Genomic DNA, 261,741 nt, shown 5'->3' with positions numbered 1-261,741 from the left:
TCTATCGGTCTTCAGCCATGCACTGACAGTCAGTGAATCCAACACAGTCGATGTCTCTGCACCTGCTATAGGGGCCTTTGTGAAATAGCTTACACAGCGCTATCTGGAATCGTACATCTCCGGGTACCTTACACTGTGTCAGACTGAATCCGTCATGGTATATGACACATTAACAAGCTCTATCTGCGGCTGTGTATAGTCAGACACTGTTACTCCATGTCCCCTCTCCTGTTCAGTTCACTGGCTGGCTTTTCTTTGGCTTTATTTTTCAGCACATCAGCAGCTTCCAGGTTGCATCACTCTCTGTGAGCTCTCTGCACAGCCTGTGCAGGTCCTCACCCTGAGAGAGAGAGAGAGAGAGAGAGAGAGAGAAAGAGATCAAATGAAATCGAGTAACTCACTAATTCTGATAAATGTCTCTAAATGTCTTTTATATCTTATTGAATTGTTCAACATGCTTATTTTGGCAATAAAGAAATGGAAAGAGAGAGAGAGAGAGAGAGAGAGAGAGAGAGAGAGAGAGAGAGAGAGAGAGAGAGAGAGAGAGAGAGAGAGAGAGAGAGAGAGAGACCGAGACAGAACAAAGAGACAGCGTTAGCATAGCCAAAGCACGCCACTTCACCTACAGTGATCCGTTAGACATTTGCATATTCATATCTCCAGGTATGTGTCAGAGCATGCAGCATGTGTGTACGTTTCTATGTAAGTAAGCACCTCGGCGTGTGTATGGGGTGATATCATATGTAAGTCTGTTGAAATGGCAGACAGAGAGGGCCACTGTGTGTGATTGTGCACGGCGCTGCCACTGACGCCACTCCAGCTGAGTCGACACTTTGAACACAATCGCACCGCAGAGCAACGTTCATTCACATCAGCAAGATCAGCACCAGCAGCCTGAGCCTAGCCACCATATTCCCCACGCCCGCTTCAACTGACACTATCACATGGCAGGGATTTTAAGCACACAACAGGAAGTGGCTCTTTTTACTCTTCCAGAGTAAAAAGAAAGAGACAGAGACAGAGACAGAGAGAGAGAGAGAGACAGAGACAGAGAGAGAGAGAGAGAGAGAGAGAGAGAGAGAGAGAGAGAGAGAGAGAGAGAGAGAGAGAGAGAGAGAGATAATTTATGAGTTGCTTTACACTCTCTCTCATGTCTCAATCTCACTGTTGCAAGTTCCACAATTCTGAATGAGGGCTCAACAAAAGCCCAATTGAAGTGCAGGGCACATACCAACAAAGGACAAAGGCACCGACTAATGTGAACTTTTTACCTCAAAAAGCCCCTTACTGTATTCAAATTCCTTTTCATTTGACAAGATACCAGAAGAGACTAAAAGGAATAATAAATACATAGAAAGGGAGAATAATAGAGGATTGAGTTGGAGTTATGAGGAAGGATGATTGACAGCACAATTACAGGTTATTACGTAACTCACAGCTCATAGCTCACCAGGTTGAGTGACTGACTATCGTTGTAAGTGGATAATTGACCTTGATCATAAGAGGATGAGGTGGGAAATGAGGGGCTATCAAAACACACACACGCGCGCAGATACACACACACACACTGCCATCGCTGAGTAAACGGTGTTGCTTTTACACGGGGAGAGTATAGCCCTATATGTAAGTTAAACCGTGCCTATGTGAGTTATCACAAAGCAGTTATCGTCTGCTGTACATGGACATCATATGGATTGAGCAACATGTCAACAGCAAGTCAGGCATAAACGCAATAGGTATGGTGAACGCTGTGCCTACATTTGTGCGAGCATGACACTGCCTAATGCCTATGACAGAAGCCCATTGTATTGTATCAGAGAGACTGAATATCTCAGACGTTAAGATTTCCCCGGTCCACACGTTACAATCTAAGCCGCTTAAAGTTAAAACCAGTTGTAACACTTTGGTTGTCGCCTCTATTCCACATCCTCCCCCAGAAAAACTAAGAGCCAACGGTGCTGTTCTCAAAGGTGCTGAAGACAATATGTTCCATTGAGAATTACTGAACGATTCAAGGTCTGAATGCCAGCCACAACCTAAATGCTAAACAGTCACTGTTAAATAAGTGAGACAGTAGAGGTGCATCAAAGTACTCTACCCTTCACCTTAAGAGACTGCTGCCCGATGTACATAAAGTCACTGAACACTGGTCACTTTAATAACGTTTACATACTGTTTTACTAACTTTATGTGTATATACTGTATTCTAGTCATGGCTTATCCTATATAACTAGTGCTGTACACAACTTTTCTATTCATATACTGTCCACACTGTCTATACACACCATTTATATACACTTGAGTGTACAATACATTAGGAACACCTTCCTAATATTGTGTTGCACCCCTTTTGCCCTCAGAACAGCCTCAATTCGTTGGGGCATGGACTCTACAAGGTTTCGAAAGCCTTCCTCAGGGATGCTGGCCCATGTTCACTCCAATGCTTCCCACAGTTGTGTTAAGTTGGCTGGATGTCCTTTGGGTGGTGGACCATTTAAATACACACGGGAAACTGTTGAGTGTGAAAAACACAGCAGCGTTGCAGTTCTTGACACACTCAAACCGGTGCGCCTGGCTACTACCATACCCTGTTCAAAGGCACTTAAATATGTTGTCTTGTCTCAAGGCTTAACAATCCTTATTTAATCTTCATCTACACTGATTGAAGTGGATTTAAAAGGTGACATAAATAAGGGATCGTAGCTTTCACCTGAATTCACCTGGTCAGCCTATGTCATGGAAAGAGCAGGTGTTCCTAATGTTTTGTATTCCGGTCTCTGACATAGCTCGTTCTGATATTTCATAACTTCTTGCTATTCTTTTTCTACTTGTTGGATTATGTGTGGATTGTTATTGTATTGCTAGATATTAGTGCACTGCTGGAGCTAGAAACATAAGAATTTCGCTGCACCTGCGATAACATCTACAAATCCGTGTTCGCGACCAATACACCTTGCTTTGATTTGATCAAAGTAAAGTCTAAGAATGATTTTCCTGGCAGAGCATTGAGCCTCAAGAAACAGATATTAGTAATCACAAAACAACTAAAAGAGACTAAACTTCACTGAATCACACTAAAACAAGCCTTAAGCAAATTACATAAGGGCATTTCCATGTAAAAGGACCCATGAGCACCAACATGTGAAGTTCATAGGAGCATGTCAAATTGGGTGTCAAATGAAAGCTAAGAGTCTATAGTTGGGGGAAACTAAGGCATAAATACATTTTTCAACCATTTTCCATTAAAAAAAATGTGGGCATAAGTAAAGGCTTTGGAATTTATGATAAACCGGTGGAAAAGGGGTCTGTCAGAAAAAGTCCTAAAAGGTGTCAAAAATACATCAAACACAATAATGTTGACGTACAGACCCTGACAACTAATATCAACACTTATATTTAGTTTTTGGAGAAATTGTTGACCTTCTGTAGGTTTAAGCAATATGGCCTTGTAATTCCGTAACCAAAAACTCACATATCTTTAAGACATTTTCAAATGTCTCTCCCTCATCAGGAAGGAGGATAATGAAAGCTCACAGAAGTAACAAGTAAAGGTAGACCCATCAATTAGCTATAGTTATTTTACTGATATCAATTTGGTTTATGAATTATTAAGTGATTCAAACTCATAATTCCATAACCAAATTGGTAACGAGATTACCCCAAAATCAGAAACGGAATTACTGCAACTGAATTGGCTGCAATGGGAAATCGTAGTAGTCACAAACCACAGTTGGGTCATCTGCTACTATCCTCCCTTCCACTGGCACACTTACGTTCAGTTGATAACGGTTTCCTTTGTCTTTCTTTTGTGGTCAAACCAAGAGTGTTACAGTCTGAGTCTAGACAACCCCTCCCTCTATCTCTCTCCCTCGCGCTCCCTCTCCAGGTCACCTCTCCCAGCTCTTACTGACACCTACCCATAAGCACCCTCTCTTTCCATTTACTGTAACCAGCATTTTCACCCACTAAGCACTGGACGTCCATGAACGTTGAAAAGTAGTTGACATTTGGTCAGTCCACACTGGCGTTGATGTTAACGTCCACAGACAGACTGGACTGGGACAAATCTGAACTTATCATAGACGTATGATTCACAAGTTTGGATAGTACAGCACAGTAGAGATTTTTTTTTTTACTGTACTGAACTATACTCTACTTTACTGTAATGTACTGAACTCTACTGTGCTCTACTGCACTGTACTCTACCCTGCATTACTCGGCCTTACTCTATTCTACTCCGCCCTGTCCTGCTGTGCTGTTTTGTACTGCACTGTACTCTGCTGTGCTGTACTGTGATGTCCAAACTTGTGAAACATGAGGAGAATGAGATTCAGATCCATAATTATGCATTTCTGTATAGTACAGATCATGTAATTCCGATACCGTAATTCCGTTACCGGGTGTAAATCCACTTCAATTACTGTAGTTCAATAACCAAGATATTTTTTTCAAATTCAAGGTACCATGTCATAGCTGACACCCCATTCTTCTGCAGACATCTTTGAATACTAATTCGGAGCATTTTTTTAACAGAGGTTTTGGAAAACGTGGGTCGCATAAAAAGCTGAGGGAGATTTTACCATAACTCTGTTACCAAAGTTTGCATCTGCACAGTTCTTCCAATTCATTTGTTTTTGTAAACTTTTCTGTAGAAATTGTTAAAACTATTCCTTGTGCATAGAGTTGTACTTTGAAATCAATGGTTTTTGTTTGGCATCCATTTTAAAGTCAAAGCGTAAATACCTTGGAATCGCCCATAAGGAATTCACATTGCTGGAAAGGACTGACAAGCAAACACCTTGATCTGAACAGATCTTCATTCTCCCCCTTTTTCTTCCTTAATATCCCTCCCATCTGTCTCTTACCCCATTCAGTCTGAAAGTGGTTACATTTCTCCAGCCCCATTCCTCAGCTGTTTACCAAATCAGTGGCGGAGAGTTCACTTCGTTATTGTTCGAACTGCAGATTGCCCCTTTAATAAATACTTCCTGGTTTATCTCTTCCTGTTTAAGCGTAAAAAAGAGGATAATGATCTTATTTGTTATTAAATGGGGTTTGCTGATTGGGTAAGTATTCAGCGAGCATTAAGTCTGTCATCCACCAGACGATCACATGTCCAAATTAAACTGTAATGAGATTAGCCTAGCTGAAGGAGAAACAATGTGTTCCCCTCTCAACACAAAGTAAGGAAAAAAAGGACAAATTGACTAATAGTGTATGTGTGTCTCTGTGGACGTGTTTAACTATTCTTGTGGGGACCAGAAGTCCCCACAAGAATAGTAAACAAACAAAAATCTGACCAGCTGAGGTAATTATGTTCATCCCCACAAGGTCAAATGCTATTTCTAGGGGGTTTACGGTTAAGGTTAAGTATTAGTGTTAGGGTTGGAATTAGGTTTAGGGCCAGGGTTAGGAGCTAGGGTTAGTTTTAGGGTTAGGAGGTAGGGTTAGGATTAAGGTTAAGGTTAGGTAAGAGTACGGGTTAGGGTTAGGTTTAGGGGTTAGGGAAAATAAGATATTGAATGGGACTAAATTGTGTGTCTCCACAAGGTTAGCTGTACAATACTTTGTGTGCGTGTGCGCGTGCACGTGCGTGTGCGTGTCCAGAGGGACAACGTTACCATTCATTATTAGGACTTCTGTGATGAGCGCTACACTAATGCAAAAACTACACCCACCAAGGGCTTCTTCTCAAAGTCTTGATTTCAACATGTCCACACCCCCATTCTCTATGATAAGCCCAACCTTGAAATGACTGCCTTGGCTGTCATGTAGCCCACTCCATCTTGCTAGCGTCATTGATCCCAACCCTGATGCGGACGCATGGTTTGAGAAGGGCTAAGTCTATTATACTGTAGCTCTATAAATGTATCGTACCATGAGTTTAAAACCCAAATAACCCCTATCAGCTGAGATAAGGGGGGTGTTAGTGGAGAGGAAGACAAAAACACACTTCCCCCCCACAAAATGTTGAACTCGGGCAGCTGAAGGTCTAGCTGCTGTGTGAAACAAGGAAATCCGCTCTTATTTTTCCCAGCGGTCCAGAGCACTTCAAAGAAGGGGGCCTATTTCCATCTCAGATCTCAGGGAGGTTCTTGGGACATCTGGAGTTGGTCTTGCAGCACATTCATCGGTGTGTCAGGCAGGGAGAGAGACAAGGAAGGAGGGCAAGAGGCTGAGGAGAGCGGAGGGCCATAGCTTTACTCTCATCGCTGTGATGGACGACACTGTCAGCCAGAGGGAGGGCTCTCAATCACAACAAACAGCGCAAAGAGAGGCGGAGACGCAGCACACATCTCCAAACACAGAGGAGGGGGGGGGTGGAGTGATTTGGCCTTTAAAAACACACTCTCTCTCTCCTTCTCACTCACTTTGCGCTTTATTAAAGCAAATGGCTCAGGGCCATTTCAGTGTGGGGCATCGTCAGCCCTGCTGTCTGTTGTAGCCTCATTGGTTACAGAGAGCACAGCATTGTATGCTCTCGTTGGCTGGCCCTCAATACATATCCGTCGCCAAACTCACTGGCTCCAGGTCATCTATAAGTCTTTAGTAGGTAAAGCCCCGCCTTAGGTAAAGCCCCGCCTTATCTCACTTGTCACCATAGCAACAACCCACCCGTAGCACGCGCTCCAGCAGGTATATTCCACTGGTCATCCCCAAAGCCAACACTTCCTTTGGCCGCCTTTCCTTCCAGTTCTCTGCTGCCAATGACTGGAACAAATTGCAAAAATCTCTGAAGCTGGAGTCAAATATATCTCCCTCTCTAACTTTAAGCATCAGCTGTCTGAGCAGCTTACCTGTACCTGTAAACAGCCAATCTGTAAATAGCACACCCGACTTCCTCATCCCCATATTATTACTTACCCTCTTGCACTTTCACTTTCACCTCAGTATCTCTACTTGCACATCATCATCTGCACATCTATCACTCCAGTATTAATGCTAAATTGTAATTATTTTCGCCTCTAGGGCCTATTTATTGCCTACCTTGTTTATGTGTAACTCTGTGTTGTTGTTTTTGTCACACTGCTTCGCTTTATCTTGGCCAGGTCGTAGTTGTAAATGAGAACTGGTTCTCAACTGGCCTACCTGGTTAAATAAAGGTTAAATACATTTTTTTATTTTTATTAAGAGGAACCTATACGGATAGAAAATTAAAAGTGGACTGCTTATTCCCACACACATGCTTGAACAAATGCACAAGCACGCACATACACACGCCTGCACACGCACACAGAAACACGCACACAGAAATGAAATTGCCAAACAGAGGGGTGCTTTACAAAAGTTATCCACCCAGATTTCAATGAGGTCCACGCACACTGTGAGCTTCTAACACTGCTCCATACAGAGAGAGACTGGTTCATACTGAGAGCTGCAGTCAGTCACATGTGTGCTTTGGGCATTAGACAGAGAGAACTCTTTAAAATCACACACATACACACACACAGACACAGTATAGAGACAAAGTGGACATTCAGTGCTCAGAGCGGGACAGCAGTGGTGTGGACAGAGCCCCCGTCACCTCGCCTCTCCCTCCATCAACCCCAAGCCAGTGGATTCTCAGACCAATCAATAATCCATTATGAACAAACTGTGCTTTGCCTCCCCACTCCCGGCAGGCAGACAAAGAGCCTTGCTGTAAGCCGTGTGATGGAGAGAACCAGAGAACCAGAAGAAGAGAGGGATAAACAACGACAGGAGGACAGGGCAATAGACGACCCATGGCATGCCCAGTTTGGAAAAGCATAGGCTACTACTTCTGCATACAACTGTTTAGACACAGTGGAGTTATGTTATCTAATGACTTTTGTACGTATGTAATGCATGTTAATGTACATGTACGTATGACCAATTGGTGTCGCCTGTAGCATACAAATACAAATCAAATCAAATCAATTTGATTCTCTGTAGCTTACTTTGTTGTTTAACTCTTCTTGTCATGCTCCCTGTTCATATAGCTGAATGTATTTGCTTCAATGACAATAATGAGGCTTTGCGTTCTAGTGTAGTCCCAGTCCTGCTGTGTGTGTGTGTGTGTGTGTGTGTGTGTGTGTGTGTGTGTGTGTGTGTGTGTGTGTGTGTGTGTGTGTGTGTGTGTGTGTGTGTGTGTGTGTGTGCGTATGCATGCATTTGTGCATGAGCATTGTGGTGTGTGCGTGGGACAGGCCCATGTAGTGTTTGGGTGGAGGGCAGCAGAATCCCATAGCCCAGCACCCTGTGGACTGCCTGGGCCAATGTCTGGGTCTGGGACTGTCAAAGCAGGTCAAGCTCACAGACAGGGAGATCAGCGGGGGGCTCACGGCGTCCATTATCTCCCCCCACCCCCCCCCATTCTCCGTCCCCTATACCCATACCAATCATACCCCCCACTCAACCCCAGCCACAGCCCCAACAGAAACCCACCATTAATGTGTCAGCATAGACAAAACAATGGAGGGATCCTCTCTCTCTGTCTCTGGTTGTCTCCAGACCTTTGAGAAGTGGGATGGGAGGAGGGTGGTGGGTGGAAGAGGAGGGTGGGGGTCTCTCTATTTACGTGAGAAGGGTCTTACAAATGAAAAGCACCGGATCCCTGCTTGGGTGTATATAGCAGGGCTGTAGGAGGGAACAGGGGCCAGAGCAGGTGTTTGGGTCAACAATGTCATGTTCGATTTCGGAGAGTGGGCCGTGCTGCTGGATTTACTGCATGGTCAAGGAAAGGAGGGAGGGGTGTTCAACAACTAAAAACTGTTGTTCTGCAGCACCCGGCCCCCCACCACTAGAATCTGAAGTCAAATGTCTACTGTTTGCTGATGATCTGGTGTTTCTGTCCCCAACCAAGGAGGGCCTACAGCAGCACCTAGATCTTCGGCACAGATTCTGTCAGACCTGGGCCCTGACAGTAACTCTCAGTAAGACAAAAATAATGGTGTTGCAGTTCCCAGAAAAGGTCCAGTTCCCAGGACCACGAATACAAATTCCATCTAGACACCGTTGCCCTAGGGCACACAAAAAAAACAATACATACCTCGAACCTAAACATCTGTGCCACAGGTAACTTCCACAAAGCTGTGAACGATCTGACAGACAAGGCAAGAAGGGCCTTCTATGCCATCAAAAGGAATAGAAAATTCGACATACCAGTTAGGATTTGGCTAAAAATACTTGAATCCGTTATAGAACCCATTGCCCTTTGTGGTTGTGAGGTCTGGGGTCCGCACACCAACCAAGAATCCACAAAATGGAACAAACACCAAATTGAGACTCTGCATGCAGAACTCTGCAAAAAATGTCCTGTGTACAACGTAAAACACCAAATAAGGCATGCAGAGCAGAATTAGGCCGATACCCGCTAATTATCAAAATCCAGAAAATAGATGTTCAATTCTACAATCACCTAAAAGGAAGCAATTCCCAAACCTTCCATAACAAATCCATCACCTACAGAGAAATAAACCTGGAGAAGACCCCCCTAAGCAAGCTGGTCCTGGGGCTCTGTTCACAAACACAAACAGACAACACAGAGCCCCAGGACAGCAACACAATTAGACCCAACCAAATCATGAGAATAATATATATAATTACTTGACACATTGGAAATAATTTACAAAAAAACAGAGCAAACTAGAATGCTATTTGGCCCTAAACAGAGAGTACACAGTGGCAGAATACCTGACCACTATGACTGACCCAAAATTAAGGAAATCTTTGACTATGCACAGATCCAAGCATAGCCAAGCTATTGAGAAAGGTCGCCAAAGACAGACATGGCTCTCAAGAGAAGACAGGCTATGTGCACACTGCCCACACAATGAGGTGGAAACTGAGCTGCACTTCCTAACCTCCTGCCAAATGTATGACCATATTAGAGACACATATTTCCCTCAGATTACACAGATCCACAAAGAAATTGAAAACAAATCCAATTTTGATAAACTCCCATATCTATTGGGTGAAATACCACAGTGTGCAATCACAGCAGCAAGACGTGTGACCTGTTGCCACAAGAAAAGGGCAACAAGTGAAGAATAAACACCATTGTAAATACAACCTACATTAATGTTTCTTTATTTTCCCTTTTGTACTTTAACTTCTTGCACATCATTGCAACACTGTACATAGACATAATATGACATTTGAAATGTCTTTATTCTTTTGGAACTTTTGTGAGTAATGTTTGCAGTCACTTTTATTTATTATCTATTTCACTTGCTTTGGCAATGCAAACATATGTTTCCCATGCCAATAAAGCCCCTTAAATTGAAATGTTCTGGACACTTTGGAATCTGTTTTGAGTTGTTCTCACATTGTCTACTTGGATAATTTATTTTAAAAAGATCCTTAATTCTTTATTCTATGTGCCTTACTGGCAGCATCTTACTCATTTCTAGTAAGAAACCATACCAATTACCAAACAAACCAACTTAAAACAACAGTACACTCTTAGAAATAAAGGTGCAACCTAGAACCTAAAGGAGAACCCTTTGAAGAACCCTTTTTGGTTCCAAGTAGAACCCTTTTGGGTTTGATGTAGAACCCTCTCCACAGAAGTTTCTACATGGAACCCCAAAGGGTTCTACCTGGAACCAAAAAGGGTTTTACCTGGAACTTAAACGGGTTCTCCTATGGGGACAGCTGAGTAACCCTTTTTTTCTAAGAGTGTAGTGTACTGTATACTTGTTGCCTATATGTTGCACTGTCTAATCCAAATGTGAGAAACATCTGAAAAAAAGGGAAACACACTGAGGCTGTCCCCCAACTGGCCCTCACATCTGCAGGGTTAACTCCAGAGGCCTGTGTGTGTGTGCTCCACTCTCCCCTCCCCCCGCCACTCCCGTCTGCTTTTCTCACACCACTCGTTAACCCTTTAGCTGCTCCCACAGGAACGCCCTGTTTGTATCAATCTGAATGACCTCTTCTACTCATGATAGCATTCCACACAAAGATGCAGAGTTGGCCACTTAACTTAACCAGAGACAAACTACTACTGAGCTAAACCACCCGGAGAGATTGAGAGATACAGCAGTGGCTTCACATTGAAAGTAGTGATGAGGGATGGCACAATTAACATATAACCGCGTAACTGACGGTTATGGACGAAAATAAAATGGAAACTTTATTTTTTTTACTATTCAAATTTCCAGGGTTAGAGGTTCCAAGTCTGTTGTAATAATTATATTGTAATGTATGCTGCTGCATTGTAGGGGGCATTGCCTAGGCAACTGAAGACTAGTTGTAACAACAACACCTTGCTTGTTGTTACAAGGATCAGCAAAGTTTTATCACGTTAAGAGTCCGCATAAACGACCGAAATCACATGAACACCTGGCCGTCCCTTCTTCAGTCAGCTGTTAGAGAACAAACAACATATGCACACATACATATACATACATACATACATACATACATACATACATACATACATACATACATACATACATACATACATACATACATACATACATACATACATATATATATATATACACTACCGTTCAAAAGTTTGGGGTTACTTAGAAATGTCCTTGTTTTAGAAAAAAAAAATACATTTTAATGTCCATTAAAAAAACATCAAATTGATCAGAAATACAGTGTAGACATTGTTAATGGCTCTAACCAGAATAGAAATATGAGTGGGAGGCCCCGGTGCACAATTGAGCAAGAGGACAAGTGCATTAGAGTGTCTAGTTTGAGAAAGTCACAAGTCCTCAAGACCTCAACTGGCACCTTCAATAAATAGTACCCGCAAAACACCAGTCTCAACGTCAACAGTGAAGAGGCGACTCCGGGATGCTGGCCTTCTAGGCAGAGTTCCTCTATCCAGTGTCTGTGTTCTTTTGCCCATCCTAATATTTTATTTTTATTGGCCGGTCTGAGATATGGCTTTTTCTTTGCAACTCTAACTAGAAGGCCAGCATCCTGGAGTTGCCTCTTTACTGCTGAGTGGGTGTCTCCCACTCCTCTTTCTATTCTGGTTAGCGCCAGTTTGCGCTGTTCTGTGAAGGGAGTAGGACACAGCGTTGTACGAGATTTTCAGTTTCTTGGCAATTTCTGGCATGCAATAGCCTTCATTTCTCTTGAACAAGAATAGACTGACGAGTTTCAGAAGAAAGGACTTTGTTTCTGGCCATTTTGAGCCTGTAATCGAACCCACAAATGCTGATGCTCCAGATACTCAACTAGTCTAAAGAAGGCCAGTTTTATTGCTTCTTTAATCAGTACAACAGTTTTCAGCTGTGCTAACATAATTGCAAAAGGGTTTTCTAATGATCAATTACCCTTTTAAAATGATAAACTTGGTTTAGCTGACACAATGTGCCATTGGAACACAGGAGTGATGGTTGCTGATAATGGGCCACTGTATGCCTATGTAGATATTCCATAAAAAATCTGCCGTTTCCAGCTACAATAGTCATTTACAACATTAACAATGTCTACCCTGTATTTCTGATCAATTTGATGTTATTTTAATGGACAAAAAAATTGCTTTTCTTTCAAAAACAAGGACATTTCTAAGTGACCACAAACTATTGAACGGTAGTGTAAAGAAAGTTGAAGTCAGAAGTTTACATACACTTAGGTTGGAGTCATTGAAACTTGTTTTTCAACCACTCCACACATTTCTTGTTAACAAACTATAATTCCGGCAAGTCAGACATCTACTTTGTGCATGACACAAGACATTTTTCCAACAACTGTTAACAGACAGATTATTTCACTTATAATTCACTGTATCACAATTCCAGTGGGTCAGAAGTTTACATACACTAAGTTGACTGTGCCTTTAAACAGCTTGGAAAATTCCAGAAAATTGATGTCATGGCTTTAGAAGCTTCTGATAGGCTAATTGACATCATTTGAGTCAATTGGAGGTGTATCTGTGGATGTATTTCAAGACCTACCTTCAAACTCAGTGTCTCTTTGCTTGACATCATGGGAAAATCAAAAGAAATCAGCCAAGACTTCAGAAAGAAATGTCTTCAGGGCTGATGAAACAAAAATATAACTGTTTGGCCATAATGACCATTGTTATGTTTGGAGGAAAATGGGGGAGGCTTGCAAGCCGAAGAACACCATCCCAACCGTGAAGCACGGGGGTGGCAGCATCATGTTGTGGGGGTGCTTTACTGCAGGAGGGACTGGTGCACTTCACAAAATAGATGGCATCATGAGGGAAAATTATGTGGATATATTGAAGCAACATCTCAAGACATCAGTCAGAAAGCTAAAGCTTGGTCGCAAATGAGTCTTCCAAATGGACAATGACCCCAAGCATACTTCCAAAGTGGTGGCAAAATGGCTTAAGGACAACAAAGTCAAGGTATTGGAGTGGCCATCACAAAGCCCTGACCTCAATCCTATAGAAAATTTGTGGGTAGAACTGAAAAAGCATTTGCAAGCAAGGAGGCCTACAAACCTGGCTCACTTACACCAGCTCTGTCAGGAGGAATGGCCCAAAATTCACCCAACTTATTGTGGGAAGCTTGTGGAAGGCTACCTGAAATGTAAAATGTAAAACATTCTCTCTGCAATTATTCTGACATTTCACATTCTTAAAATAAAATGGTGATCCTAACTGACCTAAAACAGGGAATGTTTACTAGGATTAAATGTTTAAATGTATTTGGCTCAGGTGTATGTAAACTTCCGACTTCAACTGTATATATATATATATATATATATATATATATATATATACTGTATATATAATTTATTTTTTTGTGAGAGCATCTCGGGGTTAATGAGTGGTGTGAGAAAAACAGACAGGGCTGGTGGGGGGATGGAGGGAGAGGAAAGCACACACAGACACACAAACAAGGCCCACTGGAGTTAACCCTGCAGATGTGAGGGCCAGTTAAGGGTGTCTTTCATAAGCGGGCAGCCTTAGTGTGCTTCCCTTTTTTTCAGATCCTTCTCACATTTGGATTCGACAGACCAACATACAGACAACAAGTATACACTACTAAGTTGATTTGTTTGGTACTTGGTTTGGCCACATCAGTTTACATCCTTTGAATGAAACTTCTACATTACCATGGAAATTATTGCATCAACTAACAGCTGACTGAAGAAAGGACTGCGGGGCAATTTAGTTAGTTTCTGCGGTAACATGGACTCTTAGCAATGTGATAAAACGTAGTTGTTCCTTGCTGAAACAAGCAAGGCGCCGGAGCAAACAAGTCTTCGGTTGCCTAGGCAACGACATCCACTATGCAGCAGCAGCACACATAGAATTTGAATAAATATAACAGACTTGGAACTCATAACTGTGGACATTTTAATGGTAAAACCATGGGTACACTCACAATAGCTGTCTGGTATCGTGATGCAATAATTTCCATGGTAATCTAGAATGGTAAACCCATGGGTACACTTGCAATAGCTGCCTGGTATTGTGGTGCAATAATTTAGAATGTTCATTCAAATGATGTAAGGTGCGTTCTCTCTCTCACTCTCTCTCACTCTGGAGTACCAGTGTTTGTAAATTCAGAGAGTTGTCAGATCTCGGAGCGTTAAGAGCGCACACTGGACGCTCTGGCCGAGGAGTAGAGTTGATCAGAGTGTTCTGACCCCACAATGGCAGTCAAGCATCCAAGCTAACTAGCTAACGTTGGCTAGCTTGCTAGCAGACACAAATGAGAAAACACCTCACTCAGATGAGAGTGCTCTGAAATCGGAGTAGATAGCCAGAGCAAATTTACGAGCGCACCCATAAAACTGATGTGGCTCACGCAATGGAATGTATTTTTTGTAATGTCAGTTGAGTTGAATCAACAAATCACAGCAAATATTGATGGGTACACTTCCTGCTTTTATTTCCTGCTTTGCCCCTATGGATACTCTCACAAGAATGCCGCCAGTCCACCCATTACGCCATCATGGACTTGAATGGCAGCACATGCAGTCAGGAGTGGAGGAGAACACTTTTTTTTTTTTTTTGCTAATCGCATGGTTAGTACGGAGACTGCGGACATTTTTTTTGCTATTGTTAGCTAGCGCTAGTCGACGGCACTTGCGCCAAACTCTGGTCCATCCTATAGCTTGTTCTCCATCTTCCTTATAAATAGTGAGCCAACATGTTTTCAGCACTTCTATTTCCCCGACTGATCAAAACTAGTTCTCATTCTATCTCGTCTCTCTGCAGCAGATATAGTGAACAATATGTTCGGAACATCGAAACGCAAGAAAATCACAATATCGAGTCGCAATCGTGAGAATAGCAATACATATCATATCAGCACCTATGTATCGTGATAATGTCATTAAAGAAGACCGTGGGCATTTCCCAGCCCTAAATGAGAGACCGCTAAAGATCTAGCGTGAATGTAGGATTTGTCTTACGAATAAAACACGAAATCCGGTTTAAGCTCCCAAGACAAGACATCTGGTTTAACAGATCAATTAAAACAAAAATAGTAGATGTTGGAACTATAAACACACTTGGACAGTGATAAGATGCATTTGTTTGTTTTGGTCATTTCATGTTGAGTTCTTTGCCAAACCAGTTCTAACAGGTTTCTTATGGACGTGTTGTGACTGAGGCGAGGGAGAGAGTAGTAGGCTGCGATGAGACCCATATGGAACCTGCATCCCAGGGTCTGTCCCAGGGTCTTCTCTCGCTACGCCCACCTGTGTAGACAACCCAGAATAACCCCTGGAACAGCAACGTAAATGAGCCTCTCTGGAATGCAATTAGGCCACTGAACTCCCCGTGCATTCCCCCTCTGCAGCGCAGGCCCACGAGAGACACTTCCAGCCAGCCCCACAGCAACACACACACGTGGCCACAAACAAAATCAGGAACAAAAATGATGGATGGAAAGAAGGACATTATCAATGTATAGCTGTGCCAGGGTTTCTCCTCTGTCTTTTCTTGTTTGTCTATTCCATTCTAATCCTTTTTAATCTTGCCGTCTAACTTGATGTAAAACCTAATGATAACATAGCATGTGTACATTATAGAAAATGAAGTGCATAGGAGGATGAGATGAAGAGATACGACAAACAGGGATGGAGAGAATGGAGGACTTGATACAGAGAAAATCTGTATCTCTCTCTCCCTCTCTCTCTCAAGCATATGTGTTTTCACAGAGAACTCCTCAGCTCAATGGAGACTGTGGATGCTCAAACACTAACTTGGCTCAACCTGTTCAAAACAAATACAATAACACAACGAGGTGCAACCTAAATAAAAGAACTAGTGGATGAAATCCAATTTCTTCGCCACAAACACTTTGTTATTGTGTCACGGAGTCCACTTCACTATTGGACTGGGAACAGAAAGAAACAGCTGCTCGAGGACTCAGAGCCAACAACAATAAGTCAGAACCAGCACACAGGAAAACCACTACTTTAGGTGTTTGATATTTCACAGTTTCACACAGAACTTTACAAGGAGTTCACAAGCAGACCTGGGTTCAAATAGTACTTGAAATCTTTCGAATACCATGAGAGTTTGCTCTTGCCAGCCAGGAGTGCCAGAATGGCAAGGTTTGGTGTTTTGGAACTATTATATTGGTTTATTGAGCCAGGCAAGATCAATCAAGCTCAGATAAAGTATTTGACATGATTTAAAATAGCATTTGAACCCAGGTCTGTTTACAAGGAAGCTACATGTAAAATAGTTCCTTCAAACTGCCTCTGAGACATTACAATGAGCATAATGATGTGATTGATAGCAGAACCATGGACATCTGGGTCATGTCTTTACAGGGCTGACTGATTCCCGCTGGTGAACATCAGCCTTGCTTGCTATCTCACCAAGTGGAAAGTATAAACTAAGAATGAAAGCAGTAGTGAAAGCTACCTCTGAAAAGAGCATGGTGGAGGGAGAGGGGAGGAAGGTTGAGAGAGAGAGATAGAGAGAGATAGAGATAAAGAGTATGAGAAAGCAAGATAGAGAGAAAACAAAAGAGATTGTGTGAATGATTGAGAAAGACATACAGAGAGGGAGAGGGTAAACCGCAGGCTCAAACCACACCAAGGAAATGCTACGTGCTCTCCAATCTCCAAACACTCCTAGCCAAGAAAGCTCCTATGGGGGAGAATCTGATAGGATTAGTATTTCAGAGGCTTCCTCTTTCTGTCAGTTTATGGCTTATGGATGCCACATGCATGTTGAAGACAGGAGTCTCTTTCTGCATCCCAAAGGCAACACAGTATAACGCCACAGTCACTGTGTGTTTGCATAGCATCATGACTCGACATAGTTTCATACTGCATCTACCCAAATGTTTCCTCATGTTGCATGGGATTTGTTAATACAGATACATTCAAATGGTCTGATTTAGAGTCCCCTTCCATTTGAAATGCTAAAAGGTCAAAGTTCAGATACATGAGGTTAAAAACAAGTAGTAGTAAGGACGTAGTGATGTCTGTCACAGGTGGTTTCAATGGACGTGTCTTATCCAGAAGGACCAGCACAATACGTTGGTCTGCCTCAAGTTCCTCGAGGTCTCCACTCTGCTTTGTTCTCTGAGAGAGAGAGGAACCTGGGCTGGTCTGTTTATTAGTAGTTACTTTTGACCAGGATTGACTTGAGTCGGGAGCCACAACCTGCCAGCGTCAGAGAACACTACAGCCATAATGTCTCCTACAATGACTACCAGTGCCTCTGAAATACCGTCGCCCAATCCAAAATCGACCCCTACCCCCTATGTCCTATGCCCTATGCACTTGTATTTTTTTATTCTCTTTTATTTTGTAAAATGTGTGAAATTGTACAATGTTGTGCTCCCTTGTGAAAAAGACCTTGGCCTCAATGGGACTCCCTGTAGAATTAAAGGTACAATTAACTGTGACGATCGGAGAGAATTTGATTGACGTGAGTGATATGGTTCTAAATCTATCTTGCCCTTTGATAAGCTAGGTGAAACGTTCACTACATTGCTTAGACATACGTCAGCATTTCCCAAATTTGGGTTTCTTAAGAGAAGCACGTTTTGGTTTTTTGCTCTAGCACTATTCAACTAATCCAAGCTTGATGATTAGTTAATTCAAGGAATCAGCTGTGTAGTGCTAGGGCAAAAAACTAAACGTGTACCCCTTGGGGACCCCAGGACCGAGTTTGGGAAACGCTGACGTAGGGGCAAGGGGTCGATTTGAGATAAGGCACATGGCTGTAAATCTATGGATGGTGTTTGAATGTAAACCAAATGTAAGTGTTATAATACACTGAATGTATTTAAAAAAAACAGAATGGAAGTACTCTGAAACACAGAAATATTCATGTTTTTAAGAGAGTCTTGTGAAAACCATTGTTGGTGTTTCAGTGCATGTAAAAGGCAGCATCAAAACACAAAAAGCTGATGTTGGCAAACTGTGCCTCTCATACAATCAAATGGTTTTGAAATGCCAATGGTTTGTAGCGTACATATTGATTCTTTAATTAACATTTTAAAGAAGAATTTAATACTTTTCCTAGGGTAGGCAATGGCACTAATTACAGGCTACAGTTGCCAAGCCCATTGTGAGATGATAAATTATGTTACAATCAAAATATTTAGGGCTATGTAAGTTATAGCAGCAGAGGCAAAATGAGGTAACAGAACAAATACATCTGCAAAGAAAAGAAAGCATTTGAAAGCTTCAAAATCATGTCTTGAAAAACACATTTTGTGCTCATGAATTATTACCCTGGACAAACGTATTCATTTGTACTTTCACAAAACTATATTTTCTTTTACCCTTTGTTTGAGCATAATACTGTATATTTGACATTTGGGAATGACCAATGAGGCGTTTATCAACACACCCTATAAGAGCAAGGAATACACAACAAGAGGAGGGACTCCAATTTACAGTATTTGGAAACTCCAGAAGAAGGGATCTTTCTTTGCACTAGACAGGGTTCGACACACCGTAACAGTGTTTAGGAGCTTAAGAGAGAGGAAACGGCTCCGGAAAATGAGGGATCAAATTCTGCATGAGACAGGACTCGAAACGCCATAACAGTGTACTCAACATTATCCGGGTTAGCACGCCCAATCTCTTGCAAGGTGTTGCCCAACTCTTGACTAAGTGTTGTTACAACACACTATGCCATGTTACAGAACACCTCAGGATGAATGTTTCAGTACACCTTCAATCTGTATCTTAACCCCTTACACCCATGTGTTTTAAAACTCGAGGAAAGTTACGGTTTCGTCTCCTTAACGATGGTGGCAGCTTACTAGTTGCTACTAGTTTTAGTGTTACAAAACACTCAATTTTAACAGTGTACCAGTCACCTATGCTAGTGTTAGTGTTAGTGTCCTGGTGGGGTATATTAACCTGGGTTGAGATAATGAGATTTCGGCACCGGTTTTAGATAGTACAGTAGTGAGGTAAACGATGAGTAAGGTAAAGTAGCATAGACAATGATGTCATCAAAGGGTTGCGCGGACTAATATGCACAGCTAAGCTGAACACACACAGCTGCACATAACCATACTGTAAACAGTAGTGATTACAGCATGTCTACAGGTCTCTGGAGAACTCAAGACAGTCAGTGACGGAGCTCAATGATTCCAACGGGATTCACCTGCCAGGCGGGCCGCCCGGTTTCCGTGACGACAGAGACCTGGGCTGTGCGTGTCTCTCTCTGTCTGCCCAAGTGATGCTAAACCCTCAGCCCTGTTACACAACAAATAAGCAAAGGATTACTACTCATTTCGTTTTTTTTCACATCAGGCCGAGCTACTGCCCTTCCTTACACAACACACTTTGTCTGTGTGTATATGTGTGTGTGAGAGAGTGTGCTCTTGCAGCATTTAGGCTAGATGTCTAGCATGGTTTCTCGTATATACTGTAGCTGTGTGAGGATATATTACTGATGGAAACAACCTGTACAGCTGTACGCTCTTAATTTGATCCCCCGGTTGTTGCAGGAAATGCAAACATTGCAGGGGTATTCAACTCTTACCCTATGAGGTCTGGAGAATTCTGGTTTTCTGTTGTATCTGATCATTAATTGCATCCACCTGGTGTCCCAGGTCTAAATCAATCCCTGATTACAATGGAATAATGAAAAAACGCACTGGCTTCGAGGTCCATATTTGCGTTTGAGGGGTGTAGGTTTAAAAAGGTTTAAAAAGGTTTCTAAAGTTTGCAATTTCCACAACCGGCCATGACCCATAGGGGCGGTGCACAATTGGCCCTGCGTCATCCGGGTTAGGGGAGGGTTTTGCCGGGGTAGCTTTACTTGGCAACTCCTTGTCGCTAGAGCACGGTATGGAGGACGTATGACTCGACCTTCGCCTCTCACGAGCCCGTTCGGGAGTTGCAGCTATGAGACAAGATTGTAATTGGATCGCAATTGAATATCATGAGTTGGGGAGAAAAAAAGGGGGTAAAATACAAAAATATATACAGTGGGGAGAACAAGTATTTGATACACTGCCGATTTTGCAGGTTTTAAAACTAACAAAGCATGCAATAAAATGCAAATGAATTACTTAAAAATCATACAATGTGATTTTCTGGATTTTTGTTTTAGATTCCGTCTCTCACAGTTGAAGTGTACCTATGATAAAAATTACAGACCTCTACATGCTTTGTAAGTAGGAAAACCTGCAAAATCGGCAGTGTATCAAATACTTGTTCTCCCCACTGTATATATACAAAATAAATTATATATAATGTCAGACTTGATTTTCCCTAACAATTGTTTTTATTAACCCCTACAAAAATAGCAATTTCTTATAATCCACACAATAATTCACATTGCCTGTTGTTGCAGGATTATTTATCTACTGTGAGAAACTGGTCAAATTAAGATACAACATCTGTATATCTGTGTGTTTGTCTTATGTACACGTATGTGTCTATAAGCACAGAGAAGGGCGTCATGACTGTAGAGAGCAGCATATAATAGCAGACATAGGTATGGGTGTGTATTCTGTGTAAATCAGCAGCATGGACCAGCACAGTGGAACACAAACACATACAGCAGCTCGGTGCTACAGCGCCCTGCACAGAGCAATACACTAGCCTACATAGAACTCATGTCAGTGATGTCTGCACTGCACAGAATGAGGTGATTTAGACCAGAATAGACGAGCACCGAGGAGAGGAGCGAATAACATATTGGCACAGCTGAAGACAGTTGTAGACATACAGTATAAGGTAGTGGTGATACACTGACTGTAAAGATCCACAGAGACAAAGGACCACTGTAACATAGCAGCACAACGGAACAGGCTGCAGACAACACAAGTGTTCACTTCACAATTGTCCGCTAGCATTATCTGGGCCAATGACACCTGCCTGCAGCCCCCTGTAAACTGACTCCCTTTCTGCCTTAATAGCATGGGTCGTGTTCATTAGGCACCAAACAGGAGAAAACAGACTGAACCAGGGAGGGACTACCTCGACTTGTCCAATAAGGAACAGACATTTTTGTTTTCTGTTAATAAATGTTTTTAAACATTTTATGCGTCATGCTCAAATGAACACAGCCCTCCTATATATTCCATCGGTTACGACGGCGAACAGAATTTTCCACCCATGGCCATGGGGCACGAATTGGGTGATTTTGTGGTAGTCGGCCAGGTATAATCTAATGAGATTAGTTTGCTCTTTAAATAGAGTTCTGTGGCCAGAGATGAGATTATCACGGCCAGGAGCCTCAAGATCAAAAGAGCCTCTGTCTCGTTGACTTTGTTATGGGAATACCATGACAACAATCATTCCGAGCAAGATAGTGGTATTCGAGAGAGTCTCTGTGTGTGTGTCACCTCTAATCAATAATATTCTGACAATGAGCTCTGAATCTCCGAGGTCTATTAGATTACCATTCATATGTGGGCTCAGCAAAAACAAGTGTAGATTTTTTCATGGCAAGGTTTTCCTATGGTGACACAGGTCAAACTTGAAGCAATGCTAGAGACCAAACAACTGAATTTCCACAATTCTCATGGAAATATTTTGCGTACCTGTCTATTTACCACCACAAACCAATGCTGGCACTAAGACCGGACTCAACGAGCTGTATAGGGCCATAAGCAAACAAGAAAATACTCACCCAGAGGCGGTGCTCCTAGTGGCCGGTGACTTTAATGCAGGAAAACTGAAATCTGTTTTACCTCATTTTCACCAGCACGTGACCTGTGCAACTAGAGGCGAAAAAACTCTCGATCACCTTTACTGTACACACAAAGACACACACAAGCTCTCCCTCGCCCTCCCTTTTGGCAAATATGATCATAACTCTATCCTCCTGATTCCTGCTTACGAGCAAAAACTTGTAAGGAAGTACCAGTGACCCGCTCAATACGGAAGTGGTCTGAGCACAGACTGGAACATGTTCCGGGATTCATCCGATAGCATTAAGGAGTTTACCACATCAGTCACCAGCTTCATTAATAACTGCATCGACGACGTTGTCCCCACAGTGACCGTAGATATAGAACATATCCCAACCAGAAGCCATGTATTACAGGCAACATCCGCACTGAGCTAAAGGCTAGAGGTGCCGCTTTCAATGAGGGCGACACTAATCCGGACACTTAGAAGAAATCCCGCTACGCCCTCCAACAAACCATCAAAAAGGCAAAGTGTCAATACAGGACCAAGATCGAGTCATACTACACCGACTCCAACACTCGTCGGATGTGACAGGGCTTGCAAACTATTCTTATCATTAAGATCGCAGAAGGCACAACGGTGGTAGGCCTGATCACCAACTACGAGGAGACACTCTACAGGGCGGACGTCAGATACTCGGCAGTGTGGTGCCAGGACAACAACCTCTCTTTCAACGTCAGTAAGACAAAGGAGCTGATCGTGGACTACAGGAATCGGAGGGCCGAGCACACCCCCCATCCACATCGATGGGGCTTTTGTGGAACAGGTCGAGAGCTTCAATTTCTTCGGTGTCCACATTACTAAGGAACTATCATGGTCCACACACATCAACACATTCTACAGCTGCACCATTGAGAGCATCTTGACTGGCTGCATCGCCGCTTGGTATGGCAACTGTTTGGCATCTGGCCGCAAGGTGCTGCAGAGGGTAGTGCTTATGGCCCAGTACATCAGATGAAGGCCCTAAAAATTGTCAAATAATCCAGCCACCCAAGTAATAGACTGTTCTCTCTGCTACCGCACGGCAAGTGGTACCGATGCACCAAGTCTGGAACCAACAGAACCATGAAGAGCATCTACCCCCAAGCTATAAAACTGCTAAATAGTTTCTTAAATAGTTAACCAATAAACTACCCAGAATATGTGCAGTGACCCTTTTTGCACTAATCTCTTTTGACTCATCACATACACTGCTGCTACTGTTTATTATATTTCCCAATGCCTGGTCACTTTATCACTACCTATATGTACATATCTACCTCAATTACCTCGTACTCCCGCACATCGACTCGGTACTGGTAACCCGTGTATATAGCCAAGTTATCGTTACTCATTGTGTATTATTTATTCCTTTCCTGTTATTATACTTCTATTTATACCTCGTTTATAAAATATATATTTTTAAACATTATATTATTTTATTGTTTTTATTGTTTTTTGCATTGTTGGGAATGGTCGTAAGTAAGCATTTCACTGTTAGTCTACACCCGCTGTTTACAAAGCATGTGACAAATAAAATGTTATTTGAAATGAGTTGAGTTACAGTGAATCGCGGAAACAAAACAAGATCACGACAAAGAGTTTGTTGTGATTCCTAAAGCGTTATAACCCAGTAGAGCTAAGAGAAGCTAGGTTAGACACCTCCAGGGCCCTGTTTGAATACTTTACAAAATATACCCTTTCTACCATCCTTGAAGTTATCAGTGTTCTGACATCAATTGTGACAGCCAGAGTTCCAGTCACCTATTGGCATGCCAGATAAGTGATTGCTTCAATGAAGGGAGGAAGGAAGCACGCTTTTTAAAAATAGTAGTCGTATGTACAGGATACACATGGTATACAACGTCCAACGAAATGCTTACTGGCAGGTTCCTGCTCGACCCTGGAAAATGTAAAGTGTTTATTTATATGGAAATGCATGTAAATTGAAAGAGTTGTAAGAGGGCATGGTAGTCAGTTCATTATGATGCAATCTGACTTCCTTTCTCTCAGTAGTAGGGTAAACAGAGAAGTCTAGTGAATGAGTGTGTTCAACAGCAGCTTCAGATAATCTGAGTCTGGGCCTGGCTACTGGGGGGCCCCTCCCTCACACACACACATACATATACAGGACACACACACACACACACACACATCTGGATATAATGTGGGAACAGGACACCGAGGTCAGCGGGGTACGGGAGGGTACGGGGGAGTGCAAGGAGATCTAGGTCTTTAAAAAACACCAATGGACCAATGAGGAGGGGCGAGTGGGGGGTCGGGGGTCATTGCTAAGAGCTCTCTGACTTTGGTTTCCCCTCTCTGAACCGCTACTGCACCACCAAGCCACAGAGCGAGAGGTACAGAGGCAGCAGCTGGGAAACGTGTGACCCCAGTGGAAAACACTGGCCGCTGGCAGCAGTAGCCCATGGAAGACAGAAGGTAGAAGACAGAATCTGGACTAGAGGAAGGTGGAAAACATAGAGGGTCGGGTTCCCAGACTCAGATTAAGCCGAGTGCGGCAGGTAGCAGCAGGGGCGGCAGGTAGCCTAGTGGTTAGAGCGTTGGGCAAGTAACTGTAAGGTGTGCTGGATTGAATCCCCGAGCTGACAAGGTAAAAATCTGTTGTTCTGCCCCTGAACAAGGCAGTTAACCCACTGTTCCCCAGTAGGCCATCATTGTAAATAAGAATTTGTTCTTAACTGACTTGCCTAGTTAAAAAAAATAAAAAATTTAAAAGCCTAGTTTGGGACAATAGTGGAGCCTTTCAGCAAAGGGGGATGGGGGGGGGGGGGTGGAAGAGAGAAATGCCACTCAGGAAGCAGTGATGTTTCATTGCCTTGGCTTATGTAGTGGAGAGAGGCCAGCATAGTCAGTGGATAATGTGGTAGCTACCTCTGTCCAGCTTTACATTCAGCTCCACACGTGGCTATGGGGCAAGTTCATTAGCCCCTGGCAGTCATCATCCTCACCCCCATCCTCAGTGACCTCAAAACCAGCCCGCCGCTGTCTCCCTTTTCCACCGCTCGCTCTCTCTCTCTGAATTTCAATTTAAGGGGCTTTATTGGCATGGGAAACATATGTTAAAATGTCCTATTACGTCTATATACAGTGTTGTAACGATGTAGAAAAAGTTAAAGTACAAAAAAAGTACAACATAAATAAACATAAATATGGATTTTCTCTCTCCCTCTCTCACTCCCACTCCCTCCTCCCTTTCTCTGTCTCCATCTCTCTCCCTCATTCTGAGAATGCAGACACAGCTACTGACAGAAACAGAGAAATCAAATAACCATCCTAGACTATCTCTCCCTCCGTCTGGCTTTCCACATGAGTAGCTTAGTGAGAGAGATGCTAACTAAGAGAGAACACAACCACAATAAACATTTCAGTTTTTGGGGGGGGGAAAAAATACTATAATGTGCATGAAAGCACTTTATTACAGAACAAGTAAAAGCAGAACTACTGTTCTGTACTACTGGGACACACATGTACGTGCGTAGGCACACACTCACACACAGAAACACACTTCTAGTGAAGTAGTGTGTTTAACAACAGCTGGGCCTGGCTACTGGGGGGCCCCTCCCTCACACACCCACACACGCACACACACGCAAGCACGAATGCACACACACACACACATGCATTTACACACACACAACCCAATACACACCCATACAAATAGGAACAGAAATATCCCCCTCCATCATGCAAGGTTAGGTTGACATCAGTGGCTAACGATCAGTTCCTCTGTGGTGAATGATTAGCTGTAGCCCAGAGACATTTCCAGCTTGTTTCCCTAAGTCATTCAGACATCTCACATCACCAGGCTTCAAAGAGCACAATAACGAGGCCTACATCCATCCTGTTCCACTCTCAAAGCCCACATCTACTCAGTGTCTTTATCTAGAAACTAGATCATCCTCACAGAATTCAAGTTAAGTGGAAGGCAGAAAAAGAACTTCTGTTCTATGTTGTTTTCGAGTTATTCTACAAAGTTTCTCCCTGCAGGCAGTCACTGAGTCCGAGGTGCTAAAGGAGCTCCTTAAACTTGACCCCAAAAAACCATCTGGGCCATGGTTTAGACCCTTTCTTCTTTAAGGTTGCTGCCCCCTATCATCGCCAAGACTATCTCCAATTGTTTTAACCGGTCTCTCCTTTCTGGGGAGGTTCCCATTGCTTACAAGGCAGCCACGGTCCGTCCTTTATTTAAAGGGGAAGATCAAGCTGATCCTAACTGTTATAGGCCTATTTCTATTTTGCCCTGATTATCAAAAGCGTTGGAAAAACTTATCAATAATCAACTGACTGGCTTTCTTGATGTCTATAGTATTCTCTTGGGTATGCAATCTGGTTTCCACTCAGGTTATGGATGTGTCACTGCAACCTTCACGGTCCTCAATGATGTCAACATTGCCCTTGATTCTAAGAAATGTTGTGCTGCTATTTTTATTGACTTGGCCAAAGCTTTTGATATGGTAGACAATTCCATTCTTGTGGGCCGGCTAAGGAGTATTGGTGTCTCTGAGGGGTCTTTGGCCTGGTTTGCTAATTACCTCTCTCAAAGAGTGCAGTGTATAACGTCAGAAAATCTGCTCTCAGCCACTGTCTGTCACCAAGGGAGTACCCCAAGGCTCGATCCTATCCTCTTCTCAATGTACATCAACAACATAGATCAGGCAGTAGGAAGCTCTCTCATCCATTTATATGCAGATGATACAGTCTTATACTCAGCTGGCCCCTCCCCGGATTTTGTGTTAAATGCTCTACAACAAAGCTTTTTTTGTGTCCAACAAGCTTTCTCTACCCTTAACCTTGTTCTGAACACCTCCAAAGCAAAGGTCATGTGGTTTGGTAAGAAGAATGCCCCTCTTACCACAGGTGTTATTACAGGTAGTCACCTCATACAAGTACTTGGGAGTATGGCTAGACGGTGCACTGTCCTTCTCTCAGCACATATCAAAGCTGAAGGCTAAAGTTACATCTAGACTCTTTATGTAGTGTTGTGTTGTCTCTCTTGTTGTGATGTGTCTTTTGTCCTATATTTATATTGTATTTATTTTATTTTTTTAATCCCAGGCCCCCGTTCCCGCAGGAGGCCTTTTGCTTTTTGGTAGGCCGTCATTGTAAATAAGAATTTGTTCTTAATTAACTGACTTGCCTGGTTAAATAAAGGTTAAATAAAATAAATGAAATACATTTGTCATCCACAAATATTAGGGATGACCAAGCAGATCCTTTGTTTTGGGTAAACAATATATGTTTTGGCTCACGGGTGTGCAAATATATGCCCCTTTCTTTCCAATTAGGTATTTTCTTGACAATATTTCAGTCTATTTTATGGGACCCCTTTTGGCTCAAGAGCAACCCAGAGGCAAAAGTTCCGTATAGCCACTTTAAATATGCTTCAATGAGTCTGCTGTGCTATTTGTATGTATGACTGTGACTGTTGGGTGTGGTCTTTGTGTGAGCCTGTCCAGCCTACGATGCCGTGCTAATCTAATCTAATAAGAACATTCACTAACCACCATGAAGCAGCCTCACTCACAGCACAACCACATCTCCTGCTGTTCATTTCATGGACCAGGAAAAATAACATGCCAGCTAGTTGTCCCGCTGTACATAAATCTCAGCTAAATGATGTGTTTGTTTACAAGTATAAGAGCTCTGTATCCGACTGGGATTCAAAGGAATTCGAAGCACCACTTTTGTGGCAGAAAAACAGTAGTATGTATTTTTAAACCAGCGTTGTCATTAAAAAATGTGGTCACCTCTCAAGATTTGAATGAGATATAGGCCAAAGCCATGGACAGAGGAGTCTCCTTTGAGAATCGTTGCCCCAACCCCCCACCCCACTTTGTTGCCCTTTAGAACACAGAGTTTGGATTAACTTTGTAAGTGTCGTCATCTCTCTACCCCTTTACCCCTATCCCTCCACCTCTCTACCCCTTTACCCCTTCACCCCTATCCCTCCACCTCTCTACCCCTTTACCCCTTCACCCCTATCCCTCCACCTCTCTACCCCTTTACCCCTTCACCCCTATCCCTCCACCTCTCTACCCCTTTACCCCTTTACCCCTTCACCCCATATCCCTCCACCTCTCTACCCCTTTACCCCTTCACCCCATATCCCTCCACCTCTCTACCCCTTTACCCCTTTACCCTTGCACCCCTCCCACCCTCCACCTCTCCTCTCTTCAGGCCTGACGGTGGGTGTTTAGAGCTCGCTGGGGCTTAGCGACTCGCGGTGTCTCATCAAATACGAACAAGGTCGTGAGGAAGGCCACAGCCTCAGTCACACAGCAGAGACAGACACAGAGGCATGGCCAGTGGAAGGCACAGTGTTGGGGGAATAGTGTTAGGGCACTAGTAGTGTTAGATAGGGATGGGCACGGTTATTCGAATATCCGAACGGATGTTAGTGTTTGAATACTTACGAAAACCTACACAGGTTTCACGCGTTTGTTGCTTTTGTTGGCAAATCAAAGTGGCACTGTCAGTGGCTCCATGTGTAGCAACTGACGTGAGAGATCTCTAATCAATGCAAAATGGAGTTAAAATTACAGAATGAAGTTAGTTAAATGAGAAGGAGTAGGCTACAATGAGCAAGCATCGGGTAGGCTGTTGTTAAATCTGAATGGAGCTGTTGTGGACAAGAATGGAAAGCGCAACACAATAGCTTCAAGTCCCACCTATTATTGATTTAATGATTATCATTTGATCGACTGGTACATTTTTACCAAAAGGTTTTCTTTGTTTATGGAAAAGTCACGTTCAAAAGCGAAAGGCCTAATTGAATCAATTTAATTTGATGACCTTTGTCATTTGAATTAAAAAGGCAACAGAAGAAGGTAACTGATCAAAAGACAAAATATGATTCTCTGAGCGAGCGTTTTACCACAGTCATTTTTACTGTATCATGTTGGTCTTATTCAACACACTGTCTGCTTATAATGTAATTATTCTATTGAGCAGTGGGTCTACAAAAAGGGGATCAATAATACCAGTGAGCTAGTCGCTAGTGACATCTGGGCTGGACAATGAGCTCGCCCCAGCGTGCGTGCGCACACACACACACACACACACACACACACACACACACACACACACACACACACACACACACACACACACACACACACACACACACACACACACACACACACACACACACACACACGGAGTCTCTTTCCAATCCCTGATTGCATCCACGTGGCTCAGGGCTTCTTCTCCCTAATCTTATTTCTCTTCTTTAATCCCTTAGCAATCAGAGCAACAATGCCACCATTGGTTCACAGAGCAGGCAAAAATCTATTAGATATATGTTCTTTTATTATAGCATACCACAACCGACGGGGATTCAAATAATTACTGTAAGTATTAATCAAAGTACTGTTTTTGTGATCTGCTGTGGGGGTAAGATATTGACTCACCAGGAGTGGGACAGATGCATAATCAACATGGTGTTCAATCATTCTCTCTCGCTCTCTCATGTGAGATGAATGGCCAATAATAGGCATGATGTGTTAATTGGAAAGGAAGCATTTATATGTGTAAGAAAAAAAATCGAACACACACCAGGCAGTCTCGGAATCCCCCAATCAAATCTTCCATTGAAACTCCTCATTCAATCTCAGATTCAGCATTCCAAAATCAGTCTCACTACAACAGTCCCTGAAAAACAACAGTGACACTTTTTTATAATGCTTCTAATGTTTACAAATAATGACTTTTTATTTGTAATGCTTATTCATGAATGTGTGTCATCGAGTGTTACCAATACACCATATTAACTGTGCCTCCATCACAACAGCACAGCCTCTTCACTACCTAACCATGCAGTCTCAAATGTGCCATGTTAAATCCCTCGGCCACAGCCTCCCCCCAACCTCATTTTAACCCCTCTCCTATAATGCCTAGTCCCCCGATGACTAAATAATTTTCTTCGGGTCTAATTTGGCCAGATATCTTGCTAGATAGCTTACTATCAAGCCCATGCTTACGTAGCATGGCATTTCATTGATCCAGCCATGGGGTTACAGGTGTGACCCAAATATGGGGATTACACACCCAGCTGTTACCCCTTGCTCAGAATTTGGAGAAAACACACGTGTGTGTGTGTGTGTGTGTGCCTGTGTGTGTGTGTTCTTGTGTGGAGTGATGATGAGAGAAGATACAGCAGTGCCTTAAAGGGACTGCAGTCAGTCTTTTGCCAAATACATTCCTTTTGATTATACTGAGGACATAAGCAATGAGTTTCCTATGGAGGGGCTCATTTATAATTTAATCCAGGAGCCACAGTCTTTCTGAGCTGGCAGAGAGAGACTGCCCTTTCACAGGAGGAGTCCCACTGTGCAGCTGAAATCAATGCCATGGCCACAAACTTAACACAGCCCGGGACCACTTCCTATCAGTCTGACGATAAACTAATTATGGGATTGTCTGTAGATAGCCATCAGGTAGAGATTCCATTACAGTAAATTCATTTCATAAAAACAAATAGCTGTTTTACCCAAACCAAGTGAGCCACAAAGAAATTAGTCAACACTGTGTGTATGGATAAAAGACGATAGGAAGTATTTTCTACTCTGGATACAGGTTATGCAACAACATTACGTATCTTATATATCCTAGACTGTAGTAGAGGTGTGGTGTGTTTACCACATCGGACTTGCCCATAAAGGTGTCGCCGTGGTAGACAAAAATGGAGGAAACAAAAGACACACAACCGTGTGTCTTTTATCCGGACAAAGAGACTGGATACACAGGAAATGAAGACGCATAACCAGTGTCTTCATATTAAGATGTGTATGACTCCTGTGTGTGTGTGTGTGTGTGTGTGTGTGTGTGTGTGTGTGTGTGTGTGTGTGTGCGTGCGTGCGTGCGTGCGTGCGTGCGTGCGTGCGTGCGTGCGTGCGTGTTGTTCAAAAAGCCCAACAGAGTAATCAGTAATGAAAACAGCAGTGGGAGTTACTGGTGCCATTCAGCTAGGGCCTGCTGCTGTGGAATGTGAGGCACCATTCACATGAGTTAAAAATGCATTGCAGCCACTACAAAGGCCTGCCTTGTCCTCATTGTTTCACATAGGCCGATAAAACAAGTTCAGGTCAAAAAAATGAAATCGCTAATTTGACTCCTACAGATAGAGAAAGGGAGGGGGAACTATGACAAAACGTCTTTGAAAGGCATCTCATGGTACAGTGTGTAAAGTTTAAGTGTGACAAGCCAAGAGATGGAAAGTAAAGTTGTCCAGAAAAACGAATGTTTCAATTTATTTATTTTATTCATCATTCATTTGGAGTCAAAAAATGCATGATGGTAAAAGGCAGGTAGCCTGGTGGTTAAAAGTGTTGGGCCAGTAACTGAACGGTCGCTGGTTCGAATCCCTGAGCCAGCAATGTGGGAAAATCTGCCATTCCGCCCTTGAGCAAGGCAATTGACCCCAAACAACAACTGCTCCCTGGGTGCCGATGACGTGGATGTTTATTAAGGCAGCCCCCCGCATATCTCTGATTCAGAGGGGTTGGGTTAAATGCGGAAGACACATTTCGGTTGAATGCATTCAGTTGAGCAACTGACTAGGTATCCCCCTTTCCCAATCAAATAAAATCTCTGTTCGGTCGTGTACTGTATGAGCCACTGTGTGAATTCATGAATATAAAGCATTGCAACAGGCTTTTTCACCAATGGCTTTCTTTTGTGAAGCTCTGCATTTTTGGAGCTCCAATAGGATCAGCTGTGGATCATGGTATGTTGCTACAAAGTAGGTCCTTAAATGGATTTGGATTTTCAAGATGGCGTAGCAGTCAGACATCTTTGTCTTTGTCTTGTCGTATCCTGTGTATATATATTTTTATATATTTTTTCTTCGCATATATATATGTTTTAATATTTCTCTTAACCTCAACTTCAACACACTCTCCTGCAATCCGCCTCACCCAATGTGGTATGGATCTACTATTTTTTTTACTTTAGAACCGGAACCCCAAACAGAAGCTAGCCAGCTAACTAGCTACTAGCTAGTAGTCAGCTAGCTACTGCTAGCGGCCATCAGCTAACATTTAGCCCGGACAACTCTTGCCAGTCTGCAGAGCGCGATTCAAACCAGAGCATATCGGACTTATTTTTCTCCATATCTCCGGATTCCTATCGCATGCTCTAAAACTATTCACATGGATCATCGCAGCTAGCTAGCTGCTATCCGAGTGGCCACTCCTGGCTAACGTCTCTGTCCCGAAGCATGCACCAATTACCCTGGAGCTAGCCTATGCTAGGCCCATCTCACGGCTAGTTGAAGAGGTCCATCAGCCACTCCTTGGGCTACAATACCTATTTTGCCATTTGGCCTGGACCCCTTTTACTGCTGATACGGAGCCCCGCCGATCCATCACGACTTGACTACCGACGTAATCTGCCCGAGGGGGTTTTTCAACCTTCTCCTCCGTTGTGACGTCCCCTGAATGCCCATCTGTTAGCCTGCTACCCGCAGCCCGCTAGCTGTCTAGAGCATATCGGACTGTTAGCTGAAGAGGCCCATTGGCCAATTTCTTGGGCCACTATACCTATCTTGCCAATTGGACTGGACCCTTTAACTACACGGAGCCCTGCTGATCCATCACGACTGGTCTGCCAACGTAACCACACGAGGGGGCTACAACAGACATCTTCCGTCGCGGCGTCCCTCTAAGGCCCTTCTGCTAGCTTGCTATCCCCGGCCTGCTAGCTGTCTGAATCGCCGTGTAGCTACTCACTGGACCCTTATGATCACTCGGCTACGCATGCCTCTCCCTAATGTCAATATGCCTTGTCCATTGCTGTTTTGCTTAGGGATTATTGCCTTATTTCACTGTAGAGTCTTTAGCCCTGCTCAATCTGCCTTAGTTGACCCTTTAGTTCCACCTCCCACACATGCGGTGACCTCATCTGTTTTAAATGATGTTTCTAGAGACAATATGTCTCTCATCGTCACTCAGTGCTTATATTTACCTCCACTGTATTCACATCCTGCCATATCTTTGTCTGTACATTATGCCTTGAATCTATTCTACCGTGCCCAGAAACCTGCTCCTTTTACTCTCTGTTCCGAAAGTACTAGACGGCCAGTTCTTATAGTCTTTAGCCGTACCCTTATCCTACTCCTCCTCTGTTCCTCTGGTGATGTAGAGGTTAATCCAGGCCCTGCAGTGCCTAGCTCCACTCCCATTCCCCAGGCGCTCTCATTTGTTGACTTCTGTAACCGTAAAAGCCTTGGTTTCATGCATGTTAACATTAAAAGCCTCCTCCCTAAGTTTGTTTAAATTCACTGCTTTAGCACACTCTGCCAACCCGGATGTCCTAGCCGTGTCTGAATCCTGGCTTAGGAAGACCACCAAAAACCCTGAAATTTCCACCCCTATCTAAAACATTTTCCGACAAGATAGAACTGCCAAAAGGGGCGGAGTTGCAATCTACAGCAGAGATAGCCTGCAGAGTTCTGTCTTACTATCCAGGTCTGTGCCCAAACAATTTGAGCTTCTACTTTTAAAAATCCACCTTTCCAGAAACAAGTCTCTCACCGTTGCCACTTGCTATAGACCACCTTCTGCCCCCAGCTGTGCCCTGGACACCATATGTGAATTGATTGCCCCCATCTATCTTCAGAGCTCATGCAGTTAGGTGACGTAAACTGGGACATGCTTAACACCCCGGCCATCCTACAATCTAAGCTAGATGCCCTCAATCTCACACAAATGATCAATGAACCTACCAGGTACAACCCCGTAAACATGGGAACCCTCATAGATATCATCCTAACCAACCTGCCCTCCAAATACACCTCTGCTGTCTTCAACCAGGATCTCAGCGATTACTGCCTCATTGCCTGCGTCCATAAATGGGTCTGCGGTCAAACAACCACCCCTCATCACTGTCAAATGCTCCCTAAAACACTTCAGCAAGCAGGCCTTTCTAATCGACCTGGCCCGGGTATATTGACCTCATTCCGTCAGTAGACGATGCCTGGTTATTCTTTAAAAGTGCTTTCCTCACCATCTTAAATAAGCATGCCCCATTCAAAACATTTTGAACCAGGAACAGTTATAGCCCTTGGTTCACTCCAGACCTGACTGCCCTTGACCAGCACAAAAACATCCTGTGGCGTACTGCATTAGCATCGAATAGCCCCCGCAATATGCACGTTTTCAGGGAAGTTAGGAACCAATATACACAGGCAGTTAGGAAAGCAAAGGCTAGCTTTTTCAAACAGAAATTTGCATCCTGTAGCACAAACTCCAAAAAGTTCTGGGACACTGAAGTCCATGGAGAATAAGAGCACCTCCTCCCAGCTGCCCACTGCACTGAGGCTAGGAAACACTGTCACCACCGATAAATCCACGATAATTGAGAATTTCAATGAGCATTTTTCTACAGCTGGCCATGCTTTCCACCTGGCTACCCCAACCCCAGTCAACAGCCCTGCGCCTCCCGCAGCAACTTGCCCATGCCTCCCCCATTTCTCCTTCCCCCAAATCCAGATAGCTGATGTTCTGAAAGAGCTGCAAATTCTGGACCCCTACAAATCAGCCGGGCTAGACAATCTGGACTCTCTCTTTCTAAAATTATCCACCAAAATTGTTGCAACCCCTATTACTAGCCTGTTCAACCTCTCTTTCGCATCATCTGAGATCCCTAAAGATTGGAAAGCTGCCACGGTCATCCATCTCTTCAAAGGGGGAGACACTCTAGACCCAAACTGCTACAGACCTATATCCATCCTACCCTACCTTTCTAAGCTCTTCGAAAGCCAAGTTAACAAACAGATCACTGACCATTTCGAATCCCACCGTACCTTCTCCGCTATGCAATCTGGTTTCCGAGCTGGTCATGGGTGCACTTCAGCCACGCTCAAGGTCCTAAACGATATCATAACCGCCATCAATAAGAGACAATACTGTGCAGCCGTATTCATCGACCTGGCCAAGGCTTTCGACTCTGTCAATAACCACATTTTATCGGCAAACTCAACAGCCTTGGTTTCTCAAATGACTACCTCGCCTGGTTCACCAACTACTTCTCAGACAGAGTTCAGTGTGTCAAATCAGAGGGCCTGTTGTCCGAACCTCTGGCAGTCTCTATGGGGGTGCCACAGGGTTCAATTCTCGTGCCGACTCTCTTCTCTGTATACATTAATGATGTCACTCTTCCTGCTGGTGATTCTCTGATCCACCTCTATGCAGATGACACCATTCTGCATACTTCTGGCCCTTCTTTGGACACTGTGTTAACTATGCTCTTCAACCGATCGCTGCCCACACCTGCCCGCCCGTCCAGCATCACTACTCTGGACTGTTCTGACTTAGAATATGTGGACAACTACAAATACCTAGGTGTCTGGCTAGACTGTAAACTCTCCTTCCAGACTCACATTAAGCATCTCCAATCCAAAATTAAATCTAGAATCGGCTTCCTATTTCGTAACAAAGCATCCTTCACTCATGTTCCAAACATACCCTCGTAAAACTGACTATTCTACAGATCCTTGACCTCGGCGATGTCATTTTCAAAATAGCCTCCAACACTCTACTCAGCAAATTGGATGCAGTCTATCACAGTCCCATCCGTTTTGTCACCAAAGCCCCATATACTACCCACCACTGTGACCTGTATGCTCTCGTTAGCTGGCCCTCGCTTCATATTCGTCGCCAAACCCACTGGCTCCAGGTCATCTATAAGTCTTTGCTAGGTAAAGCCCCGCCTTATCTCAGCTCACTGGTCACCATAGCAGCACCCACCTGCAGCACCGACCCGTAGGGCTCCAGCAGGTTATATTTCACTGGTCACCCCCAAAGCCAATTCCTTCTTTTGCTGCCTTTTCTTCCAGTTCTCTGCTGCCAACGACTGGAACGAACTGCAAAAATCACTGAAGCTGGAGACTCATGTCTCCCTCACTAACTTTAAGCACCAGCTGCCAGAGCAGCTCACAGATCACTGCACCTGTACATAGCCCATCTGTAAATAGCCCATCCAACTACCTCATCCCCACTTATTTTGTTCCTTTGCACCCCAGTATCTCTACTTGCGCACTTATCTTCTGCACATCTATCACTCCAGTATTTAATTGCTATATGGTAATTATTTCACCACTATAGCCTATTTATTGCCTTACCTACCTTATCCTACCTCATTTGCACACACTGTATATAGACTTTTTTCTATTGTATTATTGACTGTATGTTTGTTTATTCCATGTGTAACTCTGTGTTGTTGTTTGTGTCGCACTGCTTTGCTTTATCTTGGCCAGGTCGCAGTTGTAAATGAGAACTTGTTCTCAACTAGCCTACGTGGTTAAATAAAAGTGATTTTTTTTTTTTTTTTAAGCGCAAACCAGATGGGATGGCGTATCGCTGCAGAATGCTGTGGTAGCCATGCTGGTTAAGTGTGCATTGAATTCTCAATAAATCACAGACAGGGTCACCAGCAAAGCACCATCACGTGTTATTTCATAGTTTTGATGTCCTCACTATTATTCAACAATGTAGAAAATAGTAAAAATGAAGAAAAACCCTTGAATGAGTAGGTGTGTCCAAACTTCTGACTGGTACTGTACTTTAGTTTTAGACTATTAAGACCATAATATTTCAATTCATGTCAGACATTAAATCAACTGACACAACAACAATAACATCCCCTACTCTTGTAAAATTGTAAACTTACAAAAAGACTAGTAAATGTGCCTGTCAAGTGTCATTCTCACAAAGCCATACAAATCTATCGCATTGAGTCACAAGCTTGGTTTCCATTCAAATGGCGACAGATTTGAATGTGAATATTCTAAATTCCACATAAAGAACACCATTGACGTGTTCCTACCAAACGGACTTGTTGCGGAAAAAAGTCAGTCCGTGATGACATAGTGCACGCAAAATGTACTTTTTCACTTACGTTTTCAGGTACCGAAAACAAATTGAAAGTTCAATGTGTTTCCATTGCATTTTCAACTCTACTGAGAGTTTTGTCACAAAAGCTGTTGAGTTAAATAGCAAATGTGGCTACTGTGGTCTTGGCACGTGAGCTTTAGCCGACAGCTCGCAGATACAACGCAGGTGGGTTGTGCGGGTAGGCTAGTCTACATGATGAGATGATTATGGATAAGAGCGAGAATATTTGTATTTGTCAAATGGCAGTCAAGCCTCAATCATCATGTCACCAGAATAAGACCCTGGATATTTATAGGAAAGCATTAAAATCACTGTGCACTTTCAACACCCTGTGAAGTGCATAATAACTTACTTAATCTGTAGCCTAATAAACTGCATGGTTTCTCAAGTCATAGTGGGAGGACCAGACACCATATCATCGTGTGACTTCAAGTTTACATCGAATATGATGGTTATCATATCAAACTTTCGCATAAAGGCTTTTCCACCACCATTTTCAAACGAAAAATGATTTGTCAACATTTAGAAAATCACAGCTGTCAATATTAATTTTTTCAAATGGTATGACTTTACTCGCATAACAACTGGGGATGGAAACGTGGTTAGTAGCTAGGTTTCCATCCAATTCGCTACAGTTAATATTCTAAAATCTGCATAAAACACACATTTCCTCATCAGAGATGTGTTTCCATCAAATTGAAAATTGTGCATAAAAGGCTGTGTGTGATGTCAAGTAGTGGACATAAAAATTACTTTTGCCGTTAACCCTCTATAGCATGGTGTTGCCCTCAGGCAACAAACTACCTTTTGGACATCACACCACCCCTTTAATTTTTTTAAATAAAAAAATATATATATATAATATCACCTGACATGTCTGTGTCCAATGAAATAAGGGGCTGAAGTGGGTGTGGCCTTTTGTCTGGGGGTGGAGCAGTCCTTTCAGGAAGCAAAGCCACATGGGTTACAGAGCCACCAATTGGTAAGATAAAATCACTTTTTAACATGTTTAAATTTAAATAACTTTATATAAAAAAATATATACATGTGCATGAGTATGTAAAGAAGTATGTTTGATTGTTTAAAGACTTATTTCGTTTTTTATTTATATACTAAAACTGTGTTTTTTGGTTCGTTGCCTCAGGGCAACATTGTGCAGTTAGACCACTTTTGTTCGGGCAATATCATGCTAAAGTGTGGAGATGTGCTTGAATGCATAATTATGACCATAGTCAATGTATTTACTTTACTATCTACTGATACAGGAAATGGACACAAGAACATTTTATGGCCGGAAGGAACATGATAGAGCAGTTAGGGTCATTCCCTCTGACAGTGAGGACAGTGAGCTTGAGGAGAGTCAGGAAGAGTGGATCCCCGAATCAGGTTTGAGAGACAGTTAGGAGGTCAGGGGTCAATTAGAGGTCAGTCAGCAAAGTAACGTGTGTGTGTGTGTGTGTGCGTGCGTGCGTGCGTGCGTGCGTGCGTGTGTGTATGCGTGTCAGTGGATGAAGATGGGTATATGTCTGTTGACAATGAGACTGAGTCTGAGGATGAAGATGTAGCAGAGGTTGATGTTCCATGCCTACCCTGGTGGAGAACACCCCACAATGCATACGTCAATGCTTACTCAGAATGGAAGGAACGGCTTTCAAGATCTGATGATATCATGTCCCCCCTCCAGTACTTCAAGCAGTTTTTTTCTGAAGACATTCTGGAAGTTATTGTAGGGCAGTCAAGTCTATATGCGATACAATGTAACGCAAACAAGCCCCTTAACCTCACTACAAAATAATTGGAGCAGTTCCTGGGTATTGTGGTGTACATGTCATTGTTTGGTTTACCAGACACCCGCATGCTTTGGAACAAAGCCTGCCGAGTGTCCCAAGTAGCTGGCACCATGATATTGAATAGATGGGAGGCCATCAAAAATTCCCTGCACTTCAGTAACAATGAAGAGAGACAGGAGGAAAATGATGATCCACTCCACAAAATCCGACCACTGGTCACTCATCTAACCTCAAAGCTGACGTCGATCCCAATGGGTGAGAAGCTGGCTGTTGATGAGCAGATGGTCCCATTCAAGGGAAGAAATAGATTGAAGCAAAACCTGCCATCAAAACCAAAGAAATGGGGCTACAAGATACTCGTCTTGGCTGGCTCTGATGGTGTCCCGTACAACTTAGAAATCTGCACAGGGAGAGTTGTACAACCCCGAGCTAGCAGATGTGGGAGCAAGTGGCAACGTTGTCCTCTGCCTGGCCCAGCCTATACCCAAGCAAGAGAACTACAAGCTCTTCTTCGACAACTGGTTTACGAGTGTCCCTCGTGCTCACACTGGCTCAGCAGGGAATTCACTGCACTGGTACTGTTCGTGGTAACAGACTACCAGGCGTCAACTTGATGTGCGATGCTGAGCTAAAGAGAGTAGGACGTGGATCTTTTGAACAGAAGATGGCCATGGTTGGAGAAACCGCCTTGCCCGTTGTGAAGTGGTACGATAACCGCTCAGTGACCCTTCTCAGTGATTACACTGGAGCCCAACCAGTCACAGAGGTTGACAGGTGGGATCGCAAGCGAAAGATGATCACCAAAGTCCCCTGCCCTGCTGTGGTGAAAGAATACAACAAGAATATGGGTGGGGTGGATCTGCTTGACTCCCTGATTGCACTGTACCAGAACAAAATCAGATCAATAAAGTGTTACAGCCGGCTGGTGTTCCACTTCCTGGATATGATCATCGTGACCAACTGGCGGTTCTACCGAAGAGATTGTGAAGGCACTGGCATGAGAAAGAAGGAACAAATGAAGCTCAATACCTTCAAGTCATACATTGCTGAAGGCCTATGCAAAAGTGAAAAGAATCGGGAGCGCAAGAAAGGTCGTCCCAGTTCCACAATTGCTGGTGAGTATGGGGAGAAAAGGACCCGCTGCTCCAATTCCAGTCCCTGGTGTGTGCCTGGATGCCACAGCCTACTGGATGATTATGCCTGAAAAGAAGGGGAGATGCAAGGTACCAGGGTACACATGTACACCAATGGCCAAGTGCCTGGAAATGTGATGTCCACCTCTGTTTCACATCCACCAGCAACTGCTTCCTGAGGTTCCACACAGAATAGGAAATCAGAGTGTGCTTTGTCAAAAAGAGAAATACTGATTCAAACAATAACCCACGCAAACACACATTCAGACACACTGAAACACACTCGCACATAGACCCGCACACACAGGCTAACCCCTCCCCACACACACAAACACACACAGTCATTTGGATGTTGGTTTATATGTTCATATGAAATGTGAGAAACATTTATACATGAGGTGTTAGTTGTAATTGGTAGTAGTTTGTTCATTTGATTGTTTGATGTTTTGACTTTAAAGCTTCTAATTGTGATTGGTTGGAACCATTTGTGGTTGATGTTTGTCAAAATAAAACTTGTTCTAATGCATATATTGCTTGTTTTCCTTATTCCACTTATATGTATTATAGAAAACCTTGTGGTTTCAGTACCCTCGTAGCATATTGCTTTCCCCAACAACAACAAAAAATTAATGCCATAGAGGGTTAAAAGCCCATGTACCTAATAAAAATACAAATGAAAAGGGTTTCCAATGCATTTTCAACTCTACTAATGGTTTTGTCACAAAAAAAATGTTTTTGCTTTATTTAGCTAATGTGCCCATGTAACAGTATAACTTTAAACCGTCCCCTCGCCCCGACACGGGCGCGAACCAGGGACCTTCTGCACACATCAACAACGGTCGCCCACGAAGCATCGTTACCCATCGCGCCACAAAGGCCGCGGCCCTTGCAGAGCAAGGGGAAACCCTACTACAGGTCTCAGAGCAAGTGACGTAACCGATTGAAATGCTATTAGCACGTACCCGCTAACTAGCTAGCCATTTCACATCCGTTACACCCACTCCGGTATTAGCACATGCACATTCGCTCTAGCCAACAGACTGCGTATAAGGCCCACAGTGCAGGTATAGCCTACATGATGAGATTATTACAGACAAAATAGCGAGATTATGTGTATTTGTCAAACTGCAGCCAAGCATTGATCATCATGTCCCCAGAATAAGACCCTCTATTTATTGGAAAGGTGGATGTTGTTATTGGATGTTGCTTGCCACCTTGCACTTTCACCAACCTGTTATTTCATCTGTAGCCTAATAAACTGCATGCTTTCCCGAGTCGTAGCGGGAGGACTAAATAACATCTCATTTCGTGACTCCAAATTGACTTTGATATAAATGTTATGATATCAATATTTGCGCACAAAACGGTTTCCAGAGCCATTTCTCGCCTAATAAATTTTACCAACACAAAAAGATCCCACCTTGCCTAGAGTATTTGTTTTGTTGACATTTGGAAAGTTTGCCAACAAATGTGACGTTTCCATCAGGCCTATCGTGACAATTTTCTATGCGACGTGTGATTTACTCTCATAAAAAGGTTGGATGGACACCTTTACACTGTAATGAATTTGAAGATAATATGTGGTCCTATTACATCAGGTGACGCTCCAGTGGATTATCATTCTAATTTTCATTGGCTACTCAGTTCTGAGGGAGAACACAATTAGGCTACGTCATGTGTTACAATCATGTCCAAATGTCACGGAAGAGATTGTGGATCTCATAAAACTGTTTTCATCAGCGGACTTTTGAAAGGTGAATACAAGTTTCCTGTAAGTCTGAAACCTGACTCCGCCAGAGATAACAACTGCATCCTGTAAAACAGGTGTGCAAGGATAAGGAAACTGTCCCCAATGCTGACCACTGCACTGTTATTAGCCTGCTAAACGTCTGCTTTGTATCAAACATGTCAAGTTATTTTCCATCTTTCAAGTTTTGTCTTGTTGTAGGACTACATCATAACTTTTTCAGTGTGCAGTGTCATTCAAAACACTCACTGATTGTACACTACATTGTTGACGAAATGTAGCCAGACAAGTGCACTGCTATACTGATACATGTTGCAATGTCCTCGAAAGAAAACAGCCATGTGTTGATGTTATGACATTCTTCAAATCAGGGCACAAGCAAATAAAACTAAATAGTAGCCTAATTTAATGACCACTCCCATTCCTCAAGTAACACTGTGTTCACAGGGGCAAGGAAATTAATGCTTTGAGTCTTTGGCCAGTCAAAGACGTCTGTCTGAGGCTATAATACCATTCGACCTGCAACCAGGAACAATAATATGTATTTAGCGACTTCCTTCCCAGTAAGACAGTGGACAACCGTTTTCCCTTAGGAGAGGTATGGTTATACAATATGAGGGAATTACTCCAGATAGGCCTAGCCTAGACGACTTGGGGCACTATTTCGAGAGTGCCGGTTCCACTATCATATTTTTATTCTATGAATTATTAGTTCCATTGCATGACACATTTCTCGCGTACTTTCCTCGCGCTGCTCTCTTGTTGCTGTAGGACTGTACAGGTTCCATGCTCTCTCTCTCTCTCTATCCCTGTTTGTCTGTCTGTCTCCCTGTCTGTCACCCGCTCTCTCTCTCTCGTGTCACTTGCGCTAAGAATGTAGAGCACCCGCGTGACGTCCCTGCAACTAGAACCGAGGACAGGCAGCTCGAGGTTGAAAAAGGGGAAACAGAAAAGTTGTATCAAAATTATGCATTGCATACTAACCCACAGCTGGCTTAAATTGTTTAGGCCTTCATGTTTCATTGTTAGCCTATACGGCAATATATTTGGGTACTGTGCCTATAGCCTTTATCGAATTCTGCCAGTAAATAAAACCAGTCAAATATGTAAACACATGTTTAAAAAAGTATATATATATATGAGGTTTGAATAGGCTACGCGTAGCCTAATTGCCGGAAATCTGTGCGCAGACTTGTAATATGCTCCCTTGCGCTACGTGGACACTACTTTGTGATTGTTAAGGCACAACCCTCCTGCTTGTCTTCCTTCCACAATGTCACACACATCTCCACGTACAGGAGATTTAGGCTTCCCCATATAGAGCATAGGACATACGTCCACAATGGTTTATTGAAGTTTATGAAGGACAATAAAACATGAATACCATGTGGTTCAAAAGTTGTGCTGATTCCCGACACCCCCACCCAGCCCGCATCTTTCGACTCCCCACCCCCCCCACATGTTAATGAGCTCCAACTAATTTTGATGGTAGGCTATTTAAGATGTTGGGGACTTTTGAGTCAGCGATCTCAAAATCAGCTATTATGAATGCATGACATTTGTGCCATGTTCCTCTAACTAAATGACAGCTATGGCATGTCCATTATGCCTATGTGTAGGACATTTGACTTCCTAATATGGATGTGCGTTCCTCTGTCTCTGCCTGTTTTTAAGGAACAAACAACAAAGTCTATTAAATAGCCATTTAATAATTGACTATGATTATAAAACAACAATCATGAATCTAGTCAACCAAGCTCTTCCAATAACGTTCCTCCAAACGGATTAATCCCTTGGGTTTTGATGTTGCATGATAACAGGGCAACCTTTTCAACTTCACATTTTCAAGAATATGACAAAGCAAAGGTAGCCTATAATAGGGCAGCTCTATCAAACCCATATGATATAACCACGTACTAATGTCGTTATTGATACCGATACAGACTGTTGATAATGGAACGTTTGTTATGTTTGTTTGTTTGTTTGATATAGTCTCGAGTGGGTTAATAGGTTCGCATTTGCTCATATTCCTACTCATACTCCTCGACTCGGCTGCCATTCAAAACCCTCACCAAACACACGGAAGCGAAACATCAATGTAATCTAATATAGTTACGTACCTGTGTGCAAGTGTGTGATCAAAAAAATATCCTGGAATGACTCCCAAAGAATAGGCGAAAGCAAAGGTGAAAGCATGCGCTGTATGTTGAAGTGCATATGATTGAGTGAGTCGAAACCACTGTGACATAGGGATAGTCATCGGTCTCCAAGCATTCAATGCACTAAGAGCTTGATTCCTCTCGAGCAATGACGATAAGCAAAGCCTCCAATTGCTTCTTTAACTCCTAAGTATAGCCTATTTCCCGGACTGTGTTACATTATGAGCAAAACCAAGACGTTTGCGCCTCGATCGTTTCATAGAAACACCTTTCAGTGCTGTGGATGGTCTCTCCCGCATCAAATGAACTATTTACTATTGTCTCCATCAGCACAAAGTTCTTGATACTATACTAAATAAAGTATTCGGTTGACATACACGACGACATGACAAAATATTGAGTATCAATGTGTTATCATTTGGATTCAATTCAGACAAGTTCTCAAACCTGCTTACGGACGTCATAGACAACAGCCGTTTGGAATGCATGCAGTTACAGACAGAGGAATCAGATAAGTCCAAAACACAAATAGCCTAGTTGAACTAGCCTAACTTCTAATTGGCCTAGGTAATTATAAGTAATATACTGTAGCGATCCACGCTATATAAGTTACAATTCCCATCGAGTTAACATATTGGCAAGATGCGTAGGTTGTATGCCTTTCACAGAGGCCCGGGTTCGCTTCCCACGCCCCTCGTTAGCTATATCGGTGTCAGAAATGGGATGGGGGCCGTGGGGCGATCGAATTGCATCGTGAGACTGAAGTTAGTCGAAGCATGGGGACGTACCTTCCTGGTCGGATGGGGCAGTGTAGCCCTCGTTATATGAGCCATATTACAATTCCACAAAGTGAGATAACTCTATTGGTACGATGCAGAGACCCAGTAAGCTTCCCGCTCCCTCCGTTCGCTACAACGCCATGGCATTTTATTAAAATATCATTCATTAAACATGTATTAGCTATATTAAAATCTTTACAAAGGTGTACTTACATTTTTATTCTGTAAAAATTGCTAAAAGCAAAGTGTATTCATTTGTCAATTGCATTAATACAGGATATGTTGTAACCTAATCTATTATTTTTGATACAGTGGAATCCACTTGTGGTGTTAGAGGTAAAAATAATAATATATTGTTTCAGTGAAAAAAATATCTGCGTGGTAGGTTGGCCGGTTTTTGTAGACTCACTAGCATAGGAAGTATAAGCACACCGATTTGAAAGATAAATTGAAGGTTATTTCTTGAACAGCCTAAATTGACTTTAGTCTATGGTAGGTTGAATTTAAACTAAGAGGCCTAGATAATATGAGAATACTTTTAAATTGTGAAACTGAGTTAAATTTAGATTGTGGGTAGATTCACATCTGCATTGCAGTGAGTAAGCCATGGATAGGGGTGTTTGCTTCGCATGCATAGGGAAGAAGCCTTCTTCCTAACTTCTGATGTACCAGTGATTTAAGTCACTGACACATCTTATCAACCACAAGCCCTTGAATCGGTATGCACTGACACACCACCCTCCAGCTTACAATGGCTTCCATGGGCATGCACATATACAGTGCCTTTGGAAAAATGTTAGACCCCTTTACTTTTTCTACATTTTGTTAGGTTACAGCCTTATTCTAAAATTTATTAAATATTTTTTTTCAACAGTCTACACCAAATACCCCATAATGACAAAGCGAAAACATGTTTTGAATTTTTTTTTAGATGTGTCTACAACTTGATTGGAGTCCACCTGTGGTAAATTAAATTGAATGGACATGATTTGGAAAGGCACACACCTATCTATTGTCACGTTCGTCGTTTGGAGGAAGAGAGGAGGACCAAGGCGCAGCGTGATACGAATACATTCTTCTATTTATTTAATTAACACGAAACGAAGAACACTTAAACAAACTAATCAAAAAAACAAAACGAACGTGAAGCTATATATATAAAGTGCAGACACAAGCAACCAATACATAGACAATAACCCACGAAATCCCTAAAGAATATGGCTGCCTAAATATGGTTCCCAATCAGAGACAATGATAAACAGCTGCCTCTAATTGAGAACCAATCTAAGCAACCATAGACATACAAACACCTAGACTAGAAAACCCCCCATAAGCATACAAAACCCCTAGACAAGACAAACACATAAATCCCCCATGTCACACCCTGATCTAATCAAAATAATAAAGAAAACAAAGATAACTAAGGCTAGGGCGTGACATCTATATAAGGTCCCACAGTTGACAGTGCATGTCAGAGCAATGACCAAGCCATGAGGTCGAAGGAATTGTCCGCAGAGTGCCGAGACAGGATTGTGTCGAGGCACAGATCTGGGGAACAGTACCAAAACATTTCTGAATCATTGAAGGTCCCAAAGAACACAGTGGCCTCCATCATTCTTAAATGGAAGAAGTTTGGAACCACCAAGACTCTTCCTAGACCTGGCTGTCTGGCCAAACTGAGCAATCGGGCCTTGGTCAGGGTGGTGACCACGAACTCTATGGTCACTCTGACAGAGCTAAAGAGTTCCTCTGTGGAGATGGGGGAACCTTCCAGAAGGACAACCTTCTCTGCAGCACTAAACCAATCAGGCCTTTATGGTAGAGTGGCCAGACGGAAGCCACTCCTCAGTAAAAGGCAGCCCTCTTGGAGTTTGCCAAAAGGCACCTAAAGACTCTCAGACCATGAGAAACAAGATTCTCTGGACTGAGGAAAACAAGATTGAAGCCTTTGGCCGGAATGCCAAGCGTGACATCTGGAGGTAACCTGGCACCAACCCTACGGTGTAGAGGTCGACCGATTATGATTTTTCAATGCCGATACCGATACCGATTATTGGCAGGCCAGAAAAAGCCGATACCGATTAATCGGCCGATTTTTAAAATGTATTTGTAATAATGACAATTACTATACTGAATGAACACTTATTTTAACTTAATATAATACATCAATAAAATCAATTTAGCCTCAAATAAATAATGAAACATGTTCAATTTGGTTTAAATAATGTATAAACATAGTGTTGGAGAAGAAAGTAAAAGTGCAATATGTGCCATGTAAAAAAGCTAACGTTTAAGTTCCTTGCTCAGAACATGAGAACATATGAAAGCTGGTGGTTCCTTTTAACATGAGTCTTCAATATTCCCAGGTAAGAAGTTTTAGGTTGTAGTTATTATAGGAATTTTCAGACTATTTCTCTCTATACCATTTGTATTTCATATACCTTTGACTATTGGATGTTCTTATAGGCACTTTAGTATTGCCAGTGTAACAGTATAGCTTCCGTCCCTCTCCTCGCTCCTACCTGGGCTCGAACGAGGGACACATCGACAACAGCCACCCTCGAAGCAGCGTTACCCATGCAGAGCAAGGGGAACAATTACTCCAAGTCTCAGAGCGGGTGACGTTTGAAACGCTATTAGCGCGCACCCCGCTAACTAGCTAGCCATTTCACATCGGTTACACCAGCCTAATCTCGGGAGTTGATAGGCCTGAAGTCATAAACAGCAGAGCTGCTGGCAAAACGCACGAAAGTGCTGTTTGAATGAATGTTTACGAGCCTGCTGGTGCCTACCATCGCTCAGTCAGACTGCTCTATCAAATCATAGACTTAATTATAACATAATAACACACAGAAATACGAGCCTTAGGTCATTAATATGGTCGAATCCGGAAACTATCATCTCGAAAACAAAACATTTATTCTTTCAGTGAAATACGGAACCGTTCCGTATTTTATCTAACGGGTGGCATCCATAAGTCTAAATATTCCTGTTAATTTGCACAACCTTCAATGTTATGTCATAATTACGTACAATTCTGGCAAATTAGTTCGCAAAGAGCCAGGCGCCCCAAACTATTGCATATACCCTGACTCTGCGTGCAATGAACGCAAGAGAAGTGACACAATTTCACCTGGTTAATATTGCCTGCTAACCTGGATTTCTTTTAGCTAAATATGCAGGTTTAAAAATATATACTTCTGCGTATTGATTTTAAGAAAGGCATTGATGTTTATGATTAGGTACAGTGGTGCAACGATTATGCTTTTTTCGCAAATGTGCTATTGTTAAATCATCCCATGTTTGGCGAAGTTGGCTGGCGTTGTTAGGAAGAAATAGTCTTCACAGTTTGCAATGAGCTAGGCGGCCCAAACTGCTGCATATACCCTGACTCTGTTGCAAGAGAAGTGACACAATTTTTCATAGTTAAAATAAATTCATGTTGGCAGGCAATATTAACTAAATATGCAGGTTTAAAAATATATACTTGTGTATTGATTTTAAGAAAGGCATTGATGTTTATGGTTAGGTACACGTTGGAGCAACGACAGTCCTTTTTCGCGAATGCCACCGCATCGATTATACTGCAACGCAGGACACGCTAGATAAACTAGTAATATCATCAACCATGTGTAGTTAACTAGTGATTATGATTGATTGATTGTTTTTTATAAGATAAGTTTAATGCTAGCTAGCAACTTACCTTGGCTTCTTACTGCATTCGCGTAACAGGCAGGCAGGCTCCTCGTGGAGTGCAATGTAATCAGGTGGTTAGAGCGTTGGACTAGTTAACCGTAAGGTTGCAAGATTGAATCCCCGAGCTGACAAGGTAAAAATCTGTCGTTCTGCCCCTGAACAAGGCAGTTAACCCACCGTTCCTAGGCCGTCATTGATATTAAGAATGTGTTCTTAACTGACTTGCCTAGTTAAATAAAGGTTTAAAAATAAATAAAAAATCGTCCAAATCGGTTTCCAAATAACAGATTTCCGATTGTTATGAAAACTTGAAATCGGCTCTAATTAATCGGCCATTCCGATTAATCGGTCGACCTCTACTACGGTGAAGCATGGTGGTAGTAGCATCATGCTGTGGAGATGTTTTTCAGCATTTGGACTGGGAGACGAATCAGGATCGAGGCAAAGATGAATGGAGCAAAGTACAGAGAGATCATAAAAACATTGAAAAAAAACTGCTCCAGAGCGCTCATAACCTCAGACTGGGGCGAAGGTTCACCTTCCAACAGGACAACAACCCTAAGCACACAGCCAAGACAAGACAGAAGTGGCTTCGGGACAAGTCTCTGAATGTCCTCGAGTAGCCCAGCCAGAGCCTGGACTTGAACCCGATCGAACATCTCTGGAGAGACCTGAAAATAGTTGTGCAGCAATGCTCCCCATCCAACCTGACAGAGCTGGAGAGGATCTGCAGAGAAGAATGGAAGAAACTGCCCAGATACAGGTGTGCCAAGCATATAGCATCATACCCAAAAATACACAATGCTGTAATCGCTGCCAAAGGTACTTCAACAAAGTACTGAGTAAAGGCTCTGAATACTTATGTACATGTAATATATATATATATATATTATATCTTTTTTTATTATACATTTGCAAAAAATTCTCAAAACCTGTTTTTGCTTCGTCATTATGGGTTATTGTGTGTAGATTGATGAGGGGGGGAAACGATTTAATCAATTTTAGAATAAGGCTGTAACATAACAAAATGTGAAAAAAGTCAAGGGGTCTGAATATTTTCCGAAGGCACTGTATATTCACACACACACACATGCGCACGCGCACACACACACATACACAAAGACAAGCGAATAAATAATTATTTTGGGAGAGGTAGTTACCCTTTAAAAAATGTACATGCACTGAACATGTGTACAGTACACACACTGCCATATAATAACACCACGGCTATAGAGCTCCCTTCCTCTTTAAGTTTTTCTGCAGTGACTTAGACTAGTGTTCTGAGATGCATCTTGTCACAATAGAGGCGTCGTACTCCAAGCTCCCTCTATCTCTACCATCTGAGAGGCAGGGAGGGTCAAGAGACAAGGTGTCCTCTGTAAGCCACTCATTCAAGAGGCTTCCCTGTCATTTGTCAAACGTCCTGTCGCAGGTTCTTTATTCACACAGCGATAACGCTGCGTTCAGGGTTGTAAACAAAACTTCAATGAGTCATTCGAAGCAATGTCACCCTAGCCTTCTAGGCTTCATTCATAGTCACACACAAGTAACTAGGGTAGTGCACACGCACACACTCACACACACACATACACACAAAAACACACACACACACAAGCACATGCTGGTCTTAACCTCAGGACAGGCTTTTAATAGCTTCTACTTGTATTCACCACAATGCCATACACTACGTAATATTCCACTCATACACGAACGCAACAGCGACTATGTTTATAAAAGCCCTTTGTCGAGCTAGCTTGTAGTAACAGTGAAGGTGTGTTACACAACTGACTGACACCACAGCCCCTTGTGCTCAAGTAGCTCCCAGTGCAATATTGACACCTTGCTAATTGTCAGCTGTTTGGTGTGCACTGACAACCTTACTGCCTTACCACAGGGATTGAAGGGGAGGGCTTTGTTACCTCACGGCCAATGGCCACATCACGAGCACACACAATCCCCACCATAAGGCTATACAATATCAAATATTCATGTGATATATCAGATTACTTGTTTTGAATAAGAGCCAAATAACTAACACTCTATTTACCCTCTGTTTTCTATCCCTTATCCTTCGTCGTTTTTTAAATCCGTTTCCTTAACGCCCCCCCCCCCCCCCCCCCTCTCTCTGTCCCCCCCTCTCTCTCTCCACCCCCCTCTCTCTCTGTCTCTCTCTCTCTGTCTCTCTCCTCCACCTTGCTGTCTTTTTAAAGCACTGTTTGATTTTCCCTCTTATCAAGTTCCACTGTGGCCTTAGAGAGGGGATCCGCCCCCACCATTGATCATGCTATTTTAGCCACGTGGTTCAGGACCGGGGAATACATCCGACCACAGGCCTTGACATGCAACACAAAGCATTACATCACAACAACCCCTGTTATCAATGCCAACAGAACAGGCAACCAACCGGGGTTGGTAGTGAACACCACACGGCGTCACACAAACATTAAAATGCTGTTCTTTTGTAAAATGTGTTATGCACCGTTAATAAAAGGTTGACTTGACATCTAGGCATTACACGTTGGTCTCATCTGCATTTTACTATTGAAGTGGATATTGATGCAGGTCCATATGATTGTGTAATATGAATAGATGCCTGTCATTGTTTATTGGGTGTGTGATTGTGTTGACAAGTATTGCCTCAGATAGGGAATAAGGCAATTGATTTGGAAGTCCCAGGTTGCATCCTCCTCCGCTAATATAATAATGTGGTGTAATCATGTAATATCATGCTAATCCTATCTTGGATGAGAAAGTGGACTCCTGCGCAGCCAGCAGCCAACCCAGGAAGTGAACCCATTTCCTGTGGGGGCTGTGTGTGTGTGTGTCTCTGGCAGTGCATTTTAACAGCAGTGACTGCAGGGGGAGGAGGAGGAGGAGGGAGCCTGATGGATACGGCACACAGTGATGCCGCTGCAGCCCTGACATTGTCTTCTTCAGCTCTCCTTCCTCCACCCACCCCTCCTCTGCCTCTCTTCACCAGAATTATCACTGTCTAAAACCCACTCTCCTCGATATACACATGCACGCACTCACTCATGCAGATATACACGCACGCAATACAGGCACACACACACATGCACGTACGCAGGCACAAACACACATGCAGACACACACACATGCACACACACACACACTATACTCCCTTCAGAAAAACCACTGTATCCCCCCCCTACCTCACTCACACATGCAATCCCGGCTGCCACACGTATAGGAACGAGATCATTCAAAGCAAGAGAAGCATGCACACAGACAAGGTGCCGCGAGAACAAACAACAAAAACTAAACATCAGGAGTCTATGACGTGAATGTATGTGTTTTATACAGTAAGCTGCCAGGATGGCATGGACAAAAATACAACTAAGAGGATAATATGATTCCTGAGCTGAGGAGGTGAACTGCACATTGTCAGCTTATTGAATACATTGTATACATATCCTGTTTTGGAGCACAGAGGCAGGAAGTACTTTCTGATTCCTTGCCATGCATGGTTTCTCTTTCGATGATGGCCTCATCATATGTAGCTGAGGACACATTATATGGAGGAGAAAGGAAGGAAAAACTCTCCCTTCTCATCAGTGTCTTTTAAATACAGGGCTGGGCTTGCCTCTAGCAGGGTCATTTTTAGCTGTTTGAATGCACTAAGACGGCTTTTACTCGTTGACAAATAGTTGAATACACCATTGACATTGAAGGAAGTACACAACATGACCAAAAGTATGTGGACACCTGCTAGTCGGACATATCATTTCAAAATCATGGGAATCAATATGGAGTTGGTCCCCCCTTTGCTGCTATAACAGCCTCCACTCATCTGGGAAGGCTTTCCACTTGATGTTGGAACATTGCTGTGGGGACTTGCTTCCATTCAGCCACAAGAGCATTAGTGAGGTCGGGCACTGATGTTGGGCGATTAGGCCTGGCTCGCAGTCGACGTTCCAATTCATCCCAGAGGTGTTCGATGGGGTTGAGGTCAGGGCTCTGTGCAGGCCAGTCAAGTTCTTCCAAACCATTTCTGTATGGACCTCGCTTTGTGCACGGGGACATTGTTATGCTGAAACAGGAAAGGGCCTTTCCCAGCAACAGGTGTGGCTGAAATAGCTGAATCCACTCATTTGAAGGGGTGTCCACATACTTTTGTATATATAGTGTATTTGATGCTATTCATAGTGACTAAATAATGCATAATATGCACTTATGCATTTAGGGGTATAGTAACTTTAAGATGATTTGGATATGAAGCGCAAAGAATGCTAACATGGGGGATATTGACTTGTATTGGTTTTGTAATGCTAAAAAGTTAGCATTTGAGGATAGTGGCCAGGTAAACAAAACCAATGCATGGATTAATGTCTTACCTTGTCCATAGACCTCTTACAGGGTAAGGAAGACAATATCTTGTAGATTGGGTGAACTATCCCTTGAATCATGTCGAACTGACATTTCTACCAACACTGTGTGAATGGTTGTGTCTGTGTGCCCGTGTGAGTGACAGCTCAGCTCGTAAAATGTTCTGATTATCAAGCTCATTTTACATTGGCACACTCCAATACAAGACGTTTGCTATCGTACTATAATGTCACTGAAGCTAGCTGGTTGCACTTTCTGCTGCTTAGGTTGTCCAATGACATTGTTCTAAAATGGCACCCGTACATAAGCCCCTTATTTATTTGTCATTGTAACACTTCATGTAACAGTTCATCGGGTAGAGTGAGCCACCAGTCATTTCATTCAAAACATGCCATTTTGTTAATACCTACATGTTTCAAGCAGCCCACCATAGTCCCTGTGCCCAAGAATGCCAAGGTAATCTGTTTAAATGACTATCGACCTGTAGCCCTCACATCTGTAGCCATGAAATTATTTGAAAGGCTGGTCATGGCTCACACCAACACCATCATCCAAGACACCCTGGACCCACTCCAATTCGCATTCCGCCGAACAGATCCACAAGTGACGAAATCTCTATTGCACTCCGCACTACCCACTCCCGCCTGGACAAGAGGAACAGCCATGTGAGAATGCTGTTCATTGACTACAACTCAGCATTGAACACCATAGTGCACTCCAAACTCATCACTAAGCTAAGGACACTGGGACTGAACATCTCACTCTGCAACTTGATCCTGGACTTCCTGACTAGGCAAGTAAGTTAAGAACAAATTCTAATTTACAATGACGCCCCACACCAGCCAAACCCGGACGACACTGGGCTAACTGTGTGCCGCCCAATCACGGCCGGTTGTGATACAGCCTGGATTCGAACCAGGGTGTCTACACTGACCTTCTAGCACTGAGATGCAGTGCCTTAGATCGCTGTGCCATGCTGACCCTCAACATGGTGTCCCCTCAGGGGTGCGTGCTTAGTCCACTCCTGTACTTCTTGTTCACCCACGACTGCATTGCCACGCAAGACTCCAACAACATTCATTAAGTTTTCTGACGACACAACAGTGGTAGTCCTAATCAGAGCTGATCAGCCTACAGTATATTGAGGTCAAAGACCTGGCAGTGTGGTGCCAGGACAACAACCTCTCCCTCAACGTCAGCAAGACAAAGGAGCTGATCGTGGACTACAGGAAACGGAGGGCCGAGTACACCCCCATTCACATCGGCAGGGCTGTAGTGGAGCGGGTCGAGAGCTTCAAGTTCCTCTGTGTCCACATCACTAAGGACCTATAATGGTCCACACTCACCAACACAGTCGTGAAGTAAAGGCAGAACAATGCCTCTTCGCCCTCAGGATGATGAAAATATTTGGCATGCAATTGTAGAAAAAGTTATACAGATGCACCATTGAGAGCATCTTGACTGGCTGCATCACTACTTTGCATCCGACCGCAAGGTGCTACAAAGAGTAGTGTGTACGGCACAGTACATCACTGGGGCCGAGCTCAGAAGCCTCTTGGACCTAGACTTGGCGCTCCGGTACCGCTTGCCGTGTGGTAGCAGAGAGAACAGTCTATGACTAGTGTGGCTGGAGTCTTTGACAATTTTTAGGGCCTTCCTCTGACACCGCCTGGTAAAGAGGTCCTGGATGGCAGGAAGCTTGGCCCCAGTGATGTACTGAGCCATTCGCACTACCGTCTGTAGTGCCTTGCAGTCGGAGGCCGAGCAGTTGCCATACCAGGAAGTGATGCAAACAGTCAGGATGCCCTTGATGGTGCAGCTGTAGAACCTTTTGAGGATCTGGGGACCCATGCCAAATCTTTTCAGTCTCCTGGGGGGAATAGGTTTTGTCGTGCCCGCTTCATGACTGTCATGGTGTGCTTGGACCATGTTAGTTTGTTGGTGATGTGGACACTAAGGAACTTGAAGCTTTCAAACTGCTCCACTGCAGCCCCGTCGATGAGAATGGGGACGTGCTCGGGCCCTCTTTTTCCTGTAGTCCACAATCATCTCCTTTGTCTTGATCACGTTGAGGGAGAGGTTGTTGGCCTGGCATCACACAGCCAGGTCTCTGACCTCCTCCCTATAGGCTGTCTCGTTGTTGTCGGTGATCAGGCCTACCACTGTTGTGTCATCGGCAAATTTAATGTTGGTGTTGGAGTCGTGCCTGGTCGTGCAGTCATGAGTGAACAGGGAGTACAGGAGGGGGCTGAGCACGCACCCCTGAGGGGCCCCTGTGTTGAGGATAAGCGTGCGGATGTGTTGTTGCCTACCTTTACCACCTGGGGGCGACCGTCAGGAAGTAAGCATTTCACTGTTAGATTACACCTGTTGTTTAAAAAGCACGTGACAAATAACTTTTGATTCGATTTTTTACTTGATTTGATCATCTTTTATTTGACCATCTCGGCAGCTCCTAAAGGTTTTGATGCACATCATTGTCTAACATTAGGATTCTATTAGCCCAATTGACTGGGCTCTCCAGACAGCACATTGCTGCTGAGATATCCTCAGTAGACACATAATGCAACCTAAAAACTCATTCTTTAAAATAAATATGTCAAAAAAGAATGCAAATCCATTGCCTTGCGTGTAGGTGACTATAGATTTTAAATGTCTTAGTACAATTATATTGCAAGACCAGTAAAACACATACTAGGAAATTCACAGGCTCAATGTAGATCTATTGCTTATCTCTTCATCTCTTCACTCATCTTGATCACACTAATTACATCTAAGTAAGTACTGTGTGTGTGTGTGTGTGTGTGTGTGTGTGTGTGTGTGTGTGTGTGTGTGTGTGTGTGTGTGTGTGTGTGTGTGTGTGTGTGTGTGTGTGTGTGTGTGTGTGTGTGTGTGTGTGTGTGTGTGTGTGTGTCAGAGACAGCTGTTGTTTGTGTAGGGCTGAGTGCTCAACCTGTCTTGTAATTAGACAAACGCTTCAGTTTAGTGAGTTTGCCAAAAAATAGAGGAACTGGAATCGCCAATCTCCTATTCCTCCCTCCTCGACACACTACCCCTCCCCCAAACTGACACATGCACACACAAAAGAACTCACTCACACACACTCCAGACAATAATAGCTGAAGCCAACAGAAGCCCAGCTGACTTTGAGATATATAGTATCATCCGACAGGTGAATGAGAAAATGTTTCTAGCTTTAGGAGTGAGATATGAGTAAATTTCAGAATTTAGCGACTACATCTACAATGTTATGTTATCTGTATTAATAATGGAAGGACCTTTTCTCACATATTTTTTGGGGGGGAAACCAGTTGCATTCTTGATATGATTGAGTCTGTTTCACATTAGGGCAGCTCAATTTGTTGTAGTTGAAGCAGCAGTAGCCTGAAGTGCGAGCAGCTCAGATGGAAGTGTTTCAGAAAGAGGGAGGGAAAGAAGGGAAAAGAACAGCGGCAACATCAGAAGGTAAAGGAGGAAATCACGGAGCTACTGCTTTCTGTGAGAGGGGGGGGGGATGGGTGGTTTTAGATTCTCCCTCCTCCCTCTTCCTCTGTTTTCTCCTCTCATCTTTGTTCGAGTGCTTGACGAAACACACCCTGAAATACAATAAACAAGTGAGGAACATCATATATCAAACTTCAAAATGAGAGAAAACAAAGTAAACGTCCTCCGTCAAAGTATTTGTGTCGGCGTGTAGTTATAGGATATGTCATGGAGTCAATATGCACCTTTGGTTACATTTAGAGGACATTTCTAAGCATGGGACAGTGGAATAGTTTTGTACTCGTTTTTACGAAAAGGAAATGCGTACTGATAGGATGCTACACAGTTGACACACTATGGATAATGGAAATTACAAAAACACTTTTTGCCTTTACTCACTCAATGTGCACATCGATCAGCATCGTCATCACCACCACCTCCAATCACCCGTGGAGGGCTTGGAGACAGTCCTTTGGGGCGGCAGGTAGCCTAGTGGTTAGAGCGTTGGACTAGGAACCGAAAGGTTGCTAGATCAAATCCCCGAGCTGACAAGATAGAAATCTGTCGTTCTGCCCCTGAACGAGGCAGTTAACCCGATGTTCCTAGGCCGTCGTTGAAAATAAGAATTTGTTCTTAACTGACTTGCCTAGCTAAGTAAAGGTAAAAATAAACAAAGGAATGATCACATCCTCTGGTTTATAATAAGTCCTTATCTAATGAGGAGGGATTGGTCACAGCAGGGTGCCCCATCCTCCTTCTCTCTGGGCTGGGGACCCATAACAATAGCCTTGCTCTTGTCTGCACTGTCTCAAACCTCCCTCCCGTCTTCCAAAAACTGCCCTGCATGCCTGTCATCTGTAAATCCCTTTTAGAATTGTGACACGGACCTCTTCATTGGAGGCAGTAGTTGTCCCAAAACTTTAAGCAAATTTAATTCTTAATTGGAGTCATATTAAATATTGATGGCACTTGATCTAGCCTAATTCAGTGAGAGCTTGTCAAACAAGTTGATAACATGTTTGTGTGTCGACTAAACATTGTCAATGATACTGTTGTCAATCATAACCTCATTTGGATCTCAGCTAAACACAAATCAATGTGGTTTCCTAACCGTTTTTTAAAATTTTAACCAAATAATAAAAACGTTACTTCTGTGAAAATGCATCGAAGGGGAAATTGAGATCAGATATAAAAGTTATTGTGTCTTTTAGGGGTTACACTTTCATTACTATGGATACCAAAGCTGTGAAATAATTTGAGACCAGAGAGTTTAGTGGATTGAAATCCAAAACAAAGGCGTCTTGTCAACAGAATAATCACACAGGAATATTTCTGTTGCAAAATGGGAGTTACTGGAGGCCTTCAATCATGTGATGTGTTATCAAACTGGGTTTATGGCATGCTTTCACTTAGTGTGATGAACCAAGGCGATTGCCAGTTGGAGAATAGAAATTTGCAATATGTCATGTTATCATCATAATGATAATATTCCTCAATGTTCAACATGTTTTCCAAATTTGTGTTTGAACTGTAAGAATTCAGCATTTTTATTGTATGACTCCTTATTTTAGTTAATGACATGTCTTTGGATACGTTTATTTAATCTTCCATCAACACAAACAAAAGTCAGAAATCAGTCAGAATTGTACTTTTCCATTGCATGCAGGAAGCTGTTTAGCGCCTAGTTTATGAAAGCACGAGAGAGAGAGAGAGAAAGAGAGAGAGAGAGAGAGAGAGAGAGAGAGAGAGAGAGAGGAGGGGCAGAAAGACCCCTATACATATTTACTCCATACCCACACTGCGTATTGACACTGTTCACACTCCAAGGCACAAACTGAACTGAATCTTCTGAATAGGAAGAGCGCCACTTCTGCTGCTACAGATGTGACCTTTAAAACTGATACAACTATCATGCAACAGCCCCACGCTTTCATGATTTACCTTAAAATACGTTCTCATGCAATATTAATGAGGTATACTTTGTTGAAGGATAAATCATTTATTCACTCCTTACTGCCTGCTTCCAACATCCCCATTAACCCCAGCGCTCACGCTCAAATCCCGTATAGAAAACAGGGCTGGGAGAAACTATGTGAGGAGGGAGTGGAGGTGTTCTCTCTCATTCCACACTACCACCACTCCACTACCGTTCTATTGAAATTATAGATTTCTGTTTCCCCCCGGGCTTCAAAGTTTATTCACTACTGGTCTCTCACGGCTCCTGCTATTTTGCTTTTTGCTCTCTTTCTTCTCTCCCCCACCTCTACTCTCCTGTGTCTTTTGTATGAGGCCATTGCATCATCCCTATTGTCATGTTAATGCCCTGTTTGTTCTCTTTGCAGAGGCCTTACCCTCCATCAAAGCATCTTCCAGCTTTTCATCTCGCCCAGACTATCTATACCTGTAATTAGGTTTGGGTGAGGGAGAAGATGGATTTGGTTTGCAGCACCATGCAGAGAAAAACAAGACATCAGGAAGTCCTTACCGCTGTTCTGGGACCAGCCCTTAATGGTGTCTAATTGACCTGGTCTGTCATGTGGCCATGGCTTCATACAGTCGGGGGGCGATTATCTATATGTGTCATCCTGAAAGGATTAGCATTAGTAGTGCGTGTTTGTGTGTGTGTGTGTGTGTGTGTGTGTGTGTGTGTGTGTGTGTGTGTGTGTGTGTGTGTGTGTGTGTGTGTGTGTGTGTGTGTGTGTGTGTGTGTGTGTGTGTGTGTGTGTGGTTGTGTGTGTGTGTGTGTGGTTATGTGTGTGTGTGGTTGTGTGTGTGTACGGTTGTGGGTGAGGGGTGGCTGCATGGGGTTGCTATAATTGCCTTCCAGATGAGATGTGAGTGAATCAGGAAAACATTAATGAATTAAGATAGTAGCCTTCAACCTAAAGCTAACCCAGTGATCCGGCTTCCAGATTTGCAGCATTGTAATTTGTACAACATAGAAATAGGTGGACAAATAGAAGAGGGCAATCACATTCTTTGCCTACTCAAATGCATACATGGGCTTAACAACACATTATCTGAAAGAGGACCGTTAAAATCTATTATCCAAGTGCTCTATAAAAGAGAGGAGTGAATCCAGCATCTCTTTTATTTACTTCCTGTCTCTGGTGCAGCTGGACTGCGGACACGCACATCGCTTCAGTGACCTTCAGGATGATATGAAAACGAAGGATGATGCCTCCGGTGTGTTTCCGGTGTGTCTCATCTCCCAAGATGGACAGCCGTGCATTATTGATCACAAAACACTTCAACAGTGCTATGTACTGTGTCGCCATTGGATGCACATTTGATAGAACACATTATAGCAATTCAGGTTTTTTCTGCTATAAAACGCGTGATGAAATGGTGTTAATCGGTTGCGTCTTGTTTGTTTGTTTGTTCGTTGTTATCTCTCTTCCCCACGGTCTCTCTCCCGACCCCTTCTTGTTTGAAAACCCACGGGGAGGCTGGATGGTATAACTGGAGTGACATCTCCCTTACCTCTCCTCTCTGTTCTGTTGTTCACAAGGCGACGGTCCCTTCCATAACAACTCCCCCTCATCTACATTGAAAAAGAGGCCATTTCCTTTCAGCTAGCTTGTGTTCCTCTACTGGCTATGTTCAACATGCAGTCATAGTCTGAAGCTCATTGCAAGCATTTGAAAGTACGTTGAAAGAGCCCCGTCAAATCAAAATAGTTTGTAACACCAGACTATTTGTCAAATAAATCCACATCTTTCTACAAGAGAGAGCAATGCAATGCCCTTTTCATGTGGTATGAAACCTATTTACCTATTGATAGACGTGTCATTTCTTCAAGGCAGGTAAAGCAGACCTTTAACAGCACAGATAAATGGTCTCTATACACCCTGCTATGCAAGCTGGCAGACACTATTTGATATCAGCCAAATAAGAGATGAGAAATGAGAAAAACAAGACGTGTGTGTCCATTTGTGTGTGTGTGTGTGAGAGAGAAAGAGCGATAGAGTGAAAGAAAGAAAGAAAGAATAGAGAAAGAGAGAAGACTGTGGTCAGATACAGGATAGGGCTCCCAAGTGTCATGTAGAATAGATATCTCATGCATTGACTCAAAAGTACAGAGTTGCTGCATATTAAGTGAAATAATCTAACCTAATATGAATTCAAAAATACAAGACAATGTAGAAATATGAAGATACAATACAAATCAAGGCAGGGGAAATTGGGAATACAAAAATAAAACAAGCAACATTGATTCTAACAGCGAACACATGGATTCCTTTTGTATATTTGACCTATTATCTAATATTTGACCAAATACCCACATTTATCAGCCTACATATATCAATTAAATGTAATTTCTAATTAAATAACTATGTATTGATTGCAATAATATTGGCAATCATACATGCCCTGTGAGAAATTGCGATGCGTTTTTGAATTTTCAGCTCACAGTAATGCACTCAAGAATCCCTGAGTTTAATTGAATGACTTTATTTTTTCATAAAGAATTTCAGTTGTACTATTTTACAGGGGAGATAGATAGAGACGCTGAGAGATGCTGAGAGCACATGGCTGTGCTTCCTCTGTCCCCTGTCGAGGGGCCACAGGGGAGGAATGCCCATAGCGAGCACTGAGCCACCCTGTCAGATGTTATTTCCATGATGCCTAAGAATGATTGGGTTCATAGATCCAGTTGCCCCTCTCTGACAGCAGAGGGGACACATCACCGTGGTTACCACACCTGGGACATGACGTATGGGCAGGATGGGAAACGTAGTCAGTACAAGGTCATACCAGAGGTCGTCGGCTCACTCCACACCTGTCAAATATCACGTATAACCCATAATTATGCCAAGTCTTACTAATGGACAAAACACAGAATAGGTTTGATAATAATTAGAGGATCAATTCAAATGACTAGATTTTTTTTGTTAACATCTTATTTATTCTATTTTTTTATGTGCTGGCAGATGTATTCATGTGTGTGGGAAATGGCTGATATGATAATGACATGTTTGTTAGTAAAGGAAATATGTTATTCTCCATCTCTGGAGATTATGTTTTGTTGAAATGCGTACGAAGATGAATAATACCCCCTCAGCAAACAAGATTAATTTTGTTTTCTTATTATTTACTTAACTCATTGATATTCAGGTGACATCACAACATTATGTAGGCATAACCCTTACTGCTCTTTCTGGTGTTAGCCTAAACAGTAGCGGTGTGTGGGTAAAATCACTGGGGAAGCCAACCACCGGGGAAGCCAAGCCAGGGGGGGAAAAGCCATATTACTTTGTTTGCACAATAGCTTGTTAATTCGTATGCCTTGTGACCGTGATATATAGACCTAAATGTCAAGACAATAAGAAGACACAATGGCAGAATAAATTCAACCACACCTTTGGTTCATCACAAAACCGGAGAGCAACCTCTGTCCGGTGAAATCCACAAAGCAGTTTACATGTAACAAACAGTTACATGACATACATGGTCAAGCAAGTTAATGTTTCCAACATTTTCAGACTACTAAACAAATATTGATTTAGAACAATAGAGAGTTTCCATAAGTCACAAAGAAAACAGGAGCTGCCTCCACTATTCCAGCACCACTTCAACTTCAACATCATCAAATCCCCTACGCTTAGTCTAATAGTGACAAAACTAAAACATACCAAAAACTATTTCGTCCAATCAACATAAGATAAATATGATCTGTCTGTCTGTGTGTGTGTGTGTCTACTCAAATTTGGCTGTCCAGACAAATTTGTCAACATCCTTTGCCAGTTCCATAATGGAATAATGGCTCGGTGGCCATAGGAGGGCAGGAGTCAATGCCCTTTTGAGTAAGCATCGGAGACAGGGGTGTGTGCTGGCGCCTGTACCATTTAAAATCTTCATCCTATGTGTCACCCAGCTTCTCCATTAGGCGCTTGAGGACAGCAGCGGGGTTGCGGTGGACTTCAGGCTGGATGGAAACCTATTCAACATCAGGAGGCTCCAAACAACCACCAAGGTTTTGACAGAGCGGGTTCTTGAGCTGCAGTATGCTAATGACGGTGCTCTTGTGGCCCACACTCCAGAAGACCTTCAGTCCGTCCTTGTAGCGGCTGTGAGGGTCTATAGCAGGATGGGACTGTCTATCAACACCACCAAGACAGAGGTGGTCTGCCAATGAAGATCCAGCCCTCCACCCACAATGCCTGCCAATAACTTCACCATTGAACACAAATCACTGGCAATAGTCCCGTTATTCAAATACCAGGGCAACATCCTCTCGGAGGACTGCAGCATCGACCTCAAAATTCAAAACAGGATCAAGCAAGCATCATCTGGCTTCAGGAAACTCAGACGGAGGGTCTTCCTAAACAGGGATCTCCAACTCCACATCAAAGTCGCCGTCTGTAAAACCGTCTGCATCACCATACTTCTTTGCAGCTGTGGTCACTTACAGTCGCCACAACAAGCAGCTCGATCAATTCCACATAAGATGCCTGCAGTGCAACCTAGGAATCACCTGGTGCGACGTGTGCCCCGTACAGAAATACTTGCTAAGACCAACTGCAAGAGTATGGAGGCCATGGTCACCCAACACCAACTGCGCTGGCTTGGGCATGTCTGTCACATCGGCTCCTGCAACGCCCTCTACTGCTCATCCTGTGTCTCCTTGACCTGCCGCCTCCCCCAGTGCTTTTTTATTCTGTGTGTGTGTGTGTGTGTGTGTGTGTGTGTGTGTGTGTGTGTGTGTGTGTGTGTGTGTGTGTGTGTGTGTGTGTGTGGGCAGAGACAGGTGTGCTGGAGTCAGAGTAGATCCCCACCAGCTGCAACCAGTTCCATAAGCAAAACCTCTACTAATACTCAGCCCTGCCACTTTCACGCTGCCAGATCGTAATCGCTGCTCTGTCAGTCTACGTTTCTAGCCGTTTGTTACTATTCAGATCCCGTTATCCTGCTGTGCCTGTATTCCTTGCCTGATGCTGTTTTCCTCTCCGATACAATTCTGCCCGCTCTGTCTCTGGTCCCTGTCTCCAGTCTCATGTCTTGTCATCCTGCTACTCTGTCCTGGATTCCCCACTCTACTACTCCTTTGGATTTCCCTCCGGACCTGCTTACCCTGTCCCAACCCCTCTCATTCCAGCCTCAGCACCTGGTTTCCTGCAACCCGCCTGAGCTTCCCCTGATCTGCACTCCATCTTCCCCCTGTGTTTCAATAAATACCTTGGTTACTTGATCCCAGTCTCCTCGTCTGAGTCTGCTCTTGGGTTCCCCTATTCCACTCGGCGTGACAATGTCATTAAAATGTCTCAGGAGCGCTTGCCACGGAAGATCCTATATGGCCAGCTACACCTTGGTCGGCGGTCTGCAGGGGGGCAGATGAAAACGTCACTGAATAAGTGCAACATCAAACCCACAGACATGGAGGTTGCTGCAGCCAACCTTTCCACCTGGCAGCAACTCTGCTAGAGCAGTGTACAGAGGTGGGAGGAGAGGAGCACAAAGAAACAGCAAAAACAGCTCAGGAGACATATAACCATGCCTGCCCCCGCCAACACAGACTGCATATTGGACACCAAAGAATCGACCGTTACCTCAGAAGTGGAAGTCATCATTGGATACGATGGACTACCATAACATAACGTGTGTGCTTGCGTGTGCTTGCAAGTAGAAAAATAACATGTTGACTCACCCTACTTGTAGAAATGACATCCTCCTCTCTTCCATGTTGCCGAAACGGTCTATGACTCTGTTATACAGTGCACGCGGTTAGTTTTTGTTGTCCTACACTACATGGCAAAAATGCTTGCTCACTAGTCTAACTTCCTTTCATGGGTAACAATGAGCCAGACCAGCTAGTTAACATTAGCCTACTACATCTAGCTACATATTGAACTTCCATCCTTTCAGGCCAGGGGCACAACGTTTTCATTTATGGTTGGATCAGAATCGTGGTTATAATCATTGGCCAGTACAGAGAATTAAGTAAAACCACAAGACTAAATCACTATCTCCATCCATGGCTAATTTTGGAAAGGGACAATTTTAGTTAGCTAGCTAGCCACTGGAGGACAACAACTCAACGAGATGCAACAGTTTTTTCTGTAAGAGTTTTTCTGTACATTACGTTCTGCTTAAGATGTGATGTGATTGGTGTGAAGCCAAATCCAAACTGGCTTCCCTTGACACTTTTTTTGGGACCATTCACAGTTGAGCTCACTCAGTTTAGCTCAACGCTGATTGGCTATTATTATTATTTTTTAAATCTATCAAGGGAGGCCAAATGCTCGCTGGCTCCCTTGCATTCAATGCTATGGGCGGCAAAAATATCATACTCTTTTTGACCAGACAGCATCAGATAGATGGGCTTGGGCTTCACATACTGAGAAAGAGGGCCGCTGTTTTGCTCGCTCATATGCTTTCTCCGGTGGGATTCATTCAACCTCTTGCGAATTGAAGGAAAATTATGAAACACAAAGAAACAAAAGATACGTTATTTTATGTTTATTTTTTTAAATTAATCGGTCAATTTTGGGGGGAAGCCTGGCTTCCCTCCCTCGTGGTTCGCCTGGACCACTGATCTGAGTGATGAAAACAAAAGCCTGGACATCACACTGACCTTGAGGGACCCTCAACACCCCTGTTTTTCTCTCCTTTCTTATCCAGCAGTCTGTTTCTCTTTCTCCACGGTGAAGAGGGGAGTGATCAATCATGAAGATTGTCATTGCCAATGGCATGGTGATTGTAAAGCCCACCTCTCTGTTAGAGAGGGACACACTGAGGGACACTGCAAAAACGCTAAGGAAACGTGATGAGAACATTGTGATAACCTCATCCCTGCCCCAGTCCAAACCCTTCCCACTAACAAGTTTCTCCGCTTACACTGACATCAATGATACTGAGTGTCTGGCACTGCAGACATTGAGTCAGACTTGAAAATAGAGAGCTAACACTCTTCATTGTCCTGTTTGTACTGGACATGTGCTTGAGGTGTGTGATGTATTGGAGTTTGGATTGTCTATATTTAGGCTCGGTGGTGTGCACTCATGGATGCCAAGACAGGCAGAATAAACTCTTAGAAACAAAGGTGCTATCTAGAACCTAAAAGAGTTCTCCGCCTGTCCCCATAGGAAGAACCCTTTCTGGTTCCAGGTAGAACCCTTTTCGGTTCCATGAAGAACCCTTTTCATAGAGGGTTCTACATGGAACCCAAAAGGGTTCTACCAGGAAACAAAAATGTTTTTTTACCTGGAACCAAAAAGGGTTCTATGGGGACAGCCAAAGAACCCTTTTGGAACCCTTTTTTCTAAGAGTGTAGCTCAGGTGGCAGGATCAGATGTTCTAACACAATGAACAGTCGAGAGTGTGGCTTCCTCCAACCAGAAATCACCTGGGAGCCACACTGCATTCCAATAACTATACATAACAGAGATGTAAACTACATGTAAACACATAAAACCAGAGTTATGTAGGGAGTTACTTTCATGTCCACATTTATAAATGCAAACCCACAACATCATGCAAACCCACAACATCATATTATCAACAAGCACTCAAAGGCTATGGAATACAAGTTTTCGGGTATTCTTTTCACTCTCTCCCCATGCTTCCCCCTCTCCTTTGTGTTCATATGGCTGTGAGGCTCCTCTCGCTCCTTCTCTGCCAGCTCGGTTATAATGGGCTTGATTCCACAGAGCCACTGTGTTTGTCACACTGAATCAGAAACATCAATTCTCCCAACTTCCTGTCATTGTCAGTGTATGAAAGCTTTGTTATTAATACTCGTCACGGGTCATTCACTGCCAAGGACAAACATTTAACATTCAGGTGATTCTCCCTTTGAGCAGGAATGAGTAAGCAGAGGATTGTAATTGGCCTTTTCTCAATTAGATTTGCTCAGCTCCTTTGTCATCTCGCCTCCTTCCTCTCTGGCCCCCTTTTGAAAAAGGTCAAAGGTAATCGGGGAGAGGCAGCAAGGAGTGGACGAACATGCACTTGTATGAAATGATACTCTCATCCAATTGCGCGTTATCAGGCAAATTAAGTGTACAGGGTGAAATCCCAATGTAAATGTATAAAGTGATAAAAACAAATGTAGCTAGTTGTGCAAGTATAGATAAAAGGATAAGTAACATATCGTTTTTAAATGTTTGCATGTTTTCCTCTTTCCAGAAAACATTAACTGATTCTAAAGGGCTATGGCAAATTTCAAAAGTCTTCTGTGAAGGACTCAGGTAGGATATACTTGTCCTTTTTCGCCAAAAGGAGGCTATCGAGGAGGTGAGGACCAACAACTCATGATTTTTGCAAGATACAGGAAGTTGAGATTGCCTCTCTAAGCAGAACAACTGATGTCAATGGACCGTATCTTACTTTAGCAGCAATGGCAGCCTGTTGACAATTTTCAGATTATCGCTTCTGTAGCAACTATGGCAAAAATTCACAACTCACTGATGTCCTCTACTGGTAGATATATTTACCTTTTTCACACACCGAAACCAACCCAAGATACTGTGTGTGTGTATGTGTGTGTGTGTGTGTGTGTGTGTGTGTGTGTGTGTGTGTGTGTGTGTGTGTGTGTGTGTGTGTGTGTGTGTGTGTGTGTGTGTGTGTGTGTGTGTGTGTGTGTGTGTGTGTGTGTGTGTGTGTGTGTGTGTGTTGAGTGTCTGTTGAAGATGTATGTGTGTGTGTGTAGGTTTATGCAATCTGGAGAGCATACACGAGTGTGTCCACCAGAAGTGCTTAGTTTTTGCCCAGTGATGGATATAGAGGTGCTGTGTGACCTCAGAGTGAGGGAAAGGGTCACATCAAAACAAAGGGTCTTTTAGTGCTCCAGTACAAGCACTGCACGAAACATAGAGAGAGACTAATGACTCACAGTGAATTGTACCCCGACTGAAAGTTTAATTAAATAATAAGTTACATTATGTTGTGAAATGTAGGGTGGTAAATTCAAAATAAATGTAAATATATTTGCAATATGTTCATGAAATACTGTATATACAGTACCAGTCAAAAGTTTGGACACACCTACTCATTCCAGTTGGTTTTTTTTTAATGTTTTTTTTTACAATTTCTACATTGTAGAATAACAGTGAAGACATCAAAACGATTAAATAACACATGGAATCATGTAGTAACCATAAAAGTGTTAAAGAAATCAAAATATATGTTATATTTGAGATTCTTCAAAGTAGCCACCCTTTGCCTTGATGACAGCTTTGCACATCATCTCAACCAGCTTCACGAGGAATGCTTTTCCAACAGTCTTGAAGGAGTTCCCACATATGCTAAGCACTTGTTGGCTGCTTTTCCTTCTCTCTGCGGTCCAACTCTTCCCAAACCCTCTCAATTGGGTTGAGGTTGGGTGATTGTGAAGGCCAGGTCATCTGATGCAGCACTCCATCACTTTTATTGGTCAAATAGCCCTTACACAGCCTTGAGGTGTGTTTTGGGTCATTGTCCTGTTGAAAAGCAAATGATAGTCCCATTAAGTGCAAACCAGATGGGACGGCGTATTGCTGCAGAATGCTGTGGTAGCCATGCTGGTTAAGTGTGATTTGAATTCTAAATACATCACAGACAGTGTGTCCGAAGCAAAGCACCTCCACACCTCCTCCTCCACTCTTCGTGGTGGGAACCACAAATGCGAAAAAATAATCAGTTCACCTACTTTGCATCTCATAAAGACACTGCGGTTGGAACCAAATATCTCAGATTTGGACTCATCAGATCAAAGGACAGATTTCCACCGGTCTAATGTCCATTGATTGTGTTTCTTGGCCCAAGCAAGTCTCTTCTTCTTATTGGTGTCCTTTAGTAGTGGTTTCTTTGCAGCAAAATTGACCATGAAGGCCTGATTCACACAGTCTCCACTGAACAGTTGATGTTGAGATGTGTCTGTTACTTGAACTCTGTGAAGCATTTATTTGGTCTGCAATTTCTGAGGCTGGTAACTCTAACGAACTTATCCTCTACAGCAGAAGGTAACTCTGGGTCTTCCTTTCTTGTGGCGGTCCTCATGAGAGCCAGTTTCATCATAGCACTTGATGGTTTTTGCGACTGCATTTGAAGAAACGTTCAAATTTCTTTAAATTTTACAGATTGACTGACCTTCATATCTTAAAGTAATGATGGACTGTCGTTTCTCTTTGCTTATTGGAGTTGTTCTTGCCATAAAATGGACTTGGTCTTTTACCAAATAGGGCTATCTTTTGTATACCACCCCTACTTTGTCACAACACAACTGATTGGCTCAAACGCATTAAGAAGGAAAGAAATTCCACAAATTAACTTTTAACAAGGCACACCTGTTAATTGAAATGCATTCCAGGTGACTACCTCATGAAGCTGGTTGAGAGAATGCCAACAGTGTGCATAGCTGTCATCAAGGCAAAGGGTGGCTATTTTGAAGAATCTCAAATATAAAATATATTTTGATATGTTTAACACTTTTTTGGTTACTACATGATTCCATATGTGTTATTTCATAGATTTGATGTTTTCACTATTGTTATACAATGTAAAAATATGTAAATAATAATAACAATGTAAAAATAAAGAAAAACCCTTGGATGAGTAGGTGTGTCCCAACTTTTGACTGGTGCTGTATTTAAGTAATATACAGTAAGTAATGTTGTGCTGCTTTTTTTATTGACTTGGCCAAAGCTTTTGATACGGTAGACAATTCCATTCTTGTGGGCCGGCTAAGGAGTATTGGTGTCTCTGAGGGGTCTTTGGCCTGGCTTGCTAATTCCTCTCTCAAAGAGTGCAGTGCACCGAGTGAGTACACCAAGGCTCAATCCTAGGCCCCACGCTCATCTCAATTTACATCAACAACATGGCTCAAGCAGTAGAAAGCTTTCTCATATCCATTTATATGCAGATGATACAGTCCTATACCCAACTGGCCTCTCCCCGGAGTTTGTGTTAAACGCTCTACAACAAATCTTTCTTAGTGTCCAACAAGCTTTCTCTGCCCTTAACCTTGTTCTGAACACCTCCAAAACAAAGGTAATGTGATTTGGTAAGAAGAATGCCCCTCTCCCCACCGGTGTGATTACTACCTCTGAAGTACTTGGGAGTATGGCTAGATGGTGCACTGTCCTTCTCTCAGCACATATCAAAGCTGCAGGCTAAGGTTAAATCTAGACTTGGTTTCCTCTATTGTAATCGCTCCTCTTTCACCACAGCTGCCAAACTAACCCTGATTCAGATGACAATCCTACCCATGCTAGATTATGGAGACATAATTTATAGATCGGCAGGTATGGGTGCTCTAGAGCGGCTAGATGTTCTTTACCATTTGGCCATCAGATTTGCACCAATGCTCCCTATAGGACACATCACTGCACTCTATACTCCTCAGTGAACTGGTAATCTCTGCATACCCATTGCAAGACCCACTGGTTGATGCTCATTTATAAAACCCTCTTAGGCCTCACTCCCCCCTATCTGACATACATACTGCAGTCCTCATCCTTCACATACAACACCCGTTCTGCCAGTCACATTCTGTTAAAGGTTCCCAAAGCACACACATCCATCCCTGGGTCGCTCCTCTTTTCAGTTCACTGCAGCTAGCGACTGGAATGAGCTGCAAAAAAACACTCAAACTGGACCGTTTTATCGCCATCTCTTCATTCAAAGACTCAATCATGGAAACTTTTACTGACAGTTGTGGCTGCTTCGCGTGATGTATTGTTGTCTCTACCTTCTTGCCTTTTGTGCTGTTGTCTGTGCCCAATAATGTTTGTACCATGTTTTGTGCTGCTACCATGTTGTGCTGCTGCCATGTTGTGTTGCTACCTTGCTGTGTTTTCATGTGTTACTGCCATGCTATGTTGTTGTCAAAAGTCTCTCTTTATGTAGTGTTGTGGTGTCTCTCTTGTCGTGATGTGTGTTTTGTCCTATATATTTGTTATTTTTTTATTTTGAATCTCAGCCCCCGTCCCCGCAGGAGGTCTTTTGCCTTCTGGAAGGCCGTCATTGTCAATAAGAATGTGTTCTTAACTGACTTGCCTAGTTAAAAGGTTAAACCCCCAGAAATGAGAAAAAATGTCAAATCAAATTTTGTGGCATCCCAATCTTTAAATATTTCTGTTCTCAAGAACTTTGAGACCCTGGTTGTAGATGTGTCCATAAACCAGAATACACATTTATTTGTTGCTGAGCTTTTACCACCCCCTACTGCCATGGCGGACGCTATCTGACTCAATTGATATCAAAACCTACACGACTAAATGTGAAAAACCTTGTTAACTCTTCATAGATTGATTTAATTCTTACTAATAACCCCCATAAATATTTGTCTAGTGTTGTATTTGCATATGATCTCAGTGATCATTGTCCCATATTATGTATTAGAGATAGGAAACAGCAAAATACTAATCTTTGTTTAATTAAGATGAGACATTTTAAAAAGTTTTCTGCTCAATGGTTTTTACATGACATGTTCTACTCTGATTTAGACACTGTCTCCTGTATTCCTGACCATGAGTTGGCTCTAGAAAATGTATCCTCCATATTTATTTCTCTGGCAGATAACTCAGTCAAAACAGAAAATGTGTGTCAGTCTGTTTCTTGTGAAAACAGTGAACAACTTGTGAACATTTCTGAATTATAATATATACTGTGGAGCCAGTTTCCCCACCCCAGATTAACCCAAGTTCTGGAATAAAGTGCACTTTCAATGAAGATTCTCCATTGAGAATATATATATTTAAAAAAAATTAAAATGTCTGTGTGCATGTCTCAGAGAGTTGTGATCTCAAAGGGTAGAATGAATGCTAAAGGTTAACTTATGAATTGATTATGGTGTCTGTGGGGCGCTCTGAAAAGAGCAATGTAATTTATGGAGGACACATCATGTATTGACTTATTTTAAACTTTTAAGTTTAAAAAATCACGCCCCATTTAAACAAATCAGAGTCAAAGATAGATCGAACCTTTGGTTTTCTTCTGAAATATCTGAGCTCATTCAGAGAAGAAATCAGGCCTGGGCCAAAGCAAAGACAACTGACTCTTTAGTGGACTGGCAATCTTTCAGACAATTGAAAAACAGATGTACAGTTGAAGTCGGAAGTTTACATACACCTTAGCCAAAGACATTTAAACTCAGTTTTTCACAATTCCTGACATTTAATCCAAGTAAAATTCCCTGTCTTAGGTCAGTTAGGATCACCACTTTATTTTAAGAATGTGAAATGTCAGAATAATAGTAGAGAGAATGATTTATTTCAGCTTTTATTTCTTTCATCACATTCCCAGTTGGTCAGAAGTTTACATACATTCAATTAGTATTTGGTAGCATTGCCTTTAAATTGTTTAACTTGGGTCAAACGTTTCAGGTAGCCTTCCACAAGCTTCCCACAATAAGTTGGGTGAATTTTGGCCCATTCCCCCTGACAGAGCTGGTGTAACTGAGTCAGGTTTGTAGGCCTCCTTGCTCGCACACGCTTTTTCAGTTCTGCCCACAAATGTTCTATAGGATTGAGGTCAGGGTTTTGTGATGGCCACTCCAATACCTTGACTTTGTTGTCTTTAATTTTGCCACCACTTTGGAAGTATGCTTGGGGTCATTGTCCATTTGGAAGACCCATTTGCAACCAAGCTTGAACTTCCTGACTGATGTCTTGAGATGTTGCTTCAATATATCCACGTAACTTTCCTCCTCATGACACCATCTATTTTGTGAAGTGCATCAGTCCCTCCTGCAGCAAAGCACCCCCACAACATGATGCTGCCACCCCCGTGCTTCACGGTTGGGATGGTGTTCTTCGGCTTGCAAGCCTCCCCCTTTTCCCTCCAAACATAACGATGGTCATTATGGCCAAACAGTTCTATTTTTGTTTCAACAGACTAGAGGACATTTCTCCTAAAAGTACGATCTTTGTCCCCATGTGCAGTTGCAAACCGTAGTCTGGTTTTTTTATGGCTATTTTGGAGCAGTGGCTTCTTCCTTGCTGAGCGGCCATTCAGATTATGTCAATATAGGACTTGTTTTACTGTGGATATAGATACGTTTGTACCTGTTTCCTCCAGCATCTTCACAAGGTCCTTTGCTGTTGTTCTGAGATTGATTTGCACTTTTCACACCAAAGTACGTTCATCAAAGTACGTTCATGAAATAGGGTGCAGGCCAGGCAGCAGGCTGTTAGCCAACCTGCCAGCTTAGTGGAGTCTGCCACTAGCATAGTCAGTGTAGTCAGCTCAGCCATCCCCATTGAGACTGTTTCTGTGCCTCGACCTAGGTTGGGCAAAACTAAACATGGCGGTGTTCGCCTTAGCAATCTCATTAGGATAAAGACCTCCTCCATTCCTGCCATTATTGAAAGAGATCGTGATACCTCACATCTTAAAATAGGGTTACTTAATGTTAGATCCCTCACTTCAAAGGCAGTTATAGTCAATGAACTAATCACTGATCATAATCTTGATGTGATTGGCCTGACTGAAACATGGCTTAAGCCTGATGAATTTACTGTGTTAAATGAGGCCTCTCCTCCTGGTTACACTAGTGACCATATCCCCCGTGCATCCCGCAAAGGCGGAGGTGTTGCTAACATTTCCGATAGCAAATTTCAATTTACCCCAAAAAAAATGACGTTTTCGTCTTTTGAGCTTCTAGTCATGAAATCTATGCAGCCTACTCAATCACTTTTTATAGCTACTGTTTACAGGCCTCCTGGGCCATATACAGCGTTCCTCTCTGAGTTCCCTGAATTCCTATCGGACCTTGTAGTCATAGCAGATCATATTCTAATTTTTGGTGATTTTAATATTCATATGGAGAAGTCCACAGACCCACTCCAAAAGGCTTTCGGAGCCATCATCGACTCAGTGGGTTTTGTCCAACATGTCTCTGGACCTACTCACTGCCACAGTCATACTCTGGACCTAGTTTTGTCCCATGGAATAAATGTTGTAGATCTTAATGTTTTTCCTCATAATCCTGGACTATCGGACCACCATTTTATTACGTTTGCAATCGCAACAAATAATCTGCTCAGACCCCAACCAAGGAGCATCAAAAGTCATGCTATAAATTCTCAGACAACACAAAAATTCCTTGATGCCCTTCCAGACTCCTTCTGCCTACCCAAGGACGTCAGAGGACAAAAATCAGTTAACCACCTAACTGAGGAACTCAATTTAGCCTTGCGCAATACCCTAGATGCAGTTGCACCCCTAAAAACGAAAAACATTTGTCATAAGAAACTAGCTCCCTGGTATACAGAAAATACCCGAGCTCTGAAGCAAGCTTCCAGAAAATTGGAACGGAAATGGCGCCACACCAAACTGGAAGTCTTCCGACTAGCTTGGAAAGACAGTACCGTGCAGTATCGAAGAGCCCTCACTGCTGCTCGATCATCCTACTTTTCCAACTTAATTGAGGAAAATAAGAACAATCCAAAATTTATTTTTGATACTGTTGCAAAGCTAACTAAAAAGCAGCATTCCCCAAGAGAGGATGGCTTTCACTTCAGCAGTAATAAATTCATGAACTTCTTTGAGGAAAAGATCATGATCATTAGAAAGCAAATTACGGACTCCTCTTTAAATCTGCGTATTCCTCCAGGGCTTAGCTGTCCTGGATCTGCACAGCTCTGCCAGGGCCTGGGATCGGGAGAGACACTTAAGTGTTTTAGTACTATATCTCTTGACACAATGATTAAAATAATCATGGCCTCTAAACCTTCAAGCTGCATACTGGATCCTATTCCAACTAAACTACTGAAAGAGCTGCTTCATGTGCTTGGCCCTCCTATGTTGAACATAATAAACGTCTCTCTATCCACCGGATGTGTACCAAACTCACTAAAAGTGGCAGTAATAAAGCCTCTCTTGAAAAAGCCAAACCTTGACCCGGAAAATATAAAAACTATCGGCCTATATCGAATCTTCCATTCCTCTCAAAAATTTTTGAAAAAGCTGTTGCGCAGCAACTCACTGCCTTCCTGAAGACAAACAATGTATACGAAATGCTTCAGTCTGGTTTTAGACCCCATCATAGCACTGAGACTGCACTTGTGAAGGTGGTAAATGACCTTTTAATGGCGTCAGACCGAGGCTCTGCATCTGTCCTCGTGCTACTAGACCTTAGTGCTGCCTTTGACACCATCGATCACCACATTCTTTTGGAGAGACTGGAAACCCAAATTGGTCTACACGGACAAGTTCTGGCCTGGTTTAGATCTTATCTGTCGGAAAGATATCAGTTTGTCTCTGTGAATGGTTTGTCCTCTGACAAATCAACTGTACATTTCGGTGTTCCTCAAGGTTCCGTTTTAGGACCACTATTGTTTTCACTATATATTTTACCTCTTGGGGATGTTATTCGAAAACATAATGTTAACTTTCACTGCTATGCGGATGACACACAGCTGTACATTTCAATGAAACATGGTGAAGCCCCAAAATTGCCCTCGCTAGAAGCCTGTGTTTCAGACATAAGGAAGTGGATGGCTGAAAACTTTCTACTTTTAAACTCGGACAAAACAGAGATGCTTGTTCTAGGTCCCAAGAAACAAAGAGATCTTCTGTTAAATCTGACAATTAATCTTGATGGTTGTAAAGTCGTCTCAAATAAAACTGTGAAGGACCTCGGTGTTACTCTTGACCCTGATCTCTCTTTTGACGAACATATCAAGACTGTTTCAAGGACAGCTTTTTTCCATCTACGTAACATTGCCAAAATCAGAAATGTTCTGTCCAAAAATGATGCAGAAAAATTAATCCATGCATTTGTTACTTCTAGGTTAGACTACTGCAATGCTCTACTTTCCGGCTACCCGGATAAAGCACTAAATAAACTTCAGTTAGTGCTAAATACGGCTGCTAGAATCCTGACTAGAACCAAGAAATTTTATCATATTACTCCAGTGCTAGCTTCCCTACACTGGCTTCCTGTTAAGGCAAGGGCTGATTTCAAGGTTTTACTGTTAACCTATAAAGCGTTACATGGGCTTGCTCCTACCTATCTTTCCGAGTTGGTCCTGCCGTACATACCTACACGTACGCTACGGTCACAAGACGCAGGCCTCCTAATTGTCCCTATAATTTCTAAGCAAACAGCTGGAGGCAGGGCTTTCTCCTATAGATCTCCATTTTTATGGAACGGTCTGCCTACCCATTTGAGAGACGCAGACTCGGTCTCAACCTTTAAGTCTTTACTGAAAACTTATCTCTTCAGTAGGTCATATGATTGAGTGTAGTCTGGCCCAGGAGTGTGAAGGTGAACGGAAAGGCTCTGGAGCAACAAACCGCCCTTGCTGTCTCTGCCTGGCCGGTTCCCCTCTCTCCACTGGGATTCTCTGCCTCTAACCCTATTACAGGGGCTGAGTCACTGGCTTACTGGTGCTCTTTCATGCCGTCCCTAGGAGGGGTGCGTCACTTGAGTGGGTTGAGTTACTGACGTGATCTTCCTGTCTGGGTTGGCGCCCCCCCTTGGTTTGTGCTGTGGTGGAGATCTTTGTGGGCTATACTCGGCCTTGTCTCAGGATTGTAAGTTGGTGGTTGAAGATATCCCTCTAGTGGTGCGGGGGCTGTGCTTTGGCAAAGTGGGTGGGGTTATATCCTTCCTGTTTGGCCCTGTCCGGGGGTATCATCGGATGGGGCCACAGTGTCTCCTGACCCCTCCTGTCTCAGCCTCCAGTATTTATGCTGCAGTAGTTTATGTGTCGGGGGGCTAGGGTCAGTTGGTTATATCTGGAGTACTTCTCCTGTCTTATCCAGTGTCCTGTGTGAATTTAAGTATGCTCTCTCTAATTCTCTCCTTCTCTCTTTCTTTCTCTCTCTCGGAGAACCTGAGCCCTAGGACCATACGTCAGGACTACCGGGCATGATGACTCCTTGCTGTCCCCAGTCCACCTGGCCTTGCTGCTGTTCCAGTTTCAACTGTTCTGCCTGCGGTTATGGAACCCCTACCTGTCCCAGACCTGCTGCTTTCAACTCTTAATGATCGGCTATGAAAAGCCAACTGCCATTTATTCCTGATTATTATTTGACCATGCTTGTCATTTATGAACATTTTGAAAATCTTGGCTCTCTCTAATTCTCTCCTTCTCTCTTTCTTTCTCTCTCTCGGAGGACCTGAGCCCTAGGACCATACGTCAGGACTACCGGGCATGATGACTCCTTGCTGTCCCCAGTCCACCTGGCCTTGCTGCTATTCCAGTTTCAACTGTTCTGCCTGCGGTTATGGAACCCCTACCTGTCCCAGACCTGCTGTTTTCAACTCTTAATGATCGGCTATGAAAAGCCAACTGACATTTATTCCTGATTATAATTTGACCATGCTTGTCACTTATGAACATTTTGAACATCTTGGCCATGTTCTGTTATAATCTCCACCCGGCACAGCCAGAAGAGGACTGGCCACCCCTCATAGCCTGGTTCCTCTCTAGGTTTCTTCCTAGGTTTTGGCCTTTCTAGGGAGTTTTTCCTAGCCACCGTGCTTCTACACCTGCATTGCGTGCTGTTTGGGGTTTTAGGCTGGGTTTCTGTACAGCACTTCGAGATATTAGCTGATGTACGAAGGGCTATATAAAATAAACTTGATTTGATGTGATTTGATCTCTAGGAGACAGAACGTGTCTCCTTCCTGAACGATATGACGGCTGCGTGGTCCCATGGTGTTTATACTTGCGTACTATTGTTTGTACAGATGAATGTGGTACCTTCAGGCGTTTGGAAATTGCTCCCAAGGATGAACCAGACTTGTGGAGGTCTACAATTGTTTTTCTGAGGTCTTGGCTGATTTCTTTTGATTTTCCCATGATGTCAAGCGAAGAGGCACTGAGTTTGTAGGTAGGCCTTGAAATACATCCACAGGTACACCTCCAATTGACTCAAATTATGTCAATTAGCCTATCAGAAGCTTGTAACGCCATGACATCATTTTCTGGAATTTTCCAAGCTGTTTAAAGGCACAATTAACTTAGCGTATGTAAACTTCTGATCCAATGGACTTGTGATACAGTGAATTATAAGTGAAATAATCTGTCTGTAAACAATTGTTGGAAAAATTACTTGTGTCATGCACAAAGTAGATGTCCTAACCGACTTGCCAAAACTATAGTTTGTTAACAAGAAATTTGTGGGGTGGTTGAAAAACGAGTTTTAATGACTCCAACCTAAGTGCATGTAAACTTCCGACTTCAACTGTACTGTCTTGATTAAGAAGGCTAAATTAAGCTACTTTTTAATCTCTATCTCTCACTCTGCTGGTGATCCTTCTAAAGTTTGAATAACAGTAAATGTACCGAAGTGTAGATTCCTCTTTTTCCCTGCCTAAGAAAGTCCTGTCTGACTCTGACATTATAACTGAGAAGAATGGGATAAGTGATGCTTTGCACCCCGATAGCTGAATCATTAACCCATATTTTTAATCTGTTGATTATATCTGGTACTATCCTCAAGGTTTGGAAAGCGGCCCATGTACTCCCCCTTCACAAAGGTGGTGACCCTTGTGACCTAAATAATTATCGGCCTATTTCTAAACTTTCTTGCCTAGCTAAAATATTAGAATCCCTGATTAATTCTCAGCTAAGACCTTTCTTATCTTTGAAATGTATTCTAAATGTACATCAGTCAGGTTTTAGACCAGATCATAGCACTACCTCTGCTGCATTCCTGGTTATACATGATGTGGTTAACTGTATGGATAAAAGGCAACATTGTGCTGCCCTCTTCATTGACCTGTCAAAGGCTTTTGATACTGTTGATCATTCACTGCTAATTCAGAGGTTTTTGACAGACAGAACTCAATGTATTGCTACTGATGGTATTAAATCAGCTTTCCAGGATATTACAAAAGGTGTCCCTCAGGGGTTGATTCTCAGTCCTGTACTTTTTACTGTTCACATTAACAATATTGACTTTTCTGTAAAAATGTACATCTGGACTTGTACTGAGTGCATGTAAAACTAAGTATATGTTGTTCTCTAGAGCACCAAAAAATAAGTCTGTTGATTTAAGCATAAGTACTTTGGATGGTGTCCATATTGATTGTGTCCTTGATTACAAATATCTGGGCATCTGGATAGATGAAAAGCTGTCTTTTAAAAAGAATATTGATAAGTTAGTTAAGAAGCTGAGAACACAAATGGGCTTCTTCTAAAGAAATAGGTCCTGCCTCTTGCTAAATAGTAGAAAGCAGATTATTCAGTCGACGTTCCTATCAGTCCTAGACTATGGCGACATCATCTATATGAACGCAGCTACCACTTCATTAAAGCCGTTAGATGCAGTTAATCATAGCGCACTGCACTTTATTACGGGCAACAATTTTAGTACTCATCACTGCATTCTCTAACAAAAAGTTTGTTGGCCCTCGTTGATGTCACTTAGGTTGATACCTTGCTGTGTTTTAATTTATAAAGCCATTTTATAAAATCCCACTGTACCTAACATCATTACTAAACTTTGGACATACAGTAGGAGTTACCACACAAGGTCTCAGGGATGGCTAATTCTGGAAATTCCTTTGGTCTCTACTGAGTTAGGAAAATCAGCTTTTAGTTTTCGCGCACCTTATATATGGAACAAGCTTCTAAGTGTTTTTAAATTTGAGGACCTTGTTACTGATTCATGTTTTTTTTTTTCATGACCATGTATTTCTTTCTGCTTGCATTTTGTATTGATATTTTGATGTGTGTATTTTCTGTAATTTATTTAATTCAGGGCTCATCTGTAAAAGAGACCTTGATCTCAGTATGACTCCCTGATAAAATGAAGGTTAAATAATAAAAACTAATATTTCCATTTTTTTGTGTGTTTGGAATGCCATAGTTGCTTGGGAGATCATGCTGTCATAATGAGAACGCTGTAAGCATTTGTTGGCCAATTTTGAATCTGTAGTATTAGTACATTGTCCATAATGTTCATTGACTGGATATTGACAATTACCATGGCAACTATGCATCACAATAGTAAACCATGGCAATTATGCATCATAATAGTAATTATATTTATATTGTGTAGGACAGAGTTCGGCGTTCGACCAGCCACTTGCAACATGCGCGCCCAGATACAAGTGGCAGGCTGACGAGAAATATTAGCTTCTTTCGTAGTATACCTCTCTAGCCAGTAACTTTTGAAACCTATTTTACTGTGCCAGGTCACATAGAGACCGTTGATTGATTGAATTTATTTGACAATTTGTAAAGTCCATACATAAGGGCACTCCAGCTGGTGCCGCCTCCACATACAATTTAAGAAAATCACCAAGGATAACACAATAAAGCTTAACAGCTTATTTCCATTGTGGTCCTTTGGAAGAGGGAAAGGGGAAGAAGGGAATACAACAAGGTTAGGCGGCGATCGTAATGACAACATACAATGACAGACACATTTTTTTTTGTTTCACAGCATCCGTATAGTTTCTGTTCCTAATAAACAACTATGAACAGGTACATATTCCTTGTTTATATGGCCCTATAACAATCAAAACAATCAATCCCTATATAATCTCAGCAAAAAAATAAATGTCCCTTTTTCAGGACATTTTTTCAGGACATCACACCTGCGGGACAGGTACAGGATGGCAACAACAACTGCCCGAGTTACACCAGGAACGCACAATCCCTCCATCAGTGCTCAGACTGTCCGCAATAGGCTGAGAGAGGCTGGACTGAGGACTTGTAGGCCTGTTGTAAGGCAGGTCCTCACCAGACATCACCGGCAACTACGTCGCCTTTGGGCACAAACCCACCATCACTGGACCAGACAGGACTGGCAAAAAGTGCTCTTCTCTGACGAGTCGCGGTTTTGTCTCACCAGGGGTGATGATCGGATTTGCGTTTATCGTCGAAGGAATGAGCGTTACACTGAGGCCTGTACTCTGGAGTGGGATCGATTTGGAGGTGGAGGGTCTGTCATGATCTGGGGCGGTGTGTCACAGCATCATCGGACTGAGCTTGTTGTCATTGCAGGCAATCTCAATGCTGTGCGTTACAGGGAAGACATCCTTCTCCCTCATATGGTACCCTTCCTGCAGGCTCATCCTGACATGACCCTCCAGCATGACAATGCCACCAGCCATACTGCTTGTTCTGTGCGTGATTTGCCATGGTCAGCGAATAGCCTGGATCTCTATCCCATTGAGCACGTCTGTGACCTGTTGGATCGGAGGGTGAGGGCTAGGGCCATTCCCCCCCAGAAATGTCCAGTAACTTGCAGGTGCCTTGGTGGAAGAGTGGGGTAACATCTCATAGCAAGAACTGGCAACTCTGGTGCAGTCCATGAGAAGGAGATGCACTGCAGTACTTAATGCAGCTGGTGGCCACACCAGATACTGACTGTTTCTTTTGATTTTGACCCCACATTTGTTCAGGGACACATTATTCCATTTCTGTTAGTCACGTCTGTGGAACTTGTTCAGTTTATGTCTCAGTTGTTGAATCTTATGTCCATACAAATATTTACACATGTTAAGTTTGCTGAAAATAAATGCAGTTGACAGTGAGGACGTTTCTTTTTTTTGCTGAGTTTACATCGCAATACATGTATTAATGCTTCAATGTTGCTTTCCCCCATCCTATAGTAGCCTATTCTTGCAAGATTTTGAAAAGGAATTGTGCCTCCTTTATAAAAGTCCTAATTGTATGCTGTCATTGGACCAAAAAAATCTAATAGACTTTATTCCCTATTCTTATTAAGAATTTGATGACACTCCTGCTCCTCCTTGCGACAACGCACATACATATACGCTAGATGTCTCCCTCCTCCATGCATCGGAGCCTCACAACAAGTAGCCTAGCTAGACGTGCACTACTACCACACTGAAGAGTTCATGTGTTTGCTGATTTCTGTGTCCGCGAGGTGCTCGTCGTGAGGCAGTCGCCATTTTGAAACCCAAATCGTTCACAGTACACCCGCCCTGAAACCTGGAACTATGCCGCGGGGCCGGCCTCGCAAACTGAGGGATAAAACCAACGACGGAACAGGTAATCAGTTCCAAAATGTCACGAATAAAAAAGGCAGCGACCATGCTGTTTACACAAGTTCATAATGAATGAACAAGCTCTTGCGTAGCAGAGATAAACTCACTTGAATATAGTGTATATAGTCCCCGGATATAGTATTGCGGGTGTCCATTGCTTTGTGCTGTAAAGTAGTGATTGAGGCGGAATGATATTAATAACATTTCGGTGGCTCTACTTATCCAGATTCAGTCTAATTTACACTTCAGGGAGGCAACAGCACCCGTAGAGTCCTGTCAAATATAGGGCATTTGGCTAGGTAACGTCAGTTAGTGTTTTTCTGACTCATGTGTTAGCATGTTGGTGCTTGGCTAACAGGCTAGCCTTTGTTTTTAATTTGTGTGTGCGAGAAGACCGCTAGCTAGATTTCACTCAGCTAGCCAAACCATCAGGAAAGTAGTGTTTCACCATCCAGTCTCTCTCGGTTCGCTGCAGCTCGATACGATAGCCACATTTGCGAATTATAACTACAACCGTTAACTAACAGTTTAGCTAGTTAGCATCCAAGTATAGTGATCAGAAGAGAATGGGTTTTCTGCATGTGGCTAAGTTTGTCGCTATCCTATAGCTAACTAACGCGTTGCTAACTAGATACACCCGAGCTAACAGCACAGACGTGTAATAAAAAAAAAAGAATATCCCTATGCCAGAATTAAGTCAATTGGTAGTTAGCTAGCTAGTATCGTAGGAGTAGTAACGTTAGTTAGACAAGAGCTAGCTATAGTACAGGTTAGGGTATTTTGTCATGTTTAGTTTTATGACAGCCTACTAACTAGCTAGCGTAAAGTATGTTCAACCAGCTAGGCCATCAGGTGTGCAAATTTTTACTCCTCTAAAACTAGCGTTTCTATTGGTCAGATTCAGGTAGGTCATCCCCATTTGCTGACCGGTCCAATAGAAACGCTAGTTTTCGTTCAACAGTTTGATGATTACACACCAGTAATATTCAGTGGGTTTGTTTGGTGCAGTGGTCACCAACCTTTTCTGTGTCAAAATGCAAGGTGAGATCTATCGCTCAGATTTGTTTTGAACATGACTTAAAAAAAAAAAAAGCACGCCTATGCAACATTAACGTTTTAAAAACAGTACTGTAGCAATGAGGTTTGTGCACTAGCCTATAGGCCCAATATATTATCACTACATTGCTTGAAACATTTAAAAGAAAAAACATATTTTTATTTCAAAATTTGAGAAGTTATAGGATCACACCGGTAATAGTCAGTTGTTGTATTACTTGTGAGGTACAGCTGAGTGAGCATACATTTCAATAATTAGCTTTTTATTTTACTGGGCTGATGGTGCCTGCATCTGGTCAGTCTCAGTGGAGAGAGAGGGCAGAAGACTTAGGGTCTGCCTCTCAACGTCCCTACGCTCTCCCTTTCCTCCTATGACACTGACCAAAAAGTGACAGTCTTCCAGTTGATGCTGAAACTAGAGTCACACTGCGTTATGTCTGCTTCATGCACAAATTCATGCTACTCCTATGAACAGAGAGTGAAATATTCCTTGATATAAAAAATAATTAAAGACCCAAGCTGCTAATAGTAATGCAAGTCTGTCGATACACTTTCCTACTCATTCATTACAACTTACTGCTGGTTGTAGCGCAAGTGGAAGTAGGAAGAACCCACATTTTATGGCTTATAAAAGTGTTGAATAAAAGGTGTTGACAGTGCGGAGTAAAAACAAGTTCTCACTCATAAAAACATCAGCTCTTTAATGTATTCGTTGACAGTCTCTAGTAATGGCTTTAAAAGTTTTGTAATCTCACAGTATTGACTTTTCTGTAGCTTACTTTTGCGCCTGCTATGTTACTGCAGACACTAATCTTAGCCATCCGATTGGTCAGCGTTAGGCCTATAGTGCACTTGATTTGCTCTCCGGGCACACCAGGAAGGCAGAGTTCATACCTTCAGACACATGAAATGGTTCAAAATCAATGTTGACAAAACAAAATACGCTAGACAAGGTGGGATATTTTTTGGTCAATTGCGGTGGAAACCCTTTTATGTGCAAATATTGATAGAAAAAACATTATGTCACAGTAAACTTGGAGTCACGTGATGTTGTAACCTACTACCACCACGACATATGACCCGCCTATATGATCATTACATGCAACATGCACAATGGCTGTAGATATAATTACAGTGACCTATTTTAAAAACAACTTGTGTACCTCTAATTTTATATCAATGAGCTGGGCACATGTAGTAGTTCCAGGAAATATACAGGCCTATACATATACAAAATGACCAAGTTGAGTGCAACAGTTGTCATAAAAGGTAGGCCCAATCCAGAAAGAACTCCTAGTCCCCCTGATATTCAAATTCGGCCCCTGACATTTCATGTGGCCCCTGGTGTTCACTAATTTCATAGACTTAAATAACAAATCATTTTGAGCGTTGTGCATACTGTTGAAACTGAACTCCATATATGCTCCCTGGCCCTAATCCTTCAATGTTTGCAGATCTGTAAGGTCAGTCTGACCTGGTCAGGTGTATCAATATGGTGGTAGCATCACCACTGCACTGCGTAGGCTACCTATCCAGACTTGCAAACGTTGAAAGATTAGGCTAGTACCAAGGGGAAGGGGTTGGTAGTGTTTTGGGACAGGCTCATATCTGTTACCCTATGTAACAGTGCCCATTACCTGATTTGGCTACCAGATAAAGACCAAAACATATTGGTGGATGCTCTGTTTTTTTTTTTTTTTTTTTTTTTACCTTTCTTTAAATGTGATTATTAGGCTATTACTTTGCTTGGCTGTTAGTTATTTGGATTAGTTTAGTTCGAAATATCTCCTTTCCACACATCAATCAGACTGAAAAATGCAAACAAACCCAGGGTTTTCCCCAAAGAATGTAAGAGGCGCTGTGCCACCTTGTGGACTGGCTGCACCACTTTGTAAATATATATAATATATATATTTTTCAAAACTGTGTTATCATATAAGGCCATTATTTTCTCTAGATTACATGAAATGGCAGTTGCAGGAGTTCAAAAGCTGTCCCCTCCGGGTCTCCCGTTACCAGACTTAGCAGCACCACCCTATTAAAAAGATCCTGGGGAGAACCCTGCAAATCCTAAACCTAATATTTTACTGTCTGGAATCTGCCGGGAAATAGGCTGGTGGACCAAAACATTAGGGAAATTGCAGGTACCGTTTAAGTAACCTAATTATGAACACCATGGTAATATGAGTGTCTTTGTCTCCCTCTCTCTTTTTGTCAACAGAGGGTATATCTGGAGCCAAGCAGGACAACAGCCATGGGGATTCCAAGGACAACAAGTGCACTGTCTGCTCCCAGAGCTTCACTACTGAGAGCCAGCTACAGAGGCACCAGCGCGACCATGAGGCCAACGACAAGGCAAGCACAGTGCAAAGGGCCAGACGAAGCTGTTTGACACAACATAGGCTGCACAGACCTAGCCTGGGTGCCAGTCTCTTTCGCCAACTCCTTTTGGAATTGTCATGCCAATGTTTAGCTTGACAATGACAATGGAGTAAGCAAAAACATAAACCCATCTGGGACCAGGCTAGTACAGACCTACCATAATGATCTCATTTGATATGGATAGAAATGTCCTTCATTCACATGATTGATTTTGTATATGTATGAATGGTGTGCCGCATGTGAAAACATTAGATATATACGTTACATCCATTGTTGATTAAGGTGAAGAACTCAAAAAAAGTACCAGCATATAGGCCTAGTCCTTTTACTGATGTTTCTGCCTGACACACGGATGAGTTGTCCTCAGATGACAGTTGTAGCTTGTCCACAGAGATACAGTATGAGTGGATTTAAGTTTGTGTTTACTCTTCATTATTCAGCTGTCAGAGTGGGAGAGCCTCTTTACAGGCCAGTGAGCAAACAGTCAGACAGACAGACAGACAGAGGGAACATCCTCTTAAGACAAATAGCCCAGTGTATGAGGGAAATGTAGTGGCACTAGAGAGCAAATGCAAATGAGTTATTGAATAAATACATATATTAGAAATATACCCAGGAAATAAGACCTTCAGCCAAACAGACCAACTGGCATTTGACTGAAAATTATAACAGGAGAGAAAATGTACTGGCCGGACTGTTATTATAGGACTCAGTCACCATTTTTGAACTTTTAAGTCATTTAGCAGACGGTCCTATCCAGATTGACTTACAGGATCAATAAGGGTTAAGTACCTTGCAAGGGCACGTCGGCAGATTCTTCACCCAATCTGCTTGGTGATTAGAATCAGCGACCTTTCGGTTACTGGCCCAACACTCTTAACCACTAGGCTACCTGCAGTCCACACAGTCACTCACTTACTCACTCATGAACTGTCTTTTCTCTCTTGCTCCCTTCCAGCTTCACCGGTGCGACCAGTGTGCTCAGACGTTTAACGTGGAGTTCAACCTCATGCTCCACAAGTCCACACACGCCACCTCGAACCCCACCTGCCCGGTGTGCCACAAGAAGTTCTCCCGCGTGGCCAGTCTCAAGTCCCATATCATGCTGCATGAGAAGGAGGAGGTCTGTCAATCAGTGATATGATTGAACCCATTCAAACATTAAAAAAATTTGATTATCTTGAATCTGCTGGGAAATATGGTTTATCGAAGGTAAAAATGTAATTTGTAGCTGGTGGATTAGCCTACTACTTTTAATTATCTTATTAATTCAATTAATCAATAAACATCTGTGACTTTTTCACATCAGGTCGCAACCATCCTCATAATGATAATACATATAATTTATATAGGTGACAGCTTTCTAAACTGCAAAGACGCTTGTATGATCGACTCATGTGTGTCTTCTGAATTGTGGTCCTTCTCCATCCTCCTCTCGTCTGTGACCTCATCTTCTCATTTCTTTCCCCCCCTCTGTTCTTTCCCTCTCTCCTCTAGAATCTGATCTGTACAGAGTGTGGCGACGAGTTCATTCTCCACAGTCAGCTCATGCTGCATCTGGAGGAGCATCGCAAAGAGCTGTCTGGGGCCAAGGTGTACACCTGCAAGACCTGTAGCAAGGAGTTCAAGATGGCAGGCCAGCTCAAGGAGCACACCAAGACCCACGTCAAGATGAGGTTAGAGAGCGAGGGGACAGTAGCAGAGGGTCTCGGGTTGATTGATACTTTTGTCCAAAGTGCTTGTTTAGCAACACATTACTAAGTGTATTGAGTGCTCTCATCTCCCTGTGTCTTTCTGTTTCCTATTTTTAATTTGGAGGACCAGCAGTTAAATTGTGTTTCAAAAGAACAACCTGACCAAAGACTGTTTCCACATTGGGTTGATTTCTGTTTCTCTGCACTTGTTTTTTCCGTTAGGCCACTCAGTTCGAATTCCAGAAACTACAAGAAGAATATCGATCGGAGTGGATTCACCAACAGCTGTCAGCACTGTGGCAAGACGTTTAAAAAGCCCAGCCAGCTTGTTCGACACACACGAATACACACAGGTAAGCAAAAGACAGCTGGGTCATGTTCATTATGGCACGCATCAAAAAAACATTTTGCAAATGAAAATGAGTCCCTCCCTGTTTCAATTTGTATTCACGACCGAGGCTTGTTCTGCTTTATACAAGATTTGGATTTGGAGTTGTTGATTTTGAAAGGGAATTAAATGGAGAGCATGAAATAAAATAATGGCCTCAGTCAGTGTGGTGTATCACTGTTGGACACCAGGGGTCTCCACCATGATTGGGAATGATCCTTGCCTCTCATCAAGATATCCAAGATGGCGTAGTAGTAAGGTGTGTTTGTTTAAATATTGTAAAAATTGTGTAAATATTCCGTTTTCTTTTTCGTTTTTTGTATACATTTCAATATATTTCAATCTCTTTTTTCCCCCCAAATTCTGATTAAATATACCTTCCTGCAACCCGCCTCACCCAATGTGGTACGGATCTGCTATTTAAAAAAAAAACGTATAACTGGAAACTCCATAAGAAGCTAGCCAGCTAATTAGCTACTCGCTATTTAGTCATTGTTAGCCATTGCTAACGGCATTTACCTTTAGCTCAGACACCAGCCGCTTTAGCCCGGATAATACCTGCCAGACTGCACAGCGCGATATCAGCCCTGAGCATATCGGACTGCTTTTTTTCCACTACATCACCGGATTCCTGTCGCAAGCTCTGGACCATTACACCGGATCATTGCAGCTAGCTAGCTGCTACCGAGTGGCTATTTTTGCTATCGCCCTTGTCCAGAAGCAAGCACCAGTTAGCCTCGAGCTAGGCCCATCTCTTGGCTAGTAAACTAAGTACACCAACTACAGAACCTCTCCTGTCATTTGACCTGGACCCTTTGTCGACACGGGGCCCCGCCGATCCATCACGACTGGTTTGCTGGTCTACTGACGTAATTCGGCCAATGTGCTCTCAACCGACCTCTGCGTCGTGGATGTCGGTGAAGACCCATCTGCTAGTCCCGGCCGCTAGCTTTTCTACGCTCGCCTAGCGTAGTAACGACTACCGAACGGTTCCCTGTTTCATCTATTGCTGTTCATTGGACCCTATGATCACTCGGCTACACAGCCGATGCCTGCTGGACTGTTCATTAACACAGTACTTCGTTTTGTTTATCTGTCGGCCCCAGCCTCGAACTCAGGCCCTGTGTGTAGCTAACTGACCCTCTCTGCCCATTCATAGCCATTTACCCGTTGTTGTTGTCTTAGCTGTTTACCCATTGTTGTCTTACCCGTTGTTGTCTTAGCTCTCCCAATCAACACCTGTGATTGCTTTATGCCTCTCTCTAATGTCAATATGCCTTGTATACTGTTGTTTAGGGTAGCTCTCATTGTTTTATTTTACTGCGGAGCCCCTAGTCCCGCTCAACATGCCTCAGATAGCTCCGTTGTCCCAACCCCCACACATGCGGAGACTGCACCTAGCTTAACTGGCGCCTCCAAAGATGCAACTTCTCTCATCGTCACTCAATGCCCAGGTTTACCTTCACTGTACTCGCACCCTACCATACCCTTGTCTGTACATGATGCCCTGAATCTATTCTACCACGCCCAGAAATCTGCTCCTTTTATTCTCTGTTCCCAACGCTCTAGACGACTAGTTCTTATAGCCTTTAGCCGTACCCTCATCCTACTCCCCCCCTCTGTTCCTCTGGTGATGTAGAGGTTAACCCAGCCCCTGTGTGTCCCCAGGCGCTCTCATTTGTTGACTTCTGTAACCGTAAAAGCCTTGGGTTCATGCATGTTAACATCAGAAGCCTCCTCCTTAAGTTTGGTTTATTCACTGCTTTAGCACACTCTGCCAACCCTGATGTCCTAGCCGTGTCTGAATCCTGGCTTAGGAAGGCCACCAAAAACCCGGAAATTCCATCCCCAATTACAACGTTTTCCGTCAAGATAGAACTGCTATAAGGGGCGGAGTTGCAATCTACTGTAGAGATGCCTGCAGAGTTCTGTCCTACTATCCAGGTCTATGCCCAAACAGTTCGAGCAATTACCATCTCGCCAGAAATAAGTCCCTCACTGTTGCCACTTGTTATAGACCCCCCTCAGCTCCCAGCTGTGCCCTGGACACCATATGTGAATTGATTGCCCCCCATCTATCTTCAGAGTTCGTACTGTTAGGTGACCTAAACTGGGATATGCTTAACACCCCGGCCATCCTACAATCTAAGCTAGATGCCCTCAATCTCACACAAATTATCAAGGAACCTACCAGGTACAACCCCAAATCCGTAAACATGAGCAGCCTCATAGATATCATCCTGACCAACTTGCCCTCTAAATACACTCTGCTGTTTTCAACCAGGATCTCAGCGATCACTGCCTAATTTCCTGTGTCCGTTATGGGTCCTCGGTCAAACAACCACCCCTCATCACTGTCAAAGGCTTCCTAAAACACTTCTGCGGGCAGGCCTTTCTAATCGACCTGGCCCTGGTATCCTGGAAGGATATTGACCTTATCCCGTCAGTAGAGGATGCCTGGTTGTTCTTTAAAAGTGCTTTCCTCACCATCTTAAATATGCATGCCCCTTTCAAAAAATGTAGAACTAAGAACAGATATAGCCCTTGGTTCACTCCAGACTTGACTGCCCTTGACCAGCACAAAAACATCCTGTGGCATACTGCACTAGCATCGAATAGTCCCCACGAAATGCAACTTTTCAGGGAAGTCAGGAACCAATATACACAGTCAGTTAGGAAAGCAAAGGCTAGCTTTTTCAAACATAAATTTGCATCCTGCAGCACTAATTCCAAAAAGTTTTGGGACACTGTAAAGTCCATGGAGAATAAGAGCACCTCCTCCCAGCTGCCTACAGCACTGAGGCTAGGAAACGCTGTCACCACTGATGAATCCACAATAATCGAGAATTTCAATAAGCTTTTCTCTACGGCCGGCCATGCTTTCCACCTGGGTACCCCAACCCTGGCCAACAGCTCTGCACCCCCCGCAGCAACTTGCCCAAGCCCCCCCCCCCTTTTTCCTTCACCCAAATCCAGACAGCTGATATTCTGATAGAACTGCAAAATCTGGATCCCTACAAATCAGCTGGGGTAGACAATCTGGACCCTCTCTTTAAAATGATCCGCCACAATTGTTGCAACCCCTATTACTAGTCTGTTCAACCTCTCATTTCGTATCATCTGTCATTCCCAAAGATTGGAAAGCGGCCACGGTCATCCCCCTCTTCAAAGGGGGAGACACTCTAGACCCAAACTGTTACAGACCTATTTCCATCCTGCCCTGCCTTTCTAAAGTCTTCGAAAGCCAAGTGAACAAACAGATCACCGACCATTTCGAATCCCACCGTACCTTCTCCGCTATGCAATCCGGTTTCCGAGCTGGTCACTGGTGCACCTCAGCCACGCTCAAGGTCCTAAACGATATCATAACTGCCATCGATTAAAGACAGTACTGTGCAGCCGTCTTCATCGACCTGGCCAAGGCTTTTGACTCTGTCAATCACCGTATTCTTATCGGCAGACTCGACAGCCTTGGTTTCTCAAATGACTGCCTCGCCTGATTCACTAACTACTTCTCAGAGTTCAGTGTGTCAAATCGGAGGGCCTGTTGTCCGGACCTCTGGCAGTCTCTATGGGGGTGCCACAGGGTTCAATTCTCGGGCCGACTCTTTTCTCTGTTTATATCAATGATGTCGCTCTTGCTGCAGGTGATTCTTTGATCCACCTCTATGCAGACGACACCATTCTGTATACATCTGGCACTTCTTTGGACACTGTGTTAACAAACCTCCAAACGAGCTTCAATGCCATACAACACTTCTTCCGTGGCCTCCAAATGCTCTTAAATGCTAGTAAAACGAAAAGCGTGCTCATCAACCGATCGCTTCCCACACCCTACTTGCATCACTACTCTGGACAGTTCTGACTTAGAATATGTGGACAGCTATAAATACCTAGGTGTCTGGCTAGACTGTAAACTCTCCTTCCAGACTCATATTAAGCATTTCCAATCCAAAATTAAATCTAGAATCAGCTTCCTATTTCGCAACAAAGCCTCCTTCACTCCTGCTGCCAAACATACCCTCGTAAAACTGACTATACTACCGATCCTTGACTTCAGCAATGTCATTTACAAAATAGCCTCCAACACTACTCAGCAAATTGGATGCAGTCTATCACAGTGCCATCCGTTTTGTCACCAAAGCCCCAAATACTACCCACCACTGCAACATGTATGCTCTCATTGGCTGGTCCTCGCTTCATATTCGTCGCCAAACCCACTGGCTCCAGGTCATCTATATTCTTTGCTAGGTAAAGCTCCGGCCTTATCTCAGCTCACTGGTCACCATAGCAACACCCACCCGTAGCATGTGCTCCAGCAGGTATGTTTCACTGGTCATCCCCAAAGCCAACACTTCCTTTGGTCGCCTTTCCTTCCAGTTCTCTGCTGCCATTGACTGGAACGAATTGCAAAAATCACTGAAGTTGGAGACTAATATCTCCCTTACTAACTTTAAGCATCGGCTGTCAGAGCAGCTTACCGATCGCTGCAGCTGTACACAGCCCATCCAACCAACTACCTACCTTATCCCATATTTGTTTTTGTTTTTCTGCTCTTTTGCACACCAGTATTTCTACTTGCACATCCTCATCTGCACATCTATCACTCCAGTGTTAATTGCTAAATTGTAATTACTTCGCCACTATGGCCTATTTATTGCCTTACCTCCTTACTTAATTTGCACTCACTGTATACATATTTTTCTATTGTGTTGTTGACTGTACGTTTGTTTATCCCATGTGTAACTCTGTGTTGTTGTTTTTGTCGCACTGCTTTGCTTTATCTTGGCCAGGTCGCAGTTGTATTTGAGAACTTGTTCTCAACTGGTCTACCTGGTTAAATAAAGGTTAAATAAAAAAAATGAAGTAAAAATAATCAACAAGGACTCCTGTTGCACCAACTAAGGATTCTGTCACAGGAGACTGCTGAGGGGAGAATGGCTCATAATAATGGCCGGAACAGAGCGAATTGAATGGCATCAAACACCTAGAGACTCTGTGTGTGATTTCTTTGATACCATTCCACCTATTCCGCTCCAGTCATTATTACTAGCCCGTTCTCCCCAATCAAGGTGCCACCAACCTAGTTAATACACAGGAGGCAAAGGCCACATTTGCCCTGAGAATTATTCCAGGGCCATACAGTTGTCCATACATGTTTCTACATTTTCCCCTTGTAAAATGTGTTGAAATAGATATGGCATATATACTTTTAAAAAATTCCCCCGAAACATCCACTAAAATATAATAGTCATACGCTACATGTACTGGGGCATTGTCACGCTGAAACATAAAAGGGCCTTCCCCAAACTGTTGCCACAAAGTTGGAAGTACAGAATCATCTAGACCAGGGGTGTCAAACTCATTCCACGGAGGGCCTAGTGTCTGCAGGTTTTTGTTTTTTCCTTTCAATAAAGCCCTAGACAACCAGGTGTGGGGAGTTCCTAACTAATTAGTGATGTTAATTCATCAATCAAGTACAAGGGAGGAGCGAAAACCCGCAGACACTCGGCCCCCCGTGGAATGAGTTTGACATCTGTGATCTAGACTGTCATTGTAGCATTGAGATTTCCGTTCACTGGAACTAATGGGCCTAGCCTGAACCATGAAAAATAGGAACTCGGTAGTGAGTGTTGCAACCGAGGACAGATGATTTTAGACGTTTCCACTTCGCAATAACAGCACTTACAGTTGACCGGGGCAGCTCTAGCAGGGTAAAAAATGTAAGAACTGACTTGTTGGAAAGGTGGCATCCATCTTCACTGAGCTCTTCAGTAAGGCCATGCTGATACCAATGTTTGTCTTTGGAGATATCATGGCTGTGTGCTCAATTTTATACACCTGTCATCAACGGGTGTAGCTGAAATAGCCAAATCCACAAATTTGAAGGGGTGTCCACATACTTTTGTATATGTACAGTAGTGTAGCTTGCCAGTGGTGTGGAGAGTGACCCTGTTTAAACCCACAGTGGCACACACAGCTACCGACAGCTGTGTTGACGCGCACACACATACACACACACACTCGTATGATGCTAAGATGGCGCCGACAGAGATGGTTGCTTCGAGTCCTTTGGAAACTATTCAGTATTTCGTTTTTTTGATGTATTATTTCTTACATTGTTATCCCAGACAATCTTAAGTGTTATTACATACAGCCGGGAAGAACTATTGGATATAAGAGCGACGTCAACTTACCAACATTATGACCAGGAATAAGACTTTTCTAAAGCAGATCCTTTGTTCGGACCACCACCCAGGGCAGTGGATCTAATCCCAGAAGCCGACCCAAAACAGCGTCGCCGCAGAAGAGGCAGAGGGAGCGGCCTCCTGGTCAGGCTCAGTAGGCGTGCCCACCGCTTCCGCGCATACTACTCGCCAATGTCCAGTCTCTTGACAACAAGGCAGACGAAATTAGAGCAAGGGTTGCCTTCCAGAGAGACATCAGAGATTGTAACATTCTCTGTTTCATGGAAACATGGCTCTCTCGGGATTCGTTGTCGGAGTCTGATCAGCCACAGGGCTTCTTCATGCGTCGGGCTGGGCTTCTTCATGCGTCGGGCTGACAGAGATAAACACCTCTCTGGGAAGAAGGGCGGGGGTGTATGCTTCATGATTAACGACTCATAGTGTAATCATAACAGTATACAGGAACTCAAGTTCTTCTGCTCACCCAACCTAGAATTCCTTACAATCAAATGCAGGCCATATTATCTCCCAGGAGAGTTCTCGTCAGTTATCTTCACAGCTGTGTATATACCCCCTCAAGCAGACACCACGACGGCCCTCAAGGAACTTCACTGGACTCGATGTATACTGGAAACCATATATCCTGATGCTGCATTTATTGTAGCAGGGGATTTTAACAAAACTAATTTGATTACAAGGCTACCTAAATTCTATCAGCACATTGATTGCAGCACTCGCACGGGCAATACACTTGATCACTGCTACTCTAACTTCCGCGATGCATACAAGGCCCTCCCTCGCCCTCCCTTCGGCAAATCCGACCAAGACTCCATCTTGCTCCTACAGTCTTATAGGCAAAAACTCAAACAGGATGTACCCGTGACTAGAACTATTCAACGCTGGTCTGACCCAATCGGAATCCACGCTTCAAGATTGTTTTGATCACGTGGACTGGGAAATGTTCCGGTCAGCCTCTGAGAATAACATTGATCTATACGCTGACTCTGTGAGTGTATTTATAAGGAAGTGCATTGGAGATGTTGTACCCACTGTGACTATTAAAACCTACCCTAACCAGAAACCGTGGATGGATGGCGGCATTCGCGCAAAACTGAAAGCGCGAACCACATTTTAACCTCTCTAGGGTATGTGGGACGGTAGCGTCTCACCTCGTCAACAGCCAGTGAAACTGCAAATTCAAAACAACAGAAATTCCATAATTAAAATTCCTCAAACATACAAGTATTTTACACCATTTTAAAGATACACTTGTTGTAAATCCAGCCACAGTGTCCGATTTCAAAAAGGCTTTACGACAAAAGCACACCAAACGATTATGTTAGGTCAGAGCCCAGTCACAGAAAAACACAGCCATTTTTCCAGCCAAAGAGAGGAGTCACAAAAAGCAGAAATAGAGATAAAATTAATCACTAACCTTTGATGATCTTCATCAGATGACACTCATAGGACTTCATGTTACACAATATATTTATGTTTTGTTCGGTAAAGTTCATATTTATATCCAAAACTCTGAGTTTACATTGGCTCGTTATGTTCATTAGTTCAAAACATCCGGTGATTTTGCAGAGAGCCACATCAATTTACAGAAATTCTCATAATAAACATTGCTAAAAGATACAACTGGTATGCATGGAATTTTAGATCCACTTCTCCTTAATGCAACCGCTGTGTCAGATTTAAAAAACACTTTACGAAAAAAGCACACCATGCAATAATCTGAGTACAGCGCTCAGATACCAAAACAAGCCATACAGATACCCGCCATGTTGTGGAGTCAACAGAAGTCAGAAATAGCATTATAAATATTCACTTACCTTTGATGATCTTCATCAGAATGCACTCCCAGGAATCCCAGTTCTACAATAAATGTTTGTTTTGATCGATGAAGTCCATCATTTATGTCCAAACACCTCCTTTTTGTTAGCGCGTTTAGCACAGTAATCAAAATTCACAGTAATCAAAATTCATGACGCGCGATCACTAGGTGCAGACGAAAAGTCAAAAAGTTCCGTTACAGTCCATAAAAACATGTCAAACGATGTATATAATCAATCTTTAGGATGTTTTTAACATACATCTTCAATAATGTTCCAGCCGGAGAATTCCTTTGTCTTCAGAAATGCAATGGAACGCAAGCTAACTCTCTCACGTGAACGCGCCTGGTCAGCTCGCGGCTCTCTGGCAGACCTCTGACTCATTCCCCTCTCATTCGCCCCTACTTCACAGTAGAAGCCTCAAACAAGGTTCTAAAGACTGTTGACATCTAGTGGCAACCTTAGGAAGTGCAATGTGACCCCATTTCCACTGTATCTTGGATAAGCAAAGAGTTGAAAAACTACAAACCTCAGATTTCCCACTTCCTGGTTGGATTTTTTTCTCAGGTTTTTGCCTGCCATATGAGTTCTGTTATACTCACAGACATCATTCAAACATTTTTAGAAACTTCAGAGTGTTTTCTATCCAAATCAAATCATATGCATATCCTAGCATCTGGGCAGGCAGTTTACTCTGGGCACGCTTTTCATCCGGATGTGAAAATACTGCCCCCTACCCAAGAGACGTTAACCATGGAAAGAGGAGTGGGAATATGGCCGAAATATATAAACAGTGTAGTTATTCCCTCTGCAAGGCAAACAAACAAGCGAAATGTCGGTATAGGGAACAAAGTGGAGTTGCAATTCAACGGCTAAGACACGAGACGTATGTGACAGGAAATCGTGGTCTACAAAAAGAAAACCAGCCACGTTATGGACACCGTCTCGCTTTCAGGCACACAAACACCATCTTTGCCCGCTTTGAGGATAATACAGCGCCACTGTCGCGGCCCGCTACCAAGGACTGTGGGATCTCCTTCTCCGTGGCCGTTGTGAGTAAAACATTTAAACATGTTAACCCTCACAAGGCTGCAGACCAGCTGGCTGGTGTGTTTACGGACATATTCAATCGCTCCCTATCCAAGTCTGCTGTCCCCACATGCTCCAAGATGGCCACCATTGTTCCTGTACCCAAGAAGGTAACTGAACTAAATGACTACCGCCCCGTAGCACTCACTTCTGTCATTCTGAAGTGCTTTGAGAGACCTGTCAAGGATCATATCACCTCCACCTTACCTGCCACCCTAGACCCACTTCAGTTTGCATACCGCCCCCAACAGGTCCACAGACGATGCATTCGCCATCACACTGCACACTGCCCTATCCCATCTGGACGAGAGGAATACCTATGTATGAATGCTGTTTATTGACTACAGCTCAGCATTCAACACCATAGTACCCTCCAAGCTCATCATTAAGCTGGAGGCCCTGGGTCTCAACCCCGCCCTGTGCAATTGGGTCCTGGACTTTCTGACGGGCCGCCCCCAGGTGGTGAAGTTAGGAAACATTTCTGCTTCGCTGATCCTCAACACTGGGCCCCCACAAGGGTGCGTGCTCAGCCCCCTTCTGCACTCCCTGTTCACCCATGACTGCGTGGCCATGCACTCTTCCAACTCAATCATCAAGTTTGCAGACGACACAACAGTAGTGGGCTTGATTACCAACAACGACGAGACTGCCTACAGGGAAGAGGTGAGGGCACTTGGAGTGTGGTGTTAGCAAAACAACCTCTCACTCAACGTCAACAAATCAAAGGAGATGATCGTGGACTTCAGGAAACAGCAGAGGGAGCGATTCCCCTATCCACATCGACGGGACAGTAATGGAGAAGGTGGAAAGTTTTAAGTGTCTCGGCGTACACCTCACAGACAAACTGAATGGTCCACCCACACAGACAGTGTGGTGAAGGCGCAACAGTGCCTCTTCAACCTCAGGAGGCTGAAGAAATTTGGCTTGTCACCTAAAACCCTGACAGACTTTCACAGATGCGCAATCGAGAGCATCCTGTCAGGCTGTATCACCGCCTGGTACGGCAACTGCACCGCCCTCAACAGCAGGGCTCTCCAGAGGGTTGTGCGGTCTGCACAACGCATCACTGGGAACAAACTACCTGCCCTCCAAGACACTTACAGCACCTGATGTCACAGGAAGGCCAAAATAATCAAGCACTACAACCTCCCGGACCACTGTCTGTTCACCCCGCTACCATCCAGAAGGCGAGGTCTGTACAGAAGGCCAGCATGGCTAGAAGGCCAGCATCCCAGAGTTGCTTCTTTACTGTTGACGTTGAGACTGGTGTTGCGGGTACTATTTAATGAAGCTGCCAGTTGAGGACTTGTGAGGCGTCTGTTTCTCAAACTAGACACTTATGTACTTGTCCTCTTGCTCAGTTGTGCTCCGGGGCCTCCCACTCATTCTATTCTGGTTAGAGCCAGTTTGCGCTGTTCTGTGAAGGGAGTTGTACGAGATCTTCAGTTTCTTGGCAATTTCTCATATAGAATAGCCTTCATTTCTCAGAAAAGAATAGACTGATGAGTTTCAGAAGAAAGTTCCTTGTTTCTGGCCATGTTGAGCCTTTAATCGAAACCAGAAATGCTGATGCTCCAGCTATTCAACTAGTCTAAAGAAGGCCAGTTTTATTGCTGCTTTAATCAGTACAACAATTTTCAGCTGTGCTAACATAATTGCAAAAGGGTTTTCTAATGATCATTTAGCGTTTTAAAATTATAAACTTGGATTAGCTAACACAATGTGCCATTGGAACACAGGAGTGATGGTTGCTGATAATGGGCCTCTGTACGCCTGTGTAGATATTCCATAAATCAGCTACCATTCCAGCTACCATAGTCATTTCCAACATTAACTATGTCTACACTGTATTTCTGATCAATTTGATGTTATTTTAATGGACAATTTTTTTTGCTTTTCTTTCAAAAACAAAGACATTTCTAAGTGACCCCAAACTTTTGAACGGTAGTGTACATATCCTTATTCCTCCCTTTTTAGATTTGTGTGTATTAGGTAGTTGTTGGGGAATTGTTCGATTACTTGTTAGATATTACTGCACTGTCGGAAATAGAAGCACAAGCATTTCGCTACACTCTCATTAATATCTGCTAACCATGTATATGTGAAAACAAAGGAGAGCCGCACACTCTAGGAGCTCAGATGCAAAAATCCAATATCCAACGTTTCGACAGCCAAGCTGTCTTCATATAACCATGTGTATGTGACCAATAAAATTTGATTTGAAATAATCTTAACATTTTCAGAGTTGCCATTCTTCACCAATACACCTACTGCTTTCCTTTCGGACATATCACCTGAGATAAGTGCTCATTAAGTGCAGACTCCCAGCCCAGACTCCTGAGTTCATTCAGAGCTTCAGCTATCCTTCCTCACTGAGCCCCCCCCATGCCACCTCATCTTAATGTTAATTTGTGTGCTAGATGGATGACTAATGCTGTGCTGGAAATGGTTGGCCTGTGCTCTGAATTTCAAACAGCACATTAAGGGGATATGCTGAAGTGGAGCTATGGGGCTTTAAGCTCAGCCTGCAGGCTCCAGTCAGCTAAGTATCCACCTCTGCTCTGATTCTACATCCTCGTTGTCTAAAGCAAGGCAGGTTAGTCCCTGTGGGCTTCTCAGCTTAGCTAAACTCAGATCTCCCTGAGCAGTCAGGCTTCAAGACAGGTTACTCAAACAAGACTGCTCTTCTCTGTGTCACGGAGGCTCTTTGCACTGCCAAAGCTGACTCTCTCTCCTCAGGTCTAGGAGGTTAAGAACATTCTCCTGCCTTCGACACCGTGAACCATCAGATCCTCCTCTCCACCCTCTCAGGGCTGGGCGTCTCATGCTCTGCACACTCTTGGATTGCATCCTACCTGGTAGGCCGCTCTTACCAGGTGACGTGGAGAGGATCTGTGGCTGCACCACGTACTCTACTGGTGTCTCCCAGGGCTCAGTTCTAGGCCCTCTCCTCTTCTCTCTATATACCAAATCACTCGGCTCCGTCATATCCTCACATTGTCTCTCCTATCATTGCTATGCGAATGACACTCAACTACTTTTCTCCCTCACCATTTCTGACACCCAGGTGACGGACATCTCTGCGTGCCTGGCAGATATCTCAACTTGGATGTCGGCCCACCACCTCAAGCTCAACTTAGACAAGATGGAGCTGCTCTTTACACAGCAAGCGGCGCAGGTCCTAATCCAGGCACTGTCCTCTCCCGTCTGGACTACTTCAACTCGCTGTTGGCTGGCCTCTGCTTGTGCCATAAAATCCCTCAACATATCCAGAATGCTACAGCCCGCCTGGTTTTAACCTTCCCAAGTGCTCTCACGTCACCCTGCTCATCCACACACTCCACTTGCTTCCAGTCGAAGCTCGCATCCACTACAAGACCATGGTGCTTACCTACGGGACAGCAAGAGGAACTGCCCCTCCCTACCTTCAGGCTATGCTCAAGCCCTACACTCCAACCCGAGCACTCTGTTCTGCCACCTCAGGTCTCTTGGCCCTCCCACCCCTATGGGAGGGCAGCTCCCACACAGCCCAGTCCAAGCTCTTCTCTGTCCTGGCACCCCAATGGTGGAACCAGCTTCCCACCTGAAGCCAGGACAGCAGAGTCCCTGCCCATCTTCCCAAAACATCTGAAACTCTACCTCTTCAAACAGTATCTTAAATAATCCTCCTCATCTCGGGACTAAAATGTAAAACAACCATGTAGACGTAGACCCCTTTCTGTGTTTGCAAACATTGCCACACGAGGGCGATGTGTGCAAGTTGGTGGCAGAATAAGGGGGAGTTCTAATAGAATGCCAGCAACAACAAAAAAAGACTCTATTTACATGTTGCTTATGAGTGCATTTCACAGTAATTTTGGATTATAATTGGATATTTAAGGCTCTTATGAATTTCCTGCTTAATATAATGTTTGTGTCCTCGCAAATCAACTGCATTATATTAACACTTCAACTTCAACCAGTAAAGTGTGTCGTGTGCTGGGAGAGGGTCTATTTACTGGTGTGTCCGTCCTCTCTCCTTTCCCTTTGTACCCCCTCTGGTGTATCTCTACCCCCTCAGGTGTATTGAGTAGTGTGTGTTATCTCTTTACCATTCTCTCCCTCTCTTTCTCTCCATACCAACGAGGTATACTTAAGCAATAAGGTCAGGGGAGGTGTGGTATATGGCCACAGTTAAGGGCTATGGAGTGCAGCCCTTAGCCGTGGTATACTGGCCATATATCACCCCCCCCCCCCCCAGGAGCCTTGTTGCTATTATAAACTGGTTACTAATGTAATTAGAGTAGTAAAACTAAATGTTTTGCCATACCTGTGGTATACGGTCTATCAGAATTCAGGGCTCAAACCACCGAGTTTATATTGAGTTTTACACCATGGGATTGTTGAATACTTGTTTCTGATTGGCTTGAATGGCATTCTAGAGTGTGCATTTCCCTATAATGCACAGTATAATTGCACGGTATAATTCAATGGCAATGAAGTTCATACTTACATTTTGTTTAGCTGCTTTTGAAAGCAAAAGTTCAATTGAAAATATAATTGGCAATGTTGAGTTCGATTTTCATAATAGCAAGCTAGGATATTGGTTTAGTTAGCTAAGCTAGCAAGTCTATTTGTTTGGTTACCAAGGCAACTACTCTAGCTAGCTAGTAAACTTGCTAGCTACTTCAGTGGATGTTGTCATATCTCTACTGGCAAATATGTTAAATTATAGCCATGGTATAAAATAGATAATCACCTCAGGGCCCTATGCATTCTCTGTAAAATAATGCAACTCCGCGGAAGTGTTGTGGAACACACGTCATGCTTTATTTTCCAGAGAACGCACAGCCCCTCATTGATTATCCCTTTCGAGTTCTTTCTCTGCCTTCCTCTCTCTCTCCCTCTCACATTTTGTCATGGGGTGCAGAGAACATTTTTCAGTTTTAAAGCAAATTTTCTTGCAATTCTATACAATTTGCAATGTCTAATGTGTATTCATGTGTTATTTGAGTGACTCAAACATTACACCAAAATCTATGGGCAAAAACACATTCGCTGACATGGGCTAGTTGATCTTGAAATTTCTTACAAGTTATAAATAGCTCTCTGAGGTATGCAATAACTGACATGACAACAGGAAAACTGATGATGCAATACCCACTTTCGAAATTGCACCTTTTGGATTCTACTATGACAACTTTCAAGAGTAAGTTGAAAGCCTGACTGAGTTCCTTAACAATTTAGCCCCCCCCCCCACCTGCCGACCTACAATTTGGGAACCACTGATCTATACCACCCAGGTCTATTGAGTTGTGTTCTCTCTCCCACCTATCCTCTCTCCTCTCCCACCCAGGCGAGCGGCCGTACAAGTGCAGCCACTGTAGCAAGGCCTTCAACCAGAAAGTGGTGCTGCAGACCCATATGGTGAGGCACACGGGAGAGAAGCCCCACCTCTGCATCTTTTGCCCCTCTTCCTTCTCGCAGAAGGGCAACCTGCACTCGCACGTCCAGAGAGTGCACTCTGAGGTAAATAACCAACTAACTACATCACCTGGCACATCTCTGTTGCCCTTGTCTTTAATCAGTAGGCTGGATGGAATTCTTATTGTTATCGCCAAAACTTTCTCCTGTCTGATCCTCCAAAGTTGTCCGCTAGTGTCTACAGGTAATGTGTATATACATTCAAAAGTTTGGACACACCTACTCATTTTAGGGTTTTACATTGTAGAATAATAGTGAAGACATCAAAACTATGAAATAACTCATATGGAATCGTATAGTGTTAAATATATCCAAGTATATTTTATATTTGAGATTCTTCAAAATAGCCACCCTTTTCCCACTATTGGCATTCTCTCAACCAGCTTCATGAGGAATATTTTTCCAACAGTCTTGAAGGAGTTCCCACATATGCTGAGCACTTGTTGGCTGCTTTTCCTTCATTCTGTGGTCCCAACTCATCCCAATCCATCTCAATTCAGTTGAGGTCGGGTGATTGTGGAGGCCATGTCATCTGATGCAGCACTCCATTACTCTCATTGGTCAAATAGCCCTTACACAGCCTGGAGGTGTGTTTTTGGCCATTGTCCTGTTGAAAAACAAATGATAGTCCCACTAAGCGCAAACCAGATGGGATGGTGTATCGCTGCAGAATGCTGTGGTAGCCATGCTGGTTAAGTGTGCCTTGAATTCTAAATAATCATCCGTTCACCTACTCTGCATCTCACAAAGACAACAAAACTCTCAAATTTGGACTCATCAGACCAAAGGACAGATTTCCACCGTTTTAATGTCCATTGCTCGTGTTTCTTGGCCCAAGCAACTCTCTTCTTATTGGTTTCCTTTAGTAGTGGTTTCTTTGCAGCAATTTGACCATGAAGGCCAGATTCACGCAGTCTCTCCTCTGAACAGTTGATGTTGAGATGTGTCAGTTCAAGTAACAATGTGAGGCATTTATTTGGGCTGCAATCTGAGGTGCAGTTAACTCTAATGAACTTGTCCTCTGCAGCAGAGGTAACTTTGGGTCTTCCTTTCCTGTGGCGGTCCTCATGAGAGCCAGTTTCATCATAGTGCTTGATGGTTTTTGCGACTTCACTTTAAGAAACATTCAAATTTTCCGGATTGACTGACCTTCATGTCTTAAAGGAATGATGGACTGTCGTTTCTCTTTGCTGATTTGAGCTGTTCTTGCCATAATATGGACTTGGTCTTTTTCCAAATAGGGCTATCTTCTGTATACCACCCCTACCTTGTCACAACACAATTGATTGGCTCAAACGCATTAAGAAGGAAAGACATTCCGCAAATTAACTTTTAACAAGACACACCTGTTAATTGAAATGCATTCCAGGTGACTACCTCATGAAGCTGGTTGAGGGAATGCCAACAGTGTGCAAAGCTGTCAAGGCAAAGGGTGGCTTCTTTGAAGAATCTAAAATATATTTTGATTTGTTTGACACTTTTTTTGGCTACTACCGTACATGATTCCATATGTGTTATTTCATAGTTTTGATGTCTTCACTATTATACTACAATGTAGAAAATAGTAAAAATAAAGAAAAACCCTGGAATGAGTAGGTGTGTCCCAACTTTTGACTGGTGCTGTATATTTTAGCAATTACATTTACTTTTGATACTTAAGTACATTTTAAACCAAATACTTTTTAGATTTTTACTCAATTGGTATTTTACAGAGTAACTTTCACTTTTACTTGAGTCATTTTCTATTAAGTTATCTTTTACTCAAGTATGGTAATTGGGTACTTTTTCCACCACTGATCTTTATCAAGGGTGTCCATAATTTCGGACCCCACTGTATATACCATTTAGGGTAGAGTCTAAGGCTCTCGGGACTGACTTTACCACTCAGAAAAGAAGGCTTCCATTCTATTACACTGTCTGCAACAGAGCTTGTTCATTTAAAAAAAGCCTCTGCATGCATTCTGATTACAGACAAAATCGTGCATTGTCATTGGTAAGAAATGGATTTGATATGGGGTGGGTCTTGTCTCTTCAGACCTTTGACCCCCCCCCCCCCCCCCCCCCCTTTGTCTTTAATCAGTTAGATATACAGAAATAAAATAGAACATTATTATGAAACAGAAGCTTCTATTACTGATGTAGCAACATTGCACACATCTGTGATATTTTCACATATTTGACATTCCATGGGAAAATAATGAGCCTAAATGAAAAGCAGTCTCTGGGTAATTCTGTGTGATGATTGCAGTCGAGGAGTTGGTGTTTATAGGCAGAAGTTTTGAGTGACTGGCTGTACGCTCTTCTGGACCTGAGTGCTACTTTCATCGTATTTGTGTCCGCTAGTCATCATTACTTACATCTGTGCAAATGAGGACATGCAAATGTGAGGCTTTGTCCTTTTTATTGAGTGGCCAACTCAATCAGCTAGCTTTTCAATTTTCCACACCCCTCACAACAAATACATGTGATAGTTTTATCAACCAAAAATTTTTTTACGGAGCCCGTCAAATTATTATAATTTTTTTAACAAATGGGGAAGAGAGTCTAAAGAGCGTCCGTAGCGTTTATTTTGTCCGTCAGTGCTAACTGGCAATGACGCAGTGGGGCTGATTGAATCTCCCCCGAAGCCCCAAACCGCAGCTGTTCAACGTTTTTGAATAATGCATGTGATTCTCACGAGTGTCCCTCAACATACTCTGGCAGTCAGGACCTCGGCTTTATGAACGGACTTCATGAATATATTAAAGTCAAATGTGAGTGGGAATACATTTCATAAGCAGAAGCATCTGGAATATGGACAGGGAAGTGGGACTGTTTTTAGGTTACCCCAAAGTTTTTGCATGAAATTGTTCTCTATCCTAATCGCTGCCTTATATTAGATGGCCCTTTAAAATATCAGAAGATGGATATTTGTAATATCTGTCTTGGCTGAAGATAAAATATGTATAATGTATACACTGATTGTACAAAACATTAGGAACACCTGCTCTTTCCATGGCATGGACTGACCAGGTGAATCCAGGTGAAGGCTATGATCCCTTATTGTCACTTGTTAAATCCACTTCAATCGTTGTAGATGAAGGGGAGGAGATGGGTTAAAGAAGGATTTTTAAGTCTTGTGACAATTGATTGTGTATGTGTGCCAGCCATTCAGAGGGTGAATGGGCAGGACAAAATGGGCGGCAGGTAGCCTAGTGGTTAGAGCGTTGGGCCAGTAACAAGAAAGGTTGCTATATCGAATCCCAGAGCTGACAAGGTAAAAATATGTCGTTCTGCCCCTGAACAAGGCAGTTAATCCAAGGCCGTCATTGTAAATAAGAATTTGTTCTTAACTGACTTGCCTAGTTAAATAAAGGTTCAATTAAAAAAGACTTCAGTGGCTTTTGAATGGGTTATGGGAGTAGGTGCCAGGCGCACTGGTTTGAGTGTCAAACCCAGCAGCGTTGCAGTTATTTTCACAGTTTCCTGTGTATCAAGAACCCACCCAAAGGAAATACAGGCAACTTGACACAACTGTGGGAAGCATTGGATTCAACATAGGCCAGCATCCCTGTGAAATGCTTTCGACACCTTGTAGAGTCCATGCCCCAATGAATTGTGGCTGTTCTGAGGGCAAAAGTGGGAGGTGTACCTAATGTTTTGTACACTCAGTGTACTGTAAATCTTAGTTGGTATTCAATTATAATGACATGGTATTAGGTAGTTTTATATTGTTTTTACCTAATGTAAAATAATGAATTTTTAATATAAAAATTTGCTAAGAATGTAGCCTTCAGCTAATTCCCAACGGCATCATATCCAATGAAAGCATTTAGGCCTTTGACAGCGCATTAATATTAATTGATAATCACAGTTGTATGTGTACTGACTTTGTTTCCTGTATATGTGTCTCTTCAGCTTACGGGAGTACCACTGTTCCCGTGCATGGACTGTAGCTGTGTGTTCAAAAAGCTGGGCAGTCTCAACGCCCACATCAGCAAAATGCACATCTTGCTCATAGAGGAATCGGCCAACACACAGGTGAGTGAGTGCATGCAGATGATGTGAACTTCTAGAAGTTTCGCCTGATTTGGTTTCTGACCTCTGCATTCAGTTTGTTGCCTCGCGCTGCAGCTAGCTTGATGCTGAGTGATCAGACACACACATCCACACTGGAACCTCCCTGTAGCTCTACCACTACATGCAGATTTTTATGTAATTATTTCAGAGTGGGGCTCAATATAAAAAAGCCTCTCATTTTCATAATATGTCATTGTGTTTTTGTAAGTTAATGGAACCTTGAAAATCAGGTGTTCAGGTAGACTATTAATTAGGTGAACTAAGCTTCCAAAAAATTCGCTCATCTATGATGCACTGCAAAAAAACAAACCAAGATTGAAAATGCTCTACGCTGCTCAGATCAGCTCACCTCTGCCATTCTCAGTATTCCCTTTTCTCCTCCCATTCTCTCCACCTTCACACCCTCCCTCGCTGTCCCGTAGGAGGTGGAGTCGGGTCAGGGTGTGGCGGGGTCAGAGGGCAGCGAGGTGGTGACTGACGTGATCCAGCAGCTCCTAGAGCTGTCAGAGCAGGTGACAGGGGAGGGGACCCAGTCACAGTCCCAAGAACAGACCATCACCATGGAGACGGCCATCAACCAGGACATCCTACAGGTGGGAACCATAACACAGGAATTACACGTAGATACACATGCGCAAAAGCGTACAAGCACAGACACACAAATGCCCTCACTCACGCATACATGTACATACACATACACAGCTGTCTTACTATATTTGAGAGAACTTTTTGGGGACCAATTCAAAGTCCTATTTTCCATAAACCTTACCCTAACCTTAACCCTTAACCCTAATTGTAACCCTAAACTTAAACTTAACCCCTAAGCCTAAAATAGCCTTTTTTACAAGTGAGGACTGGGAAAATGTTAGAATTTCTCTGAATTTTAGTCTACTAATTTTAGTCTACTATTCTTGTGATGACTTCTGGTACCCGATTTCTAGAAAACAGTAGGCTATATTGATTTAAACTGGTGTTGAGAACAACGTGGCAGAGGTGGACGGCAGCGGAGTGAGGAGACGGGGAAACAGCCATTGGGCCTAGAAAAAGCGCAGTGAGAGGAAAACTCACCTTAGTTATGATCAACTGAATGATGAAAATATTAGAATAAAGTAGGCTAATGCAATTGAAGGTATGTATCAAATTCTTGCTTGGACTGAAACTCCTGAAGTCATATCCAACCTTTATACTCATTTAAAGCAATAGTCGTGTGTGTGTGGTCACCTAGGTGATCATTTCAGCACTGTTTTGATTGGGACAGCGCCATCGCACTGCTTTGAGACAAGCGTGGGGGATTTTTCTCTTTCTCACTGAATCTCCGTTTGGATATTTGGTAACAATTAAGCTGGGGAAATGTTAGCTAAATTGAGGTGAGTGCTAATGATCATCTTTATACTAGTTTGCTCATTATATTAGCTGATCAGAACATTTTGCTAGCATGTTATACAAGTGGATTTTTCTCTTCACTTGCGTAGTAGCCTGTCTTACTCCCGTCCAAAAGCCTGGGACTTGTCTCATAATCAATCAATGTGATTTTGTTTGTCTGTCTGTATATTTGGTTAATTGATCTCTGGCTGGACAAGTGGAAGTGGTAGCTCATTTATTCGTTCACTGATCAGAAACATTTAGCATGAAATAATGTAGCCTAAATCAAGTGTATTAGTTATCTGTTGTCTTATATAGAGCCTAGGCTATTTTCCTATCATCCCAATTCCACTGAAACCCAAAATCCTGACTCCTGACTCATATGAAAAATCCTAACTTTATTCTGTAATCCAGGGTTTGGATTATCAAAGCACATCTCGCCTATGCATGTCAAAATACCGCTATAACATTTCACCCACTTCTCTGCGCTGTCTCATGTTGCTGACCATATGAGAGCTTCGGTAGAGAATGTGTGATCAACAAACGGTGGGAGTAGATATGGATATTTTACTTTTAAACATAGATAAAAAATATAAGATACCTTGATATTTAAACAATTTCCTCTCTTCATCTCCCCGTTATTCATGAGCTGATCTGCGATCTGTATAATCATCAACTAGATTTAGCCAAATGGGAGATATTCTGTCATTAGGGTTATCTAGCAAGTTTAGCAATTTTGCTCAATTGACTTTTGTTTGACTGCAAATGACAAAGTTGGTATTATTCGACAACGCTATAGCCTGCTCGGGGTGCACTCTGTGTGTGCTCTGTGTCGAGATAGCCTAGGCCTGCTGAAATGCGCTGAATTAATTGAGGAACATGATTTTGCAATACACAACAATGTCATTGGCGATCAAAGTTACTCTGTCGTTACTAAATGTCAGTTTCACTTGCTGTGAAATCTTTAAATAGTGGCACAGCGACAATCTTATTTTGTGAGAACCCTGGCATATCTTGGTTTTAAACTTGGTTTTGAATGGGAATTGGTTTCTGGCTCATTTAAATGTCTGACCAGGCTTGGGCTTCAGCTCACCAGGCTTGGGCCGGACCGGGATCGAATTTTCAGTTATGCTTCTGATGCGAACTCCATTCGGGTCTCGTGTGCAGTCTGGCAGTGTCAATTATGCGTGTGCTTTGAATTTGTGATGACTTTGTGTGAAGTAAATACGCTAGGCTAAGGGATTCTATGCGACTACCTGTTTGTATAATGTGCTATTCTATTTTTTGCCAATCTGCTGCTGCGCATGTTGTGTATTTCGTGGAATTGCATTAGTGTGACATTGGGGGAAAGTGTTGTGATTTCCCTTTTTTTGGGAAACGTGAAGAGTGGGCCCAGGACAGTCCCGGGATCCCGGTTACCGATGTTAATCCCTAGTGTCATGTAGCCTAGCTCGGCATACAGCACAGTATTGCCCAATACTATGGATGGGAACATGTACTAATACATAGTAATGTACTAATACATAGTAATACATAGTAATGTACTAATACATAGTAATACATAGTATTAGTCACAGTTTTTGTTAAACCCTGTCACCCCTGAACCCACACAGCAAGCCCTGGAGAACAGTGGGTTGAGCGTGGTTCAGTCCCAGACCAACGGAGTGGCCAGACAGACTCAGAGCCATGCCGCCGAGGGGGCTCTACCTGACAGTAAGAAGTTACCAGGCCAGGACAAAACCGCCAAGAAGGAGAAGAGAAGTATCTTCAGAAAACCTGTACAGATGCCAGGTAGGGCATACCCCAAAAAATGTCCATGTGTGCTTGTGTATGTCACCCTCTCTCAGTTCCATTTCAACTCCATCAATTTACTTGCTCGTTAAATGTCCATTGACAATGAACAGGTATATTGTATACAGTGCATTTGGAAAGTATTCAGACCCCTTCCCTTTTTCCACATTTTGTGACATTACAGCCTTATTCTAAAATGGGTTAAATAAATGTTTTTCCTTATCAATACCCCATAATGACAAAGCGAAAAAAGGTTTTTAAAAGTCTTTGCAAATGTATTAAAAATAAACAACAGAAATAGCTTATTTACATGTATTCAGACCCTTTGCTAGTAGACTCGAAATTGAGCTCAGGTGCATCCTGTTTCCGTTGGTCATCCTTGAGATGTTTCTACAACTTGATTGGAGTCCACCTGTGATAAATTAAATTGATTGGACATGATTTGGAAAGGCACACACCTATCTATATAAGGTCCAACAGTTGACAGTGCATGTCAGAGCAAAAACCAAGCCATGAGGCCGAAAGGAACTGTCCATAAAGACAGGATTGTGTCGAGGCACAGATCTGGGGAAGGTCTACCAAAAAATGTCTACAGCATTGAAGGTCCCCAAGAACACAGTGGCCTCCATTCTTAAATGGAAGAAGTTTAGAACCACCAAGAGTCTTCCTAGAGCTGGCCACCTGGCCAGACTGAGAAATCGGGGGAGAAGGGCCTTGGTCAGGGAGGTGACCAAGAACTTGATGGTCACTCTGACAGAGTTCCTCTGTGGAGATGGGATAACCTTCCAGAAGGACAATCTCTGCAGCACTCCACCAATCAGGCCTTAGTGGTGGAGTGGCCAGATGGAAGCCATTCCTCATTAAAAGGCAAATGACAGCCCACTTAGTTTGCCAAAAGGCACCTAAACGACTCTCAGACCATGAGAAACAAGATTCTCTGGTCTGATGATTGAATTGAATCTGACCATGATTGAACTACTTGGCCTGAATACCAAACGTCACATCTGAAGGAAACCTGAAACCATCCCTGCGGTATCGAGGGAAAGATCAAGGGATCTAGTCAGGATCGAGGGAAAGATCAACGGAGCAAAGTACAGAGATCCTTGATGAAAACCTGCTCCAGAGCACTCAGGACCAGGGGTGAAGGTTCACCTTCAAACAGGACAACGACCCTAAGCACACAGTCAAGACAGCGCAGGAGTGGCTTCGGGACAAGTCTCTGAATGTCCTTGAGTGGCCCAGCCGGACTTGAACCCGATCAAACATCTCTGGAGGCACCTGAAAAAAGCTGTGCAACGACGCTCCCCATCCAACCTGACAGAGCTTGAGACGATCTGCAGAGAAGATTGGGAGAACCTCCCCAAAAAACAGGTGTGCCAAGCTTGTAGCGTCATACCCAAGAAGACTCAAGGCTGTAATCGCTGCTAAATGTGCTTCAGCAAAGAACGGAGTAAAGGGTCTAAATACTTAAGTAAATGTGATATTTCAGTTTTACATTTTTTATAAATTTGCAAACATTTGCTTTGTCATTATGGGGTACCAACAATTTAAATCATTGTTGAATAAGGCTGCAACATAACAAAATGTGGAAAAGTCAAGGGGTCTGAATACTTTCCAAATTCACTATATATCGGGAGTTTCAATTGATTCCCTGAATTTAAGGAATTTAAGTGTATTTGGTCTCAGCTCTGTGCCTGCTCATCTCATGTGGGACCAGTGTCGCATCCATTAGGGCACCCTATAACAAAACGTTTTGAAACGTAACACGAAAATGAATGTTTGTTATTGGACAGGTCCAGGCAGTCTCTCCCTGTTTCAGTCTGTTTTCTTCCATTTGGTGCCTAATAGAACACAACCCGTGTCACCTCTTTCTGTCCCCCCTTCCCCTAGGCTCCATCAGGGAGGAGAACGGCGTGCGGTGGCACAGCTGCCCTTACTGCAGCAAGGAGTTCAAGAAGCCCAGCGACCTGGTGCGCCACGTCCGCATCCACACACACGAGAAGCCCTTCAAGTGCAAGCAGTGCTTTCGCGCCTTTGCCGTCAAGAGCACCCTTACTGCCCACATGAAGACGCACACAGGCATCAAGGCCTTCGAGTGCCAGTGCTGCATGAAGTGCTTCTCCACGTCGGGCAGCAGGAAGGTCCACATGCGCCTACATACAGGTGAGCGATATTATGGCGTTGTTATTATGGAGTGATATTTTGATTGTATTCATAGATGCACATTTAGTTCCGGGTTGGCATCTATATTACTCCATAGTGGTCATCAAGATGTATTATTATTAACGTTGGTGTCATAATCTGGATTTAACTTGATTTAAGTTATTGAAAAAAGTCCTATTTTCTTTTATTAATTTGTCATCTTGTTTTTTTTATGTTTAATTACGGTGCCTTCAGAAAATATTCACACCTCTTGACACAGCCTAAATTTAAAATGGATTAAATTGCGATTTTGTTTCACTGGCCTACAAACAATATATCCCATAATATCAAAGTAGAATGAGGTTTTTAGAGATGTTTATACATTCATTAAAAGCTGAAATGTCTTTATTCAATAACTATTCAACCCCTTTGTTATGGAAAGCCTAAATAAGTTCAAGTAAAAATGTTACATAATAAGTTGCATGGACTCACTCTGTGTGCATTAATAGTGTTTGACATGCTTTTTGAATGACTACCTCATCTCTGTACCCCACACATACAATTATCAGGTCTCTTAGTTAGGGCTGTGGAGGTGATGAAATTTCGCCATCCGGTGATTGTCAAACAAATAACTGTCGGTCTCACGGTAATTGGCCGTAAATTAACATAAACACATTCAGCATCTCCTGGCTTCCACACAGCCTACTGATGCAGACCTTTTGAACATCTATATTTTAAAAAGTCTAAGAAATCCATGTAATATAGCCTACACCTTCACAATAAATACATTATTTATTTTAGACAGGTCTAAAGAAACATGATATGAAGAAAATGTAGTCTATTTCAGAAGAACAGAACGGCATACTTTGAGTTGTCCTTATGTTAGATCCTGATCTGGCTATGCCATGTGGTTGTGGGCTACACTAGTTAATTTAGCAGACAAGATTTGCTTTGAATTCTTTGGCGTTATTTTATAGTGTGAAGAATCCAATTAAACAAAGCTGAATAAAATAGCTATTCTGTGTTGAGCAGTTAACAAAGAGATACTGTAGGTACTCCTATATACTTAATTTAGAGTTATTAATTTAACTTTAGTTGTTCTACAAACGTTGGGCTATATGTGTTGATGTTTAATACATTGTAAGGCTGCATGATGCGACTAATGATGATTTGAAAAAAGTAGCTTGAAAGGAATGAGCTCTGCTTTGTTTTTTTGCGCAGGCCGTACACACTACATCAGTCTCATTCAAAATTTGAGAAGCACTTGATAATGTCTTTGTGTGGCCATAATTCACCCTAAAATAATCGATGCCTTTTGCGGCCCTTCTCCCTGAGTGCTGCCTGCTCCGAATCACCTCTCACTCACACGGCTCTCCATCACGTGATCGGGTCTTTCTCACAGGCTACAAGTGAAGACCGACACATCGGGAACGCAACTGCGCACGTCCTTATCCAATTCCGAGGTGCATATTGAAGATAGTAGAAGAACTGTCCAAATTTACAGTACCAGTCAAAAGTTTGGACACATTCAAGGGTGTTTCTTTAGTTTTTACTATTTTCAACATTGTATAATAATAGTGAAGACATCAACACTATGAAATAACACATGGAATCATGTAGTAACCAAAAAAGTGTTAAACAAATCAAAATAGATTTTAGCTTCTTCAAAGTAGCCACACTTTGCCTTGATAACAGCTTTGCACACATTTGGCATTCTCTCAACCAGCTTCACCTGGAATGCTTTTACAACAGTCTTGAAGCAGTTCCCATATATGCTGAGCACTTGTTGGCAGCTTTTCCTTCACTCTGCGGTCCAACTTTTCCCAAACCATCTCAATTAGATTGAGGTCGGGTGATTGTGGAGGCCAAGTCATCTGATGCAGCACTCCATCACTCTCCTTCTTGGTCAAATAACCCTTACACAGCCTGGAGGTGTGTTGGGTCATTGTCCTCTTGAAAAACAAATGATAGTCCCACTAAGCGCAAACCAGATGGGATGGCGTATCGCTGCAGAATGCTCTGGTAGCCATGCTGGTTAAGTCTGCCGTGATTTTTAAATAAATCACCAACATTGTCACCTGCAAAACACCCCCACATCACCTCCTTCATGCTTCACGGTGGGAACCACACATGCGGAGATCATCCGTTCACCTACTCTGCGTCTCACAACGACACGGGGGTTGGAACCAAAAATCTAATTTGTACTCGTAAGACCAAAGGACATATTTCCACTGGTCTAATGTCCATTGATTGTGTTTCTTGGCCCAAGCAAGTCTCTTCCTCCTATTGATGTCCTTTAATAGTGGTATCTTTGCACCAATTCGACCAGTTGATGTTCGAACAGTTGATGTTGAGATGTGTCTGTTACTTGAACTCTGTGAAGCATTTATTTGGGCTGCAATTTCTGAGGCTGGTAACTTCAATGAACTTATTCTCTGCAGCAGAGGTAACTCTGGGTCTTTCTTTCCTGTGGCGGTCCTCATGATAGCCAGTTTCATCATAGCACTTGATGGTTTTTGCGACTTCACTTTAAGAAACGTTCAAATTTTCCGGATTGACTGACCTTCATTTCTTAAAGGAATGATGGACTGTCGTTTCTCTTTGCTTATTTGAGCTGTTTTTGCCATAATATGGACTTGGTCTTTCATCAAATAAGGTTATATTCTGTATACCACCCCTACCTTGTCACACCACAACTGATCAAACACATTAAGAAGGAAAGAAATTCCACAAATTAATTTTTACAATGCATGAAGCTGGTTGAGAGAGTGCCAATAATGTGCAATCACTTTTTTTGGTTACTACATGATTCCATGTGTTATTTCATAGTTCCATAGTTTCTACAATGTAGAAAATAGTAAAAAATTAAGAAAAACCCTGGAATGAGTAGGTGTGTCCAAACTTTTGACTGGTACTGTGCTTTTTGTCTGTCAACAAGATGAGTAGACCTAACGAACAGCAAAAGCACTAGCCTATGTCAATCTACTATCCCCTATAAGACAAGTTGACCTATTCTGTGCGAGAAGTATATATTCCATACATAGTCTGGGACAGTTGTGGGACACAATAGATCCCAAATTAATACAACCACTAGCATAAAAAAACTGTTTTACTCAATGAGGCTGACGCAACAGATCAGAACGTTTAGCTTAAAATGTTGATAAACTTTTGGCCATTTCTTCACATTATAAGCGCAGGAATACGCATGCAGTTGTAGGCTATATGCACAAATCTTCCATTAGTGGGGACAACACCATTATCAAATTGTGAAGCGTATTAATGGGCTTAATTTTAAGAAGTTATTTGGCCACTTTAGTTGTGATACAAAACTTATCAAAACATATAGGCCCATGGGCTAGGCTAGCAATAGCAAAAAAAGGCATTGTTTCTTGCCTTACGCTGGGGCATCATTCACAAGTGATAATATATAATTCACATATGGTATGCTAATATTGGCACACATCAGACTATTCTTGATTTAATCTTGTATTTACATATACTAAATAATGTGTGTGAAATTTGATTTAGAATGGACCATTATCATGCCCCTGTCTCTAAACAGGGGCATGGGTAAAAATATCTCTACACTTAAATAACGAATGGAGGATGATTTTCTTGTGGTTAATTTTCATGCCAGCCAGGTAGGCTATACTCCTGTTGTAAAGATAAGCAATGTGCTTAATATTTGCTTAATATTAGGAAAGTTTATAAATAAATAGTAGGCCTAGCCTATAGAAAGCTGATGGGATCCTCCTCTTTTAGTATAGGCCATCACTCTGTTTTCTCAAGCAATTGCATAGCCTACAGAACTGTTGCGCAACATGAGCTCGTGGGCTCTCATGAAGTGTTTGCTTAGATTGTCGATTACATTTGCATTGATGTCAGAGTGATTAGAGGGACAATAGAGTGCTGAGTACCAGTCAGTTAGCAAGTTTGGCAGGCTGCTAATGACCATCAGCAGCAGCAGAGCTTGCAGAAGCCTAATTACCGTGACTAAATGGTTATGTGGGATTTGACTGCCTTCATGACTCGTGACCACCGGTGTGGAGATAATACGGTCACCGCAACAGCCCTGCTCTTAGTCGAGCAGTGAATATCAAAAACAGATTCAGCCACAAAGACCAGGGAAGTTTTTCAATGCCTTGCAAGAAGGGCACGTATTGGTCGATGGGTAAAAACAAAAAACATTTGATTATATAACCCTTTGAGCATGTTGAAGTTATTAATTACATGTTGGATGGTGTGTCAATACACCCAGTCACTACAAAGATAAAGGGATCAAATCAAACTTTATTTGTCATATGCGCTGAATACAACAAGTGTAGACCTTACCGTGAAATGATTACTTACAAGCCCTTAACCAACAGTGCAGTTCAAGAAGAGTTAAGAAAATATTTACCAAATAAACTAAAGTAAAAAATAATAAAAAGTAACAGAATAAAATAACAATAGCAAGGTTATATACAGGGGGTACCGATACTGTGTCAGTGTGCGGGGGTACAGGTTAGTTGAGGTAATTTGTACATGTAGGGTGAAGTGACTATGCATAGATAATAAACAGTGAGTAGCAGCAGTGTACAAAACAAATGGAGGGGAAGGGGGGGTGTCAATGTAAATAGTCTGGTGGCCATTTGATGAATTGATTAGCAGTCTTATGGCTTGGGGGTAGAAGCTTTTAAGGAGCCTTTTGGTCCTAGACTTGACGCACTTGTACCGCTTGCCATGCGGTAGCAGAGAAAACAGTCTATGACTTGGGTGACTGGAGTCTCTGACAATTTCATGGGCTTTCCTCTGACACTGCCTATTACAGTTGAAGTGACACTGCCTATTACAGTTGAAGTCGGAAGTTTACATACACCTTAGCCAAATACATTTAAACTCAGTTTAATCCTAGTAAAAATTCCCTGTCTTAGGTCAGTTAGGATCACCACTTTATTTTAAGAATGTGAAATGTCAGAATAATAGTAGAGAGAATGATTTATTTCAGCTTTTATTTATTTCATCACATTCCCAGTGGGTCAGAAGTTTACATAGACTCAATTAGTATTTGGTAGCATTGCCTTTAAATAGTTTTACTTGGGTTAAATGTTTCGGGTAGCCTTCCACAAGCTTTCCACAATAAGTTGGGTGAATTTTGGCCCCTTACTTCTGACAGAGCTGGTGTAACTGAGTTAGGTTTGTAGGCCTCCTTGCTCGCACACTTTTTCAGTAGTGCCCACAAATGTTCTATAGGATTGAGGTCAGGGTTTTGTGATGGCCACTCCAATACCTTGACTTTGTTGTCCTTAAGCCATTTTGCCACAAATTTGGAAGTATGCTTGGGGTCATTGTCCATTTGGACGACCCATTTGCGACCAAGCTTTAACTTCCTGATTGATGTCTTGAGATGTTGCTTTAATATATCCACATAATTTTCCCTCATGATGCCATCTATTTTGTGAAGTGCACCAGTCCCTCCTGCAGCAAAGCACCCCCACAACATGATGCTGCCACTCCCGTGCTTCACGGTTGGGATGGCGTTCTTCGGCTTGCAAGCCTCCCCCCTTTTCCTCCAAACTTAACAATGGTCATTATAGCCAAACAGTTCTATTTTTGTTTCATCAGCCCAGAGGACATTTATTCAAAATGTCTTTGTCCCCATGTGCAGTTGCAAACCGTAGTCTGGCTTTTTTATGGCGGTTTTGGGGCAGTGGCTACTTCCTTGCTGAGTAGCCTTTCAGGTTATGTCGATATAGGACTCGTTTTACTGTGGATATAGATACTTTTGTACCTGTTTCCTCCAGCATCTTCACAAGGTCCTTTCCTGCTGTTCTGGGATTGATTTGCACTTTTCGCACCAAATTACTTTCATCTCTAGGAGACAGAACGTGTCTCCTTCCTGAGCGGTATGACGGCTGCGTGGTCCCATGGTGTTTATACTTGCGTACTATTGTTTGTACAGATGAACGTGGTACCTTCAGGCATTTGGAAATTGCTGTGGAGGTCTCCAATTGTGGAGGTCTCCAATTTTTTTTGTGGAGGTCAGCCAGTCTTGGCTGATTTCTTTTGATTTTCCCATGATGTCAAGCAAAGAGACACTGAGTTTGAAGGTAGGCCTTGAAATACATCCACAGGTACACCTCCGATTGACTCAAATGACGTCAATTCGCCTATCAGAAGCTTCTAAAGCCATGACATCATTTTCTGGAATTTTCCAAGCTGTTTAAAGGCACAGTCAACTTAGTGTATGTGAACTTCTGACACACTGGAATTGTGATACAGTGAATTATAAGTGAAATAATCTGTCTGTAAACAATTGTTGGAAAAAAGGACTTGTGTCATGCACAAAGTAGATGTCCTAACCGACTTGCCAAAACTATAGTTTGTTAACAAGACATTTGTGGAGTGGTTGAAAACGAGTTTTAATGACTCCAACCTAAGTGTATGTAAACTTCCGACATCAACTGTATGTAGGTCCTGGATGGCAGGAAGCTTGGCCACAGTGATGTACTGGTCCGTACACATTACCCTCTGTAGCTCCTTAAGGTCAGATGCCGAGCAGTTGCCATACCAGACAGTGATGCAACTTTTCTGGACGCTCTCGATGGTGCAGCTGTAGAACTTTTTGAGGATCTGGGGACCCATGCCAGATCTTTTCACTCCTAAGGGGGAATAGGTTTTGTCGTGCCCTCTTCACGACTGTCTTGCTGTGTTTGGACCATTATAGTTCGTTGGTGATGTGGACACCAAGGGACTTGAAACTCTTGACACGCTTCTCTACAGCCCCATCGATGTTAATGGGGGCCTGTTCGGCCAGCCTATAGTACACAATCAGCTACTTTGTCTTGCTCAAGTTGAGGGAGAGGTTGTTGTCCTGGCACCACCATGCCAGTTCTCTGACCTCCTCCCTATAGGATGTCTCATCGTTGTCAGTGATCAGGCATACCACTGTTGTCGTCAGCAAACTTAATGACGGTGTTGGAGTCGTGTTTGGCCACGCAGTCGTGGTTGAACAGGGAGTACAGGAGGGGACTGAGTACATACCCCTGAGGGGCACCATTTTTGAGGATTAGCGTGGCAGACGTGTTGTTGCCTACCCTTACCACCTGGAGGTGGCCCGGCAGGAAGTGAGGATCCAGTTGCAGAGGGAGGTGTTTAGTCCCAGGGTCCTTAGCTTAGTGATGAGCTTCATGGGCACTATGGTGTTGAACTCTGAGCTCTAGTCAATGAACAGTATTCTCACATAGTTGTTCCTTTTATCCAGGTGGGAAAGGGCAGTGTGGAGTGCGATTTAGATTGCGACATCTGTGGATCTGTTGGGGCATTATGGGAATTGGCGTGGGTCTAGGGTTTCCGGGATAATGCTGTTGATGTGAGCCATGACCAGCCTTTCAAAGCACTTCATGGCTACCGACGTGAGTGCTACGGGGCGGTAATCATTTACCTTTGCTTCTTTGGACACAGGGACTTTGGTGGTCCTCTTGAAACAAATAGGTTTTACAGACTCGGTCTGGGAGAGGTTGAAAATGTCAATCAAGACACTTGCCAGTTGGTCCGCTCATGTTTTGAGAACACGTCCTGGTAATCCGTCTGGCCCCGCAGCTTTGTGAATGTTGACCTGTTTAAAGGTCTTGCTCACATCGGCTACCGAGAGCGTTATCACACAGTCATCCAGGATCCTTCCTAACTCAGATGCAGGAGGGGAAGGATACTGCTCAGGGTTTTCACCATAAGGCCAATAGTTGACTAAAACAGTTACAGAGTTTAATGGCTGTGATAGGAGAAAACTGAGGATGGATCAACATTGTAGTTACTCCACAATATTAACCTAAATTACAGAGTGAAAAGAAGGAAGCCTGTACAGAATACACAAATCCTGTATAAGGCACTAAAGTAAAACTGCAAGAAATGTGGCAAAGAAATTAACTTTATGTCCTGAATACAAAGCTTTATGTTTGGGAAAATCCAACACAACACATCACTTAGTACCACTCTTCAAATTTTCAAGCATGGTGGTGGCTGCATCATGTTATGGGTATGCTTGTCATCGGACTAGGGAGTTTGTTTTTTTTAGGATAAAAAGAAACGGAATAGATTGTCATCGGACTAGGGAGTTTGTTTTTTTAGGATAAAAAGAAACGGAATAGATCTAAGCACGGGCAAAATTTCCTTGAGGAAAGCCTGGTTTAGTCAGCTTTCCAACAGTCACCGAAAACACAATGTCATATCTACACTGGAGTTGCTTACCAAGACGACATTGAATGTTCCTGAGTGGCCTAGTTACAGTTTTGACTTAAATGGGCTTGAAAATCTATGGCAAGATTTGAAAATGTCTAGCAATGATCAACAACCAACTTGACAGCGCTTGAAGAATTTTAAAAGAATACATATAGAATACAAATATTGTACAATTCAGGTGTGCAAAACTTAGAGACTCACCCAGAAAGACTCACAGCTGTAAACGCTGCCTAAGGTGACTAACGTGTAGTGACTCAGGTGTGTGAATACTTATGTTAATTAGATATGTTTGTATTTCATTTTTAATAAATGTGCAAAAAGTATGGGATATCGTGTGTAGATGGTGAGGGGAAGAAAAAAATATATTTAATACATTTTGAATTCAGCCTGTAACACAACAAAATGTGGAATAAGTCAAGGGAATACAGTGAAAGCACTGTATAACCTGTCAGAAATATCCAGTTGATCAACTACTAGCCCATGTTAGCTAGCTAGATAGGTCAGTTAGGCTAACCAGTTATCAAAGTCCTGTAGTTATCATGGCCAGATTACGTTCCTAGAGGCCTCGATCTCCTGGGGGGCCCAATTTTTCTTTTTTTCTTTTGTTGAGTCACTCCTATGAACACACAAGACATGGCAAAAGGTGTAGAATTACTTTTAAATTAGCTTTGAAACTGAAACATTTCTCCCCGCCCCATGGAAAAAAGGTGTAAAATTGCAGCAAATAAGATTTCAAATTGAAATATTTTCTCTATGCAAACGAAGTGTGTGAACAGTTTGAACAGTTTCGGTGTCGTATGGGTTGCGAGGTGGGGGTTTATTACTACGCTGATAAATATCCATCCGGACCTTTGCCACCTAGGAAGCCCAGACCTTTTCAAATAGTAGTTGAATACCCCTGTTTTAGATTGAATGCACAGTGGTGCACCAAAGCTATGATTAGCTTTAATTAGCCTCGTGTTGCCGGTGAACAGATAGTGTGGCGTAAAGCTTTTGATACGCGGTTGTTTACAGAGGTGACGTTCGTGGTGTCCTTTCACTGATTGCAGTAGTTGGGATTTCGTTTCACAGCCAAGATTAAGATCTCTGGGTGAATTATGTGGTGCTATGTAATGCTTGGCCTTCCATAATTATTGAATTAACACACACACACGCACACAATTAACGCAGATGCCTCTAAACCCATGGCCTCATCTCTCATTTGCATGACGATTTGATTACTGGTATTGCTTCGTCTTTTAGAGTGTTGCCCTTAACGTATCCGCGTATCCGTCTGTTGCTGTTAGAGTTGATTGATGCAAAGTAGAGATCTTCACAGATCCACCTGTACCCAAATACCCAAGACCCGATCCGGGACCAGAGCGGGTCTGGATCCAGAATTCTAAATAATGACACGGGTCTGGGTCGGATCTGATATGATTGTCACAAGTCTCGGGTATGTGTCATTTTAACTGACGTGTCCGAAAGGGCCCGTACCGATCCGAGCGCAACTGCTGCAGTCGAGAGAGACATTGTATAATTTATGCTGCTGCTCTTGCTTTTCACGAGAGAGGATTGTGGCGCGTGTAGCTTGTTGTTGTAGGCAATCATAAGTCATTAAAGCCGCAATAGGCTACAGTCTATAGAACCTCCGTGAGTGGCAAAAGTTAGGCGATATCTAATCAAAGGAAGATGGAATGAAAATGACGGAATTAAAAGTTAAAGGAGAAGGATATGCTACAACGACCAAGAGCCAACCGGTAGGGTGCTGCTTAATATTCCTCATGTAGTTGTTGTTATTTAGAAGTCTATACATGGGAGGAATATGTCTTCTGAAATAGGATACTTGTTATTTGGCCATTGGTTAGTTTTATTGCAAGGAATTCTAGTTGGTCAACCATAGGCTAGGGCTGGGTTATCAAACTACATGCTGTCCCTTTTTTCTGGGGAGAGAACCACTGGAGAGAACCACTGGAGAGAACCACTGGAGAGAACCACTGGAGAGAGCATCACTGAGGACAGGGGAGAATGACCATCTACCGCCCAGTATGATTTGTCCTCTTCGAATAAACCTATTTTCCTCCCCCTGATTTGCTTTGGAGTCTGTGTTATTAAAGAATAACAAATTGCTAACACTAGCTAACGTCAAGACAGGTACTACGTAATCATATTTGATGATAAATAACCTAGCTATGGCAGCTATTAGTCTACTAATAGTGCGAGTCGGCTTGTTGGTTGGTTGCTGTCTCTTGTCTCTCCCTCCCTGCTCCCCGTGTCACTCACTCACAGTATGGCCCTTCCCCGCCTGCTAGAGCTGCACTTCTCTTGCGCTTTATCAGCTCCGGTTAATCAAGTAGCTTAAAAATGACTTTTCTGCTGCTTCCATCACTCGGATCAGACCGTGTCTGGATCCGACCAGGTCTATACGGAACGGGTCATGAAAACACACTTGTTTTCATGTGTAGCTGAGCTGTTATGGGTGTTTGTGATTTAGTTCAAATTCAAGTTGATTTAATTTCTTCACATGTCATACGATTCGATTCTGAATTACGTAATGCATGATTTAAAAAAGGATATTAATTTAAGAAAAATCAACAACAATGCAACATTTAGGTTACTGTGGTTTAGTCTGTTAAGGCGTCCGCATGCTTCCGAGTTTGTGCATATATTATGACAACATTTTGTTAGTTTTGGCAGTCAAGCCGAGTCTACGCCCCTTCGTCTGTGATTGGTCAACAGTAGGGATTCTTCAATAAAGTCTTTGTCATTCAAAGAGAGACGACTTGTTTTCATGCAAAATTTAATTATTGGAAAATACTGCACCAAACATCTTAGTTTGATGTAAATTGCGCGACTAAGATCTTTTCGGCAAAAACATAAAATGGATGACCGATTTCTTGAGTCATATTAGATTAATTCTGACCTTTTTGAGGAATCGTATACTAGCTATGGCGTCTCAAAATGGACAAACAGTACTATTTATGTATTTTTTTTCAAAAGAAGGTCTTTGAAGGGAGAATGCAAATACGCTAGTTTGGATCGGCTAGCCGAACTGAAGCATGCTGACAACTTTAGGGGTTGGCGTTCCACAGGTTTCTTTTGATTTTATCTAATCTCTCAGGAGACATTGGTACGTTAAATCGATTTCGGCCTACTCAATACGACACTGTTTATAAGTTTGTATTTTCTCTAGCTTGTCTCTTGATTTAACTGACATGAATACATTTCCATTTCAAAACTGATGCAGTTGGTTCTCGTTATTGTCTGAATTTAATTCTACATGCTAATTGAGGTTTATGTTCTTGTTATCAGGTGTGCGTCCGTTCCCGTGCCCTCACTGTGACAAGATCTTCCGTACATCGGGCCACAGAAAAACACACATTGCCTCCCACTTCAAGAGCCTGCAGCAGAAGAAGCACAAGTTCCCACGCAAAGCCCATAAAACCAAGGTGTCCAAGAGCAACATACCTCTGCCTGATATCCCCCTGCAAGAGCCCATACTTATCACGGACCTCGGTAACACATGCATGCTCACTCGCTCCCTCACAAGCACGCATACACACACGCACTTTGTTCATATTTTTCCCTCCTCCCCAGGTCTCATCCAATCCCAGAACCCTCGCCTGGCCTTTCAGACGTACCTGGAGATGGTGGACAATGATCGGCCATACAAGTGTCCCTGCTGTAACAAGGCCTATAAGAAATCCAGCCACCTCAAGCAGCACGTTAGGTACAGCTATCCGCTACACGTGTCACACACACCCACAAGCATTTCGCTACACTTGCAATAACATCTGCTAACCATGTGTATGTGACCAATAAAATTCAATTTGACGCACACAGCATATGTTGTACTGTCCTTGTGGGGGCCTAAAATTGATTTCCATTGAAAATCCTGGTCTAACCATAACCCTAAATCTAACCCCTAAGCCTAAAATAGCCTTTGTCTTCGACGGAAATGTCCCCACAAGAGAGAATTTTACTTGTTTTACTATCCTAGTGGGGACTTTTGGGGATCTCCGGTACCCACAAGGATAGTAATACAAGCCCACACACACACACACATTTAGTTTGTATTCACATGTATTCCTTTCGAAATATCATCCTCTCTGAAGCAGCTGGCATTGCCGACATATACCAATGAATGTATTTCTGATTTGAGTGCATGGATATATAGTTGGGAGAGGAAGTTATATATTTAGCCTCAGTTTAGATCCTCTTGTACTTTGTCATTGGGGCGGCAGGTAGCTTAGTGGTTAAAGCGTTGGCCCAGTAACCGAAAGGTTGCTAGATCGACTCCCCGAGCTGACAAGGTAAAAATATGTTGTTCTGCACCAGAACAAGGTAGTGTTCCTAGGCCGTCATTGTAACTAAGAATTTGTTCTTAACTGACTTGCCTAGTTAAATAAAATAGAAATTTAAAAAGAAAAGTGGGATAAGCCTGCTATAGCATGTCAGACAGCTGCTGAGCTGCTGTTATCAGTGGAGTTAGAGTCCACCCCTGTGGCTTAGTGGCATTACCTCCTCATTTGATGCTAGAGGGATGAGCTGGGCTGAGCAGAGCATGGGGATGGACAAAGAGGCAGGGGGAGGGAAGGCTCAGCACATGGCAGAGGGTTTGAGCCACTGGCAGACGGCTGGGTTCAAGTAGTATTTGTTTTCTTTCAAATACTTTGAGGGTTTTATTGAGCCTGCCTAGAGTGCCAGGCAAACTCGACCAAGCACAGCTAAAGTAAACTAGATATACAGTTGAAGTCGGAAGTTTACATACTCTCGTTTTTCAACCACTCCACAAATTTCTTGTTAACAAACTATAGTTTGGCAAGTCAGTTAGGACATCTACTTTGTGCATGACACAAGTAATTTTCCAACAATTGTTTACAGACAGATTATTTCACTTATAATTCACTGTATCACAATTCCAGTGGGTCAGAAGTTTACATACACTAAGTTGACTGTGCCTTTAAACAGCTTGAAAAATTCCAGAAATTGATGTCATGGCTTTAGAAGCTTCTGATAGGCTAATTGACATAATTTGAGTCAATTGGAGGTGTATCTGTGGATGTATTTCTAGGCCTACCTTCAAACTCAGTGTCTCTTTGCTTGACATCATGGGAAAATCAAAAGAAATCAGCCAAGACCTCAGAAAACAAATTGGAGATCTCCACAAGTCTGGTTCATCCTTGGGAGCAATTTCCAAACGTTTGAAGATACCACGTTCATCTGTACAAACAATAGTATGCAAGTATAAACACCATGGGACCACGCAGCCGTCATACCACTCACGAAGGAGACACGTTCTGTCTCCTAGAGATGAACGTACCTTGGTGCAAAAAGTGCAAATCAATCCCAGAACAACAGCAAAGGACCTTGTGAAGATGCTGAAGGAAACGGGTACAAATGTACCCATATCAACCGTAAAACGAGTCCTATATCGACATAACCTGAAAGGCCGCTCAGCAAGGAAGAAGCCACTGCTCCAAAATCGCCATAGAAAAGCCAGACTACGGTTTGCAACTGCACATGGGGACAAAGATTGTACTTTTTGGAGAAATGTCCTCTGGTCTGATGAAACAAAAATATAACCGTTTGGCCATAATGACCATTGTTATGTTTGGAGGGAAAAGGGGGAGGCTTGCAAGCCGCAGAACGCCATCCCAACCGTGAAGCACTGGGGTGGCAGCATCATGGTGTGGGGGTGCTTTGCTGCAGGAGGGACTGGTGCAAAATAGATGGCATCATGAGGGAAAATTATGTGTATATATTGAAGCAACATCTCAAGACATCAGTCAGGAAGTTAAAGCTTGGTCGCAAATGGGTCTTCCAAATGGACAATGACCCCAAGTACACTTCCAAAGTTGTGGCAAAACGGCTTAAGGACAACAAAGTCAAGGTATTGGAGTGGCCATCACAAAACCCTGACCTCAATCCTATAGAAGAAACTGAGTTTAAATGTATTTGGCTAAGGTGTATGTAAACTTCAGACTTCAATTGTACAAAAGTACTTGGACACCCCTTCAAATCTGTGGATTCTGCGATTTCAGCCACGCCCATTGCCCACGACTTTCAACGTGGCACCGTCATAGGATGCCACCTTTACAACAAGTCAGTTTGTCAAATTTCTACCCTTCTAGAGCTGCCCCGGTCAACTGTGAGTGCGGTTATTGTGAAGTGGAAACGTCTAGGAGCTGCGAAGTGGTAGGCCACACAAGCTTACGGAACGAGAGTGCGGAGTGCTGAAGCATGTAGCGCATAGAAATCGTTTGTCCTTGGTTGCAACACTCACAACATAGTTCCAAACTGCCTCTTGAAGCAACGTCAGCACAATAATTGCTAGTCGGGAGCTTCATGAAATGGTTTTCCATGGCCGAGTAGCCTAAGATTACCTTGCGCAAAAACCAGAGCATCGGCTGGTGTGGTGTAAAGCTCTCCGCCACTGGATTCTAGAGCAGTGGAAACGCGTTCTCTGGAGTGACGAATCACGATTCGCAATCTTGAAGTCCAACGGACGAATCTGGGTTTGGCAGATGCCAGGAGAACACTACCTGCCCCAATGCATTGTGCCAACTGTAAAGTTTGGTGGATGAGGAATAATGGTCTGGGCTAGGCCCCTTAGTTCCAGTAAAGGGAAATCTTAACGCAACAGCATACAATGACATTCTAGACGATTCTGTGCTTCCAACTGTGTCAACAGTTTGGGGAAGGCCCTTTCCTGTTTTTGTATGACAATTCCCTCGTGCACAAAGCGAGGTCCGTACAGAAATGGTTTGTCGAGATCGGTGTGGAAGAACTTGACTGGCTTGCACAGAGCCCTAACCTCAACCCCATCGAACACCTTTGGGATGAATTGGAAAGCCGACTGAGAGCCAGGCCTAATCGCCAACATCAGTGTCCGACCTCACTTATGCTCCTGTGGCTGAATGGAAGCAAGTCCCCCGCAGCAATGTTCCAACATCTAGTGTAAAGCCTTCCCAGAAGAGTGGAGTCTGTTATAGCAGCAAAGGGGGGACCAACTCCATATGAATGCCTATTATTTTGCAATTCGATGTTAAATTTGCATCCACATACTTTTGGTCATGTAGTGTATTTCAAGTATAGAAAACAAATACTATTTGAGCCCAGGTCTGGCTAACGTCTGTGCTGTCTATGCTCTGCGGGCCTGGTTTATGATAAGACAGGCCAGGTAGAGAGGAAAACATGTACAGAGGGAAGAGATCTGAGGGGATTTAGGTACAGAGAGGGGGAGAGAAAATATTCAGATATAGTGTGGGGCGGCAGGTAGCCTAGTGGATAAAAGCCAGTAACCATAACAGTAATTGCTCCTGTAAGTCACTCTGGATAAGAGCTTCTGCTAAATGACTAAAATGTGTACTGGGCCATTTTATTTTTGTCTGGTTTAATCTCCAGGTTGTTGTCAGGAATAATGTGTAATGTCACAGTGGTGGATAAGTCTTATTTTTGTTTTCAGTAGCCTAAGTCATTATAGGTCCATTAACTAGCAAATGTATCTGGAAAATGTCACCCTGCCATTTACCACAGGAAGAAAATCCCTCTAAAATGAGTATTGTATTCAGTTTCTGTCTTTTTTCTTAGTTTGAGAAAAATGGGAGATTGAAGTTTAGGGCTTCATGGAGTAATTTCCCGAGCGATATTCATTGATTCTCTCAAGCTGTCTTTTTGCCCTTTGGGCTGACACATCGAATCTTCCCCTTTACTAAAATGTTTCTTCATTTTACTACTGTGAGGAAAAGAAAAGTAACGGCCTATATAATAAAGGTCACAGTCTCGATAAACTAGGAAACAAATGTTAACCTTAATAACAATGTTGCCTTCGCTGCTCCACTCAGCATATCTGAGATTCCCTAGTGTCTGTTTACCTCACACTATGACAGAGCCCAAGTCAAAACTCTGTCACATTATACTAATAAACGTGTTCCTCAGTCAGAGGGAATTTACTGCATACACCATGCACAACGTATAATGCTTACTGTTTTTTTAGGATTTGCAAATTCGAGACCCTTGACATTTTATAGAACCATTTATTCTTCCTAATTTTAGCCATTTGACTCAGACCATAACACACCCAGTCATAACATCACCTCTCATAACATTACATTACATTCATAACATTCTACTACACCCAGGGTTGATATGCAAAGTGTTTGTGACATGACCTGGGGAAGATCCTTGTGGATTAAAACGTTGTCAGTAAAGGTGGTAATTGGGAGCATATTTAGTGTGCGGGCCTTTCTGTTCTTGTGTTGATACAGTACAAGCTCTGTCAGGTTGGATGGAGAGCGTCACTGCACAGCTATTTTCAGGTGTCTCCAGAGATGTTAGATTGGGTTTAAGCCCGGGCTCTGGCTGGGCCACTCAAGTACATTCAGAGACTTGTCCTGAAGCCACTCCTGCGTTGTCTTGGCTGTGTGCCTGTTGGAAGGCGAATCTACGCACTAGTCTGAGGTCCTGAGCGCTCTGGAGCAGTTTTTTGCCAAGGATCTCTGTACTTTGCTGTGTTCATCTTTCCCTCGATCCTGACTAGTCTCCCAGTCCCTGCCGTTGAAAAACATCCCCACAGCTTGATGCTGCCGCCACCATGCTTCACTGTAGGTATGGTGCCAGGTTTCCTCCAGACGTGACGCTTGGCATTCAGGCCAAAGACTACAATCTTGGTTTCATCAGACCAGAGAATCTTGTTTCTCGAGACCTTTAGGTGCCTTTTGGCAAACTCCAAGTGGGCTGTCATGTGCCTTTTACTGAGGAGTGGCTTCCGTTTGGCCACTCTACCATAAAGCCTGATTGGTGGAGTGCTGCAGAGATGGTTGTCCTGGAATGTTCTCCCATCTCCACAGAGGAACTCTAGAGTTCTGTCAGAGTGACCATCAAGTTCTTGGTCACCTTGCTGACCAAGGCCCTTCTCATTTTGGCCGGGCGGCCAGCTCTAGGAAGATCTTGGTGGTTCCAAACTTCTTCCATTTAAGAATGATGGAGGCCACTGTGTTCTTGGGGACCTTCAATGCTGCAGAAATGTTTTGGTACCCTTCCCCAGATCTGTGTCTCGACGCAATCCTGTCTCGGGGGCTCTACTGACAATTCATTCAACCTTATGGCTTGGTATTTGCTCTGACATGCACTGTCAACTGTGGGACCTTATATAGACAGGTGTGTGCCTTTCCAAATCATGTCCAATCAATTTCATTTACCGCAGGTGATCTCCAATAAAGTTGTAGAAACTTCTCAAGGATGATCAATGGAAACAGGATGCACCTGAGCTCAATTTCAAGTCGCATAACAAAGGGTCTGAGTACTTGTGTAAATAAGGTTTTACTGATTTTTATTTGTAATAACTTTGCAAAAATATCTGTAACCTGTTTTCGCTTTGTCATTATGGGGTAATGTGTGTAGATTGAGGATATATATATATTTTTAATCCGTTTTAGAATAAGGCTGTAACGTAATAAAATGTGGAAAAGTCAAGGGGTCTGAATACTTTCTTAATTTCTCATGATATTAACATTGTTAGGTCATCTTCCATCAGGTCTCACACGGGAGAGAGGCCGTACAAGTGTGTCCAGTGCGGTAAGGGATTTGCCTCCTCGGGGGTGCTGAAGGCCCACATCCGGACCCACTCGGGCCTCAAGGCCTACAAGTGCCTGATTTGTGACACCACATTCACCACCAGCGGCAGCCTCCGCCGCCATATGACCACCCACAGCGACATGCGGCCCTACATGTGCCCTTACTGCCAGAAGACCTTCAAGTCCTCACCCAACTGCAGGAAGCACATGAAGACCCACAGGTTAGTAATGCTCATGTGTTGTCAGGCACAGAGTTGTTTCGGGTCATGTGATCTGACCAGGTGGAAAAAGTGAAAGACTACAGGCCCTAATTCAGGTCGTTTCATCAGGAATACTGGCTAGCTAAGTGGCTAGCGAGAGCGTCGCTCTCCCAATTTGGTTATTGTCATGTTGCTGAAATTTGTGTGAAATTGAAACTTTCAACTCTAAATCTCTAGATGTCAAATCTTTCCATAAAAAATGGCTGATTTCTGTTTGTTTGTAGATCAAAGTAGTAAACAACCTGAATCCACCTCCCCATTCCCCCTCCCAGGTATGAGTTGGCCCAGCAGCTCCACCAACAGCTGAACCCGGAGCCCTCGACGCTGGACGACCCCATGGACGGCACCACCGTGACCCACAACCTGCAGGTGGAGCTGGAGGACGGCACCCTACAGCAGGAGGCTCCTCCCATGGTGGGCTCAGAGCAGCAGGGCATGCTGGGACTGGGCCAGGCACAGGTGGTGGACGGCGGCCAACAGGTGTCGCTGGAGACCCAGCTAAGTGACCAGCCCCTGGGACAGGAAGAGGGTAAGAGTGTCAGCGTGTTAGAGGGCATCAGTTTGGACAAGGCACAGACTCACTGGTCTTGGACACGTAATACGTAGTTATTAGGGACGCATGGGGATTTGAGGATCAGTGATTCTGTGCAGTCTGTCGGCAATATACTTTGTAGTTGATCTCAAACATAGTCTTTTAATGTCGATGCCAATCATGCCATAACGTTATAGGCCTGCTGCCACAGCCCTCTAACTTTCAATGGGGGATCCACATAGTTCTATGTTGGATGTACAAAGGATGATGTGAATAAAGTGATCCACCCCTAGAAGGTGCCTGAACCCTTCCCAACATCAAGAGACATTTCTACAGAGATACAGTCTTGCTCACCACCCATCTCTCTTGATCTTAGATTGTATTTTTCATTTGGCCAGTCTACGCTGCAAGGTGTTTCATTTTCAGGGACAATGGTTGGCTACAACTGTGTTAGCAAATAAAGCAAGGAACTGTTGAATATGGAATCTTTCTAAACGGCACTCCTTTTAAGATAGCAAAGGGCACAAATCTGGGTTTCTCATCTCGTCCGTCTGTATAACTCCTCCATCTCTATTCCTTCCTTCACTCCAAATAGTGTGTCCATTTATTTCACTCTTTCAAGACTTTATCTGTCCATTACTCAAACGCTATTTCCATCCCAATGCTGGATCTTCAAAAACCTTCTATTTTCTTATTGATGGCTTTCTTGGAATTGTTATTTCAATGGGTTTTTCTATACAATGGGTTTTTGGATACATCTCATTAGGATTCATGGTGTGTGACTGACAGAACCGCCTCCTTGACCTTGTAGCTTTAATATTTAAAACCATTACAACGTATACCATATTTAACCTCAGAACAAAAAGAGAAGAGCACAACAAATGAAACCGGGCCAGAAGTCAAGCTTCAATCGCCATTAAAATTGCTACACTACCCTTTCAACCTCAAGAGTTCACGGTGAGTAAAAGAAAAGAGAACTGAAAGAGGGAAAAAATAAAATAAACTTACCCTAGCTTTACGATTGTATGTGATTTAGATTAGTATTCGTCCTCTCAGCCTTCGGTAAAGTCCTTTAACCGTTTTTAAAAAGGCTTAAATGCATGAGGTAACCCCGGACACATTCACAGAGAGAACAGATAACCTCTTGATTTGATTCACTGATGCCTGTGGAGTGAATACATATATATATATACACTACTGTTCAAAAGTTTGGGGTCACTTAGAAATGTCCTTGTTTTTTAAAGAAAAGCAAAAAAATAAAAAAATAAATGACTATTGTAGCTGGAAACGGCAGTTAAAAAAGCATAGGTGTACAGGTGTACAGAGGCCCATTATCAGCAACCATCACTCCTGTGTTCCAATGGCACGTTGTGTTAGCTAATCCAAGTTTATCAATTTAAAAGGCTAATTGATCATTAGAAAACCTTTTTTCAATTAGGTTAGCACAGCTGAAAACTGTTGTCCTGATTTAAAGAAGCAGTAAAACTGGCCTTCTTTAGACTAGATGAGTATCTGGAGCATCAGCATTTGTGGGTTCAATTACAGGCTCAAAATGGCCAGAAACAAAGAACTTTCTTCTGAAACTCGTCAGTCTATTCTTGTTCTGAGAAATGAAGGCTATTCCATGCGAGAAATTGCCAAGAAACTGAAGATCTCGTGCAACACTGTGTACTACTCCCTTCACAGAACAGCGCAAACTGGCTCTAACCAGAATAGAAAAAGGAGTGGGAGGCCCCGGAGCACAACTGAGCAAGAGGACAAGTACATTAGTGTCTAGTTTGAGAAACAGACGCCTCACAAGTCCTCAACTGGCAGCTTCATTAAATAGTACCCACAGAACACCAGTCTCAACGTCAACAGTGAAGAGGCGACTCCGGGATGCTGGCCTTCTAGGCAGAGTTCCTCTGTCCAGTGTCTGTGTTATTTTGCCCATCTTAATCTTTTATTTTTATTGCCTAGTTTGAGAGATGGCTTTTTCTTTGCAACTCTGCCTAGAAGGCCAGCATCCTGGAGTCGCCTCTTCACTGTTGACGTTGAGACTGGTGTTTTGCTGGTACTATTTATAGAAGCTGCCAGTTTTTAGCTGTGCTAACATAATTGCAAAATGGTTTTCTAATGATCAATTAGCCTTTTAAAATAATACATTTGGATTAGCCAACACAACGTGCCATTGGAACACAGGAGTGATGGTTGCTGATAATGGGCCTCTGTACGCCTATGTAGATATTCCATAAAAAATCAGCCGTTTCCAGCTACAATAGTCATTAGGGCGGCAGGTAGCCTAGTGGTTAGAGCGTTGGACTAGTAACCGAAAGGTTGCAAGATCAAATCCCCGAGCTGACAAGGTAAAAATCTGTTGTTCTGCCCCTGAACAAGGCAGTTAATCCACTGTTCCTAGGCCGTCATTGAAAATAAGTATTTGTTTTTAACTGACTTGTCTAGTTATTAAATAAAGGTAAAATATATATATATATATATATATATATATATATATATATATATATATATATATAAAATAAAAAACAATTACGACGTTAACAATGTCTACACTGTATTTCTGATCAAGTTGATGTTATTTTAATAGACCAACAATGTGCTGTTCGTTCAAAAACAAGGAAAAGTCTAAGTGACCCCAAACTTTTGAACGGTAGTGTATATTTCCACTCTTGGAATAATAGGTTGGAGGTTGGAATAATAGTGTGAAAATGAAGATAATTCCCTTTTAGTGTAAGAGCTGTTTGAAAAGAACATCATCATCCATCATGACATCACCATACAGTAAATTAGTTAGTAGACCAATAAGAAAGAGTTCCAAACCTCTAGGCCTATAACTGCACATTTGTTTGTTTTCCCCTCCCCACTCAAATCACTCCCATACAAGTCCTAACAAAATGTTGTTGTTTTTTTCTTCTTGCTTGAGACATTTTTCTTTGCCAAGAAGCTACAGTATTTTTGGTTTGGTTTCTTTTTGACCATTTTAATTGGACAAAAATCCCAGCTTGCATTGGACCTTTTACTTGAATCGTAATACTTTGGCCTTAATTTATACGTTTTAGCCAGACTAACCTGCTTTGTTCCTCTGTCCTCTTATCTCTCCCCCTCTGACTCCAGACACCTTTGTGACTACCCAGCATGCTCTGCCTCAGAATATTAGCCACTTTGAGACGCAGACACTCCCACAGCCTGGCTTTGACCAGCAAGCACTTACTCAAGGTAACTCATGCACGTACACACAAAAACACCCCCTGCATGGTGGTGGCACACAAACCTTTCTCTCGGTACATTTAACAATGTCTGTGAGTTAACCTGGGGTAAATTATGCACTGGCACACACACACACACACACACACACACACACACACACACACACACACACACACACACACACACACACACACACACACACACACACACACACACACACGTTGGCAGCCCGCGACTGTCTGAATCCAGTGTAATGGATAACGCCATGGTTGTCTCTGACCTCTGGCTGAGAAGAGCCCATTTACAGCGAGGACTGTCAGAAAGCATCTGCTTGGCACATCAGATATTTCATTTTCACAATGGGTAGCTTAACCTTTTGTCTCCGTGATGATTGCATCCAGCCTCTATCGCCCACAGCAGTATGCTCTCCTACAGAGGTGCATTAATCAGTAGAACACTTTGTCTTGCAACAGGTTTCCTGCCTCATCCTCGGCCTCCTATACTCTCTGTACAGTTTTGCTAATGTAAAAAGTTTGTCATAAATAAACCATAGACCAACAGCAGGGAGGATATTGATGTCTGTGTCTGTATGCGTGTCTGTGTTTCTCATTGGCATGTGTGTGGCACTCCACGAGATGGACTTCTATACGTTTCCTCTCCTCTCTTGTTCTTTTCAAGAAGGAAAGTAAGGAATTATTAGAAAATTCCTAGAACTTCTCTCTGCCGTCTGCTAGTATTTCATGAATCGTGGCCACTCATTAATATCAGTGAGTGGAGCTTTAATGAATGACTGTGTGGTTCAGAGTCCCCTAATTTACACCCTAAGACAATCCGACTGGTGGCGTAGGCACAGGAAGCTTCCTGCACAGTCTTTGTCCACACACACACACACACGCATGCACACACACGCACACACGCAGACTGGCGGCATGGGCTCTGGAAGCATCAGTCTGTTAATGGCGCGTTGTACGCGTTGTAGGAGGGTGAGCCGTAGCAATCCTTAATTAGCTTTTGTTTAACTTTTCCAATCACACTTTTAGCCATGTCATGTTTGCAGTAATTAATGTCCTCCTCCGACTCTTCTAATTTGGCAAAGGCTCTAGCCTCTAGCCAGATATACAGGGTTAACTCATTTCGTGCTGTGGTGCTGAATGTGAGGTTTATCCATAATAGGCTTTTCAAATCCAGTTCTATCTGTGTAATCAATTAATCTATTCTAAGGTACAATTTGTGTACCAGTGGAGGCTTGTGGGGGGAGAAATCAGAGGACAGATTCCTGGTATTAAAATGAATGGAACGGTATCAAACTAATTAATTCCCTTACAGCCATGACAGTGAGCCCGTCCTTCGATTTCAAGCCTCCACATGTGTATACAGTGCATTTGGAAAGTATTCAGACCCCTTGACTTTTTCCACATTTTGTTACGTTACAGCCTTATTCTAAAATTGATTACATCGTTTTTTTCACTCATCAATCTACACACAATACCCCATAATGACAAAGCAAAAACAGGTTTTTAGAATTTTTTTGGATGGGGAGCGTCCTTGCGCAGCTAATTTCAGGTCTTTCCAGAGATGTTTGATCAGGTTCAAGTCTGGGCTCTGGCTGGGCCACTCAAGGACATTCAGAGACTTGTCCCGAAGCCACTCCTGCATTGTCTGCTGTGTGCTTAGGGTTGTTGTCCTGTTGGAAGGAGAAACCTTCACCCCAGTCTGAGGTCCTGAGCGCTCTGGAGCTGGTTTCTATCAAGGATCTCTCTGTATTTTGCTCCGTTCATTTTTCCCTCGATCCTGACTAGTCTCCCACTCCCTGCCTCTGAAAAACATCCTCACAGCATGATGCTGCCACCACCATGCTTCACCGTAGGGATGGTGCCAGGTTTCTTCCAGACGTGATGCTTGGCATTCAGGTAAAATAGTTCAATCATGGTTTCATCAGACCAGAGAATCTTGTTTTTCATGGTCTGAGAGTCCTTTTAGTGCCTTTTGGCAAACTCCAAGCGGGCTGTCATGTAACTTTTACTGAGGAGTGGCTTCAGTTTGGCCACTCTACCATAAAGCTGCAAAGATGATTATCTTTCTGGAAGTTTTTCCCATCTCCACAGAGGAACTCTGGAGCTCTGTCAGATTGACCATTTGGGTTCTTGGTCACCTCCCTGACCAAGGCCCTTCTGTTCCCCGGGCGCCGAAGACGTGGATGTCGAACAAGGCAGCCCCCCGCACCTCGTCGATGGAGTTGGGTTAAATGCGGAAGACACATTTCAGTTGAAGGTATTCAGTTGTACAACTGACTAGGTTTTTCCCCTTTCCCCTTCCCCTTCCTCCTCCAATTGCTCAGTTTGGCCGGGCGGCCAGCTCTAGTTTTATTTCATTTTTTATTTCATTTTTATTTAACTGCGCAAGTCAGTTAAGAACAAATTCTTATTTACAATGGCGGCCTACCCTGGCCGAACCCTACCCTAACCTGGACGACACTGGGCCAATTGTGCGCCGCCCTATGGGACTCCTGATCATGACCAGTTATGATACAGCCCTGGATCGAACCCGGGTCTGTAGTGACGTCTCTAGCACTGCGATGCAGTGTCTTAGACCACTGCGCCACTAGGTCCCCAAAAGAAGAGTCTTGGTGGTTCTAAACTTCTTCCATTTAAGAACGATGGAGGCCACTGTGTTCTTGGGGACCTTCAATGCTGCAGATTTGTTTTGGTACCCGAAAAAAGTATGTCTCTGAGCTCTACGGATAATTCCTTCGACCTCATGGCTTGGTTTTTGCTCTGACATGCACTGTCAACTGTGGGACCTTTATATAGACAGGTCCAATCAGTTGATTTTACCACAGGTGTACTCCAATCAAGTTGTAGAAACATCTCAAGGATGATCAATGGAAACAAGATGTACCTGAGCTCAATTTTGAGTCTCATAGCAAAGGGTCTGAATACTTATGTAAATAAGTAAATTAGCAAAAATGTTTAAAAAATGATTTTGCTTTGTCATTATGGGAGTATTATGTGTAGATTGAGGATTTTTTTAAATAAAAATCAATTTAAAAAAAAGTTTATACATTGGAATAAGGCGTAGCAAAATGTGGGGAAATTCAAGTAGTCTGAATACTTTCTGAATGCACTGTACATCCTCCTTTAGAGTTGCTAGGGTGGTCCCTTTAAGTTCTCATACAGGGTTAACCCATTGTATGCAGTAGTGCTGACTGTACCCCTTTGTGTCCTCCTGCAGGTTTCACCATCACCGCAGAGGGCTATCCCCAGGCCCAGTTCTCCACGGTGCAGCAGCTTCAGGACTCCAGCACGCTGGAGTCTCAGGCCCTGTCCTCCAGCTACCACCCCCAGAACCTGCTCCATGTTCCCAGCCAAGAGGTGGTGAATCCAGCACCGTCAGCCTCTACCTCCACACCTTCCACAGAGGGCTTCCATCTCACCATCATAGCGTGGCATTGGTTCTATGTAGTGTAGGGTTGCAAAATGTCCCTAAGTTCTCAGTAAACCCTTCCATAAAAAATTTCCTTCCTGGAAAAACCCAGGGACTTTGGGAAATTTAGCATCACATTTTTTTCATCACCTGTCGAATACAACTGGTGTAGACTTTACAGTGGAATGCTTGCTTACAAACTTTTCCCAATGATGCAGAGTTTTTTTAAAAATGAGTTCATATTTTATTTATTATTCTAACGCAAAATAAATAAAATACACAAGAACGGAGCTATATACAGGGAGTACCAGTACCAGATCAATGTGCAGAGGTACGAGGTACTTGAGGTAGATATGTACATGAAGGCAGGGTAAAGTGACTACGCATCCGGGTAGATAATAATAAGTGTCAAATAAAGAACAGAGTAGCAGCAGCAAATTGTGTTTCTAAAAGTCTGTGTTATGTGTGTGCGTATGTAGTGTTTGAGTGAGGGGTGTGTGGGGGAGTGACAGTGTAGTGTGTGATTTGTGTATATGGTGTGTATATAAAGTCTAGTGAGTGTGCGTAGTAGGGTCAGGGCAAGAGAAAGCCAGCGCAGATAGTTTGGGTAACATTGATGAACTATTTAGCATTCTGGCTATTAGCAGTCATATGGCTTGGGGGTAGAAGCCGTCTCAGAACCTGTTTTCCACCCTAATGTAGCGGGTGTTCTATCAAGCCAAAAAGGACTAAATTAAATATAGCCTGAAGTAGTCAGTTCAAATAGACTGTATAGCGTATTGTCAAGTAGTTATTTTGTATTCAGTGATTTAATCACGATGTGGTTAATTAATGGTTGCATATATTTATGTTTAGACGAGTGGCCTGCTCCAGGAGACTAGCCAAGGAGACCTCCAGCTGTCTGACCAGACGCAAGACTACCAAGACCCTGAAGACAGCGAGGACAACAGCAAGAGGGCTTACAGGTGTGTGTGTGTGTGTGTTTGTCCAATGTGTGTGTGTCTGCGGTCTGTGTGGCTCAGTTGATAGTGCATGGCGCTTGCAATGGTTGTGGGTTCGATTCCCACGGGGACCAGTACAAAAAGAAAAAGTTTGAAAAACGTATGCACGCACTGCTGTAAGTTGTTTTGGATAAGAGCCTCTGCTAAATTACTAAAATGTAAATGTCTGTAAGCGAGAGTGAGCCTATAATTTTCAGCAAGTAATAGATGCATTTCCTTTCTGTCATTGTTCCCGGCTCGTCAGCAGATAACTGTTATGCACCTTTATCAAAAGTTGTGCTCTAGGGCTGTAACAGCATTAGCAGTCGACACAGAGGAATGCAAAACTAAGATAACACTATCAGAATCGCTCCTCCGTTGCTGTTATTGTCCCCTGATAAAGTGACCATTTTGACCATGTCAAATCAAATTGTATTAGTCACATGCGCTGAAAACAACAGGTCTAGACCTTAGAGTGAAATGCTTACTTTACAAGCCCCTAACCAACATTGCAGTTAAAAAAATAAAATAAGAAATGAAAGTAACTAGTAATTAAAGAGCAGCAGTAAAAACAATAGCGAGACTATATACAGGAGGGTACCGGTACAGAGTCAATGTGCGGGGGCACCGGTTAGTTGAGATAATATATACATGTAGGTAGAGTTATTAAAGTGACTATGCATAGATGATAACAACAGAGAGTAGCAGCGGTGTAAAAGAGGGGGGGGGAATGCAAATGGGTAGCCAATTGATTAGATGTTCAAGAGTCTTATGGCTTGTGGGTAGAAGCTGTTTAGAAGCCTCATGGACCTAGACTTAGCACTCTGGTACCGCTTGCTGTGCGGTAGCAGAGAGAACAGTCTATGATTAGTGTGGCTGGAGTCTTTGACAGTTTTTGGGCCTTCCTCTGACACTGCCTGGTATAGAGGTCCTGGATGGCAGGAAGCTTGGCCCCAGTGATGTACTGGGCCTTACGCACTACCCTCTGTAGTACCTTGCGGTCGGAGGCAGAGCAGTTGCCATAGCAGGCAGTAATGCAACCAGTCAGGATGCTCTCGATGGTGCTGCTGTAGAATCTTTTGGGGATTTGAGGACCCATGCAAAATCTTTTTAGATTCCTGAGGGGGAATAGGCTTTGTCGTGCCCTCTTCACAACTGTCTTGGTGTGCTTGGACCGTGTTAGTTTGTTGGTGATGTGGACACCAAGGAACTTGAAGCTCTCAACCTGCTCCACTACAGCCCCGTCGATGAGAATGGGGGCTTGCTTAGTCTTCTTTTTCCTGTAGTCCACAATCATCTCCTTTGTCTTGATCACGTTGAGGGAGAGATTGTTCTCCTGGCACCACACGGCCAGGTCTCTGACCTCCTCCCTATAGGCTGTCTCGTTGTTGTCGGTGATATGGCCTACTACTGTGTCATCGGCAAACGTAAGGATAGTGTTGGAGTCGTACCTGGCCGTGCAGTCATGAGTGAACAGGGACTACAGGAGGGGACTGAGAACGCACCCCTGAGGGGCCCCTGTGTTGAGGATCAGCGTGGCGGATGTGTTGTTACCTACCCTTACCACCTGGGGGCGGCCCGTCACGAAGTCCAGGATCCAGTTGCAGAGGGAGGTGTTTAGTCCCAGGGTCCTTAGCTTATTGATGAGCTTTGAAGGTACTATGGTTTTGAACGCTGAGCTGTAGTCAATGGACAGCATTCTCACATAGTTGTTCCTTTTGTCCAGGTGGGAAAGGGCAGTGTGGATTGCATCATCCGTGGATCTGTTAGGGCGGTATGCAAATTGGAGTGGGTCTAGGGTTTCTGGGATAATGGTGTTGATGTGAGCCATGACCAGCCTTTCAAAGCACTTCATGGCTACAGATGTGAGTGCTACGGGGCGGTAATCATTTAGGCAGGTTACCTTAGTGTTCTTGGGCACAAGGACTATGGTTGTCTGCTTAAAACATGTTGGTATTACAGACTCGGACAGGGAGAGGTTTAAAGTGTCAGTGAAGACACTTGCCAGTTGGTCAGCGCATGCTCGCAGTACACGTCCTGGTAATCCGTCTGGCCCTGTGGCCTTGTGAATGTTGACCTGTTTAAAGGTCGTACTCACATCGGCTGCTGAGCGCATGATCACAGTCTTCCGGAACAGCTGGTGCTCTCATACATGTTTTAGTATTATTTGCCTCGAAGCGAGCATAGACGTAGTTTAGCTCGTCTAGTAGGCTAGTGTCACTGGGCAGTTCTCGTCTGTGCTTCCATTTGTAGTCTGTAATGGTTTGCAAGCCCTGCCACATGCGACGAGTGTCAGAGCAGGTGTAGTACGATTCGATCTTAGTCCTGTATTGACTCTTTGCCTGTTTGATGGTTCGTCGGAGGGCATAGCGGGATTTCTTATAAGCTTCCGGCTTAGAGTCCTGCTCCTTGAAAACAACAGCTCTAGCCTTTAGCTCAGTGCAGATGTTGCCTGTAATCCATGGCTTCTGGTTGGGGTATGTACGTACGGTCAATGTGGGGATGACGTCATCGGTGCACATATTGATGAAACCAATAACTGGTGTAGTGTACTCCTCAATGCCATCGACGGAATCCCGGAACATATTCCAGTCTGTGCTAGCAAAACAGTCCTGTAGCTTAGCATTTGCTTCATCCGACCACTTTTTTTATTGATCGAGTCACTGGTGCTTTCTGCTTTAATTTTTGCTTGTAAGCAGGAATCAGGAGGATATAATTATGGTCAGATTTGCCAAATGGAGGGCGAGGGAGAGCTTTGTATGCGTCTGTGTGTGGTTAAAGGTGATCCAGAGTTTTTTTCCATCTGGTTGCACATTTAACATGCTGATAGAAATTTGGTAAGATGGATTTAAGTTTCCCTGCATTAAAGTCCCCGGCTACTCGGAGCGCCATCTCTGGGTGAGCTTGTTTGCTTATGGCGGAATACAGCTCATTCAGTGCTGTCTTAGTGCTATCATCGGTCTGTGGTGGTATGTAGACAGCTACGAAAAAAATACAGATGAAAACTCTCTAGGTAAATAGTGTGGTCTACAGCTTATCATGAGATACTCTACCTCAGGCGAGCAATAGCTCAAGACTTCTTTAGATATCGTGCACCAGCTGTTGTTTACAAAAATACATAGTCCGCCGCCCCTTGTCTTACCAGACGCCTCTGTTCTGTACTGACGATACAGCGGATAACCAGCCAGCTCTATGTTGATAATGTCGTCGTTCAGCCACGACTTCGTGAATCATAAGATATTACAGTTTTGAATGTCCCGTTGCTGGTTTAATCTTCCTCGTAGGTCATTTTATTTTCCAAAGATTGCACGTTTGCTAGCAGAGTGGAAGGAAGTGGGGTTTTATTCGATCGCCTACGAATTCTCAGAAGGCAGGCCGCCCTCTGGACCCTTTTTCTCCGCATTCTCTTCACGCAAATGACAAGGATCTGGGCCTGTTCCGGGGGAAGGCAGTATGTCATTCGCATCGGGCTCGTCTGACTCGTAAAAAGAAAAAAAGGATTCTGCCAGTCCGTGGTGAGTAATCGCAGTTTTGATGTCCAGAAGTTATTTTTGGTCATAAGAGACAGTAGCAGCGACATTATGTGCAAAATAAGTTACAAACAACACAAAGAAACTAACAAAAAAACACAATTTGGTTAGGAATGTGTCAAACGTCAGCCTTGTTCTCCGGCGCCATCTTGTGTGTATATGACACAATGTTTATTTAGAATTTGCTCAACTAAATAACTGTCCCAAATGGCACCCTATCCCCTATCTAGTGCACTACTTTTGACCATGTTGCCATTTGGGAATCGAACAATGAGTTAACTCTGCTAGCTTTCTATCTGTAAAGGTGACTGTGGCAGATTGTGTTGCTCCAGGCTTTTTGTTTTGTGACTGACTTGTGCGTCAGATGTCTGTAGAGGTGACGGGCGCAGCTTGTGTTGCTACAAGCTCTTAGTTTTCCAACTAACTTGTGTCCTCCGCTACATCTGACGCACTAGCCACTGATGTTGTTGCCTTGTGGAAACAGAGAGTGGGACGGGAAGGGGACTGAGTAATGCGTCATGCTTTTATTCAGTTTTCCCTCAGTTGTTCCCCATGGCACTCAGAACGGATGCAAAAAAAATCCCTATCACGTCAGCGCACAATGCATTATTAATGCATGTCTAGGATGAAACGACTAGCGGTATAGACAAAACAAGAGAAAGGAGGACGTAGATAGATAAGGGGAATACGTATTTGAGATTGTAAACTACTGAACGTTCTCCTTCAGATACGACACAGATGTAGTCAAGACCAAGGTTTTAACAGTGAGAAAAGAGTATAGTGTGTGCTCTAGTGTGACTTCAGTTTGGGAGTAATGCTCTGTATGGAGTCCTGTATATGTATCAAAATTAGACTCCACATTCTGTTTAGATAAGTACACACATACACCCCATATATATGGGGAGATTATCTCTCTCTGTCTCATTCTAAAGGCTGTGCAGACAGTGGTTGCTCCACTTAAAGTTTTGTGATTTATGCTGCGGGATTTAGAAGTAATTTGTGGTTTAGTACAATACCCTACGTCACCACTTCATTGCTTCAGACCAGCGCAAGGGGGGAGTTAGAGCATTGATTATGCTTTTGAGTCCTACTGTGTCTCTAACTGACAATGAATGGGCGACATAAACCTAAATAGAAACTGATAATTGTGGACGACTTCAGTATTACTAAAACTGTTGTTACGCTAAGGTTTTTATTATTTTATTTTGTTCGGATTATTTTGCTCTTACTGTAGTACTGTAGGCCACTCCCGACCGGTCACGTTAGACCGTTGCGCCACTCAGGCGCATTAGCTGTTAGCTGTGTTGCTACAGATGCTGGTTCAAGACCCGTGAGATGATTGTGGGTTTTTTGTTTCTCTCCCTCTGAAAATATAAATAAATAATTCTAAATAATAAACTGGCTTTATTTACAAATTAGTAACAATGTCTCACCCCATGTTCAAGATTGGCCTTTTTCTCGCTCATCTCCAAAATATTGTTATTTTTTAAACAATTTGATTATTATTATTCATTTAGAAGCAATAGCCTACAACTATTTTTAGCACCGTTTCGCGCTGCTCTGAGACGGGGACTGGTCTTGATAAATCAAGGAGATTTTTATTTTCACTGAATCTCTGTTTGGGTGTTGGTTAGACTAGAATTTGAAAATTAGGGTGAAGAAATGTTATGCTCTTAGTGTAACCTTTATTTAACTAGGCAAGTCAGTTAAGAACAAATTCTTATTTACAAGGACAGCCTACTCCTTCCTCCTTGTCAGGGAATTGAACCCCGGTGTCCTGCGTGCCCGCACAACACGGGGATTCTTTAGCTAAATAGCCCAGTAATGTACTCCCAACCGTTACGTTGTATATTGGGATAATTTCCGTTCCATTCTAACGGAAACCCAGAGGGTTTTTCGTTTTTCTTGGACTAGAAAGAACATAATATTAATCAAATTAAATAAGCAAGTATGAGTCAAAAGTTTAGACACACCTTCTCATTCCAGGGTTTTTCTTTATTTTGACTATTTTCTACTTTGTAGAATAATAGTGAAGACATTTATGAAACACCTATGAAATAACACATGGAATCAGTTATGAACAAATTCTTATTTACAAGGACAGCCTACTCCTTCCTCCCCATCGGGGAATTGAGCCCCGGTCTCCCACGTGCCTGCGTTCTCTAGTACAGCCACTATTGAAGGCTATCAAATGCTTCTCAAAGATGCTCTCTGGTAGTCAAACTAGCACTAACTAGAATCAATGGTACCAGTGGTTCACACTTAAATAACGTGCCATAGAATTCTGCTGCACCATGCATGCTGCGCCGCAGTACACTGTCATTTTTAAAGCTTCAACCCATAACTCACACCTTCCAAACAGGAAGAACAAACAGATGCCATAGGGCTGAGTTAGTGACCTTTCCAAAGAAAGGTCTGGTTTTCAGTTATTCCACTCTTCACAAAAAGTCTAATGTACTTTTATAAACCCCAACTTGCTTTGTGAATTGGTGGTGGAATTTTGAAATTATTACTGTTGTCAGTATTGTTAACTGAGGATTGGTGACTTTTTAGGACCTTTATTGATACACATCTCATTGACAGAAACAGAAACATTATTATATAATGGTCGTGTTCATTAGGGCACGCGATGGAAAGGGTTTTGCAACAGACCAAATAAGTGTTTCCTTTTGGTGGTCAGTTAGTCCCTCCCTGTTTTAGTCTGTTTTCTTCAGTTTGATTACTAATGAACACGACCTGTGTGTTTGATTCCCCCCAGGTGCACCATGTGTAATAAACCTTTTAAGAAGTCCAGCCATCTGAAGCAACACGTGCGCTCCCACACCGGAGAGAAACCCTACTGCTGCAACATTTGTGGCCGATGCTTCGTCTCAGCAGGGGTCCTCAAGTCCCACCTCAACACACACACAGGTAAGAACAGTGTACCTCAGCACGCCTGCATACAGTGGCAAGAAAAAGTATGTTAACCCTTTGGAATTACCTGGACTTCTGCATAGATTGGTCATAACATTTGATCTGATCTTCATCTAAGTCACAACAATAGACAAACACAGTCTGCTTAAACTAATAACGCACAAACAATTATACATTTTCATGTCTTTATTGAACACCCCGTCTAAACATTCATAGTGCAGGGTGGTAAAAGTATGTGAACCCTTGGATTTAATAACTAGTTGACCCTCCTTTGACAGCAATAACCTCAACCAAACGTTTTCTGTAGTTGCGGATCAGACCTGCACAACGGTCATGAGGAATTTTGGACCATTCCTCTTTAACAAAACTGTTGCAGTTCAGTAATATTCTTGGGATGTCTGGTGTGAACCGCTCTCTTGAGGTCATGCCACAGCATCTCAATCGGGTTGAGGTCAGGACTTCTGGGCCCCTCCAGAAGGCGTATTTTCTTCTGTTGAAGCCATTCTGTTTTTGGGTTGTTGTCCTGTTGCATCACCCAACTTCTGTTGAACTTCAATTGGCGGACAGATAGGCAAAATATCTTGATAAACTTGGGAATACATTTTTCCGACGATGATAGCAAGGTGTCCAGGCCCTGAGGCCAGGCCCTGAACTTTCTCCATTTATAGACAATTTGTCTTACCGTGGACTGATGAACATCAAGGCTTTTAGAGATACTTCTGTAACCCTTTCCAGCTTTATGCAAGTCAACAATTCTTTATCTTAGGTCTTCTGAGATCTCTTTTTGTTCAAGGCATGGTTCACATTAGGGCAATGCTTCTTGTTGAATAGCAAACTCAAATTTTGTGAGTTTTTTATAGGGCAGGGCAGCTCTAACCAACATCTCCAATCTCATCTCAATGATTGTACAGTCGTGGCCAAAAGTTTTGAGAATGACACAAATATAAATTTTCACAAAGTTTGCTGCTTCAGTGTCTTTAGATATTTTTGTCAGATTTTGTCAGTTTGTCAGTTACTATGGAATACTGAAGTATAATTACAAGCATTTCATAAGTGTCAAAGGCTTTTATTGACAATTACATGAAGTTGATGTTGAGTGTTGACCCTTCTTTTTCAAGACTTCTGCAATCCACCTTGGCATCCTGTCAATTAACTTCTGGGCCACATCCTGACTGATGGCAGCCCATTCTTGCATAATCAATGGTTGGAGTTTGTCAGAATTTGTGGGTTTTTGTTTGTCCACCCGCCTCTTGAGGATTGACCACAAGTTCTCAATGGGATTAAGGTCTGGGTAGTTTCATGACCATGGACCCAAAATATCGATGTTTTGTTCCCCGAGCCACTTAGTTATCACTTTTGCCTTATGGCAAGGTGCTCCATCATGCTGGAAAAGGCATTGTTCGTCACCAAACTGTTCCTGGATGGTTGGGAGAAGTTGCTCTCGGAGGATGTGTTGGTACCATTCTTTATTCATGGCTGTGTTCTTAGGCAAAATTGTGAGTGAGCCCACTCCCTTGGCTGAGAAGCAACCCCACACATGAATGGTCTCAGGATGCTTACTGTAGGCACGACACAGGACTGATGGTAGCGCTCACCTTGTCTTCTCCGGACAAGCTTTTTTCCAGATGCCCCAAACAATCGAAAAGGGGATTCATCAGAGAAAATGACTTTACCCCAGTCCTCAGCAGTCCAATCCCTGTACCGTTTGCAGAATATCAGTCTGTCCCTGATGTTTTTCCTGGAGAGAAGTGGCTTCTTTGCTGCCCTTTTTGACACCAGGCCATCCTCCAAAAGTCTTCGCCTCACTGTGCGTGCAGATGCACTCACACCTGCCTGCTGTCATTCCTGAGCAAGCTCTGTACTGGTGGTGCCCCGTTCCCGCAGCTGAATAAGCTTTAGGAGACGGTCCTGGCGCTTGCTGGACTTTCTTGGGCGCCCTGAAGCCTTCTTCACAACAATTGAACCGCTCTCCTTGAAGTTCTTGATGATCCGATAAATGGTTGATTTAGGTGCAATCTTACTGGCAGCAATATCCTTGCCTGTGAAGCCCTTTTTGTGCAAAGCAATGATGATGGCACGTGTTTCCTTTCAGGTAACCATGATTGACAGAGGAAGAACAATGATTCCAAGCACCACCCTCCTTTTGAAGCTTCCAGTCTGTTATTTGAACTCAGTCAGCATGACAGAGTGATCTCCAGCCTTGTCCTCGTCAACACTCACACCTGTGTTAACGAGAGAATCACTGACATGATGTCAGCTGGTCTTTTTGTGGCAGGGCTGAAATGCAGTGTAAATGTTTTTTTGGGGATTCAGTTTATTTACATGGCAAAGAGGGACTTTTCAATTAAAACTTCTTAAGGATCAAATCCCTTTAACGGGATCGATTTGACAACATCCAGTGAAATGGCAGAGCGCCAAATTCAAATTTAATTACTATAAATGTGAAACTTTCATGAAATCACACATGCAATACACCAAATTAAACCTACACTTGTTGTTAATCCAGCCAATGTGTCAGATTTCAAAAAGGCTTTACGGAGAAAGCAAACCATGCGATTATCTGAGGATAGCACCCCACCAAACAAACACAGACAATCATAATTCAACCCGCCAGGCACGACATGAAACTCAGAAATAAAGATATAATTCATGCCTTACCTTTGACGAGCTTCTTCTGTTGGCACTCCAATATGTCCCATAAATATATTTTTGTTCGATTAACTCCGTCGTTATATATCCAAAATGTCAATTTATTTGGCGCGTTTGATCAAGAAAAACACTGGTTCCAACTCGCTCAACATAACTACAAAATATCTCATAAGTTACCTGTAATCTTTGTCCAAACATTTCAAACAACTTTCCTAATACAACTTTATGTATTTTTTTACATAAATAATCGATAAAATTTAAGACGGGATAAACTGCGTTCAATACCGGACGAAAACAAAGTGGAGCGTGCTTTCAGGTCACGCGCCTCTAACAAACAGTACACTTCACTCGACCCTCGTTCTGAAAAGGGCTACTTCTTCATTACACAAAGGAAAAACATCAACCAATTTCTAAAGACTGTTGACATCCAGTGGAAGCGATAGGAACTGCAAGCAAGTGCCTTAGAAATCCAGATCCCCATAGAAAACTAATTGAAAAGAGAGTGACCTCAACATTTTTTTACTGGATGGTTTGTTCTCGGGGTTTCACCTGCCAAATAAGTTCTGTTATACTCACAGACATCATTCAAACAGTTTTAGAAACTTCAGAGTGTTTTCTATCCAAATCTACTAATAATATGCATATCCTAGCTCCTGGGCCTGAGTAGCAGGTAGTTTACTTTGGGCATGCTTTTCATCCGGACGTGAAAATACCGCCCCCTAGCCTAGAGCGGTTAACACCTGCCCGCTTAACCCGGAATCCAGCCGCACCAATGTGTTGGAGGAAACAACGTTCAACTGACGACCGAGGTCAGCCTGCAGGTGCCCGGCCCTCCACAAGGAGTCACTAAAGCGCAATGAGCCAAATAAAGCCCTCCCGGCCAAACCCTCCCCGAACCCGGACGATGCTGGGCCAATTGTGCGCTGCCCTATTAGACTCCGGATCGCAGCTGATTGTGATACAGCCCCGGATAGAACCTGGGTCTGTAGTGACGCCTCTAGCACTGTGATGCAGTGTCTTAGACTGCTGCGCCACTCGGGAGGCGGGGTATCTGTACTTTCCTTGACTGTTTCAATCTTTTGCTTCTACTCCAATACATTCCTAAAGAAAATAATGTACTTTTTACTCCATACATTTTCCCTGACACCCAAAAGTACTCGTTACATTTTGAATGCTTAGCAATACAGGAAATTGGTCCAATTCACACACTTGTCAAGAGAACATCCCTGGTATCCCTCAAATCTGGCAGACTCACTAAACACAAATGCTTTGTTTGTAAAATTAGCCCCTGGCTATCCTTAAATAAATTAAAAAACAAGAAATCGTGCCATTTGTTTGCTTAATATAAGGAATACTTTTGATACGTAAGTATATTTTTTGCAATTACATTGACTTTTGATACTTAAGTATATTTAAAACAAAATACTTTTAGACTTTTACTCAAGGAGTATTTTACTATGAAGGTATCTTTACTTTTACTCAAGTATGGCAATTGGGTACTTTTTCCACCTCTGGGGAAACCCAAACCTTATTGGTCAACACACTGATGAAACATATGGTCATTTATATCTCCATCTCTTTTGCTCCCGCTCCTAGGAGTGAAGGCCTATAAGTGTAACATGTGTGACACATCCTTCACCACCAACGGCAGTCTGAACCGCCACATGGTTGTCCACCTGAAGCCCTACAAGTGTCACATGTGTGAGGACAGCTTCCGCAACAACGTGCTGTATAGGAAGCACTTGAAGAAGGACCACGCCGAAGTGGACAGAGGTACAGACATAGGCTGTGTCCCAATAATATCTCCTTTCACCTAAAGTATGCATTTGTTCACTACTTCCCACAAATCTAAAAGCATTGGATTGGTGGAGGCTAGTAGGAGTTTCTATGATATTTCTTATACCAGTCATTTCCTTCCAAATCAGTGAAGGGAAGTGAACAAGTGCACACTTAGGGAGGAAGGAGAGGAATTTGGGACATAGCCATAGAGATATACACTAGACACGCATTTCGCTACACCCACCATAACATCTGCTAAATATGTGTATGTGACCAATACATTTTTTATTTAGAGTGGCTAGTGTCATAGATCTGTTTAGCTCTAGATTTTGCTGATAATGGCAGCCATATTGGTCAGTGTCCCATTTAATTATATAAGTACAGAGATGTAGTATTTACAAAATCCTTCAAAGAAATCCTTCAAATTAGGGGATTTGATTATTTCAGCCACACCTGTTGTTGACAGGTATATAAAATTGAGCACAAAGTCATGCAATCTCCATAGACAAACATTATCATTAGAGGGGCCTTACTGAAGAGTTCAGTGACTTTCAACGTGGCACTGTCATAGGATGCCACCTTTCCAACAAGTCAGTTTGTCAAATTTCTGCGCTGCTGGAGCTGCCCCGGTGAACTGGAAGTGCTGTTATTGTGAAGTGGAAACTTCTAGGAGCAACAACGGCTCAGCCGCGAAGTGGTAGGCCACATCTGCTCACAGAATGGGACCGCTGAAGCGTGTAGTGTGTAAAAAATAGTCTGTCCTCACTACCGAGTGTCAAACTGCCTCTGAACGCAACATCAGCACAATAACTGTCGGGTGCTTCATGAGATGGGTTTCCATGGCCGAGCAGCCGCGCACAAGCCTAAGATCACCATGCACAATGCCAAGCGTAGGCTGGAGTGGTGTAAAGCTCACCACCATTGGGCTTATCTGGAGCAGTGGAAATGCATTCTATGGGGTGATGAATCATGCTTCACCATCAGGCAGAAAAGTGAGGATAAAATGAGATTCAGCTTTCATTAAGTTTTATGTGGATTTTGACACCAAGGCAATATACACCATTTTCACTTTGGACCTCCAGACCTTTGCAAAGAAAGAATTTGGCCCCTGGGCAAAATGAGTTTGACACCCCTAGAAAAAGGCAATCAGCCATGATTACATAAAAGTTAAAGCAGACCTGGGTCACATACGGTTTCCAAATATTTGAAGTGCTTGATTTTAGCTGGTCTGCTTCCATATAGAGTGTGAACTTTTAGTAATATTCTATTTGATTATATTCTGCCTGACAAGTTTATATTGACAAGCAGCAATTATTTGAAATGCATCTGAAATGGACCCAGGTCTGAGTTGGAGTTGTGGGCGTGATGTTGAGTGACACTTAAGAAGCATGTGAATCCTTTCCTCCTATGTGTCTCTCCCCTCGCAGGGCTGGAGGATGAGGACGGCGAGGAGGAAGAGGAGGGCGAGCAGACCGTGATGAAAAGGAACCGGGCCAACATCATAACCTTCACCGAGGAGCAGGCGGAGGAGCTGGCCAAGAATGACCCTGGTGACGAGGCGTCAGTGTCGGAGAAGGTGCTGGCCCAGTCGGCGGCGGAGCGCGATCGCATCAGCGAGATCAAGGACAAGGCGGTGGAGCTGGAGACGGAGCCCAAGTTCGCCAACTGCTGTAACTTCTGCCCCAAGACCTTCAAGAAGCCCAGCGACCTCGTCAGGTGAGCTGAGTGTCGGAGAACTGTCTCCCTCTGTCCTGTACTCTCTTATATGCTCTTTCTCACTCTCTCTTCATCTACTTTCTGTCTCTCTTTCTCTGTCCTATTCAGGGCCTGAAACTAACGTTTTGTTCCGCCAGCCATTCTGTGGCAGGTAGATTTAAAAATTGACCAGCCACTCATTTTAACTAGCCAAAATGTTTTTTTTCTCCATAATTACACCAAAACCTTCCCCCCCAAAACAGAGGAGCATGCTTCTAAAATAAGAAATGTACTACTAGCAAGAAGTGATGTGGTATATTGCCCAATGCTATTTCATTTTTTGTGACCTTAGTCTTTTAATCAAAATATCACAGATGAGACAAATGAAATCAGCTGCCCCTTTAAAGGAAAGATTCACCCATTTTGAGCGATGTTCTATCGATTCCATGGGTAATTTCATGTTTTCATGTGTATCTGAGCTATCGCTGTTCAAGCAGGCAGAATTTCGGCGGGTATGAAGCATCTCACTACACTGGAAGTTAATAGGAATATGACTTTTAGATCACAAAAAAAAAAAAAAATCTGTCATACATGTCAGATTTAAATACTGGCCGATGTCATAACGCGAGAGGTTGTCTTCGATTGAGCCATTGATCATATTTTTGCGATATTCCTACCTGGAGAAATGTGTAATTGAAGAGAGGGTCTAGCACATTTCTCCTGTTTGTCTGCCTCTTCAGTCCAGGGGGCATTGCATGGTGCTGTTGTGAATGTCAGACTGCAGGTTGAACATGGTGAGATTGTAGACTTCTAAATTGATAGTGCCGTTTGTTTTGGCAATTTTACAACTAACTAGCTACTTCACATGCTGAACAGATTTCCATGTTTCCACATCCATTTTCACATGTTGGTACCAACCTTATTATAACAATAAAATAAAACATTTGTTCACAAAAATATTGTTCTCACAAAAATATTGTTATTTAACACTGTAAATTATAGGAATTAATGGTTTTGGGTGGATTTTCCTTTAATGGAGGTTACCATGGCAACCAGGGCATTCATGCCGCTCTAGTCGTTCTTTAAAAGTAATTTCCTCACCATCTTAAATAAGCATGCCCCTTTCAAAAAATGTAAAACTAAGAACAGATATATCCCTTGGTTCACTCCAGACCTGACTGCCCTCGACCAGCACAAAAACATCCTGTGGCGGACTGCACTAGCATCGAATAGTCCCCGCGATGTGCAACTTTTCAGGGAAGCCAGGAACCAATACACGCAGTCAGTCAGGAAAGCAAACGCTAGCTTTTTCAAACAGAAATTTGCATCCTGTAGCTCTAACTCCAAAAAGTTTTGGGACACTGTAAAGTCCATGGAGAATAAGAGCACCTCCTCCCAGCTGCCTACAGCACTGAGGCTAGGAAATGCTGTCACCACTGATGAATACACAATAATCGAGAATTTCAATAAGCATTTCTCTACGGCTGGCCAACAGCTCCGCACCCCCCGCAGCTACTTGCCCAAGCCTCCCCATCTTCTCCTTCACCAAAATCCAGATAGCTGATGTTCTGAAAGAGCTGCAAAACCTGGACCCGTACAAATCAGCTGGGCTAGACAATCTGGACCCTCTCTTTCTAAAATTATCCGCCGCCATTGTTGCAACCCCTATTACCAGTCTGTTCAACCTCTTTCGTATTGTCTGAGATCCCTAAAGATTGGAAAGCTGCCGCAGTCATTCCCCTCTTCAAAGGGGGTGACACTCTAGACCCAAACTATTATAGACCTATATCCATCCTGCCCTGCCTTTCTAAAGTCTTCGAAAGCCAAGTTAATGAACAGAGTGATAGAACACTGGAGTGATAGATGAGCAGATGATAATGTGCAAGTAGAAATACTGGTGTCTCTGTAGTCATGTTCAGGTGCAGTCCAGCCCGTGAGTCTACGTCCATCTCCACCGCTCTCTCTCACTCTCTCTCTCCTTCACATTATTCTGTCATGATTGTCTTTCCCAGCAGTTGAAGAGTTATCTTGTCGTTCCAGCCGCCCTCTCCTCCTGGACCTCTCAAAGAGCAATGCCCAGCTCATTGTCTCCCCACCCCATCCTATATCCCAGAAGAGCCCTCCACTACAGAGAGCCCAATTACAGGGCCCTGAACAGGCTCCAAACTGCAGCCCTGACCCAACCTCTCTCCCAGAAGAAGAGCCCTCCTCCCAGTCACTACAACAGTTTCCACTGCAGACCTCTGCTCTGAGAGGGGCTCCACAATAGACCCTATCTGAAGTTATTAACACAGCCCACAGCTCTCACAGGCTGGCTGACAGGGTTCGTGTTATTGGGGTGCTTATCACCTGCCAATACACACACACGTGTTTACTGGGGAGTTCATTCGTGAGATCACCGCCGAACAAGCTGTTAAACAGCCAATTTTATTTGTTTATCTCCCCTGTGAACGATTGTCATCGTCAGGCGCTGGAGAAATTAGTTGTTTCCCTCTTCATTTCCCTCTTGTTTGGCACTAGTGTTGCACCGGTGTGTGAACAGTGCGTGACAGTGCGAAATGTTTCTTAAAGCGTCAATCTGCAGTTCAAACAATAACACAGCCGTCCCCCATCGCTGTTTGGGTAAAACGGCTGAGTGATGGGTCTGGAGAAATGTAACCACTCTCAAATTCAAAGAAAGATGTTTGGATGCAAGGACTGACCATGTATATTGCAAATGTATATTTTAAATCGTGTTTTGAGGCTATACAGTGTTTGTTTACAACTACATTGGAGTAAAACAATGTTAGATTTAGCTTTCTGATGGGGTACGACAGTTGAACTAAGCTCATGAGGCATGTGATGTTCTTCAAAAATCAATGGGTATATATCATGGGCGTAGCAATCACAGATTGCCCCTTTAAGGAATGATGCCTCCGCTTAACATGAGCGGAGCGGAGTGAGGAGAGGTAGGATCTAGTTTGACAGCTGGAATTGTCCCATTGTTTTATGGAGTCATCTTGTAAGAAGAAGAAGAAGAAATACTGCGATGAAATGGACAGAGGTGCCATATCAACTGCTAATTTCTTTAGTGCAGTGTTTTCGGGCAGTAACTTTAAGTTAGTGACATTTTCGGTCCGTTCATTCATTGCAATCCGAGCATAAAATGTTCTGCTACCAAGAGAATAGGTTTCACTGAAATGAACTTCAGTTTTATTGGACCATAAAAGTTTGATTGCAATTAATGGCGAAGAATATTAGATTGGGCTATTAAGATATTAAATAATGAGCTTGTCAGATCTTAAGTAATGATCATCATGGCTTCGTCCGACCAGCCATAACTCAAGGCCGTATGGAAGTATTTATGGGATAGGCTTAGCTTTTCATTTCGGAAGCTCTTCAAAAGTAGCCTCGTATAATTATCGAGTCACTAAGCCTACCGAAAACAAGGGGAAAGGACAGCAACACCCCAGGGATGGCTGCAACAAAGATGTATTCACTTCATTTCATGGTGCTCTTTTATCAAAACAATAAAGCTGACGTGTTTTTGACAAAGACAAGTTACCCTGACAAGCTACCCATTCTCATAGGAAGCTTTCTGCTTTGTCAGCAAAAAAATGTCATAATATAAAAATAAACGTATCCCTGCTCAGGTTATGAGAGGGAGTAAACTAACAATTTTGCTGAGTCAGTGGCCTTGTGCCTCAACCTTGCAGATTCAAATTCAGGAGAGAAGACGTCCATGTGTTTAATTTCCTGGGAGCCTTGGTAAGCACAAAGCATGCCAAATTAAAATAGGAAAACATCAGAATGGCCACAGGTGATAAATGCATTGTGTGTTACACTGTATTTTTTTAATGAAAAGAATGTGAACCTTCTTTTAATTAATCTTCTTTTAAGTTAAATAACTTATTTTTAATGAATTCTTAGACTCTGAAACTTAACCTAAAGCGTTCCCCTGGCACGCTCTCCATTCTAACAGGAATGTTCACGAGTAACTTTCTCGCTCGCTCTTTCTCTCCCTCCCTCCTCGCTCTCTCTAGACATATCCGGATCCACACAGGAGAGCGTCCTTACAAGTGTGACGAGTGTGGGAAGAACTTCACCGTGAAGTCCACCCTGGACTGCCACATAAAGACCCACACAGGTCAGCGTGTAGTGCACTGTGTGTTCTTCCACTCCACCTGATCAGATGGAGTGGGGGGGGATCAGAGGGAACACCGTAGGAGGGAAACATTAGTTCAAATGCCACCGTGGGAGTAGCGTAGGCCGATCTGTCCCTGTTAATTAGCTTAAGTGATGTTAGGGTTGTTACTACATTAGCTGCAATATGTTCTCAATATGGTCCAACTCTGGGTGTAGAGTGCACTTTGATCCATGATTTAATAGTTACATTAATAGTTACACACAGTAAATGCAGTGAAAGCGGATCCGTACTCAAAAACAAGAGTTTTATAAATTCTTGGATACGTAGTCCTAATTTACTATGAACAATATTTAAATCTGCTTCATTTGCATGTCTTTTCGTCTAACGGCGCAGTGGGGAGTAATTGTGCCCGGTGATTTATGGGACGGAGTTGTAGGTTTGATCGCCGGCGCAAGATGGCAGCAGAAAAGTTTTGTTATTCAAGGTATATGAGGAGATATCTCCTCACACCTTGTTCTCTTCTGGTAATTACTGTGGTTTGACACTCTGACCCTGGAGCAGACACACTCATTCTCCCTGATTAATGAGAAGGCCCAGACATTAGCTAAGTAGGCCTAATAGTCCCAAGTTATTGTTGAAGAGCTGTGGATTAGTATTCTCTGTAGGGACGTCTGAATTAACTTTTGGAACTGCAGTAATTAGAAAAGTGACTCGTTTTATTGGTACTCTAGGGGAGAAATTGAGGAAAAGGCGTCTTGTCAGCCAGTCAGAACGGAGGTGCGAAACGTTCATCAATGGAACAATGACATTCAAACTCTCTGTTTCAGGACATCATTGGCAAAAGTTTTTTGAGAATATATATATTTTTTATTGGTTCACATCAATCTAGAGTCACAATACACATTTTGGACCTAACACCCAACCCCCACTCCAAACAAACCTCACTCGATCCCAGACCTCAGACACATTATTGCCAAACCTACCATGTCAAATAATGAGAATCGGTGGTACACAGTAAATCCCCGTTAGGGCTACATACTATAGGGGAAAACAAGAAGAAACCTACCGTTAACAATGCTATCATTCTGTTCTCTCCCTGCAGGTCAGAAGCTGTTCAACTGTCACATGTGCAACACATCCTTCTCCACCAAAGGGAGTCTGAAAGTCCACATGCGTCTCCACACGGGCTCCAAGCCCTTCAAATGCCCCTTCTGCGAGCTCCGCTTCCGCACCTCAGGCCACCGCAAGACCCACATCCAGTGTCACTACCGGCCCAGCTCAGAGGGTCGGAAGGCCAAGCGAGCGGCATCATCCAGAAGTAACCAGAACCAGCAGCAGCACCCGGTTAACCCAGAGACCCTGCACCCTGTGGGCCTGCTCCAGGCTACTACCACAGACCATAACATCTACCTCCCAGCCAACCAGGTCCTCGCAGGCCAGTTTGACCAGAACCTGCTGCAGCAAGGCCTGGTGGGCCAGGCTATCCTCCCTACTTCCATGTCAGGTAAGGGCCCACTCAGTCACTCCCTCACTCACTCACATCAGGGTTGGTCAATTCCAATTCAATTAATATATTGAGTTGCACATGGATTCCTCTCCATAAAATGTATAAATACAATTCAATTCCTGACTTGAGTTTAGGTGGAATTCACCCCGACCCTGGCACACACACACATTCGCACAACCGTCCATTGTCACAAACACAGAATTATTTCATTCTTATTGCCAATACTTATTACCCTATGCAAGCCTAGCTCACCCCTTCCACTATTGACATGAAGCGTGCACCCAAGTGCTGATCAGCATAGCAACCATATTTTACCTGAACAGTCAGCCCTAGCCTAGTCTACATTTCAAACCATAGTTTGAGACTGAGAGGAGAGGTTTGAAGCCTGAGTCCAAGTACAGTCTGTTCTCAGTAGCCAGCCAGGAAGAGCTGATGACTGGTGTTTACAGCTACTGGGCTAGTGTCATATCACTAGGCCTGAGGCCATGCATGCTTAGTGCTAAGAGGTGCTTCATCACTGCACACCACAACCTGCCTATTCTGCACTAGGCGTGTTTGGCTGTAGATGCACAGATACACTGGGAGAGGGAGGATGAGAGCTGGATATTACGAGGAAATAGAGCTGGACATTGTGGGACATTACATCGAAATGACGTCATACTGTCGTCATTTCAACCAGTTCCTGGTTGTAACAGTGTCATTTCAACTGTTTTGCCTGCTCTGTCTCATTTCCAGGCAGAATTGTCACTGTTGTCATATTCGGGGATTTCAGTAAATTGAGAGTGAGGTCAAATAGTTTAGTCCAGTAGAATGGAAAAAGTATTCATACTTTTTTTTTTCAGAATACTTGGTAGTAAAGTAGGACATGCTTGTCTTTCATAGCCTGATGACTCACACAAAATTATTCCACTGCTCTGTCGTTCACTACATACTTTAGTCTGAGACTGCCATCATTGAAATTGTTTGTGGTGAAGAGGGGCACGAGGGGTGTTGTATAAAACAAAGTCATCAGCGATTGGATCGTCTCTAACCAATCAGAGTATCAACGCCAATGGCAATTTTCCAAACTGACGCTTTACCCCCTTGTGTTCTGGCTCTGGCCCAACCCATTGGTTTCTGGACCAATAAGACGGCCCGAATGTGTTTGAATTCGGTGAGGGGTCGATGAGGCACTCCGATCCAGACTCATTGTGGAGAAGAAACTAACGTCCATGGGTGTGGTGTAGCATTTGGCTGGAGCAAGGAGTCTGGGTAGCCAGGCGACGTCTTTCACGCCTGGTTCAAAAGCAAGACCGATGTTCTGCAAATATTGAAAAGCACTTTTCCTGTCGTTTTCCTTGTGTGAGCCTCATGTCAAAGACAAGTTTCCATCTCATGGAAAATAAATATTTGTTCAATCCAATTCATTGAGACATTCTAGGCTACAACTACAGTATGACGTATCTGCTAGTTAGATCTACGGACTAGGACGAAATAAGGAGTCTGAAACAACATTTGTGGAGTCTGAAAAGCATCAACACTTTAAGAGTTGAAATGTTTTGACTGAACTCTGGCTCACTTCACCTCGAATCTGTCGTTTGTTCAAACTGGCGGCGAGGGGGAAGCCATCCAAAAAAAGCAGCCATGAAATGAATTCCCCTCACAGCGCTGTTCGAGAATCTAGTAGGGTTTCGAAATGACTTAGAAATGGCTTCCACACACCGTGCTCATCGCTGGCACACAACTCGGGGTGCTACTGGCAGCCTCTCTCTCTCTCTCTCCGCATGTAGCCCCCTAGTACCCTCGAAGATCCCCCGTTGGATGATACGTTGCTCTGAGCCACTCCTCTTATCTGTTCGAGCAGACAGAAGGCACATTGAGCAAACACAGAAAAATCGGGAATTATTACCATTCGGTTTTTTTATTACGTGAATCTGCATTAAATTAAATCATTGAAGTTATTTCTCAAAGTCCCACACCTTACATTTTGGTTTACGGTGGGTTTAGAGTGTAGACAGTTGAACTGGGCTCATCGTGCATTTCTAAGTGGCATTCTTCCAGAATAGATGGGTGTTTGTGATTCATTTAAATGATAGAAAATGTCTATAAATATCACAGAATGGGAGTCTGATTTTTATAACAGCCCGTTATGTGTTGTGTATAAACTTGATGACATTTTGTGCCTTACTGATGTTGTGAAACTTAAAATGCAAATCGAATTATCCAAGCTTGGGATCGTAAAGGTCTTCTAATCTAATGGTGTGGTTTGTGATTGTATTGTAGCGGGTGGTGATCTGACAGTGTCTCTGTCGGAGGGTCTGGCTACTCTGGAGGGCATCCACCTCCAGCTTACCTCTGCCAACCTAGTGTGTCCCAACGTCCAGATCTCTGGCATCGATTCCAGCAACATCAACAACATCACACTGCAGGTAATGAGGGGGGTGTGTGTGTGTGTGCGCGTGTCACTGCCATTGTCACCTACTTCTCACCTTCTCTCTTTCCCCTCCTTTGCTCCACCTCTCCTCCCTTTGTTCCCTCTTTTTCATCATCTGTCCTAACTCTCCTGTGCTCCCCTATCGCTCTCGCGCTCTCTTTTCACCTCTCTTTTCACCTCTCTCTCTCGCTCTCTCGTGTTGACTCATTGGTATTCTCCCATCCCCTCCAGATTGACCCAGCCATCCTCCAGCAGGGAGGTCTCCTCTCCCACGCCCTGACAGGAGACGGAGGCCTGACCAGCCACCCTGGTGTCCACCTCATGTCCACGGGAGACCCCTCGGTGTCCGGCTCCAATGTGGTCCTGCACCCGCTCACCAGCCTGGCCCTGCAGCCCTCCGCTGTCGGCCCCGGCCACGTCACCATGGGCAGCCTTGGCGAGCACGACATCACAGGTGCATGGTGGTCCCGTCTTCACCCCGGAATTTTGCATTTCTGTTCCTATACTAACATGATCAAAACATTGTGTATGTCAGCATTCACGTTTTTCAAGATGGAGCATTTATTTTCTACTCAATTTACCTGTTCCTTCAACGGATGCATACATTTTCTTTGTCAACACAGGTGCCTGGTGTTCCCGTCTTCTCCCCCATACCTCTCATATGCATTCCTATACTGACATTGACCACGCTTACATGCGCACTGTATTCCAGAGAGTAGTTCATATCCTGCTTAAGGTCTTATCCGTGATAAGCTGTGTACATGCACATTTGATATCCCGCTCATGAGTATCCCTGTAACCATGAATAAACAGAATGTTCCTTATTTAAGGTCATATGGGTTAAATCGAATAGTAACTGAAATATGGACACTGATTTTGGCTTATTACCTTTCACATGTAGCATAATATAATTTTAAATCCTGCAGACTGTTACATTTCTGGCAGTGAAATTATACAACAGAATGTTATACATTTTGTCTCGAACAGGAGTGGAGAAATTTGAATTCTTTCTGTCAGCATCTCTTGAGAAAATGTGACTGCGCGTGTCATGTGTTATATTTGACACTGTTACGCAAGCAGGACGAACAGAAGTCTTTTCATAAACGTGTTTCGTAATTTTCTCAGCTTTTTAATTTCCTTAAAACCGGTCAAACTGATAACATTTGGACATTTTGAAACAGGACTGTTTTGGAGTTGTTGCGTTTTTTGCCCCGGTCCCTAAACGAAACCGACAACTTTACAGGAGTTCACTAGATTACTACTGCATTCATTCTATCGATGTAAGACATTATTCTGGTGAGCACTACTTTATTTCGTCTTCTGGGGCACCAAGTTATGACAGAAGAGAAGCTGCATGTATCAAACTTTAGTTGACAAAACTACCAAATGTCGGGAATTATAAGCAGAATAAAAAAATATATATTATGGTGGATGGAACTGCAAAGGGAGCCTGCTTTTTGAAGTGATTTGTTTGACAATCAAATGAAAACATCATCACACAACACCCGTGAAAAGCAAAACTCAGCCTGCGCAGACCGCAAAAAGAACATTAAACGGGATAAGATTTTTACATGCCACAGTAGCCCGTCTTCGATCAGCATATCCCAGGCATCTCATCCGGGTTTCGCATAACCGGGATGCAAGCTTTTTCGGGTTATTGTAAACGGGATATGATGTTTATATGCATCAACTCAAAAACAGAATACTTGAGTATTGTGAATAATAACAGGATATTGGTGTGCATGTAAACATGGTCATTATCACACAGAATAATTAATGAAATTCTGGATTTTCCTTGAAGACACCGAATCCTTTTTGCTTCCTTGCAGCCAAACTCAAAATGGGTAGATGTTTTACTAAAGTGTTTCTTAACTAATGTATGCAGCTGACGGTGTCTCTTCTGCTCATATCCTCTCCTCTCTTTTGGTCTCCACAGCTTTCTTTTGTTGATATGAGTGGTATGTGATGCGTGGCCCCACCTTGAGGAAACTGTCACAACGAGTTTGTTCCACAGCCATGCTTTCACACCAGCTGGACCTACATTGACGGCATAGGGTGTCAGCCCAAGCCATGGGAGAAGGAGGGAGGGATGGGGGCTGAGGGGAGGAGAGGAGAGAAAAAAAGAGAGGAAGGAAAGAAGTGAAGAGAGTCAATTAGTTAATGATGGCTTCTGTATCTCCCTGTTTTCTCTCCTTCTTCCTTTAGGTTCTCATCAGGACCTGAGCCATGTGATGAGTGCTCCAGGCCTGGTGTCCAGTGGGGCTCATGGTGCTCAGGAGATCACCCTGACCATCAACAACTCCAGCCTCACCCAGGCTCTAGCTCATGCCCAGGCCCAGGCCAACGCTGCTGCTGGGGGCAACACTGCTGCAGGCAACCACCCCCAGGAGATCACACTCACCATATCAGGTAGACACACACAAATGATCTGTCCCTATTCTCCATACTTCTCCCAAAGTGTACACTTGCACGCTCCCCATCATGGATTTAACAAAGAAGGAAACTCTCCAGCTAATGCTTGCACCAATCCAATATGCTTTTAAAGATGCACTATGCTGGAATTGCTCTGCCATTTCCTGGTTGACGTAATTTCAGTTTATGTGACAAAACAAACAAGTATAGTGTAGCAAATCATTGTATCATCTAAACCGCTGAGAAATATATTTTCCATAACCAACATTTTTTTATTTTCAGCTGTTTGAAGCTAGTTTGCAAAACCCGAAAGTAAAAGACTCAAAAACGAAACTTAAGAAAGGGAAGCATAGAAGAGGCGCACATAGAACAGATCTACCGCTTCTTAGGTTTGCTTTCAATGAGAAGGACATATCTATAACACACCTTTTTATGTGAATTTGGTCATGTTGCCCAAAAAGTTACATATTGTACACAGTGCACACTTTGGGAAAACACACACACACACACGCAGCTACAGACAAACATGCTCACAAGCAGACACCCACCATAGGCACTCACTCGCTCATGCCCACACACACGTGGCAGCTAAACAAGCTGGCTCACAGGAGCACAATCATCTATTTTTCTCTTCACCTTAATTCAACAAACCAAGTTCACAAAAATTGTACGGATAAAAAGGTCAGTAACTCTTTTCATGAGACTATAATTGGTACTGTCACAGATGCGTCAACAACGCTTCAAGGATACTTAATCGTGAGATACACAAAATATGTATGAATAGAATTCTCCTCTCCTATTCTCTCCTCTCCTACGGTAGCCGAGTGATGCTGAGACTGAAAAAGGTTTGATGCCAAACAAAAACCAATGATTTCAAAGTGAAACATACAACTCTATGCACAAGTGTGACTTTTAACAATTTCCACAGAACATTTGACAAAAACACATTTACTTGACGAACAGTTCACAGATGCCAAGTTTGATAACAGAATGCTGGTTTGTGATTCTTGTGCCGTCATTCTGTTACCAAACTTTGCATGAATGTAAACAAAACCAAAAACGGAGAGATGAAGACTGCAGACATAGAAAGAGCAAAAAGGGGTGGGGGGGAATATAATTTAGTCACGGCACTGTGGGCAAGGAGATCAAATGCATTTTCTCTCTTCCTGAAGGTCAAGACCTCCTCCAGCAGCACGGCGCCCCTGGTGGTGGAGAGATGATTGGCGGGATCAGGCTGGCATCCCACCAAACCACAGGTGCCACCCTCACCATTGGCAATGACCACCTCCTACCTCAGAGCAACGCGGGCATGACTGGTAAGGATTGGCCGCAGCACTGACTGCTGTGTGTGTGTGTTTGCATCTACTCACCCATTGTGCAGCCCGCTGGGAGCGCACAGTGAAGGGCCTGTGACGTAAAGTGTGTTGAGTGATTCGTTCAGATGGCGAGATGGGTCAATTAACACGCTGATTGCAGTACCTCTCAACGCTCATCACTTGTGGGGTTTCGTCAACTTCTCTGAGCTGTCGTCATCGCTCTCCTCTCAACTCAAGTGGGCAACATTCTGTGACAAACAATGAATAGGCGTTGAGAGGAGTTTGGTCATTTTACACATGTGTTCTTATTTAACAATGGTGAGTCATCTAATCGAGAGATATTATGAAAGGATGAGAAGATAGTAAAGCTTTGGTTGGATGAATTGTGTATTTGTATGCCAAGGCAGCAGCTATTCTTCCTGGGGTCCAAACACATTAAGGCACTTACGTAACGCATAAAACAAAAGATAAAACACTACATCATATTACATTACACCACTACATATCTACAAATCAAGACGTATAATCCCACCATACAACAATGTACGTGTGTGCGTATGCGTGTCTGTTCCCGTGTGTGTGTGTGTCTCTTCACAGTCCCCGCTGTTCCATAAGGTGTATTTTTATCTGTTTAAAAGAAATCTGATTCCACTGCTTACGTCAGTTACCTGAGGAATAGAGTTCCATGTAGCCATGGCTCTATGTAGGACTGTGTGCCTCCCACAGTCTGTTCTGGACCTGAGGATTGTGAAGAGACCTCCGGTGGCATGTCTTGTGGGGTATGCATGGGTGTCCGAGCTGTGTGCCAGTAGTTTAAACAGACACCTCGGCGCAATCAGCATGTCAACATTTCTTACAAAAATAAGTAGTGATGAAGTCAATCTCTCCTCTACTTTGAGCCATGAGAGATTGAAATGCATATCATTGTTAGCTCTCCATGTACATTTAAGGGCCAGCCATGCTGCCCTGTTCTGAGCCAATTGTAATTTTCCAACGTCCCTCTTTGTGGCACTTGACCACACGACTGAACAGTAGTCCAGGTGCGACAAAACCAGGGCCTGTAGGACCTGCCTTGTTGATAGTGTTGTTAAGGTTTTGGACAGACTTCTCCCCATCTTAGCTACTGTTGTATCAACATGTTTTGACCACGACAGTTTTACAATCCAGAGTTACTCCAAGCAGTTTAGTCACCTCAACTTGCTCAATTTCCACGTCATTCATTACAAGATTTCGTTGAGGTTTAGGCCTAAGGGGTTCTTGGCCTTTCACATTTTTACGCCGTGGAACATAGTTGCCAAGATTCCTTGTAGTTGTGAGTGTGGGCAAGCTGCTAGGCCTAATTTCCCTTGACACTGTCACATCACCGTTTTAAATGATGCCGCAGAGAACAAGTAAATTATCTGATATCTTCTCATAAAATGTGCTTTTCTTTCACGTATTTGCTGTTCATGTGGCGTTTTCAGGCATCTGCCCAATCCACTCCCAGTCAATTTCCGCTGGCGTGCTCTCCTTGCGATTGTCCTATGCCACAGTGCATCATTCTACCGATTTGAAAATGCATTGCCAATTCAAAATGTATTTTTAAAATCTCGCAAGTATTTCTGTCAAGTTAAATTCTCACCTACTTCCTGTCTCTCCTGTCAGTCACCAGCCTGCCGCCTAGCACCTCCCTATCGCAGACGGCTGGCTCCCAGAGCCTGGTGATGTCATCGTCGAGCATGGCCAGCGACGGCAGCGTGACTCTCACACTGGCAGACACACAGGGTATGCTGGACGCTCAACCTCAATTCACGCTCAACTTCAACGCACAGGTAACCACTCTGAAACACACACACAATCATGCACATACACATACGCTCACACACACACATACACAGGTAACCACTCTGAAAAACAATTGATTCCCATTCAAAATCACATTTTCCCTAAACACTAACCTTAACCTTAACTCTAACCCTAAACCTAAACCTAAGCCTAAAATATACTTTTTACAAGTGAGGTCCATTTCTCTGAATTTTAGTTGGTTTACTATTCTTGCGAGGACTTCTGGTACTCACAAGTATAGTAAAATGTGTGCGCACACACACACACAGTAACAGTGAGTATCTTCTCTCCATAGAGTCAGCAGTACCAAACTGTGCTCAGTGACCAGGATCTCTCAGGACAACAGGCCAGCTCCACCCAGCAGGTCATACTGATCAGTCATCACCCCCAGGCCACTGAGGGACAACCCGACAATGTATACAGGGTCAGTCAGTCACTGTGCGCGTGTGTGTGCGCGTGTACCTGTAGGTGTGTTGTGTTGTTAACAGATGTCTAAGAAGGACAGGGTGGTGGGTAGGATAATGTGTGTGTTGTGTTGAAACCAGCTATCAGAGGAGGGCCAGGCGGTGGGGAAGGAGGACCAGGGGGAGAACCAGAAGCAGAACCAGTGTTTCTACTGCGATCAGGTGTGTCAGAGTGCCAACACGCTGCGACGCCACTGCAGGCAGGCCCACGGCAAGGACCGGTGCCACGTCTGCAGAGTGTGTGGCAAGGCCTTCAAAAGAGCTACTCACTTAAAGGTAAGCACAGACAGACACACAGTCACCAACACACACCCACTGGAGACTGGACTATAGCATGGAACACTGTCAAGTTTGCGGAGTGTGTGGCAGAAAAAGCACCGTAGGTCTGGGCAGACACACACTACAGCACGTTTATATGTTGTATGTATTCCTTCCATTCCCTGATAGTAGTTGCCCTGTCTTGCCCTCAGAGCAGAGTTAAACTCTGGATAATCGTTTCCTGTGGGGCCAGCTCTGAGTACTCTTGAGTGTATTCTGGGCGGTGGGACGGGGTTAGGAGTGGGTTACAGGAGTCAAACGGCTGAGGGTTTCTCAGCATTCAGGGGAGTTTAAACACAATCGCCTTAGAGGACCTGAGCACAATGACTGAAACTTTTTCTTCTGCTGCTTCAGTTTCTGACGGGGTCTCGTAAGAACGATACACCAACTGTCACTCTTTCCTCTGTGTCCCAAACGCCTCCTGCCTCCTGACAGGGTAATAAGCCCCGGGAGGAGCGAGAGGTAAAAGTTAACAGCTGAGTGCACACTTTTTCTCCTCTGACAATGCTGTCGTAATCTACTCATGAGGATACGGCTGCCCAAGGAAGAGAGGCTCGCCATTTAATAGCTCCACTCCAGCACGTAAACAGTGGGAAGCATTGAGGAGAGGCAGGAGCTTGACCTAATTTGTAGGTCAATATGCAGAGGTCAGCCCCCTACAAGCTGCTCTCGTCTAGCCTGAGAGCCATGCTGTTCTGCAACTCCTCAATGTCCTCCTCTGTCCTTGGCTGTGTGTGTGTGTGTGTGTGTGTGTGTGTGTGTGTGTGTGTGTGTGTGTGTGTGTGTGTGTGTGTGTGTGTGGGGGGGGGGGGGGGGGGGGGGCTGTGTGTGTGGGCTGTGTGTGTGTGTGGGCTGTATGTGTGTACTGAGTGTGTGTCCGTCTTTACCTGATATGACACGTGTGATCCCCTGATGGTGTGTCTGTGCCATGTGTATGAACAAGAGAGAGAGCATATTAGATGTGTGTTTTGATTTGTGCGTCATTCAGAGAGCGTTCGTGTGTGTTAAGATACTTATATATCTTCTCTGGCTCAGTGACGCCCCCCTCATTCCTTGCTCATCCTGCTCCCAAATGCTTTCCTCATCTCGTTTACGGAATTAAATGCTCCTTTGGGTAGGTGGAGCACGGCTAGAACCGTATCAAAGCCTCTTCCGTGCTAATCAGCAGCCCCATGTAAGCCCAGAGGGGACATTTGGCCCATAGACTTCCCTGAAACTGGCTTGAGTTTCCGTTTAGAGGGGACGATGCTTTGTTAGTACATTAAGCTTATTAAGCATTTGATGCAATTACGTAACAGATTTTAGTTCTGGGTGTCCGAGATTAGAGAATGATTAATTCATGTTTTTTAGTTTTTTCTTCACTTAACTGTTGCTGGGTTCATTAACTTCATGATGTAATTTAGCGATGGAGAGAGACAAAGGGCAACACTTTCAGCAATAGTTAAGCGGGAGATGCCAGTACTTTTAGCAATCATGTTAAGGAGTTGAGTAGCTTTTATTTAAAGGTCAATACCAAGGCTGCTCAAAGTGAGGCCCGCAGGCCAAACTTCACCCTGGACAACATTTGGCCCGCCAGACCAAAAGTTTGGGCGCATGTTCGCACACGCACACACACACACACTCGTTTGTCTGTGTAGTTGGTTTGCTTGCTCAGACTTTCCTATGACTCTGGGGACATGCAGAGGAAGTTCTTTTAGAAACGTTCAGTTGCTGATTGTTTTTTCTTGATCTTAAAAGCAATCGTGGCTGCTATACTATCCTTTTCATTCATCACACTATCCTATGACGAGACTGGCCTCCTTGTTTCTTTGTTCATGACTAGACAGGAGTTTTCTTCAGTCTTTTTCATTAGACCTCGGAGCTTCTTGATACTTCGTCTTTTGACATTGGAGTTTCTTGATGGGTTGTCATTAGACTTTGAGCTTAATTGATGGTTTGTCAGTAGACTTTGGGGTTTCTGGATGGTTCTGCATTAGAGTGTATTTTTTTTTGGATGGTTTGTCATTAGACTTTGGGGTTTCCGATGGTTTTAAGTGTACGCTGGCGCAATTGGCGGGCCAGTTCTCGTGCAAATTGCAGATTTTTTTTGTAACATATTTGCTCTGTTTCACATTTTCTGTACCCGGGACCTCTGACCTCTTTCTCCTACAGGAGCATGAGCGTGTCCACCAGCGAGGACCCTCACTGGGCTCCCAAAGGCCCAAGTTCTTCAAATGCTCCTCCTGTGATAAAGCCTTCGCCAAGCCCAGCCAACTAGAGAGACACAACCGCACACACACAGGTAATCCCACACATGCACGTGCGCGCACACATAGCGTTCACTCGAATAAATCTCTGACTAGTATTCTATTTAGAACTATTGTACATCCCAGCCTCGAAGGAGCGAAAGTGAAAATGTAGCATATGAATGAAGTTGCCATCCGAGTCCTCGACTAGAGTGACCTTCCATCAGGCATTTGGGACACTTCAAAGACCTTAGGAAAATGATTTAATGTATATGCCTCAATGGCAAAATGACCAAATTCACTTCTTCAGAGCACATCAATCATGTTCTCTCCTAATGTGAATTTAACACAACCCGACACGACAAAGAAATATGTGCCTTTGCTCCTTTCAAATTGGGACCTTTTGTTCTGTAGGGGTAAGTATTAAGGTGAAGTGCGACTTGAACGTTTTGACTCGTTGGTACTTACTGCCTACACTTATGGCCACCCACTCAATGGCTGTGTCAGTGGCAGGCCGGGGTGAGATTACTGTAATGTTGTGTGTTGAAGGACCCACTGGGGCAGCTGAACCGGTGTGTGTGGGGGGGGTCCTGTCTTACCTCTTATCGTCCCCAGCAGGAGAGACTGTAAGGGAGCTTGTACACACGACATGTAATGACAGCCTAGCTTGCTAGTGTTACATCAGCAAGAGAAGAGCATCACAACCATTGCTTTTAGCCCATCTTTAAGCTAACGGGGGGCCTCTTCGTACTGGAAATTGGTTTTACTCTCCATCGTCTTCAACAAATTGTGTGGCTGCTTTCTCACAGTGCAGTTTTCATGGTTTAGATTGAGGCAGAGGTACTTAAATAATGGCCATGGACTTAGTTGCAGACATAACAGGTCTCCTTAATTTCAGTCAAATAAGTCCGTGTATTTTCACTGTAATAGTACCAATTATGGCAGGTCGTTATGTTCCAAGATTATTCTAAAGGCCATATCCTTTTTTAAATGGGAGGCATCTCCTGGCAACGCTATTATTCTGATTGGCACAGTGGGCTACAAGTTATATTGGTAAATCTGATTTACGCTTTGCCAGCGGTTCACATCTTTCAGCAGATAATGTAAGCTGACAAGGCCTTTAATTTTTTATAATAATGTTATTACATTGGATGTAAATTGCTAATGCTTGCAGTAATATACTGCAACTCATCAATTACTGTAAGCGCATCAACTTTTTAGAGGTACTTCTGTTCCGTATTTCAAACTTATCTTAGTGCGAGACAACTTTTTATTGCCTTCACCGCACACAAGATTGAATTAGAATGTATGTTTTGTATTCATCCGGCGAATTGCACCGCCATTTGCAAGCAAGTAACCTTTGTACTCATTTAAAGTCTTGAGAATGTGTCTATCTGTGTTTGTGCAGGTGAGCGTCCCTTTAAGTGTTCCCAGTGTGACAAGGCCTTCAACCAAAAGAGTGCCCTGCAGGTACACACGGTCAAACACACAGGGGAGAAGCCCTACAAGTGTGAAATCTGCAGCATCAGCTTCACACAGAAGAGCAACATGAAGCTGCACATGAAGAGGTCGCACGGCTATGGTGAGTCACGGACACACAAACACTCAAACATCTGCAGCATCAGCTTCACACAGAAGAGCAACATGAAGCTGCACATGAAGAGGTCGCACGGCTATGGTGAGTCACGGACACACAAACACTCAAACACGCGCAATACTTTTGCTCTCTCTCTCTCTCTCTCTCTGAGGAGGCTAGTCCATTATTGATGGGGACCGCAGCCCAAATTCTCACCCATTTCTCGAAATTCTTGCGGACTGAGATATGTTCTTGGTAGTCTCTGAGAATAACATTGACGTATACACGGACACGGTGACTGAGTTCATCAGGAAGTGTATAGGGCGTGTTGTTCCCACGGTGACTATTAGCCTCTTCTGGATAGGACCCTTCATCTCAATTTCCGCCTAAAATTACATACCCAAATCTAACTGCCTGTAGCTTAGGACCTGAAGCAAGGATCAAATTTAATTTTGTTGGTCACGTGCCGAATAAAACGGGTGTAGACCTTACAGTGAAATTCTTACTTACAAGACCTCCACCAACAATACAGTTCAAGAAATAGAGGTAAAAAAATATTTACTAAATAAACGAAAGTAAATTTTAAAATAAAAAGTAACAAATAAAATAACAATAACGAGGCTATATGCAGAGGGTACCGGTACCGAGTCAATGTGCGGAGGTACAGGTTAGTCGAGGTAATTTGTACATGTAGGTAGGGGTAAAGTGACTATGCATAGATAATAAACAGCGAGTAGCAGCAGTGTAAAAACAAAGGGTGGGGGGGATGTCAATGTAAATAGTCCGGGTGGCCATTTGATACATTTTTCAGCAGTCTTATGGATTCGGGGTAGAAGCTGTTAACTTCTTATGGCTGGGGGCAGTATTGAGTAGCTTGGATGAATGAGGTGCCCAGAGTAAACTGCCTGCTACTCAGTCCCAGAAGCTAAGATATGCATATTATTAGTAGATTTGGATAGAAAACACTCTGAAGTTTCTGTTAGGATATTTTATCAAGGTTTAAGATAACCCAGAAACTTAAGAAACTTACCCAGAAACTTAACCATTAGGATTAGAGGTTAGGTAGCATGTAGGGGGGTAGAAAGGAATGTCTGTGTGTGTGCCTAAAGAAAACTAAGTGGATCATTAACCTATGTTTGAACCGACTAAGCTATAACTCTGTGGAGATAAGGGAAGACAGCTCAAGCCCCTCTAGGTTTTCCTCATCTGGGGGGGACGGGAACTGTCAGCTAAGTGGTAATAAACTATGAAAAGACTTCAGGAGATAATCCAGATATTGTGTGTATGTATGTGCGTTAGTAATAGAAGGGATAAAAAGAACGGTTTTGTATATGCACGTCAGAGATCTCTCGAGAATAAATGCTATTGATTAATTTGGACACGGGTCTCTGTCTATTTTATGCAAATAAGAATCTTACAAATTCTTATAAACGGACAGAGTGTTTGCATTGTTATAATTAAATTGGTTAAAGAACATTTAGGAAACAAATTCCTTCATCAGTTTCTAAAACTGTTTGAATGATGTCTGTGAGTATAACAGAACTCATATGGCAGACAAAAACCTGAGAAAAAATTCAACCAGGAAGTGGGAAATCTGAGGTTTGTAGGTTTGCCTATCCAATATACAGTGTCTATGGGGTCATATTGCACTTCCTAATGCTTCCACTAGATGTTTGATGCTTCTACTGTGAAGGATGAGGGAATAAGAGCTGATTGAGTCAGGGCTCTTGCAGAGTGCCACGAGCTCACTCAGGCGCGCCCCTGTGAGAGTTAGCTGCGTTCCATCGCATTTCTACAGACAAAGGTATTCTCCGGTTGAAACATTATTGAAGATTTATGTTAAAAACATCCTAAAGATTGATTCTATACATCGTTTGACATGTTTCTACAAACTGTAATGGAATTTTTTGACTTTTCGTCTGGCCTGCGCATCATCAATTTGGATTTTGGAACTAAATGCGCAAACAAAAAGGAGGTATTTGGACATATATTATGGACGTTATCAAACAAAACAAACATTTATTGTGGAACTGGGATTCCTGGGAGTGCATTCTGATGAAGATCATCAAAGGTAAGTGAATATTTATAATGCTATTTCTGACTTCTGTTGACTCCACAACATGGCTGGTATCTGTATGGCTTGTTTTGGTATCTGAGCGCTGTACTCAGATTATTGCATGGTGTGCTTTTTCCATAAAGATTTTTTGAAATCTGACACAGTGGTTGCATTAAGGATAAGTTTATCTAAAGTTCCATGTATAATACTTGTATCTTTTATCAATGTTTATTATGAGTATTTTCTGTAAATTGATGTGGCTCTCTGCAAAATTACCGGATGTTTTGGAGGCAAAACATTAGTGAACATAACGCGCCAATGTAAACTAAGATTTTTGGATATAAATATGAACTTTATCAAACAAAACATACATGTATTGTGTAACATGAAGTCCTATGAGTGTCATCTGATGAAGATCATCAAAGGTTAGTGATTAATTTTATCTCTATTTCTGCTTTTTGTGACTCCTCTCTTTGGCTGGAAAAATGGCTGTGTTTTTCTGTGACTAGGTACTGACCTAACATAGTCAGATGGTGTGCTTTCGTCGTAAAGCCTTTTTGAAATCAGACACTGGTGGGATTAACAACAAGTTTATCTTTAAAATGGTGTGAAATACTTGTATGTTTGAGGAATTTTAATTATGAGATTTCTGTTGTTTGAATTTGGCGCCCTTTACTTTCACTGGCTGTTGTCAAGCCGATCCCGTTAACGGGATCTCAGCCATAAGAATTAAGGAGCCGTTTGGACCTAGACTTGGCGCTCCGGTTCCGGTGCGGAGCAATAGCAGAAAGAACAGTCTATGACTTGGGTGACTGGAGCCTTCCTCTGACACCGCCTAGTTTATAGGTCATGGATGGCAGGAAGCTTGGCCCCAGTGATGTACTGGGCCGTACGCACTACCCTCAGTAACGCCTTACGGTCGGATGCCGAGCAGTTGCCATACCAGGCGGTGATGCAACCGGTCAAGATGCCCTCTGGTGCATCTGTAGAATCTTTTGAAGCCAAGAAACACGAGCAATGGACATTAGACCCGTGGAAATCTGTCCTTTAGTCTGCTGAGTCCAAATTTGAGATTTTTGCTTCCAACCGCCGTGTCTTTGTGAGACGCAGAGTAGGTGAACAGATGATCTCCGCATGTGTGGTTCCCACCGTGAAGCATGGAGGAGGAGATGTGATGGTGTGGGGGTGCTTTGCTAGTGACACTGATTTATTTTGAATTCAAGGCACACTTAACCAGCATGGATACCACAGCATTCCGCAGCGATACGCCATCCCATTTGGTTTGCGCTTAGTGGGACTATCATTTGTTTTTCAACAGGACAATGATCCAACACACCTTCAGATGACCTGGCCTCCACAATCACCTGATTGAAGAATCAAAGAATCAAAAAAATATATTTTGATTTGTTCAACACTTTTTTGGTTACTACAGGATTCCATAGTTTTGATGTCCTCACTATTATTCTCAATGTAGAAAATAGAAAAAATAAAGAAAAACTGTTGAATGGATAGGTGTGTCCAAACTTTTGACTGGTACTGTATATTCTATTCAGCTTTCTTCAATTGTATTCTTCATGCTATAAAATAATGCCACGGAATTCTAAGCTAAATGAACTAGTGTAGCTCACAACCATTTGGCATAGCCACATCAGGACCTAACATGAGGACAACTCAGAGTATGCTATTATTTTCATCTGAAATAGACTACATATCATGCTTCTTTAGACCTGTCTAAAATTAAAAAGGTATTTATTGTGAAGGTGTAGGCTATATTACATGGATTTATTATACTTTTTAAAATGGCTTGTAGGTTATGTGTAGAAACCAGGAGATACTAATTGTTAATTAACAGTCATTTACCGTGAGACCGACCGTTATTTGCTTGACAATCACCGGCCTGTTCACCCCACTATCATCCGTACAGGTGCATCAAAGCTGGGACCGAGAGACTGAAAAACAGCTTCTATCAAGGCCATCAGACTGTTAAATAGCCATCACTAGCCTGCTACCACCCGGTTACTCAACCCTGCACCTAAGAGGTTGCTGCCCTATATACATAGACATGGAATCGATGGCCACTTTAATAATGGAACACTAGTCACTTTAATAATGTTCACATACTGTTTTACTCATCTCATATGTACAGTGCCCTCCACTAATATTGGCACCCTTGGTAAATATGAGCAAAACAGGCTGTGAAAATGTATTCTTACCATGACTTCCTGTTTCACTGGGGTATAAATACGATGTGACACACAGGCCAAGTTCCCATAGTCATCCATCACTATGGGAAAGACCCGAGAATACAGTAATGATGTGCGACAAAAGGTTGTTGAGCTGCACAAATCAGGAAATGGCTATAAGAATATAGCTCAACGGTTGAAAATGCCCATTTCCACTATCAGGGCAAAAATTAAGAAGTTTAAAGCAACTGGCGATTGTTAACAATCGGCCTGGAAAAAGGACGTGTGTCTATTTTGACTCCACGCACAGTGAGGAGGATGGTTCGAGTGGCCCAAAAATCTCCAAGGATCACGGCTGGAGAATTGCAGACGTTAGTTGGGTCTTGGGGTCAGAAAGTCTCCAAATCTACGATCAGACGCCACCTACATAACCACAAGTTGTTTGGGAGGGTTGCCATAAAAAAGCCTTTGCTGTCATCAAACAACAAACTCAAGCGCCTACAATTTGCCAAACGTTACTGGAACTTTCAATGGGACCGGGTTCTATGGTCAGATGAGACCAAAATATAGCTTTTTGGAAACAATCACCGGAGGTGGGTTTGGCGTAGACAGAAAGATAGCCATGCAGAAAAATACATCCCCACTTTGAAGTATGGTGGTGGATCTTTGATGTTGTGGGGCTGTTTTTCTTCCAAAGGTCCTGGACAACTTGTTAGGATACATGGTATCATGGACTCCATCAAGTACCAGCAGATATGAATCAAAACCTGACTGCCTCTGCTAGGAAGCTTAAACTGGGCCGTGGTTGGATACTCCAGCAGGACAATGATCCAAAGCACACCTCAAAATCAAAACACAAATGGTTCACTGACCACAGAATCAAGGTTTTGCCATGGCCATCCAAGTCCCCTGACCTAAACCCCATAGAAAACCGGTGGGATGAGCTGAAGAGGAGAGTCCACAAGCGTGGGCCTCGGAATCTGATGGCTCTGGAGAGATTCTGTATAGAGGAATGGTCTCAGATCCCTTGCTATGTCTTCTCCAACCTCATTACGCATTACAGGAGAAGACTCAGAGCTGTTATCTTGGCAAAGGGAGATTGCACTAAGTATTGACTGAAGGGGTGCCAATAATTGTGGCACACAAATATTTGAGAAAACGATTTGTTTTATGATAATAAATATTTTATTCTTTCAATTTTACTTTAATTAAAGTTTAGATTTTTGTGAATATTTTGAATGGAAGGAGGATAAACAAAAAGTTTTTCACAGCTCGTTTTGCTCATATTTACCAAGGGTGCCAATATTCGTGGAGGGCACTGTATATACTGTATTCTATTCTACTGTAGATTCTATAGTCAAAGCCACTCCGACATTGCTCTTCCTAATATATATATACACTGCTCAAAAAAATAAAGGGAACACTAAAATAACACATCCTAGATCTGAATGAATTAAATATTCTTATTAAATACTTTTTTCTTTACATAGTTGAATGTGCTGACAACAAAATCACACAAAAATGATCAAATTTATCAACCCATGGAGGTCTGGATTTGGAGTCACACTCAAAATTAAAGTGGAAAACCACACTACAGGCTGATCCAACTTTGCTGTAATGTCCTTAAAACAAGTCAAAATGAGGCTCAGTAGTGTGTGTGGCCTCCACGTGCCTGTATGACCTCCCTACAACGCCTGGGCATGCTCCTGATGAGGTGACGGATGGTCTCCTGAGGGATCTCCTCCCAGACCTGGACTAAAGCATCCGACAACTCCTGGACAGTCTGTGGTGCAACGTGGCGTTGGTGGATGGAGCGAGACATGATGTCCCAGATGTGCTCAATTGGATTCAGGTCTGGGGAACGGGCAGGCCAGTCCATAGCATCAATGCCTTCCTCTTGCAGGAACTGCTGACACACTCCAGCCACATGAGGTCTAGCATTGTCTTGCATTAGGAGGAACCCAGGGCCAACCGCACCAGCATATGGTCTCACAAGGGGTCTGAGGATCTCATCTCGGTACCTAATGGCAGTCAGGCTACCTCTGGCGAGCACATGGAGGGCTGTGCGGCCCCCCCAAAGAAATGCCACCCCACACCATGACTGACCCACCGCCAAACCGGTCATGCTGGAGGATGTTGCAGGCAGCAGAACGTTCTCCACGGCGTCTCCAGACTCTGTCACGTTTGTCACATGTGCTCATGTGCTCAGTGTGAACCTGCTTTCATCTGTGAAGAGCACAGGGCGCCAGTGGCGAATTTGCCGATCTTGGTGTTCTCTGGCAAATGCCAAACGTCCTGCACGGTGTTGGGCTGTAAGCACAACCCCCACCTGTGGATGTCGGGCCCTCATACCACCCTCATGGAGTCTGTTTCTGACCGTTTGAGCAGACACATGCACATTTGTGGCCTGCTGGAGGTCATTTTGCAGGGCTCTGGCAGTGCTCCACCTGCTCCTCCTTGCACAAAGGCGGAGATAGCGGTCCTGCTGCTGGGTTGTTGCCCTCCTACGGCCTCCTCCACGTCTCCTGATGTACTGGCCTGTCTCCTGGTAGCGCCTCCATGCTCTGGACACTACGCTGACAGACACAGCAAACCTTCTTGCCACAGCTCGCATTGATGTGCCATCCTGGATGAGCTGCACTACCTGAGCCACTTGTGTGGGTTGTAGACTCCGTCTCATGCTACCACTAGAGTGAAAGCACCGCCAGCATTCAAATGTGACCAAAACATCAGCCAGGAAGCATAGGAACTGAGAAGTGGTCTGTGGTCACCACCTGCAGAACCACTCCTTTATTGGGGGTGTCTTGCTAATTGCCTATAATTTCCACCTTTTGTCTATTCCATTTGCACAACAGCATGTGAAATGTATTGTCAATCAGTGTTGCTTCCTAAGTGGACAGTTTGATTTCACAGAAGTGTGATTGACTTGGAGTTACATTGTGTTGTTTAAGTGTTCCCTTTATTTTTTTGAGCAGTGTATTTCTTAATTCCATTCTTTTAGGTTTGTGTATTGTTGTGAATTGTTAGATACTACTGCACTGATGGAGCTAGGAACACAAGCATTTCGCTACATCTGCAATCTGCTAAATATGTGTATGTGACCAATAAAATGTGATTTGATTTGTGGACTACTTTTGACCACGGCGCATAGGGATAAAGCACACTAATCAGGCTGATACTCCATCTCTCAATTCTGCTGCATTTCCCTGCCTGACAGGTCTTTTTGACAGAGAAGGCAGCCAGACTTGTGATGACAGAACCTGTCCTTTTCGTTCTCATTCTAAGATGGATACGGAAGCTTCAGGCCTAAATATTTCAACAGCCACCGAGCTGATTGACTGGAGCTGTAACTCAGTGCTCTATTAGTTCACCTTGAAACGGGGAGACCACACACAAACCAAGGGGATGTTGGTGTTAGATCTATCTGAAATATGCAACCCTGTCACTAACTTTTTGTGATATATAGCACTTCTAATTCCATGGTAAATATGTGAACAGGGCTCTTTTTCACAGGATTATTGTGCATTTCATTTGACATTCTAATTGATTAATCCTCATTATAAACTGGGTGGTTCGAGCCCTGAATGCTAATTGGCTGACAGCCTTGGTATACCAGTCCGTGTACCACGGGTATGACAAAACATGTATTTTTACTGCTCTAATTAAGTTGGTTACCAGTTTATAATAGCAATAAGGCACCTTGGGGGTTTGTGGTATATGGCCAATATACCACGGCTAAGGGCTGTATCCAGGCACTGTGTGTGTATGTGGGGGGTGAGTGCGAGCATCAGTCCTTGCCCGCTTATAGGGGAAGGCTAGCAAAAAAAAATCCAAGGCGATTTCTAACAAACGTTCACCTGCAGACATGTGTTTGAATGATTCACAATAGCTCTTTTATTGAGAGTGTCAGAGAGAGAGAGAGAGAGACAGTAAAATGAAGTGAGTTCATTCAATAGATAGAATGGGCTTAATTATGGACCCTTGCTGTGACGCACTCTCCCGTTTGTGCCTGTTTTGTTCTGTATACCTCCATTTAAACGTTTGATGGTTAGTACAAAGGAAATGTCCTCTGCTGAACTGACTCGAGGCTAACTCTCATGTCTATTGATGGATCCCGGACACAAAGGCTCTGTCTCGACTGCTTAAAACGTCTGTCCTCACCACCTCTTCATCTGCACTGATTGGGAAAAACAATATGGCTGAAGGCAACTCATCCTCCTCAGGCTGACTCATCATCACCTTGTCAATTCTTCCAGATCAATGCATCGAAGGAGAGGATTTTTTTGGGACAATTGAGAAAGAGCTCTGGTTAACTTTCACCTGTCACTCACCCCTTCCTCTAACTTACTTCACAAGTGATACATGTATTGTGTGTTGTACTGTATTTTTTCATTCTTAAACTCTGAAACTCCCTTGACACTCTCCAGTCTAACAGCAACGTTCATGAGTAACTTTGTCCCTCTCACTCTGTCCTCTCTCTCTTTCATTCTCTTCTCTTTCTTACTCTCTCTCCTTCTCTCTTTCTGTGTGTCTTTGTCTCTGTCTGTCTCTCCGTCTTTCTCTTGTACACAGGTACCGATCGGACCCAGGAGATGACTTTGGAGCAGGGGACAGAGACGGAAGTGGATATCCCTCCCGAGCTGAATGACATGGAAGAGGTTGTCCAGGAGTCTTCTGGAGACTGGCACTGTGGCATTCCCAACGTCTTCCCTTAGATCCCAACTCAGAATTGAATTTACCATCCCGGTTCATCCCAGCAATAGACTCTTTACTAGGAGTCTGTGCACTGATGATACAAAGCACTGATTTTACCACTAAGTAGGCGTGGAAAAACATAGCACTCAGATCAACCCCCCGCCAAAAGCTTTTTAATTGAGTTGGATAGTTCTGCACTTTTTCTAAAGCATACCCACGGTGATGTTGCCAATCAAATACTGAAAACAGAAAGCGTGTGCGGCTGCACCTACACACATTGGGTCTTAGCAGCAGCTATTCCTGCCTGTTTCTCTTGTCCTCAGATATGCATTAAAGGGGCAATCTGTGATTGCTACATCCATTTTTGAACCTTTAAATTCATGATATATACCCATTGATTATTGAAGACTATAACTTAAAAATGCCTCATGAGCCTAGTTCAGCTTGTTCCTCTTTTTTTTGTAAAAAAAAAAAAAGCAATTGTAAACAAACATTTTATAGTCTCAACATGGTTAAAACTATCCTTTTGATATCATGGTTGTTCAGTCCTGGCATCCATAGCTCTGTCTCATGAATTTGAGAGTGGTTACATTTTTCCAGCCCCATCCCTCAGCTATTTACCAAATCAGTGGCGGGGTGCCCTCTTTTGTTATTGTTTGAACTGCGGATTGTCCCTTTAAAGGCAGAGAACTGGTCCTTCCATTTGACTAAATTGCTGAATCAGCCTGCGCTCTGAATCTCATTAGTACGAGTCCCTTATGAGACGTTTTAGTCAATAAGCCGTTTAGTAATCAGATGCTGACCTCCCCAGTACAGTTCACCGGTCGAGGCTGTAGCAAGCTGAGGTAGGCTACCGGCGGTTTGTTCCTAGACTGTTGTTTACTCTGTTTGCCAATAAGAGGAGCAAACACTATAGATCTGCATGGCCGCACTGTCAGTCCTGCGGTACTGGTTCATGTCTTCCCTGTAGAGTAGTATAACCACTCACAAGCCCCATCCACAAACAGCATCCTAGATCCTACCCTCCCTAGGCACCCCTGTAGAGCCGCAGTCCATAAGTCAATCAATATAATGTCTTTTTTAAAGCCCTTTTTTACGTCAGCAGTAGTCAGTCACAAACTGCTTCATATGACCTATTACGGATTGGACTAGGTATAAGCAAATAGTGTGAGAATTCCACCTTGCCCGCTGAAAGGCTGGATGAAACGTTAGCCTTATTGCTTATTCCTATCCAATCATTTCAGATCTACACTAGCGTATAACGGGCTGGGTGCAGGGCTTGTTTCTAGACGGGGAACTCCATCTCTCCCGTGCTCCTGGGGCTGCTCCACAAACTGCAAACAGGCCGACTATTAACTGTTTGACAATTGAGCTGTGCTTTAACAGGCACACACATTGGAGTGCAGTTTACCAGAAAAATACATTTATTTTTTTAAATCACATTATTTTTGCTGTACCCTTTTCTAAAAGGCAAGCTAAAGGTTTTGTTTTTGATGAATTTTTTTGTTGCCATAAAGTTGAAGGTAGCCTTGAATGGTGAGACTATAAAGTGCTAAGGGTCATATGGATCAGACCTGGGTTCAAATACACTTTGAAATGATTCGCTTTAGTCTGCCTGGAGTGCCAGATGGGTGGGTTTGCATAATGCAATCTTGGAAATGACTACTCAATAGGTTTCATTGTGCCTGGCAAACTCGATCAAGCATAATGATTTTGAATAGTATTTAAACCTTGGTTTGGTGTGGATTTGATCCCTCTCTTCTTAAATGTTATGCCTGTAATTTTGACAATGATGATGACCTGTGATACCACTGTTTATTGGCTGCTGTATGAGGGCTTCAGGGGTTGACTCTCCACATTCACAATGTGTTGCATGAAATTGTAATTTAGTTGTAAACTTATGCACAGCCATTTTGTAATCTGATATTTTATTTTGCAATGTAAATAGTGTATGAAAGATTGCATATATTTTTGGATTCCTTATCAAATTGGTTGTGAACAAGAATTCATTTTTTGTCAATTGCTGAACCAGTTTACAGACTATAAGCTGTTAAGTGTTACATTTTTTTTGAATGTATTTTGTAATGTTGAAAAGTATTTAATTAATAAAACCATACATTTTTTTACAGATTTAATGTGTGCCAATTGTTTTAGAAATAATTTGTGTGAAGTTGATTGCATTTCATCTATGTTTGATTTTCTGTAATACGTGAAGATCTCAGTATGTCTCTGCATCAAAACCTTGTATCTAGAAAAGGAAAATGTTTTTAACACATGAAAAATCTATTGTCAAAACCCATTTTTGTCCCTCTATCTTTCATTAGTCCCAGAGTTATTAAACTTTCACAGCATATGGAAAAAGCATGACTATTTTCAACTTCTGTAAATTGAAACGTCGCTTCCCTGACATTGAGGCATTATTAAATTAAAAACACAATTACTCTTGGAACCAGGAGTGAGATGCAGCTCTGTCATGAGTCTGCTTCAAACGACACAATGACCTGACCTTAACAAAGATGGATACCGGTACAGTGTTGAATGTTTCATCACTTCTTGTACCCTACATCTGCAAGATACTGCATGTGTGTACACTACTTTTTAAACTTCTATCGAACAACACAACCAGAGACACATAACGTTTATCATTTTTAATTCCTTTATTTATTTTTGTCTAGTTATTAAGTGGCTGGTCGTACATCTTTTTATTACAGATACAACAATGACGGTCTCAAGAGTTTCATTTACATTCATTCACAGGACCCATACAAAAAACACGCGCACACATTAAGACATGGGGGAGGGGAGACGGGGGCAGGCAGGGTATGCTACAGATTACAAACGTCTGTTTTTAAACACATGGAGGAAAGACACTGGTGTGGGGGTATTGGACAGTACAGTGGCAGTAATAAGCAGTTTATGCAACTCGTCGCTCGTGCCTTGGTCAACAAACTCCCCGTCCTCTATCGTCATCTTTTTTTTAATAACGTTTATGCTTTTTACACGGTTAAATAACGAGCACCTTTATGACAGTGTTGGTCTTTTAATATCCACACAAGAGTAAACACAGCACATTGTTTTTGGCAGTCAGAAATGGCATTGCTTAGCTAGCTGTTTTGTATTCATATTTTGTGCAGCGCTTCGATAGAGATATATAAAGCAAGAGATGCTTAAGACAGAGAAGACCACAGAATCTAGACTACACTAATGGGGGGAAAGGGTCTGAATCTGTCCTCCCGTTGGACATTGCCATGCGTGTAGCAGGTCCAGCGTGAGCTTAGTTTCAGAGCAGTCGGTGTCTGCTTTTCAACGGTCAAAACAGTGCACTTCAGATGAATCTCAGTTATATCTGGATGGGGAAACTCCCAATACCATACCCGTTAGTGTCTTAATCAATCTACGTGTACTGGAAATCAAAACATTAGAAATGATATCATCCATTGACTTCTACAATTCAGTGGATACTACAGACAGACTTTTAGTAGGTTAACAACTTTCAGTAGCTCGATGTCATTTTACCACCGAGGATCACAGCCGGCCATAGACCCTAATGTAAAAACATGGAAAGACAGCAACACTTAAGACAGGACACTTACACTGATGATACAGGAGGGTAGACATACAAACACATGACCAACTGGCCAACCCATGCAAGCTGAGTAAGACAATGCTTAGCTATGAATTCATGTCAGGGTGTACAGAAATGGGAGAGTGTGTGGGGTTTGGGGGGGAACTACAAAGACAAGCATGACAAGACAGAGAATCACTCGTTTCTGAACCAGAACCAGACCTGGTCACACTTTCACAACCACAAGCGGTCAGGGCCAGGTCAATTGGACCTAAGCTACTTCAGCCAGGTCTGGTCCAGTTAGCCAGCCTTGTTAAACGACTCTATACAGACAGACAGAGAAATAGAAATGAAGACAGGTACTGTGTAAAGCTATGACAGGGGTCCTTTAGGCTGTAAGAGGGGGTCCGGATGACTTCAGCAACAGTTCACATCCAAGATGGTTGCACAGGAGAGGCGGGAGGGAGGAGCAGGGGCGGGCGTGGGGGGCACAGATTGTGTCGCTATATCTACCAGCCGGGTGCGGTGGGGGGAGGCATTTGAGTTATAAAATGAAAGTGTTAGAAAAGCAGGGAGAGGTGTGTGAGTCGACAAAGATCTGTTCTTTGATCTTCTTTGTTTTCCCCCACTTGCGTCCCTTTTCTTGACATGTGCTTTTGTGCTCTTGAAAGGGGACCTCATTTTTTGGGTAGAGACCCAGTCCGGCTTGCGCCCTGCAAGAGAGTGAGAGACGAAACATAATCAGGAAATTGACTGTTTTTGTTGTCATTCGCTAACGATGCTCACTAAAGGGACCTGCTAATTAGGACACAAATGTCCAGCTGTATATTGTCGTACAGTCTATGTGGCCTTGAGCATTGTGTACTATTGTTTGGTTAGAATAAGTGGGTGAGTTCTAGGTATTATCAGAATTGTTCCTTTTGTGAATTCTCGGCTATGCCCTAAAAAGAAACATCTCCCAGTTCAAATGTGCATGTTGTTGCCAAAACTGATCAATGACGTGTTGCACCAAGCTCATTCCCTAAGAATAGATTGTGCATTTTCTCGTGGTGATATAAAAGTAGGAGAAAGAGGGGAGGATTGGAACGGAACAAAGATTATACAAATGAGACAATTCTTTACGGAGAACTATTGGAATGAATATAATCCATAACGTACAAAGCCTTTAAATCTCCTAAAACAAAAGGAGATGGGAGGAAACGGGCCAAGCTCTGAGCCATTCTTACAGCAATTTGAGCTTAAAATCATTATCGGTTCGAAACAGACTAATTAGAAAGCAGTAACAGAACTGGAGAATGGAAAACACCAAACAAATGAAAACATTTCAAATAAAAGTCCATCCCCAGATAACGATTCAAGATAGAGGAATCAGAAGCGCTAGAGATGGTGGCTTTAGCTTAACGCCAATTAGGCAAAGAGATTGTGGGGAAACGAAGAAGAGAAGATTGGTGTACTATTTACCCACACATTTGTAGATTTTGATCCTCTTCGTCATCTTTTAGTTATCGTAATGCCACATAGTCCAGCTAGCAAACACACCATGCAGGGAGCATGTGAATATATACAGATACTCTAAAAAAATTTTAAAGTAGGCCTACTGTAGGGTATGCTGAAGATGACTGTGCTTTGTTGCCTTGCTAATCAACACACCCACTGTGAGTGCGCTGACTGTACCTACGGTAACATAAGCTCCCTGTGCCTATTCTACCTAATTAAAATAACTATCTGAAGCTTGGGCCAGACGGGATAATTAAAACTGCCTCCAGAGCATGTCCTAGAGATTAGCATTCACCATGCTATGGATAACGCAAGGAGAGACAAACAGCCTCTCAGAATGCAGGAGCTCTCCGAGTCAATACTCACAGGAGAACGTGAGTCTATTGGCAGAGTGAGAGGTGAGAAAGATAAGCGGAGAGCGTACGAGAAGCCGAGAGACAGGCAGAGGCGGAGACAGAGAGAAAGAGAGGCAGAGACCAAAAGAGAGAGGCCGAGAGAGACACAGTGGAGACAGAAGATGGACAAAAAGAGACAAAGACAGGCAGAGACTGAGATAGAGAGAGAAGGAGAGAGACAGGCAGCGTGCCATTGCTCAACAATGGGAATGTTCCCTCTCTACTGTTAGGGAGCGTGTCAGCTGTTGCTGACAGCTTTATTACAGTAAGTGAATACACTGCTTAAGTATGTGCTCCAGTACAGAGCCTGGCGCGTTACAGCGGAAGCAGAGGGAGAAACGTGGCCTGGAATAAACAGGGAGAGTCTGTCAATAGTGGATGCTGCTGATTGTAGCAAAAAATACCTCAAATCTCATACGGAGGGTATACTCTCTGTTCATCTGTTTGAGATGAACACATCGGGGTACTATGCTGCCCCTTGAAAAGTCAGGAAATGTTCACTCAAGTGCATACAAGTGTGTCTGCCTTGCCTTTGTGTGTGTGGCCTACTGTGTCCGAGAAAAACCTCTTGTATAAGTCTGCCTGTGTAGTAATACATCCCAGTATCGTATACAGTGTACTTGGTACACGCATGCATGAACCAGATGGTCAATGTAATGAAAAGTGCAATGTCCTAGTTGTAGAAAGAATGAACGGCTCTGCTTCCATAATAGCTTGGCTTACCTTATGGTGCGTTTGCAGTCGCGTAAGCCGTCGGCAAAGTGAGCAAAGCTACCACATGCCACAGCTGTAATTGCTAAGCATATTCCTTTGCAGTTAGCACAGCTCCCAGAACAGCCATTAAGAGTAAGCGGGACGACTATCCCGAAAGCTTGTTTCTAATCCATTCATTTCACAGCCAGGTGTAGGCCCTCAGGTGCAAGGTCACTGTCTGCGAGTAAGCAGCCAATTATGTTAGGCGCTACATGTCCGTATCAAGCCAAAAAATAGCACTACCTTTGACACCGAACTGCACTCTTTAATGCATGAAGCCTGTAGCATCAGCCAGACACTGTAATGATCACTGTCTAGAGGCTGTCTCAAGTTGCAGTTATTCTGCTGGTGGTATGATAGGCAATGGAAGGTGTCACCTTAGCCTATCAGCGTTGAATAAATTCATAGCAAGTAAGAGTAAATATATATTGCCGCTCATGACTCATCCGTTACTCACTGAGTGCTGGGTATCATCACTGAGGTGAAAGAAGAAGAGAGAGACAGAAGGGAGGAATAAAAAAGAAAGTGAGATCCCATCTGTTTAATCAAGCGCACATTCTGGAATTAGTTTCAATAACATACAAAGGGGAATATAGAATGAGATATTCCCTTTTTATGTTAATGTCACAGGAAGATTAGAGCGTTTTTGTCACTTAAAAATGGGTTTCGTTTTTTTAGTTTACCATTTTGAAGATCTTGGACAGGGTTCCGCTGTCTCCTGCACCGGCCTTCTTTGCCTTAGCGGATCCTGTTGACTTCTGAGAGCCCTGGAAGAGAGCAGGGGTGAGGTAAGACACCGGGAGACATTGTTGTTGTCACCTAGCATGGTGGCCCAGTGTGTGCTTTTGCATCTCTGTGTTTGTTCATCTAAATGATTTCCTAATGGCTAAAAAGCGACATCATATGTACATATCTTACGTGGGTATTGCACCGTCGTTTAGTACAAAACAAGGTTTTCTGATAATAGCACGTTGCATGAAAACAACAGAAGCAATAGCCTCGTCCCCGAGCTCAATTGAAAGCCAGCAGGTGACGAGGTTATAGAAGAGATGGCTATTGAGTCAGTGACTCTCACCGCGGAGTGAAATTTTACATGCAGTATTGAACAGGCCGAGATCAAAAAGTGTCTCCTTTGCGGTGGCATTGAAGCAAATCAGTCTGAATCAAAGTGGAAGTGTTTCAATTTCTAAATCAAACGTTTGAAAATTCAATCTCTTTAACAGCTGAGCTGTGGCTGCTCTGACTCTCAAAGGGGGATTAGACTGAGAACTGTTCACAATAAACATGCATCAGGATGAATTAAAGGTAGGAACACTTCAAAGTGTTATTTAAAGACCCCTTACCTCAGAGAAGAGCTTTAAAGGTCTCATCCCTTATCACCGTTATTTTACCCCCACAAAGTGTTAGCTGTTATGTGTGACTCAACACACACACACACACACACACACACACACACACACACACACACACACACACACACACACACACACACACACACACACACACACACACACACACACACACACACACACACACACACACACACACACACAGCCCACTCACACAGCCTCCAATGGAGGCTTCTGAGGGGAGGGCGGCTCATAATAATAGCTGGAATGGAGTCAATGGGAATGGAATCAAACGTGGTTTCCATGCAGTTGATACAATTCCATTGAATCCATTCCAGGCATTACAATGAACCGTCCTCCCATCAGCAGCCACCACTGGCACATACACACACAGAGACACACACAAAGACACAAACGCATGTGCACACACACACACAGGTCAAGAGAAGAGGACAAGACTTACAATTCAGCAGGGCGAATAAGAAAAAGCAGGATTAAGTTGCTGGTTATCATACCGAAAGGGAAAAACAACTTCAGCAGGTAAAGAACTGGATATTTAATTGAGCCGGAGGCGGAGAGCTTGCCAAACAAAACCACTCAAAACATTATTGAATAAAAGAGAAAAACTGATGAGGGCGTTATGCATGTACGCTTGGATTAGAACAAGCTCTCAAGCCTTAAAATGGCTACAGAATATACTGTTTAAGGAACGGCCTGGGATTTTTCTATTCGTTTTCTTTAGCTGTAGCGTTTAACCACGTACCAGGCCTAGTTTCGCAGTCATTGCCGTCCACTGGACAAGGACATGTAAGAGACAGAGACAGGGAACAGACAGGGGTGAGACACAGGGGTGAGGGGAGGAAAGTTAAACACTCAGGTCTTACTCAGAGCAAAGGCAGTGCAGCAAGAAGAGATGAGTCCACATCCAGGGTAGAGCATAGCAGAGTAAGGCAGACGCTCGCGTCATCAGAGAGAGCACAGATTCAGTGACATACAGTGCATGGCATTCAGTGACATCACATGTTAACAAAGCCAAATACACAATCACATCCAAAGACTAAAACAACCTTCAACTCCTCAATTGGACAATATTGACAAAGAGTAAGGTAAATGGGGCTCACCCTAGACTTAGGAGGGGCAGGGGACACCTGAGGGGAGAGAGTGACACAGACCTTTAGAAATACAATTACATTTTAGTCATTTAGCAGACACTCTTATCCAGAGCGACTTACAGGATCAATTAGGGTTAAGTTCCTTGCTCAAGGGCACATCAACAGATTTGTCACCTAGTTGGCTCAGGGATTCGAACCAGTGACCTTTCGTTTACTGGCCTAAAGTTATTTATACCACTAGGCTACCTGCTCTTAACTGGTAGACTACCTGCCGCCCTCATATCAACAAGTCAAACATCAACAGTAGTAGGCAAACTATGCAAATGGGGTGACTCACGATCGTTCTGAAGAGGCGTACAACAGCGTTCTCCCCACCCTTAGGGGCTGCCTTGGCAGGTCTGGCAGGAGAGGAGGACAGGCCACGGAAGGAACCCTGGAGGAAATGGAGGGAGGGATGGAAGAAGGAAAGGAGGGAGGGATGGAAGAAGGAAAGGAGGGAGGGATGGATGGAAGAAGGAAAGGAGGGAGGGATGGAAGAAGGAAAGGAGGGAGGGATGGAAGAAGGAACAGAGGGATGGATGAAAGAAGGAACAGAGGGAGGGATGGAAGAAGGAAAGGAGGGATGGATGGAAGAAGGAAAGTAGGGAGGGAGGGATGGAAGAAGGAAAGGAGGGAGGGATGGAAGAAGGAATGGAGGGATGGATGGAAGAAGGAACGGAGGGATGGATGGAAGAAGGAACGGAGGGAGGGATGGAAGAAGGAAAGGAGGGATGGATGGAAGAAGGAACAGAGGGAGGGATGGAAGAAGGAAAGGAGGGAGGGATGGAAGAAGGAACGGAGGGAGGGATGGAAGAAGGAAAGGAGGGAGGGATGGAAGAAGGAAAGGAGGGAGGGATGGAAGAAGGAACGGAGGGAGGGATGGAAGAAGGAACGGAGGGATGGATGGAAGAAGGAAAGGAGGGAGGGATGGAAGAAGGAAAGGAGGGAGGGATGGAAGAAGGAACGGAGGGATGGATGGAAGAAGGAAAGGAGGGAGGGATGGAAGAAGGAAAGGAGGGAGGGATGGAAGAAGGAAAGGAGGGAGGGATGGAAGAAGGAACAGAGGGAGGGATGGAAGAAGGAACGGAGGGAGGGATGGAAGAAGGAACAGAGGGAGGGATGGAAGAAGGAACAGAGGGAGGGATGGAAGAAGGAAAGGAGGGAGGGATGAAGAAGGAAAGGAGGGAGGGATGGAAGAACATTATAAAGGCACAGCGGGAATACATATAGCCCAACACAACCTAACATCAAGGTGTGCTCCCTGAACCAGACCAGGCTGTACTCTGGCTCTACTCTCCAGCTCCTGAAAGGTGTTAGCATTGGAAACAGCTGGTGGCATATTGCCAAACACCAGGGATGCTGGAGCACATTTTCTGGGGCTGTAGAACGGCTTCTTCTTCAGCTGGATGGATGGACTACCTGGGGAGCTCTTACATCACAGAGGACCTGAGACAAGCTCTCCGAGTCATTCAGAGCAGACTCACGTAGGCGTACACAGATAACGCCCATCCAAAACTTATTCAAACTGAAAACAAGTGATTAAAAACTAACGGGATGAAGGAATTATTCATTAATTAATCAAGTCAGTAAGAAATGTTTTGGATCTTTGCAAAGTGTGATAAATATCAACACTAAATGCTGTTGAAGGGGATGTTAAGTAGAGATCAATACAATGAAGTACTTCAGACAAATAAACCTTTAGAGGATTGGATAGGGATGAATGCAAAATTAGCTCTATGTCTCATTCTCCTGAACTTGAATAAATAGCCCCCCCCCCTCTCTCTCACAATAGGCTCTAACATGTACTTTCCAGACGCACACAACTGGGACCTTAATTAAAATGGTGTGAATCTGAAATGATTCATTGTCATTTTCTCAATAATAACCCTGATTATTCCCAGTCGGCTATTTAGGGGTATGTTTGTGAATAACATCCTTTATATAGCGAAACCCATTTCATCCAAATGAGTGCCTCTCTCTCTGTGGTATTTTGTGGAGTGAGAGCGAGGGGACCTTTATGCCCCCATTCATGTCAGTGAGTGAAGAGACTGGAGAGGCTGAGGCTCTCACTGAATCACTGCGATTATCCCTATGAAAGAACTTTACCAAAATGAGAGGGCAAACACCCCTGTACATCGTTCACAATATAATACACTCATTAGTGCTTCCAATTGCATTTCATTCACTGTCTTCTCTGCCCATATATGGATGGATAGTTGGATGGATAGATGCAGACTCAAGCAGACAATGACCTCAGGAAAGAAATACATTAGCATAAAAAATGTGTTTGTTCTTAGGAGCATTATCCTCTCCAATAAATAGGTATCTAAACCAGAGGACCAGAGGGAATTTAGAATCGATCAAACTATTGGAAGTGGATGATAATATCCAACACATTTATGAATACAGAAGATGCTCAGTAGAATAGCCAGGTAGCATGGTTGTTGGTTGGTCAGTTTGTTCCCGATGAGCAAAAGATGTTGAAAAGACGTGGAAAATAAGTTATTTTCAACCAGAAAAAATGCTCATTGGGTTTGTGCTGGAGCTGGTACAGGTGAATTCATCTCACCACTTGTGGTTGTTGTGACGAACTGATCTGCCTGACAGCTGCGACGGGATGACTCAACGGTTATTCATTATGTGTTCCAGCAGCTCTGTCACCAAAATGGAGACAACTTGGGATGCGTCCCAAATGGCACCCTATTCCCTATATAGTGCACTACTTTTGACCAAGGCCCATCAAAAGTAGTGTACTATATAGGGAATAGGGTGTTATTTGGGATGTAACCTAGGGGTTCATTACTGATTGCCATTGCAGAACCCTGTCCGCAGTTGATTCGTATTTATTTATTTTGATCATTGACTTGAGGTCACATATTCCCATCAAAGTTAGGTACTACACACATCAGAAGTTCCACTTATGTTCCCATTAAGTACAGTTCCAGAGTTTGAGCAGCCTGAGAGAGTTAGGAAGAGAAAGTAGAGTCAGAAAGTGGAGGGAGAGAAGTTAGAGCGAGAGAGACATTGAAAGATGAAATTCTGAATTTAGAATCCGTTTGATTTATTTGTAAAGAAGGATCACAATATCCAGTTATGAACTTCACATGTCCTTTACTGAATCCTCTTGCATCGGATGTTGTCAGTATCGGTTTTCATTTTCCAACACAAGAGGAGTGTTCAAAGGACAACGGCATTCTGATGCAAGGAGGGTCCTTTTAGGATAGAGCCGAGCGGGGGATTATTGTGTAGTACTTTTTTTTAAAAGTCTGTCCTCCTGAGACTACCAACTGTTAAAAGTGGATTTCACTCCAAAGAAGGAGTCAGTCAGGGGCTAGTGGATCTGCACCCGGTGAGTCTTATTAATCAATCGCCGAGTTGTCTGTTATGACACTGACGGACATTGATCTTTGTGATCAATCAGGGCCCAAGTCAAATGTAAAGCTGTGATGGATTGAGAAGGAGCATGCACTGTATATGAATAATTGTAACGTATGGTGCATGGATGTTTCACCTATTGTGGGTGAGATCTATTCATTTGACCGTGGGCGGTTTGTGATTTGTGTGTGTCCACAATGACTCACACACTGTCTCAATAGGATAGGATGTAGTGATCACTATGTGGCCCTCATATCCTCCTGCTCCTTCATAAATAATACATTAGTGCAATTAATTTATTCCAGAATAAATTATTGACCGTGGTCCATTTTTTAAGGAGTCAGCATCTGTCCAAGTTTGACCTCCTGCACCTCTGAGGAGAGGTTTAACAGTAATTAAATCCTCAGGGAGAAGGTGTCCTATGAGTCCTGAATACTCTCTCTACCTGGGTTTAGGTGACCTTGTTCTTCACTGCAGGAAACGTTTGGTTACACTTTATTTGACACGTCACTATGACATTAACACGAAGGTGTAATCTGGAGTCAAATCCATTCATGACTGCAGTTATAACGTATGACAGTTGTCATGATAGAGGTAACGTTTTGCGTTATGACTGTACTGCCCTAACACCCCTGGATAACAGCCTCTATGTCAGAGGTGAAACGAAGTGTCAAATGAAGTGTTACCGAACTTTCTCTACGCCGGCTGGGCTGCCAGGCTAGCAGCTAGCCGAGTTTCGAAATGATGAGCGGACGTCCACTGTTATGTAAATCCAATCATGCACGTCGAGAATGAAACGGGCTTTGTAGCTTTCTGAAAGTTGGATGACAGTGTGGTGCATTTATTGTTTTTCTTTTCCGCTGTGGAACCAGCCACTTTGTGAAATCTGAATTGTGGGTAAATAACAATACACTTCCGTGCCAGGAACACACACTTATCGCTCATACTCTTCAAACATCAAACAGAGAGAGGAGAACATTCCCCCCCCCTCCCTCTGCCAGGTGACCTCTTCAGTTGTCTCTGTGCTGCAACTTCTCCAACTATTTAGGAGAAGCTAGCAGGAATTGGACAACTACCTCAGGGGGTTGACCGTTTACAACAAAGTGTCATATTAGAAAGCAGTGGAGCTCAAGGTCATTCCCTCACACTGACAACAATAAGACAAAGTTGTGGACTGCAATCTACTAAACCATAGTTTAACTGGTTCTTTACCATCCAAAACCAGGGTACTGGACCAAATGTCTAGTACGATCTAGCTATTGACAGTGCTTGTCTTACAGTGCCAGGGGAAAGTAAGTTAATAGTAGTTCTACACTCCTCAGTTCTCATCAACTCTGAATAAATAAAATGGCAACCATACCACTATCTGACATCAATGTCAAATAAATGTAGGGCTCAGAGGAAGTTCAGGTTATTTTTCATTGTCCTTGTTTCACTCTCAAGCACGAACACTGTAGAAGAAATGGAAATGAGACTGCACTAACTTGACTCTGGCTATCACTATTAAGGTCTTAGATTTAGGAAAATATACACATAAAAAAATTAAGAACAAGGTAGGGTTGACTCCTTGACTCTTTCATTTTTGACCATGAGGCACATCTAATGAATTCAATGACAAGTAACATCTCATTGGCAATTCCAGTCCAACTTATTCATATTCAGTTATGAATGAAAATACTTAACCGGAGATCTCCAAAAAGTGAGATGGACAAAGTGAGACAGACTTTCTTGTTTTCATTTTGTATTCAGGTTGATTTTGAAAATAGCTGTCATTTGCCCCTTTGCTAACCTGAACACAAAAAGAAAACAGGAAATAAACACTGTAGTTTTATCCTGATTTACTGGATCTTGATAAACTTCCCAAGATGTCCAATTAAAGACCAATTTAAAAAAATGTTTTTTTAAAAAAAAGCATAAAATACAAAATGTGACTGAAATATAATTTTCAGTTGAATAAAAGTGATAAGGCAGACAGTACTAAAGATGAATTTCCAAAAGACAAATTCAGCAAATAAACCTGGTCCTAGATTTGTTAATGCTGTCTTGCCAAATCATACGGTCATTGTCATGCCAAACATGATTAACTTCTCACTGTGCCCATCAATGACAGAATGATCAGATATGGAGATTGAGGTGAGGCCAGACTGTTTGGCATGACAACAATTATTTTACAAGGCCTTAAGCTACTTAATAAAAGCTGAGCTAAGAGTAAGCCTCATAATTCCATTAAGTCTACACAACACTTCTCCCAGCCTTATCTAGACAAGTATGCCATTACTGCAGAGTGTAGTCTTATCCACCCAAGAAGTAAAAGGACAAATCAATTGGGAATAGTTTGATGATGTACATTCCATTCCCTCTTCAACTGGGCCAGATTCTCCATTGGCTATTCCTAACACAGACCACCACAGCCCAGCATGAGAGGTTTCTCCTCAAGCTAGACTGGATCGAAACGGAACAGCCAACGTCAGCCAACGTCACTGATTGAGATAATACAATGTGAAAATCAGCAATAACCACTACGCTCAAATCAGTGTGATCGTGTCCAGTTATGTTTTCGTTCCAAACATTCTGTGGTGTGACTGCACCTGTTGCGTCAGAGGAGGGTTATTAAAAGTGACATTACATAATAAAAACAACAATACAAAAGCCTAAAAAAAGCACGCCGCTCAGGGTGGGTGTTGTTAAGAGAGTTTAATCATGCCATTTATCCAAAAGCTCAGAACAGGATCAGGTTAGGAACAGATGTTGGTCATTACAATTCACAGGAAATACAAGCATCGGTTGGATATCTCAACGCATTACAAAAGGGATCAGCGAATAGGATCCATGGATCCACCCTGGGATCAAACAGACTCCCACACACACACACAGTTCCTGACAGGGTAAAGGAAAACCTGGGTTCAAATACTATTTGAACTCTTTAAAATACCTTTAACATTTGCTTTAGTCTGCCTAGAGTTCCAGATGGCCAGGTTTTGCACGTTGGCGACTATTCTATTGGTTCCATTGTGCCAGGCAAGCACAATCAAGCGCAGCTGAAGTATTTGAAATGATTTTAAATAGTATTTGAACCAGGTCTCAGTAAAAGACACCAGTGAACCTGAGAGGTGCTCCATCTAGCTGGTGAGAGGAGATCAGCTCTTAGAAGCTTTAGGCCAAGACACTGGGTTTGAGTTAGCCCGGGTATCAGTCTGCTTCTGCTTTCATGCCACGCAAACATTTTTTGACATGTTTGGCATGATGGCACAAACAGATTGGTACTCAGGCCAAGGACGAGTGCAAAACTTTTTGGGTTGTGAATCATAAACTGCTAGTTCTCACAAAGCTACCGAATAGACCCCATATTTAAATTAGCTTATTTTGCAGTCATGTTGTTCAGTTCCATGGTGACTGCACATAGACACTCATTTATCCATCAATTAAGTCTAATAAGGTCTTCCCCTTTTTGAATAATATGGATTATCAATCAGCTTTGACAGGTAACAAATTGGCTTCAGTTCCTGAGGTTAAACCAGTTTTGTCCTTGTTTTTGGTGATATCTTTAAAAAGAAATGTTATATAAATATGACATCACCATGCAGATTCCCATGAACTAGTTTCAAACCAGAATCAACTAATGAAAAGACCAAAAAAAAATAGAGGTGAAACCAAGACAAGAACATACAACAGAAAGAGCAAATTCCAGTTTGTAAAAGGATCAATGGCTCAATAGTGAACGTTCATATCGGTCAGTAACAGTAGCCCTTTCCTGCAGTCAAAGGAACTACAGTAGTGGCCTCATTGGTGGAATGTTATCCATATTTTCATAATTAATAATACCTATAATTACGCGGCAAAATCTGGTGTTTCTTTGTCAAACAGTTTTATTATATTTCAGTCTTCAGTGATGTATATAAAAGGTAATATTGGGACGCAAACTCAAAATGTAATACATTTCAACTCTATATCTGACGTGGGACAGATGTCTTCTTTTTTTTTTTTTAAGACCATAACCATGTGAGGTGTATACTTTTGTGTCAAAGAAGATTTGTTTAAGACTACCAAGAAACACTGTGACCCTGATTTAGCCACGGCAGTAAAAAAGTTAAAGGGCAATTCTACCACTTTTCAACTTAATTTTCATTATCTCCAGCACACTACCAGTGTCTACATATGTGAAAACCGCTAATTTCAACGTTGTTTAGGAACAAATATAAAGTCAATAAGTTCTACCCAATGACAAACATTTTAAAAACAGTGATTTTCAAACAGCATGAGATTCGCAGTGACAGGTTTCGATAATCACTTTTTTAATTATTTTTTTTATTATCCTACCCTGTGACCATGAGAAGCATTGTATATTTTTAGGACCTATCGTCTTATTTTTTTTTTTACCACAGATCATAGAAACACTGTTTTTACATATGTAGACTGGTTTGGTGCTGGAGATAATGAATGAGGTTCCCATACCAGTTGAAAGCAACTATAAATGTATGACTCAAACATGCTCAAGAGTACACAGCGACTTTTGATACAGTGCTCAACATGGCATTCTCTCAACACTGTAATGGACAAGGCCACTAATGCTAAGTTTCTATGGAAAATATGCATTGAAAACATAACTATTTTATGTTTTGTTATAAACTATTTTTTATAAAATGTAATTCCCAGTGCAGTCAAAAATGTGATGTCCCTGTGTTTAATATACACAGAATGTACAAAACATTAGGAACACCTGCTCTTTCCATCACATACATTGACCAGGTGAATCCAGCTGAAAGCTATGACCGCTTATTTATGTCACTTGAAGGGGAGGAGACAGGTTAAAGAAGGATTTTAAAGCCTTGAGACGTGGATTGTAGTATGTGTGCCATTCAGAGGGTGACTGGACAAGACAGATTGAAGTGCATTTGAACGGGATATGGAAGTAGGTGCCTAGGCACACCAGTTTGAGTATGTCAGGAACTGCAACGCTGCTGGGTTTTTCACGCTCAAAAACTTCCCGTGTGTATCAAGAATAGTCCACCCCCCAAAGGACGTGTTCCTAATGTTTTGTACACTCAGTGTATATTTCCACACTATGAGTTTGGAATAATACTGTGAAAGGATGAAAATTATGACAATTCCCTTTTAGTTTAAAAGCTGTTTGAAATGACAGCCTGAAATTTAAGCCTGTTTTGGTGTGATTACCAGACGGTCAATTAGTTAATAGACCAATAAGAAAGAGAGTTCCAAACCTCTGCCAATAACGGCTGGTTTTCTCCTCCCCACTCAAACCACTCCCACACAGTCCTAACAAAATTCTTGCTTGAGAAATTACTCTTTGCTAAGAAGCAATTTTTGTTTCTTTTTACCATTTTAAATGAAAACAAATCACAGTAAAGGTACTTGATTGTTACCCAGAAATGATTTGATATTAGATCAAAAACAGCTACATTGGACTTTTAAGAATAAATAAAAATATTTAACCTGTTTTATCCCTTTTCAAACTTTGATCAGTGCAGAAAAAAATAATTATGCTCGAGGCAACAGAGAGTTAGGTATCATATATTTGAAATACAAACACTTATCACAAATCTGAAGGCAACCCCTTGGTAAAAAATATTTTTCATGTTTCTTTTAATCATAAACTAACTGCTCTGATGTAGAAAACGATTTCCTGAAAGAGCAGAGGTGACGATGACTTTCAAACAAATAAAAAGCTAATACTGCCTCTTTTTACAATAATTTGGTTCATTCAATTTTGATAGGCAAAAAACACTGACATTTTCACTCGTGACAGATATGTTTCAGAAGTCCATTTCAATGTTGTTTAAAATGTGAAAGAATCGGATCTACAATGCACACAACCAAATCATTCTGCAACTGAAGAAGAAAAAAAAAATACTACTAAAATTACTTTGAGCTGGGATTTAATTATATGCAAAAGTCATAAGATTTGTGTCCTCTCTGAAGTTGTTATAAGGCTTGACTGTCAGACCACATTCTGCAACCTATTGGATCATCATCCGAAACTACCATTCTCCTCTCTGAACCAATGAGGAACTAACTCCAAATCCCCAGAGTGGACTGAAACAGAGCTGGAAAAAATAACAGCGTTGGACTTGAACTCTCTCTTCAATACACTGTACCAACTTCAACACATAACTGTTGAAATATACAGTACGTTTTGTGTTAGACTTTCCTCTGCTCCCAAAGTTGACAACTGATACACAAACAGTGCCAAGCTGACTGAAATATGCACTGCACTGGGTTGTTAAATCAATTTATATCTACAGTACATCCCTTGTCACCAGCTCAAGGAGAGGCTTTGGGATTTAGCATTAGCACATCACAGAGAGATAGAGAGAGAGCGAGACAAAGGCAATGTGGGCACAATTATTCTCACTGTACCGCAACAGCTATCCACACACATCTGGGTCCAGGTGGTGCTTGCTACGCCAGGATAGTGGGTTCAATTCCCGGGACGACCCATACTTAAAATGTATGCACGCATGACAGTAATTCGCTTTGGATGAAAGCGTCTGCTAAATTACATATATTTTCTGAACCTGCTCTCCAACTACACAACGCAGCATATTGAATTCTACACAAACCCATATAGGATAAGGATTAGCGTAGATAAATGTTTTTTTCCTATTCTATGGTATATTATATTATTTATGTTGGATTATGTACAATATTATGGTCTAGAGTTGTCTTTGTAAAGAAGGAGTGAGAGAATCCTAGTCGAAGACACTCTCTGCACCCGATGGAGGTCCATGCAAGGCATTTAGGTTATAGTTCTCCACCATGGACTATCCACAGTTTAAAATGGCTAACAACTAAAGACTCATAAATCAGGAAAATTGGTAGCCTAACGATCATAACAGTCTCTCCCAAAATACATCTAAGGGTGCTGACATTTATGACATTTATTCCAATTTCCCCATGAAAATGCCAGAATCATTATTATCTCTTAAAAATACCTGATACACAACTTTAAATGGCTCCAGTTTTAGATATATTTACAAGTTAAGCATACAGTATATTTGGAATGAAAGCAAACACACATTTAAATGGAACAATTCAATCATTCACTTGTACTGTACCACAACTATGACCATATATGTACCGCAGATGCTTTGAAGCTCTAACTGAAATAAAATGTAAAATTTTAAATGACAGTACCACGATAAAATAACAATTACAAAACAATTATTTGAAAGACTTAAGTCAAACCCTCTTTGCGCTACACCAATCTCAAACCACACCCAAATCAGTTATCCAGTGTCTAAATGTAGTTTTCAATGCCATTCATTCGTAAATAAGCACATTTCAGGTGAATGTCTGAAACTTTGGTAGATCACATGATTTGTATTATTTTAAAGACATAAAATCGGAGCAAAAACTGGTGACAAATTCTTGCAGCTCACAATCTGCCAAAACCACAAAATCAGACATCAGTCCCTCAACTTAAGGCTGAACACAAAAATGAACCATGGTACATTAGAGGTGTATCTTTCAAACAAACCAAACATCAAACTCTCTCCTTTCCTCACCTTGCTCTTCCTCTTCTTGTCCCCTCCAAAGAAGCTCCCAATTTGATCCATAAGGCCAGGGGCCTTCTTTTTCCTTCCCAGGCTAGACAGTCCAGAGGAGCTTGCAGTTGCCATGTCAGTGGTTTGGGTTGGGTAGTGCAGCTAGTATCTCTGTAAGTGGGGTTCTGTCTCTCCGGTAAGAGCGAAGGGGGTATTAAGAGAGAGAAAGGAGAGCAAAGAAACAAACTTAGTCTAGATCCTGATCCTCTGAACCACACTCTGATCCCGTTCCGCTGTGCTCTTGGATGGTCTGTAGCTCATCTGATTCAGAAGGGCGGTCTTTGAAGGTGTTGTCCTCGCGGCCCGGGGCATCTCGGGAGAAGAGGCGGACCAGGTGGGGGCGTGGCACGGCGCTATCGTCCGCATCAGCTGTGCTGGCCTCGTTCCAGGAGCTGCTGGGCCCCTCAGTGCCCGTGGAGTCAGTCACCGCTGCCGCCTTCTCAGAGGGGCAGCCATTGTTCGGGTTCACATCTGCCTCATCCAGGCCTGCGCAGAAACAAACAAGGGTTATCTATTGGACCATGGGCTTGCATGGCGCACAAGGGCCCTGCACAATGAGTCCCTTTGACAAGACCCTGCCCTTTCTGCCAGAGAAACTCAACAGAGAAGGGATCCTGAGTGACATGCCCTGTAATAGATCTAGAACACAGATCAAATAAATAGCTAGGAGATTACAGCAACTGGGAAAACCATACATGGTTAGCAAGGGTCATTACCGACTATCAAAACGGTTTCACAATGTCTCCTCCTCAGTCCATGCCAAAAGTTCCTTACAGTTATAATACTGTATAAAAGTAACATAGCACACACATATCCTTCCCTAAACCCCCACCACAAGCACAATAGCTCTCTTGGAATGATAATGGCATACTTTCCACATTCCTGTACTAGTACGGGAATCATTTTACCAGGTAAGTTGACTGAGAACACGTTCTCATTTACAGCAATGACCTGGGGAATAGTTACAGGGGAGAGGAAGCGGGATGAATGAGCCAACTGGAGGCTTGGGATGATTAGGTGGCCATGATGGTATGAGGGCCAGATTGGGAATTTAGTCAGGACACCGCGGTTAACATCCCACCCGAAAGACGGCCCCCTACACAGGGCAATGTCCCCAATCATTGCCCTGGTGCAATGGGAAATATATTTTTTTAGACCAGAAAAAAGTGTGCCTCCTACTGGCTCTCAAACACCACTTCCAGCAGCATCTGGTCTCCCATTCATGGACCGACCAGGAACAACCCTGCTTAGCTTCAGGCCAGCAGTGGGATGTAGGGTGGTACTCATATCCCTAGGTCAGTCATTTGATGTCCAATGCCGACACGCTAATTCACAACTTTCTCCATTTGTTTTCCACATGTGCAAATGGACACTATGGCCATTAGTGTGATGCTGAGAGCTACGGCATTAACTGTAACGTATCCCCTCTGACAGAAGCCACCATGCTAGCTAGCTCCCGGAGCACAGGGCATGGAGTGCAGAGCTCCCTGAAGAACAATGCAAACACTATACTGGACAAAATGTGGTAGAAAAAAACAACAGTGGAATCTGCATGCTAATATTTCCTCAACAGTGGTTTATTGTCAGAGCCGCATAGTTGTTTATGTGGGACAAGGAGGCAAGTGTCACTAAAATAACTCCTATAAGTATGGATTTTCAACCCGATTCACAGTGACACTCATCTGATGCCTGAGCAACTGCAAGGCAGGCGTTGGTTTGAGCCGGTTTGAGCAGATCATTGGGTTCGAGAAAGACCTCAACAGTATTTATTTGTATATTTAACCTTTAACTAGGCAAGTCACCTCCATCATCAACTGCCATCAAATAGCATTGTTCTGATAAGCACTTTCCACTGGACTTACAGTATGACGACAAGTCACTTTGCATCTTGTATGTTTGGCAAACACAAAAACGCTGAATAATCTGTCTAACCCCCTTTCCTTCTCCCTCTCTCTGTGACTCTGGGAAAGGAACTGTATACCTATCTGAGTGTTTTGACATTGAAACACCTCAAAATTAAACACCAACAAATGTACAATTGTATAGTTTTGTATTGCCCATCTATTCCACATGTGTGCATTGTTAGAAAATAATATAGTTATGAATAAAGTTTATAAAGATGGTCATCTTGACATTAGACTGCTTTAAAAAAGGTCTAAAAACATCTGACTGACTTTGATTTTGAAGTGGAATACCCCTTTAATGCTTCGTCTTTGGTTCCCTGGCAACAATACTGTGAACGAGACTCTGTCTCCATTAGGCTCAGCCACTACTTGCAGATGCACTCAGAATACGTCTGCACCAGGCCACCGTCTCCACTTTAAACACATAGTATCAGTCATTCAATCAACAGGGCTGAATGCTAATTAAATAGTCTCCCTCACACACTCTCCCTGACAAATAAATTAAGAGCACTGTTCCCTCCACAGATAACGGAGCTTAACATTACTCCATTTTCTATCAGGAAATGCTGTTAGTCATATGCTCAGTGGAGCGTGGAGCACGGCGACGATGCCTTGAAAAATTGTGGACGATTGCATTTCATTAACGCTCCCTATATTGCTTGTGAGACACTGAGTTGTGTCAGAAACGTCGGCCCCACTTTATACATAACATACTGTATATTTTAAGCACTAACGAAGTGGTACTGGAATGTCGGGGGGGAAATCAGGCAGAAGCAGGTCCAAAGCAAAACCATAAAAAATAAACATTTGCGTCATCTTTGAAAAACAAGGCTCAAAAGAGCCTAAAAGTGAGATACGGGGATCGAAAGAGAGTGAGAAAGAGGTGATTTAACCCCAGTGTGCTCCTTCATTACATTAACAAAACCATGCTTACCCCTCTCCCCAAACAAAGATGCAGTAGCAGAGATAGCGGGGATGATAAAACACTGGTGCTTGTCAACAACATTCAGGGAAGTGAATGTGCGGGCTGATGCATAACACTGAGGAGGGGGTAGGAGGTAGAAGGGTCTCTACAGAGCTGCTCAGGGTTTGCAATGTAGCACACTGCGCTCACTTTTCTTGATCTCTTGGTCCCTCTCATCAATTTCGTATTTATTCATGTGCTTTTACGATGAGAACATTTAAATGAGGCTCTCACGGCAACGTGTCCGTCACAGGGTAGGCTGAGGCAGGCACAGGGCCTGGCTGGAGACAGATGAAGGGATGAAAAGCAGACAGCCACTCATCATGATACAGTACATATTCGCTGGGGAGACGGACCACTTCAAATCAGGCCCGTTAATGACCTTTCTTAGAAGAAAGGTGCTATCTAAAACCAGAAAGGGTTATTCGGCTGTCTCCATAGGAGAACCCTTTAAAGTAGGAGAAGCCTTAAAGAATCCCATTTGGTTCCATGTAGAACCCTTTCCACAGAGGGTTCTACCTGGAACTAAAAAGGGTTCTCCTTTGGGGACGGCCGCTGAACCCTTTTGGAACCCTTTTGTCTAAGAATGTACTTTAAATATGTTTATTTAGCAAGCTATGACCGTTCCATAAAAAGAAGCTCTGTAGTGCCGAGTGAGAGGAGAAGAAGGAGAAGCGACAACCCACAGTGACAAACTCTTGACAAACAGACAAGACGAGGAGAGGAGGAATGCAGTGAGTGGGCCTTGGCTCTCTCCCTTTCTCAATCGCTCTCCTCAAGGCCCCTGTAGAGCAGAGGACGTTTGGCCTTCTGGTGGACCAGCGTCTGGAACAACAACAAGGAGCCAGCCAGGATCCACCTACAGTGGTGGGACCCAGGCACGGGAAGTATTCCTCTAAGAAGCAGCGCAGTTATGTGGCCCTTGACCAGACCTCCCACCCAGGAGTAAAAAACTGCCACCGCCCACTCTGCCACAGCATTCATCATGGCTCCCGGACTTCCACCCACAGGCCCCGGGTAGAATGACCCTCTGTCTTCAGACTCATCAGGCATTCATGGTCAGGCCGTCCTCCGGAGATTTTTCAGCGGCAGATAGAGGAGATGCTACAGACGCTACAGCTAAACCCCTTATTTTTCGCCTCTGTCCTTGAAACCCCAAGCCCCTTGCATGACCTCTGTGACCCCTTCACTTCCTACAACTGCTCAACTCAAATGGGGAATCATGTGTACGTCAGAAATAACAGTTCAACCAAACCTGTGTACACTCTTAGAGGAACACTTTGAAGAACCCTTTTTGGTTCGAGGTACAACCCGTTTCGGTTCCATGTAGAACCTTTCCCACAGAGGGTTCTACATGGAACTAAAAAGGGTTATACTTGGAACCAAAAATGGTTCTCCTATGGGGACAATGAAAGAACCCTTCTGGAACTTTTTTCCCCTAAGCGTGTATGTGATATCAACTTTTACTCAGGACAAAGAAATCTATAAAAATGTGTCAGTGGTAGTGCCAATCGTCACTATTTCAGCATGCACTCATGCAAAACAAAATCCACTTTGCTGGGTTACACTTCCTGTTCAGCATCAGTGTTGAGGTTTACATCGTAATCTGATCTAGTCCCAGTGAGGCTGGCACCACTACCAGCGATGATGGAACCTCAACTCTGTTCTGTCAACACCACCCAATGCTTTTCGCACTAAATCTGTTTACTGGCCAAGAACATCTCACTCAGAGCATTCTCTCTCTCTCTTAAGACTCTCTTTCCTTCAGTATTTTACTCTCTCTATTTCTCTCTCCCATGAAGTTTCTAGCCAATGATCTCTCCTCTCTCAGGTAAAAGGTGTTAGGTAACAACAGCACAGAACAGGCATCAACAGGTTGCTATTGATCAATCCACAGTGCGTGTGGGTGTGTGTGTGTGCATGCATGCGGACGTGCGTACAGGGACTTTGTCTCTAATGGGAAAGGGCAATTGCCTTGCCATCTCCTCAACAAAACAGCCGTTAGCTGTGTGAACGTGAGCTAACGCAGCCTACATTTACAGTATGCCCAGAGAATACACTAGTTAGTTTCCTCTCCCACCACCACTGTCCTGGATCACTGGCACATTTAAACAGAAAAGGAGCAAATCCAGTCAGTGACAATGGCTTTCGTTTTACGCCCCGAGCACAACACACCATTATTCCGCTATAGATGAACATGTACTGTGGGCTTTCGTCTAATTGCTTCATGTCTTCTTGTTTCATGACATTTCCTCTTTACGTTATGTTTAATTCTTTAAAGTCTAAGACGTTGGGGGAGGAGGGGGTGCTAAGCTGACATATGGAATTGTTTTAAGATGGTCAAATTACATTTTTCAATTTTAGGACCTCTTTGGGTATATATTTTTTATTTTATCCAAAAAAATGATTTGAAAAAAATATAGATTTTGTCCTTTATTACTAAAGCCCATAGAAAAGCACTGAATAACATATTCATGAATGGCAAAAAGGACAGTCAAAAAATGTATCATAAGAAACAAGGTTTTGAAGTGTCTGTCCTAAATCTAGGAGAGTGCAAAGCTGTCATCAAGGCAAAGGGTGGCTACTTTGAAGAATCTCAGATATAACATATATTTTGATTTGTTGAACACTTTTTTGGTTACTACATGATTCCATATGTTATTTCATAGTTTTGATGTCTTCACTATTATTATACAATGTAGAAAATAGCAAAATAAAGAAAAACCCTTGAATGAGTAGGTGTGTCTAAACTTTTGACTGGTACTGTACCATTCAAAAGTTTGGGGTCACTTAGAAATGTCCTTGTTTTTTAAAACAAAAGCAAATTTTTTGTCCATTAAAGTAACATCACATTGATCAGAAATACAGTGTAGACATTGTTAATGTTGAAAATTACTAATGTAGTTGAAAACGGCAGATTTTTTAATGGAATACCTACATAGGCGTACAGAGGCCCATTATCAGCAACCATCACCCCTGTGTTCCAATGGCACGTTGTGTTAGCTAATCCAAGTTAATCATTTTAAAAGTCAAATTGATAAATTAGAAAACCCTTTTGCAATTATGCTAGCACATCTTAAAACTGCTGTGCTATTTAAAGAAGCAATAAAACTGGCCTTCCTTAGACTAGATGAGTATCTGGAGCGTCAGCATTTGTGGGTTCGATTACAGGCACAAAATGGCCAGAAACAAAGAACATCTGAATGTCGTAGGGGTCCTAGAGCAAAACGGAAAACACCCCCGTGTTCGTTAGAATCTCCCCTTTCCACAGTGAGGTCTCATTAGTTTGTGTTTGGACACTACCAAATAGCAGGATTTTGACGGGGATTTTTTTTTAATGTACTGTAACTTAGATTGACGCACCGGTGTGTCAATCGACTCTAGGGGGTTAATTGGATTCCTGTACTGATTTCGCTTACAGGTTTTAAAGATATGGGTGTTACCAAGTGAGTGTTTTGCTCAAACATACCTTGGGGATATCTCATACTGCAACTTGGCCATGCGAATTCACAAAATGGGTGCAAAATAATTTGGTTAAGCCGTTTGTCCATATATCAAATATGGCTTGATATGACTCTTGTTGTAATTGGAGTCTTTTTTTAACTCAACATTACAAAAAATACATGTCATTGTATGAGCCACATCAGTTTACATAATTAGAATTTATATTCTACATTACCATGGAAATTGTTGCATTACCATACCAGGTAGACATTACGAATGTACCCATGAGTTTAGTAGTCAAATTGCCAGGGTAAGAGGTGCCAAGTCTGTCCTATTCATTCTATTTCTATGTGTGTTGCAGGGAGGGGGGGGGCGTTGCCTAGACAACCAAAGACTTGTTTGCTACAACGCCTTGCCTGATTTAGCAAGGCGCAACAAAGCTTCGTTACGTTGTTCAATACACTATCTGACCACTGGCATAATTAACTCATCATCCTGAGTGCTTGTGTCAAGTGGTCAGAAAAAACACCATAAAAAACAGATCTAGACACATCTATATCTACCATCTGCACTGGTATCGACAGGACAGCAAAACACTGCTCACTCAATTTGCTGAAGACACTTTATCTTATCACACAGGTTCAGGGAAAGTTCAAAAAGCTAATCGTAAAAAGCTATTTATATGACTCGCTCTGGCAAGTATGTTAGGAAAGAAGCATCAGAAAAAAACTGTATTTTTTTGGGGGTGGGGAGGCATTTACAGTTCTATTTGTATGTCAATCATTTGAATCAATTTTGGGATTGGGGAAGCAGTGGGCTACACTAGGTCCAAATGTTTTCCCAGAATGATGGGTGACGGATGTCCATTCCTTCCTCTACAATAGCCATCGTCCATCCATCACCAGCTGTTCACACACTCCCCGATTGTCCAGCCAGATGGTCAAGGCAAGATGACGTGGACCCTGGGACTCTGGACCCACTAACTCACACACATGCGATGCACACACACAAACTCCCACCCAATGCATGTATTCCCATCACAGAATGAATGACTCCACGAGACATTGCTGATCATTCTCATGTATAGTGTACATTTCTTTATCGGCCACTCTCTCGCTCTGTGGAAGCATTATGTAGACCCAGGTCCTATACAACGTCTATTGACCAGTCCCTCCAGTGAAGCACACGGTTGGTCAGATGGATATCAACCTATTATGTGCCCATAATGGCACTCTATTGCCTGATAGGAGTCTTTGGCCAAAAGTAGTGCACCAACTATAGGGGTTAGCAAGTTCACTGTCGAACCACTTCTCACATTTGCTTCAGCTTTTCTCACACGCACACAGAGAGAGGGAGTGAGAATGAAAGAGGGAGTGAGAATGAGAGAGTGAGAGTGAGAAAAAAAAGAGAGAAAAGACAGAGAGATAAAGACAGAGACAGTGAGAGAATTTGAACAATGGTGTCAGAGGAGAGAACACTGGCCCAGTGATGAATGGTGGCTCTCAACAATCAACGCTTTTGAGTGGCGAGGAGCTCTGCTGTGGCAGTGCCAGGGTCTAGTGCCCGCTGTACCAGCTAGTGGTAGCCCCAGCCACCGAGACAAATGCCTGAGCCATCAGCCTCTTTTATATACGGCCTGACATAAGGCACAGCGAAAGACTAGCTAAATGCACATAGGGAGACAATACACATGCACACACAGACAGACACACACGTACAGTAAATGGATGATCTACTTCTACTGATGAAAAAACAACGCTTGAGATAGCTATAGCTCATCTACCATATAGCTGTACAAAGATCGACAGATTACATATTTATATTTGTTCCCAATAAAGGCTAGGCATGAAGTATAAATTATTCCTACTGAATAGACATTGGACTAACAAAGAAAATATATTCGGTAAGTACAACAAAGACAATATAGAGCACACAGCCAAAGGAACCCTTATCATTTAATGGTTTTATATCCAATTCAACAGTTCTTCCATTTCAAAATAATAATATCACAAAATAAATGGAAACCTGTTAACAGATTATTAACTGACCTTTCCCCTGTGGTTGGAACTGAAAATAAAATGTAATTACAGTTATTACTCCCTTTATCTACAGTTTGAGGTGAAACACAATGAATGTCAAGGAGCCAAATGTTATGTCCAACACGTTTGAAGGTGAAACAAAATAACGTACCTTAGAAAACAGACAGCCTGATTAAAGGTCCAGTAGAGCTGAGCGATCTACCGGAATGTCATTTTTTAAATTAGATTTTTTAACTAATTGACCTACATCGGTTCAATTATTTGAACTCCATTTCATTCCGTTTTTTTCTGTGAGCTCAATGCGCACATTGCACTGTTTCTCTAGAGATAAATCAGATCCAGCCTGAACTGTGCGATGTAGTAGGGAGTTGTGGTTTCCAACAGGCCAATATTCAACATAGTTTAGTGCATAAAACATGGTAAATAACTACAATGACTCGAATCCATTGCGCATCCACGTGTCCCGCTATTTCTGTTTCTTTTTGACCATTTTAATTGAAAACAATCAAAGTAAGGTACTTAATTGTTTTAAAGTGTTCATTTTTTTCAGGTGAACACCTCTGGAGGTGAAAATGCTTTCATAAATCACACTTCTATTCTAGTCTTATTTCAGATAGAGGTTGAGAATCCTTTAGCAGTCAAATGGGAAATGACGGATTTAACTCTCATTGAAAACGCATGCTGATGTAGCAGGCGCAGGAGATTACATACATAGCATACTGACCCAGCCCTGCAGTGTCCTCAGGTTTAAGTCCAAAGACCTTGTAAGCTTCAACAACCCCCACAATAGCCACGTAATGGTGTAGATCCACACACCATATCATTTGCCATATCATTAACAAGGCACACCTGTTAATTGAAATGCATTCCAGGTGACTATCTCATGAAGCTTGTTGAGAGAATGCCAAGAGTGTGCAAAGCTGTCAAGGCAAAGGGTGGCTATTTTGAAGAATCTAAAATCTATTTAGATTTTAACACCTTTTTGGTTACTACATGATTCCATACGTGTTATTTCATAGTTTTGATGTCTTTACTATTATTCTACAATGTAGAAAATAGTAAAAAATAAATAAAAACCTTTGAAATGAGTAGGTGTCCAACCTTTTGACTGGTACTGTATATAGATAGAGTAAGATGGATAGATACATGTAAAATAAATAAAGGAAACACCAACATAGTTTCTTAATAGGGTGTTGGGCCACCATGATACACAATATTTAAAAAAAAAGATTTGTTTTATTTTACCCTTATTTTAGGATAAAATGACGGAGAACACATTCTCATTTACAGCAAAGACGTGGAGAATAGTTACAGGGGAGAGGATGGGGGGGGGGATGAATGCACCTTGCAGTGTCTGGAACTCTATTGTAGGGATTCGACACCATTAACCCATGAGGAATTCCATAATTTGGGGTTTTGTTGATGGTGGTGGAAAACGCTGTCTCAGGCGCCGCTCCAGAATCTCCCTTAAGTGTTCAATTGGGTTGAGATCTGGTGACTGAGACGGCCAAGGCATATGGCTTACATCATTTTCATGCTCATCAAACCATTCAGTGACCACCACTCATGCCCCGTGGATGGGGGCATTGGCATCCTATGGGGGCATAACCATGGTAGTCAAAATAATGGTCTGTCAAGCATTTCTATACATGACCCTAAGCATGATGGGACGTTAAATGCTTAATTAACTCAGGAACCACACCTGTGTGGAAGCACCTGCTTTCAATGCACAGTACTTTGTATCCCTCGTTCACTCAAGTGTTTCCATTAAATGTTGTCAGTTACCTGTAGATATAAAGAGAGAGAGGAACAAAGGACGGGAGAGAGAAAGAGAGAGCGAGAGAGACAAAACTGAGCTATTCTCTCTCAGTCTGTTGTTAAAGTGCAAGCAGCAAATAAACGAATAAAGTACACATTCCTCGCATTCTTGTCTGATAGACAAGAAAATACAACTTTTAACAGGCCCAGAAGACAATCAAATTCCCCGGCATGTTGTGATTCACTTTCCATTTTACATCCTGACCCTTGGAGCTTTTCAATGGAGTTAGTAACGAACAGACAAACGAGCGAACGGCGGATGGAGCGAAGGGAGCCAGGTTGAGAAACAGCAGCACCCACTCATATCCTCTTCTCCTTCAGCCAGAACAGAAGAGCATAGAGCTCTAACACAATCAGCCCTGGGACAGACTAATGCAGTCTGCTGCAGCATAGGCAAGGCAGCAGCACGCCCATTAGAAAGGCAGAGGACGGGCCAGGTTCCAAATGCAATCAGAACCAAGACGCGAACATGAAATAAGTAATGATTGCCTTATGGTGAAATCATTACATTTTCTTGAAAGAGGCAAGACGGTGGAGATCTTGAACAGGATTGGTCGTTCATAAAAAAGGTTTAAGACCAATGTCTATTCCTCTCTTTTTTTCCCCCTTTAGATTTGTTTTTTCTCGGTATAATCTTTAATATCCAAGACCTTCAGCAATTCATTCCAGTTGCTTGTGAATTAAAATTGAATATCTGAATCAAGTCATTTTAGCTATTTTGACTTTCAAGGTGGACTACTTGAGAACACAGTTTTGGTGTCATAATGGAGGTCCCACAAACTTTGGCCACACTTTCCTAAAGAGCAAGTTCAAGTTGATAGAAATACACCCACGTGGTCTGAAACCTTCTCCAGCATGAGAAAACATTTAACCTGCAATGGGATGTGCTCAGAGAGCCTAGACCACCCTGTCCTCAGTGAAAGAGAACCACAGCGACAGCACCACGAGACATCCTGAGTAGAATCTACCAGTTGCTGTTTGTTTAAATCTATTCCGAGGAAAGGGGACGGGGACAGGGGGGAGTGACAGACTGAAAGGCAGGGGAGAGGGTCAGCTAAGGTAACCCAGACAGGTCAGGAGGATCTGGAGCCAGGGCGGACACAGACATACCAAGGGGACTGTGGCTGCAGCCTGAGTGTAGGCCCCGGAGCAGACCTAGGTAATGGAGGCATAATGGCCTTTTAACAGCAGACAATGCTGACCGGGTGTGTTTGCTCAGGACTGGAAAACGAGTGCAAAGTCTGTTAACAGAAAGTGCAGCGTGGATACGTTGGAGACCTTAACGCTTGAGAGGCCTCGGCGATCAGAGCAGTTCGCTGATGACAACTCAAACAGAACAGACCACTAAGCCGGCTCTCATAAACCACTTTAACCGTGGCAATTTGGTGGGAAATTCCATATTTTTTTTTACTGTCTGTACCAAGCGGTCAAATGGTTTCGGTCAGCGTGCTTACCTCACAGGAAGCTGAGAGCAATAATGAATGTTCTTTCCTCTCTCGAAGTTGACGAGAGTTCTAGAAAGAGGTATTTTACGAAATAACAGCCTGTTAAGAATGGTTTAATATTAACGACGCCTGATAAAATAGCACACAATAAAAAGAGCCTGGACTTCAGACTGACTCGAGATCAGGAACCACCAAACCTGAACGTTACACACCTGTTGCATCATGCCCTAAGAAAGCCCACACCTCTAAGAATAATAATAAAACAACAACAGTAATAATAATTTCTCTCATTGACATAAAATCTCAAAAAGAGCTGTCAATGCAACAACAAAAAAGATTAAGCCTCAAAAGCTCTTCCTCTGTCCTTTGGCTGGTTTTGCTCATCTTAATGAATCAAAAAGCCAATCCGGTGATTTTCTCTATATTAGGTTGCAGCCAGGTGGGTTGTATAAGAACAACTTTGAAGTACATCCCTATACAATTCTGATAAGGGCTGCAGGGATAATAATTGTATTCGATGTGCCAGGTAAGTGTCTCCTTTCTTAATGAGATCAACGACTTTCACCTGCATCGGAACTCTCTCAAATCCCTTAACACTTTATAGCAGAACCTGAGCCAGGCTAACGTTCCAGTTAAAAGGAAGAGTTTCTCCATTTTCAACTTTGTACAGTATAAACAAAAGGGTATCATCCCCACCCAATCCCTTCTGCCACCTCATGCACCACCTTCATAAAATCATCATTTGCCACTGGCGTACCTTGCTGAAAGTCACTGGTGACCATTTTGTGCCTTCCAAAATATGTTTCCCTCTATCTCAGAATCAGCAAGGTACACCGAAAGACAAATATTTATGTTTAATAAATGACAAAATGTGTATAGGTTGTTTGTACGTTATTCTAGGATCAGGTGATATTATATGTGATCTCGCCAGGTTAAAACAGGGTTTCCTTTAGGTGGGGGTTTGAAACAACTGATTTTCAATTGGAGAGCCTAGGCCTACTCAGCATTGATCAATGTGTTTAACTCATGGGACATGAATTGGCTGCAGGAGGATATCTAGTTATGGATCAATCTAAATTCTCTGCACTGTAACATCCACTGCTGATAACAAGGTGCATTATTGAGGATGAAAGAATACCTGCCCATAACAGAACATCTCACTGTCAGGTACATCATTACAGACTCACCCGCATGCACACGCACAAATGTACACATGTAAGCAAGAACGTGCAAACACACACACACACTAGATCAGTCAATAATCCCAGTTACATGCTACATCTCATGCTTCTTTGACCTGTAGTTAACCTTGTTCCCCAACCCTGAATCCATCCCTCTGTCCATTACCTCACCTCCACACACACCCCGACCAGATCACTCCATCGTGCAAACAGGCTGTGAGAGACGCAGAGAAAATGGCTTTTCTATTGATCTGGTGCTCATGGTAACCAAGGCACACTCAGCTTTCATCTCTTGTTCTGCTACTTGGGGGCCACTCTCTACCTTCCCCCTTTCATCCCCTTCCCTCTGTTTCTCTTTCTCGCTCTTCCTTCCCTTCCCTCATTCCTGGCCCATCTCCCTTCCCCATCTCCCTTCCCTCTCTAACGTACAGCTCTCTCTTACCTGGTTCTCTTTCAGTGTTCTCTACCTTTCCTCTCTCACTTCCCCCTCTTGTCTTCCCTCCCTCCCTTACTTATCGTCCCTTCCCTCTCTCAACGCAGACGTGACGAAAGTCCTAAGACCTTCCTTTGCTCTGTGCCACATAAGCACTAGGGTCATCATTACCATTAAGGAATAACAGGCCGAGCGTCCTTCTCCGCCCCCTGTCTCCCTCACACCGCTCCCCATTAATTAGTGTTGTCTTTGTGTCTCCATGTGCCTCCATGTCTATAGTGATCAGAGGCAGTGGTGCGCCACAGGGGTCGGCAATGAGCTGCTTGTTTGTTGTTCGGCTCCCAAGTCGATACGGTGTTCCAGGGTTGTGCTCATGTGCAGGAACACAAAGAACATTACTCCAACGCCCCGGGTGCAACAGCCAGACCTCAGCTCTTTTAAATCAGAACTGATAAAAGGTGAAATGGGGAGAGAATGACCGTTTGCTGTTCAATTCACAGAGTCTCTGGTGTGACTGAGGCTTTTGATTTAGGATTGGTGAGATGATAAATTAGATGTTGATATTCTATATGAATGTGTCTGGTTAAACATATGCTCAAATACGTTGATGCTACCTTAAATTCGCATTTTTTGCTTTGATCGTTAGGCGCAGCCATTGTACGCGGGATAAAGAAGGGGGTTCTCAAAACATATTGTTTTGGCCATGTAGTGTAGGTTTCATCCACTACACATTGGATCCAATTACATATACAAAACAATTCAAGTATGCAAAGCACCATTGTTAATAACAAGTAGATAATGAGACGTCTTGTTTCTTCTCATTGAATAAAAACGTAATTACAGACAGATGTACAGTACTAGTCAAAAGTTGACACCAACTCATTCCAGGGTTTTTCTTTATTTCTACTATGTTCTACATTGTAGAATAATAGTGAAGACGTCAAAACTACGAAAGAACACATATGGAATCATGTAGTAACCAAAAAAGTGTTAACAAATCCAAATAAATTTTATATTTGAGATTGTTCAAAATAGCCACCCTTTGCCTTGATGACAGCGTTGCACACTGTTGGCATTCTCTCAACCACCTTCATGAGGTAGTGACCTGGAATGCATTTCAATTAACAGGTGTGCCTTATTAAAAGTTAATTTGTGGAATTTCTTTCCTTCTTAATGCGTTTGAGCCAATCAGTTGTGTTGTGGCAAGGTAGGGTGGTATACAGAAGATAGCCCTATTTGGAAAAAGACCAAGTCCATGTTATGGCAAGAACAGCTCAAGAAAGTTAAGAGAAACGACAGTTTCAGTCAATCCGGAAAATGTCAAGAACTTTGAAAGTTTCTTCAAGTGCAGTCGCAAAAACAACCAAGAGCTATGATGAAACTGGCACACATGTGGACCGCTACAGGTAAGGAAGGCCCAGAGTTGCCTCTCCTGCAGAGGATAATAAAAGTGTAACCTTTATTTAACAAGGCAAGTCAGTTAAGAACAAATTCTTATTTACAATGACACCCTACACCGACTAAACCCGGACGACGCTGGGCCAATTGTGCGCCGTCCGATGGTACTCCCAATCACGGCCGGTTGTGATACAGCTTGAATCGAACCAGGGTGTCTGCAGTGATTCCTCTAGCACTGAGATGCAGTGCCTTAGACCACTGCACCACTCGGGAGCCCAAATAAGGATAAGTTCATTACAGTTACCAGCCTCAGAAACTGCAGCCCAAATAAAAATAAGTTCAAGTAACACACATCTCAGACTGAGAATCCGGCCTTCATGGTCTAATTGCTGCAAAGAAACCATGCCTAAAGGACACCAATAAGAAGAAGATACTTGCTTGGACCAAGATACATGAGCAATGGACATTAGACCGGTGGAAATCTGTCCTTTGGTCTGATCAGTCCAAATTTGAGATTTTTGGTTCCCACCGCCGTGTCTTTGTGAGATGCAGAGTAGGTGAACGGATGATCTCTGTATGTGTGGTTCCCACCGTGAAGCATGGAGGAGGAGCTGTGATGGTGCTTTGCTGGTAACACAGTGATCTATTTAGAATTCAAGGCACACTTAACCAGCATGGCTACCACATTATTCTGCAGCGATACGCCATCCCATCCTGTTTGCGCTTAGTGGGACTATCATTTGTTTTTCAACAGGACAATGACCCAACACACCTTCAGGCTGTATAAGGGCTATTTGACCAAGAAGGAGAGTGATTGAGTGATGCATCAGATGACCTGGCCTCCACAATCACCCGAGCTCATCCAAATTGAGATGGCTTGGGATGAGTTGGACCGCAGAGCGAAGGAAAAGCAGCCAACAAGTGCTCTGCATATATGGGAACTCCTTCAAGACGGTTGGAAAAGCATTCCAGGTGAAGCTGGTTGAGAGAATACCAAGAGTGTGTAAAGCTGTCAGAGGAAAAGGTTGGCTACTTTGAAGAATCTAAAATATATTGTGATTTGTATAAAAATAAATAATAAAAAAATAAAAAAAAGTACATGATTCCATGTGTTATTTCATAGTTTTGATGTCTTCACTATTATTATACAATGTAGAAAATAGTAAAAATAAAGAAAAACCCTTGAATAAGTAGGTGTGTCCAAACTTTTGACTGGCACTGTATGTCCAAATCATTTGATTTAGAACACTTCATGGGAAACCTCAACTGCATGTAAAATATGAAACTAACTCAAACTAACTCACATCAGCATTTCTAAAGTGCACCGTTTGCCTCCTTACTGGTAGCCATCTCCACCCCTGTAGAGAAATCAGTGTGGTCAACCAGCTAGGACTCTCAACCAGCTTTCTGTGGCTCTGCTATAACACAATGGATTCTGCCCTCACCTGTTAGGTTGGAGTACTACGTTTAGGGCACAATCATCTTTTTATACATTTCTTGGATTGCTACATTTCTTATTTGTCGAGTCATACCCTGGGATGCATCCACAATGAATATAAAATGTGGAAAGCTCTCAATTTAACATGAGATCAGACAGTCCAAGTAGCCTAGAGGAGTAGAGGTAGATGGAAAACAACCTCATTTTACAGGTTGACAGCGTGCGGGAGGGAGGTAACAGGGGATGTAGCACTCTTTCCATTACCAGGTTGGGTCACACCCATCACCATTAGCAATGAATCCCTGGGCCACGGATACCTTGTCATCACCCGGCCCCTTAACTGAAAGATACCCCGCATTGAGAGATGGTCTGCATTTGTGTTAAGAAGTACTGTTTTTTCCCCTGCTGCTGAAAAAGGTTCACGCTGTCGAAATCATTTAAGATAACTGCTTGAAGTGAGCCGTTGCTGACTGGTATAGAGTACCAGCAACTCAAATGTTCTACTTTAGTACCAGATGCAAAATATGCAAAATATTTACAAAATAAATACCCATGCAAAATATTGGCACCCTAGAGTACCGGCACCCATTTTATTCCACTTGAAGCAATGTTTATGAGAGCTTTCGGGTGAGGGGCTTTCAGATAAGGCATTTAGGGAACACCTTTTGCTACAACCTTTAATAATTATGAAGCAACAGCATTGTAGCATAGGGAAAAAAAGTATTATTTAAATCACAACAACCCTTTCCATCTTTTGTAACTGTATGTATTATGGCTGAATTTGCTCTGCTTATGTTCTTTACCAAATATTACAAAAACGACAAATAAAAAGAAACTCCTTACCAAAGACCTCGTCTTGTGATTCTGGTTCTGCCATGGTCTCACCAATGGGTGCTGGTTCTATGGTCTGTTCTGCTTCTGGTTCTGCTGACGAAGGCTTTAAAAGAGAGAGAGCACAAAACAGAAAGAGGTGAGCTGAGGTACCATGGCAACAGAACAGAGGCTTTTCATTATCAGCCACATGAAGCCGAATCTGATATTTATTTAGAGCTTTACCTGAATTATCGCAGCACACAAAAGTCAGGCACATTTGCAGTATTTTGGGGGCGTACATATTAGCATAAAAACATTGCTGAATGCATTAACCCCCCCCTCTCCTCTAGACACTTACACACCCACACGCCATCACATACACTACTGTTCAGTTGTGCACCGGGGCCTCCCACTCGTTCTATTCTGGATAGAGCTAGTTGTGCTGTTCTGTGAAGGGAGTAGTACACAGCGTTGTACAAGATATTCCGTTTCTTGGCAATTGCTCACATGGAATAGCCTTCATTTCTCAGAACAAGAATAGACTGATGAGTTTCAGAAGAAAGGTCTTTGCAAAAGGGTTTTCTAATGATCAATTAGCCTTTTAAAATGATAAACTTGGATTAGCTAACACAACGTGCCATTTGAACACAGAAGTGATGGTTGCTGATAATGGGCCTCCGTACACACCTATTTTTTTAGTATTCTGACGTTTCCAGCTACAATAGTAATTTACAACATTAACAATGTCTACACTGTATATCTGATCAATTTGATGTTATTTTAAATGTACAGAAAAATAGTGGTTTTCTTTTAAAAACAAGGACCTTTCTAAGTGACCCCAAACCTTCGAATGGTAGTGTACACTGAGTGTACAAAACATTAAGGACACCTTCCTAATATTGAGTTGCACCCCCCACTTTTCCCCCTCAGAACAGCCTCAATTCATTGGGGCATGGACACTACAAGGTGTCGAAAGCACTCCACAGGGATGCTGGCCGATGTTGACACCAATGCTTCCCACAGATGTGCCAAGTTGGCTGGATGTCCTTCGGGTGGTGAACCACTCTTGATACACACGGGAAGCTGTTGAGTGTAAAAAAGTCAGCAGCATTGCAGTTCTTGCACACTCAAACCGGTGTGCTGGCACCTACTACCATACCCCGTTCAAAGGCACTTAAATATTGTGTCATGCCCATTCACCCTCTGAATGGCACACATACACAATCAATGTCTCAATTGTCTCAAAGCTTAAAAATCCTTATTTAACCTGTCTTCTCCCTTTCATCTACACTGATTGAAGTGGATTTAACAAGAGGCATCAATAAGGGAACATAAATAGCTTTCACCTGGATTCACCTGGTAAGTCTACGTCATGGAAAGAGCAGGTGTCCTTAATGTTTTGTACACTCAGTGCAAATGCGCACAAAAACGCACGTGCAAACACACACATGCGCACACACGTCAACAAAAAATATACATTAGAAATATAGAAAATTGTCCCTCTGAAGAAGTTGTTTCCTGGAACCAAGCTCATGGTGTGTACAGGATATTATGGTGACTCAGCTGGACTGAAATTGTGTTCTTTTTAAGTATACCTTGAAGTCAATAGTGTCTTACGTATCCCATTCCATGAATTCCTATTAAAATGTACCATTATCTGAGCACTGGTGGTACATTAACTTTACAATATACTGTATTAATTTCCCATTACTCACCATTCGAAAAACATTTTGAAATCCCCTTTCCAGTCACATTTCCCCCCCCATCTCCTTCCAAAAAGATAACACCCCTCCTCGCTCAGACTGCTTTTTATCACAAACCGTGGAGGACTTTGAAAACTTGGCTATTTCTACAAAGTGGGCTATGCAGCCACATGAGCGGCGGCCTAGCCTTCTTGTCACCATCCGCAGGCAGAAGCTGACGACGTGACTTTGCACCTGCTTATCATAATAGAGGGATAATATTTCCATCTTGTTGAGAGGAGCTTCCCAGGGGGAAGAGGACAGATGGAGGGTTGCAGCACAGCAGTATGGGCCCCTGGGGCTTCGCTGCCTCTGCTACACAGCACGAGATAAGACCAGCCACTCGCACCACAATGACGGGGGAATAAAATTCACCTTTTTGAGGAGGGCCGAGGCGGAGGTTAATGCTAAATCTAGCAGCATAATACCTACTCTTGCTGCAGAAACAGGTAGACTGGGAGAGAATGCAATCTCAACCGGAATCTGTCTGTTCTCCATATTCAAAGAGGTTCTTCATATAAAGCACGCCAATCTATTTCTCCAAGGTTAGGCCTATCAGTCTGATATTTCTTGAAATGCTACCTTTTGAAAATGTCTTTATCTGATATCAATTGGATGGGCTTTCGAATATAAAAGATGAGCTGGTTCTCCTTTTTTCCATTTGTAGTTTCCGAAAGATTTCTAAGCTCTTATAGTCTAGGGGGGGATTTGGAGTGTAGTGATTGGAACCTCTCATGACTTGGAGAAATTTATTGGAGAGAGTCAAAGGTCACGGTCTTATCCGTTTCCTCTCTGATAGCTGTGCCCTTAAGCGTTTGTGTTCATCCCCGAGAGGAATGGTGAATGGGGACTTGGAGACTCCATCCCACAGATGTCTTCTCAAACAGCAGGATGTGCTCACACTGCAAATGTTCACAATAAATCGCACAGACCTACTCACATGAAGTACGATTGCTCACAAGTCCCCCGCCTCAGGCTCCTCAAAGCCTCTAACTTGAAAAATATACTTATTTCAAACCACCCGCAAACAAACTAGTGTATAGGGTAATTAGCCAAAAGTCTTAAGCACCCATGACATGGCAAATAATGTGGCCACCTAGGAATTTGACATTGTTCTTAGAACAAGAAAACAACAATACTCTATTCCCAAGGGATACTTATAGCCTATAGCTCATCATTACCAAACGAAAAGCCTGGCCTCGACGAAAAGGATGTAGTCTTACTGAGGGATCGTACAACTTCTAATCCGCATCCTGAGGAATATATTTCAAACAGAGAGTAAAGCTATATTGCTGGCCACAGATATAAACATCAGTGTCAGGAAATAGACAAAGAAGGATCACATTGAACTGTTAGGATGTTTTATCAGAGTACCAACATGCAATTACTTGAGATCAGTGAAAATGATAGCCCTCAGCGAATTGTATAATTATTAATTGTAATATTAAATTGTCAAAGAGCTGGTAATTTAACAGCATGTATCCCACTTTAATTATGAGCAAAACAAATTAGTGTTCAAAAGTATATTCATGCACAAAATGTAATAGGATACATTTTAGTGGTTGCTGTGACATTAATGGTGAAAACAAGTATCAGCATCAGACAATACTCATCTGTACAACAGCAAGGCACCCTAGTCTCATGAATATTACCTAGTCAAAGTCGTTCTGCTATGCTCGACAGGTCGTCGTTGCAAATAAGAATTGGTTCTTCTCTGTAAAAAAGAAAAAGTTAAATACGAAATAAATATATCTGCTGTATTTGTCCCTGCGTAGGTCTCCAAATGTGGAATGTATTTGCGTTCTAACAGTAATATCCGGAGATACTCTCTTTACCTTAAAGGAATGTTGTGGGAGTATTACTTCCTTCTTTCGGAGAGCAGTGAACATGAATGTTACTATGGGGAATGATTGCGTAACATGGGGGAGAGCAAGTACAGGAAGGGTAGTGCTTCTGCTGCTACCCAAGCATGAACAAACAGGTTTGGAACAAATGAGAAGGAGCTATTTACGACCCCCTTAGCTTTAGGGAAAGATACTGAACAAACCTGGGTTCAATACTATTTGAAATCATTTCAGATACTTTATCTGTGCTCGATTGCGCTAACCTGGCTTCATGAACCAATAAAAAAAGTCCCAAAACTGCAAACCCCGCCCATTCGCCACTCCCAGGCAGACTAAAGCAAACACTCAACGTATTTGAAAACTTTCAAATAGGATTTCAACCCATATCTGCTACTGAACACAATTCCAGTCAGGCAGGAACATGAGTGTGTAAGTTACAGTACATCACAAAAAGAAACTCCTCTCAAGGTGGGAATGCGTGGACAATAGCCTAACTTCAGGATCACTAACTGGGCCTCAGGCTCCCTCCACTGGAGACTGGATTTACACGCCGCCTCTCCTCTTAATCCACAATGCACTTACTCAATACAACATGACTCTCTTGAAAACAGAGAAAAAGCCAATAAGGTGGCTTTCAAAATGGCAGAACATGATCAACAGTTCTGGAAGTTGGACATGGATTAGGGGTCTCCACAACAGTTCACAATGCAGGCTTATCAGACAGGAGATTGGATTCTACCACAGGCCTGATAATGCATAAATTTTCCGCATAAATTTTCCGCAGACACAACCACGTCTCCCAAATCGGCTTTGTGAGGATGGATAAATAGTCCTATCCCCGATGTATGTGTGTCTCAGTGTATGCATAAGGCCTTATAGCCGGCACCATAACGGTTGGCTTGGAATCAATGTTGTGTGGGGGGAGGGATATATCAGCTATGATACAAGCAGGCAGATTAGTCTATCAAATAACAGTACTTGCATCATTTTTGATCCCCTTTCATTTTTTTCCTACCACGCCCTCCCCTGGTTGGATCACCTGGTGAAAAATATTACAACTCAATATACAAAACATTAGGAACACCTGATCTTTCCATGACAGACTGACCAGGTGAATCCAGGTAAAAGTTTTGATCGCTTTATATTTAAGTGCCTTTGAACAGGGTATGGTAGTAGGTGCCAGGCGCACCAGTTTGAGTGTGTCACCACCCAAAGGATATCCAGCCAATTTCACACAACTGTGGGAAGCATTGGATTCAACATGTGACCTCCACTGACTTCTCAACACATTATGTGGTCCTCTCGCTTCCACTCAGCACTGTCACAATGCTGTGTTGACAAAACAATGCTGTGTTGACAAAAGTCGACGCTCTGATTAATGTGAAGATGACACTGCCAAAGAGAAAGACAGCCGTCAAATGAGCATGCATAATACTAAATGCATACTACTAAATCACACGATAAGTGTAATACTCTAAATGTATTGCTTATATTGTATACTTTTTGTGTTCAGTCCATACACTCCACTGAACATGTAATTAAAAAGATAATTATATTCTGTGCCATTCATTTGTAGCTAGGTTTCCATCCAATTGGCGACAGATTATCATGTGAATATTCAAAAATCTGCATAAATAAAATATGCGCATTTTCCCACCAGAGATGCGTTTCCATCAAATTAACTTGTTGTGGATAAAAAGTCTGTGCGTGATGACATAGTCCACATAAAAATAACTTTTGCGGTTAAATTCCCATGTACTAAATAAAAATAAAAGTTAAATGGGTTTCCATCGCATTTTCAACTCTACTGATGGTTTTGTCACTAACAATGTGTTATATAGCGAATGTGCCACCTCTGGTACTGGCACGTGCGCCTTAGCCAACAGCTTGCAGATATATAGCCTACTTGCGGGCATAGCCTACATGATGAGATTATCATGAACAACAGAGCAAGATTATTTAAAATTTGTCAAATGGCAACCAAGCATCGATCATCATGTTACCAGAATAAGACCCTCTAAATGTATTGGAAATGAGCATCAAGGTCATCACCTTGCACTTTCACCACCCGGTGAAGCTCAACATAACTTATTTCATCTGCAGCCTAATAATCTGCATGCTTTAGTAATGGGAGGACCACACAACATGTCATCGAGTGACTCCAAGTTTACTTCAATATGATGGTTATTATAGAAATATTTGCACATAAAAGCATTTCTACCTCAATTTCTCGTACAATACATTTTTACAGACATAAAAAGATCCCACCTTGTCTAGCATATTTCGTTTTTTCGACAAATCTGCTGTTTCCATTAGGCCTGTCATGACATGTTTTTATTATCCAATGTACTTTACTCGCATAAAAAGGTTGGACGGAAACCTGGATATTGTCTCTAAGCACATACTGACCTAAGGTAAAACAAAGACAGCAACACAAACACATAATTAAAAATATGACATCAGTCTTTGATTTGACGCCTTATCTAGCAGTTGCTAACTCTCTTTATCCACTTTCCTCCTCCCCACGCTGGTCTCAGCTCTCTCAGAGTGTGCCTTGCAGAAAGGGAAACCTGTATTTGGTTGCCTGCCTTACCACTGTGAGCCTGCCTGGGCTGGACTCTCCTGTTTTTTTCGGATACCCCCAGCAGGCCAGCCGAGTCTGACAGAGCCCCATACATCCTCATCAACCCCGGGACAGGTGGCCAGGACAGGCAGGCCCAGCCCCAGCCTGGGTTTCCCTGTCACTGTCCTGTTGTCTAGGTAAGCCCATGCCAGGAACATTAAGGCCTCGTTATTCTGTGCTTCTGACACCGTTCAAAAGGGCTGTCTTCCCTTTCTCTCTCTTTTTTTCCTCCCTCTGTCTTTTCTAATTCCATTATGCGGTGGAGGAGGAGAAGAGTGGGGGAAAGTTGATTGCAGCCGCAGCTGAATTTTAATGGTGCGCCTATTTTTCTCTGCTGTAATTTGAAAATCTGTGACAAATGGACTTCGGCAAGGCGGAGGTTAATTACCTGATGTCGTTAAAGTACATTACTCGCCATTTAAAGCCCCCTCTTTCCTCCCCACCCACGTCGCAACAGACAGGAACAATAGGTGGGGTGCAATTTCAGGATTCGGAGAGCGAGACACAGAGAAAACAACTCACCTCTTAATTATCTTTGTTCTGTTCAATTGCGGCGGCATCGCATTCTGATTTTTTTTTTCAGTAAAGTAGCAGCTCTCAGACCCAACCTGACTGAAAACAGTGGTGTGTTATTGTTAAATAAGCCTCTACTTGTCCTTATCGGTGGACCACACAGCATTGAGGCAGCGACTGTATATGCAAAACACAGGTAAGAGTTCAACTAAAACCATGGAAACACCATGCACACATCCCCCCCCGTCGGGGATAGATACAGAATCTCTCTCAGTGCAGCCCATCTAAATTAGCCTACATTTATTTATGTGTATTCAACACTATGTTGGGGTACAAATCTAAGTATGAGGCTTGTTTGGATGTCAACCTCAATATATGTTAATTTCATAATCACCAATTAACGGCGTTACAGTAAAAAATTACTTCAACTTCCGCCACCGATTTCTATTTGGCTAGCTACCACCTTATCCAAACGAGAGCTAACCATTAGCAAAAATAAAAAAATGAAACCTGAAAAGGACAACTTCTAAATATTATGCATCGAAAACAACCAAATATACAGTATATGTAAATCAGATTTTAGTAACCACATTGTGGGCCTGTTAGGACACAAAAATAACTACGGATTTGACAAATATCCACTATGTTAGATCCGGTTTTTATTTTATGGCGCCAATGACGACATCCTTATGCTATCCCCCATGATCTCTGACCGTATGTATAGAGCAAATGGAATAACAGCAGATTAAACCTCCTCAGAAAACTGTTTCATGTATAGGTCTACCATCTATAAAAAGACAAAACATTTTGTTTGAGCATGGACCTCAAAACTATCAAATGTAGGCCTTTAAGTTAGGCTTTAAACCATTGGTCATATTGACAATTCTTGAGATATAAACATGAAACTCAAATGAATCAAAAAAAGGTGAGAATGTTGTTTTTAAATCATACGTGTTGTATTCACTACCTACAGTACAAAGCCACTCAAGGCCTTACAGACATCAAGCCATAGAAATAGAATAATTACTATTCTCTTTCTATGAGTCAAGCAACCTCAGAGCCAAAGGTTTTATCTTCATGTTTATAAAACAACACGCCAGCCTATAGGCTAAGATGAATGACTTCATACACAGTAGTCATCAACACTGATATAATGTCCAGTGTCTTTGAGAGCAAAAGTGTTTGACACGGTCCCATTTTGATTAGGTGTGTTATACAGCCAACGGTTAGAAGTTAAAATGGCTACGTCAAACAAATGTCATCCATCAGCGAGCACAAAGGCTCTCTAAGGCTTTGGCTTAATCCAGTTTATTCTACTGAGTGGACAGGACAAACCACAGAGGGCTAACCAGCATCAGAATGACCACCCAAACACTAGGGCAGGGAATGGCCAGGACCTCACAACACGACAGTATCAAATTACTTAGGTGTCGATATGATACAGTATGTATTGCCATTCTATTTGTATCACAATTCTATATGTTTTTTTTATTTTATTTCATGTTGATTTAAGCAGGTAGGCCAGTTGAGAACAAGTTCTGTTACAACTGCGACCTGGCCAAGATAAAGCAAAGCAGTGCGACACAAACACAGAGTTACACATGGGATAAACAAACGTACAGTCAATAACACAATAGAAAAGTCTATATACAGTGTGTGCAAATGTAGTAAGATTAGGGAGGTAAGGCAATAAAATAGGCCATAGTGGTGAAATAATTACAATTTAGCAATTAAACACTGGAGTGATAGATGTGCAAGTAGAGATACTGGGGTGCAAAGGAGCAAAAAATAAATAATAATATGGGGATGAGGTAGTTGGGTGGCCTATTTACAGATGGGCTGTGTACAGGTGCAATGATCGGTAAGCTGCTCTGACAGCTGATGCTTAAAGTTAGTGAGGGAGATATAAGACTCCAGCTTCAGTGATTTTTGCAATTCGTTCCAGTCATTGGCAGCAGAGAACTGGAAGGAAAGGCGGCCAAATAAGGAGTTAGCTTTGGGCATGACCAGTGAAACATACCTGCTGGAGAGCGTGCTACGGGTGGGTACTGCTATGGTGACCAGTGAGCTGAGATAAGGTGAGGCTTTACCTAACAAAGACTTATAGATGACCTGGGGGCAGTGGGTTTGGCAACGAATATGAAGCGAGGGCCAGCCAACGAGAGCATTCAGGTCACAGTAGTGGGTAGTATATGGGGCTTTGGTGATAAAACAGATGGCACTGATAGACTACATCCAACTTGCTGAGTAGAGTACTCAAGGCTATTTTGTAAATGACATCGCCGAAGTCAAGGATCGGTAGGATAGTCAGTTTTACGAGGGTATGTTTGGCATGAGTGAAGGATGCTTTGTTGCGAAATAGGAAGCGATTCTAAATTTAATTTTGGATTGGAGATGCTTAAATGTGAGTCTGGAAGAAGAGTTTACAGTCTAACCAGACACCTAGGTATTTGTAGTTGTCCACATATTCTAAGTCAGAACTGTCCAGAGTAGTGATGCTAGACGGGCGGGCGGGTGCAGGCAGCAATCGGTTGAAGGGCATGCATTTGGTTTTACTTGCATTTAAGAGCAGTTGGGGGCCACGGAGGGAGTGTTGTGTGGCATTGAAGCTCGTCTGGAGGTTTGTTAACACGGTGTCCAAAGAAGGGCCAGAAGTATACAGAATTGTCTGCAGAGGTGGATCAGAGAATCACCAGCAGCAAGTGTGACATCATTGATGTATACAGAGAAAAGAGTCGGCCTGAGAATTGAACCATGTGGCACCCCCATATAGACTGCCAGAGGTCCGGACAACAGGCCCTCCGATTTGACACACTGAACTCTGAGAAGTAGTTGGTGTACCAGGCGAGGCAGTCATTTGAGAAACCAAGGCTGTTGAGTCTGCCGATAAGAATGCAGTGATTGACAGAGTTGAAAGCCTTGGCTAGGTCGATGAAAACGGATGCACAGTATTGTCTTTTATCGATGGCAGTTATGATATTGTTTAGGACCTTGAGCGTGGCTGAGGTGCACCCATGACCAGCTCGGAAACCAGCTTGCATAGCGGAGAAGGTACGGGGGGATCCAAAATGGTCAGCGATCTGTTTGTTCACTTGGCTTTCGAAGACATTAGAAAAGGGAGGGTGGGATAGATATAGGTCTGTAACAGTTGAGGGGAATGACCGCGGCAGCTTTCCAATCTTTAGGGATCTCAGACGATACGAAAGAGGTTGAACAGGCTAGTAATAGGGGTTGCAACAATTGCGACGGATCATTTTAGGAAGAGAGGGTCCAGATTGTCTAGCCCAGCTGGTTTGTAGTGTTCCAGATTTTGCAGCTCTTTCAGAACATCAGCTATCTGGATTTGGGTGAAGGAGAAATAGGGGAGGCTTTGACAAGTTGTTGTGGGGGGTGCAGAGCTGTTGATGGGGTAGAGGTAGCCAGGTGGAAAGCATGGCCAGCCATAGAAAAATGCTTATTGAAAATTGATTATCGTAGATTTATCGGTGGTGAGTGTTTCCTAGTCTCAGTGCAGTGGGCAGCTAGGAGGAGGCGCTCTTATTCTCCATGGACTTTACAGTGTCCCAAAACTTTTTGGAGTTTGTGCTACAGGATGCAAATTTATGTTTGAAAAAGCTAGCCTTTGCTTTCCTAACTGCCTGTGTATATTGGTTCCTAACTTCCCTGAAAAGTTGCATAGCGCGGGGGCTATTCGGTGCTAATGCAGTACGCCACAGGATGTTTTTGTGCTGGTCAAGGACAGTCAAGTCTGGAGGGAACTAAGGGCTATATCTGTTCTTAGTTCTACATTTTTTGAATGGGGCATGCTTATTTAAGATGGTGAGGAAAGCACTCCACCCCTTTGGCAGTTCTATCTTGGCGGAAAACGTTGTAGTTGTGGATGAAAATTTCAGAATTTTTGGTGGCCTTCCTAAGCCAGGATTCAGACACGGGGTTGGCGGAGTGTGCTAAAGCAATGAATGAAGGAAACTAAGGGAGGAGGCTTCTGATGTTAACATGCATGAAACCAAGGCTTTTACGGTTACAGAAGTCAACAAATGATAGCACCTGGGGAATAGGACTGGATCTGGGGGCTACAGGGCCTGGGTTAACCTCTACATCACCAGAGGAACAGAGGAGGAGTAGGATAAGGCTAAAGGCTATAAGAACTGGTCGTCTAGTGCGTTGAGGACAGAGAATAAAAGGAGCAGATTTCTGGGCGTGGTAGAATAGATTCAAGGCATAATGTACAGAGAAGGGTATGGTAGGATGTGAGTACAGTGGAGGTAAACCTAGGCGTTGAGTGACGATGAGAGAGGTTTCGTCTCTGGAGGCACCAGTTAAGCCAGGTGAGGTCTCCGCATGTGTATGGGGTGGGAAAAAATAGCTATTTAAGGCATTTTGAGCAGGACTGAGGGCTCTACAGTAAAATAATAGCCACGGCAGCAGTAGACAAGGCATATTGACATTAGGGTAAATGGCCATGAATGGGCAGAGTGGGTCAGTTCGGTACATGAGTTCGAGGCTGGGGCTGACAGGTAAACAAAATGAGGTACTGTGTTATTGAAACAGTCCAGGGGGCATCAGCTATGTAGCCGAGTGATCATAGGGTCAAAAGAGCAGCAATAGGTGAGTCAGGGTGCAGTTCGGTAGTCACTACTATGCTAGGCGAGCAGGGGACACAGCGTTCAGAAAAGCTAGCAGGCCCGGGGCTAGTAGATGGTTCTTCGGCGATATCGTAACAGAATAGCCTGTTGAGACCACATCGGGCAATCACATCGGCAGTCCAGTCGTGATGGATCGGCGGGGCTCCGTGTCGACAATAAAAGGTCCAGGCCAATTGGTAAAGGTATTGTAGCCTCAGAATTAGCTGGTATATGGGCCTAGCTTGGGGCTAGCTGGTGCTTTCTTTGGGACAGAGGTGTTAGCTAACAGTAGCCATTACAGCTAGCTAGCTGCGATTATCTGGTGTAATGATCCAGATCGGCAGGAATCCGGTGATATGGTAGAGAGAAGCAGTCCGATATGCTCTGGATTGATATCGCGCTGTGCAGACTGGCAGGTGTTGTCTGAGCTAAGGCTGGCTGATGACTGGGGAAAAGGTGAAGACTGCTAGCCGTGGCTAACAACGACTGGTAGCTAGTTAGCTGGCTAGCTCCTGATGGAAGTTCCATCATGTATTGCAATTTGATACTGCAATTTTATTGCAATTTAATGTCCCAAACATATTGCTCACTATTTGTCTGAGGCAGAGGGACGAGAGATTTTCTTCAGTCATGGTAATAAAAATGCTGAAAATGTTGGCTTACCTTTTAAAAGGAAGATGGAGAAAAAGCTATAGGAGAAACACCTGAGTGTTTGTGCAGGAAAAGCTGACTAGCAGTAGCTTAATTTAACCTTCATTCATTTAGAGAATTCATAGTTGGAGTCAGAGTCTATATAATATCGTAAAAAATTATATTGCGACACTCAACTATCGATTTATCCCCCCCATCCCTACCAAACACCCCCATTGACTGATTATACTTTTGACTTTTAAAAGCTCTTTAATTTAATCATTCATGTGGGCTAGTTCAACAGAAAAACATAACAAATTAACTGATGATGGAACTGACAGATTTTCCCCAAAAGGGTAAAAGCACCAGTGTTTGAGACATGATATCAAACATGACATCACTCACTGTGTAGGACGGTTGAGATGAGCTCAACGTTATTGGACAGCTGGGCTCTTTGGGTGGGACTGCTGAATAGGCTCTCGTGGACCGTTGGCCCTGAGCTAATGATAGTATGAAACTGACCATAAACTGATTCACCCGAAAAAATACGAAAATGTATGCAATCCCTACTGTAAGTCTCTCTGGATAAGAGCATCTGCTAAATGACTAAAATGTCAAATGTAATTCATAATAATCTGCCCGATAGTCCATTCATCCTTACAGAAGGAAATGGGTCACTGATGCTTCTTTCGTCTCTGTGTATTGTGTGAGGTGGGTGGGTGGATGGATGTGGGTGACGCGGTGATGAAAGTAGCCGCTGACATTGAATGGCCTAACGTAACGCATCAGATATCACCACGGCAACATATATGCCTACCAAGAGCGAGAATTTCATTGGTGGGATGTCTAAACTACCATCTGTCAATAAATGCATCGTGCCATGCAGATACTGCTTTGTCCATCCCATTTTAATGAACATAACACACAAATTACTCTTCTTGAGTAAGTAACAACACTGTGCCCTCCACAGCTATACTCATTACAGTTTAATGAGTTCTATTTTATGATTAATTTATGATTTTGAGCGAGCAGTTTAGCTTGCATAGGGGTCCCATGGCAATGACAAGCAAGGAAATGTAATCTTTCTGAGGTGTAACAGGGTAATACTCAAAATGAAATGTGAGTTGGGAATCAGTCCATCACCAGAAGTGTTCTAACAGTCATCAGTGTGTCATTTGAAATGCCTCGTTCGGATTCTGTGACCTGAACAAGAAAGGGCTATGAAAGGGCTATGCTGAAAATTATGAATCAAAGATACTGCACATCACATCCAACATGAACCTGAAACGGCCTAGTTTTATAACCAGGCTAGCGCCTGAGACCTGACCTTACATAACCTTTCCTCCTCTCCCTGGGCCTCCGGGCTGACCTGCAGAAGTAGCAGGCGAGCTTTGTCATCACTTACTGAAATCGCAGTGTCCTGACCACCCAGGCACACTCTGATGCTCGCTAATCAACCACTGCCTGGCAACACCAGTCCGCCACTCTAAGATCTGGCAAGTCGATAAGAAGACTCTGAGTCGCAGCACTCCCACGGATATAAAAAAAAAAGCACCTCTCTCAGGACTGGACTGCCCATGAAGAAAATCATCTCCCCAGAAGCATGGAGAGAGAGAGAGGAGTAGGGTAAAAGACAGGGAGTGATAAAAAAATGGAGAAGATAGTTATCTCTATAGCAAGGGTGTCGAGCTCATTTTGCACTGCCTTCACCAAGGTCTGGAGGTCTGCACTTTCAATTTAGTATATTTCCTCGCCGTCAGAAGTTATAAAGAAAATTGTCCTCTATCCATCAATTTTGGAATTTGACGCTCCCTGACTGTCTAGATTTAGTTTCGATTACTTTTTAGCAAGCTTGACAGGGTGAAAAGTTTATAATTGTAGGTCCATTATCACTTCTACACAGTTTCGAGTTATTTCAATGTCGAATCATTTTCTATTTTTTTATGAGAACAAATATGTTTATTTATTTACTCAAACCACCGTGGGCCAGATTGAATGAGCTCGGGCCGTATGTTTGACACACCTGGTCTGTAGCTACAGTATATTGTCAGGTAACTGCTAAAGTAATGGAAACTCTTCAGTAAATGTGGGATAAAAAGTATATTGAAAGCAGGTGTTTCCACACAGGTGAGATTCCTGAGTTAATTAAGCAATAAACATCCCATCATGCTTAGGGTCATGAATACAAATATTGTATTGGTAGCCAAAATACATTATTTTGGCTACCATGGCTATGCCCCCATAGGATGACAATGCCCCCTACCACAGTGCACGAGTGGTCACTGAATGGTTTGATGAGTATTAAAAATGATGTAAACCATATGCCATGGCCGTCTCAGTCACCAGATCTTAAGCCAATTGAACACTTATGGGATATTCTGGAGTGGTGCCTGTGACAGTGTTTTCCACCACCATCAGCAACACTGTTGCATCCCTCCAATAGAGTTCCAGACACTTGTAGAATCTATGCAAAGGTGCATTGAAGCCGTTCTGGCTCTTGGGGGCCTTATTAAGACACTATGTTGGTGTTTCCTTTATTTTGCCAGTTACCTATATGACTACAAACATTATGTCAACACATTTCAAGAGGGGACTTTTTCAGTATTGACATACAAAAAGCTAACTTTCACATTCTTCCAAAAACACCAATTCATGGAAAAAACACAAGGCTACAAAAGACCTTAAATGACTTGCTTATTTACCAAACACCACATCCTTACTCAGTGGTTAACAAGCTGGCCCCTACAGCAGAACAGTCACCACAACCCCATTCCCCTTTCCTTGTGCTATAACTGAAAGGAAAACGCCACTCAGCTCCAAACAATTAAAGTGCACTACATAAGGGAAAAGGTTGTCACTTGGAATGCACCCTTTGTCTGGCATTCATTTGAGGGTTATATTATTCAAGTACTCCGCCAGACTCTTTTTGAAGCCGTTTGTATTTTTCTGAGGGCTTCAGATTTGATTGAGAGCTTCTTTATGGTCATAACTCCATTGTTCTGACGGAGGACTGCATGAATAAACTACAGCAGGGTCCAAAGTGTTGCCTCACTTCCCTGATAAAGGCTTAAGCTGTGAATGATAGAGGCTCTACAGTCTACAATCACATTGAACTTCACCATTGTCAGTATTATTCCCATAAAAACAAAAGGATCAAACTTATCTTACACACAATGCACATCCACAGTTGAAGTCGGAAGTTTACATTCACCTTAGCCAAATACATTTAAACTCAGTTTTTCACAATTCCAGACATTTAATCCCAGTAAAAATTCCCTGTCTTAGGTCAGTTAGGATCACCACTTCATTTTAAGAATGTGAAATCAATGTGATGTCAGAATAATAGTAGAGATAATTATTTATTTCAGCTTATATTTCTTTCATCACATTCCCAGTGGGTCAGAGGTTTACATACACTCAATTAGTATTTGGTAGCATTGCCTTTAAATTGTTTAACTTGGGTAAAACGTGTCGGGTAGCCTTCCAAAAGCTTCCATCAATAAGTTTGGTGAATTTTGGCCCATTCCTCCTGACAGAGCTGGTGTAACCGAGTCAGGTTTGTAGGCCTCCTTGCTCGCACACGCTTTTTCAGTTCTGCCCACAAATTGTCTATAGGGTTGAGGTCAGGGCTTTGTGATGGCCACTCCAACACCTTGACTTTGTTGCCCTTAAGCCATTTTGCCACAACTTTGGAAGTATGCTTGGGGTCATTGTCCATTTGGAAGACCCATTTGCGACCAAGCTTTAACTTCCTGACTGATGTCTTGAGATGTTGCTTCAATATATACACATAGTTTTCCTCCTCATGATGTCATCTATTTTGTGAAGTGCACCAGTCCCTCCTGCAGCAAAGCACCCCCATAACATGATGCTGCCACCCCCGTACTTCACGGTTGGGATGGTGTTCTTCGCCTTGCAAGCATCCCCCTTTTTCCACCAAACATAACAATGGTCATTATGGCCAAACAGTTCTATTTTTGTATCATCAGACCAGGGGACATTTCTCTAAAAAGTACGATCTTTGTCCCCATGTGCAGTTGCAAACCATAGTCTGGCTTTTTTATGGCAGTTCAGGAGCAGTGGCTTCTTCCTTGCTGAGCAGCCTTTCAGGTTGTCGATATAGGGCTCGTTTTACTGTGGATATAGATAATTTTGTACCCGTTTCCTCCAGCATCTTCACAAGGTCCTTTGCTGTTGTTCTGGGATTGATTTGCACTTTTCGCACCAAAGTATGATCATCTCTAGGAGACAGAACGTGTCTCCTTCCTCAGCGGTATGACGGCTGCGTGGTCCCATGGTGTTTATACTTGCGTACTATTGTGTGTACAGATGAACGTGGTACCTTCAGGCGTTTGGAAATTGCTCCCAAGGATGAACCAGAATTGTGAAGGTCTACAATTTTTCTTCTGAGGTCTTGGCTGATTTCTTTTGATTTTCCCATGATGTCAAGCAAAGAGGCACTGAGTTTGAAGGTAGGCCTTGAAATACATCCCCAGGTACACCTCCAATTGACTCAAATGATGTCAATTAGCCTATTAGAAGCTTCTAAAGCCATGACATCATTTTCTGGAATTTTCCAAGCTGTTTAAAGGCACAGTCAACTTAGTGTATGTAAACTTCTGACCCACTGCAATTGTGATACAGTGAATTATAAGTGAAACAACCTGTCTGTAAACAATTGTTGGAAAAAGGACTTGTGTCATGCACAAAGTAGATGTCCTAACAGACTTGCCAAAACTATAGTTTGTTAACAAGAAAAGTGTGGAGTGGTTGAAAAACAAGTTTTAATGACTCCAACCTAATTGTATGTAAACTTCCGACTTCAACTGTATGTGCACTAAAAGTGTATACTGTGTATGTCCTGTCTCACTGCTGCAACAACTCAGAATAAAATAATTGATGGTAGTGACTGGCCATTACTATCACTTATTAGGCTCTAACCATCATTTATTCACGTGACTTTACTTAAATAAAATATTGTGGTTGTTTATATCACACATTTGTTTTTAGTATGATGATATTATTTCATTAATACAACTCCAATGACTGCCCATATCTGCACATCACTTATTAATAAACCATCCTTCATTCATATTACTTTAATAAAATATTTCAGTTGTTATGTACATATAAAAAATCTATATATATATTTGATGATTTATTATTTTATTTCAAGGCATTATCTAATCTCTGCTCAGGCAGTAGCAGGCAGCCAGCCATCTACCTCTGTTTCCCAAAGAGTCATCCTTCAGGCTAGCAGGCTAGCCTAGCTGGCTAGCTGCCTGCTGTCTGACAAAATCACCATTTCAGAAGTTCTTCAAAGTAGATTTTAAGACTGCTAAATAACACCTATCACTCTATTAGATGCATTGTCGGGTAGAGACACCTAAACAACTGCTCTCTATCCCTCTCGTTTCTCTCTATCGCTCTCAGTGTCAGTCTGCCGGCCCCACAAGCAGGCGTGAACCAATGAAAACAGGTAGCTTATAGGCGTAATGGATTCTGGTCATTGTAGTTAATTACCACATTTACTTCACTTAACTTAGATGAGTTGGACAACATGTCCCAGAGAGTAATCTCTCTAGAGAAACGGCACAAATGGCGTGGTGAGTGCACAGAAAAACATTTTACTAAATGGAATTCAAATAATTTATCTGATGTTGGTCATTTACTTTCTTCTTCTTTTTTTTTTTAACGAAAATAAACCAACATTTCGGTTAATCGCTGAGCACTACTGTCCTGTATACTTGCACAAAATCATGCATACATACACTTCCAACTGAGATGCTTACCTTGCTCTGCGGCTGTGGCTCGCGTTTACCTAGATGCTGTCCCATGTTGTCGACAGAGACTGTGAAGAAAAGAGAACAGTCCTATTAAAATCGGAGACTGTCGGTTTCAGTGGCAGCAGAGCTGACGTTAAAAAAAAGAGAAACACTACTTCATAAATCACTCTCCCTCCATTCCCCACCCCACCATCCCCCAATGAACCAACAAAATTAACAAAAGAGGGAAAAAAAACCAAACAAAAAAACAGATCATGCAAAAACATCAAGGAAAACAAAAACCTAAACAGCAAGGCAGACTGTATACATTGCAGTGCATGTGCGGACCTATTTACATGTGTGCATGTGTCTCTGTGTGTGCACATGTTTGAATGCAAGTTTGTGTATATGCATGTGTACAAGCACCTGCGAGGCAACAGCCTCAGGCAAACAGGCATAGTGTCATTCAAAACGTATTACTTTTTTCTTTGACTGTCATTCTATCCCCGGCCCAGCAACTCCACTCCCACTTGTCTCCAGTTCCACATCCCAACCCTCCGTTTCCTTCAGGCTATCCCACCCATCTCTGCTGCCACCCTCTTTGGATTTCTACGTGCCATATATATATATATATATATATCTTTCAACTATACTGTGATGTTTGATATACAATTGTAATCTAATCGAATAGAATCCACAGATTGTGAGTTGAAGATAAATACTTTCACTAATAAGAGTATTAGTATATTAGTAACTGACTGACCAAGTCTCTCCAGATCTCCAAACAATGCTACATCTAGGGTCAATTTTAGATCAATGCTATGCATTTTCAGCCATTCCTGAACCTGAGACCAGAAACAAGCTACCTGAGGGCAATACCAGAACAAATGGTCTATTGATTCTGTATCCTCACAACAAAATCTGCAGAGCTGTGATGATTGTATGCCCCATATATTCAACATTTTGTTGGTGGCAAGAATTCTGTACAATCATTTTAGCTGAAAGGCACGAAGTCTTGCATCTTGCGTTGTTTTATTTATCATCTCATACACCCTGTGCCATGGAATTAGTACATCAACAATCACTTCCCAGCTATTTTGCAATCTGTATGACACAGCTGTCAACATCCTGGTCCTCAAATGAAACTGGTATGCTTTCCTATTTATCCTATTTTTGTTCCTCTGCCAGTTTTGATCCTTTATAAATTGGACAGACAGACCAGTTCCCTACCTCCTCCCGCTGCCACCTTCCTCCTCGATTTGGGGTAATGCTTTAATCAGTTGGTTGTAATCTTGGATTGAGCAGACCTTCCTATACACTTCTGATAACTCAATGAAAGACATAACTCAACCATTCCAATTTACAATAAAATGTAAATAACAAAAATACCGTTTTCAAACATCTTTGATAAATACAGGTCTTTTAACAACCAGCACATTTGAGTTCAACCATAATATTTATTGTGATATTTGTGCTCTCTTTTCTGGGGGATGAAATTGAAATTGTAACCAACTCTGCAATGCTTGTTTGAAAAAGAGATACTTTGAACAGAGTTTCACTTGATTAATTAATCGAAAATTAGACATGGCAATCTGCACAAAAGCAAAAAGGCCATTTTTAAACAAAGCTTTTCTTAGTAATCTACTTGAGAACCATTTTGGGTTCAGGTAAAACTTTTGTAGAAATGAAGCTTTTCGAGAGAGGTTTAGTGCTTTTATATTTAATAACATCAACCCACCCAGTTCATATTCATTATAGAAATAGGCACGCTTTATCTTGTCAAAATTAGGTTTGAGTCCAGAGAGGCCAGAAAATAATGAAGAATTAAATCAATTGGATGTGTCCTGTAATAACATCGATCCAATTGACAAGGTAATAAAGAATAAATCCAGCATCAATGTCCCAATCTCATCTTTACCTTAACAAAAGGTCAATATCTCAAAGCACACATCCTCCCTCATGCCCGAAGCAAATCACCACATGAAAACATTGAGCAGAACAGTCTGGAAATAGAGACAAAGCCATGGACTGTGTGGCTGATGAAACTTCACTGTTCTGGCAGCAGCAGAGCGCTGTTTACCGTACATTTCAAATTCAGATAATACACTTCCAGTGTCTCAGAGTGAGATCATGATTTTTTTTAAAAGCACTGAGCGTGGTGCCCACACTATGCTTGATATAGCGTTTGAATATATCACAAATCTCAGGGCCTATACCCAAGGGGGTTTGCACAGCACTACGCACTGTTGATCCTAACAACTGAAGGATACTTTTGGACAATGAAAAAATACTGAGCGTGCTGAAACACTTCATTTGACTTTTAATGGCATTGAGTGAATCCGAGATGGGATCCCTGTGTGCTGGCAGCTATGAAGCATTTTTGTTACATTGTCTTTTGTTGGGACTGAACTCTGCCCTAATTAGGTGTGACAGTAGCCTAAACAGTACGAGAGGTGAGATGGTTATGTTTTCTGTCACATGGGGTTTCAAATGGGTCCTGATATCATGCTGTAATAGGGAGCCGTTTCAATAAGCTTTAGCATTCACAGTAGGGGGGGAAACGGGCTTTATTTGACCTCTGGATAAATGCATGGATCTGCACTAGAAATAGGCTCACCTAAGGGGCAATCTGTGATTGATACATCAATTTTGGGACTTTAAAATTAATTATATATAGTATACTCATTGATTATTGAAGAAAATAACTTCAAAATACCTCATGAGCTTAGTTCTGTCATACCCCATCAGAACGCAAAATATAAGCTTGTTTTACTCCAATGTTTGTAAACAAACACTGTATGGCCTCAAAACAGGTATATTTTTTATTAAATGGATGGTTGGTCCTTGAATCCAGAGCTCAGTCTATGAATTTGAGTGGTTACTTTTCTTCAGCGCCATCCCTCAGCTTTTTCCCAAAACAGTGGTGGAGAGGAGCCTTATAATTATTTGAACTGCAGATTGCCCCTTTAATATTCACAATATTGCAGCGGCAACAATCTAATAACTTTTCTGTTACGATTACCGTGTAGCGGATGTGATTGTAAATGTCAGTTTAAAGTAAGGTGCGGGAACAACCTTTTCTCATGGACATCATAAAAGAAAGTTACAAGATGACTACCTCTGCAATATAGTGAGTATTACCTACAGCATGTACAGTCTCAGGATGATTACCTCTGCAATATAGTGAGTATTACCTACAGCATGTACAGTCTCAGGATGATTACCTCTGCAATATAGTAAGTTTTACCTACAGCATGTACAGTCTCAGGATGATTACCTCTGCAATATAGTGAGTATTACCTACAGCATGTACAGTCTCAGGATGATTACCTCTGCAATATAGTGAGTATTACCTACAGCATGTACAGTCTCAGGATGATTACCTCTGCAATATAGTGTGTATTACCTACAGCATGTACAGTCTCAGGATGATTACCTCTGCAATATAGTGAGTATTACCTACAGCATGTACAGTCTCAGGATGATTACCTCTGCAATATAGTGAGTATTACCTACAGCATGTACAGTCTCAGGATGATTACCTCTGCAATATAGTAAGTTTTACCTACAGCATGTACAGTCTCAGGATGATTACCTCTGCAATATAGTGAGTATTACCTACAGCATGTACAGTCTCAGGATGATTACCTCTGCAATATAGTGAGTATTACCTACAGCATGTAAAGTCTCAGGATGATTACCTCTGCAATATAGTAAGTTTTACCTACAGCATGTACAGTCTCAGGATGATTACCTCTGCAATATAGTGAGTATTACCTACAGCATGTACAGTCTCAGGATGATTACCTCTGCAATATAGTGAGTATTACCTACAGCATGTACAGTCTCAGGATGATTACCTCTGCAATATAGTGTGTATTACCTACAGCATGTACAGTCTCAGGATGATTACCTCTGCAATATAGTGTGTATTACCTACAGCATGTACAGTCTCAGGATGATTACCTCTGCAATATAGTGAGTATTACCTACAGCATGTACAGTCTCAGGATGATTACCTCTGCAATATAGTGAGTATTACCTACAGCATGTACAGTCTCAGGATGATTACCTCTGCAATATAGTGAGTATTACCTACAGCATCTACAGTCTCAGGATGATTACCCCTGCAATATAGTGAGTATTACCTACAGCATCTACAGTCTCAGGATGATTACCCCTGCAATATAGTGAGTATTACCTACAGCATGTACAGTCTCAGGATGATTACCTCCGCAATATAGTGAGTATTACCTACAGCATGTACAGTATAGAGCAGATTAGTGCATTTTTGTAGAGGCCAAATGTAGCCCTTGACGTCTCATACAGTATAATACTGCATATGGCTTAAGATTATAAACAGAGAACAAAGCAGCATCTTGATAGGCATTCAAATGAAATATGTCTTTCAGATCCAGAGCCAAAAACTCCAGCTTTGTTGCTACGGGCCTTTTATGATAGACTGCTGAAAGCAAAAGAGAGGAGTGTATGCGAGTTGCTCTGTGAATTCAACTTTTCCCTTCAAAAAGAGGTATTAGCAGATCAGAGTAGCCTGGTGATGATTCCCCTGTCCCTTTAAAAGGGCGAAAAATATATCACAATTGTTGGCAAGTAGGCTCGTTTACAGTAGGCTCCCAAACCCATGGTCTTTTCTGATTCTTAAGAACTACGGTAGTCACGCACAGCCACGACTTCCGCTTACTACAAAATGGAATACATGCTGGCTTCGGGAATTAATCTACTGTTACAACTGCCATATAGCCTAAGCTTTGGCGAGCTCAGCTCTCTTATGGAGCAAGGCCCCGAAACAAGTTTTAATCCTTTCTTAAAACAACACTCTCTGGTGTGAGAGGGCTCAATAATGTAAGCATGGTTACGTAGTTCAGTAGCTGTATCCAAGAAAGACAAACAACTAGGCTAGATGAAAATGTAACGCAGAAAACGAATTGACAAAGACTAGCAAACCAAAGTAAGACGCCGACCCTTCAATACACTTTGCCATCTTTCTCCAGACTAGAAATATTGAAATGTGTTCATGGCTTTGCCTGTGAACAAGGCCACTTTTCCAGTAACCACACTGACAATGTGTTAACATTCTTCCCAAGGTTGTGAGTGTGAGAAACTCTGTGAACGTATTATCCGCAAGATTCTGGCAAACCAAAATAACATCCAGAGAATATCTATGTCACAAAGAGTGGTGAGAGGATACAGATGAGATGAGGTTTCCCCTCACAAAAATATTACACAACCACAGCTGGAGCCTGCGAGGACTTGCAAAACATGGGCGTTGCAGAACACTGAAAGAAAAATCCATGCTGTAATTAAACTTCTACACAGCAGCCTCCAATCCAACAAAAGAAGCTCCGTTCCTTGCCTTTTTGCACATAAGCCTCTATAAGATTCTATGACTCAAACACTTTGCAAATCAATTGGGGGGTAGACTACAGGCAGGGGAAGAGAACATACAGAGACTGAGAGACACAGTGGATGAGAATGATAAGGGAGAACCATATAGGTCTTACTCTCTCATACACACACACCCCCCTCTGGGGATATGAACTTTGCATATTCTATTTGAAGGTTGTATGGGAAATACAGCACCAGGGAGGCATGCTATTTATAGGACCTTCCGAGCATATAGGCCAGCACTCACAGCACTGCAGCACTCAAGAGCCATCAATGCATATGAGCAATTATCTATATTCCCTCTGACTAAGTTCTGCTTGTGTGATTGCTCTGCTGCTGTCTGTTACCTAGGACCATGAGACTCAAATACTGTGAAAATCAAACAAAAATATTTTGATTTGGTCTGGCTGAGAGGCTTAATTCATTACAAAATACCTCATACACTTTTCCTCATATCAACATACTGCCTTCTGACTTGGTTGCCCATCTACTGTCAGCTGTTATTTTGTTTTATAGTTAGTAGTTAATGTTTTTATTTATTTAATACTAGTCCCATAAGAAACTGGGAGTTTGTTTAAAATGAATGTTCATGCTCTATCCAGGGAGGATGTAAATGACTGCTCACCCATAGCGTAAGAGAGGAGAGCCCATCATTTTAACATGTACCAACTTGGAAATAAAAGGTATCACAGCTCAATTCATGAGCCATACCTCCATATCTCCATCCGAGAGTGATGGCTTTAAGTATCAACAGAAAAAGCAATCTTCCTTCTCTACAGTGAGAAACGGATAAATAAGTATTCATTTCTTCTGCTTCCCAACCTGCGAGACTGAAACGGATATCACTTTCCTGCAACATAAATTGCCCTTTAGGGATAAACGGCTATTTATGACTGCTGACAGAAGGAACTATGGATTACCCTGTAATACAAACAGCGGGCACAATAAAACCAAGACACAATGCGATACACTTCTCAAGTTTGACAGAACGAACACATATTCTTGTTCACATCATTGGGTGTATACACTTTACAGGCTCGGAGAACAACAAACCTAAACGTTGTTCTAAACATTTGAGTTTCTATTTAGCCTGCTTGGGAATCCTCCTCTTTGACACGTTATTCTGGTCACTGTACCAAACACAAGGTCAGCGAGCACACTGAGTGAAGTAGACACTCTATTTGGAGTTAGCTCCGGAGATTGGGAAAGACAAGCAAACAATTCACAGTGCTGCTGAGCAGTTTTTCCATGGGGCTAAGATATCATTCTAAGATATCAGGGTATAACGGTCCCATAACTCGCTCCCTCTAAATCCTCACATCATCAGTGTTAACTAGCCATAATGATAAACTCCCAGAAGGTATAGCATGCCAGTAGCATCTCCCAGCTGTGTGTGGTCTTAGTAGGGGTGAGAAACACTGCCCTCTCCATGGTGCTGAATGCAGACCAATACACTCGCTCATCATCTCGGTCTCTCTCACACACACAAACAGACTTCCTGTCATTATATCAGATAATGGATCCATAGGTGCCAGGAACGTGTGGGGCTGGTGTGTGTGGCTCTTCCATGGAAAATGAGCTAATATACAGACGTCCTTGTGGATGGTGGACAAGTGCTTCATTTAACCCTCCAGGTGCGCAAGGGCTTATGTAACCCACTTGTAGATACTCAGTGATACTAAGTCCCTGGTAGTGACACGAGCCAGGGTCAGAGGTCAACATCTGTCCTTGGAGAGAGAGCATCTGGTGTACAGCAATCAGGGTCGTGTTTGTGAGGGCACACAACATAATTTTTTTTTGCAACAGAAAACAAAAAAATAAATGTTTCTTATTGGACAAGTGCATGTTATCCCTTCCTTGTTTCAGTACATTTTTTATTGCGTTTTTGGGCGCCGATTTGCAGATTATTATTATTATTTTTATTTTTTTACACCTTTATTTAATCTTTATTTAACTAGGCAAGTCAGTTAAGAACACATTCTTATTTTCAATGACGGCCTAGGAACGTTCTGCCTCGTTCAGGGGCAGAACGACAGATTTTTAACCTTGTCAGCTCGGGGTATCCAATCTTGCAACCTTACAGTTAACTAGTCCAATGCTCTAACACTGATTACATTGCACTCCACGAGGAGCCTGCCTGTGCCGCGAATGCAGTAAGCTAAGCTAAATTGCTAGCTAGCATTAAACTTATCTTATAAAAAACAATCAATCAATGACTGTCATTGCTCCAATATGTACTTAACCATAAACATCAATGCCTTTCTTAAAATCAATACACAAGTATATATTTTTAAACCTGCATATTTAGCTAAAAGAAATCCAGGTTAGCAGGCAATATTAACCAGGTGAAATTGTGTAATTTCTCTTGCGTTCATTGCACGCAGATTCAGGGTATATGCAACAGTTTGGGCCGCCTGGCTCTTTGCGAACTAATTTGCCAGAATTTTACGTAATTATGACAACATTGAAAGTTGTGCAATGTAACAGGAATATTTAGACTCATGGATGCCACCCATTAGATAAAATACGGAACGGAATAAACGTTTTGTTTTCGAGGTGATAGTTTCCGGATTAGTCAAAGGTATATGGTTTAGACAGAAATAGTCGACGCGTTATAATTCCTGTAATAACTTGCGGCTGAACTTGAAAGGGGTTCCTTCGTTATTTTACCGTTCATGTCTTCCATAGAGAATGTCTTGATCTACTTCAAATAAGGTCTGTGTTTCGTGCAGGCTTAAACCGCCTCGGCGTTTTGATACCCGTGTAAATCTCACTAGGATAAGGTAACGTTTGTCAACATATTTTCATAAATCCACTCTACAAAAAATTATCTTCGCTTATATTTAGCCAATATTGATCAGAGTTACCTTGTCCTATGGATATCTACACAGTTATAAAATTGGCAAGGTGGTGTAAGCCTACACGAAACACAGACCTTATTTTAAGTGAATCTAAAAATATCCTATGGAATAAATGAAGGAACCACCTTTCAGATTTTGCTAGAAGGTGTCATCGGAATTATGACTCGCACTTTGGTCGTCAATTCTTACCATGCCCATTATTAAAATAGGATTTCCTGCATATAGAAATGACAGTTTTTGTTTTCAACATTCATCACAGGTAACTTAAACTCTATTTTTATTCAAACAGTTGAGAGTATTTGTCTCCTAAGCAGACTCTTCAATATCATTGTCACTTCAGAGCTGTGTGTGTGTGTGTGTGTGTGTGTGTGTATTTATGTATTATATTAAGTTAAAATAAAAGTGTTCATTGTTCATTCAGTATTGTTGCAGTTGTCATTATTACAAAAATGTGTGTGTGTGTGTGTGTGTGTGTGTGTGTGTGTGTGTGTGTGTGTGTGTGTGTATGATATATATATAAAACTTTTATTATTATTATAATTTTTATATAAATCGGCCGATTAATCGGTATCGGCTTTTTTTTGTCATCCAATAAATCGGTATCGGCGTTGAAAAATCATAATCGGTCAACCTCTATTCTCTATCCCTATCAATTTATGTTCTCTTTCACTTCTTCCTTTTCCCTCTATACTCATCTCTCTCAATCTCTTGGAAGAGAAAGGCTATTGTTTAAATATCTCTCCATCCTTCCTTTGCTCTCTACTCACTGCTCCCTCAAGCTCTGGGAAGAGAGATTTGTGAGTGTTTGAATGTCTGTGTCAGTGTTTTGAATGTCATGTTTGTGGGCAAGGCACTGTCCTACTCCCCTGTGCTTCGAGACATTTTTGTCATTTTAGAAGTTCACAGAAAGGATGACCTTAGAAACCATGGTCACACCACGGTCCAAAATTAGCAGAAATGCCAGTATAGACCCCATTGCAGCATCACTGTCTTGTTCTACACAGCAAGCCCATCATTAGTGGCAGAACCAAGCCATGCTTTAGGCCCATTCCGTCAGCACTGAATCATTGATGCAGACAGCTGTGTCTTTTACAGTAGGAAGTTTGGGCAGTTGTTCTCAGCTCCATAACATCTTGTCTTGATACTCCATATGACCTGTGCTATTTCCAGTTCCAGGCAGCAGCACGTCCATCACTTAGCTCTCATACTGCCACACAGTCTCTCCCAGACTGGGCAGAAGAACCAAACACTGAAGACTATAAAATGTGACTTCTGGAGGAGCTTCACAGCAGAGAAATGTGTTTAGGTTTAGTAGTATCCTTGGGTTATGTTCAGTAGAATCCTCCAGAACTAATCTGAAATCAAAAACCACCCTGATGCTTTTGAAGAGAGAGATATTGTATTAAGTGGTGTATCACTAGTCTTCTCATCAAAATAAATAAGAGTGCAGCAATAGAAATCTCAGCCCTAAACGCCGGTGTCGATGTTTGTTTATTTTCTTATTTATAGACATGCCTAAATTCCGTGATATGCATCTATTGTGTTCGCTGAGAGCGGCGTTTCTGGAGGGTATGTTGATACTGTCTGCCACAGCTTACACAACCCACAGCCACCTTGGGTTCACCACTAAAAGCTGTGAATTCTAATCTTGGCATGGGTGGAATGAAAATGATCGCTGCCATCTGCTTCTACTGCATGTTGTCGACGCTACGCACAGGCCTACCACGCTGGGTGAATTCAACACATCAGACAACTATGCCGTCATCATCGTGGCTTTCTGTGAGCACAAACAGTCGCGTTGCACCATGCAGTCGGGTTGCACCACACCTTTAGAAAACTCTGTTGCGTCACATGACGAAGTTCAAGGTGATATGAATCAACCTGCCCGAAAGCAACACCAACTGGTGCAGACCAGAGAGGAAGTGAGATAGACAGAAGGGAGGAAGTTGGTGAGAGTGGGAGGACGGAAGTTACCTTGGTGATTCATCTACTTGCACAGGCATGCACATGCAGACACGTACACCGACACGCATACACATTAGACATGCAAACGGGAGTCTCTCTAACATACACACACACAAATACACTTCCGTGTTCTTTCCCACACAAGACAACATACACACACATGCATGCATGAACACACATTTCAAGTCTTATATTGCATCTGTAAACTACTTCACACGCCGACAAATGCATGTCTAATATGGACCAGCTTGTGGAAAGAACTAGAAGACGTTACTGTTGAGCTGGTTTCCTGTGTATCGCAGACATTCCCCTGGGTCTCTACAGCAGCAATGACCAAAATACTATAAATATAGTCACAAAACGTCCCAACTTATATCAGCAAAAGCTGAGGGTTATAGCCAATATAAGGGCTTTATAAATACATTTGATTGATTGCCAATAGACACAGTCAAAACCGTGTTCACGCAGTGTGTTCAGGTGCGAGGAGGCGTGCTTTGTGGAAGGCAAATGAAGGAACGTTAAAGCACCAAGATGTGCGTCTGTTAAACAAACAGCCGAGCATTTGTGTCTGACTGAGTTAACGCCTCTGTAATATATTATGGAATCTCTTCCAATAACCTTGTAATTCAGTAGACAATCTAGAACTTTCCCTTTGCTGTCGATTCTGTTCAAAACTACAACAGAGTGTGCAAAGTTCCACTTCAGCAGATTGGTCTCACTACTCCACCACAAGAGATGTACATTGAGCATAATACATTGATCTTACAGATTCCTTATTTTCCATTAAGTTGGGGGTTAGCGTTTCGCTACGACCAGATGCCTTCTTTGAAAACAGCACATAGAAGAGGATACATGTCGATGACATAAGTCTGTCAGTTTAGACCTGGCCAAAAAATAGTATTTGAAATATTTTTGGAAATGGTCCCAAAAGTGCACTGTGCACCCATCGGTGTCCATTTTGAACCCACTCGCGTTCAAGTGTTTTTGTTTATAGAATGCAGCACATCAAGAGAGGATGGCTTTTGGGGTCAAATGTTTTCTTCTGATCCACATTAGCCGGGTTAGGTGACTAACATCCGTGTAAACAAATCATTTCATATCAGTAAAAGGGAGTAGGTCTATGCATTGCCGTTTGTTTGGTTCCCTCTCTGTGTGCAAGCTCACGAATTATGTAACAGATGTCGTGTAGTGTGAAATGCATTCTGAAAACAAAGTCCATCCATTAACATTGTAGATAACGCCAGCTCTCGCCAACTAGAATAAAATAGGTTTTAGATTATAACACAGCAGGTCCAGACAGTGCATCTCATTGTGGACTACAGGTAGGTTATATGGTGTTAGTATTGTTTACATCTTCCTCAACGACCTGTTTATAACTGGGTTTTTAATGTTATTATTTTCCACAGAGTGGGCTGCTCTCTCCAGCCACTCCAATGTGAGATAGTTCTGGCCAAGGTGCCTAGTCCTAGCATAATATTCAACTGAGAGTTGGTGTGAGCACTGCTTGGAGGAAAACGTGATATTCGACCGACAGTGACATCGACCGACTAGCCCATTTTGTTCTGTGGGCCTAAGTGAGGCTATATAAATATTCGCATTGACAATAGGCATGATGTGTCGCTTTGTCAAACATTCAACTGAATTAATGAATGACACGACATTCCTCGACATTCTTACACCGGTCGAAACTTAACAAACTCTTATAGGCTAAAGACAACGTAACTTACATGTATACTAAATCGGTTGATGCAGCGCAACAAAACAGCTGGCAACAGAATTGCAATGTATCCGTCACATGGACGGGCACTGCTACAACCACAGTTTACTATCATTTGCGTTTCGTTTTCGACTGTCTTTTACATACCCTTCTCCGTTTAGATCGGATCAAATGCATCCACAATAAGAGGCTGTGATTTTGATGTGAAGTTTCTCTTCTCGTGGACAATAACGCTTTTTCTTCCACGGTTTGGCGTTGTTTTCACTGTCTTCGTAAACATGTATGGCTCGTTGCTTCCTGTTTTACGTACAGTGATGGTTGTTTCTTCGGGGTGGGGCGGAATGTTGATACAACGCAAAGAAATGTGGGCAAAAGAACCGAGCATGCCCGTACACGCACGCACTCGTTATTGTAACATCTCTGTCACCAGACACGTTCGTTCGAAGTTTGTGATAGAGTGGTTGCTGCCCTTTTGAGTTTGTGAATAAAATATATTTTGTTGTAAGACAAGGTGTATCGGTCAACACATACGCTGCGGCAATGTACTCTATTGCTTTAGAAGGCTAAGCATGTAATTACTGCAGATAGGATAAGATTCCTACACAAGCTTTGAATTAAATGGAATTGGACATGGTGAATTCTGTTTCTTATTCAAATCAGTTAGGGCCACTAATTACACATTATTCATTGCACAGGAATTAAAATATTGTGCTGATCCTCGCTATTTGAGCCACGTTACAATTCTCTACAAGTGAGTTAATCCTATTGGTACGATGTGTAGGCTGTTTGTCTTTTACACCAACCACCTGTGTTCGCTTCCCTGCCCCGCCGTTCGCTACACTGGTGTCAGAAGCAGGATGACGGCCGTGAGGCCATTACGTGTGAGGGGACCGCGCCTTCCTGTTTGGAGGAGTTTAGCAATCCTGCTATCTGAGGCAAGTAATAATTTGTTAGAAACCATTACAACTATATTGACAGATCAGTAGGGTGTTTGCCTGTAATGCTAGCAACTCAGGTTCACTTCCCTGCCCTAAAGTTTGCTACAATATTATGTACACTGAACAAAAATAATGCAACATGTAAAGTGTTCCTCCCATGTTTCATGAGCTGAAATAAAAGACCCCAGAAATGTTCAATAGGCACTAAAAGCTTTTTTCTCTCAAATTTTGTGCACACATTTGTTTACATCCATGTTAGTGAAAATGTTTCCTTTGCCAAGATAATCCACCTGACAGGTGTGGCATATCAAGAAGCTGATTAAACAGCATGATCCTTACACAGGTGCACCTTGTGATGGGGACAGTAAAAGACCACTCTAAAATGTGCAGTTTTATCACACAACACAATGCCACAGATGTCTCAAGTTCTGAGGTGGCGTGCAATTGGCATGCTGAGTGCAGGAATGTCCGCCAGAGCTGTTGCCAGAGAATTGGATGTACATTTCTCTGCCATAAGCCACCCCCAATGTCGTTTTAGAGAATTTGGCAGTACGTTCAACCTGCCTCACAACCACAGACCACGTGTATGACGTTGTGTGGGCGAGCGGTTTGCTGATGTCAACGTTGTGAACTGACTGTCCCATGGTGGCAGTGGGGTTATGGTATGGGCAGGCATAAACTACAGACAACCAACACACTTGAACTTCTTTCCTTCTTATTGCGTTTGAGTCAATCAGTTGTGTTGTGACAAGGTAGGGGTGGTATACCAAAGATAGCCCTATTTGGAAAAATACCAAGTCCATATTATGACAAGAACAGCTTCAAATAAGTAAAGAGAACCGACAGTCCATCATTACTTTAAGATGTGAAGGTCAGTCAATCCGGAAAATGTCAAGAACTTTGAAAGTTTCTTCAAGTGCAGTCGCAAAAATCATCAAGCACTATGATGAAACTGGCTCTCATGAGGACCGCCACAGGAAAGGAAGACCGGGAGTTACCTGTGCTGTAGAAGATAAGTTCTTTAGAGTTATCAGCCTCAGAAATTGCAGCCCAAGTAAATGCTTCACAGAGATCAACTAACAGACACATCTCAACATTAACTTTTCAGAGGAAACTGTGAATCAGGCCTTCATGGTCAAATTGCTGCAAATAAACCACTACTAAAGGACACCAATAATAAGAAGAGACTTGATTGGGCCAAGAAACACGAGCAATTGACATTAGACCAGTGGGAATCTGTCCTTTGATCTGATGAGTCCAAATGTGATATTTTGGGTTCCAACCGCCGTGTCTTTGTGAGACGCAGAGTAGGTGAACGGATGATCTCTGCATGTGTAGTTCCTACCGTGAAGCATGGAGGTGTGGTGGTGCTTTGCTGGTGACACTGTTGGTGATTTATTTAGAATTTAAGGCACACTTAACCAGCATGGCTACCACAGCATACTGCAGCGATACGCCATCCCATCTGGTGTGCGCTTAGCGGGACTATCATTTGTTTTTCAACAGGACAATGACACCTCCAGGCTGTGTAAGGGCTATTTAAGAAGGAGAGTGATGGAGTGCTGCATCAGATGACCTGGCCTCCACAATCACCCGATCTCAACCAAATTGAAATGGTTTGGGATGAGTTGGACCGCAGAGTGAAGGAAAAGCAGCTAACATGTGCTCAGCATTTGTGGGAACTCCTTCAAGACTGTTGGAAAAGCATTCCAGGTGAAGCTGGTTGAGAGAATGCCAAAAGTGTGCAAAACTGTCATCAAGGCAACTTTGAATAATCTCAAATATAAATTATATTTTGATTTGTTTTACACTTTTTTGGTTACTACATAATTCCATATGTGTTATTTCATAGTTTTGATGTCTTCACTACTATTCTACAATGTAAAAAATTGTAAAATAAAGAAAAACTCTTGAATGAGTAGGCGTGTCCAAACTTTTGATTGGTACTTTACATGACTTAATTTCTCAATAATATAGACTCTTCACTTTCATTTGACACCCAATTTCACATGCTCCTATGAACTTCACATGTTGGTGCTCATGGGTCCTTTTACATGGAAATTGCCTATGTCAACAATATGTATTTGTTGTCAATGTCTTGGCGTCAAACTGGTGGCAGTAGAGAGTTGTAAGAGTTGATTGAAAATGAGTCTTTCTTCATTAATTAGGCTATTTTCTCTTTAACCATATGGCCTATCTACTAGAAACCCATGGACAATATGGACACAGAACAAATTAATACTATATTTGAATATAGTTTAAATTAACAGTTACAATAGATTGCCATAGATTTTCTGTTAAATAAGAAAGTTACTGAAGATTCTGGTAACGTTGGTAAATTACCGGTAACTTTGTTACCCTAATGGCAATGTTACAAAACACCATACCGCAGGCTGAAGAATAGTAGCCATTGTTCCATGACGTTTAAAAAGTGGGGTGGGTGTTTCTACTAAGCTATATGGAATTGTTTTAAGAAGGTCATACCAAGGATCATTTAGCTATTGGATTTAGAATTTTATGACCCCTTGCAGTATAAAAATATATATAAAACAACAATTTGATAAAATTATTTTTGGTCTCACTGCCCATACAAACGCGTTGAATAACAGATTCACTACATGGAACAACGAGTGGCTCCCGAGTGGCACAGCCGGCTAAGGCATTGCATCTCAGTGCTAGAGGCGTCACTACAGACCCTGGTTCGATTCCAGGCTGTATCACAACCGGCCGTGATTGGGAGTCCCATAGGGCGGCGCACAATTGGCCGGCCCAGCTTTGTTAGTGTTTTGCTGGGGTAGGCTGTCATTGTAAATAAGAATTTGTTATTAACTGACTTGCCTAGTTAAATAAAGGTAAACAAAAAAACAATAGATAGTCCCAAAAACATATCAAAAGGAAGTTTGTTCTGAAGTGTCTCTCCTATATCTGAGAGATATAAGAAAGATCAGGATACATTTGTTCGTATTTGTTTTTTTACATGTATTTAACCACACACTTTGGGCATTACATACATACTGTAGACTTCCATTCATTTTTTTAGACTGTTACCAGGAGTCTTGTGAGGCCTGTGGGCGTCATAGAGCAAAACAACCAACATATACAGTGCCTTCGGAAAGTATTCAGACCCCTTAACTTTTTCCACATTTTGTTACGTTACAGCCTTATTCTAAAATGTATTACATTTAAAAAATCCTCAGCAATATACATACAATACCCTATAATGACAAAGATTTTTTTTTTGCAAATGTATTACATATAAAAAACAGAAATACCTTATTTACAGAAGTATTCAGACCGTTTGCTATGAGACTCGAAATTGAGCTCAGGTGCATCCTGTTTCCATTGATTTTCCTTGAGATGTTTCTACAACTTGATTGGAGTCCACCTGTGTTAAACTCAATTGATTGGACATGATTTGGAAAGGCAAACACTTGTCTATATAAGGTCCCACAGTTGACAGTGCATGTCAGGGCAAAAACCAAGCCATGAGGCCGAAGGAATTGTCTGAGCTCCAAGACAGAAATGTGTCGAGGCACAGATCTGGGGAAGGGTACCAAAACATGTCTGCAGCATTGAAGGTTCCCAAGAACACACTGGCCTCCAACATTTTTAAATGGAAGAAATTTGGAACCACCAAGACTCTTCCTAGAGCTGCTCCCCGACCAATCTGAGCAATCAGGGGAGACATTGGTCAGGGAGGTGACCAACAACCCAATGGTCCCTCTGACAGAGCTCTAGAGTTCCTCTGTGGAGATGAGAGAACATTCCAGAAGGACAACCATCTCTGCAGCACTCCACCAATCAGGCCTTTATGGTAGTGGCCAGACGGAAGCCACTTCTCAGTAAAAGGCACATGACAGGCCGCTTGGAGTTTGCCAAAAGGCACCTAAAGACTCTCAGACTATGAGAAACAAGGTTCTCCTGTCTGATGAAATCAAGATTGAACTCTTTGGCTTGAATGCCAAGCGTCACATCTGGAGGAAACTTGGCACCATCCCTACGGTGAAGCATGGGTGGCAACATCATGCTGTGGGGATGTTTTTCAGTGGCAGGGACTGGGAGACTAGTCAGGATCGAGGCAAAGATGAATGGAGCAAAGCACAGAGAGATCCTTGATGAAAACCTGCTCTAGAGCGCTCAGGAACAGACTGGGGCGGAGGTTCACCTTCCAACAGGACGACCTGCAGCACACAGCCAAGACAATGCAGGAGTGGCTTTGGGACAAGTCTCTGAATGTCCTTGAGTGGCCCAGCCAGAGCCCGGACTTGAACCCGATCAAACATCTCTGGAGACCTGAAAATAGCTGTGCAGCAACACTGCACATCCAACCTGACAGAGCTTGAGAGGATCTGCAGAAAAGAATGGGAGAAACTCCCTAAATACAGGTGTGCCAAGCTTGTAGTGTCATACTCAAGAAGACTTGAGGCTGTAATCGCTGCCAAAGGTGCTTCAACAAAGTACTGAGTAAAGGGTCTGAATACTTATGTAAATGTGATATTTCAGTTTTTTATTTTTAATAAATTAGCAAAAATTTCTAAAAACCTGTTTTTGCTTTGTCGTTATGGTGTATTGTGTGAACAGATATCTCTAGTTTAAAATGACAGATTTTTTATGTGGATTTTCATTGTGCTAATTGAATTTCTGCGCGGGCGCAGACATCAACCTTATTAAACCAGACTGAACGCTGTGCTCATTGTTTCACTTGTAAAACAACAGTATCATTGGATCCCAGGGTAAGCAGTATCATTGGATCCCAGGGTAAGCAGTATCATTGGATCCCAGGGTAAGCAGTATCATTGGATCCCAGGGTAAGCAATCATGCTCTTTTTGTCTGTTTTGACACAGTCACTAGTAGTATCCATGGTCAAACTTCCACAACTTGCTCAACTTCATACAAACAAAAAGAGCAAGAAAGCCACGCCATATTAGGTAGGTGTTGGCAATAAGTGCACACACCTGTTTTATGTTCTACATTGTTTAAAATGAGGTGCACAAAGTAAGGCCAATAACATTGTCAGCTCTGGAGAGCTCTTGAACTATAGAGGGCTAAATCGACAAGACAACTAGAAAATATCACTTTGACTTTTAACAATAATTGTTGCTATATTTAAAAATATATATTTTGGGGGGAAAGATCGCAAATGAATATTGCACTGTGCATTTTGATTATTTGTAAGTTATGTCGTCTTGTAACAACCCAGGCACCCTTATTGTAAAATGATCAAGTCACATCAAGGTCTTATACAACAAATTCACAAGTCTTTATTTTTCCAATTTCTCAAAAGACTATACTTGAATTCTAATCAAACCCAGAATTGAAATTGCTCATGCAAATATTTGATCAAATTGCTTTTCCCACTCTGCCCCATTTTATATCTGTTTGGGGGCTGCATCAAAGCATATAACGCAGTAGACCCACAGGATCAGGTGTTCAGAGACAAATACAAAACAATTTCGCCATTCACTTTCAATTTCCTTGAAAGTTTGTGCTTTTCTGCCCAGCTATAATTGTCAGATGGAATCAAATTACACAGTAAATATTAGGTAAAAAAAAGCAAGGTATGGTAGAAATGGGTTGTAATAACTCATATTCTTTCTGAGTTCCAGGTCCAGAGCTCAGTCCACAGATCTCTGGTTTTATTTTGCATGTAAGAAATGACCAACTATTGTATGGAAATGTCACATACTGTAGGATTAATTTGCAATAGACCATAGACCATACGGGGCGGCAGCATAGCCTAATGGTTAGAGCATTGAACTAGTAACTGAAAGGTTGCAAGATCGAATCCCCGAGCTGACAAGGTACAAATCTGTCGTTCTAACAAGGCAGTTAACCCACTGTTCCTAGGCCGTCATTGAAAATAAGAATTTGTTCTTAACTGACTTGCCTAGTAAAATAATAAATAAATAAAATTAAAATACAGCAATCAATACAATCTTGGGTCGTATTCATTAGTGCAAAACAAACGAGCGATTCAAATTGAACAATTTGAAACGGATGTCAGTCTGTTTTCTTTCGTTTGGTGCCCAATGAATACGACCCTGAACAACCTCTTTATGGTTATTACAGGAATCCGTGTTTGTCTCTCATCAATAATGACCAACGCAATTATGCTGATTGGAGACTTTTGGACACAGATGATGTGTTTTCCATTCAGATAACCTAGGAGCAGGAAATATAGAGATTGCAAATAGAGATTTTCCATCTCATGTTACTCAGTTTTATTGTTGTTTTCCAACCTTTCCACATGAAACGTCTCTACGTTGAAAATCAGTAAATGGCGTCCTCGTAAAACTCTGATCATTATCAAGAAGGCCTGGCTTCTCCTTTGGGAGGCAATCATCTAGAGTGTGTATGTGTTTGGGGGGGGCTGACACCACCATTAAGACAGTGAAATGTCCATTTTAGGGCTTCACGTTGATTTGTTAATTGTCATTGTGTTATCGATGCTACAATCTGATTGAGATGGATATGTCTTCAGTTGGCTATTGTCATTGTTCTCACTATTGCACATTTGCATATGGCTAAAGCCTCAATATTGTAGCTTTACAAGTGAGCTGCTGTTCTGTTTCCTCTATGTCTGCCACTTAGGAGTATGTGCTGATACCAGCACTGTATACTGGTAGCCTATAATGCCCAAAACGTTTCCTGCATGCTGCTAGCCGGCTAGCTTCCTTTCCTGGACAACAACAAGCAGGTAATTGCCATATCATTGGAGTCGGAGGCACCTTCACATCAGAAGCAGTGATTAAGGTGCTCTGGATAGTGAGTCTCCCTCAGAACACTCAGGCAATGTCCACTGCAACAACACCGAAAGAAAATTGACGGGCCATTCTGGGGGTTTTCCACCTAGTGCTCAGAAAGCCTGTAATGGGCATTCTATCTGTAGCTAGGTGAGCCAAGGATGAAATAGCATAAAATAGAGGCACAACACAAAGCTCTGATATCTGACAAAATGACGGACCAATCACAAAGGGAACAGTCTTATTTGTATTGCGTTGCAGCAACATGGGGTGTTCACAATACAGCTTTTAGTGCTCACAGTCTAGGAAACAGTATCTGTTGGTTGTCCAAACCAAATATTTGCATATACATTCTACGTACTTATTTGATTGTAAATGTTTGCTTTTATTCTCATTGCATGTTTGCTCCTGTAAGTACAGAGAAAGCTCACATCTTAAACAGACAGCACCAATTTGACATTTTGGTGCACTAGCCTTGATGAAAACACATCCTTTACTTCACACCTATTTAGGTGGCCTGTATTAAGCGTTCAATTAAGTAGTTCAGTTAATCAGCTAATAAATTACAGTCACAGCTGCTTTAGACTACCCTTTCTCTTCAATATAGAATAACCCCATCTAGTGGAAGTAAAAATCCATATTAACCACGTAGTCTATTTTTCTACAGCCTATAATCTCAGTTATTTGTTTGGCAATATGAAAAATTCTGAAATGGTTGATGCCGATAAGTTGATACTGTAAATGGATGTTGCTCTATTCATCAATCTGTTTTAAGTATTTTGAAGAATATTCTTACATGTATTGTGTTTATAGGCATTTTGGTGTGTGTGTTATTGATGCTGTACATCATCCTGTCTCAATGTTGCTGTTTCTTTCTGAACCATGATCATCATCCGGAGTCATAAGGCTCACATGAACCAGATCTAAAATCCAATAACCATATAAACCTCACTGTTTACTCTCATTTAGAAATAATATATTTACTTGGAAAATAATCTTTATGATTGCTGTCATTTGTTTGGTGTCAATCTGTTTACATCATTCCATTTTAATCTCAATCACATTAAGCCCTGTGAATAAAACCTGCATGTTATTGATCATTTCTTATGAAAATACTAGGGCTGTCTAAAGTACATTTTCCTTGTCTTCATTGAACGAAAGAGTGCAGTAAACAATGACATTCAGCTAAATGAAAAATAAGCTATAGTTTATAAATCTACTCTCCCTTGTCCAGAAGTATTGGACAAAGCAATAAAGTGGCCTAGGTGCCTTTATTTGTGTAACCATGTCGGACACAATGCCTTTGTTGTCTGTGAAGCAAAAGGTCTTGAAGCCAATGGAGTGGTTCTGACTCAAATGGCAGGTTTACTTCTTTCTGCCTTTGTTGTTGATGACTCTTTGCTGATGTGGGTAAACACAGCTGCCATGATTGGGATGATATGGGTGCTGTGTGGAAATGTGTGTTTGGGTATGCACTGATAGCTCGGCGCTAGCTGGACTGAGAAAAGCCACTCGACCCTGACACAGGACAATGAGGGAAATACACTCTACCTTGCATCGTGGCTCTGTTGCCATAGCTTCTAGGGCAACGCTCGCTGAACTTCTGGGTCCATTCTACTTCATCGCCCAGCTTAGGCCAGCGCCGTAGCATTAACACAGGTATAGAAAAAGGAGCCTTCCGAATGCCTGGATGTCCTGAGAAGAGATGGTGGTCAATTCCATCTCAATTCCAGTTATAGCATGGCTATTGTTGTTCTTTGATATCTACAGGTATATTGGTAAATCATACCCCAGAGCTATATGACACCCCAACAATAGGCTACAGCAGGATTTATGTGTCACACTGTCTAATCTTAATTAACAGCCACAATCTTCGACAATAGGTCATAACTCACAGTGTACTATTGAGTCCCATACGCTATCAAGGAACTGTACAAGTCCCTCATATAGTGTGTTTGTTTGCATGTGTGTGTTTGTGTGTGCGTGCATGTGTCCATGCATGTATGTGTGTGTGTGTGTGTGTGTGTGTGTGTGTTTTAAGCATGATCCACCAGTCATAAATCTCATCTGTGCTGTTTAGTCCTGCACATATGTGAGAATGAAGGAAGTGCCCAACTGAAAAATTACATTAACCAGAGGGCTGTAACATCAATTAGTAAATGATATGGGCAAATGGAAGCATATTGAAGGATATCAGAGATAACTGAAATGATTTGTTCTTGAGAGCACACTTCTTTGTCCTGATGTTGTTCAGCAGAGGAGGAATGGCACCAACATTTGGCCATCCAGTGGGGAGAACATTGGGGGATATACTAATGGGCTATTGTGGATTCTGTATCCTTTACTGTAAATGCCTCCATCTCATAAAGTAGCCTCTCCCTAAATACAAGCTCTAGGCCTACTGCCAGAACAAGAGCCAGGCACAATCATTTACCATTATCAGAGAGGAGCTTATGCTTGTTGTTTTTCAAAAATAATACTTTGGGATGAGATAAGGTTTGTCAAGCCTGGCCCACTATCCTTCATTGGCTAACCACAACTCCAGCACCTTGTTTCATAAGCCAACAGCCCATTTCACAGGAATTATGAATGCCAACTACACTGAGTGTACACAACATTATCAAGAGAACAATTAATGCTGAACAATTAATCAAATGGCCACTGCGACTATTTGCATTGAACCATGGATTGAGACATGGATTGTGTGCTATTCAGAGGGTGAATGGGCAAGACAAAATATGTAAGTGCCTTTGAACGGGGTATAGTAGTAGGTGCCAGGCGCATCGGTTTAAGTGTGTCAAGAACTGCAACGTTGCTGGGTTTTTCACGCTCAAAATTTTCCCGTGTGTATCAAGTATGGTCCACCACCCAAGGGACATGCAGCCAACTGTGGGAATCTTTGGAGTCAACATCGGCCAGCATCCCTGTGAAATGCATTCGACACCTTGAAGAGTCCATGCCCCGGCAAATGTAGGATGTTCTGAGGCCAAAATGGGGTGCAACTCAATATTAGGACGGTGTTCCGAATATTTTGTACACTCAGTGTATATTAGACTGCTGTTAACAATTGCAATCACCCCACATGTTAGCCTACAAGAGAATGATGTCATTCGATGTCTTATACATCGCATTGTGCATAATTATGGCCACGAGAACGTGGACAGGCCAAATTTAATTTTGGAGTGCTTTTTAGTACATCTTGGGCGTGGTACTGAAAGCTGACGTGAGACGCGCTGCCCAGCCCCTTCTATAATATGTAGGGGGAAATAGGGCGAGGAGGGATTTGAGCGAAGCCATCCAGCGACTGAGGACGCATCAGGTGGAGAGAGAAACTGCATTACGCACCAATCAAATATAGAACAGTACCCTCTGGACCGCTAACTTCAGACATATTGACAAAATGTCTCATAAAAAGTATCTTCACTTACATTGTATCGAAAAACAATGAGGAACATTGCAACGAATTTAGATACAATATTGTGTGATGGCTGCATTCAAGAGACTCAAGAGACTTTGAGACAAATTATGCTTTAATTATCTGAATTGGCAAAAACGCCTGCCAGCTACTGTCAAACGACCCAGGAAGACATATGAAGGCATTTGTTGCTCCTTCACTTACATTTGAAAATAGTTCAGCGCTAGAAAAAGTGATGAACTCGTCTGGTTTGGACAACCTAACCGAATTTGCACCATGGTATGTCAACAGAACGGATGTCGAGGAGGAAAATCAGAAACTTTTGTTTGGGATTGGCATGGACAACTTCATTACGCTTTTGGTTTTCGGACTCATCTTTACGCTTGGAGTGTTGGGGAACTCCATGGTTATCACGGTGCTGGCCCATAGTAAACCCGGAAAACCACGGAGCACCACCAACATATTCATCCTCAACCTTAGCATCGCCGACCTGTCCTACCTGCTTTTCTGCATCCCTTTTCAGTCAACTATTTACATGATGCCGACATGGGTTCTGGGTGCATTCATCTGCAAGTTCATTCATTATTTCTTCACCGTTTCCATGCTGGTCAGTATTTTCACCTTGTCCGCAATGTCGGTGGACCGCTACATTGCCATTGTTCACTCCAGAAAGTCGTCCTCAATCCGCGTGTCAAATCACGCTTTGATCGGAGTGGTGGTCATTTGGATACTCTCTTTGGCCATGGCAGCGCCAGTCGCGGTTATACACAACATATACCAGAGAGACGAGAATCACACCTATTGCTGGGAAGTGTGGCCGGATCAAAACCAAAAGAAAGTCTATGTTGTTTGCACGTTTGTTTTTGGTTATGTATTGCCCCTGTTGCTGATTTCGTTCTGTTACGCAAAGGTAAGCAAGCAATCCTGATTTATTTATTATTGTATTGATAGAGAATTGTATTCGCAATGCGTTATGAATGCCTTTACATATGTCAATTTATGAGTTTGGGCAATCTAAAATGGGGACAACTAAGACATCAATTAGATAGCCTTTGAAAATCAATTATGTCAATATAATGTTATTGTATATTTGTTATAGCATAGGCTTAAATGGATCGTTTGGTATGTCATCACACAATTCTTTATGCATTTTCAGGTTTTAAATCACCTGCACAAAAAACTCAGAAACATGTCCAAAAAGTCAGAGGTGTCGAAAAAGAAGGTATGTAAAACCATTCATCACATTTTACATATTGACTGTTGATGATGATCATTAGTTGTATGGCGGACAGCCCCACAAATGTAGTATGTTGCAGTATTACAGTCTCCCACACCAGTTGTCCAGCAGCAGTCTAGGATTTAAAGCTGCAGTCTGGGATTTAGGAAGCTGTGCATTGGTCTTTTCAATTCTTAATATTTACTTAATGATTCTTGAAGAATATAACTTATACATGTCTCACGAGCTTAGCACTATGACCCACTGTGGGTTTTATCATAACCCCAAAATAGGTTTTATTACTTGTTTACAAACACAAAGAATGTAAAGAAACATTGTATAGCTTCAAAATATGGTTTAAACTATATCTAGGAGTTGAACTATCTTAGCCTGTCAGTCCTTGCATTTAAAGAGTGTTCTATGATTTTGAGAGGACTTATGCCTCGTCACAGCTCAGCTATGTGGCAAACAAGTGACGGTGACCCTGTTTTGTTGTTTAACATTTTTACTTTAATACTTTTTCTAGACATCTTGTCTAGAGATCTAGGAGTCTAAAAACACTGTTTGGATAAGATGTTTTCAAAGATATAATCATAGCAAACATATCATGCAATGTTCAATGTCCAATCCCTCTTACTTTTCAATGCACTTTATGATGATGTTTATAATGATGTTGATTATCAATTTGGTTCAAGTCGTTTAGTAATGTGCCATTTTCAGAGACATTGTGTATAAAAGCATAGAGCCAGAGGTGTCATGCCCAATATCCGATTTGTTCTGTTTAAAAAATATATATATATAAATGAATAATATATTTTTGGTTGTTGTTTCCCTGTAATACCACTAGCCACCTAGAAATGTTATGAAGTTGGCTTTAGCACAGATAAGTTCCCTATCTCGCAAACTCATAACTAGCTACCAAGAAGCCATTTCATGCTATCAATCAAGTTAGAGTAGCTATCTTGTCCATCTTAGCTGACATGTTTTCTGGCAAGATCGGTCGACTTTAGAAAAGAAAGCAATAACTACATGTACTGAACAAAACTCACACACCTTTCAATCTTTTACCCAGATCTTAGCAGAGATGCAGAGAAGCATATTTAGTTTCTTTAAAAGAAGAACCCCAGACAGCTCAAGAGGTATGCTTAGATATGCAGCCAAATATACATATTATTGACATAGAATCAATCATAATGATTATGGCTCTAGATTGTAGGAAAAAGCTGTTTCAGGTGTTTGAACAAGGCAAACATCTCCAACCTCCGCTCCCCTTCGGACCACCCCCCAGCCATCCTCACGTACTTTGTGCCAGCTCAGATTTTTGGGGGGTGCATTATGCACCTGCGTAGACCTGCAACGTATACCATGGAAGAACCAACATCCCATTGCCAGTTTTCTAGGCAAACATAATAGTCGAGTGAAGAAAAATAACCGATAAACTTAGTCAGTATTGTAAGTTGAATATAAGGCACTTGGTATCGGCGGTACATTCCATCTACAATGTCCCTGAAGCGCCTGTCAATTACCACACTTGAGTGAAGCAGCAGGGTGGGAAAGTGCAATCAAACTGGACTTAAAGCTATTACTCTTCTTAATGGCCATTTGCCTGTCTAAGCTAACCCGCTGCTGCTGCTCGCCTGGCGCTGACCGTCTGTCAGACCTGTATCACACACCAAAATATGGGCCTCAGAGATCTATATTTGTTCTAGCCAATATACTCCAAATAAACGGTTCAGTAGTGTCCTCAGATTTTTTAAATACATTGGCTCATTAGTGTTGGCCATTACAATATGCCCAGACACTGGTCCATATGGCGTACACATAACTAAACAATAACATATTAATGATGGTCTGAACTAAGTGTTTACAAAAATGTATTCTCGTTTTGTCACATTTAGACAGTTTCAATGTCATTCAATAAGTATAAACTCTGATTACTGAAACATTTGTCTATAGGAATAGCTTCACTATAATCAGGTTTCCATCCAACCTTTTCATGCGAGTAAAGTACATGTCGGATAAATGACACAACAGGCCTGATGGAAACAGCTAATTTGTCGGTAAACTTTCCAAATGTCAACACAACTAAATACTTCAGACAAGGTGGGATCTTTTTGTGTCAGTAAAATGAATTATGCGAGATACGCTTTTAATAATAACCATCATATCACGTAATCGCGTGACTCCATTACATGTTGTGTGGTCCTCCCACTACGACTCAGGAAATAATTCATTTTATTAGGCTACAAATGAAATAAATTATGATGAACTTGATGCTCCTTTCCAATAAATATCGAGGGTCTTATTCTGGTGACATGATGATCGATGCTTGGCTGCTATTTGACAAATAAAAACAATATCGCTATTTTGTCCATAATAATCTCATCATGTAGGCTATACCCGCATTGTATCTGCGAGCTGTTGACTAAGGCGCACGTGCCAATACCAGAGGGGGCACATTCGCCAAATAACGTAATTTATTTTGTGACAAAACCATCAGTAGAGTTGAAAATGTGATGGAAACCCATTTAACTTATATATTTTTTTTAAAAGCTGCTACATGATACAACTGATACATAAATCACAAAAGTGATTTTTATGTGCACTACGTCATCACGCACAGCCGCAAGAAGCCAATTTAATCGAAATACATCTCTGGTGGGAAAATGCACATATTGTTTTTATGCAGATTTTAGAATATACTAATGAAAATATGTCGCCAATTGGATGGAAACCTAGCTGATGAGATACTGCTGCCTGGTTCAAATCGATGCGCATGTTTCAGTCGTCAATCATCTCACCCAACCAGCCTAATTTATTTACAGTTAAAGCTTTCACTGTGGATACAATTAAATGCGTCAAATGAGTAAAGTAAACTGACGCTGTGTCCATAGGCAGATCAAGAGACAAGGTATTCAATTAAAGGTATAATCAATTGTGTGTTTGTGTGTCTGTGTGTACAAAACATTAAGAACACCTTCCTAATATTGAGTTCCACCTCCCACTTTTGCCCTCAGAACAGCCTCAATTTTGTCAGGGCATGAACTCTACAAGGTGTCAAAAGCGTTCCACAGGGATGCTGGCCCATGTAGACTCCAATGCTTCCCACAGTTGTGTCAAGTTGGCTGGATGTCCTTTGGGTGGTGGACCATTCTTGATACACACTGGTAACTGTTGAGTGTGAAAAACCCAGCAGCGATGCAGTTCTTGACACAAACCGGTGCGCTAGGCACCTACTACCATACCCTGTTCAAAGGCACTTAAATCATTTGTCTTGCCTATTCACGGTCTGAATGGCACACGTACGCAATCCACGTCTCAATTGTCTCAAGGCTTAAACATCCTTCTTCAACCTGTCTCCTCCCCTTCATCTACACTGATTGATGTGGATTTAACAAGGGATCATAGCTTTCAACTGGATTCACCTGGTCAGTCTATGTCATGGAAAGAGCAGGTGTTCATAATGCTTTGTACACTGGCCTCGAACTCCAGCCGTCAGTTCAGTAACTCCTCCAATGCTGTGAAACGGCGCAGCTGGGAGGAGCAGCTGGGAAAACAATGCTACTATAGCCACTGTTATAAAACGTCTCCACTTATCAGCCCTGGGTACACACAGAAGGAGGACAGGGTGTTTTTAGACTGCCGCGTGTGGCATCCAAGTGAGCACGCCCCAAAAAATACGTATTTTCAACATCTTGTGCTCATAGGGATCTCTCTAAAGCTCCTGTAATCCCCTGTGACAAGCATATTGAGTAAATGTTGTACTTTCAATCCACTCCTGAAAAATAATCTTGACAACGTGTTTGGATTATTATAAAGGGAATCGTGACACGAGGCCAGATAAACCTGGATTTTTTTGTATCGTGCACTTGGTTATAAATGTGATGTGTCATATGAATTCCAGTACTTTCTGACACTTCATAATAAACATACTCAAATAAATGAAATGTCAACAGACGGTTGTTAGCGATTGCAGTCTTAAAAAAACATATTTAGGCTGTTCTGCAAAAAAAAAATAGTTCCCTGGAGTAGGTAATGGGTTTGTTTTGGATTGGCATGCCGCTATGTTTTAATGAATTCCCTGCGTAGGGCACAGTTAATTAGCAGATTTAACAGTTTTACTCACAGTTATTTCATTCATTTAGGCATTTAAACAGCACACAGGAATTGTTATGGATGCCAATACTGGACTGGCTCTTCCAAAAACCTCTAAATGAGGAGCTAAAGCCCTTCAATGTGAGGATGGCAGAGGGGAAGTCACAATATTCTACCTCCACTGTTTCACTTCATTGATTTTATCTTTTGGGGGGATTTTTAGCCCCTCTGACTGTGTGTGTGTGTTTGTGTGTTTGTGTGTGTGGGCATGTGTGTGTGCTGTACTATACATACCGATTCAGATTCCTCTTCTATACCATATACAGTAGCTTAAGAGAGTGATTTATATATTTATATTTCCATATATGAGTCCAAGAACTATTTACAGATTCACAAGTTGTCACCGTCAAATTAGCTGTGCTCGGTCTTCAAGAGAAACACCACATAGACTCAAACACCTAGACTTAACTAATGATGACAAAAAATAAATAACAGTGCAAGGTTATTTCCGTTTTAAATTTGGGATTTGACTGTTGAATGAGTAATTGAACGCTACACATACCAATTTGACAGCTCTGAATGATTGGGAGTTCAGTGTACAGTCAGTTCTGCTGGTCTTCAAAGGAGACCTTGGGAACAGGTGAAAGGGAGATTTTTTTTTCTGTGGCTGTGCCTTTTGAGACAATGTGGTTGATGTTGATTTTGGGCTGGTTGTAGTGCTGAATGGTAGGTGTTTGAGCTGGACTTATGTACATTTTCATGATGCCACCAAGCTTACTGAAAACCTCAGTTCATCAATTCATTACTTAGTTACATCTACCCCTCTGTGTCTGTATGTCTGATCTTTCTGTCGTTCTGTCTGTCTTTATACTACAGGTCTGTTTTTTATTGTCTGCGTTCCTATCGGTCTTTGACCATATATCTTTCTCTCTGCCATCCCTCCCTCCTTTTTTCTCAGCATCATTTCCCAGTTTCCTGTAAAAGCTCCATGGGCTACCCTGTTAGTGGGGCTCGGGGACTGCTGTGGCAGGCAGACACTCGAGCCTCCCTTTTACCCAAATAGCAGTGGAAAGCAAGCAGACACATTTTTAAACATCTCCAGCCCAGCCCCGATGCCTTTTTAGTATGTTCCCGCTCTTTAATATATCTCCCATGTTGTGTGCTAATTATTTAACACAACGGTAAATCAATCTGCAAGCCAGGAATGCAGGGGAAAGGCAGAGCAGGCCAGCAAGCATGAAATTGGCATTTCACTGACAGGTGCCACCTTTAACTATGCTAGTTTTGGCAAAAGACATGAGAACATCCCAGATTCTACTGAAAGATAATCTCATAAAGAGACAAGGTCATACACGTCACATGCTTAGTGGACGCACACCGTTATAACAAATAGACAATGTATTGACATTAAAAGATGCATTCAGAATTTTTTTCATTTTTATGAAAGATAAAACTGTAGTGGACAAATGCCACCCTTCATACTTGGAGACCTCTTACCCTGTGCCCCCCCCCCCCCCCCCCCTCTCCCCTCTCTCTCCCCACTAGACTGCCCAGACGGTTCTTGTAGTGGTGGTGGTGTTCTGCCTGTCATGGCTCCCCCACCATGTGGTCCACCTGTGGGTGGAGTTCGGCAACTTCCCCTTGACCCAGTGGTCCTTCTTGTTCCGGGTGGCGGCCCACTGCCTGGCCTATAGCAACTCCTCCGTCAACCCTGTCATCTATGCCTTCCTCTCGGAGAACTTCAGAAAGGCCTACAAGCAGGTGTTCAGGTGTCAGATTACCAACTCCCCTCTCAACGAACTCAAGGAGTTCCGCAGCAAGGTGGACAACACACCACCCTCCACCAACTGCACCAACGTCTGATTGGAGGTCACCGAGTGCCAGCTCAACTACGGCCATGATGATTGGTTGTTTTCAAGGGGGCCTTCTGAGACATATAATGCTATGAGATTCCATGTTTTAATTCAGAGATTGCATGAAGACAATATGAAGGAAACTGGATATGCACTCAAGCTACGTAGTTCCATCATCAGAATAACGCCACGCCAGACGATGTGCCATACTGGACATACGATCACGTGTGTAGTGAGCAGCTCTCTTTCTCTCTCGCTCCCTCTCTCTCCCTCTCTTCCTCTATCTTGCTTTCTCTCTCGTTCTCTCTGCCGTGATCACAGGAAGATTGCTGAGTCTGACTCTCAGGAATGGAAAGAATGTGGACTTTGATATCTCACTGACCATCTTATCATACATCAAAACTGTGAATGTTTGGTCATTTGCCTTCTTATATGTGCATATTGTTGGTCCTTTGTGATGCTGTATTTCTGCTGTCTTAAGTAGCTATTGAAATGAGCGTCTATAATATAGCTTCACTCTACATATTAAAGCCTGAGGTTACTGCTGTAAATTTCACATGGTATCCTATCATGGAGTAGTTTTGAATTGTTAAAAAATATTAGCTATTTCTCTATTGCCCAGAATATAAAAAATGCACACAGTGTAATTTTTCTCTTTAAAGTTTAATATTTTTTTGTAGAGAAAGCATTTTGTTGTTTGAATGTAATGGCCAATTCTCTTGTTGCGAGTTGCCAATGTGTATACAAGGGAAATGTTGTCCGTATAACTTAAACCTGTCTTGCCATCTGTAATAGAGTTTAATGGAAAAAAACACGTTGGGATTTTTAATAACGCTATTGTATAAACTATTTAAAAACTATAATGTGTACTCAATATAAGCCTACTTTATCTTATTTATTGAATTGGTGTATGATATGGAAAGCTTAAGTCCATGTTTTCTGGCGTATTGTTTTGTGATGACTTTGGCTTGTACATTAGAACTTGT

General features: G+C 42.7%; 4 protein-coding genes across 4 annotated transcripts; 2 read left to right on the top strand and 2 right to left on the bottom strand.

The window, feature by feature from the left end:
* Nucleotides 1-84,518: 84,518 nt before the first annotated feature.
* LOC120047119 (zinc finger protein 236-like) lies at nucleotides 84,519-176,759 on the top strand. The gene is made up of 32 exons (XM_038992657.1): nucleotides 84,519-84,523; nucleotides 84,855-84,897; nucleotides 85,373-85,537; nucleotides 85,912-86,090; nucleotides 86,331-86,461; nucleotides 100,944-101,116; nucleotides 104,969-105,091; nucleotides 105,553-105,723; nucleotides 108,106-108,283; nucleotides 110,174-110,446; nucleotides 121,934-122,137; nucleotides 122,219-122,351; nucleotides 128,160-128,420; nucleotides 128,732-128,988; nucleotides 132,103-132,204; nucleotides 135,427-135,566; nucleotides 136,474-136,583; nucleotides 142,887-143,038; nucleotides 147,287-147,463; nucleotides 148,897-149,185; nucleotides 153,187-153,290; nucleotides 154,393-154,794; nucleotides 157,060-157,205; nucleotides 157,442-157,664; nucleotides 159,416-159,619; nucleotides 160,795-160,938; nucleotides 162,583-162,749; nucleotides 163,058-163,186; nucleotides 163,308-163,502; nucleotides 165,696-165,825; nucleotides 167,178-167,447; nucleotides 176,157-176,759. Exons 1-32 carry the CDS (start codon nucleotides 84,519-84,521, stop codon nucleotides 176,297-176,299), a joined length of 5,523 nt encoding a protein of 1,840 aa, XP_038848585.1. The 3' UTR covers nucleotides 176,300-176,759.
* A 2,546-nt stretch (nucleotides 176,760-179,305) lies between these two features.
* Nucleotides 179,306-196,113, bottom strand: LOC120048276 (myelin basic protein-like). The gene is made up of 5 exons (XM_038994124.1): nucleotides 195,888-196,113; nucleotides 185,288-185,383; nucleotides 184,960-184,986; nucleotides 183,173-183,256; nucleotides 179,306-180,557 (listed from the first exon to the last, which is right to left on the bottom strand). The coding sequence occupies exons 1-5, from the start codon at nucleotides 195,999-196,001 to the stop codon at nucleotides 180,522-180,524; spliced, it is 357 nt and encodes a 118-aa protein (XP_038850052.1). The 5' UTR covers nucleotides 196,002-196,113; the 3' UTR covers nucleotides 179,306-180,521.
* Nucleotides 196,001-242,814, bottom strand: LOC120048275 (myelin basic protein-like). The gene is made up of 4 exons (XM_038994123.1): nucleotides 242,642-242,814; nucleotides 230,573-230,631; nucleotides 212,834-212,927; nucleotides 196,001-196,412 (listed from the first exon to the last, which is right to left on the bottom strand). The coding sequence occupies exons 2-4, from the start codon at nucleotides 230,615-230,617 to the stop codon at nucleotides 196,114-196,116; spliced, it is 438 nt and encodes a 145-aa protein (XP_038850051.1). The 5' UTR covers nucleotides 230,618-230,631; nucleotides 242,642-242,814; the 3' UTR covers nucleotides 196,001-196,113.
* Nucleotides 242,815-253,826: 11,012 nt separating this feature from the next.
* Nucleotides 253,827-260,765, top strand: LOC120047118 (galanin receptor type 1-like). The gene is made up of 3 exons (XM_038992656.1): nucleotides 253,827-254,501; nucleotides 254,748-254,813; nucleotides 260,448-260,765. Exons 1-3 carry the CDS (start codon nucleotides 253,827-253,829, stop codon nucleotides 260,763-260,765), a joined length of 1,059 nt encoding a protein of 352 aa, XP_038848584.1.
* Nucleotides 260,766-261,741: the final 976 nt, after the last annotated feature.

The sequence above is a fragment of the Salvelinus namaycush genome, chromosome 5, assembly GCF_016432855.1.
Source record: "Salvelinus namaycush isolate Seneca chromosome 5, SaNama_1.0, whole genome shotgun sequence".
Taxonomy (NCBI): domain Eukaryota; kingdom Metazoa; phylum Chordata; class Actinopteri; order Salmoniformes; family Salmonidae; genus Salvelinus; species Salvelinus namaycush.
The sequence above is the reverse complement of the archived record's forward strand: the minus strand, read 5'-3'. Positions and strand labels throughout refer to the sequence as shown.

Coding starts and splice junctions, on each gene's coding strand:
- LOC120047119 (XM_038992657.1), top strand. Junction 147,464..148,896: donor CCACGCCGAAGTGGACAGAG/GTACAGACATAG, acceptor CTCCCCTCGCAG/GGCTGGAGGATGAGGACGGC. Junction 149,186..153,186: donor AAGCCCAGCGACCTCGTCAG/GTGAGCTGAGTG, acceptor CGCTCTCTCTAG/ACATATCCGGATCCACACAG.
- LOC120047118 (XM_038992656.1), top strand. CDS start 253,827: ATGAACTCGTCTGGTTTGGACAACCTAACCGAATTTGCACCATGGTAT. Junction 254,502..254,747: donor TTTCGTTCTGTTACGCAAAG/GTAAGCAAGCAA, acceptor ATGCATTTTCAG/GTTTTAAATCACCTGCACAA. Junction 254,814..260,447: donor CAGAGGTGTCGAAAAAGAAG/GTATGTAAAACC, acceptor TCTCCCCACTAG/ACTGCCCAGACGGTTCTTGT.
- LOC120048275 (XM_038994123.1), bottom strand. CDS start 230,617: ATGGGACAGCATCTAGGTAAACGCGAGCCACAGCCGCAGAGCAAG. Junction 212,928..230,572: donor AGCCACAGCCGCAGAGCAAG/GTAAGCATCTCA, acceptor TCTCTTTTAAAG/CCTTCGTCAGCAGAACCAGA. Junction 196,413..212,833: donor ATCACAAGACGAGGTCTTTG/GTAAGGAGTTTC, acceptor GTTTCTGCGCAG/GCCTGGATGAGGCAGATGTG.
- LOC120048276 (XM_038994124.1), bottom strand. CDS start 196,001: ATGGCAACTGCAAGCTCCTCTGGACTGTCTAGCCTGGGAAGGAAAAAG. Junction 184,987..185,287: donor TACGCCTCTTCAGAACGATC/GTGAGTCACCCC, acceptor CTCTCCCCTCAG/GTGTCCCCTGCCCCTCCTAA. Junction 180,558..183,172: donor TGTCCAAGATCTTCAAAATG/GTAAACTAAAAA, acceptor ACTCTCTTGCAG/GGCGCAAGCCGGACTGGGTC.